This window comes from Solea solea, chromosome 5, assembly GCF_958295425.1.
Source record: "Solea solea chromosome 5, fSolSol10.1, whole genome shotgun sequence".
In the NCBI taxonomy this organism is placed as follows: domain Eukaryota; kingdom Metazoa; phylum Chordata; class Actinopteri; order Pleuronectiformes; family Soleidae; genus Solea; species Solea solea.
Genome location: NC_081138.1, coordinates 24,086,177 through 24,319,528, shown reverse-complemented (window position 1 = coordinate 24,319,528; position 233,352 = coordinate 24,086,177). Strand labels below are relative to the sequence as shown.

The following is a 233,352-nucleotide window of genomic DNA, read 5'->3' as shown; positions in this document are numbered from 1 at the left end:
GTGTCTCATCCACCACTGGTCCAGGACTAATTTAGCACCTTGTCACATTACTGCGATCACAGCTACCTAAGAGTTAACAACTTAATATGTTCTGGGTTAAGTGTAGTGTGAAAAGAGGTAATAATCATTTTGGAGTTGACAGAGATTAAAGTTTGGTTTGCAGCCAGTTCTACCCTGTGATGGTTGTTAAAGAAGCTAATTAAACCCACATGAGAGCTTCTCCTCGGGAGCCAGAGAGATTATCTCTCCCTCAACTGCAGCGTAACAGAAACACAACGATTAGACAGCATGCACAGCTATGAGACGCCTGCGAGCGGAAACAACGTGACTGCCGCATAGTACATTTGCAGAATGGTGCTGTATTACATGTAATCACAGTCACATCGAGGTGAAACATGTTGTGTTGTGTGAAAATGATATTACTGGAGATGTCTTCATTTGTCGACATTGAGCTCACACATGTACTGAGAATAAACCACCGTTTATTTGAGCAATTTATATGTTTGATATTCATTTTTAGTAATAAAATATATTTAGTTATTCTTAGAATCTACTTACAATTATGTGATTTCTTCTTGATTTTTTTTTTTTACTTGCCTGGGTGTGTGTTACACAATATTAACATGATTTTTCCGATTACCTTTACTGGAAAATAAACTGGCAGTGACTGCTGGCATTTACAGCAGTATAATGTGAGTCATAATCAGACAATGTGGCAAGAAAACAGGAATATAATGATCTTTCACAAAGATGTCTTAAAGGTTCAGAGTGTAAGGTTAATGGCGTGTTTCCACCGGCTCGACTCGACTAAGTTGCGTTTCCACTAGCATAGTCACTAGTACCAGGTACTATTTTTTAGTACATGCTGCGTGATGTCGCCAGACTGCTAACCACCAATTGGTCAGAGTGCCGTCACAGGAAGAGATGTCCGACACAAGAACCAAGCCAAACAATTACGAACTGTAGATCAGTTAAAAAGACTCAACAATCCTAAAAACGTGGATTAATCTCCCACAATTACCAGGGAAATGTCTAAAATCTCAATATTTAACAGAGGAAACTGGTGTATTTGCAGTGATCATTCCGCCCATGTTGAGTAGGTACTATTTTTGTAGCACTAACAAACTTGGACATCATTAGGGGGCTCCTGGAATATTTCTTGAGGGGGCTCTTGGCTGTGAAAAAAATTAGAACCCTTGCTGTAACGCAAAGTTTACTTCTCCTCAGCCACCATGTCCATTATGGTCATATTCGGGCTGACAATATGGGTCACACTACGGATTTGTCTGTGGTTTCCATGGTGGCCCCACCTGAGCCCATGCCCTCTTAGTACCCATGTATCTGGAAAGGGTATTAAGTAAGCATTGGCTTGAAGTGGGCAAACAAGAGTGGGACCACCATGGGAACTGTGGACAAACCCTCTTGGGAGCCATCCCGTCACCCTGAACATAATCCTTGAGGCTGGGTCCCCACCCCGGCATATACGGCACGCATGAAATGTGGGGCAGATTGAGCAGCTGTGTCTCCAAGTTTGTTCTTCTGTTAATAAGTGCATAGCGATATAATCCCTCACACACATGCGATACACATGCGAGGACATTGCATTCTTTTTGGACAGCCTAACCAAAACCTCAACCATAACCACTTCATGCCTCATGCCTCCAATAATTTCAGCAGTTTCATAAGATCATGACAAATGACACTGTGTGACATAAGCTTTGGTAAGACATCAAAAATGATTTATGCAGACTGTAAAATACTGATTGAATGATGACATGAAAGTATAGAAGATAAAACAGAACAAGATGAATAGTTCTCTGGCAATGCTTCTTTTTAATAAGAATGTGGCGCTGATCAATACATCATTTCACACTGCAGTTAGGTCCCAATGGCTGTCACTGAACCTCTTTCAGAGCACTACCTAGGACCACTGTCTATGACGACGGAGGAAATTGGCATGATTGTTTCATGTTTGGAGTTATCTCGTCTGGGTCTGGAATTAGCAGGGCCCGGGGAAATTCTCATGATGAGGTATTTTAAAGCCCCATAAAATAGATACTTAGGTTTTGCAAAAGCCTGAGTTAAAAATAGCCAGCTTGGCATCCGTTGCTAACTGGCCAGCTTGTTCACAGAATGTGGAGTGATTACAAAATGCCTCCGCTCAAACAAAATGATGCAGAAACAAAGCCCAGATGAAAAAGATAACATCCCTGAAACAGTCACTGCTGCTGGCCCTCGATCCTCTGCATCAGAGAAGCTGTCAAAGACGTGAGTGTTTGTGGTTGGAGGACAGACTCTTGAAGATGGAGACAAGAAAGGACACATACCCTCCATTACATCCTGTAATGTGTTATGGTAGAGCAGTTGGCACTCCATTCATTTTAACCCTTAGAGCACAGAGCATTTTGGCTGCGTTTTCCATTACTATGTTTAAATATACAGTGTATACAGAGGCTATAAAAAGTGCAATATAGAGTGTCTTATATCCATTTGTGTCATATCTAGAAAGTTGTGTTAAGTTATGTTTAGTTTTTTGCCTTCTATTTTTTGTCTTGTGACTTCCTGTTTTATTTTGACATCTCTCTTTCCTCTTGTTTTAGCTAACTTGCCCTTCCCCTGTAGTTTTCCCCCCAGTCTGATTATCTTCCCCGCCCTGATTGTTTCCACCTGTTCCCCATTACTTTGAGTTCACATATAGCCTGTGCTTCCCTTTGCCCTGTGTCAGTTCGTCTTGTCTGTCATGCCAGAGAACCCACGCCAATCCATGCCACGTCAATTGTTTGTAAGGTTTTTGCTTTTCTTAGTTGCTACTTTGTTTTGTCCCTTTTTGAGCCATCAGAGTTTTTTCCTCGTGAAGAGTGATTTTGATTTGGCACCTTGCCCAGACCTTTTGTCTCCTCCCAGTGAGTGATTATAATTTGTTATTTTTGCCTTTTGCTTATCTAGCGATTCCTCGATAGAGTGATTTTCTGTTGATACTTTTCCTCCTTTGAGAGTGATTTTTATTTGTTACTTTGTCCAATAAATTGGAATAATTTTTGAAGTTGTCTCTGAGTCGTGCTATTGGGTTCAAGTCCTTGTTCGGTTGTGACATTACGAACTGACCAGCATGAACCCAGCCGACTCAGAACAACTGACAGCGGCCGTTCGCTCCCAGAACACCCGCCTGACTCAGCAGGAGGAGCACATGGCCTCTCTGAACAGTGGCGTGAAGGGGATGGCTAAAAGTCAGGAGGAGTTCAAAGCCTCTATGACAACCCAAGTTAACCTCCTGGCAAACCAAGTACATCAAGTCCTTGCTCATCTCACAAGGGATCCCTCTCTCTCTGACACCATGACCACACCATCTCCGGCGGATGCCAGAGCTTCATCGATCTCAGCTCCCCATGCCACGACTCTTCGCCTTTCCCCCCCAGAAAAGTTTTCTGGTGAGTCAGGAGGATGTCGGGCGTTTATTGTGGACTGTGATATGCATTATGAACACTTGCCCTCAGCCTTTCCTATGGAACGATCGAAGGTGGCATTCATGATCTCCCACCTCACCGGGAGGGCGAGGGCATGGGCTACGGCTGAATGGTCTCGGGATTCAATGATCTGCAGATCCCTCAAGGAGTTCAAACAGGCTCTGCGGAAGGCTTTCGATCCCCTCTCATCCGACCGAGAGAAAGCATGTGAGTTGAGCAACATCAAACAAAATAGAGACTCTGTTTGTGACTATGCTATCCGCTTTCGCACCCTAGCCACGGATAGCGGATGGAATGCCACGGCCCTGTATGATGTTTTTCTCAAGGGACTTTCAGATCAAATTCAAGACTTGTTAGTGCCCCTAGATTTACCTTCTGATCTAGACTCAGTAATAACTCTGGCCATAAGAACAGACAATCGCTTACAGGAGCGACAACGAAGCCGAATGGCCTCTACAGCTGGTCGTCATCAGGATCGCGCTGCTGTAGCTACACCCAGTTGGCGGAGCTCCTCACGTGCTCCATCACCCGTTACCCGGAGGCAGTGGCCTTCCGAGGAGGTGGAGGAGCCCATGCAGTTGGGGCGAACCAAACTGTCAACAGCGGAGCGCCGTCGTCGCCTGCAGGAAGGCAGGTGCTTCTATTGCGGACAGCAAGGGCATCTGCTAGCAGCGTGTCCGGCAAAAGGCACAGGCTCATCAGTCGACAGGGGGGTACTGGGGAGACGTTTCTCCTCCACGGAATTCCCTCCTCGAGCTTTAACCCAGACTAAGGTGAGGCATCACAACACCACACTTAGTTTGGAGACTCTCATTGACTCGGGGGCTGATGAAAGTCTCATGGACTGGGATTTTGCCATGAGACTCAAGCTAAAGACGGAACAATTATCTCAGCCTATAGAGGCCAGCGCTCTCGATGGCAGTCTGATTTTTCGAGTGACACACAAGACTGAACTACTCACAGTTATTATTGATAACCACTATGAACTTATGCAATTTCATTTATATAACTCTGCCCAGTATCCTCTCATTTTGGGTTTTCCCTGGCTGAAGAAACATAACCCGCATATTGACTGGAGTACTGGGAGGGTCTTGAACTGGGCAGAAGAATGTAAAACCAAGTGTTTAAAGTCCTGTCATAATGTGAAAACTAGTGATAACATTGCCTCTGTTCATGTCACAGACTCTGAAACTCCTGACCTGACTTCAGTCCCAAGATGTTACCACGAGTTGAGTGAGGTATTTAGTAAAAAGAAGGCAACTTCCCTTCCTCCCCACAGGCCTTATGATTGCCCAATTGATTTGATCCCAGGGTCCCCTATTCCTAAGGGTAGACTGTATTCCATCTCTGGCCCCGAAAAGAAGGCTATGACTGAGTATATTGAGTCCTCATTAAAGGCTGGTCTTATCCGCCCCTCTTCATCTCCAGCGGGGGCAGGGTTCTTTTTTGTGGAAAAGAAAGATGGGACACTTCGACCATGTATAGACTATGCACCACTTAATGACATAACTGTTAAGAATCGGTACCCTCTGCCACTAATGTCATCAGCTTTTGATCAGCTTCAGCAGGCTAAGATTTTCACTAAATTAGACCTCAGAAACGCCTATCATCTGGTTAGGATCAGAGAGGGGGATGAATGGAAAACAGGCTTTAACACTCCTAGTGGTCATTACGAGTACCTAGTCATGCCGTTTGGGTTGACCAATGCTCCTGCTGTCTTCCAAGCAATGATCAACGATGTACTGAGAGACTTCCTGAACCACTTTGTGTTTGTGTATTTAGATGACATATTGATCTTCTCCCCAGATTTAGACTCTCATGTGCATCATGTACGGCAGGTTCTCCAGCGATTACTGGAGAACCAATTATATGTCAAGACAGAAAAGAGCGAATTCCATGCCGACACTGTATCTTTCCTTGGCTTCATCATAGCCCCTGGAAAGGTGCAAATGGATCCGGCTAAAGTTAGCGCTGTGGCTCAGTGGCCAACACCTGATAACCGCAAGAAGGTTCAGCAATTTTTAGGATTTGCTAACTTTTATAGGAGGTTTATCCGAAACTTCAGTGCCACAGCTGCACCTCTACATGCACTCACTTCTCCTCAGTCTCCCTTTTTGTGGTCCCCTCAAGCTGAGGAGGCCTTCAGACAGCTCAAAGTGCGGTTCACCACTGCCCCCATTCTCACTGTTCCTGATCCCAGCCGGCAGTTCGTCGTGGAGGTGGATGCCTCCAATAATGGAGTGGGAGCAGTACTCTCCCAGCACTCTGAGAAGGACAACAAGCTTCATCCCTGCGCCTTCCTGTCTCATAAACTCTCGCCGGCAGAGAGAAACTACGATGTTGGGAACCGTGAGTTATTAGCAGTGAAAAAAGCTTTGGAAGAGTGGAGACATTGGTTAGAGGGTGCACAGCACCCATTTATTGTATGGACAGATCATAAGAATCTGGAATATATCCGCAAAGCAAAAAGACTGAACTCTCGCCAAGCCAGATGGACATTTTTTTTTAACAGATTTAACTTTGTTTTGTCTTATAGGCCGGGGTCCCAGAACACCAAGCCCGATGCCTTGTCCCGTCTGTTTGACCCCGAGCCTACTGCCAAGGAACCGGAGCCCATCCTACCACTGAACCGTGTGGTAGGAGCGGTGAGTTGGCAGATAGAATCTAAGGTGAAGCAGGCTAATGGTGAGAATCCGACACCTAGTGGTTGTCCGGAGAATCGCTTGTTTGTCCCTGTTGATATGCGTCCACAGGTGATCCATTGGGCTCACACCGGACTGCTCACCTGCCATCCAGGAGTTAAGAGGACCATGTACGTCATTTCCCAGAGGTTTTGGTGGCCCTCCATGGAGAGGGAGGTTCGGGAGTATGTGGAGGCGTGTTCCATCTGTGCCCGCAACAAGACCTCCTCCAGAGCGCAGATGGGGTTGCTGCAGCCACTCCCTGTTCCCACTCGTCCGTGGGCTGAGATCTCACTGGACTTCGTCACGGGGCTCCCGGTCTCTGAAGGAAACACCACTGTGCTCACAGTGGTAGACAGGTTTTCTAAAATGACTCATTTCATAGCATTACCCAAGCTTCCATCTGCCAAAAGAACGGCAGAGATTATGATGACTCACGTTTTTCGTATTCATGGTTTTCCCAAAGACATTGTTTCAGACCGGGGGCCCCAGTTCATATCCAGGTTCTGGAAAGAGTTCTGCAAGCTCATCGGAGCCACCGTCAGCCTCACCTCTGGTTATCACCCAGAAGCCAACGGCCAGACGGAACGTCTCAACCAGGAGTTAGAGACATGTCTTCGATGCCTGGTGTCGCAGAATCCGGCTTCCTGGAGCAAGAAGCTGGTGTGGGTGGAATATGCCCACAACTCTCTTCTTACCTCAGCCACTGGCATGTCTCCATTCCAGTGCGTCTTCGGTTACCAGCCCCCTGTCTTCTCGGAGACGGAAAAGGAGATCATCGTCCCGTCGGCCCATGCCATGGTCCGGCGATGCCACCGCATCTGGGCAGCTGCCCGTAAGGCCCTCCTACGCAGTGTGGACCGCATGAAGAGGGCTGCTGATCGGAGGCGCCGACCTGCTCCGGTATACAAGCCTGGCCAGAAGGTCTGGCTCTCTACGCGGGATTTGCCTCTCAAAGTCGCCTCCAGGAAGTTGGCTCCACGGTTCGTGGGGCCTTTCCCAGTGTCCAAGGTCATCGGCTCTTCTGCTGTCCGTCTGCGTTTGCCCCGGTCCATGAGAGTCCACCCCACCTTCCACGTCAGCCGGGTGAAACCGGTTAAGGAAAGCCTCATGGTGCCCGCAGCCGCACCCCCTCCACCTCCCCAGATGGTCGACGGCGGCCCTGTCTACTCAGTCAAGGCTCTGCTGGCTGTGCGCAACAGGGGCCGGGGCAGGCAGTTCCTGGTGGATTGGGAGGGCTACGGTCCAGAGGAACGATCATGGGTTCCTACCAGCTTTATTGTGGATCCTGACCTCATCACAGACTTTTACAGACGCCACCCTCAGTTATCTGGGCCGTCAGGAGCCGTCCCTAGAGGGGGAGGTACTGTCATATCTAGAAAGTTGTGTTAAGTTATGTTTAGTTTTTTGCCTTCTATTTTTTGTCTTGTGACTTCCTGTTTTATTTTGACATCTCTCTTTCCTCTTGTTTTAGCTAACTTGCCCTTCCCCTGTAGTTTTCCCCCCAGTCTGATTATCTTCCCCGCCCTGATTGTTTCCACCTGTTCCCCATTACTTTGAGTTCACATATAGCCTGTGCTTCCCTTTGCCCTGTGTCAGTTCGTCTTGTCTGTCATGCCAGAGAACCCACGCCAATCCATGCCACGTCAATTGTTTGTAAGGTTTTTGCTTTTCTTAGTTGCTACTTTGTTTTGTCCCTTTTTGAGCCATCAGAGTTTTTTCCTCGTGAAGAGTGATTTTGATTTGGCACCTTGCCCAGACCTTTTGTCTCCTCCCAGTGAGTGATTATAATTTGTTATTTTTGCCTTTTGCTTATCTAGCGATTCCTCGATAGAGTGATTTTCTGTTGATACTTTTCCTCCTTTGAGAGTGATTTTTATTTGTTACTTTGTCCAATAAATTGGAATAATTTTTGAAGTTGTCTCTGAGTCGTGCTATTGGGTTCAAGTCCTTGTTCGGTTGTGACAATTTGTCAGGACAAGCTATAGACAATCTGATGAAACTATGAGACTATATAAATACACCTGAGCATAAAGCACTCAAAATGTTTAAAATTTGATTGAATTTGTGACATTTGGAAATACGTCACAGTTCAAAGTTCACTTTAATTTTTAATTTTTATTATCATTTTTAATGAAAAGGAAAGAAAAAAAAACGGTTTATTTTGTGACTTCTGTACACTTATTCACTTAACTTTGACTCAAAAACATAGTTTTTTTTAAAGCCACCCCAGGATATCCAATTCCCATCCCACCTCTAACCTTAACCAGGACCAGGCTTTGGTTCCCATGAGGACGGATGTTCGTAAAAATTTACCAGTTCCTCAGAAATTAGTTTCTGTGACATTAGGACCAGGGTTTGGTCTCCATAAGGACTACTGGTCCTGATAAGGTCAGCGTTTATGCCAGAAAAGGTCCTAAATAAGTCACATACACACACACCCTCCTCTCCAGCTTAGCCACTGTGAGCATTCACACACACACAAAGACAGAGCAGGGAATCAACCCTCAAATGAAAATGAGTGTTCAGCGAGGTATTACTGTATCTTGACATGATAATCTCCTTTTTAAATGCACCACTGCATTCTTTTGGTCCAGCATGCAGCACTGCAGACAGCTCATATATTATCATTGAGTGCCTTCTCTCTCTCCTTTTATTTCTTTCATTTCTGTCACATCTACTAACCCACCCTTCCTTTAACACTCACAGACACACACACACACACACACACAATCCATGCCGTGTGCCTTAGTGTGAAAAACCTCATTATGTCCTGCCACTGGACCTGCAAACTCAGTTGGACAGTCTGAACCTGTGTGTCTCTGATGTTGCTGTTTGCTTATTAGTGCAGGGACAGACTGACAGACATTTAACCATTGGATAATCATGGCAGCAGCAAGAATCCTTGGACTGGTGGCGCTGAAGACAAGAGGTCTGCAGCCAGTTACTTATTTCTCATTCATTAAAGTTAGGGTCTATATGCAGTCTTCACTTTGAGAACAACATTCAAGCGACACATCCCACCCTGTCACATCCTCAAAGCTCCTCCCTCAAAAACCTGGAAGTCATTGTCTACAGTGGTGCTGCGGATATTGACTTCGCTTCCTCTGCCATTTTTTTTTTTTTAATTTGACTTAGCAGCTAATTTCTGTCTGTCATTTCCGTTCAGCGGTGTACGCCTCTCCGGCTTGTTGTAAAGACTCTGGTCATGTTGCTGCTGTGAGAGCTCGGGCAGGCTGCCAATCAGCCAATCACGTCATCACAGTCATTCACTGTGGTCTGAGTGACACGACTGGACAATGACGGCTATTCAGAACATGGAGAGGATTTCATCATATTACCTTGCTTCAATTACTTCTGCATTTCCCTTAACATTATATTAGATTTATGTACAGAGAAGAATGATTCATTTCCATTATTGTTATTAAATGAACTACAGACTGACAGAATATCACATGCAGCAGTCCTAGAAAGAGCAAGAACAAGATCTCAAGTCCTGTAACATCTGGGAAGATGCCGCCCAGCACCGAACCCATGTGGCAACAGGCACATGAAGCCTTCCTCGCCCAACACCACTGAGAAAGCAACAACATTGGGACACAACCCTTCCCCCCCTCCGTCTGAGAAAGCCTTCTCTTGTGAAACCTGTGGCCGTGACTGCCTCTCACAGACTGGAGTCTACAGCCACTAAATCCATGGTCTTTCAAGACTGAGATGCAGAAAACCTTGGATTGGCATATATATTTTTGATGCTGTCACTTGGAGGTTGACCATTATGTGTGTTAATTGTGCTGCGTTCCATTTACATCAGAGCGTGAAGCTTGAACTTACGTCATCTCTGAGTTCACCGTGTTCCAGAGAGAACAAAACCACCTTCAAGTAGAATGCAGCATTAGTCCACATCTATGTTGTTAATGTTCCATTTTAATAATGTAACTTGAATATGGGGGAATCAGTGGCAGATACATGTTTTGGAAGAGTGTCTCTCATCCTGGAGCATCTCTTAGACATCAAACACAAACACAGACTCTTCACCAAACGTGCGATGTGTTGAAGAAAGTAAAGCAGCCTGGTGAGCAGCAGCAGCAGTGCAGGTTTTTCTTTGGAGGGTAATCCAGATTAAAATGGCCGGTCTCTGAAGGAGAATTCAATTATGCCGAGACAGTGAGTGTAAAACTCAGTTAACTTTGCTGTAGTGCCTCGTTCCTCATCTCCTGCAGCAAGACAGACAAACCATGTGCAGCGGAAATGAGCAGCACTTTCAACAGCCACATTCATCATCCTCTGCCATGCTATCTTTCTGTGTCAGGGATAGCCTTCTTCAGTAAGACTGTCCAACTGTGATGGGGGGGGGGGGATCTTAAGTAATGCGGCGTTTCTGCGTCAGCTGGGAGCCTGGAGCGGAACGGAGAGAAACACATGAAAGCACACAGGAACAAAAGACTACGGTGCAAACGAGCCAGTGATTGTGATTAAAAACATCACACGATTATGTGTTCATTAAGTAACAGCTCTCATGTTGGATTGGATGTCGTATTGGACGAGTGATCATTTTCTCTATAACCTACAGAAACAAATGGCTTTGTGAACTAAGCAGCTGCAGGCTCTACATGTGAAATAATGATGAAGAACAATAAATGTGCATGTGAACTATTTTTATTTTGAATATCCTTCAGTGCCTGAACATAAACACAACTGCATAACCTTGAACATTCACTAACATATTATACTATGTATGATGTTGCAGACTATTCATTCAATTTCAAGGCTACCACAGTGTTTAAGTAAATAATAATGCAAATAAATATATAGTATATAATGTGAAATTATGTAACCAAAACAACCGTAATCTACGTAAACTAAAGCCAGAAAGATACTGTGCCACTTCTCCCCAGTCACCATTTAAAATATGCATGTAGCATTCTGTGTGCATTGCAGTTGTTAGAGTTTTTTTTCAATAATCAAGACAAGCTTTCTGGTTTTCCTGCTCCTTAAATGTGATTATTACAGAATCAGAGAGGAGGAGAAGAAGAAGAAGATACAAAGATCTGAAAGCAAAAGGAATACAGCATCCTGAGACGGCTGCTGATGAATGAAAACAACCAAACGGGGGTGGGGGGTGGGGATGGCGGCTTGTCAGAGATGTCATATCTTAATTGGAAATGACAGCTTCAATTAAAAATGTCTAAATTGAAAATCATTCCACCCATTTTCAAATTAAATGCGGAACGGCTGATAATTCTGAGTCATTAGTTTCAGAGAGCAGCGCCGCCTGACAGAGTGACACAAGTGTCTGCTCTGCTCAAGAAGGACTGGGATAGTAGTCACGTTTTTCTATAAATTCATATATTATTTTGCTGTTTTAACTCAGTCTCCATATGAAGTAGATAACATGCTGTAAAGTGCAGGGGTCACCAAACGTTTTTGGAGACGGAGAAGAGTGCACTAGGGGTTACGGATTTGCCTTTTTTAATCGTGTAAATTTTGAATATCGTGCGAACACATGACGAGAATTTCATTGCTCCAGTTAGTTAGTTTCCATGTGTTGATCATGCACGTGTTTCACCTGTGTTCAGTTATCTCTGCCTCCCTGCCTGCATTTACTCTCTGTGTTCTCGCACAGATTTGCTATTTTTGTGTTCCTGCTCCTTTATTTAATTTATGAATTTCCCACATCTCTTACACGTCGACTCTCACCTGCTTTCTCATTTGCCTTTTGACTATTTCTGGCCCTTGCGTTGTGCTGTTTTTGCAGGTTTTGGTAGTTTAGTAGTACTAGTAGTATTTTTGTGAAATAACTCGGCCCTGTATTTGTTTTCTCTTGTTAATTGTTAATTAATTGTTAATTGTGACAAGAACACACAATGGGGCCGTCACTTTATAATGCGAACCTGTTCAAAATACACAGCCTAAAAGAGACTGCCCTCCAGTGAAACTTACATATAGCTCGTATGGAGGACAAAAATGTGGGTAAATTAGAACCCACAAAGGAACTTGATTTTGGTTTCTTGCTGTATGGCAGTATAGTCGCAACCATCACATCACCATGCAGCTGATCCAGGTTTATACTGAGTTCAAAATGTTTCATCCTTCAAACTGTGGGTGGCTGCTGCTCTTAAAAGTCCATTTTCTGGTGAGGAGGCTCTTGAGTGCAGCCCCAGCCATTCTTCACCCGCACAATGCTGTTTTCTCATTAACTCTTATCAAAGTTCATCTTGCATCCAAATGCTGTGGGCCGCTCAAAACTGAGCACCCTGAAAGGAAGAAAATGGAAAAGACAATGCGAGCGGTGGAGACAGAGGTAAAAGGGGGAGAGGGAGAGCAAGAGGGAGGACAGAGAAACAATGGTGATGGAGGAGGGGCAGAATAATAATCACTGCAGTGCTCGGATGAGACTGAATATTGGTTTGATGGAATATTAAACTATTCAAATAGGGAACTCAGATAAGTGTGTTTTTTTATTTTCTTTTATGTCAATACTTGTCTATGTCTGTTTGAATTTGGTGCAGCTGAAAAAAGAAGTTAGAGGCGAATAATAATAATAATAATAATAATAATAGCTTGGACAAATAATTGAATAGAATTCATAATCGTAATTCAATCTCGCCGGCACAATGGAGGCTCTTTGAATGGCCTCGTGTTATTTGCTTTCAGTCCAGTACCAATAGACTAAATGTCACATGCCGGTGCTCATGAACCATCACGGCCGAGGTGAAAACCTTGTCCGAGTTCTAGTAAACACATAGCGTGGACTAAGGCGGAGGCGCGGAGCGAATACTTAACGCAGCCCTGACACGATTTTGCCTCAGATGATTGCAAAAATCACCCCATCGTTCTGTCTACAAGTATAATCTACCTCTCTTCATAAACATACATGGTTAGTGCTCATCCTCCTGTGTCATCACATCCCACAGTGCAGCTGGGTTTCCTCTGCGAGACGTAAAGAGCGGTAATTAGAGGCTGATTGCAGCCGTGCAGTGACAATCACAGGATTCTTAAACACATAAGAGCCCCGATTACAGTGAGAACCAAAATGAAGAGAGTCTGATGAGGGTTTTCATCTCAAATCTTTCTTACATGGAGGTTTTTTTCAATGCATATTACACAACGTGCTTAGACAACACGGTGCCAAGAGCCGAGATTACATACATCTTGTTGTAGTTTGTTTTCACAAAGTCTTTGGTCACAAGTCATAGGAGTCAGTTCATCTCTCGGACGTTAGCATACTGAAAATATCAGGTGGCGGCGGTGGATGATTCCATGTCAGACATGTAACAGAGAGAAATGCATCTATAACTTTTACATAACCTGCCTCATTAGACTATTGGTTCTCTCTGTGTTTCTCAATGTAGAGGTGTCTTGATTGGACGTGATTGGAACAGCCGTCCAATCACAGACAAGATTCAGCAGCACGTCTGTCACGTCAGCTTCACGGTACCGTAATTCCTAAACGGTTGAATAACTGCCAGATATCGAAAGCGAAAGTTTAAGTTTCTTGGAAAAAGGAGCAGAAAAAATCAGTATAAAAACCAGGTGGCCTGATTATCATGATGGTCATAAGAAGGTTAAAGAGGCAGATTAAAACATCTTTAACAACAAAAATCCCAAAATGCCACACATTGCCGCTTTAGCGACAGAGACAGTGTGTGTTCACTTAACTGAAGACTCTAAATGTGTGGTTTGTGTCTGTTTGTGTGGGCCCTGTGAAGGACTGTGGACCTGGGGTTTGTTTACCCCGCCTCTCGCCCCAATGTGAGCTGCAGGTTTGAAGGATTATTTCATGGTCTGCCCTTCTGACTTTCTTTTCTCATCTGTGACATTCTGTTGAATTTCCTTTTAGACTGTCCTTTGTCCTTTGGGCAGTTTGTGTGAGTTCCTGTTTCCGTAGCATTTCTTTCCTGGTGTGTATTGTTATTGCTTTTACTTCCTGCTCTTGAGTTGTTCCTGATTGACCCACACCTGTTCCTAATTGTTCTCATCTCGCATTCTCTCTGTCTCCGTTGCCTTTTCATTTTAAGTCACAACTCGTTCTAGTGTTTGACCGTGTTTTACTTGACTGCTCACCTGTGTATCAAACCTGTTTTTTGTCAACGAAAACAAAACTAAGATCAAACTAAAAGTTAGTTATGTGTTGTCATAACAATATGGTCAAATGATGCAACAGCTGAACATTGTGTTCATCACATTTCCTTTCTTTCAAACTTAAGTAAATAGTGCATACTGCCACGTGGGTGGCACTTGAATATTTAAAAAATAAAATAAAGGAGGTCAAGAGTTGGATGGATGGAATTGATTGATCCCAGGCGGGGGGAAATTGAGAATATACTGTGCTAAAGAGTAGACAAGAATTAAAGAATAAAATAGAACATCAAAATGTATACACAATTACAACTATATGAGCATAAGATGGTATAAACTCTGAATATAAATATAGGAAATTATAAACTAAATGCCAGTAAAGGGTTATCTAAATGTATGGAGTGCAAAAGCAGGGATGTAAACATGGTGAAGTGCAGAGTGGCCAATTCTTATGTCAGACAGAGTTGAGTTATTGAGTTGTTGAGTTATAGTGTGATGGCTTGAGGCAAGAAAGATTTCTTGTAATGGTCCCTCCGACAGTGGAGCTCCAACAGCCTGTTTATAAAGAAGTAAAATAAGTTTGACAGCTGCCTACTTGAGTCCACAAGAAAAATAAAACAGTGATGTTCTGTTGTTCTCAAAAGTGGGGTTAACCTCTTAATTTGTGAGAAGACAGTGGTGTATATTCCAGAAAAGTGTCCAGGATGAGGGAGCATTCAAACCTCCACTGATGCCTCTCAGTTTCTGCACCTGGATCACCACCAACATCATCACCATTTCTTGGGCCGTACATCCCCAGGAAAGTTTATGAAACTCCTTTTATTTATTCACCTTTTGAGTTTCGCTGCTCAAAAACAAACAGCTTTGGTGGATTTAACAAAAGAGAAAATGCTTAAGAGGGAATATGGCTTCGGAAATAAATGAGGCATTCAAAAGGTGCTTTCTCCATCTAAAGAGAATCTCTGAGTAATTGGCAGTACCGTGGTTGGTGATTATTACTGCTTAGAAACAAACTTATCTGGCTCAGCAGAGTTTGTCTCAGCTCAAGGTTCTCAGTCGTGTGAACACTTTCTTAACCCTTCAGCCTCCGTCATGACTCTGCCTACGCTGCCACACGTTTGTTACCATAAACACCAGCAAAGAGTTTAACCGTGATGGACGATGAATGCGGTTAGGTAGATTCTCCACGGGTATTTCTGAATGGAGTTTGCATGTTCTCCCGTGTGTGTGTGGGTTGTCTTCAGGTTCTTCGGTTCCCTCCCACAGTCCAAAAACATGCAATATAGGGATTAGGTAAATTGGAGACTCTAAATTGACCGTAGGTGTGAGTGTAAAGAGTGGATGGTTGTTTGTCTCTGTATGTGGCCCTGTGATGGACTGCCAGTCTGTCCAGGGTGTGGACGACCCTCATGTGGAGTATAAAGCGGTGGTAATGTGATCATATTCATATCAGAAATTCAGGTTCTGGATTCAGTGTACTTATAGAGTTGTTCATGCTGCATTCCAGATAACTTTGGAGATTTGGATACTGCTGACCCCCAAACTGCGAAATAGAAAGAAAGTCACTCCAAGTGTGAAGAGATTCACGTAATCCTTGAATCCCTCTTTCACGCTAGTTTGAAGTCTGCCCATCAGTCACAAATGAGTTGAAATTGTTGTGAATCTCAACTGTCAGCTTGCATCAGTGTGATATATAGTATAAAATAAATGAGCTGCCTCTGGGATGATGTGTCATAATCCTCCATAGTTGGTGTTTTAGACTTTTTTTTATTTCAAACAATGAGAGTGGTCTGTCTTTTGTTTATCACGGTTGTTTCTGAGATATCACCATGAATGAAAAAGGACATACTAGTCTTTCCGTTGCAACTCCGATTTGGACGATGCCACGTCAGTTTTTGAAACCAGAGGTTATTAGATGTCACCTGCTCCTACTGGATGATACCAGCTGTCAATCACACAGGTGTCATCATTTGATTTCGAAGAAGACCATTAAGTCCTCAGGAAAATGTTCCATGACGTTACAGATCATTTTACCATAGACTAAGAGTTCTTTTTACAACTAGTGGAGTCGCCCTCTGGTGGCAATCTACTACTTCTGTCCTCCTTCCTGGGCTACGTCGATTTTCATCATATCTATGTTCTTCTTTTATGTCAATATCACTATGAGTGGAATACTGTGAGGTCAAAACTCTTAGATTTTATGTTGTGTATGTCTAACTTGATCTGGAATGCAACATTAGTACAAAAATATTTTTCGTCTAAAAGAATCAGGTCTATAAAGAAAAGGATGGTTAAGCTTAATATTTCCTCTTTGTAAAAGTTAAAAATACAACAACTCGTGTGTGTGTGTGTGTGTGTGTGTGTGTGCTAGAGGAAGCTTTGGGTCTTTGGGATGCCACTGTTCTGCTGCTCCCACTTTAATTGGCTGCTGGCCCCTCAGCCTCGCCTGAATAGAGAGTCATTTAGAGACCTTTCACTCTCACAGAGGATTGTCGGTTACTGCTGCAGGAGAAATTGCATTCCTGTTTCCATACAATGGCTGGTCTGAGTTGGACGGGGCGAGAGTATCACTGTCATTATCATGACAATGGGAGCTAATTCCACTGCCACTGGCACCGTTCTGAAACCCTCTGCTGCACCAGCTTATCAGGGGGCACCATGAGAGCGGCAGGAGGCAACATGAGCGCCGCCGCGTCTGAGGTGAAGATTCACACATGCAGCGCACACACACACACACACACACACACACACACACACTCCCAGCCACACATAAACACATTCAGGGCTCATGCTCAGAGAGTAAAGCATGAACCAGCACATCAGCGAAAAGTTTATATGACAGCATAGTATCGTGTGAGTCCAAGCAGAACTCTGTAAGATTATTATTTTTTTTGTCACTCGAAGATCAAACATCATATTTATCATATAATGACAAGCTTTTGTACAGTAATTTGTAACTGAAACAATATAATGAAATGTGAGCAGATATAGCCAGTGAAATGAAGATTAAAGGTCAAGTGTGTAGCATTTATGGGGGTTTGTTAGTAGAAATTGACTATGTGTATATTTGTATATGTGTTTAAAATACAAAAAAATATTAGATTTGTTTCCTTAGGCTGTTCTATGCACTTTAGGCAGGGGCCTTGATTTACAGAGGCAGCCATCTTGTGCCTCCATTATTCTACAGCAGCACAAAGGGACAAACCAGCCACAGCACGTGACTCAGATTTTGAAGGGGTAGCTTACGTGCAAATGGATACAGACAACATTCTTCATGGTATGTGAAGGCCACTGTAGTTTCCTAATGGGTAAAGAAGGGTTGAGTGGAGATACCACTACTCTAAACTTGTAAAAGAGACAACCTTCATGTCTGTAGTTGTTCCGTGTGGCCTTAATATTTGCAGCAGTAGAAGCCAGTTGCCAAAACCAATCCCATGTAAAGGTGTGTACATGTACCAGCGGTGTTTTTCATATAATGGCACATCAATCTTAACATCATCAGTCAGTCAATCAACAGATTGATTTCCATGTATGGAGAAGACTCGAGAATTAACAGTAAACACGAAGAAACACTTAAATATTTAATGATTCATCTCCTATGAATGAATATCTGAATGTGCAGTTTATACAGTAAAGTATGGTGATCCATTTACTCGGGTGTACAGTTCCATTAGCTGCCATTATGCCATCGGGCAATGTGCTCTGCAGCTGTGAAAGACACACACACACACACACACATTAAAATAAATGCATATATTTCAAGTACAAAAACACACAGAAAAAAAAAAAACTGTCAGTAACTGGTTTTACATGCACACACACACACACACCCCTTAGAAACCTTGGCCCTAAACATAACCAGTTCCTCAGAGATGGGGTTCTGCCTCATTGGGACCATGTTTTGGTCTAAATGATTAGGGTTTAAACCAGAAAAGATCCAAAAGAGTTCACAAATGTAAGTGTACACACAGACACACACACTGAAGCATATTAAAAATGGATAAGTGTCTCCCTCTTAGGCTGTTTGATATCCACTTACCATTTTATTACCAATTAACATGACATAATAATGAAGTGTAGAAATGACTCCCCACACCACAAGACTTTGAACAATCATAGCACAGTTTGGTTTCCACGACTTCAGAGGATATTGCATTGACTTACTTTCATTTCCTGGAGACTTACTCTTATAATTACTACTGGCCTAATCCTAAACCTGACCCTAACCCTAACCCCAGCCTAACTTTAAAACATGACTTCACCTTAAAATGTAGTCATTTACACAATGATTTAGGTCCTCACAACATAAGGAATGCCATGTACACACACACTCTTACTGGCTAAGAGCTGTGTGCACATACTGTATCGCTTTAGTGAAAAGGAAAGAAGTGCCTTTAGTATCTGTGTGTTTGAAATGTTTTCAGAAGACGAAGAAATGGACGTGCATGTCCTTGCTCATCTGCAGGCAGCGAGCGTCGATCCAAAAAAGTGTTTAGCAACCTGCAGATGAGACTCGCTAATCAGCAACTTTGAAGAGATCCTGCCAACTGTGGCTTTAAACTGTCCTCGAAAACCATGTTGTAAAAATGTCACATCATCCACATTTGGAGCCAATCAGTCAAACAGCTGTGATCAATACCAGAGTGGGCAAAACTAAATATGTGCTGCCATCTCATTCCACCTCGATCAATGTAAGTGGTGTGTATGTGTTTGTCTAAACACTGTGAGCCTTTGTGGGGCCGATGTATATTGATCGTTCACAGGCCCTTGATGACTCTGAGTGCCATTGATTTAGACTGAGTGCATGTTTAAGTGTGTGGGCAGGATCACGCAGGGATTTCAGTGTTGCATTCACATCATTATTAAACACACTGGATTAACGGCTTTCACTTGATAATGCAGTGAGGCTGTGAAATATTCATGAATGGACACAAACGATCACAGGTGTAAGATGGTAATAATCTTAACGTGAAGCCAACTTTGTATTTAAATACAAGGAAAAACAGTTTTTCTAAAATGTTAAGTGTCAGCACTGCTGTTTTGGGTTCACCTGGGTTTTGAAAGGATCAGACGAAGGAGCTGGCAAAGTAGTGAGTAGGTGAATCTCACTGTTAAAAGTCAGATTTTAGTCAGACTAAGACAATAATTCGGACATTAGTCTGACTAAAATCGGGTTAGTCTTCTTGGACTAACATACCTGGATAATTCATAGTCCAATTACTTTGACCCGGAAGTAGAAGGAGACGACGTATAAACTGCATACGGCGGGGGCGTCTTTCTTTGGACAATACGACAACCACAAGAGCCATGTTCGATCTAATAATTTGTATCACGATTACAAAAGGTACGAAACATACAGAACTACAACACGATCCATCTCACCGTCCATCTCGCCATTCGCTGTTTGTTTTTCAAACGTTCTAACTTATAACGAGATACAGTCAGAGTCAGACATACATGGCCAATCACTCCATTTTCTCCTCTGTATACACAGACTCACCAAGAAAGAAAATCAAGGATCTCAAACTCAAATGACATTGGGGCCACAGATAATCTAGTCTGGCCAGTAGGGGGCCATGAAAAAATATTGGTATGATAGATATTTGTCAGAATTTCAAAATAAAGTATCTGTGTTGGTTTGGAATGATATATAGTTAACAATAAAAAAACAAAAACATAAACCATACAGATATAACTTGATATTAATTGGTGGGCCACATGAAATCAATCGGAGGGCCCGCGGACCGTGAGTTTGAGACCTCTGATAAGTGGGCTTGTTTTCCCATAGACATACAAACTGATTTCAAGTGTGTTTCCACCACAGAAACAGATATAAGGACTTTATCAGGAACTACCAACGCAGCAATAAGGACATTCTGGGTTGTTTTTTTTAAATCCCTTGCAGTTCTGAAAGTTGTCCTCCAGCATTTCATTTCAGCCGGTCAATCTCTACAACAGCTTGTACAATCTCTTCACGTTAGAAATCTATCCATTTGATCGACTTGAATCGCCTGCATGTTCACTGTCGCTGTCATTTTTGCTTTGTGTTGTCACACGTTGACCTTGACGTTTTATTTGTCCCGACAGTTTGATCATGATCTGATCATTTTCCAACACTTTATAATAACATAATTAGAAATCTCTGTTAGCGCTGTTGCTTCATTGATCAGCTGATCACAGGAGCCGACAGGAACATGAATTTAACGAGTATGTGTGAGTGAGCGCATGTGCGTGTGTTTACAGGACACAGTGCCACCCACCATGACAGCCATAGAATGAATGAAATTATATAATTTAATAATTCCTACTGAATATTGTGAGTCAAATGAATGAATGAATGAATGAATGAATAAATAGTCTTTTATACAACTGCCACCTGGTGGACTGGAGTGGGACAGTGTGGCAGTTATGGCTCATTACCCTCCAGTAAATTGAAGTATAGAAACATTTGTAGGTCAACAAGGTGACTGAGTAGCATTAGGACCTCTTAGCAGACCCACTGGATCACACTGGGTGGTCAGCTCTATGTAAGTCTCACCGTGTTGGCAGATGTATCTGTTCTTTGTCTTACAGCGCTGGTCATTCCAGCTGAAGGCATTGGACGCCTGTAGCTCCACACAGTTTCCAAATCTGGACAGACAAAGAGATGTTTAAGTTTTTTCATGGTTCTCAAACTGTGGTACGTGTACCACTACTGGTTACACAAGCTTCCTCTGGTGGTACTTGGAGGAAGAATTTAGAAATACTGATCTACTGTATATACTAGGGAGTGGAGCTGAACATTATTTTAAATAAATTAAATAATAATAATAATAATTAGAGTCACCTAATCGCTCACTCTATCTTAATCTAATGTCACTAGACTAGTGTGTGAAGTATATGTGAGGAAGAGGAGGATGATGAGAGAGCAAATTATTTTATGTGAAAAGTCTGAAGCCGACTTTGCTCGGCCTATTAAACCACTGTATTTTAACCTTGGTGATAATGGTGTTACTTCAAGAGCTGGTGGTATAAAAAGGTTGAGAATCACTGTACTAGAGGATGATGTCATTGTAAATGCTTTTTAAAAATGGATTTAATTATCCAGAGGCAAGAGACCAAACTTTCTTTTGTATTATTTCTTGCAGTATTTTGTTTAACATGTAGTTATTATACAATATAATTGTTAAACTTAAAACAAACAACAACCTTGAGGTTCCCTCTGAGAAATAAATGTTTTTAATTCCAGGTGATTTGTGTTCTGTTTGTTTAGCTCCACTGCACTCAGTCGTCTCTGTTTCTTGTGTACTCTGCAGTATAGCTATGCGTTTTGGAAAATGTGTCTCTTACCCTTGGTTGTCAGGTTGCCCAAAGGCAAAACTGCTGAATCTAGGGATTCCTCCCGTGTCCCAGCGAAATGAGTCTTTCAGCGGCTTATACGACAGACCTGCAGAGCAAACACATAGCCGTTGTATCACCGCGGCATCTCTGCAGCACTGATCGGATGATTGTGTTCAGTGGTAGAGAATACTGTATTTGGATGACCAAGATGAAAGATCGTACCAATCCAGTAATTCTGTGTCTCAAAGTCGGTGTTGGAGACCTCATTTTTTGTCTCCAGTTGACTGAGATAAAATGCCAGTATGTCCTGTACCTTCTGATTGTGGATCTGAGCGAGAATACCTCCTTGTTCCTGGTGGTTTGAACAAATAAAACAGTTACAGTAAGAGCACAATGAAAGGGTTTGATGTGATTATTTACACGATGCACAGCTTGTCTCAATGTCTTGGTAGGAAGCAAACACCCATTTCTTACCTGACAGTGCATTTTAGCTCCATAGTAGGTATCAGCCTCTGAAGACACAGTGAAGCATTCTCCATCTATCGTCACATCACAGCTGTGGAGGGGAAACTGCACTTTTGCTATTGGGAAACAAGCAGCCAAAATATCCACATCTTTGGTCCAGCTCTGTGAACACTCTCAAAAGGGATAGTTCAGGTTTTTTGATGTGTGCACCTAGAACCAGCACTAGACAGTCACGCTTGCTCTCATTAAAAACATGGCTGCCATAAAATACAAAAAAATAAAAATAGATTTCAGTTATTTTACAAAAAGCTCAGCTAATAAAACCTACACCTGCTTAAATCAACGATATCTGAGGAATATATCACCACTTTATCTTACCAGTAGGTACATTGATTGTTATTGTTCTGAGACTGGTTGGCAAAAGCAACACAAAACATTCCTCAAACAACCACTTTCCTCAAAATTTTGATGAAATTGCATCAGCAAAGGCATCTAAAAAAAGCTACCAGATCATTATACCGTGCAAACAAAAAGCTGGGATACAAAGGCTCGATCGAGCATAAGTGAATCCGATATTTACAGCTACTTGATTGACTCCTCAGGATTCTGCACACAGAAGAGTCTGAAAGTCCTTGGATGGGTACAAGTACTATATTTACGAGACCACAGAGGAATCGCCTGCATTATGAAAACAAAGGTGACACCATTAAAGGGTGTCGGGATAAGCCACACGAACCCTGTGTCTGCCTGAATAAGAAACAGGGATTTGTCAACAGCCCTCACTGTAACTGCAAGGCAAATGGGCAAATATGTTGTTGACAAATGATGATCTTCAATCAGTATAGCTTGTACGCTTGCAGCCACATTGTCTTTTCTGTGTGTGGAACCTTTTTTGTTTTTGACTGGAAACTGAAGTTTGTTTGCTCTGTAATTTGCTCACTCCCTGCACCCAAGTCCACAAAGAAAATCTGACATTTTACACCACAGGACACAGGAACTGTTCACCCATCAGACCTTAAGCGACACAATTTTGCCAAACAAGGCAGAAGTAGGCCAACAACTCCCATATCAGTCTTTCCTCTATGGAATTAGATGCAAGAGACTAAGTGGTTCCAAACAATCCAGTTAGAAAAAGGTTGAAGTATAACAGCAAGATATAGATAGCATACATGTTCTATCAAGGCTGGCAGTCATGTTTTCAATCAGAGCAAACATGCTTGTCTTATAATAGCTCTTGGTGTGGGAGACCGGTAGAGAGCCAGCAGAGGTCATGCATTGCCCAGGCAGCACCAACCAAAGTCTCTGTGTGCTTTTCAGAATTGAGGGCAAATTGCTGACATAATATATGAAAACACAAGCGATGTACTGACCTGTGCACTCAGCACCACCATAGCCCACATCACACAAACACGAGCATTCTTCTTCTTTAAAGTGTCCGTGTACACATCGCACACTGCACCGCACTGAAAGACAGACAGATACAGATATCCCTCGGTCCACTGAGTAAAATGTAGGTGAAATTATTTTCATTTGATAGAAAATCACCCGATTGTATGTCTGGAGCTGGGCCAGCTCTACAAATGTGGACCACCACATTATACCACATTTCACAACATTTTACACACTGTACCGCTAATGAGGCGTGATTACAATGTGGTTAATCTTATAATACTGCTACTGTACCACTGATACTGATATTGAAGTGTCATACCCTGGCAGAAGCGTCCGGTGAAGCCTGCATCACACTTGCATTTACAGGATGAGACATTAAGATGCCCGTGATGACCACAGCTCATACGGCATGGATTCCTTGGAATTTCTGAAAATGTGCAAGCAGACACACAGTAAGACACATTAGCACACATACAATGGCACAAATCACTTTCACTGTTACTGCAGCAGAAGTAATTTTTTTTTTGCTGAGTGATATCTCTGTTCTGCACTCCTCTCATCACATGAACAAGGACAGACATATTAATTTAATATGCGACACATGACAACTGTTTTATTGCATTTTGCATTACAGGTTTGGTGTTGCAATCATTCCACCAAAAATGGCATGTAGTTTTTAGTGAAGCACCTGCTCTCTTTCTGAACTGCCCCGTGATTGGCCTCAACCTCCGATAATGCTACAGAATTGGCAAAAATAATAGAGCCTGTAGAGGTGCAGAAGTGTCACTATCGCTCTCTCAGATCATTTGACTTAATTAGGCTGAAAGGTTATTATGGAAATACTGATTAATAGTGCCAAAAAAAAAATCTGTACCTTTAAATGGCCTATTTCAAAATCAAACATATTCCATGTGGGCATCCGCAGTCTTTGTGTCAGAGGATTTAATGTAATAAAAAGCTAAAGCTGATAAAATTGCACATGACATTGAGGTTATATGCATAAAAATGACAGGGAGGGTCATCACTACAGCAGCTGTCACAGAAAAACTGAAACCCCCTATTTTGTCCTTCCAAAACAATACGGCTTTGAACTGAGTGTGTATGAAAAATCTGTAAAATCAGTCTATCCATTTTCTCTCAAATCATTAAATTTGGAAACAAAGTGATCCCAGAAACAATGAAACGCTTACAGCAGGGACTAATTTCATCAATTGAGGAAAGAAAGAAGTAACCGATTTAGGAAAGAGTCATAATAATCTCCTCTAATGGAGAACAGTGATGCCAAATTAAGGGAAATGCAAACCATAAACCAGGTTTTCAACCAAGTACCTCCTTCCTGTGAGGCACCAATGGTAACCCCTGTCAGCATCGTGTCACCCTTGTGAACGTCCAGTGGTATAAATAAATATACTCCTGCAGAAACCTACAATATATACAGTTTACATGTTGTCTTACCACACAATCCACCAACATGATCCCACAGTCTATAACAGCCAGACATGGACGAGGTGCAGAGAGAGCAGTACACACCCTGCTTGTACGGCGTCACCAGTCGACCGTTCGCCTCCCAGTTACCACTGCATCGACACAAATATACAGCATACAGGACGGTGCAAAAACCTCCCTGGCCTCGTTCAGACCAGGTAATAACATCCATACTGAGAGATGCAATCACAAGCGGACAACATTAAGTCACACCTGGCTTTATAATGCATCCTGTATGTGTCTCCTGTGACCACTAACGTTGTTGAAATATTAAATCAGATTTGAACGTTACCAGAACTATCATGTGGCGATCAATGTTAATACTGTAGCGGCTGAAAATAAGTGTAAAAATGTTGTGACTCAGCTGAGGAGGTGGACTCTTAAGCTGTCTGAGGACTGATTGCTTTCACAACCTATGAATGTGGGTTTTTAATGATTGGATCAGAATCCACATTCAAGACAATTCTGTTCACTTGTAATCAGATCACTCAAGACGGATGTTTATACCGGGTCTGAGCGAGGTCTTGGAGAGACACACCTGATCTCTTGCAGTGGCAGATAGGCATTAAACATAATACGGTCAAAATACATTAAGAATTCTCCAAACAGAACAAGGTGCGACAATAATAACATTTGATGTGTTTATGCAGATCATCTTTCTCAACACAGAGACCTCCTGCGAGGCAGTATCAGTACTGAGCGGATGATTGTGGTGTAATTATGTCAACACAAATCATAATTCCGTGGATATTAACCCTGAGAACACAGAGCATTTCAGCTGCTTTTTTCCATGACAGTTAAAACGTAGAGTATATATAGAGACTATAAGAATGTGCTCTATATATATATATATATGTATATATATATATATATATATATATATATATATATATATATATATATATATATATATATATATATATATATATATATATATATATAAGCCTAACCCTAACCCTGTTCACACACGTACGCACGCACACACACATATACATATGACCTGATGAACTATATAAACACACCTGAGCAAAGTTACTAAAAATGTTTGCAAAATCTGGAAAAATACGTCACAGTTCAAAATTCACTTGGCTCATTTCTATGAACAAAAAGAAGAGAAAAAACAGTCTATTTAGTGACTTCTGCACAATTATTGCTACTTTATATCACTACTAAAAATGTGATATCAAATTAATCATAACTTTGACTCAACAACACTTTTTTAAAGTTTTTAAAGCCTGAATATATATAATCACACACATCCAGGATGGGTGCACCTGCAGCACAGATCCGTGTAAAACTAACTCTCTTTATTCAAGTACGTGAAACCTCTTATGCGAGTATTTGTGAGTTTGATGGCAGATTAAAAAGTCTGTAAAACTGAGAATCAATCTGCTTAATCTATGCATTTCTGAGATGGATTTAATGTTTTCATTTGAGGTAAAAGTGTGTGTAAGTGTTACCCAGGGTAATATGCACAGACATGTATCTCCCAGAGGTTTCCTTCTTTCAGACACAGCTGGTTGGCACAGCCTATGTGACTTGAAGTGGCCCACACCAGCTAAAATAACACAGGGATTACATCATACATACATGATGTTGATATACAGTTGTTTATGAATGCGAGACATTTTAAATCCGCTTGTGAATACCTGTGTATAATGTTGACAGGTGGCGTTCTGTCTGCACTGCCCACTCGAGTAGACGAAATCCTTTCCCTCCTCAAACCAAGAGTCAATGACATCGGAAAAGGAGGCGACGCCATGAGGATTGAGTCGACTGTTCCAGCCGATGTGAGTGAAGGTGGAGGAGTTCAGCTGATGAGAGCGGTCGGTGTGACAGGACGTTGCCCACTCCTTTGCAAGTGAGGCCAACTGCTCATCCCACTCCTTAAGATAGAGAGACAATAACATTATTGATTGAATACTGGTATCTGTCATTTTCAACAATAACTGTAAACTGAGGTTAACTAGACATACACAGTAAATTCTTTTGTTGTTAATTTAACACTAAAATACTAAATTTTGAAACAAATTCACGTAATTTTAATAGTAAACTAAAACTAACTTAAATAAAACTAACTAAAATTGTTAAATTTAGCATTTGGTCCTAATCTGATCTGGTGTTAAATTGACTCTTACTTTAACACTTTTAACAAGTAAAGTAGTAGCTAAACAGCACTAATATCAGCAGAAGTTGCAATCTTTTTCAGGTACAGCTCTTACATGCAGTCGTATAACTTTTATGATCCACATTATGGCTATACATAATGAATTAATTAAATGAAGAGTAGGGCGATGTTTACATTTCAGTCCAAGTAGTTCAGGTCTATTTCTATGTTGGTGCTCAAAAGATTAGCACAGTGGTCAGACTCTTAAGGGGTGGATAGAAATAGAAAAAAACATACAATAATCAAGGACTTTTCTAACAGAGAAAGGAAATAAAAAGGTGGGTTCATTAACCCCACGCAGACGGGAACTGGGCTTAGACAACCAAAAAGAAAAGAGCATGGAAACCTGCTTGAGATTATATGGCGATAATAATCTGCACACAGCAAAGGATATAAGGCAGGGGTCTCAAACTCAAATGACCTGGGGGCCACAGAGGATGTGGTCTGGTCAGGAGGGGGCCAGTCAAGTGAAAAAATAGTCAAACATTGTGAGAAAAAGCTTCTCTTCAGTATGGGCGGGTGACATGATCTCAAAATTATACAACAATATTCCATCATGGTATTGCAATGACAACAGTTGGGACGCTGTGTGTCACAGAATTTCAAAATAAAAGTGTTTGTTTTGACATGGAACAATTTATACAAAATGAATCTATTAATTAAAACAAACTTACAGAAATAACTCTTTATAACTTGATTTCAATTGGAAGGCTATGTCCTTATATCATAGGGCTCATACTTGTTACACAAGTTTGAGACCGCTGATATAAGGACATATAAAAGAGTGCACACTCCTGGATAAAAAATGTTGCTACTGGAGTACGCAGCCCCTCAGTGGGTTTATACACACCTGCAACTCTCTGTGGACATAAAACCTGATAAGTATGACCCCAACCTTAATGCAGTTATCACAGTGGAAACGCAAGCCAGAGGAACATTATCCAGTCCTTACTGTGGTGAGCTGAACTGCACTGGTATCACTTAGAGGAAATGCAGGTATCTACTCCCCTTACTTAAAAAAAATAAATAAATGAGAATTGGTTCTCAATTGACTTACCTGGTTATATAAAGGTCAAATAAATACAATAAAATGAATAAAATTAACACTCACAATCTGTCAGGTCATCACACGTCCTTTACCCGACACAAAAAACTATAAATATGAGTTTGATGGAGTGGTATAGCAAGTCAAAGGGTCACATCACACTTGCTGAATGTGCTGGAAATCTCAATATTCATGTTTGGTTGGGGTTAATCTGATCCCACTCTGCACTAAACAGTCCACTTAAATCCTCTCCTTATCTTCCATCTATTGCTCTGCCATACAGATACAGTCTGTACTGTATCTGCAAAGCTGTGCACGAGATTAGGACCAGGAGGTAATGATTGATTTTATGAAATTCACAATACATAAGGTATTTTTTTTACAAAACAGTACAAACTGTCATTTTGTCACAGATTACATCCTCAAAGCCACCTGCACAGACTCCCACCACATTCTTCCACTGCTCCTCAGCCTCAGAGAACTGCTCTCCACTGATAAGGCAGTAATGAGAAAAAGAGGACGTGGATAATCATTCTGCATTCACAGCTGTGGTATTACAGGTAATTTCCCTGCGAAAACCCTCAGAAGAAGCTTTGTTGAGCTGAAGGGCCACATTAAAGAGCTTAACTGATAAAAATAAAGAAAAGGCTCAAGGCTTCGGCTGTGTTTGTGAATACGCACCCCCCCCCACCACCACCCTATATAGAAATGAACCAGTAAGCATTAAATTATTATAATATGGTCCTTTGGGCTTTGCTTGGACAAAATTGCAATATAATTTAGAGAGAAATGATTGTCGTCCATTTCTCGCCCACTGCCTTGTCTGCATGTTTTCTTTGAACTCTTGAGGGTAGGAAACATTACGGAGTCACAGTATATGAAAATCACAATCCCTTCAGAGATTCCTCATTATCAATCGTCACTAAATGTAAGCTGTGTGACATAACAGAGCAGAGGGGATAAATAAGCCTCCTTTACATCGTACATTACACACTTGTCAGTTTCAATTTCATGCGGCTCACCACGTGTCATCAAGTTATCATAAAATGGGCATCGTTTCTGTCTGTTTGTGTTATTTCAGGATTCATCTTGCACCATATATATGCTATTTATTGTGGACTATATAGTTTCATATCAATCCCAATACTTTTAATTGGACATACTGTGAAAGATCATGAATAACATAACTGATATTATGAAAAAATATTGTGATACTGAAAGCACTTTTTTCATTCCACTGGCCCCCTTTGGACCAGACTAAACATCCAACGGCCCCTGGGTAATTTGAGTTTGAATAGACAGTGATCAGCATACTCCCTTAGATTAGAATAGAATCTGTATTATCATTGTACAATGACGTTAAATGCAACATTTTTCAGTGCAAGAATAATCATACAAAGGTTTAAAAAAAAGAAAAAGGAAAGAAACGTGAGAATTCTAACCATTTACATATGCTTTGATGGGAACAGGTGTAAACAGGTCTACAGCATGTTTTCTCTGCTGTAACTGTCCACATCCAAACAATAGGTAAATTGTGATTTTGGTTCTCTCATCATTCTCTCCAGACAGGCAGTGTGCTGAACGCCATTTATTGTAACACTTGACAACGCTGCGTAATCACCTCATAAACGTCTTCAAGACAATCTTAAAACTACCCCTTTAATATATTAAAAAGGATAGTTCTGTAACCACTCAGAAAGTTAATTGTAGAGTTTCATTTTAGTACAGTGAAGTACAAAAACAAAAATTGAGGGACATCGTGCTTGAAACCTGTATTTTCTTGAATGGCCATAAGGGAGCGCCACCACTGGTTCCTGCAAAGAAAACTCAGCAGTTCTTGTCTATACACAGTGTATATGTTAGAAAATAGTGGCTGAGAACATATGGAAAAAAAACATGTGAGAATTATGGAGTCTCAGAGCAGAGAATTAAGTTGAATTTTACATGATTTAATTTTTCCTGTGGGGTGACAAAGTAAGAAGTGATATTTTTTATCACTTTACAGGGAAATTAAGTTTCAGCTAAAGTTTCCCTGAGGAGTTTATGACTCAATCACTTGTTTAACAACTTCTTCTTTGCCATTCACATAGAAATAACACAACTGGAGATGATCTGGATTTAAATGCTTTGACACGTTTTAATGCTTGTTCATAAACAATTTATGGGTATAGTGTTTACAACACAGACAAATATCCTCCACTATAGTCTATAATATGGACTGGTGACCTGTCCAGGGTGTACCTATGTCCCCCACAACCCTCACATGGAGGATTAAGCAGTGGAAGATGGATGGATAGTCTATAATGGCATCAATAACTTTTATACAAAAAGGTAAGAGTGAGCTGCATAGTGAGCTTCAGCTTAAATTATTTAAACAATAGCCTTCACTATCAATATATATTCAAACACGTGCACAAAAGAAACAGACAAAAAAGGGGCAACAAACCATTTTTCGCATGTTAGCTGCCGTGGGTTTGACTCGGCTGCGAAGTCTATTGTGCTGAGCAACAATCTGCAAAAACTCCTTCACCCCGAGCCCTGGAAGAAAACATTGAATTTACTATTTCACATTTAACTCAAGGGTCACTTCAGTTCAACACAACACTTATGAGTGAGCAAGTGAGAAGTTTTAGGATTAAAATGAATGCTATAGCTTATTCTTTATTCTAAATGAACCCAATGTGATTAGCAGTTGTCACAAAGTGCTGGTGACATTATTTCCTTCATGCTGTGAATTAGTGGTCTGGCACATCATCTCATATCTTGGGGAAAAGTTGGTGTGTGGCCAAGCTTCCTTGCTGAATTATTGATCAATCAGTGACAACCATACTGCATGTTGCCTACCCTAGCTTTAATAGATCTGAGCATATGTCAAGATTCAGCACTTGAGTGGATGCTCATGTAATTCCACCATGTGTTTCTCAAAATACCATCACGAAGGTAATTTGTTTAGTTGATGCCACACTTGTGCAGCACTGCAGACGCTGGTGCTTTGCCAGATGAAAATGGCAGCTCAGAAAAGCCACTTTGAGTTTTCTGCATAAAAGGACTGACAACATAAAAGGAAGGAACATGATTTCAAAAACAATTCTATTAAAATATTGTTCCACAGAGAAGCATCACCTCGTGTTTCCCAGTCACATTGTACTCTAGTCTAAAATGACATAGAAATTAAGTTCATCCTGACACGGTTTACCAGAGGTGGAGGCCTTCGTCTGCAGGTCTGCAGGTGCGTCTCTGATCATCTGGTTTGCAAGGATAAAGGGGTCCAATAGCAATAAAACCACAAACACGTCCCAAAACTGGAAAGCTGTGACCGAGCCCATGGTGAACCCGTGCAGTTTCTCCTCAACAATGACCAGCACTCACTCTCCTAGTTATCCCACCCATGTGCTCTTCTTCTTCTCCACCTCCTCCTCCTCCTCTGCCCTCTTTTCAGCTTTTTCCTCAGTCAGCAGCTCAAACCACATGTAGATTCACCATCTTGTTTTTGTTTCATTTTATTAAGCTCTATATGTTATTCAATTGGATTTCTATGTAATACACATAGCAAAATGTATTCATAATCTACTATATTCACACATACAATCATTCTCTTGGTCTCTTCTAAAAGTAAAAACATGGGAAGTGTAAAAGGTATATCAAAATTTTGCATTGTAAGAACAAAAATATTTGGTGTAAAAGTCTAATATTTAGAATTTGGCAAATCTAAAAGTATGTAAAGCACAACATGTCACCTGTTTGAGATCTTCCATAGTCATGGATTAAAAAAAATACATAAATATACTTAAAAACTTGAGATAAGACATTAATTGTCATTTGTATAACGTGTAAAAATAAGTAATAATAAGTAGTAACTGATAAGTGACTTACCTCATGTTTCTGTTTAGAAGGGGGATTCACTAATTACAACACGGAAAAAGGACTATCCCTGACCGCCACAACAACTCCAAATAAACCATGATGGTTGGATTATGTAAACAGTTATCAGCAATTACAGTTAATAAAGAAGAACTAATGTTGTTTAAAAAAAACACTGTTGTTTAGATCAGGGTTTGTCTGGTTCTCAGGAGCCACTGCCCTTCCTGCTCCAACACACCTGATTCAAATAAACAGGTCGTTATCAGGCTTGTGCAGTGTTTGCTAACGAGCTGATCATTTGAATCAGGTGTGTGGGAGCAGGGATGCATCTAAAATATTCAGGGCAGTGGGTCCCCAGGACCAGGATTGAAATGCTTACTCTGCCAGCTTCTTTCTAAACAAAACAATAAAAAAATTGCATAAATTCAGTCAATTATTCATGCAGGAGAAGCAACACAGTTTAAAAACCCTGATTTTAAAAAGCAAACTATTCTGTGCCTACATACACAGTAAGTTATTGGAAGTAATGAGAGTGTTACATGTACTGTTTAAGAGTCTAAGAGCCTGTGGGTAAAAGCTATTTTTCATATTTATTTCGGTCTTAAATCATTTTTTTATCAGAATCAGGCACTGAACGTTCAAGATTAATGCCAAAGAGATGGTCAGTTTTAAATCATTTCATCATGATGAAACATCCATTTTCATCGTTTTGTTAAAGCTACAGTGACTCAAGCTAACTTTACAGAGTTGTCTATTTTTGTTATAATTTTCGGATCATTTCATGTTGGACCAGTTGTATTTTAAGAGCAATTATATATTTTTAAATGTGAAATTTAAAATCTGCAAAGCCTCTGTAATCCGTCTCTGACAGCAGATGTTAGTCAGACACTGAGGACAGAAACGTCCCTATTAGTCATCTCTTTTCTCGTTCGCTGATCCGAGAAGCAAGAAGAGAGGTGCACTCTGACAATAGGTTGAGGATGAGTGTTCCTCACTGTTAAATGAGGCCGGGCAAAGTTTGTTTTTAGAATTCGAGGAGGTGACTCACTGGAGATGAAGCTGTACTGCTGATGAGAAGTGCAGGCCATTTTCATGCCGATGTGAATGTGATTCTTTGGTTGAGCACAACATGAGGTAGCAGAGCATGAAATGGTACAAAATGACCTGACAGGTTTGAATGTTCAGAGATAAGACATGGGGCAGTGTTATGTGTCATGTCACTGTGTAAAGACACCAGTGAGCGCTGTGTCAGCACCATTAATCATGCTCCACACACTATGGGGTGATTCAGTGTCTGGACACGACTGCTGTGAGTGTTTTTTTTGCACAGAGGACTCCACACCCCAGGCTGCCCAGTTATCTCTTATCTCTTTGGTTCTGCAGCATACGACTGAGCTGTGAGCGCGGTCTGCTCTCAGTCTCACAAAGCAACCCACGGAGATGATTCCTCACGCAAATCCAACAAACCACTGTGAGCTCCGTCCTGTTTGGGACTGGACTACTTTAATTCCAACTGCAGTGGCATCAACTGCATTCATCGAGGACAAAAGTCCACCTACCTGTCAACATTTTCCATAAAGACAGGATCTATAGCACTTCACTCTGACAATGGCTCTGCAATGCATGAGGGTTGTTATCCGCTTTGGCTTCGATTGGCATCAGTGGGATTGTACACTGGTTCTTTCTTTGTCTGCCTTGTATTTGGCAGAGATGCACCATTTCTGGTTGCTACAAGACATATTCATTTTAGCATAGCCAATAGCATTAATGTTTGCAAAGATCCTTATGCCACTTTTGTACTATACAGTTCGAGCATGAATTGGCTTGACTCGAATCTACTCGTTTTTTTGCTTTTCCATTAGCGATAACACTTGGTACCTGCTCTGTTGAGGTTCCAAGTGAGCTGAGCCAATACTAAAATGTGAAGTCGACAGACTTCGGACAGGAGTGTAGAGAGTGTCTGAAAGAGTCGTGCGCACAACAAGAATCTAACTATTCAATGCCGAACTGCAGATCAGATAAAAGACTTAAAAATCCTGAAAACATGCGTAATCTCCAAGATTAACCAAAGAAATTTCTAAAATATTCAATATATAACAGAGGAGTTTGGTGTATTTAGTGACAGCACTGCTGAAAGTCGGAGATCATGAGCCGAATCACAACCCACTCAGCCATATTTTAGTTCAGTGATTGTGTGAGTCTGTGCTCCAGTCATGCAGGAAGTACTGAATTAATCCTTCTGACTGATTCTAATGATTCAGTACACTGAAAACAACTGCTTTGCTCGTCACTAGTTTGTGTGTCTGCGTCGCATATAAAACAACATCACGGCACTTTCATGCAGCCATCGATCAGATCATCTAAACTAGTGGTTTTCCAACTTTTTATACCAAGTACCACCAGAGGAAGCTTTGGTGGTATGTGCACCACAGTTTGAGAACCATGGATCTAAATGATTGATTTAAAGGACTGTAGTAAAATATGCAAAATAGTAACCACTGTAACAGTATCACTGTGTTTGTTGTCATTCAATGTTTTGCTTCTTTGACTCATTTCAGCTCTGGAACTGCAACAGCTACCTACGCTGCAACCTAAGATGGAAAATTAGTCCAAAGAAAGAATCAGACAATAAATGCAGAGCAGAGCATTTCAAAAACTGAGATTGCCTCCAAGTATCTGCTGCATGTGAAAGCACCTGCATCTGTTCATGCTTATTTGCTGCGGGGGTCTCAGAGCAGACATCCCAAAACATAAGTGTTCAAGAACCTGTTTTATAGCTATTGCTTATTTAAAATAAACATCTTACAACAGACTTAAATATCTTACAATAATGCCAGGGAGACTTAAAAAAAAACAGATGTCAAACAATAACAGCAGGTATAAATAGAGTACTTTTTTTGCATCTGTATAACTCATAAAGTGCTTACGTTCCCTTCAGACAGACTAATATTGTGTGCCGTTTTTCACATTCTGAAGTAATACTGTTTCCTTCAATGCCCTTCTCTGTGTATAATCAAAAAGCTGCTTTTATATAGGGTTTATAATGTGGTCACATTTTTCTTACAGTCTCCTTCCCTGATTGGCTCCTCAAAGGTAAACCCAGCATTTCTCCACAGTTTGCTTCTCCAGCTCTTCCACTGCCAGCTGTGTGCTTTTCCTCTCACCTGGAGTCTGTGCTCACACCAAGTGCCGCACTGTCCACATTTGACGACTGGTCATAGACAGAACACCAGATTGGTTTTAAGAGGAAACATGTTTGTTCCGGCTGCAGTCGTCATCACCTTTGTGTGTTTCTGCTCCTTCCAGGCAACATTTGGACAGGTAGGTGCAAGCAGTGTGCTTCGAATTATAATTCAATAACAGTAATTATTGTATTATATTTTTGCTTCAGTAACAATATAACACAAGTTTACTATATATCGGTGTAATTGATGTATATTTTACCTCTGATGTGTGAAAGGTTTCTTTGTTTTGTTTTGTTTTATTCTGCTGATGAAGATCTCTCCAACTTTCACTCAAAAGGCAATAATGATAATAATAGTAATAATAGTAAAGACATTTTTTATTATGATAACCTTGGCCCTACTTTGGCTTCTATGTGAGGTTTTAAAAAGGAAATGAAATACATTCAAAGACAGCTCTCTTTAGTTGAATGATGCATCAATGAGTTACATTAGTTGCATTATGCAGAGATCAAACACGATCACCGTGAATACCCTCCTCCTTGCTCGGCATCACGATAGGCCTCACTTTCCATGCAAACTGATTTACTCTATGAATACCCTCAATGTGCCTGTGTTGTGTTTTTACTGCACAAAGCTGCACCTCCTGTGTGAATGACTCTTTTAGCGACGGGACTGTGGTATGTGCGCACACATATCAGCCAATTTAATCGGTGCAATAATCCTTATAATACCCAGAACTAACAATTTAGCATACAATAATTAAGTGTATTGTATTTGTGTACATATATGTACAATAAGCAGTTAGAATATGTTGTCATTCTTTGGGCAGAACATGTTCAGAGACACGTTTATTCATTTGTAAATTGAGAGAAGATTTTAACTGCTTTGAACATGAAGGACCTTGGAGGTGTGAATACCTTATTCTTCAATCAGGCAAGGGGAGGAAAGAAAAACAGTTTTTTTGACCTTGATATTTCTTATTCAATTTCTTTCTTCATTCTGGTATTTTTGTTAGGAGATTTTGTGAAAAAATGAACTTTGCCAGTGGTCCTGTGGATTATCTTGTGAGGATTGTAACAAAAGGAATGGAGGCTTCATTCAATGGAAACTAACACCTACACTGTGTGGGAGACTGGAGAAATAAGCACATAGATGCAATATATACATATAGCAATTGTGACAAACTAACAAAAAGCTAGCTTGGTGACCAGCGCATCGCCACGGTCCACAGTAACTGCTCAATAATCACTGTAAGGGTTGTATATGTGTCTGCACTTTAGATTCAATAGCACTGTGCTGTAATCCTGAGCTCCTGTGCTGCCCACCACCTATGCTTACATCACCCTGTTACCACTGTGCCATGTGAAATATCACCTAGCGCAGGCAAAAAGACTCCTTTGATTATTTCACTGCAAACACCATCCACGCCCCTGACTGACTGAAGTCTCTCCAAACCCCATGTTTGGTCCAAATATTGACTCTTCTTACATAACTCCTGCTGGTACAAAACAGGAATTGGTGGTCTGAAAACATGCTTGAGGGGACGGGACGGAGTGACTCTGTCGAATTGAAGAGACTCATTTTGGGGTGGACTTGGATAGAAAACAAGTCACTGACAGCCCGACCCTCTTCCACACCTTTAGGTTCACAGAGAGGCAAGTTGTTACACAGGTGATGTTTATGTCTGACCCCAAAACCAATAACTGGACCACATCATAAAGAGCAAGTGATTACCCGTAATGCAACAAAGGTAACTTTTGCTAAAACAAATCATGGCAGTTACAGTATATACTTTTTTCTACACGTCCATAGGGTCACACAACCTAAAACTGCACCTGAATAATAGTTGTTTTTGTGTCCATACCCTAGTTAGAGAGTCAGTTTTGAGAGGTTCCTGCCTGCAAATACTTTGCATGTATTTATTCTCTGTGTAACAGCCCAGCCTCTGTACCGTGCATGATAAGTGAATTTCTCTAGCAATATTTATTTGTACCGGTGATTTTATTGAAGCGGAAAGTTTAATTTTCAAGAAAGATCTGATTCAAGTTTCAGTTAAATAAGACACAAATAAATCATGAAGTGACAAGAGCAAAATGGGGTTTTATGTAAATAAACAAATACCCATTTTGCAAAAATCGGATGTTCCTTCAGCTCTGCTGCTGTGGTGTACTCCAGGTTGATGGGGCAGAGTATGAAAAGGCCTTTTTACCTAATTCTGTGCAGACTGAGGGGGATGTAGAGTGTGATAGAGCTCTGGCTGGAAGTGCAGGTTGTGCCTGTGCTGCCTCTGTGACATGTAAATGGATAGATGGAGGCAGCAGGCCAAGAATGGATTTTTAAATAAAGGTGTACCAGTGCAAAGTAGTACATGGTTACGGATGACCAACTGCAGAAGAAATACAGAGTACAGTGATGGGTGAAAGGTTTACAACCAGCTACAAATCTCACTCATTCATTAACCCTGTTATGTGCAGTGCAGTGGTGCTGATGTCTGAAACAACCAAGACCTCATTCTGTAATGGACTTTTAAATATGAGCATATACTTGAGGATTGATGTAGGTAAAATCTAATGTGTATGTTTGTATGTTCAGATTTTTTTTTTTTGATAATCATGGACCAAGAAGAAACTGTACATACAAGTGTAAATCTTTTCCAAAAAGCTATAACAGAGAGTACTCCCTGATCAATAAAGTATTTCTGATTCTGATTACCACAGAAAACTGTGAGGTAGAAGTTCATTTTCACAGAAAGACCGTAAAGATCGGATGAATCTTGTAAAGGGTCCGTATTTATGGCGCTTCTCTGGTCTTGATGACCGCTCAGTTTTGCTATTCACCCATTCACACCCATCCATAGAGCTTCAAAATGAAGTGCCTTTTCTACCTATCATGCACTCAGCCTGAACTGATGACCCACTCTACCACTGAGCACAACCACGGCTCAATATACATCAATATTTAGGGCTTATAGCCCTTTTCATGTCAACATATGCATATTTTTAACTTGATTGAGCCAGAAACAAGTTTTCAAGTGAGAAAACTATGCATATTTCAGTATCTATATATAAACACTATGTACGAGTGCAAAAAACTCTTGCTGAGCTCTCTCCACTAAACAAATGCCATGCAGTCTGAAATTTACTCTTCTTCTATTTCTTTTTCCGTCTCTCTTTGTCTTCACCTTCTGTGTTCTTCCATCAACAGAATTCCTTTCTTCTTATGAGGTTGAGTTTGGGTTTTTTTAGCTGTTCCACCATCTGTCATTTCTATCTCTGGGGATACATAAATACATAGCTACCAGGAGAATGCTGTTGTTGTGTTGTGACTACATCATGAGTGACACTCTTGTCACACAGTACACAACACACATTCAGTTTTCAACATCATAATAACGTGTCATCATAATGACATGTTAAAAAACAATGTCTCTTTCACCCTCTGTTTCAGGACTGCCGCAGCAGGCAGGAAATACAAGGCTCTCTGAAGCAGGTCCAGAAGCTCCTCTCAGCCCATGAAGCCTCCTATTTACAGAGTCTACGCAACCTGAAGAAGAAAATAAACTCACTGCAGAGCAACGCAGGGAAGCAGACAACAAAAGCTGCCAACAGTGAGAAAACTTCTTGAGAACATTAAAATATCCTTTTGTGTTCTTTTGACAAATTCAACTTTCCCAACAGGTACCTGCGCAAAACTGGACGCACCCAGCAATGGAAGGAAACTTGGCAAGTCCCACAGTGTGAGCCACGAGGTCCACTTTCTGTGTGACCCTGGCTATGAACTGGTGGGGTCAGAGAGCAGGGTTTGTCAGGAAAGCCTGACATGGAGTGGACAGCAGCCGACCTGCCGAGGTGAGAAAATGGCCTCACTGTGATTCTCACAGGTTCCAAATCTCTTTACCTTTTCTCCCTGACCGTCATTCATCGTGTTATCTTTCCCACTGATCGCTTTACCAACTTAACCAGCGTTTTTATGTTGAGTTATAGTTCATATATGACCCATGATCACATTTCCTCTCCATGTACTTCGCTTATTGAATCCTGAGACGTGAGACATTCCAACCTCAATATCCACTGACAGCTTGCTCCCTTTGAAATAATTACTCCAAAAGCCCTCATCCTCTCTCTATGATATCATATCATGTTGTCTTACCTCAAACAAATACTTGGTAGCATGTGCAGGGTTCAAATAACAGCATTATAACCCTTCTATCCTGTCTGTCTTCCCCCGCAGACATCAATGAGTGTGTGTCCTCTCCATGCCTGAACGGTGGGACATGTGTGGATGAGGTGAACCAGTTCTCTTGTCTCTGTGCCAAAGGCTGGACTGGAGCTACTTGTCAGAGCACTGTACCAACATGTAGGGATTACGTCGCCAGACTACACACACACCTGATACAGTTTCACTTCACTGTCTTACTGTCCACCAGAGTAGCGTCCCAAAGGCCGGTGGGTAGGAAAACCAGGAGGAGAGCAGTTAATACTGTAGATGGAACAGAGTCAGAGGACTTACATAGTGAATGGTCTCCATCCTCTGGGTCTGGGAGTTCCATCACTTCCTTCTCACCCAGCTAGCACCTTTCACCCCAGATGCTCACTTACCCACAATGAGGCATCAGAGAATTTGGATCTGCAAGACACAAAGGATAGATGCACATTTCTCAGTTCTGTCTCTCAGTGGTTCTGCTTCCAGGTTTCCCATCTCCTCACTGGGGGATGTGGCTGAGGACACTGAGGCTGTACAAAGTTCAGTTGTAGCAGACCAAAGTCTGGTTCTTTGGTTCACATTAAAGGTCTTGGACTGCATTCACACCAAATCCAAAAGAGCTGCACCAGGGGTACAACAATCCAAGGTTCAGTTCAACCGGACTAAACTAGTCCGGATGAACTGAACGGACGAAAGCATGTGACTGCAGACACAAATAGTTGCAATACATTTCTAGTAGGAGACACACATTAAAAATAGTTATTTCACACCCAACACTTCCTCAGAGCAGTATAATAGTACTTGGACACAGACTCAAGCATTTGAATGAATTTAGACACAAAACTTGAAGGTCAAGACTCTTTTTGTCAGTTTTTGTAATAGACCAGAGTTCATGGATACATGATATGGTAGTATGGCTGTATTAATGCTGTAACTCCTCACAGAGACATACAGAAGATTGTCTTGCAATTCGACTCAGGTAGTTGGGAATCCACTTGACTCAGACTCTAACAATGGGGACTCAAGGCTCAAATTGGACTCAAGGTTTAGTGACTCAACTTAAACATTTCTTCAGAGCAACTTTTCTAAAGTCTAATATCCAAATTCTCTTCTGAAGGAGATTAGTTTGGCACACAAGCTTGTGTTACATACCACAGAGTGGGTTTTATTGAATTCCAGCCACAACTTCAGGACAGTGACGGCAGAGAGGCTGTGTGGCTGGTGAAGCTGATGTGCAAACAGTGACTGAGAATATCTGCACTTTAGTTGGATTTTCTCTGATTATTTCACATTTTTATTCAAACAACCATTTTTTTTTTGGAGACAGAATTCATTTACACTTTATAAGCAACCATGACTCACTGTAGACTCACTCAGTCTAATAATTCCTATTGAATGCTAGTTTAAAGAGCTTCAAAGCTTTGCGGATAAGGATGCCTGGTGACAATAAGCATCTGCATGTGTCAGAGGCCCCGGCTAAAGAGAGCTTGGGGCCCCTACATTACATTGAACAGAAGCAGGCAAGTGGCATCATTAAGTGGTCTGAAAACACAATGCATTGTGGTCTCCTTCACATAACTGTCCATAACATTTAAGGAGCTTCTCACACAATTATGGACCACTGCTCCATCAGTTGCCTATTTTTCCTACCCTGTTGCAGCGCTATGAGTGCCTAAAAGACATTACACTAAAAAATAATGACAATATATAGAGCTTTAATGACTGTGTTATTGCACTGAATATATTACAGGAGCTAACAAAAGCATTGTCTCCTATTTCTTGTCTTCACCTTTCTCCTTTACCATCTTCCTTCCTCAGTCTTTGTTACCATGACCAACACCTCTGCAGCCACCTCTGCTGCTGCTACCTTGCCAGCTGCCACCACTGGGCCCTTTGTCCGTCCATCACGTTGCAGTATAGTGCAGGGGACGACCCACTGCACCTGCGAGGCAGGATACACCATCTCTGGAAGGGACAGCAACACCTGCACTGGCACGACTAATACCTGCCCTGCACCTAAAACACATTCACACATTTATGTTTCCACATTGGATGCTTACTATGTTTGTGCTGCCCATTTTAGATATAGATGAATGTGAGCTGTTCCATAATGAGCAGGCTGGGAGACTGTGTTTACATGCTTGTATTAACACTCCCGGGGGCTACCGCTGCTCCTGTCCTGTCGGATATAATGTGACCCGTGATGGACGCAGCTGTAAAGGTTCGCTCACATTTTCTTTTTTCTTTCACTTTTAATGTCAATATTCTATAGTAAACCCCTGACAGTATTTCTAGGAAAGTAAATAAATATATAAATGCCTAAAAGGATAGTTTGAGAATTTTACGCATGATTGTATGGCGCACTTAGTCAGTGTATGACATACAGGTGACTGCACTCTGCGAACTCCCTGTGCTAAAAAGCAGGGGGATGCATGTGGATTTATAAAGATTTTATGAAAGACAAACCTTATAAAATCTATGTACACTATCTGAAGAATGCGTTTACCAGAAAACTTTGTAAACTAGTCTCTCCATTAATTTTTTAAGTGTTTCAATGCTTTCAAATGCATTTAACGACGTAATACAAACCTGGAGACACTTGGATAGTGTATTATTATTATTATCAGTATTGTGTATACTATTATTGGACTTGTCACACTATGTATGTTTATTATATTAGAATTGGTATGCATATATATATATATATATATGCATACCAATTGGTATGTATATATATATATATATATATATATATATATATATGTATATTCTGAAATATCCATTTAACTTCAAAAAACACTATGCTCTTCCAAAAGTGTCAAAGATATCCCAGCCTACATGAGTGTTTAAATGAACCTCTGACACTTAACCTCTTACTGTGTTGTGGTTTTGTCACAGACATTGATGAGTGTGCGACCAGACAAAACAACTGCACTAAGGACCACATGTGCATTAATACATATGGCAGTTTCCAGTGTGTCAGTGTGGACTGCCCCAAAATCCCTAATGCTACATACGTCAAGACGTCGCCTATGTGAGTCTTTTACATTTTCTTCTACTTTCCAAAGATCAGGGTGATTTCTCGCAGTATATGGTATATTTAATACCATCATTCTGACACTTTACCTCATGCACTAGTTGTTTTCACTTGTTTGTCTTTTGTCCAGGCGCTGTGAACGCAACCCCTGTCCTGTGGACAACAAGGCGTGTACTCAGACACCAAATTCCTTCTCCTACCATTACATGGCCCTTGTGTCCAACCTGTCAGCCCCTCGCGTCATGTTCAGGGTCTCAGCGCTGCGTCCAATGGGCGAAACGCTTCGCTTCTCCCTGCTCGGGGGAAGGTTAGCCAGGCGCCATTTCACAGTCCAGCGTTCAGACCGTCTGACAGGTCAGCTAATGCTGGTGAGCCCCATACAAGGCCCAACAACTGTGGAGGCAGAGGTGGAGATGAGTGAGGTGGAGAAACGTGTCCAGCTGGGAAAGTACATCACCAAAATCACAATGTTTGTTTCCCAGTACGAGTTCTAGAAAAGACGCAAAGGAAGTCTGGCCTTATATTTAGCGATGGACATTTGGTCATGGATGTCTGATGGTGACCATAGTTAAACTCAGCTGTACAGCTGCTGAAGGACATGCTGCAGACAGAATATGATTTCTACTGATGCGCTGGTATTAAAGCTGGGGTATTTGATTAGTGAGTCTCATCTCCTGGTTGTTTAATTCTAATATTTTGGGATCAAGGCTCTCTGTACTGAGCCCATACCACCACATAAGCCTGAACAAACAAATGCATCTTATACGTAACGGATGACCCACGAAAATCTCAACATATCTGAAATATTCTGCTTATACTGAAATGTGTTTTATTTTATTTATTATCAGAATCCCTTCTTTGTTTTTAAGTAAGTAAGTGGGCAAGTGTGGTGGCCCCCTGCATGGTGCTGTTCTGGTGATTGTGTTGACACATGATGATTTCTTTAATATAATTATACTCAAAAGTTGTGAGAAAATTATTGACCAATAGTGCCAATATGAGGTTACTTACCCTAACTTTAAACCAAAGGGAAACAATTCAAATGGATGAACTACGTTTGGTTGATTTCTGTATAAGAACAAGGATAGAAATAACATGACATGAGGTGTTAACTGATAAAAGTAAAATGTATCAGGTATATTATGTATTTATGTATGCAGTGGACATGTATCTGTCCTACTAATTGTATTGTGGTCTCGATCCATTTTCTATTGCACTTATTAAACACCATGTAAACCACAAAAACTGTATGTGGACTCACTTTTACTTTGACACATGGGTTGACTATATTCATACAACTTTGTGCCAAAAAAACGTTCTGTCTGTGACCTGAGGAACACCTTTACAAAAGCTTGTTAACCACTCAAGGTTTTGTCTGACTTTTAACTGTTGTGGCTTGTTCAGTCAATGTTTGGAATCAACCTTGGACAAGACACTGAATTGCTCCTCACAGCCACAGTAGCAGAATGTTGTGAATGTTCTGTGACAGAATAGAAGAAAGTGCAGTATATGCAACTGATGCACTGGTGTGAATGTGACTGCGACGTGGCAAACACAGGGTGAATGGCAAAACTGTGGTGCAGAATACAAAATACCCTTTAAAAGATGAAGTGCTGGATTTGGAGGAGTTGCATTCTTTATACTGCTGTCATCTTGCTGACATTTTTTCAGCCAATTTATGTTATTCTTTTCTGTGATGAGTGCTGCCACGAGGAATCATGGGGTAGTGAAGGTAAAGTCACCATTTTTTTAAAATGTCAACATTTGGCACACCTAACTATTCCCACACCCTTACTCAACTAAATGTAAAACTCCCTTACTCTTCCATTAGGTTCATTCTAATCTATAAATTAAAGTCTTGACCCCTTAAAAAGGGCCTCTGCAATTTAGCGAACAAACCAAAATGACCTCACAACAACACACACGCCTATATATTTACATACATAGATGCAGTGATATACAGTATGTGAGCAGAGGTTGTTTGAGAAACACTCCAGTCCCTGCAGCACAGAGCAGCGCTGTTCAGCCGACAGGCAGCCAAAGTCATGCAGCTCAAAAGAACCACTGTGTTCCGACGGCGCACGAATGACTTGAGCTTTTAACTTTTAAAATTTCAAAACAAGCACATACTGGAAAATGCACGTGTCACACGCTCCCTGCACGTAATGTACGTGTGACCATTTTTCTTTAACAGGGTGGCATGTATTTAGAAAAAAAAACTGTGAATTGAAGTGTGTCAATTCTCGGCTGCACCAATCCGTCTCTGTCCTCAACGTTCTGAAAAAGAAACCACACAGAGGTGCATCTGTGGACGGCGAGGCAAAGTGGACGTTCACCGAAAACAAACAAGATGTCTTTACTTGCACTAGTGGCTTCAGCTTAAATTTGCCAGTGACATAACCAAGAAGGTGTGTGGGGGGGAGCTTTAGCCACAGGATCCTAAAATAAATGTGCGCATTAAAAACTGCCTTTATTCCCACTGCAGACATCATGTTCTTGACTCAGTCTCTCCCTCTTCTACTATCATGAATATAGAATTACCACCCGGGAACTGTATCCCTCTGCTGACCAACAGTTTCAGTCTGCACCACTCTCTTTCCAAACTCATAACATGCGCACAGTGACTTCAATGTTCACAATAACCTTTGTCCAGTCCTTGGTTCCTTACAGTCACAAATATAACAGACTCAGAGAGGGTCAGTCTGTAAAGGCGTTATGAAATATTCTCCTCACTCTCCTCTCTTTACCTCTCTGTCTCTGTGTTATCATATTACCTCCCCATTCACATGCCTCTCCTTTCACTTCACCAGCTCCACCATCAAGCCTCTGCAGCTCTCAGTGTGGCTGAGTCACACTGTGCAGATAAAAACTTCCATAATGAGAGCTGCCATTGTGTATGGGACTGAAATCAATATCCTCATCTCAGTCCGGTTGTGTGGTAGTCATAAGAAACCTGCATGCTCTCTGTGACAGCAGCTCGGTTTATCACTGATACTTACTTTTTGAAAGGAAATACCTTGGTCTCATCTGATGTGTAATAGAACAAAGGAGAGTGTGACAGGTTCTGCTGAGGCCCCCAGATTTTGACAGGACTGTACATTCAGTTTTGGCTCAGTGGTTAGATTGAAAGATACATACTGTCCTCACAGGGAAATTTGTCATGAGCTCAACTTGACAGAGAAGAAGGAAACAGAAGGGAAAATAAGAGTGCTGGTGTTTCCATTTATCTTCTACTGCTTTATCCTCCACATGAAGTTCATGGGGGAGTGCTGTGCCAATCCCAGCTGACATGGGAAAAGGTGGGGTAGACCCTGGACAGGTTGCCAGTCCATCAAAGGGCCACATAGAGTGCAAACTCCATACAGGGTCTTGTTTCGACCGGGTCATGAACCTGGGTCTTCTTGCTGCAAAGGTAAGAGCACTAACCACTACTCCGACCGTGTGGCCCGTGTTCTGGTGGTGCTCAGAAAATCAAGACTAAGATTAACCATGAATTTTAGGCCCAGTGTGCAACATTTAGGAGGGTTTGTTGGCAGAAAATTAATATGTGTGAGTTTATAATCACAATAAAATAAAATAAGATAAAAATTGGTAAGCTTACAGTAAGCTTTTTATGGGTTTAGGCAAGAGCTTTGCTTTAAGGAGGCCAACATCTTGCACCGCTATGTTTCTACAGCAACCTTAATGGACAAACTACATTTTGAAAAAGAAGCTTACAATGCAATCGAAGAAGAACGTCAGGCTTCCTGCTGTGAAGAAAATCCAACTTAGTTCCCTGGCATGCATGGAAAATGGAGCATGGGTGAGTGGAGGAGTGCTCTGCTTGTAACAATTTTCAGTTTCACAATTACATGTTGCTAAATCCTGCAACATGGACCATTAACTTAAGCACAATTCACTGCCAGCCATTAGATGTTAAAATATAGTACAAGTGTCTGGGACCAAAAAGAACCTTCCCTGAAATCATGCTGCCCCCTGCTGGCTACAGGTGAGACATGCTGCACACTAACACGGTAAGTTGTGATTTCTCACCAGCTGGCATTAGTAAGGTTATTATATTACTTTGGAATGTGTTCTCACAGTTTGTAATTAAATCCCCAGGGAAAAAAATATAAAAAAAAGATGTAATTACATTCATGTATTATTTGAGATTTCACAGTAAGGTTGTGATCATGTAAATCCACCCCCCCTGGATTTACACCCCCCATGTAAATCCACAAAAACGCTACGCTAAAGTGCCGTGAGTCACAAGACATCCACTAGAGTTCCCTCTAGAGTGGTAAAAACATGAGCAAGTGCCCTCCTAAAGCATATATATACATTATGAAGTTCTCTACTGCCCCTACATTACAGTGTCCTAAAGGGTGTCCTTAGAGTAGGGGTCTCAAACTCAAATGACCTGGGGGCCACATGATCAAGTCTGGAAAGGAGGGGCCAGAAACGTGGAAAAAAACAGTGGGTGATATTATCTTAAAACTATATCATGATAGTCCATGGTGATATAGCAATAACATCAGTGAGGATAGCCTTTGGCCTCATTTGCACTTTGGAAATGCCTACCCCACCAGTGTGTTCTTGGTACCCTTTTAATTTTCAACCCTGCCCTTCCAAAATGCCTGTGCACGCCCCTGCATATACATATGCTCATTGTAATGACTCACCAAGTTGGCGGAAATGGGCTTCCACACAGCCATGATGCTCTTTGGAGACCAAACCCAACTTTCGGGCTCCTCCTTCTGACTGATCCTCAACTTCTCCTAGTCTGAGTGCATCCTGAAGTAATGGAGAAACTCCTGACAAATTAAAAAATACAAGTAAGTTGTTTTAACAGCCACTGGTCACTCACACGTTAACGCATGCTGATGCGCGTTGTCACTTTGTCTCACAGCAGAATGTACTAACACAGATGTCACTATTATATCCAGCCTCATCCTCATGTTATGTTTTTGTTCGGACTGCTCTGGCTAACTGGCTAGCGTTAGCTTAGCTGAAGTTATGAGAAGTGTCCTGGAAAACAAGCGGAGGAAAAATAACAGTAAATAAATAAAAGAGTATAACCTGTGAAGGTACTTGTTGTAGGAGCTTCAGAAAGGGTAATATGGTTGTTTTTTTCTTGTTTTGTTACACGCGAATAACGGTACGTTTCGCATCATCTAACTTCTCTTCCAGCTACTTTGTTTAACAGCAGTAAAGCTTTGCTAGCTAACGTTATCTTGCTAACTTTATCACAGCAGGCAATGTTAAGTCAAGTAATAAGCTGCAAAAAAAATGTATTCTAAGATGCAAATCAGACAATTAAAATCCCATTCCTCAGCCTAAAGTTGAAAAAGTTCACTGGAAAACTGTTTATCCAGTGACTTAATTACACAGCTGGATGTTTGTTTAAAATCAAAGCACTGTATGTTTATTCTTCTTCTATCGTCAGTGCATTGAAGCTTAACAGGATATGTATGTGTTTGTCAAGGACAGTCATGCATATTTTCTGGTCCATTTAATTTTTATCCATCACAAATTTAAGTTTATCAACATAAACTCCTTATCTCTGTGTGTTCTTGAACATGATGTTGGGCAATCATTTAACAAAACTACTGTGTTATAATTTTCTTCGACATCAATATTACAGAGGTTCAAACACCAATCAACATTACTCGATTATGTAAATAATCATTAGTTAGGACATATTTTAAGACAGAACACATTGCAATTAATGTTTTTGTTTTGTTTTGTTTTATTGTTGTAATAAATGGTTGTCATTTGCTTTAGAAAACTTAATTTTATTCATCCTGCTTCTTTTTTTTTCTCCATACAGTTGCATCAGCTGTTGTTTTATGGTTCTAGTGTCTTGACCCAATTGCCACATTGTTTATATAGTTTGAGTTTATAAAGAAAAAAGAAAGTAGGGAGTTGGAACACACAAGCTTTTGAAGATAAAGTTTACCAGTTTTCCCCTGTTGGTCTAGATAAACAACCAATAAGCTTTCCAGTGAGAACAGTTTACTTTCTCTCTTTTTGTAACTTAAAATGAAATTGTTGTGTCAGATGGTCTCATGGCAAAAAAAGTGTTGTTGATTTACCACATCATCATTTTTGCCATGAGATGTTGAAACCTTTTGGTGACAGATTTTATTTATTTGTCCCTTGTAGTGGTCCAAAGATGACCAATACATAACAGAAGAAAACTGAAAAAGCTCCAACAGAAGCAGAAATGTCTCCCAAAGTGCCTGTTGGCCAGGGCAGAGGGGATTATTCTGCAGTAGAGGTAGCTGTTCGAGTGCGCCCCCTGCTGCCTAAGGAGCTTCTACACTGCCATGAGAGCTGTATCACTGTGGACCCCGAGCTGTGTCGCGTTACCCTGGGCCATGACAGGCACTTTCTCTGTGACTTCCTCTTTGAAGAATCCTGCTGTCAGGAGGATGTTTATTCGGTGTCTGTCCAGCCACTCATTGATGCCTTTTTCCAAGGATTCAATGCCACAGTATTTGCCTATGGGCAGACAGGCTCAGGCAAGACATACACCATTGGAGAAGCTAATATTTGTAAGTAATTTTCCTTTTTGTGTGAGTGTGTGTGTTGCCTTTATTGTCTGTTTTAAAGTAGTGTGGGCAGGTGAGTCATATGCCCACTTCATGAGTACATGTCATGCAGTACAAGACAAAACAGAGAGAAGACATTGGTCAAACAAAGCTGTGCTCTGAGCAAGTGAAACCAGTTGCATGCATTTACATTATGTGTTTCACTTGTGTTTGAAGGTTCCTTTAGAGATGAGGTGCAGGGTATCATCCCCAGGGCTGTTGCTGATATCTTCAAGCTGCTAGATGAAAATGACCTCACAGACTTTTCTGTCCGAGTCTCCTACCTGGAGGTCTACAAAGAGGAGTTCAAGGACTTACTGGAGGTGGAGACAGCCAGCAAGGACATCCACATCCGGGAGGACAAAGGCAACATTGGTATGTCATGCCAGTCTTTTACTTTTGCTGTTACATTTCTTCTTTTTAGCATATTACGTACTTGTTAATGGTTTGTGTTTTTCTGTTTTTGTTACTTCAGTTTTGTCTGGTGTCAAAGAGTGTGAAGTGGAAGGCCTCGATGAGGTGTTGAGTTTACTAGAGTCGGGAAACACAGCCAGGCACACTGGTGCCACCCAGATGAATCCAAACTCCAGCCGATCACACACTATTTTTACCATGTATATGGACCAGCGCCGGGGGATTCCACGGATTTACGGGACTGCAACGGCTTCTGGACCACAAATGTTGTCTTCCAAGTTCCACTTTGTTGACTTGGCAGGGTCAGAGCGAATCTTAAAGACAGGAAACACTGGAGAGAGACTGAAGGAGAGCATCCAGATTAACAGCGGCCTTCTGGCCCTCGGAAATGTTATTGGGGCACTTGGGGATCCTAAGAGGAAAGGCTCTCATATACCATACAGGGATTCAAAAATTACAAGGTACATTAAATGAGACTTAAGTTAGATGATAGAAATTGTTATGTCTGTGTTATTTGATTTATATGATGTCTGTTTATCTAGGATCCTAAAAGACTCATTGGGAGGAAATTCAAAAACACTGATGATTGCCTGCGTCAGCCCATCATCCTCAGACTTTGATGAGAGTCTAAACACACTGAACTATGCCACAAGGGCCAGAAACATCCAGAACCGGGCTACAGTCAACTACAGGCGCGAGCCGGATCGAGTGGAAGGCTTGGAGCAACAAATCAAGGCCCTTCGCAGAGCGCTTGAAAACCGCCAACGTTCAGAAACCCGCATCATCTCCCATGCGGATCCAAACAGGAGACCTCGACTTGGAGAGGGAGAGATCAGCAGACTGCAGGCCCAAAGTGCCCACTATAGGACTTGCACAGACATTGCTTACAGGTAAAAGTACATTCATTCCTCAAGTTATATTTATTCTGCATCAACCAGACCTTAGACTTAAAGTTAGACTTTATTCTAACTTTGCTTTGGAATGATTAGGAATCAGAAAATACCAGCAAAAAGTGCTACAGAATTTGGCTAGGATTATATGAATTCCAAACATCCTTAAGTGATTATTAAACTGTTGGTATCAGCTTATTTACGTTTAATGTGCTGCGTTTTTTACTCTGCAGTCATCACGACAGACAAACGTTTAAACATTTTGGCTTACCCTGCTAGATTTAGCAAGTTCACTGACTACCTGCCACATTTGTGTCCTGGAGGACAGCATAATAACATGACACCAAAAAAAATGGACTGTGTGCCTGAAGTTCAAACCATTTAAATCACTTGTTTGTAGCTATTTTAATAAGGAATAAAACCGAAGTTTTATGATTTAGTCTCTTCCATCGGGACCTGGATAAGCATAAAATAATAATGATGATTTAGTAACATGACAAACATGCCGCATATGGATAAGGGGAGTCCTGGCACTTCTATCTACTATCAACTCTTTTTCTGTTGATCCTGTCAGTGACATTGTTTTTAGACACAAATAGTTTTTAGACAACAATAGAAGTGACTGCATCTCTTAGGCCTGTGGAGCACAAATTGGACATCCCTCCTCAGTCATCTCCAAGAAGCTTGAATGTTAAATGAATCATCTAATGTATCACAGGTTGCTGCTGGAGCTGCAGAGAGAAGGTTCCCTGACAGCAGAACAGAATTTAAGAGTGAAGGAGTGGCTGTGCTCAGTGGAAGAGGAACCAAGCAGACTGACCACTGCCTCGGGCCCAGACAGTGGCATTGAGAACAGCTCCACTGAGGACACTGTTGCCCTGAGGAGGGGAAGGCCTACTGTAAGAAACCAGGTATGTTTCTTTCACTCACTCTATATTGAAGCCATTTTTCATGTATTTTGGTATTCAGTCTCTATATCTATACATGTGGTTTAATACAAGGATCCGGAGGCTGCAGAGGAGAGGTGGAGCCATGAGCACAATGGCGAGCACGAGGAAAGAATTCAGCGATTGGAGAAAGAGAACACAGACTTTTTAGCTGCTCTGGAGGATGCTATGGAACAATACAAACAGCAGGTAAAACACGTTTTCATTCTATCATTGTTTTTTGATCTGGAACATTCAAAGGAGCAATGGGCTAGACCAGTGGTTCTCAACATTTCTATACCAAGTATCACCTGAGAAAATATAGGGCACAGGAAGTAACATCAAAGTTAAAATACAGTGGTGTAAATAGGTCGCGCAAAGTCAGCTATGGACTTTTCACAAGAAGTAGATTTATTCCCAGTAAGACAATTTGGTCTCTCATCATCATCATCATCTTCCTCACATACACTTCATACACTGGTATAGTGAAATTAGATAAAGATGCAATGAGAGATACTCAGAGACTGCTTTTTATTTAAATTTCTACACACATTCCTCAGCTCCACTCTGATCACATACCCTGGTATATATGGAAGAACAGTGTTTCTGATTGTTCTCCAAGTACCACCAGAGGAAGCTTGTACAACAGTTTGAGAACCATGGGTCCAGACAATAAAAACAACCTACTTTTAAAATTAAAATCCCCATAATCCCTTAATTGTGTACTTTGGAGCAAAAACATACCAGATGGTGTACGTAATTATACTAAAAGTGAAGAAATTACATGTGACACATCATAATGCTATTCCGAATGATCCCTTCCAGAACCACACTGCTTCTGAAATAGCAGCATGTTCTTGCTGGCAACATTTTTGAATCTAAATGATTCTTGAAAAAGCTAGTTTATTTATTTCTCTCCATGTAGTGATCATAGCAGGTCACAAGATGCCATATTAAGGGCATTCACCACACTGCAGGCTTTAACTTTCTTTTATTTTACCCTTTTTAATTTGTTTCTCGATGTCTCCTGTCTCAGAGCGATAAGCTGCAGGAGCAACAGGACCTGATAGCAGACCTGCAGAGTCAGCTTTCTTCTCAAGGGCTAATGAGCCTGGGCCTTAACTTGAGATCACGGCCGCACACTGCGCCCATGCAAAAGACTCAGAATGGGGACACATACAGACAGGTAAAAAAAAATGTTCAGTCTGTCATTTTTTTTAATGAACATAGAAATAAATAGTTATGCTTGATCATTCTCTGAAGCTTGTCTCGTATAAAATCTGCATACGAAGGGCAATTGTATCGGTTCGTATTATCTTTACATGCATTAAAGAAGGTGTCATAGGTTTTCTGTTTGTTGATCGGAGGGTTTATGTATGGGTCCACAGCTCAGTCCACTGGGTCACCTTGGTTATGGGCCTGGTGGTGATCAGGATGGTAATCTCTATGATGAGCACGAGTTCCAACGAGGAGCAGAAATGCCCGACACTGATGAAGAGAGCAGTCATTCAAATCTGAGCCATGAGAGACACAGGTATGTTGTGTTAACATAAATCATAGGTTACAGCTTAAACCTAGTTCTAGTAGCCAGCAAGTGATGGAACTCACTGACAAATCCCAGCAAACCCATTGGTGTTTGATTGGCAGTCACCATTTGCACCAAGAGACTTTCAGCATTCTGGAGAGGCAACAACTCCAGCAAACCTGAGAGCAGTCAGAGTTAATCCTGAGCATGAATACACCACTAGTGATGAGAAAAAAACATGTCATGTTGTGTGAACTGGTGTTGAATTCATAATTACAAGATAAGAGTAGGGACAGTGTTAACTATACAGTGATCGTACAACTCAGAAAGTTGTGGAGTGTGAACTTTAGGCTCTAAGTCTAAAATAAACTATAAATAAACTAATATATAAAATCATGCCCATGGTTTTGTCAGGCTGGTGAATTCGACGTGGACCAAAAGAGACATGCTTCCAGGAGGATTAACAGCTGGTGGTAAAGGGCCAACAGCATTTCAGCAGCTTGGATTTGAGCAGCACACATGTTTATCCAGAAAAGCATGTAAGTTTACAATTGTTTCAGGGGTCTGCATTAAATAACTTTGTTTACTCACGCAGTCGCAAAATGTTTTTACAACTCCCCATCGCTGTCCTCAGTAAACTACCCGCTCCCCATGTGTGCCATTAAGAATAATACATTTTATTTATATAGTGCTTTTAAAGGGTACTCAAAGACACTTTATAGATAATAAAATGTCATAAAAACAAACACATTAAAATGCTGGACTGGACATTTTATCTGTGTATTCTTCTTAAATCCTTGTGTAGCCAATTCCAGTTCCACTGAGACCACAATACGGGAAAGTTTGAAAAGTTTTGAAGGTGTTTCGGAGTGGGGTCTACTTCAGGCACAGCAGAAGATCAGGGAGCTTTCGCTCACCATTCGCATGAAGGAAGAACTCATCAAGGAGCTGGTCAAAACAGGTATTCCTTGACATTAGCCTTCCTTTACCTTTTTTAAATGAATGTTATTATCTATGTTTTTGTAAAACTTTTGTACTTTGTACTTCTTTTTTTTAAGGTAAGGATGCTCAGGCCCTGAACAGGCAGTACAGCCAGAAGATCACAGCACTGGAAAGTGAAGCAGTACAGGCTCGACAGGAGCTGCAAGAGGCCCAAAGGCAGCTTCAGGATCTGGAGAGGCAAGAGAGAGAAATCAGCGCGTCCGACAAGACGAGAGCTCAGGAATGTCGACAGAAGATAGCTGCTGCTCAGAGCAAAGTTCAGGTTTGACTGTCACACTTCTGTATGCTTGCATAATAACACTAGGGTTATTCTTACTTACTTGAACGTGCAGAAGGCAACATTTTTGTGGTCGCGTTTCAAGGTTCTGAGCCAGCGTCAGAGAGACACCGCTCGTCTCGCTAACCTGCCTGCACAGAACGAGCGCCGCGTGTTGGAGCTGGAGCGCAGCGTCCAGTCTATGAGGCAGCAGCAGGAGCAGCTGCAGAAGCGGCTTCGTCAGGAAAGTCAGCAGAAACGACGGCTGGAGACCGAGATGCAGCGAAGAACTCACCAAGTCAAGGTACCACCTCATACATACTGTACACTGTCACTATGACACCAGTATACACAGTGTTTCAGTGATTATTTAACATCACATACTATAGGAGGTAGTAGGAGTCTGACCTTTAATAAAGCTTTGCAGTGATTAAAAACTAAAGAAGAAGAAATTAATCTGGACGAGAACATGGTTAGGGAGATGTATCATCATAAAAAATGCCAATGTATGACATTTATATTAAGGAAAACACTGCAGCACTTAGGTGCCAAACTTGTTACTTTGCTTTTTATCGAGGTAATTTTCCTTTGAGCTTGTCCTGTAATCTCTTTTGTCTTTATCTCCTCCCTCACTGCCACCACAGGAGCTGGAGATAAAGACTGAGCAGCAGCAGAAGATCCTGAGGATAAAAACAGAGGAGATCGCTGCGTTTCAGAGGCAGAGACGCAGCGGCAGTAACGGCTCCGTCATCTCACTGGAAGAGCAACAGGTGCGACAAATGATGCCGTAAATCATTTATGTAACAACCTGCTGCGTTTCCCATGAACTGCTAATTTTACATTAGTCCCACCACACGTTACTAATCCCTCTTCATGTCAGCTGTGTGAAGGGATTCAATGATTTATAGCTGTACCTACACATATATTGTATGGTGCTTTTGCAGTATATTTATGCTGCAGTTCAATATTCTTAGAGTAGTAGATTTAATTTACTCTGGTGGAGCATTAACATCAGATACCATCGAAACATTAACCATTTGTGATTTCTTTAAATATTGATTTCCATTTCAGAACAGTCTAATTGTTCATCCCAGGTTATTATCATTACATAAAGTGACAGTTTTTTTTAGCTTTGTCATAAGTAAATACTTGATAGGAGGTGATACATTCATTGCATGTATTTTAACTACTTTAGTATTTCAAATACTTGGTATAGTATTTCTTCATCATATCTACTAATCATTCTCTCTCTCTTCATGTGTGTGTTTTTGTTTCTTCTCTGTGCTTTACAACCAATGAGCAGAAAATTGAAGAACAGAAACGCTGGCTGGATGAGGAAATGGAGCGTGTGCTGGAGCAGAGGCGAGGTCTAGAAGGCCTGGAGGGAGAGTTGACGAAGCGAGAGCAGATCCTGGCAAAGAAAGAAGCGCTGCTGCAGGAACGCAGTGGACTGGAAACCAAGCGGCTCCGCTCCAGTCAGGTATGAACAAACCCCGTCAGTTCACCGACACTGGGTAACTGTTTTAGATGCTGAATGTTTTGTTTGTATCTTCCCATCAGGCCCTAAGCAAGGACATGCTGACACTAACCGGGCGGATTGAGTCACTAGAGCAAGAGTTGAGTGAGAGGAACGGCCTCCTTCGCAGCGGCAGTGCTCAAGACTCCCAACAGATCCGCCAAGAGATCTCCAACCTGCGCCAAGAGAAAGATTCACTGCTTAAGCAGCGAGTTGAGCTGGACGACAAGCTGCGGCAGGGAAACCTGCTCTCACCTGAGGTAAGTTATTACACTGGTGAACCAACATGTTAATGTGACGAATAAAAGCAAAATATGACTTGGCTGCAAACACACAAATATTGAGTATTTGCGTGGCAATAGCTGGGATTCGGATGGTAATTATGTTTACATGTACACTAACATTCTGACTATTTACCATATTCATATTGGTTGATGATGATATGATGTTTACATGAGTTCTTATTACTGTAGAATATTACATTCATAGTGCCACATGTTACAGAGCATAGTTTGATTTTGAATCACAGCTGCATTAAACTCCACTGTTGTTAAAACTCCAGAAGGCTCTTTGCACAGCTGCCATTTTAACATGTTTAAGCAGGAAAATCACAGGTGTTTCTGATCACATTAACATCGTCTCTGTTTAATTCACGTTAGTCAGGACACTGTGGCGGTGAACAACGTGAAACATCCTCTGTGTCTAAGTGTCTCTGTTCAGTTTTGTCATTAAAGCAATCCTGTTTCCCCTGATGTCATCAGGAGGAGCGAACCCTGTTCCAGCTGGACGAGGCGATCGAGGCTCTGGATGCAGCGATCGAGTACAAGAACGAGGCCATCACGCAGCGACAGAGACAGCTGAGGGCTTCTGCCAGTATGCTCTCCCAGTGGGAAATGAACCTCATGGCCAAACTCAGTTACCTGTCTGCGTCTGAGACCAGAGCCCTGCTGTGCAAGTACTTTGACAAGGTCTGTATTCACTTGAGATTCAACTCGAGACAATGTTTATTAATGTTTGGTGATGAGAAGGCCAACAGTAAGGAGTGGGCTCTATCGGTTACAAGTGTATCCTGCTACTGCTTAAAGTACACTTAAAGTAGTGCTAGTATTAATCGGAAAGCTCAAGTGTAAACTGGCCAGTGGATGTTTTGTTTAGGTGGTGTCTCTGCGTGAGGAGGAGCGTAAGCTGCAGCTCGCCCTGGCAGAGCTGGAAATGCAACTGGACGAGCAGCAGAGATTGGTGCAGTGGTTGGAGAACGCCCTCGATCGCACGCAGCTCGACACAGATCGGCGACTCACGCAGCAGCAGAAGGAACACGAGAGGAGCGTCCAGCTCTTACTGCAGCAGTGTCGAGGTGCCTGTCACACATAGTAATCCTTACATCTACAGAGTCAGTCATTGGAACTGATTAGTAGCAGTAGTGTTTGTGGTTTAACCTCATGAGTGTATCCTCTCACCCTAACAGAGCAAATAGACGAGGGTTTGGCAGGAAGGCAGCGACAGTATGAGGGATGGATCCACAACCTCAGTAAAGAGCTTAACCACTACAAGGCTGCTAATGTGGAGCTAAGCAACAGAGTGAGGGAACTCAGTGGTTCAGTGAGCCAGCCAAAGGAGCATGCTAAAGGTAAATGGGTTGTTAAATCACTATGTTCACTGCCAGCAGTCTAAATCCATGTGACAAAGTTCCTCATTTGTGTCTCGGTTCATTGTGTTGATTTTTATCACTGAGGATTTTTATTGTATTTTTCTGTGAGTATTTTCATTGTCACTATTAATTCATTCTGTCATTTTCTTGCAAGAAATAAAATATTTTCAGTTTTCAGACAAATAAAGAACTCAGAAATATATGTTAGAAGGGTAAAAAAGCTTTGTCAATTTCTCTGTAAGTCATAATTCCTTTACTTCTGATCAATTAAGGCCTTTGCACACCGGATGCATTTTTTTCATGCAAATTATTCTCACGTGTGTGTGAAACCTGTTGTGGTCGTAGACAGACTGTGATGCAATTTGGATTAAGCTCAGAAAAGACGGTTTCAAAATGTACAGCAACTCCCAACTGTCCTCTTCACACGTTGACTTTTATCTACTGGTAAATTCACAGGCATCGGAAGCACGGAGAAGCTGACTCGCTGCCCAGATGACAGCGTGGCGGGCAGAGTCGTGGGGCAGCCCGACAAGCCTTCTAGATCCAGGGAGGAAATGCGTGAGCGTGTTAACACACCGCTCCCGTCCACATGGAGGCGCTCGTCTCTCCCCATAGAGGAACCTGCCGTCATGGAGGAGCTGTGGCTTCGAGCAGCTGGAGATGTTCCCATTAACCGTGTAGTGCAGGCAGGTATGGGGTCCTGGAGTGGACAGACTTCCCTGCCTGTGGTTAAACCTCGCCGAGAATCACGCCGTCCCAGTCTCAACAGTGGACCACTGACTTCAAACAATGCAATAATCGACGTACGGAAGAACCCAGTCTGAAAATCACTATATTGTTCATTTAAAACTCTTCTCCTCTTCACGTTGTCCTGTGGTTTCAGCAATTTTTTTTCCATCTTTGTATTTCATTTTTATACCTGTATATTAAGTTTTATAATAAAATGGACACAATTTGATATTTACATGAAACACTGTCACTAAGATAAAGATGTATGTTTCCATTTCTTGCAGTTATTAGCAGGTTCATGGTCTTTGCAACCATTAGAAATAGTTTATTTGTCCATGGAGGGGTGGAATTGGTTTAGTCACACTCCAACCAAGCACAGAAAATAACAGAGATTCACTACCTATATATATATATATATATATATATATATAGAAAAAAACAAATTGTATTAAGAGTATAAAGAAAAATAGAAAGAATTATATACAATAAAAATACTTAAACCTGTGACATAAATTAAACATAAATGTAAAGTGAATGAAGCGTGATTATAGTCAGAAGCACAGTGGACGTCTATATTGCACACCATGTAATTGTACAGTAATAATTACAGCTATTGTCTATTGACTTGGTGTATCTGCCTCTGTGGTGCGTCTCAGTGGAATCAGTAGATCACATCCAGCAGATGTGAATTATTTTTTGAGATTCTCTTCCTCTCCAATAGTCTAGGTTGTAGTATTATGACCTTTACAGTATTTTATATTAAATTGTTTTACCTCAACACTCATCTGGCTTGTGTTTTCACTAATGGACCAAAAAACACAATGACATATTGGAGCAGAACCACAGTCTATAAGAGAATATGAATGATTTATTCTTGTAAATCTGTTTCAGTGTTACTGTAATTATGTAGGGTCCAATAGGGTTGACGCATATGGCACTTGAATGCAACAATATGAAAATCAAGTGTTCTGATCAGGGATTGTTTTTTTTTAAACTGGAATGTTTTGAGGCTTGACAGACAGGACAGACCTTGCTAATGAAGAACTAGAGATACAGTTTTAATCAAGAGCTTTTCAATTAAGTGTCATATCTACAATATCCATAGTCTATTACTAGTAGTCGTAGTAGTTGTATTACTAGTCCTGCCAAATGTCCTTGTTTGTCCTCTGCCCAAAAGGTGGCGGTAATGTAATCCCAACAGAAGTAGAAGTTACGTGACTCTGACGTCATTACGCTCTCTTGCGTCATATCCGTCCGGGCACACAAGGTCGTAGCAGCAGCGTCAACAGCTAGCAGTAGATATGATGTCCCTAGCTGCCCGGTCAGGGGCTTTTTCCCCTTACTTGCAGGCTACCGCTTTCACAGTGGCCGGCCCCCTCAAACCTCTGGTGCCGGGCGTGGTTGTGACGAGCGAGAAGATTTTGTTGGACCCGAAGAAACCGTTCCTGTGCCGAGAGTCACTAAGCGGTCAAACCCCTAAGACTGGGCCCGCGGTGACGGCTAGCGTCAACGGTGAGTGTGTAGTCAGCCACTAGCGTTAGCTTTAGCGTAGAAGGTTAATTCTCTTCTCTTTAGGGGTGAATTGTGTATTCTATCTGATGTGGTCTTTTGTTGTCCTGGGTGGCTAGGTATCCGAATTAACTCGGTATTAAAGCAATCTGAGTTGCGGTGTGGTGAATAATATGTAGACTAAACACAGCCGGTCTCCCGGTGTCACCCCTGATGTTAGCTTCCAATGCTCCGCTCTTGTATAGCAACGGAAGTCGGGTTTCTGCTATAAGTGTCAAAATTCACAGAAAGATGGAGCACATAAGAACTTTTATTTTACACATTTTTACCAGTTTTTCATTAAAAAAAAAACGAGTCAAATTGTAATCTTTTTGTACAAATATTTATCCCTTTTATTACAGTAAACTGAATATTTTTGGTTTCTGGACAAATCTAATCCTATGAGGAAAACATGATTTTTCACTCAAACAACGGGTTGATTACTTGATAAAATAATTGACAGATTCACAGTACTATCACTGCAGACAATAAGGCTACAACGATTATTGGAGTAATCAATTGCTAATCAATTACTACATTTATTGTGAAGTTTTTGATCATCCTTCAATCAGTTTGAGTCGTTCTTGGTTAACCGAGAAAATAATCGCCTGAGTAATGGATTGTGATAATAATCGTTAGTTGCAGCTCTACAATAGTACCTCATACAATCTCATACACTTACAAAACTAAACCAGCAGCCTTGTCAAATTCAGTGTGTTCTTTGCTATGGGCATCACTGGCCAAAATGGCTGCCACAGAGACTGTAGTTCATGGGCCCCACGTCCTTATATCATGGGCAGTGGGGATAAATATGTACTACAGACAAATATTGGGGAAAATAGGGGGAATAAGCCTCACTTTTGAAATGTGAAATTTTGCATAATTGACTGGATCTCATAACAATCTATTCCATGTTAGATTAATGGTGTTTACATATCCGAATTTACATTAACAACATTTACAAATTAAATACAAGATGAAGAATACATTTAAGTCATTAGTCAATGAACAGATATTTTTATAAATTCCTAGGGATACATTGCTTCTCCAATTTAATTAGACACATTTACAGTGTTCACTCCAACTGATCACCCACTTGTTTCCATCTGCAGGCTGTGCAGGAGTCAGATTTGCCCACACAGATATAAAGATACCAGATTTCTCAGACTACAGGCGTCTGGATGTGGTCGACCCCAAAAAGTCATCACAGGAAAGCAGTGAAACCAGGAGAGCTTTCTCCTACCTGGCAACCGGGGCCACTGTCGTGGTGGGTGTCTACAGTGCCAAGGCACTGGTGACTCAGTTTATTTCCACCATGAGTGCCTCAGCTGATGTCCTGGCCCTGTCCAAGATTGAAATCAAGTTGGGCGAAATCCCAGAGGGCAAGAACATGACCTTTAAGTGGAGAGGCAAGCCGTTGTTCGTCCGTCACCGCACAGAGAAGGAGATCGCCACAGAAGCTGAAGTGAATCTTTCTGAGCTGCGAGACCCGGAGCACGACAAAGATCGGGTCATCAACCCGCGCTGGGTCATTGTTCTTGGTGTGTGCACGCATCTGGGCTGTGTGCCCATCGCAAATGCCGGAGAATACGGAGGTTACTACTGTCCCTGCCACGGTTCTCACTATGACGCTTCAGGCCGTATACGAAAGGGTCCCGCCCCTCTCAACTTGGAGGTCCCCTTCTACGAGTTTCCAGAGGAAGACGTGGTGGTGGTGGGATAGAAAACGCTCATCTCACTCCGATCACTCTGGTTACAGCTTGGCAGATATTTGTTCATGTGTCATTTGCATCTGCCAGCAACAGAAAAACTAATCAGCCACAACTGTTCCCTGCAGGTGATGACACAGATGAGCCAAAACATCATCACGACCCCACTCAGACCCGGTATGAACATTCGTTCTGAATATGTTCTGATTGCAAGTGGACAGCTCTAAGTTCACGTCTACACACACCCACATGTGTTTCCTCACATCCGCTCACAAAAACCACATCCAGAAGTTATGTTTCTCGGGACGTTTTTGGCCTCATTGTTTTTAAATGTGTGAACACAAATCCGTCCTGGATGCATTAAAGTCCACTTCACCACCTAATATACTCCAACCTGCTGCAGTTACACACAGAGCTGAGAGTATTTCTACAGCACTCGTAGCTGTAGCCATAATATTAACACTGATCAAAACATGGTACCTCTGTTCTAATGGCAGAAATCTTATACATACACATATCCGTACAATCAGAAACTCAATGTCTGTATTATTGCGTACTGTGTGAGGAGAGGAGTTGTGATCACAAGTGGTCAAAGGAGGACTCATGTTGTGCAAGAAGATGCGTAGCTAAACGCGACAAGAGAAGCAGACATTCAACATCACATATACTAACTGCTGCAAACCACCAAAGAAGAAGAACTCGTGCTAATGCCTGGTGTGAACTGTTGTACTTGGAGCTGGTCACTTGTGATTTTATCTCTCAGGACAGAAGATGATACCAGGTCTGAACAGGGTTTTGTGCCAGTGAGGGTGTTCTGACCAAGCGTGTGTAGGGCTGTCACTTTTTTTCCAAAAATCAATTTTGCGCAAATATCATGTGATATGTTATTCCTTTGAGCTTCTTCAGACGTTTCACGTCCATGTAATTGCTTTGTGATGGGCTGTATATTTTTTTTAAATCTGACGGGATTTTAAGGTTTAATTTCTAACTGATATCTGAATTTCGGAATTAAAAGTGACGGCCCTAGTGTGCTTTGACGCATTCCCTCCATAAGCTGCAGTGTGTAATCAGTCTCAAGCTTCAATTCACTCCATCTGCTCCTCATCAGTGTCATCACTTCCCCACATGTGACTCTGCCAGTGTTGGAGGTCCAGTTATATTTAATGTCATTCGACCACTTCACACAATAAATTTCTGTTACCTCGTAGCTTGGGTTTTAAAAATCATGAACGCCATTCATTTAGAAATTACTGTCCGAGTTAAACATGTGAGCAGCCAGATGCAATCCTCTGCTTTCCTGAACATGATAGAAATGTAAGAGAATACCTGTGCACAGCAGGAACTAATGTATTCAGGTGTGGTGGTAATAAATAATTATATTTTATTTGACAGTCTGCCTCGGTCTCAAGCCTTTCTTTGTCTCATCTTATTAATATACTCATCAAAAGCAGCTTAAGTTTGCTGCTTTATTTAACCTTCTTTAGATTCCTGTTGCTTTGCAAACTGATATACTGACGTATATAGAGAAAATTAGTGATTTTTACGTCACAGCACACAAGACTTGCTGATCCATATAGTCATATAATTTGAGTATTTTTGATTTGATAAATGGTTGATTTGTATGTTCTCTGTAACTGGCATAGTGTAGAATTCTCAAGGCTCTTTTTTTTGGAGTATAAACCGGGGATAAGTAGTGGTTTTGTAAGTGTGTCCCCAGACCTCTGTACAGTATTGCAGGTGTGGAAAGACTAGTGCGCAATACAAGATTGTGTCACAAGGGAAGTTTAGATTCCCTTGTGACACAAACTTACCAGATGAGGCAGGAGTGAAACAGCAATGTCTGTGTCCATGTGAGCTAACGATGGACTGGGGATGGGAGTGTTAACACTCACATCTTCTGGATCCTGGACAGGTCGCCAGTCCATTACAGGTCCACATATAGAGACAAGAGTCTCTGTATTTCGGACTGTGGGAGGGAACTGGAGAACCGGGAGAAAACAGTGTTAACACAAATTCACTGAACACAGTATACACTTCAGTATCACCCACATATTGTTGCATTAAAACTTGTTCTTTATGGTAAATGTATATAAATGTCTATAGCGACCACTCAAAGCTGCTTTACACTACACTTTTGCTATTCATAGAGCACATTTAGCACACATCTTTCATTCACATGCACAGCCGTCAGGAGCAACTTGGGTTAAGTGCCTTGTCCAAGGACACATCGGTGTATAGACTAGCAGAGCTGGAATCAAACCCCCAATCTTCCCCACTCTCTGGTGAGCACAGATCTGACAACATAACTATTTTTGATGCAATGATGTCTCTGGGTTGGTGAAATAAGTCGGACGATGCCTTTCAATGAAGCTGAGAAATACAGTTTCCCACTTCACTGATGCTCATGTTTGATCAGAACCAGTCGCCTAATGAAATTTGACATAATTCTCTCCGTCCCATAAGTGACACAGAGGTTCTTCTCTCCACACGCCCACTATACAAAATAAAATATTCACGAGCACTCTCTGTGTATGTGTATGTTGTTCATAAGTAGGCATTTGACTGATGGGTCACAGACCTTCACTATCAGCAAATAAACTAAACAGTAACCAAGCCACCAGGTCAAAGACCTGACATTTAACTGTCTACACTTTGAAGTAAAGCAACTGTGTGAGTCAGATGTACTATCACGTTCAGGTATTACTGAATCGGATCTGATTGTTAAGATCAGATCTCGTTAAGATAAGGCTTTCTTCCATAAATGTGCGCATAATCATCAGTCGCCTGTTCACTAACAGTGTCTGTTACAGTTCTTTTACAATATGAAGATCACAAGCTCCTCCCCGTGAACTTTGGAAAGGCTTTTGTTGTTGCTGCTCGACATTCACAAGTCACCTTCTTGTCGTCTCGGCCACAAAGAGAACATCACAAAAGTGAGTAGCTCATTCAAACATACGTAGGTCTTGTTTCTTTTTAGAACAGAACACACGATGATTCCAGTTTTGAGTGTTTATGCGTCGTAAATGTGTAGTCAGCATTTATTTGAGATGATTGACGTAGACTTTGGTGGACGTTGTATCAGGGAAGTTGTTTTAGACACGGTTTCTTCTGGTAATATTGATAAAGCTTCATGTCTTACAGTCATGTGCAATGTTTCTTTAGTGTTGTAGTCAAGAGCACACAAACAAACAAATTCATGCATTTATTTTAATCCCAGTCAGATTACCGCAAATTACTTTTTTCTGCCTCTTCCAACAAAATAAGATGCTGTTCATTCAAAACACCGCAGCCAGATTCATCACCAGGTCCAACAGAAGGAGAAACATTTCACTGATTTTACGACCCTTCAAAATTGTAATAATGATTGTTTTTGAGGCTCGTATGAGAATAAGGGCTCTTAAGTACACAGCTGACCTCCTGACCCCGGTGAGCCTAAATGCAACAGGAGAGCCTCTGGTAGATCATTACTGGCAATTCCATGGTCCAACCTCAGAACTAAAACTCTCTCTCCCATTCTGGTCCCCCAGTTGTGGAAAGCCGTATCGGAGGAGATCAGGAAATCAATGATTTTAAGCTTTGATTTATTTTGATTTTATATCTTTGTCTTATTGATTGTTTTAATGGTTTGTTATTTGAATCTTTTATCCTTACCCTGCGTATCATCATTGTATTCAGTCAAGTGTTCTGAGAAGCACTTTAGTCAAAATAAAAGTTATGGTTATATTATTTTTGCGGGGTTTGGTGCATTGTTGCATTATATATTGAGTACATACTGCTGTGAAATGCACGCAGCTCGTGGAAAAAATGTATGCTACTATTTTAACACAGTTTCCTACATCACAGTATAATTTTATTTATTTATTTTACTTAAATGAAGTTTAGCGACATAATGAATCTTACAAAAGATATATTTCAGAAACTGACATTGCTCTGCTTTTTAAATAACAGTACATTATCCTCTTTAGGTATGTTTAGTGTCGGGATCCTGCTGTTCCTCCTCCTGTCAGGTAAAATGATGCTCTTTCTATCACATTTATGATTTATGCTTCATATATTTGTATAATTTGATTTAAAAAAAACAAACAAAAAAAACACCTGTTACTCTGTAGGGGGGAGAGCGTTCATGATCTACAACACCCACCACAGCCTGTGTCTGGAGGACTCAGCGACAAGTCCAGTCCTGCTGAAGAGGTGCAACCCGGACTCTGAGTTCCAGCAGTGGGTCTGGATCGGTCAGGGAATGTTGATGTGTATCGGCTCGTCCAGGTGTTTGTCAGCGCAGCAGATGAAGCCAGTCTGGACCAGGTCCTGTGGGGGGCCGGATGAGGAGGCTGCAGGGTTAATGTGGGACTGTGACAGGGACAGACTCATGAGCAGGAACATGTCAATGCTGCTGGCAGTGGACGGCCAACACCTGACTCTGAGTCTAAAGAGCAAACACTCAAAGTGGAGGTCTTTGGACGAGGGCGACATCTGCCAAGAAAAACTCCGTAAGTAAGGGAGAAAGTAAAAGTAGAATTATTGGGCTTTATTAAAAGGAACGTTTACTTGTGTTGCATATTGGCACCCTCTGCACCAAGAACCAGCACAAGACAGGCAAGTGTCTGGTTACAGTGAGTGAGTGGTTACAAACTGACACAAACATCAGTTTCCAGTTAGAAAAGACTCAAATTGCAATAACTTTTTTTTACTTGTGTCCATCTGTCTCTCAGGTAGAGTGATGGATTAGTACCTCAAACAATCTCATCCCTTTAAACTTGTGCTTCAGGACTCAGGAGGGCCTCTGCTGATCCAGACGAGTTTGCTGAGGAGCATCCAGATGAGATGGAGGGCATGACAGAAGAAACAAAAGCGTATCTCCGCTGGTTTCATCGCACAGAGGACCGTACGTGCTCTGACAAAGTCATATCATTATGTCATTGATAATCTAATCTGTCAAGACTGTGTTGAAAAGGATCATGTGGCATCTCCATTCATCTGCTGACACTGTCAGACACTGGTCACTCAGTGGTTTCAAACATCCGCGAGGCTCTGAAAGGAAGTTCCTCACCTCTTTTCCTAAAGAACTGAATACAAAAACATGCAGATTTGGGCAAATTGGACACTCTAAATTGACAGTAGTGTGAGAGTGGATGGTTGTTTGTCTCTGTGTGGCCCTGTGATGGACTGATGACTTGTCCAGGGTGAACCCCAGGGTCCCCACAACCTTCATGTGGAGGATGAAGTGGTAGAAGATGGATGTTTTCATAGAGGTGGCGAGGATGTAATACCACACTGCTTGTTCACCAAAGTGTTCTATTCTTCCTATCGCAGCAACCACATGGAAGTTTGTGCTGCTGGGACTGTCTTTCGTCTGCCTTCTTGTTGGTTTTCTGCTGCTGGGGATGGGAGCCATGGCCAACAAGTATGACCTAACATTACACCATTGTTGATGGCAAAACATGTCGTGTGTCACATCATTTTGAAAGCCGGTGACAGGCGACTGTTTCCTTCCTTTTTTTCCCCCCACAGGAACAGAAAAAAGATAGCTAAGTACAAGGCAGCGGCAGCAGCGTCATCCGCGATTGAGAAGAACGAAGATGAGAGGCTGCAGATGACCTCACTCCACAAAGATGATAGCAACTGCAAAGCCTCACCGCCATCTCCTGGCAACGGAGAAGTGGACCCGCTCAGGGCGGGAAGAATTGTGGTCACGTGGAAAGATGGCAACACCTCCTGCCTGTACCCGGATCCTGAAGAACAGAAGCAGGAGGAGGAGGGGAAGAAAGAGGAGGAGAAGAAAGAGGAGGAGAAGGAAGAGGAGGAGGAGGAGGAGGAGAAGAAACAGTCACTGGAGTCAGAGGCTGAGATGTACACTCAAGATGAAGTGAAGACAGTGGAGTGAAGAGTTGAGATTGCAGATTCAATGATAATCTCAACATATTTGACACAATTCATAGTACTTATGTAGAGAAATTTGATTAGATACGATGACATTACAGTTCATTCGCAGCACTTATGTCTTTGTTTTTTAAAGGATCTGTCTAATCTGTATTTTGTAAAATATACTCATTTGCTTTCTTAGATGATTTTTACTCTACAGCTCAGTTGCATCCAGTTTTAATATGTAAAGAAGAGTAACACAACATTTTTTACAGTTTTTTTTATTAACAGTTTTTATCAGACAGTTTACAGCCTTATGGAGTCTTGTTGTGGCAACGTACCATTATAATACTGAAAACTGTGCTCATTGAAGTATCTGACACTCACACTGTAACTCAGCAGATGATACAATCGTAAATCACCAATAAATAATCTAAATCTAAATATGTATTCTGGGAAGAAGGAGAATGATCACATTCCTCACTGTAATTGGATTAAAACAACAGGAAGTTGGCCATTTTGAATTTAGTGGCTTTTTGGAGGGGTATTTTGCACGTGCCAAATTTCTACTGTAACTTACACCTTGTGTCTTGAACGCATCATGACAGCAATATACAATCAAAGTCACAGCACCACTATGTTATACAGGTGCATAATAATGAGAAGTACAGTGTGACTCGTCTGTACTTTGTTTACCAAACTTCCTGCACGGAACACATCATGTCATGTCTGATGTCGCCCTCTGTCTTTAACTAGTTAAAGTGGATGATTGGAGGCCTGACTCTGGCGCCACCCACTGGACACAGAAAGCAACAGCAGCTTCCTTTACATCCAGAACTCTTCCCAGAGCTATGTCCTCACATAGCCAGCCAACAATTGGGTGCACAGGTGCATGAGAGTGTCCGTCCAGTCCGTGCCACTTGAAGCACTAGTTGTTTAATTTTTCTTTGACACAGTCAAGAACATACATATTTCATTATTGGTTAAGAAAGCACCACTGCCTCCGTGCAACAGGACAGCATCAACAAGGAGTAATAATAGTTTATGTCACTAATATAAACAAGAATAGTAATAAGTCCTGCATGTCCTTGTGAGTTTCAATGGCTGGCATCTATATTGTAATCAAGAGGAGCGACCTGCTCAAGGGCAAATCTTCAGCTGTCCCACAGCTGTCAACCACAAACAAAGAGCAATATGAATCATCAGCACACTTTCAGCGACCCTGCAATTATCCAGCTCCTGAATCGCGTCACATGTCTGCCTGCTATGTATAGAGTCTGTCCTCAGAGCTGGACAGGAGGCATTCACTCTGCCAGGGAGTGAGTGAGTGGTGAGACAGTGTAAATGGTCTGGGTCAGACTCTGAGCAGGAGATGTCATGAAGCTGTGCAACAAAGAGGAGGTGATGGAGTCCAGCGACTCTAAGCCGCCGCCACCACCACCACCACCACCACACAGGCTGAGGATCAACATTACTGGCAACTCTTTCTTTGTGGACAGAGGCACTCTGGCTGAGAACTGTGAGTACTTCAGGGCATTGTTCCAGTCAGGGATGATAGAGTGCCAGAAAGAAGAGATTCAACTGCAATGTGTCGGAGTTCTGGGTTTCTCGGTCTTGCTGCGAGTCCTGGACGGGGAGCGGCCAGCGCTCAACAGTGACCAGATAGTGGAAGCCATTGAGTGTACGGCTTTTCTGCAGGTGTCGGCCCTCACCAAGCACTTGATCAATGTCATCAACTCTGAAAACTGTTTGCTCATGTACCATACAGCAGCCACCTATGGTGTGTGGGAGCTGTCCCACAGCTCAGCCTTGTTCATCAGAGACATGTACGCAGACCTGAGGGACGAACTTCACACTCTACCCAACAAGCTGGTCGACTACATCCAATCTCTTCTGCCGAGCAGCTACATGGCTGTGTGCAGCCACTCTCCGTCCACAGAGCTGCTGCCGGACGTCCAGAGGACGGTCTGGTACCTGGAGGAAGAGCCCAGAGAGTGGAAGGTCCTGACACATCTCCCCGCGAGCACCAGCACCACCATGGCAGGTGTGGCCGTTCTCCAGAACAGACTCTACATAATTGGAGGGGTGCATGATGTGAGCAAGAAGGTGGTCGAGACGGGTTTCTGCTACGACCCTGAAACAAACGCATGGTCGACCATCTGTGGCCCCCAGCAACTGCGCTACAACCTCACTCTGATAGGACATGAGGACTGCCTGTATGCTGTAGGAGGGGAGTACAACAAGAAGGCCATGTCGTCTGTGGAGAGGTACCAAGTGTCTGATGGGAGCTGGAGTTTTGTGTCTGCACTCCCTTTCCCTGCAGCCTCAGTGGCCTCTGCTGTAGCCATGAACAGGATGTTTATCTGTCTATGGCGAGGACAAGGGGCCACAGATATCTTTGAATACACGTCTAAACCAGATCAGTGGCTTCTGGTCACCACACTGGTACGCCAGCACAGTTATGGGATTTATATGGTGGCCCATAATGACAACCTGTACGTGATGCGAAATGGACCCTGCGAGGACTTCTTGCGGTGTGTGATCGACTGCTACAGTCTGACCTCTGGACAGTGGACGGCCATGTCCGGCCAGTATGGGAACAGTAAGGGCTCACTGCTCACTGCTGTGGTGAGAGGAGACTCCGTGTTCACCCTCAGCAGACAGGTGACCACCGAGTACACTGTGGACCGTTACAGATGGCGACCGAAACGTGAGATGCAAGGTTTCGGCAGAATTGGATCCATGTATACATTCCTACTGAGGCTGCCTAAAGCCTCAATGTTAATCACTGACAACAGTTTGGATGTGACTAACGATCAGAACATCAAGCTCCTCAGCGAGTGTCCTATATTGTCTCCACAGTGCTCGGCTAACCTGTAGGAACTGCAAATAAAAACACACAAAAATATAAAACAGGGTCTGAAGGAGGTGAAAGACACTTTAGACACAATAGTTGGAATGGTGTCTGTCGATGGTGGTAATATGACGCCAGATTATTGATCTTCTGTGTCATAAATGTAAAGTTCTTCTTGTGATTATGAGGCAGAACTGCTCCATAAGCACCTTCGATAATAATAAAATGTAAAAACCTAATGAAGATAATACGCGGATGACGCAGAATATCAGTAAATGATAGTTTCTGAGGTGTGGTTGTCTGAAGACACAGTCTCACAGCTGACTGCTCACAAAAGTGGAAAACCTGCATTTGAAATATGTATATTACATTATATTCATTACAAAGAAATGTACTGTTCGATGATCCATAGTGAACATAATATCTGCAGGAAAGTCTGAATAAAATGAGCCATTTTGAATAAAAATAAGTGATTATTTTCTGTGGATTTTGCAAACTGTCAGACACAGTGCGCATTAGATTGCACCAGAATAAAGACACATACACCGTGCTATTACAGTTTCTTACATCACTTTAGATAATACATGTTTTATTCCAAACTAATGATCATGAAAATAATAAATAATACAGTATCGTCATCGTTCAACACCATCCATCTTTGGACACAATTATCCGTGTTCAATCATTCCTCCAAACGCGGTTTCCAGACAGATTTTGCAGCGCATGAGAGATTTCAAAAGGTCGTCGTGTGAAGTGTGTGTCATGACACGCGCATCATCAGCTCCTCGAGGGCTCGTTCTCGGTGGTTCTCGTGCACCAGCAGCACTTCTTTAATGGCATTCTGCTGAAAGCCCATCTCATTAAACTGACTCAGCAAATGTAGGAACTCCTCTGCCTTAAGAAGAAGAAGAAGAAGAAGAAGAAATGATCGCACACACTTGTGTAAAAAGAGAGGTGTACGTTTGAACACTAAAGATGTAAAAGATGTAGCTCCTGACCTTAGTTTCACAGTTTTGAAACATCTCCAGAGCCTCTTCGACCTGAGCCATGTCGTAACCCAGCTGACACAGGTGGTCACATGCAACCAGGTAACTCAAGACCTGCAGAAACACACACAGGTTGATTGACATTCATATACCAACACACAAAAGTAAATAAATCAATGGTAGAGGGAGTCGTCTTTGAACAGGAAGGTTGTGGCTTTTATTCCCTTTGGTCGGGGAGTTTTCAAAGCATCATCCAGTACATTTGTGTATTGGTCACAATTGGTTCCAAGGATTGTATTGGAGAGATGTCAACAGCAGCTATAAATGGCAGCGATTTAGAGGTGATGGCAGTGATGTGAAGGGCAGACGGTCTAACAGACTTGACTGACCTGATCTGGTGTCTGCTGGCCAGTCTTCTGCAGGGCGATGATAGCAGTATGGAATGGGTAGCCGCGGGCTGTGATGGCTTCCAGCACCTCTCTCTCCTCTGAGCTCAGAGCTGACAGGAGCTCTGCTGATGAGTCCAAACCAGATGAGGCGAGACCACGGGGGGGTGAGGTCATAGGAGGGTTCCCACAGGAGTCTGGACTACGAGATGCCTAGGAAACAGCACAGTGTATGAGTGTCCAGTATGTGTTTCTAGAATAATCAATACAAGGCCACGAGGACAGAGAGTGACGCTCAGTCAGACACTCTAATGCACATGTGTCAAACTGGTGGCCCGGGGGCCACATGTGGCCCTCCAATCGATTACATGCGGCCCGTCCACCACTGTGCAAGGTGATGGAATAGAGACAGAATATAAGACTAAATGTATTTGCCGGCAATATTTTTATAATAGTAATAAGACATTCGGTTGTAATCATTGCTTTATTAAATGTATTACACTCAACATGAAATTACACATATTTACGCTGTTATAATCACAATTATCCTTGTCATTATTTGCTAGATTTTCAATTTAATACTCCGTTTTTGTGCATCATAAATATGTTTTTATTGTGAATCATTTTATAACATAACAAGCACTTTTACACTGCAATTCTGTTGTTTTTTCCACTTTTTTTCCTCTATGATGCTCATTGGCCCCCAGGTCATTTGAGTTTGACACCCCTGCGAGTCTAATGTGTCTCACGTTGTTTGTGTAACTCTGACCGCAGGCTGGGGTAGCAGAGTAACCCTGAGATGAATCGAGATTCTGCTAATCCTGATGAGCCACTTATAACCTGGCTGGATTCAAGCAGCAGACTTTACACAGTCTATACTTAGAGTCCAAAACCTGGAAAAAATGTTTACAATGTGAGGCAGAAAAAAAAAAAAGGCTGAGGACTGATTTCCTCTTTCAGCGAACACAGTGCTATAAAAAGACTGAGCGACGTGAGAGGTATTAAGCTTTCAAGGATTAAACCTGAGCAGAAATAGAAAGGGCCGTTCTGCTCCGTTGTGCAGTGACGATTCATTGTGATGCCTGTCTGTTCCCAGCTTAGGCGAGTTGGTTTATAGCACAGTCCAGCAACAATGTAAGCTGTTTTTGCAGTTTTTGGGAGTGAGGCTATCTTTACTTGCAGACTATAAAGCGCTAATTATCCCACAACCACAACTCTCTGTGACAGTGTGAGCCTGTTAAAGTGTGGGTATAGGGTGTAAATGAAACTCACTCAGTGAAAGTTCATACAGAAGCTGACTCTAAATTAGAAAACATTTAATGGATTATAATTGGTTACCCTGCTTTGCTTTGCAGAGCTGAAACAGAGAGTGTCTTGTGTCGATGATAGAAGTACACACTGATGGTGTGGTGAGTAAAACTAGAGCATCACTGCTTGTGAATATTTAATTCATTCATTCATTATCTACCACTTTTTCCTCCACATGAGGATGGCGGGGAGCTGGATCCAATTCCAGCTGACATAAGGTGAAAAGTGGGGTCACACCCTGGACAAGTAACCACTTCGTCACAGGGCAAATATACAAACTAACCATTCACTCTCACATTATATTTGAATATTAAAGTGTGGTACTGAGACGAAAGGCTTCCAGTTAGATTACAAGGCTAAATGAACTCATTACAGATTATTTTTTCAGTTGATGCCCAGGACTGTAGGACACAATTGAGAATGACCGTGTCAGCTTCCATGAGGCTTTTTGCCTATCAGGGTTCTACTATCAACTTCAGTTTCTAGTTGGAAAAGGATGTGAGATAAAGGGGAAGAGGGCAAGCATTTGAAGGCTAGTTCCTGGCAGTGTGGCATGGGTGTGCATAGTGACTTCAAAAACATGAACTATCTCTTTAGTGTCTTACCGTTGTGTTGTGGTTGGTGATGCTGGGGAGCCTTTGGACTCCAGCTTTGGTGTTGGGGGATCTGCAGTTAAGGATTCTGTATGAGGACGCGCTCTGGGTTTGGTTCTCCGCTTTGGGATGGTGTTGTGCAGATGTTTTGGGTGAGGTGAGGGAACACTGTCTCAGGTTCTTCCTGCGCTGATGTGGCAAACTGCTCAGACAGGCTGGAGGGTGCAGCAGGTCTGGGACGAAGGCCTTCCGCTGCCCGCACTGTTGGGAAGCAGCAGGACACTCTCCGCTTGAGTGATTCAGTGCTGACACGTGTGTCTGCACTTTATCTGCAGCGCTCTCCCCTTCATCCTCAGAGTCTGAGATGGTAAACTTTGTGCGCAGGATGTCGGGGTTGAGGCTGTAGGAGCGCTTTCGAGGGTTGGGCTCCCAGAAGTCGGAGCTGTGGCGGCTGGCCAGGCGGCTCTGCTGAGGGCTGCTGAACATCATCCAGTATGGTGGACATGATGGCAGCAGTTCTGATGAAGAGGAGGAAAGCTGTGGCTGGTGCTGACTGGTGAAGCCATTCTGCAGCCCGGTGAGCACCCAGTTCTCCAGGTTGAACTCATACTGTCACGTGGGAGACAACATTTTAGTGACGTGAAGTATGGTCATGTGACAAAAAAATACTTTTTTTTAACAAAAAAGCACACCTAGTAAAATCTATACTTAAGTTACAAGTTCTTAAGAATACATTATTCTTGCCATGAGACTGAAGTTTGTGTTGTTTTATGAATCACTCACGCCCCACACTGCTGAGTGTGAGATGAGTCACTGTTGCCTGTTTCCCTATTTAAGTTCAGAAATGTTTATTTTGTGACTTTGGTGGTTGAAATCATTCTTTTGTTTTGACAGTAGTATAGCAGAAGTTCCACATCGTCACAAGCTCAAAACACTAATTTTCCTCTTTGGATTTTGTTGCGGGAGAGTGAGCAATTTACAGACTTCGTCCCATGGCAAGAAACAACTAAAATCCGTGTTTCCTTGTGTCTCTGCTGGCTCCCATGTTTTTCACAGACAGATATGTTAATCTACAACCACACCTCAACAACATGAACTTTTCCTTTAAAGCCAATCATTTATTGATTTACTTCCTGACTGAGGAAACATGAGGAGACACACTCACCTCAGTGTGCTGCAGTATGGTGAGGTAGTCAGGGAGGACAACTTTGATGTCTTCGATGACTTCCTGTGTCACAGCCTGTGGCATCTTGAGGGGGACACTGTCCATACTGCTCAGTTCACAGACAGACAATGACACAGTTCAAGTTTTAGGTCTCGGCTGGAGTAACTTGGAGTAAATACTAAACAGACAGATGGTGCAGGACTTAATGCAGTAGAGGACAGATGCTCTATCAGCTTGTTGTGTCTCTGACGTTCAAAAACACCCACACTCGTAGCAGTCTGCCGAAAACAATATGCTGTAACAGTAGCTACTTTTAATTTCAGAGCAACAAACATTATATTATTCCACAAACCTGGAAAAGATGTGAACAATATGAAAATTAAAAGATATCTGCTAAATTACTGTTTCATACCGAGTTGTGTTTGGGGAGTTTTATTTTGTTTGTTCGATGTTATGAATTACATCCCTTTGAGGATCATATTTTTGATTTTTTTTAACCGTTTTGTAACAATTTTTTACTTAAAAGTGTGACATAAATAATGTTTATTGTTCCCTATAAATGTACCACCTTGCAGGATGAGTGAAAGAAAGCAGCCAACAGTTGTTTTTTTCAGTTATTTTAAGTAGTTTATATATTTTTTTCAATTTAATCTCTATATTTGAATATTTAAATCTAAAATTACTTATTTTTTTAAAAAAGGTGAACCTACCCTTGTCTGGCAGAAGCTGGATTGTCCGTGTTTCTGCTCCAAGTGTCTTTGTGTCTGTGAAGCGTCCGTGCACTACGGGGTTACATTAAGAGACGGTGCATTAAGCAGAAGCACCTGGTTCTAGACTAATCTTCTGACTGACAGTAAACCCATCAGCTGATTTACTGCTCACACACTCACACACGCAAATAGAGAAAACATCAACAATTACGTCAGACTGAACTTTGAACTACATTAGGAGTCCAAATTAAGTCACCATGAATGAAGAAGTGGCCCAAAAATAAAATGTAATATCAATGCCATTAAGAACCAAATTATGTTCGGTCATCAGGTTTCTATGGAATCCACTGTAAGCTATATTACACAAACGAAAACTGTGTTTTAGTGCCGATAAATAATGCTCTCAGAGAGTAAAGAAATAACAATATAGGTGGGTAGATGAATGCATGTCTTTATTTTGTTTTTTTAAACAAAACAACATATTATACCTGAGGTAAAAAAACAAACAAAAAATACTCTTCGTAATATATACTGTACACGTGAGTGGGTTTTATTATGCATGAGAGAATATTTAACTAATAAATAACTTTTCTTCATCCACACACAGACAGCAGGGGTTTTATTCATGGCTGAGAGCTGTAGCTCAGTCTTTACTTCACAGTAAATACAGTGTGTTGGTGCCTTGTGTCAGTCACTGTCAGCAGTTTGTAGAGCAGTGGCCCAATTCTGGTCTGAAGGGTGGTCTGGGATGATCCAGCTCTGAGGAACCGTAGAACCATCAGGATGATCTGCTGAAACCAGAAATGCATCCCAATCGCTCCTGAAAGACAAAAACAATACAGCCGTGAGCTCTTTCTACAAAAGGTAAGACAGCCATGTGCGAATCATGTCTAAACATTCTATTTTCATTACAAAAATGTAATAATAAAATATGAGTAAAGTGTTTTTCCCCCTCATCTCCAGCTGTGTGAATATGGGCAGAAAACTAACTAACTATAGGGCCTAATGCATACGCGTTGATTTTCTGCCTTAAAGCTTTCAGTGTTATGATACTGGAACCGACACAAGACTTGATTATGACATGACATGCCTCACCTGATTTGTATTAAAGCGTGCATTGAGTGCTGAGCCTGGGTGTAGTATTCTGTAAATGGCCGCAAGAAAGAATCAACAGGAATTTCATCTGGAAAACAAATACAGAAAAATTATTAACAAAAACACACCTATGCAGTAATGCATATGTGACCTGGTCATGCTGTTGTTTTAATGACACATTACCTCCAAACAACATGGCATCTATTCTGCGTTTCCTCTGCAGCTGTCGGTCTCTTTCCTTTTTGGTCCGTCTCTCCTGCTCTCTCCTCCGTTCCTCCTCCTGTTCTCCTTCTAGCATCACCATCAGAGCTTTCTCCTCTACTGCGTAAATAGTTGTCCTCCTCTGGATCACAGTCCTCAGGCTCTCTAGTCGATCGCTAAAAGCTTGGTCACATTCCGGCTCTGTGACAATACCTGACACACACGCACACACAGACAGCCTCATCAGTTGTGAATGGACGAGAGAAAAACGCTATGCAAATCTTCATCACTTAAATAGATTAATAGACAGAGGTTCCTCTCACCTTTCCTGGACGCTGCCTCCTTCCTCAGCTTACGCAGTTTCTCCAGGGATCTCAGAATGTCCTGCATCCTCTTCACATCCGACTGTTTCTTCCTCACCTCGCAAAGGACCGAGTCTGCAGCCAGCTTCAGCTCTTGCTCCTGGTTTATGCAAACATGCAAAAACACATTAGATATGTTCACATCATCTGAGAATATCCATCTGTTAAGTTACAGATTAAATATGGAACACACGGCCTTCTACACTGGCTGAGGTAGTGACACAGTCAGCATCATCTGAGCGGAGTGTGCCCCCCTCAACATAGAACAACATATTAATGCAATAGACTATTCTTTTATGACCCAGGTGATGCTCACTGACTCCATCCTTACATTTTAACACACTAAAGTGAGAATGTTTGCTCTGCAGCAACACCTACAGTAACCAAATCTCACCTTCTTCTTCTCCTCCACCTCCCGTATCTTCTTCATCCTCCATGCGTCTATAGCAGCTTCTTTCTCAGCCATGTCTTCCTGTCTCTGTTTCACGAGCTGCCGGAGCAGAATGTTGGCCCTGCGTCTCCGGGCTCTCCTCTTCTCTGCACGGCTGAGTTTGTCCTTTAACCGCTTTAAACCCTCTTCGTCACTGAGCAGATTCAGTTTGTTCTGGAGGTCTCTCTTCGTGTTTAAAACAGTCTGATATGTGTCCGTCCACACAGACTCATTCTCAATGTTGTCTTTCAGAGTTTCACAGGACTTTTCCAACGCTAAGACGAGCTCAGCTGCCCCGTACAGAGCATCTTTCATGGCGGGGACGTCGCTGTGGTGTGGCCGCGGCTCGTGCTTGGTCTGCAGGCTCTTTGGCACTTTAGACCGGCTCTGTAAGAACCGTTTAAGCCACTGTCTGTCCTGCCTCTTCTCAGAGGCGGCTTCATTATCGGGTTGTGATAATGTTATTGTCGGTCTCCGGTCATGATCCTGACTTGGAGGAGGAGGGTAAACAGCCCCGGGCTCACGGAAATCATCATAATTCTGCTGCCGGTTCTCACCAAAGTCTGACATCGACGGTAATTCATCGTGACGGGGCTGAGGACCACCTCTGTGCTGCGGGAAGCCGTTAAAGGAGTTTGTGGAGGGTACTGAGGTCGGGAAGTATCCCAGAGGAGGACAGCCGAAGGGAGGCGGAGGGACGGATGGGTCAAAACCATACGGAAGGGCTAAATGAGGCCCTCCGTAACCTGCTCCTCCAGTATTAGGCGATATAGTTGAATTGTGTCCGTAGTTTTGGTGAGCGACATATCCCGGTGGGTTGTTCCACGGAGGAGCTGCGGGGTCTTGCTGTGACCGTGTCCACTGTGTGCTTTCAGGAGGCGCGGTGCTCGGAGGAGGCCTGTTGGCGAAGTACTGGTTCTCATAGGTGCCATTGTAGACCGGGTGTTGTGGCTTTCCTGGCGGAGTCTGGTGTTGATATGTGTTGTCCATTTACATAAAGTTCCAGCACAACACGAACGACCAACGTTAGAACGACTCAGGTAAACTTCAGTACAACAGAGGATGCCAACGGACTGCTTTACGGTTCTGCTCTCTTCTTCGATTTACAGCTTCTAGTATTTTAGTGCACTACAGCGCCTACAACATGTGGTGGCAGCCATTGGCATTGCAGCCCACCATCACCCCATTATGCCTTGTACAGAACGTCTCAACAAAAATGTATAACTTTACTAATTATGTAGTCATAAAAATAATGGATGAAAAACAATAATAAGGCCTAAAGACTGTACACATCTATGTCTCATTCTATCTGGCCTTGCTCCTTTTTTATGGAAGCCCATATCAGCCACTTGAAAAATCAAAATCTAATATATAAGTAAGTCATAATTATGACATAGTAAGTCATAATTATGACATACTAACTCATAATTATGAGAAACTAAGTCATAATAATAGGATACTAAGTCATAATTATGAGACACTAAGTCATAATAATACGAAATCATAATAATGTAATACTATCTCATAATTATGAGACACTAAGTCATAATAATGAGATACCTACTAGACAGTTATTATGACTTAGCATCTCATAATTATGGGATATTATTTGAAAATTATGATTTATGATATGTATTTTTTTCTCCATGTGGCAGAAACGGGCTTCCATACCCTCGTGCTCCTTTTTTGTTTACTTTAATTTTGTTTCACATATTCACATACTAGGACGACACAACAATTGCAGTTATTTTACACGTTGTACATAATTAATGAATTTATTAATATTATTTATAAAAAATTATTAATTGAATTCACTGATCTTGCCTTTTTTTCCCGAAATAAAGTTTTGGGAAAATAAAAAGAAAACCGTACATAAACCGGAAACAGTTTATGATGGGCTGCTTGGTGGGCGGGGTCGGGTGCTTTGCGGAAGTGTGTAAAACAGAAGTCATATGACCAGGCGGCGGCAGCACCACCAGCAGCAGTAGGAACCGCAGAAAATGGTGCCGAGATATGGATAAAATCCTCCTGTCACGGTGACTAACATCCACAACCTGCACGGTAACAAAACCGTAACAATCTTAATTTAACACGGATATTGAATTCAAACAGTTAGTGCTCAGTGGAGTCTGTGTGAGCAGATGTTATCAGAGTTTTTACTCAGGCTGTGGTTCATTCCAGAGGGTTGTTGTTGTTTTTTTGTTAAGAGGCGGAACAGTGTTACTTCACTGTTTGTTTACTTTCCATTCAAAACTGCTTCTAGTCTATTGTTTGTCTGACTGTCTGTCTTTGTCTCACTGTGTCTTTATGTCTCACTTTGTCTTTGTTGGTTTCTATCTGACTGTGTGTTTAATGAACATGAATTAAAATGTGCGTTCAGGTGACATGTACTGTATGTGTTTATGTGATTGTCTGAATATATGTCTGTCCCTCTGTGACCCCCTGTCCTGTTTCTGACTCTGTCCTCAGATGGAGGAGATTAAAGTGTCTCCTGACTATAACTGGTTCAGAAGCACCGTGCCCCTGAAGAGAGTAAGTGTCTAAAGATTTCTATTGTCCAGTCATGGTGTGTAATCATTGTGCAAAACACAGTGTTTGAATGGAATTACACTGCATAGAAATGGGAAAGGGACAATTGATAAAGCTGAAGTACAGTCTCAAAACATCTGATATTGTTACCCTGACTTTCCAGTCAAGCTGAACGATTTTATATGGAGAATATGAGAGGGAATGGTAATGTCTGTGTGATATTTGTGCAGATCTGTGTGATACAAAGATGTTTTCTTGTTGATGTTTGATGTTGTCTGTAAAATGATATGGAAAAACATTTTAGTCTGACAGCTGTGTCATGTTGTTTTAATATTGTTGCAGAATAATACATTAAATATTAATTGTTATGATAATGATGGAATAAATAATTTTGAGTCATGGTCGGGTCGAAGTAAAATACAGAACATGCGCCAAGATCATTTAAGTCTGTCTGTTATTATATTATTATGGTTTATTCTAGATGCACAGAATACATCTCCATGAAACTAAGTCCAGGCTTAATAAAGACAGAATAATTGGGGAAAGTCTGACTTAATGATTAACGATGTAGTCTTTGTGAAAGAGCCCTCTGAACTATTACATATGACATTCCATGTGGTTTAAATGTCATAGATAAGCTTGGATTTGGAATCCAGGTCAGTTTACACACTAGTAATTCTACGAAATCCTACCTCTGACTATACACAAGAAAAATTCAAGTAAAATTTAACTAAGACACTTTAGACATTAACGTCAAGGTTACAGTAATATACAGAAAACCCAGTATACACGATGAGCAAGCACTGTGTGTGGAGACTGTGGGAGAAAAGAAGGGAGAGAGCGAAGTGAACTGAAATAGATATATATTGAACACTCCCATGTCCTCGACTGGTGCAATAATTAAAGGGTTAGTTCAGATTTTATTGAAGTGTGGTTTTATCCTGAAACATAGTCTGCGCACTAGGGCCACAGTAATCGATTCATCAGTTTGAAATTTCCAATTTCCATCTTGACACCTTGACCTTTGTATTTGTGAATAGGGATTGACATCTTACACCATTTTCTTTTTTTCTGTAAGAAACAGTTAACAGATTATTTGAGAGAACAGTGAACACATTATTAAATTTTTAAAATAATAGTAGCAGCCCAAGACTGCACCTTACTCACTCACTGCTCCAAGAACCAGCCATGTTCATGGCGCTGACAGAACCTGCCACCACACAAGACTTCTTTTTGTAAGAGAGGCTCAAAACAGACCAAAGTCATCTTGTTTTTGGGAGGTAACATGTCTCCCTGCTAAACTATATACTATGGCACCTGCTACTTGCACCTCTAAGTTTTCTAGCTCTATCCTCTGCAGTATGAAGGGCCGTGCATCACCCTGCACAAGCACACGTTCATATTTGGCTCCAGCTTTTTCTTGACTCTAGCCAGAGGTCACATCAGCTGTTGTGTTTGTCTTTGGAAGTGACTCACTCAAGTTTTTCCCTTTTCTTGCTTCTGAGAAGTCACATGAACACATTAAATGACCACTTTATTAAATGTCATCTCCTAAATTGGCAGACAAATGAAACATACTGTTGGACAAACACTCTTTATGTAGGTAACAAATAAGGCTTCATTTTATATGAAGCCCAACTACATTCACACTGCTGGAAATGAAACCGATACTGTGACTATTTTTAGATTCCAAGGTATATGGCATTATCATTATGAAATGAATGTCAATGGACCTCATTTTGTCTGACTAGAAAGTATGTGGTTCATCAACTATGACGGTATATAAAAATTCACTGTGTATCTGTACGACATCCTCACCTGGTTGTTTCTGTCTCCTCCAGATTATTGTTGACGATGACGACAGTAAGGTTTGGTCACTGTACGATGCAGGTCCAAAGAGCATCAGGTGTCCCATCATCTTCCTCCCTCCGGTCAGTGGGACAGCAGAGGTGTTTTTCCAGCAGGTTTTGGCTCTGACAGGCTGGGGCTACAGAGTCATCTCGGTGAGACTACAGGCATTACAGGAGAGTTACACATTTAGTATCTCACTCTATTTTGACAGTCATTTGTATAATATTATAAATTAATACACAAAGAAATATCAGTGTTTCCCCCCAAAAACTACTTTATTGAATACAATAACAGAAAATTACATAAAAAACGTTTTCTGATTTTTCAACTACTTAAATCTGGATATTTTCTGTTTTTTTTTTTTATTCCATATAACAAAAAAATCTTTAACACTGAATAATTTTGGTTTGTGGACAAAACAAGACATTTGGCTCATACAACCACATTTCGAAACACCTGAATTATCTCTTAAAATATTATTTAAATACATTTTCAATAGGCTGTGTTTCAAACCCAGAAACTTTCATGACTTCACTTTGATGAATACGTTTTCCACACACACAACATTGGTAATTAAATAAAATGTGTCCGCTGGATGTCTTAAATCAGGAATAATAAGTAAACCATGGTCATGTGCTCTGTTTTCAGCTACAGTATCCTGTGTACTGGGACCTCATGGAGTTCTGTGACGGCTTCAGGAAGCTTCTGGATCACCTGCAGCTGGATAAAGTAAGACTGCACACTCTAATGTGTGTGTGTGTGTTGTATCCCCACAGATTGAATGCAGCCCACTGATAATGTACGTTCTTTTAGTTAAAGTTTAGTTTTTTTACCTGTTTGTCTCGGTATTGACTCTCATTGACGGTAACCATTGGAGAGAAGGAAAACATACTTCGCCTACCTAACAAAAGGCTTACCTTATAAAATCTACACCTCTTTAAGTCTGAAATATCATTACAATATGTTTGCCACTTTAGGTTCTGGAAAGCAAAGTTTTCACTCTCCTGCACCAAACTCCACAGAGAAAATGTGTTAATGTTTTGGCTCCCAGAGTTTTCGTTTATTTTGTGTCACTTTGGGGGAATTTGATCGAAGAACTTCAAACACCAAATCACAAGATAGATCACTGTTCCTCTGATTTTCAGGTGCATCTGTTTGGCGCGTCCTTGGGCGGATTCTTGGCTCAGAAGTTTGCAGAGCACACACACAAGTCTCCCCGCGTGCACTCGCTCATCCTGTGTAATTCATTTAGCGACACCTCCATCTTTAACCAGACGTGGACATCCAGCAGGTGGTGTTCAGTCCCTGCCTCTGAAACACTTGTGCACGTTTCGGGTGATTCACATTAATGCTTCATTTACGTTCGTCCTCAGCTTCTGGTTGATGCCAGCTTTCATGCTGAAAAAGATTGTTCTGGGAAACTTTGCCAAAGGACCTGTGGACCCTAAAATGGCAGATGCAATCGACTTCATGGTTGACAGGGTAAGTGGACATGATTGAGGTCCCTGACTGTCCCGGTATACTGATCATTTACTAGTTTTATTGTGGTAGTTCAGGTAGTTTTGAAGTGTGTTTGTATGAAGTTCTGACACAGAGTGTGTGCTATGAAAACATAGCTGCTAGTGGTGTAATAAGTTAGTGTCTGGAACAAGGCAAAGCTTTTAATTGTAGAAAAATGTATTTCTTGGTGCAGAGAGCCCACGGTGCACGGTTCATGCAGCACTGACTACGTGCCAGTGCCTCATACAACCACACTTCAGAAAACCTGAACTGTACCTTTTATATCAGACATGACATTAATGTCTTTACCTTTTGAACCATGCAATCACTTTGTTAAAGGAATACCTCACAGATTTGCATTTAGCTTTGTATTACTAGAATAGAGGTAGTATTTTTGAGAAATTGTGCTTCCCAACCTCAGTTTCCCCTGAGTCGAGAAATATCTTCTTCTTTTTTTTTATGTTACGAGCAGTGACACTTGGTCCGAGGCTTGAAACTGCAACACTAATTCCACACTTTTTAGACCCACTTATAGGGGGACGGGACCTCATTCCCAGAATGTAAACAGTGTCCGCCATCTTTGCTAACAGCTACGCTAACAGGACCAAGTGTCACTGGTAGGCACGTAACAAAGAAAAGAATGAAGATATTTCTCAACTCTCAACTCTGTCTTTCTCAATTCTCAACTCTTAACTAACAGCTACGCTAACAGGAACAAGTGCCACTGGTGGGCACGTAACAAAGTAAAGAATGAAGATATTTATCAACTCAGGGGAAACTGAGATTTTACAAAAATACTACCCCTATTCCAGTAATACAAAGCTAAATGCAAATCAGTGAAGTTTTCCTTTAAGTATAAACCTGCATTAATGCGTCGATATGAACCTTTACGTGTGTGTGTGTGTGTGTGTGTGTAGTTGGAAACTCTGAACCAAAGTGATTTAGCGTCGCGGCTAACACTCAACTGCCAGAACTCCTACGTGGAGCCACACAAAATCAAAGACACTGCTGTGACCATTATAGATGTAAGTATACGAGTACGTCGACCACTTTGGACTCGTGTCTGTTTTTGTTTCGGAGACCTGGCTGATGTGTTTTGTCTCTGAACGCTCAGGTCTTCGATCAGAGTGCTCTGTCCCTGGATGCCAAGGAGGAGATGTATAAACTGTATCCCAACGCCAGACGAGCTCACCTGAAGACGGGAGGGAACTTTCCGTACCTGTGTCGGAGCGCTGAGGTCAACCTCTACATACAGGTTGAGTCACTCTCACAAATACACACACATGTGGAGGCAAATCACAACACCGTACATAGTAAGGCAGAAATCCAACAGTTCACACAATGTGCAAACATGAGGCATCGGGGTGAAAGGAAATATTGGGGACAAAAGAGACAGAAGTTGTATCAAGTTATAGGTTTAGACAGGACAGTTCTGAATCAGTTATGACATGTTTAATAGTATATATAGCCTTGAAACTGCCTGCAAGATGAGGATGGAGAGGGAGAGAAAGAGGACAGGGAAGGAAAGGCACAAACTAGGGAGAGAAAGAATAAGTTCAATGTCATATTCAAGCAGTACTTCCTTTACTCTGTTGGTTGTTTCAGTTAAATGATTAAAGAAAAGCAAAGGAAATTCTTAAAAGTTGTGATTTTTGGCAAACCAAGGATGGAAATACTATTCTCAACTTTTTCTAATCTTCCACTCTCTCTGCTGTTTCCTCCTTAATCATCATTGGTTGCTCGTGCATTAGGTTTATGAGGGTGAATCACTTCTTCTTTGTTTGCACATTAAGCTTCTGCTCGGGCTCAAGCCTATCTCATCTTGTGCTAACAGAACCATGTTAGCACAAGATGGCTGCCTCTGTAATGCAAGGTCCTTGTTTAAAGAGACATATAAAAGGCTTATTGTCTGTGAAAACCAAATCATTTTATATCATTTCATATAGCGTTCATTCTGCTGCTATCCTGGCCAGGTCTCCCTTGTGACTAACCTGGTTATATAAAGGCTAATAATGTTAAATCTTTATGGGTATTATTATATTACATTTCTGTCAATAAACTCTCATAATTGTGACACGCTGTAAAGAGATTGTTAATTTTTTTACAAGTGTGGTTGGTACTGACACCCTGACTGAGTGTGTCAGACTGTGTACGCCCCCTGCTGGTCTCCCTTTGCCTTGACCCAGGTCACTGAAAACACTTAAAAAATCCAGGCATATTCACTCAGAGCAACTTTATGACTTGTGTCAGTCACTCATACAACCACACTTGACAAATTATCACTGACGCTCTCCTGTTGTTTATGTTCAGATTCACCTGCGTCAGTTCCACGGGACGAGATTCGCCGCCATCAGTCCTGACATGGTCAACGCCGAGGAGCTGCAGGTGCAGGACGGTCACACGAGCAGTGACCAGGACTCCGACGACCAATGAGACGTTCGCCCGACGACCGTCTTCCTCTACACATTTCCTACCATTTCTGTCTCATTATTTCACAGGTTGTGTTCTTTTGGATTTTCTATGGTAACCAATCAACTGAGAATATTTTTATTAGACAAAATAAAAAAAAGAAGAAGCATATTTTGATAACAACCTGGACATAAATGATTCATGGCTTCTTTTGCTTTATGAGTCATACAACACCTTGCCTTATGTGGACCCATGCCTGCTGCTGAAGTAGTCTGTGTAAAATGCCGTTAACGGGAGTTTGCTGTTAACGGAACGACGTGATGGATTTGACATGTATCTTGAGTTTTTGTGTAATTCACTGAGATTTTATTTTTTTTTTTTTCTTCATTTGTTTTGCACCTTTCCAGTAAAATTCAGAATTTTCAATCATATGTTGTGCAGTTGTTCTTTCCACAGTGGTGAGCTCATTGAAACTGTGACTTTAAATATCAAACAGGGATGTGACCGTTTATTTATCTTTTGAGCTGTAAAAGCGTCAGCCGTAAAAACAGGGGTTCTTTGTTTTTAAGCTGATAAGCAAACGTTGGTTAAAGTTTAACTGGACTCTAATCACACAAAATGCATGACTGCCAACGTGTATAATATAATGGTGTGGTAATTACCATGGTGATAGTAAAATGATGGTTTGAACAGCACTGCAGTCACAGAGGGAGAGAGAGTGTGGGGGAGTACAAACTATGGGAGATGAAGAACACCGTTAATGTGATAGTGTGCCTTTTATATTACCGTGTGTTTTAATGCCTGTGTATTTTGTATTTTATCTGTACTGTTTTCCCTTTTACATCCGATAATGTGTATTTTAAGTTGTTTTCTTTATGATGTTCCCTTTTTTTTTTTCCATACAAAGAATACAGAATTGGTATTTTCATCGTCCTTTTCCACTTTTTCTGTTCTTTTTGTGTGTGCAGGTGGACAAATGGGAGTCTACAAAAGATCCTTTTGGTGTGGTGAAGGACAGATCCTCCATATTCATTCTCCTGTAAACATGTGCTTACACACGCCTCCAAATATACAGGTTAGACACACTTCCACACAAATACTCTCTCTACTACCCACATGCATACCTTACATAACTGCAGTTTTCTACAGCATCTGTTCTCAAAACTAGAGAGCTTACTTTTTTTTATTTCCATCAAAGTCTGCTTGGGTTGAGGTTCTAAATTCAATCAATCTTTCCAAAATTTGGCAGCATTCATCTTTTTGGGTTCTTAAAGAGTAGCTCCGGTTTTCCATTTTGATTCTGTGCCAATCCATTGTATGTGGTGATGGATTTAACCACTTCCTCGTAAATGGATTTCTTACTTGCGGCCTTACTTTTATTACCTCGTTTTGTAACTTAATACTAATACGAGAAAGTATGCTCAGTGCAACGTTTACATGCAGAGAGGGTGTCTTGTTTCCAGAAACCCACACTGGGAGGAGGAAAGGCTGAGAACTGAAGGCACTTCCTCTCATTCTGTTCTTACTGACTCTGGGAAACATGAGAAAAGCCTGTATTTTGGCAGCAAATCAGATGTTGAGTGTATGTGCTTCAGTACAAACGCAGCACTCGCTGCTTTTTTAAGAGTCACTTTGTTGTTTTTTCCAAACATTTTTATTTGAGTTTGTGGAGCAAATTAAGTCAGAACTAAGACATTTTCCGAGTTGGTTTAAACAATGAATATAATAAATGTCCCCCTTTACAGACCGGTTACCCATACTTATACGGTACAGACACATAGTCAGCCCTTGGACACTTGACATGAGGTAAAACAAACATTGGCCACATGAATTAGTGCTGCCTTTATAAAATCTACCCCAGTTTAAGTCTACAATATCTTGGTAGCTGTGTTAACTGCTTTGCCACACCAAAGTCCATACAGAAAATCAGTGATTTTAGCTCAGAGGGACACGGTCTACTGACACCTCCATGTGTAAATTCATGCTAGTATTTTAAGAGTTCTGTGTTGGAAATCCTTCCTCCCCATTTATCAAAGTGACACAAACTTTCAAATACATAAGATATTGTAGATTTTATTTGGTAAGCCTTTTATCAAGTGGTTAAAATTAGTTTTTCTTATTTCTGTGAGAGTGAATGTGCCTTTGCAGCAACAGACGGTGACAGCTCAGGCGGCAAATACTATGAACTCCATTCAAACACCACCTCCAAAACCTGAAAGATCCTTTTAACATTTCCACAAACTGAAAGCCACCTCGTCCCTATTCTCAGTCTAAATCTAAAATATCAACTTTCAGTTTCATCAGACGTCTAACTTTCAGAGCGACCTCCGGACTTAAAACACAAACAATGAAACCTAAAAAAACAAACCTTAAGGCACCATGTGCAAAATCACATTTAACTCGTGGTAAAATTAAATTATTACTGTGCAAGTGCCACGACCTTTGATATCACATTTAGTAGAATTTTAGTCATACCACCAAAAGTCACCAGATTTCCATCTATGTATGCGTTATTTCTTTCTTTTAAAAAAGCCCAGAGAAATAAATAAGATAAAAGTTCAATTCAGTGCCGCAGGTACAAACAGACGCATCATCCATCTGTGATGTGAAGCAGCAGAATGTATTACATGTCCCAGGTAATCAGTTAAAATACGAAGCTGTAAGGAAATCATAACTAGGCAGAAAACTGTTGATGTTAAAATATTGTCTTCAGTAGTAAAAGGTGCCAAAGTCACCCATGCCGTTGCGCTTGAACTGATTTCCTTGAACGGAGATGAAGATCTCGTGGTCCGTCAGATCCTGGACGGCTCGGCTGCAGGTCTCTTTGTTTCTGCTCAGCTGACGACTTATCTGCCACTTCCTGCCCGAGGCCACGTCACCTTCTGTGCTGCTGCCGCTGTTGTTGTTATTCTCTGTGGACTTTGACTCAGCAGCTGCAGAGCTGGAGGTTGGGCTCATTGATGATGATGATGATGTGGTGGCAACACTGACAGGGACAGAATCTCCTCCCAGCTCTTCATCTTCAGCTGCACCTCCAGTGGAGTCTTTTGCAGGTTGTTCTGGGAAAGTCAGAGGAAGACTGTGTGTTAGGGCTGAGCAATTAATCGAAACGATTAAGGCCGCAAATGATTACAAAAACGAAACGCTTTTAATGTGTCTGACTTCCTGTCCCACTCATCGTCCGTCAAAAAGTGTTGTCAGCTTCGCGAGTATTCAGATAACTCTAGTGAACTTTTTTATATGTTATTAGAGACTTTTGGAGACTGATGTGAAAGCACGTATCGTTGTAAAGGTCTGACGGGATGAACGTGTGAATAATTCTGATATGAATTATAATGCACCCTCCCATGCACATCAAGCACGATGCGAAGAAACTAATAAATTATGAGGACGGGGAAAATCGCATTACAGTCTGTCTGTCGTTATTACAGCGTCCATTACAATTAGAAGTAATTTAGTGACTTCTAGGACAGCCAGTAGCTAATTTTCCTTGCTGACGAGTAATCGTTTGAAATAACCGTGATTTCTATTTTGGCCCAAATAATCGCGATTATGTTTTTTTCCATAATCGAGCAGCCCTACTATGTGTCAGTGTCTTCTACATCCACACTTTAAGAAAACTTGAACTATCCCTTTAGTTTTACAACGCGACAGTGCCTACCTTCACTTCCGTCCACAGGAACCTTCTCTTGTTGCCCTGTGTTGGGCTTCACCACAATCACTCCATAGCCCTCATTGTTGTGGATCACATTGTTCTCCATGGTGATGGACGGCAACACATCGAGCTCGTCGGCAAAGTCCTGGACACAATGAAGAGGACTTTAGGATCATGTGAGCATTTGCTGTGTGACACTGTACTGTCACGTTGTCTGCGTTTGTCTTTCCGCTCCTCAGTACAAATGCAAAAGAAAGTGTTGTGATGTAATTGAGGACAGCGTTTGATTTAAATCTCCTCTCACCTTGATTAGGACCCCATCCTTGCAGTGATGGATGCCGTTGCTGATCAGACTGCAAACGCTGCCGGGGTAAATCTCCACACCAGCCCCCTGCACATAACACACAGCAATACAACCACACATTAAAAACCTAATCAAGGTCTGACCAGGGCCTTAGAAACTGTCTCGTCTGTGAAATGGCTTTGACTAGAGACAAACTAGATTCTAACAGCAGTCACCTTGGATCCGTACAGGTCGCACATGTTCATGTTTAAACAGGCCGATGTCCGGACGATGACTCCGGTGGTCTCGCACTGCAGCACACAGTTCTCCATGTTCAGAGTTCCCTGGCGGATACCTGACAATCATCAAACAGTAGAGTCACGTTAACGTAGTTATTTTTGAACACATATAACACAACATGAACACTCACAAAACTGTGAAATGAGTGTCTCCCATAGTGAAAAGAGTTTTTCCTCTTCTAGAAAGTGATGTTACTTTAACCCAGAGTTGGTAACCACCAGCTCACTCACCTGCTCCTGCTGATTCACAAGTGTCTGACATGGTGAGTAAAGTATATTTTATCACCATATTGATCTTTATTTATACATTCAATAGCTAAGAGGATATTACTGGAGTACCTAGGGTCAAAAGCTGCACATTGGTTGTACTGTTGTTGGCTGGTTGGCTCTTGTATTAGCTCCAGGTGAGCAGTCGTGGGTTATGTCTATTTGCACATACACGAGTAAAGCCTGGTGTGAAGGCACAGTTAGGCTGAGAGTTTGTTACATTTTTATAGTGAGGGCTCAGGAGTCTGTACTCACAAAGAATGCCTTCGATGGCGTCATGTTGGATAAACTTGATGTTGGACAGTTTGACATCAGCTCCCGTGGATTCGACAAACGAGTCCCCCTTGTTTTTCTTCTCAATCACCACGTCATCGGGAAAACCAAAGCCTGCAAAACATTCAACAAAAAAAAAATATGAAAAAAAATATATATATGTCAGTTAACAGCAAGTATTGTTTTAACTAAATATATAAATATATTATATTATATTATTATACCTTCTACAGTGATGGAGTCTGGTATGAAGATGGTGCTATTGACACTGTAGATTCCTGGGAGAACAAGAACCACGTCACCTTGATGACACGAGTCCACTGCTGATACTGGCTCTCTGTGAAACTAAACACACACAACACGCAGGTTACTGACGGTCAGTGAGTCCGAGGGCTCATTAACAGACACTGTTCATATTAAGTGGACCATATTCTATATGTTTCCACTGGTTGTAAATGTGATGGTTTGTTTGTAATCTGCAAGGGTTATAAAGGTTTTTTGTGGATTAGGGTCGAGGCAAACTGTGTTTGTGGTGTTGGGCTATATAAATACAATTGACTTGACTTGTTTGCTTCCCTCTGGTGGCACCTTTGGGACAAACTTTAGAATTCCCATCAATGCTTAGGGTTGCAGTGAGAGTGTACACAACATCTGACTGTGCTGACCTTAAATGATGTCAAAAAATAGTACTTTTTCACATTGAGCCTTTTGTAAAGTGGCTAAAATCAGTTTTTTCATCTGGTGCTGTGGCCCACACATCTCAACCTTAGGATCATGACCTAACTCAACAAAAACAACTTTATAAGTGTGTGTTTTTTGTTTTGTTTTACTTCTCACCTGTATCTCTGTTTCCCCATTGGAGCACAGAGGCAGTAGTCTGGTATTGAGGAGGGACTGAAGCTGGATGGTGCTGCAGGACGATGTGACGACATGAACCACCTTCACACCAGTGGTTCTGAGTCCACGACTCTGCACACACTGCTGCCTGGCATTACCTTTGTAGCCCAGCACATACCTGGACAGAAGTTGATGGAGGACAACATCCATGTTGTGTTAAAAGTTGGATGAGAGAGCCAAAGTGGCAATAGTGGTAACGATGTAGGGGAAATGAGAGCTGGAGTTTAGACACACAAATCCTTTACCTCAATAGGGGGTTCTCAATGATGTGCAGTTTACGCTTAAATCTCTCCAGCTGGTCGTAGAGCTTTAGTCCCTCCACCATGGACACGTTGTCCAGCTCGGAGTCGGAGTCAGTGCTAAGGCCACTACGAAGTGCAGAGAACAGCTGGAAGCACTGAGAGCATTTCTCCAATAATGATTGGTATTCTGCCACCAGGCCTGTTGGAACTCGGTCTTCTAGGATGTCGTAGTAGCTGCGAAAGCACATTTTCAAATAGGATTCACGGGAATGAAAAAACACTTCTCATTACAAGACCAACATAAAAACTGAGGGTGTACTTACAGTCTGAGGCGAGGCTCGACACAACGAACAAAGTAGTCAAAGTCATCGTCTTCATCTTCCTCATCCCACTGCCTCCAGATGTGATTAAAGAAAAAGCTGCAGAACGAAGTGAAGAGAGGACAAAATGAAATCAACCAATAACACCAACAAGTGAACTCCAGGTAGAGCACCAGTTCAGCAGTCCCACCTGAGGTGCTCCAGAGCGAGGGCGGTCTGATCAACTTCCCCAGACTCGTCGTAGACTACCTGCAGCTCCTGCAGTGACACTTTGTGCTGGTTGGCTTCTAGCACAGAGTTCATGGCCTCTTCAGTGAGGTCACAGCCTCTAGTGTCACACTGCAGTGGCAGCACTGTCTTCACACATGCCTTCAGATCCTTTAGATCCAGATCACATACCTGAAATCACCAAAACATCATTAGCGCTCATACCTTGCGTAATTTACTGTGATTGCCTTTATGATGACAAACTTTTCTGCATTTTGGAATGTTTTGCTTTTCATTTAGGCACCCATGTATGTTATCAGATTGGAAGTGTGTGATGTGAACCATGCTTCTCTTTGTGAGAACAGAGCTCGCACACCGGTTTTTCCAGCAAGCTGTGTGCAGTTTACAGCAAAACACACACTTATCTCCCACAGCCTCAATGTCTACATCTGTCATATGGAAAGTAGACACAGAAAAAAGTGTTGTTTCAAAGTAAAAGCACTCTAGTATTCAGTCATGAATCCATTAATTTTTTTGATTGTAAAGTTGTTGTTTTTTTTACCTTTTTTTTGGTTTAACAAAACCAAAATTCAGCAAACGTTATCATGTGCCAATAGATGGCCTAATAATAGCCTGATACTCTGATACTGATACTCTGATATTTAGTAGTCAACTCTGTTTTTAGTACCCAATATTAGATCCAGCCAGGACTGAAAGGAATTACATTTAAAAGCTAGATGTAACTGAGTGTTTGTGTGTGGAACAGGGGTTTTCGTCTTACCTCCACCAGAACATCAAAGACATCAGTAGACCACACAGCGAGCCAATCACACGGCTCCACCACCTTCTCCAGGTAGTCTGATATGAAGGCCTTTACCTCAGAAGGCTTACAGTCTCCTACAAACAAATATACAAACATACATTGAGAGCAGCAGTCTAATGACCAGGTAAACCTGGTATTACCACAATTCTGTACTGGAGGAAGACTGCATGACTGTGTGTGTGCTGGTACCAAGCATGTAGTCCTGATATGCCTTGAACCTCTCATAGAACAGCAGGTGGCTCGTCTGAAATGTACCAGGAAGACTTGAAGTCTCTCCTGCATGACGCTCACGTCGCTGCAGCTTCGTCCCTGACTTGTCACTGTTGAAGTTGTCTGTGCCACTGTCGTCATCTTCATCACTTTCACTACTCCCATCTTCATCCTCCTCATCATTCTGAAAAAGAGCTGTTGGCCAAAAAAAGAATTCACTTAAACCACATCATCACATATCAGCTCAACTGGTGTGTTTCCATCGGCCTGTATTTATGCATATTTGATGTGCACATATCCCCTTAAAGGAGGTAGAAAAGCGTGTGGATTGACAAACAGTAGATGTGACAGTTTTCATAGCAGTTTTTTGGAAGTGGACATTTTTGTCCTTAGTGACTTAAGAGGGTAGTACACTGAGGGTTGAACTGAATATTTGGATGCATTTACTCAAAGCAGTGGGGCTAACTGTTGGCTAACTGGTGAACCTAAGCCACACATGTAACACATTTAACAGTAAATACCTTCTACCTTGACACATACCTTGAGTTATGGCTGGGGCATAATGATCATGTGCGTGTATGCCGTTATTATTGTTTTCCTCGTCGTCGAGCTCAACGTTAACGAACGACGACACATCTGCCACCAGCGCGTCCGAGTCCGATATCATCGAGTTTACAGACTCTGTCCTTCCCCCCGACGTGCTTTCCAGAGATTCCTGCTCCATGAAGAGTTTTTATTTGTTTTAAAAATGCGTGTTTAAAGATATTAACAATAGATCTTCAGAAGCATTAGAGCCAAGTGACACAAACACAACCGGAACAGCAGCACACACCCTATTACTACTTTCAAAATATTCCCGGTCTGCTCGGCCGCGACCAATCACCACACGACAATCGCAAGATGTCCCGCCTTTCTATGACGATTACAGACGCCTGAACCAATGAGAATTCAGAACCAGTTTCAACAGCTCCCTGGTGCGTTCAGGTATCGACAGGACGGTGAGGAAAATGCCTCAATTTAGTTAAAATTCGCTTTCGTTCTTGTAGTTCAACTGATTGTCATTAATAAACCAAAATGTAATGATTTCTTTGCTACATGGAGCAAAGAAACCAAACATATTCACATTTAAGAATCTGAAAATCAGAATAGATGAAGATTAATTCAGTACTTGATTAATAATTTATTAATCGAGTAATTGTTTCAGCCCTAAAAAAAACAACAACATCTACACTCAAGCTGAGCATGTGACTGCTCGAGGAGACAAACGTTCATAAACAGTCAGTCCAGTCAGTCACATGTGATGTTGTTAAAAAACAACATCACATGTTCTTTGCAAACAGAAAACAGAAATAAATTATGTCTGTGTGCATTTGTACTCACAGAATGTGTTTTACCTCATCGAACATGAAAACATAAAGTCAGTATTCAGATGTCTGCTGTTGAGTAGCAGCTTTAATTTATTTAAGCATTTATCAGTCTATAGTTTGCATTTGCATGTGGTCTGTAGTTTGCATAAGACTTAACAGTATTTGCATGGCCACACTGTTCAGTTACTGCACTGCTGCTGCTTTTATAAAGGGAGCTTTGCATGGTGACCTCAGAAGGTGATATGGGCTCCTGTCGTCTGTAAATACTGACACCTGCTCATCTGTCTCCCAACAGTGTGGACTGTCTGTACCACGTAATAAAGAAATAATGAAGAGGCGTTGAATTTGTGCTGTTATATAGGCAGATGAAAGAAGACAACTCTTTGTTTCTTCGTTTGTTATTGTATAATCTTGTAAATCAACTTGTAAAATACAGTTTGTCTTTAGAAGTAGATATACTTTTATTTTTTAATTATTCAACTACTGAGCAGGCTCAGGTTATACTCCACATCTAAATAAATAGAATAATCCTCTCAGTGAATGCATGTACTAAAACATTTCAGGGTTCACCCTGGTTCACATGCATTTTTTATAATGTCACCACTCTTAAAATAAACCCTAAGATAAGACCACTTCATAGCATCTCTCCATAAATGTAAACTTTGGTCCTCTGACATTCTAAAAGCACATTTTCCCTTATCTCATCCTCACAACATCCTTCATCCCCATGAAGCTCTGTTTACAATAGCTTGCACATTTAATCTGCCCACAGAAACCAGCCACATTATATACCTCTCCTACTCTCAGAGATGCTTTTATCATGTATAAATATGACACATAATTGGTAATCTGAGGTACTGTTTTTGGCTGTTTTGGCTGTTTTCTGAGTTTTTTTTTTGCCAAATTTAATGCTTCACCAATACACATTGCTTTCCTTTTAAAACTTAATGCCACAAGGATTGGGTCCATCTTGTCAAGGTGATGGCAGTGATCTTCCATTCATCTTGTACTACTTTATCCTCCACATGAGGGTCGCAGGGGGGCGCTGGTGTCTATCCCAGCTGACCTGTCTGGGGTACACCCTGGACAGGTACACACACACACGACACAAACAACCATTCACTCTCACACTTACTCCTATAGTCAATTTAAAGTGTCCAATTTGCCTAATCCCCAAATCCACATGTTTTTGGACTGTGGTAGGAAACCGAAAAACACGGAGAAAACACACAGACACACGCGGGGACAACATGCATGCATTTAATCTCGCTATTACTATTGTAATATAGCATACAATGTATTAGATTTTGTTCTGTATATCTGTTTGAAGCATGTCGGAGCAGCAAAATCTGTATATAACCATAGAAAATGTCAAAGATTCCTTTCCCTTCCCATTTTCCACCCACCTCTCCTTTCCTCTCACCTCAACCATTTGAGACAAAGTCAGTGTGGTGCAGATAAATAAAACTGCCTTCACTCTCACTAACTGTTAGCTCATTGCTTAATCTGTGAATAATGTAAAATCTCAATCTGCTTTGAGCTAATGTGTGTGTTTAATCACATGGAACTCAGTTGAATTTAATTCCACAAGCCCCTTACGTGCTTGTTTTTGTGGTATCAGACACTTTAATGTTAACATAAATTCCTTTGAATCCTGTATTTTGCAAGGTGGGGCCCTCAATGGACCTGACCTGTTTTTTCAGCACATTCCCAATCTGAGAGCCGAGCAATCTGGTGCATCACAAGCTCTTTGTCTTTGGTTAATGAGCAGAAACTGCAGAAACAGACACACATCACATCACACTTAAGCAGGTTTAGATGTATTGCTTTATTCTTTTGGTTTTACTCAAGCTTCTTCATATCACCCTGCTGTGTTTTAACATTGGTGATACACGTGTTACTTCAAGAGCTCAATGTTTTCTCAGGTAGTACTTGGTGTAAAAAGTTTGTGCACTACTGCATGTACTGTGCAAAGAAGAAGTTTTCATCTTCCCCGTGGGCTGTGAACGCACCATCAAAGTGGCCCTTCTCGGTGAACGATGACGTCATTTACTTTACCTGTTCACACAGGGAACGCAGCCATGAGTCGCGCGCTCACCTGTCGGTATGCGGAAGCGAGCAGGTTGATGTTGATGAGCTCAGTGTTTAATATGGAAATAGTCAGGTGTTGATAAAGTGGACGAGTGTCGTGATGAAGCTTTAAGTGTTCGTGGTAAGGACACAGCCCCATGAAGAACCCCGCGTGGGTCACCACCACGCTGCTGGATTTATTTGCTTTTCTTCTGTGACTAAAAGTGTGGGGAAAAAACGGCGTACCGACATGTTCTTCACGACCTCCAAGGTAAACACACTCACTTTGACATGTTCGTCTCAGTCAAAAAGTCACTGCAGTCACGCCAGCCGTGGTTCGCGAGTGCCTGGTCACATCAGCCGCACGTTGTTTTCTAGTGCGTGAATTTACAAACGTTTACGGTAATCGTAATGAAACGGCATTGAGAAGCTGGGAGGGACTGTGAGGAGTTCAAGATTCATGCTGCTGGGACTGAGTATCGTCCAGCTGCATCCCCGGAGAGCAATAACAACACTCCGGCGTTATGGAAGTTATTTATTTAGTTATTTACTTAAACTCTGTTTACACACACCGAAACAGACGATTCCGTCAGAAAACTCACAAAAAAGAAGAAGAAACGAAGTGAAAACTTGAAAGTAGTGAACTAAATACGTCTCAGACTACCTACAAGCGTAATATGAAGTATTTTTGGAGTAATCCTCTGTCAAAATACCCAACAGAGGACATGATTAAGTCAATTTCGACCTACTTCGACATGGAATAAAAACCTTATTTTAAATAAGTAGTCCAAGAGTCATACACTACTGCACTAAGTACTTCCCAGACTACCTGTATGAATATTATGAAGTACTTTTACTGTGTACTTTTGGAGTAATACTCTGTCAAAATACCCAACAGAGGACATGATTAAGTCAATTTCAACCTACTTTGACATGGAATAAAAACCTTATTTTAAATAAGTAGTCCAAGAGTCATACACTACTGCACTAAGTACTTCCTAGACTACACGTATGAATATTATGAAGTACTTTTACTGTGTACTTTTGGAGTAATCCTCTGTCAAAATACCTAACAGAGGACATGATTAAGTCAATGTTGTCCTACTTTGACATGGAATAAAAACCTTAATTTAAATAAGTAGTCCAAGAGTCATACACTACTGCACTGAGTACTTCCTAGTCTACCTGTATGAATATTATGAAGTACTTTTACTGTGTACTTTTGGAGTAATCCTCTGTCAAAATACCCAACAGAGGACATGATTAAGTCAATTTCAACCTACTTTGACATGGAATAAAAACCTTATTTTAAATAAGTAGTCCAAGAGTCATACACTACTGCACTAAGTACTTCCTAGACTACACGTATGAATATTATGAAGTACTTTTACTGTGTACTTTTGGAGTAATCCTCTGTCAAAATACCTAACAGAGGACATGATTAAGTCAATGTTGTCCTACTTTGACATGGAATAAAAACCTTAATTTAAATAAGTAGTCCAAGAGTCATACACTACTGCACTGAGTACTTCCTAGTCTACCTGTATGAATATTATGAAGTACTTTTACTGTGTACTTTTGGAGTAATCCTCTGTCAAAATACCCAACAGAGGTATTCATACAGGTAGACTAGGAAGTACGAAGTCGAAATTGACTTAATCATGTCCTCTGTTAGGTATTTTGACAGAGGATTACTCCAAAAGTACACAGTAAAAGTACTTCATAATATTCATACAGGTAGACTAGGAAGTACTCAGTGCAGTAGTGTATGACTCTTGGACTACTTATTTAAAATAAGGTTTTTATACCATGTTGAAGTAGGTCGAAATTGACTTAATCATGTCCTCTGTTAGGTATTTTGACAGAGGATTACTCCAAAAGTACACAGTAAAAGTACTTCATATTGTTCATACGTGTAGTCTAGGAAGTACTTAGTGCAGTAGTGTATGACTCTTGGACTACTTATTTCAAATAAGGTTTTTATTCCATGTCGAAGTAGGTCGAAATTGACTTAATCATGTCCTCTGTTGGGTATTTTGACAGAGGATTACTCCAAAAATACTTCATATTACGCTTGCAGGTAGTCTGGGACGTATTTAGTTCACTACTTTCAAGTTTTCACTTCGTTTCTTCTTCTTTTTTGTGAGTTTTCTGACGGAATCGTCTGTTTCGGTGTGTGTAAACAGAGTTTAAGTAAATAACTAAATAAATAACTTCCATAACGCCGGAGTGTTGTTATTGCTCTCCGGGGATGCAGCTGAACGATACTCAGTCCCAGCAGCATGAATCTTGAACTCCTCACAGTCCCTCCCAGCTTCTCAATGCCGTTTCATTACGATTACCGTAAACGTTTGTAAATTCGCGCACTAGAAAACAACGTGCGGCTGATGTGACCAGGCACTCGCGAACCACGGCTGGCGTGACTGCAGTAAAAAGTCTTAGTTTGTTGAAATTGAAATGGTCCTTGGAGGTTGAGAGGTGTGTGGCTCCTGAACAAAACTGACAACATGTAAACATGTAAACACAACACAAAACATCCCCTGAAACCAGTTTAACACAGTAATTCTACACAGTGGCGTCATTAGGCCTATTTTAGGGGGGCTAAAGCCCCCCTAAAATATTCTTAAGCCCCCCTAAATAATTTTATGTTCATTTTTAAAAAAAAGATTTTTTTTTTTTTTTTTTACAAAAAAGTGCTGACAAATTCAATATAATGTGGCGAGAATTTGAGTTTAGATAAATAATCATATAACCAGTTATTATTAACTTAAATGTGATCATAAATCTTAGTTTCCCTTATGGAAGCGGTAGAGAGTCAGAGTCAGTGCGTCGTTATCGAGTCCATTCCACTTGTTCATATAGAGCACGCCCAAATCACTGAAATCCAGTCCACGTTTTCCCTGCAACCTAGCTTGCACTCGGTACCTGGGTACCTGCAGTGTGTGTACCGGGAGCGGAGCACACAGAACCGACTAGAGCAGCATTAGGAGAAGAACGTGAACAAGAATGGATATACGACATTTTTTCAAGAGAGTAAGTATCACTGCTGATAGTAACAATAAGTTAGCTGCAGCCCCCCAGCCAGGGGCGTCACTAGGTTTTAAGGACAGGGGGGGCTTAGCCCCCAGGAGATGCACAGAATGTGAGCGAACGTTTAATTTCACAAACAGCTAACAAAAACTGAGAAATGGCACGTTTTGGACAGATTTAACAGAGATACTTTACTGTGCAAATGTTTTAGGCCACCATTACATTTTTAACACAGTACAACAACAAACACAGGAAGTACTGTATGTTTACAGCATTAACAACAACAACAAAAAGAAAAAAATCCACATAGTTACAGTGCCGTATTTAACCAATGCTTCTTATTCATTAAGAGCCCACATGTATTAGCCAAAACTGTATGCAAAAAAAAGAGCACTGTGTTCTCAGAAAGTACACCATTTTAAAATAACATGGCTACAATTGGCAGCTACTTGGTGGGTGGAAGCATCAAAGAATGTCGTCTGTTTTTAAGGGTGGCAAAGGCGTCTATCACTCTATTGTGATTTAGGTGCTGAAGCTCCTCTTTTTCAATTGACATGACTGCAAGACTGTGAATGCCATGACTTTCACTCACAACACAATAATTGTTTACTCCCAAATATTTTGAAGTCACACAGAATATATTTTGGGCACATATGTGACTAAAATGGTTGTAATTTGAAGCCCTGAAAAAATATAACTTAATTACATAAATTACAGTTATATTAAGGTACTCTTGAAAATATTTGGGCCAGGCTAATTTGGCTTATACATCACTCTCTTGTAGGGATGCACGATATATCGTCATTAATATTGGTATCGGCCGATGGTCGTCATTTTTTAACATATCGGCATCGGTCCAATGAGTAAAACTGCGCCGATTTTAACAACCGATGTTAATACCCGTCTATTTGCTGTTTGTGTATGTGTGTCGGGAAGGGGAGGCCATGCTGCATTTCTTTGAACATGTTACAGTGACGCAAGTGCAGCACAAGGTGTGTGTGTGTGTGTGTGTGTGTTGAGGAGAGATAATGTCAGCGGTGTGGGCGTTTTTTCAGGGTGTCGATAGAAGATACGCGAAAAGCATTATGCAACACTTGCAAAGTTGAGATAGGCCTGCAGTCATAGGCCTAATGACGCCACTGACTCTCCTAAATAAAAGCTCAAGTTAAATAAGTCTTGTATGGTGCACTTGGACTGAAATGTTTCATATTTCATATTCATATTGAGTTCCATAAAATTCCAGGACTGTCTGCATCACAAATGACTCTATCCTGTGAAATCCTTTAGACTCACCTTTCCAGTAGAGGTTTCTCCCCTCTCACTCTCTCTGCTCCTCTGCCCTGACTCCTTCAGGTCAATAGGGGTGGTGGAGTGATTATTATTATTACTACCGTATTATCATTATTATTATTATTATCCACATAATCATACGTGAATGAGCTGTTTCACGGTGTGCATCTGATGCTGGAGCTGATGCTCCAGAAGGAAGTCACCCCAAAGATAATATGAAGAGTGCACACCTAACTCTATAAACAACCAGGACCTTCACATTGCATTTCGGACTAACTAGCTAGCTACTGTAAGTAGCAGAGTTCTTTTGGAGCTGAAATGTAACTTTTGACCGCAAACAATAAAGGTAAGACGTGCACAGAGACATACAGCACGCATCTCATGCTGCCTCCTGTACAGGGGGCTTTCGGCTACAGAGTGTGTAAGCCAGGTTTTTATTTGTCAAACAGGGAGCATTTGGCAATTACGTGGGACTTTCTGCTGTTTTTCAAGAGTACCTTAATATAACTGTAATTTATGTAATTAAGTTATATTTTTTCAGGGCTTCAAATTACAACCATTTTAGTCACATATGTGCCCAAAATATATTCTGTGTGACTTCAAAATATTTGGGAGTAAACAATTATTGTGTTGTGAGTGAAAGTCATGGCATTCACAGTCTTGCAGTCATGTCAATTGAAAAAGAGGAGCTTCAGCACCTAAATCACAATAGAGTGATAGACGCCTTTGCCACCCTTAAAAACAGACGACATTCTTTGATGCTTCCACCCACCAAGTAGCTGCCAATTGTAGCCATGTTATTTTAAAATGGTGTACTTTCTGAGAACACAGTGCTCTTTTTTTTGCATACAGTTTTGGCTAATACATGTGGGCTCTTAATGAATAAGAAGCATTGGTTAAATACGGCACTGTAACTATGTGGATTTTTTTCTTTTTGTTGTTGTTGTTAATGCTGTAAACATACAGTACTTCCTGTGTTTGTTGTTGTACTGTGTTAAAAATGTAATGGTGGCCTAAAACATTTGCACAGTAAAGTATCTCTGTTAAATCTGTCCAAAACGTGCCATTTCTCAGTTTTTGTTAGCTGTTTGTGAAATTAAACGTTCGCTCACATTCTGTGCATCTCCTGGGGGCTAAGCCCCCCCTGTCCTTAAAACCTAGTGACGCCCCTGGTTATCGGCAATATGTTCACAAGGCAACACATAATTAATGAGTTGCACTTGTCCTGGTGAGATGTAAAACTGTGTTTAGAGCTGCAACTACCATAAAATAATCCATTCATCTGTCGATTATTTTCTCAATTAATCGAGTAATTGTTTCAACATCATGTTCAGAGCTTTTGGAAGAGGCTGTTTTCCAGTCTGTATGTTGGAAGAGTGCAGATTGTAGGGCTGAACGGTTTTGAATACAAATCTAACTGCGATTATTTTGACAGGAATATCAGTGGATATGGTCATTTTTACATCACTATTCTCATTTTCATTCAAAAAAGCACATTTAAAATGATTACTGTGAGAAACAAACATTTCCCCTTCAGTCTGTAGAATAAGATGTGTATAAGGTAAGACAATCATTAATCTAAAATGGTAGTTTAGATGTGTGTCAAATATTGTGAAAATTGCAGTTTGCCATATTGTGATTTCCATAAAATTGCGATTAATTGCTCAGCCCTAGCAGATTGTGAGGAGAAATGTGACTACCTTCTGGTTTGTTTGTTTGTTTGTGAACAAAACAAGACATTTGGGGACATCGTCCTTTTTAAGTCTGGTAAACACGTTCACGTAGTCAATACTGAGATTAGTATTTACTAGAAACAACAACGATTATTCGAGTACATTTTTTTTACTGAAAGAAAATGTCAAAATTCACGATGACGCAATTGTAGATTTGTAGTGTAATTAAAGAGCATGTTCCATTGCGTTTGGAGAGTATGGTTTCTGGGGCGGGACATTACTGTGACACCACCGTGCTTTTGTTTATAACTGTACGCTGCTGTGACACATTTGCCTTTACCAAGAAAAAGGGCTGAACACTTAATTGTTTACTCATCGAAACGCCATGACGCCATTAGTAGATCTCAAAGGCTGTGATTGAGTCATTCGAGTTTTGATTGTTCTGGGTTCTGTGCCATTGTTTTTATAGAGCAACATGTTTCAGACTATTAAGTTTTTGGTATAGTAGATCATTTATTTTTTATTTTATATCTATACGCAGCAGTACTAACTGAAGCTTGACTTTAAAATGTATACAAATCGAATTGCAATCACAATATATGTCAGACAAATGAAACGAAATATTTTACTCAAATAATTCAGGTGCTGCAGCTTAGATGTTGCACTTTGGCCATCGTGCAGTTTGGATATTTCTATTATTGATTATTAGTCAGCTCTACTAGTGAGGCGCACATGAGGATGTGTGTGAATGGGTGTGAACCTCATCAATGAGTTACAGCTTATCATGGATGCTGTCTGTGAACCTGACTTCAACATGTTCAAAAACAACACATGCACATCTTCTCTTCTCTTCTTCCTCATCACAGTGTAAATCTTAAGTGTTGCTTCCTAGAGCCGAATGATTTAAGAATATTTAAAGAAGAGATCTTGTATCTCATTTGCAATTTTGATTTGAAAATGATTAATTGTTCAGCCGTGTTTCCAGCTGGTTTCATGCCTTTAAAAAATATCTTAGAAATCTTTGCGTTTATTTTCATATTAACAGTATAAGCAAACAAGAGTGGGCATTGGATGCAAATACACATGTATGTCGTATTTGTTTGTGAGGAAATTATTCTTAATTAGTCTTAAGGAGTCTGACTGTATTAATATGTTTGCATGTGTGTGTGTGTTCTTGTATTCATGGCTCTGTGAGGACCAGAAATAGTATAAATATATGGATTGAAGACATTTTGGCTGGTCCTCACATCTTTAAAGGGCTTTAAGCCCTGATTTTAGGGTTAGGGTTAGAATTGGGTTTAGGTTAGTCACTTTAGTTGTGATGATATGGTTAGGGTAAGGGGTTAGTTAATGCATTATGAGGGTCCTCACTATGAATGAAGAACAAACGTGTGTGTGTGTGTGTGTGTGTGTTAGACACAGAAAAGAGTCAGGAGGAGCTGAGTGAGTCAAAGCACTGCTCATACTGTCATTAAAAAATAGTGTTGACTAGTTTTCATAGTGTGGCAATGGCTACAATTAAATCAATGACTGAGCCGTGACAAGTGTAAAAAAAAAAAGCAGCAGGTCAGAGGTCGTCAGACGTGTAAAAGAATGTGTGTCTCAGACCACCTCCCAGTGTGGATCTCAGGACACATTTACATGTAGGTGCATTCACACATCAGAACTTGGAGCTGTCCACATGTGATTAGATCACTCAGGACACATACTAATACTAGGCCTGGTTGTTATTTTGCAGGCCAGATCATGTTGTCCTGCTTAGTCTGTGTGGACCTGAAAGGCAGGAGGTGGAGGACTCTGCTTTTTGTGTGACGCTGCCATTAACTGTAGCTTCAGAAAAATTGTAAATTCTAAACCTTTCAGCAACACTGGGCTCAGTAGGTCAGAAGAGAAACCAGTTCCATCACTGAGAGCAGTCAAGTCACGCCCATGTCAAAGGTTCTCTCCGGTATCTACCTCTGATCTACCTCATTGTGTCCCCAGAATAGAAACTTGTCTTATCTCAAGACATGTCTCTGTCGTAAAAGGCACGCAGCAGTAAACTGTTTTGGATGTTTAAAGGCTAGAGGTCAGAGCAAAGCAGCAGGAGAGCACATGGTATAAGAATGATGTGAGGAGTATGTTGGGCAAGTTTGGACCTGCATTTAAACTGTGAAAAAGTGTGTTTGCATGAGTCACAACAGTGTGTTAATGTAAAGGGACATTTAAGGTTTGACAGAATGCCCTTTCACTTGCTTGTGCTGTGGTACAGTGGATACAGTGCGTTGTCTTCCGACCAAGAAGTCAGAGTCTGGATCTTTGGCTCCTCTGGTTTGCATACAGATGTGTCCTTAGGCACTTACACCGAAATTGTTCCCGGCAGCTGTGTCAACAGTGTTTGAATGGTGTGTGAGTGAGTGGATGAATGGCAAGAACTAATGTAAAGAGGGAAAAGCGCTTTGTTAACACAGACTATTTCTGCTATGAGATCACACAGTGTGATGTCAAAACAAAAGTTGTGATACATATTTTATCTGTGTGTTATAGGGCGACTATGAACTCTGGGAGAGACAAAAAGATGGAACTGAGCATTTACTCCCTCCCACGGTAAGAATCCACTCATCGTCTCTCTGTCTTTTCATCTGAACTTTTCATGCGTCACTCACTGAGATATTTAAAGATGGACTGAGGCAAAACTGAAAACAGGCTGTGGGCAGACTATCAACACTGAAGAAAGACAGTGGACAGACCCTAGCAACTGCAAACAAACTGAAAACTAGACTGACCAGAGATAAACGGAGCTCAGGCTGTGGATTGTAAACACAGTGACGAAAGAGCGAGGACAGATTGTAAAAAGACTAAAGTCAGACTGTGAACTGATCAGTGTGTTTTGAAGTATCTTATTGTTATTTTATCATAGTGCAGGTTACCACAGGCAGCTTGAATTAGACTGCGATGATGACATGATCAAACATCCGCCACAAACTCCAATGGCCTGTTCCAGAAAGCAGGTTCAACAAACTCTGAGTTAAAACCTCAAACTCTGAGTTTTCCGTTTTAGAACAGCTGATCAGCATTAGTTCAATCAACTCTGTGTATGTTCACTCTGAGTTAAACGTGTGCATTGGGAATGAAAAAAGCCATCATCAATGGAGCTCTGATATAGACAGAGTCTTAATGTGCACACAGTCACAGTGTTGGTGTGAACTACGGGGGAGCCAGGGGGGTCTCAGCCCCCCTTAATGAGACATGAGCTCCCCTGGAAACATGATTTGTGAGATTTTGGGGGCGTCTCTAAAATATTGGTAAAATATAGTTTTTTGATTGATTTGATTCAGATGTGATGTGTGTGTGGAGGTTGGATTTGATATGTGGTGACTTAAGCCAAGTGGACGTACAGGCTGGTCATAATGGATGTGTTGAGTTGAGTATGTAGGTGGAGATACAACCTAAACCGTGTCGTGCCGTGCCGAGCTGGCTTTGTGAAACAAAGCGGAGTTTCCCTCATTTCAGGGTTAACTAACTCAGAGTTTTCACTAAACCTGCTTTCTGAAACGGGCCCTTCAAACACCAGTTTGTCCCCCCTCATCTTCAGTTGACCACACACTGTCCTCCAGCTGTTTTCCCCTAATCAGATCATCCTTCTGTCTGCTTTGTTTTAACAATGGGTGGATGTACTTTTACTGAGAGGGGATGTGGTTATTAATGTGACGCTGAACCAATCAAAAGAGCAACATGGAGACAACAGTTGATGATGAAAATGAATGTCAACACAAAGACAACCAATCAGCCCTTTGTTGTTGTTGTTGTTGTTGTTGTTGTTGTTGTTGTCTCGAGTTAGTAGCTGCACATTTGACGTTGAAACAGGGACACTGCACTGAGGACCCTACAGAAATGTCAAAAACATTGTACCTCATGTTTATATCATGTTGTATTTGTAAGTTTTTCATGAAGTTAACAATGCATTACCTCAGATTTGATGGTGTTAAACACGTGTAATGTGAATATGGATAGCAGTATCGTTTGTCCGAATGCTTATTGATGTTTCAGTATTGACCAGTGAGTCATTTCCAGACAATTAGTTCCTACAATGTTATTTTGAGCTGTCAAACAATCTGTAAGCATAATCCTGTGTGGCTCAGTCGTACTATTTTGTGTTTGAACAGTCCACACATAGAACGTTTGACTATGTACTAGTGGCCAACAAGCTGGACGATGATGACGCTGACCAGAAGGGTCAGAGACAGAAAGCCTACCTCCAGCAGCTTGAGAAGAAAAACATAACCATCACTGTAAGTCCCTTCAAAAACCTTTGACCTGACAGATAAAAGACTGTATCAAAAATCAAAGATAACCCACTTCTGTGTGTTGTTGTTGTGTGTCTGTGTTAGAGGATTGTTCACGATGACAAAGTGTTCTTTGGCGTGCGTGCTCCAAAAGACATTTTCGAACACTACCAATATCTTCTCAAAGTCTCCGACTCCTGCAACTGGTGTGGAGACGTGAAGGGAACTGTCACGCAGGCTACCAGGTAACAGTCATACTGTATAAGTGAGACATTTGACCTTAGGAAAGGGAGGAAATAGAAGAAAATATACAATTTCTAGGTGAACATGATTGAAAACATGACAAAAAAGTTCTCCTACATCACTCATACAAACCACGTGGACATTTGTCTTTAATTGTTTCCACAGGATCAGGATTGTCTATTTCATTCTTCATCAGACATACATCAACACAGGGGGTGAGTGGGACATCATCTGTGGCTCTGTATGACATGACACCAGCAGACTTTCAGACTTTTAAAAGGCACAGATATGAAGCATGTGACGATGCTGGAAAGAATAGACGCATTGTTTTTTTCCTTCTCACAGAAAACTTGAAGGAACTGCTGATGAAAGACGTTTTTGAAACCATATTCTGCCTCCATGAGGTAAGCCCCATCTGTTTGTGCCAAAGAGACACGGTACACATGGGCAAATTATACTTACACATATCTTCTTCTTTATTCACAGAGAAAAGAGCAGAAAGTGCTGAAGAGAAAGTGGGCTCGATGGTCGGCCCTGTTTACAGGACAACCCTACAATGAAGTCAAGTCAGTACCTGACCTGCAGCTGTGTTTTAATTGCCACAAAAAATGATTATAGTTGGATTGTTCTAGTGTTATTACGTTGTTCTCTCACTACGTCTAACTGCAAACTGTTCATCCCAGAGACACTTCTGTTATTCCGTTCTCGCTAAAGCTGCAGTTTGTTGCTTTTACATATAAACAAATACACATTAGCAGCAGCAGGGCATAGCATTATGTACCCACAATCAGAAAAACCTGAATTACCATAACGAGGCACACTGGTTGCACACATTTCTCATGTGAAATGTAACACAACACTAACGTGTTTGCTTGACTTCCTGGATCAGGTTACTTTATATCACTTTAAGACGTATTGTTTGAAAGAGCTAACAGAAAGACTGAGAGAATCCCTGTGTTTGCCAGCTGTCCCTCAGCTCCTCTGAATAAGAGCTAAGGCGTTAGTGACTGGTATTACAGTCTCTGTTGTCTTGATGTATTTGTTTTTGTCTTCATTAACCCCCCCCCCCCGCAGATGTTACTTTGGAGAGAAGGTGGCCCTGTACTACCTGTGGCTAGGTTGGTACACCAAGCTGCTGGTACCAGCTGCTGTGCTGGGTGTTGTAGTGTTCCTGTATGGACTTGCCTTTTTCAACACCAACCCCCTCATGTGAGTCAGCAGCATAAATGTCATAATATGTGGCAAATTGTTCCTCGTTATAAAACAGTTTTTGAAGGTGTGCAGAATTTAAAAATGTGATTGTTCAGGTTTTGGAGGTGAGCACGGAGGCGGCACTAACTGAACTGTGCTGGCACAGACAGGCATGTTTGCTCTCAATATAAACATGACCATTTACACATGAGAAACTAATTTTAGCCGCCCAACAAAGGGCGCACTGTCAAATGTGGGCGGGCTCTGCAGAATTATTGCTAAGTGGCTACAATCAGTTTTACCTTGTGTCCCCACTGGCAGTCATGTTTCCAGCAATGTTTCAAGCTGGTTTTAAGCAGCACATGGAGAAATCATCACTTACTGTGTGTCAGTACCACATGGGGTTGCCGACAGTTCTCTAAAATAAAGATTTGTTCCATATTTGAAAGATAAAAGATGTGCTCTGTATTGGACAGATACGGAACACACTCAAGGGAGTGCAAAACCAGGCCAGAAAAATTACAGATAGTCCACTGATGAAGATTGTATAAGGGAAAATAAAGTCATCCTCCTGCTGTCAGGCCCTCTCCATCTGTCTTCACTACGAGTTCTGTGTATTGTTGTATTGAAATACTACTGTAAAACAGGAAAATTGCATCTTTTACTGTGTGGTACATGTATCCAGTATAACTGTGATCCTTATTATCCTATTATCAGGAAGTTGGCGACCCGAGTACCACATTGCAGGGATATCCCTCTGATCTTTTACTCTTTTGTTTCTGTGTGTGTCCTCAGTCAGGAAGTGTGTAATTCCAGCATCATCATGTGTCCTCGATGTGATGATATTAAGTGCAAAGTGTGGAAGCTCTCAGACACTTGCTCCTATGCTAAGGTGAACTCCTCTTGATTCTGACACACTTATACTATACTTTCACAACAGAGTGAGGTCACAGCAGCAGGTTGTAGAGAACATCGACTCCACCCCCATGTGTTTGTAAAACCAGTCATGAAACAGTGTACAGAGTGTCATTGCATCATCCCATCCCTGCAGTTGTGCTAATCTGTAATATGTTTATGTTCACACAGATCAGCCATCTATTTGACAACGAGGGCACTGTGGCTTTCGCTATGTTTATGGCAATTTGGGGTGAGTTTCTTGTCTCCTCTCATGTGTTGTCCAATATAATCATCAGAACACACTATCTACAAAGAACCGGATCCACTGCAGCAACCTGTCGCCATGTTTGCACATATGTATTATCTTTGATCAGTATTTCCCAAACTTTTCACAGTCCTGTACTCAAACTGTGAAATGAACCCCAGTTTGAGAATCACTGCTCTGCATCATACTGTGTTCCTTTGTGTGTTTTTAGCTACTCTGTTCCTGGAGTTGTGGAAGAGACATCGAGCCAGACATGTTTCTCAGTGGAAGGTCTACGACTGGTGTGAAGAAGAGGTATCCATGTTGGCACACATTAATGATAGTGTATCTTTTGTTTACAGACAAATAGCACATACAGTTACGGACTTACAGTTATACCATTATATACCATGATATGAGTAATATCCACATAAAAGCGGGGTTATGAGAATAACTAAAAAGTTACCATCAGTGGAAGTTTGGGGATCAAAATAGGTAATTACCATATTATAAAGACTCGGTTTAATGCCATTTCCATATTTACTGTTGTTGTTACTAAGCCTTTAGTGATGACAATAACAGGAATCTTTGCGTGTACATGTGTGACCTGATCTTTTTGTGTTAACAGGAGGAACTGATAATGGAAATAATCAACGATCCATACTGTATGCCCAAACAGTTCAGACACTCCTACCTGCGCAGCACTCTGGTCCTCATCCTGGTCACAGTTATGGTAAGACACACACACACACACGCGCGCGCGCACACATTCTTTGACAGCCACGACTGAAGGACAGAGCAAAGGACAACTGCTATGGAGACAACAGTCTAAACAAGAAGTCAGATGGGGTAAAAAGGCATCGTTTTGCAGTTGCTTCTTATTTAAATCACCCATTTGCAAGAGTTGTTCATGATATCAAAGGAATAGTTTTTTGAAGTTAGTTGTATGAAGAGTGAGCAACACATAGTCTGTGCTCATAGTCTGCGATGACTGTCTTCGCATGCACCCTATGAGCTGCCAGAGCTGAAATCAGCCCAAGACATGGAACCTTGCCCACACTAAAAACATGTCTGCTAACGGGGGTCACAAGAAAAAACAGAATTTAGCCACTGAACAGAAAGCTCACCTAATAAACTCTACACCTGCTTTGGATTCACCAAAGTGACGCCAACTTATGTCACTTGTGCAAACTCCTATGTGCTATCTTTCTTAAGATATATTGGACTTAATCAGGCACATGTTTTTATTAGGTGAGCCATTTTGTTAAGTGGCTAAAATGTGTTTTTCATTGTGTCCCAGCTGACAGACCATGAAGTGAAGGGAAGTCCAGCAGCTCAGACAGGTACTCGAATGCAACAGCGACCAAAGTAGAGGTCCCAGTAGCAACAAAAGTCATCATGTCCACGTGTTTGTGTGTGTGTGTTCCAGCTGTTGATCATCATTGGACTTGCTCAATCTCTGGTGGTGTTTCGAGTTGTGGCTGCTGCCTTGTTGGCTGAGGCCAACTCGGAGTTCATCAAAGATCACTCCTCCGCCATGGCCATGATGCTGGGAGCCGTCGTGCACTATCTTACCATTCAGATCATGACACGGGTACGTTTTCTATACCAATGTTTAAGCCTCAGAACATTAATAAAAGACATTTTTCTCCACATACTTGGTTATGGATGAACTGTGTATGAACGGTGGATGAACCAGAACAAGATAGATACAGTTGATGTTAAAGTCTCCAGTGTGTAACTTTTGGTGTTATTCTTCTGCCAATGTTTGGTCTTCATGAACAGAAACAATGCGATATCATTTGTTTGCTGCATCCGTTATCTGAACATGGTCTCTACTGTTACATGACTTTGGAAATACCAGCATTAACTGAAATGTACTGTTCATGATTTCTCATGCTATACTATACAAATGAAGAGTAATGGTCCAAATGGTTGTAATATTTATTCAGAATGGCTTTAAAGATGATTTTTTTATTCTTTTTAGTTCACTTTTTATTCTTTATTTATGCTTTGATTTAATGCTCCATGAATTTGTTCTGCTGCTGTGTGTCTTTAATGCTTTTATTTTGTAAAGCACATTCAACGGTCAACTGTAGGTTGTTATAAAGGGCTATATAAATTAAGTACATGACATGACGTTACATTGCATCATGTGAGATCCCACAGATCCAGCCAAGGGTTTCATAAATTTGTAAATCTATGTTTCTCACCTGTAGGTGAATCGATGGGTTGCCCTCAAGCTTTGTCACATAGGTGAGAATCAATTTATGTTTTTTATTCAGTATTCAGTACTGATTATTCACTTATATTAATGTTTTTTTTCTGTGTGTGTGTGTGTGTGTGTGTGCGTGCGTCTTCAGAGAAGACAAACTCATTTGCCTCCACAGAGAGGAGCTTCACAATTAAGATGTTCACCTTCCAGTTCTTTACTCTCTTCTCTTCACTCTTCTACGTGGCCTTCTTCCTCGGCAGGTACTGATTCTCGTTCTGCAACTGTGTCTCTGTGGACGTTCCGCCCCACACTTTATCATTAACACTTTTAAATTCACTTATGTTTCCCATTACACTTAAAGGTAGAACTAGCACAAGACGATAACCTTATTGTTTTATCTTCAATAATATCAACTGAATCATCCTGGATCTTTATGGTTTCTGTTGTCATTTATTATGAGATTGTGTTACAGACGGCTGCATTTGTTCACAGAACTCAAAAGTGAAATCTGTCACCATAGGAGCCTGTACTGAGATGTTAAATTCAGATTTTTGATGTGAAATTGATCATCTCTCACAGAATAAATGGCCATCCAGGAAATTATGTGCGTATCGCTCGCTGGAGACTGGAGGAGGTGAGGATATATATCACACATCTATCTATCACATGTGTCCTCCTTTCTAACTCTCCGATGTGTTTCGGTGTCTTGCAGTGTCACCCGAGTGGTTGTTTAACAGACCTGTTCATTCAGATGGCCGTGATCATGGTGCTCAAACAGACTCTCAACAACATCTTTGAATTCACAGTGCCGTAAGTGTGCTGGTGGTTTGATGTGTACGAGCAGTGTGCTTTCACAGAGTAAATTCATTCACGTGTTTTCCAGGTGGTTAAAGACGTGTCTAAAAAGAAAAACCGTAAATAAGCTGCAGAGACAGTGTGGCCACTGTTACAGGAAAGGCTGTCGTAAAGCCCAGGGAAATGTTGACGCATGTGACATCTGCAAACTCCGGGACTGGATTCGAAACTATCAAATGGCCGACTCAAATGCCTTTAGCCTTTTCAATGAGTTCCTGGAAATGGGTAAGTCATGAGGGTACACCGTTTATTTACAGACAATCCTGACGAAAACCTGGACATTACTGTTAAAAACGATTATTGTAACGACTAACCCGAACTATAAACTAGACATTTTATTGACCTGGTATTAACACACCTTTCACCTTTCACCAGATTGTGTCAGGAAGAGCATTGGGGCGTATAAACACTCCTAGAGAGGGAGAAACCCAAAGAAAATAAATGAAACTATAGCAGTGGCTACAAATGAATCACTGTAAAAATACTTTCATTTCACCGTGAAACCCATAGGATTTAAGCTGATAAGGCGTGATTAAATGTGTGTCCTGAGGGTGGATTTGCTTTCACGTGTTCCCGCCTGATCAAATAAGACACCACAGTCATTTACTGTTGAAATGATGCCTTCAAGTGACCAAAAATAATTGATGATGACAACAGTGTTTCAAAAGGATCTTACAATTCTTTCAAATATGAGGGGAAATAATACTCATTTAAATCGAAACATCTGTCAGTATCACAAAAGCCAATTATAGACAATGAATACATTCTGTATAGAGTCCCAATATTTTTTGAGACTGAATTAAACAAAATATTTGTTTTTTAAGAACATTTGTCCACGTTATGGCTCTGCTGTCTGTGCACTCCAGTGGTCCAGTTCAGTTTCACCACCATATTTGTGGCCGCGTTCCCCCTCGCCCCCCTGCTGGCCCTGATCAACAACATCTTCGAGATCCGCCTCGATGCCATCAAGATGGTTCGACTTGAACGTCGGCTGGTTCCCAGGAAGACTAACGACATTGGTGAGCTGCAGTATATTGTGCTTTTCTAGTGTTTTGACCATTCAAGGTGTGAACGAGTGACACACAGTCATACACGTGTGTACGTGAATGGGTTAATTTTGGGTAATTTATAAGCTTGACTCATTTATGATGGTCAGAACTACTGACACTATGGCACTTACTGTAGGTCAGGTTAAACTTGACTGTCCACAATGTGGGGCAGTTATTAAACCATGACACAAATTACAAATACAAACAAAGACAGTAGTTATTAAGAAAGTCAAACAGGAGTGCTTCGAGTTCAGTTTCTGGCAACTTCCTGTAATTCAGTTTAACAATTTCATACCCAAACAATTTGAATTCACTTGGTTGAAAAATGTTGTTTTTTTTGTGGATCGTGAATGTCTTAAACTTTCAAATTATGAACAGACTTTACACTTGATATCCGGGTCTTTACTAAGCTGCCATATAACCAACATTCTTTATTCAGTTTAACCAATGTGGGAAAAATGTCCTGTTCTCAGTATCTGTTTAGAATCCTGTTTAGAATGTCTTTGGTTCCATTACTCATAACTTAGTCATTGTTTGCTCATCCCACTTCAGCTTTATGACACATGACCAACAAGAGAAAGCACATTGCTGTATACAATTTGATTTCTGCTGCCCAGAGACGGATAAATGCAGCCGAAAACCTTACAGAATGCAATTTGGTGTGCGCATGTTTCTGTGTGACACTTCACGATCTTCTCCCTGCAGGTGTGTGGACACAGGTGTTGGAAGCCATTGGTGTGTTGGCGGTGATCGCTAACGGTTTAGTCATCGGCGTGTCGTCAGACTTCGTTCCACGCCTTGTCTATCGCTACCGTTACGGCCCATGCGCAACTGGGATCTCTCAGACAGAGTCAGTGACGTTTCAGTCTCACAAATACGTCAGCCGAGTGTTCTCCGTGTTATTACTTTACATTACTTGTCATTTAGCAGACGCTTTTATCCAAAGCGACTTACAATAAGTGTTGTGTTGTGACTCGTGTGGTGTTTTGTGCGTGTTTTTCAGCTGCATGCAGGGCTACATCAGAGACACCCTTTCCACGGCTTTTTTGAGTAACCCAGCAGTTCGAAAAGACTTTACTAAAGAACAGATGTGGACAGAGAGTGGCTTCAATGCTACACAGTGCAAGTAAGACGACCTCTGATTGTGCCCTGAGGCAAACATACAGAATATTTACATAGATGTGATGCACCTCACAAAGTGTCTCCTGTGTGTACAGCTACAGAGACTACAGGAGTAACGAGGACTACGCGGTAACCTCTCAGTTTTGGGTAGTGCTGGCTGTGCGTTTCGCCTTTGTCATCCTGTTTGAGGTTCGTACGCCGGGTTTAGATGAAGCAGTGCTGCTCGTCTGATCTGATGACGTCACGTAAATTGTTGTGTGTGTGTGTGTGTGTTTTGCAGCACGTGGTGGTGGTGTGTAAGTTTATAGCAGCGTGGTTCGTCCCCAACAATCCCATGCGGGTGAAGAATGAGCGTCTACATGACAAACTGGCTCGGCTAAAGGAGGAGCTCCGGTAAGTGAGCAGTAGTTGGTATTCGTTTGCGATTCTTGATATTATTGAAATAAATGTGAAAGTATGCGTTAAAGTGTCTTTAAAGCACACAGAAATAAATGAACCATGCATTTCAGTGAGTTAACAGTGACTGCACTCCTAAGTAGGCATGCGACGATACCATTTTTTGTGTCCGATACTACTGATATTAGTCCGATACAGTCATTTTAGACCATTTATGAAACTATGAAGCTGTTAACCTCACATTTCAAAGACACAATTCTCCAACCATGCAGCAACTATTGTTAAAAAGACGACGTAAACAGCCAAAACATGACTCACCTAAAATGCTTCTTATGGCTTCTTAATTATGTGCATATTGTGTTTTAAGGCATTATAGACACAGGCTTCATAGAAAGTGTTCAAGCTACGCCTTTTTGTGAACATCATGAAGTGAAAAATATGATCATTGTAAATCACAAGGGCCTGGAATGACTAAAGATCCAGGCTTCAGAAGTAACCAGGATTCTATGTTGGGCGAGTCAGGAACCTTTTCAAGCCGCTCACATCAAATATCAACAATTGACTACAAATGACTTATTCTGCATTATATTGTGCATTACATCTTTGTGTGTGTTTTTCTTCAGTGATCTGAAAAGCAGCAGATCCACAGATGTCTGAATCCTCCCAGAGTCCTGACTGGTCCAAACGAGGGGACTCTTGTTTTTATCATTTCTATTTGCTGATGGACTGCGACGCCGGGCTCCATTTTGATGTTGTGTTTTTATGTCATGATACAAATGGACTTTTAATTTTTTGTTTCTTTCTTGACACGTGACCACACACACACACACACACACACGTGCTGTACATATCACCCTCCTGTTGACATTCTTGAGATTTTTTCTAAACAGAATATATTTTAACTATATATCAACTGTATGTTGTTATTATTAATAATAATAATAATAATAATAATGACTTGTTACTGTAAGAGGGCCGACTGAGTTATCTGGCAAACAGTTCAAACAGTTTGCTGGACAGAAAAACGACATGAATTAACATTTCATAAGAAGTTTAATACCTTACAAACATTACACTGAACCAGACAGGACAACGATCCGTCCCAATACCTGCACCTGCATTCTTGATTGAATGTAGTATATGCATTAGCAGGTAAAAGACAGGTGTCTTTTTATAGTCGCCACACACTGAATGAACATTTTCCCTGACACTCTGTCTCCTGTAGACCACAATTTATCCCAGCGGTCTTCAACAATTCTCCATCTGTTGGTGTTAATGAGCCTATACCGGGGTTTTAGGACCGCCAATCATCTACATACACGAAGAAGTGAAAGTAAAAACAATATTATTTATTTGTGCTCTCTCATTTGTCCTGTCTATATTCTGACAGTCAACAAATAAAACATTCAAATATATAAAAAAACCCAGAATGCCATGATTTGCAGATACCTTTGACCCATATTCATTTCATTACAGTGCAAATACAAGATATTTAAATATTTAAGGGATTCTTTTTTTTTTAACTGGAGGGTTACAGGTTCGAGTCCCCTGAGCATGGTAACCTCCATTGTTCCCCGGGCGCTGCTCAGTTGCTGCCCGCTGCTCCTAATTTTAGAAAGGTTTGGATTAAATGCAGAGAAGGAACTTCCCCTCCTGGGACTAATTTATAGCCCCTGCTTTGTGCACTGACGTACAGTTGCCACAAATATGGAAGCATAGGTGTGCTGAAGCGTTAAGAAAACCCTTCACTGGAGATAAGGAGCCTAGCCTCCAAAGCCTGAAAACAGCCCAAATTCAATATTTAACTATTTTTGTCCTTATCGTTAATCACAATTGCTTTTACAGCAAGGAGACCCGGGTTCACGACCCTTGCTGAACTATGGACTTTCTACATGTATGAGTGTGCATTTACTCCACGTGTGTGTGTGTACGTGGAGGGGCTTTCTCCAGGTTCTCCAGTTTCCCAAAAACATGCAGATTAGGATTAGGCAAATTGGACACTCTAAATTGACCTAATCGAGTGAGGGAGCAGATGGTTGTTTGTCTCTATGTGCCCCCCCCCCCCCCCCCCCCCGTGACCATCATGTGGAGGATAAAAGCGGTAGAAGATAAGATGTTCACTGTTGCTTAAAATATTCTAGTGTGTGTTCAAATTTGATTTCCCTTTGAGGAAATGAATCTTCTGAACATGATGCACACAGACAAAGCACACGTCTGAACGGGTGCTGAATAGTTGCTTGTCATTTATTTTATTTTTTTATCAATATATCCATTTACAACATACAAAAAAACCCACACCTTTTGCATAAATTATGCTACTGAAAAAGTAAAACACAGTACTGCGCAGCCATTTTCCATCGTCTAGAAGTTTGTCGTAAAGTGAATACTGAGGAGAGACTTTAGTGGACTGCAAAGGCAAACGGAGGTACAGTGTTGAGACGCCGTGTTTTTAGTGTATCGAGTAAGTCGGTCCTACAAAAAAAACAACTGTAAAACATTAAAAAAAAAAAACAGTTTAAAATAGGCTAATCTTGCATTCGGGCCTATTGACCAAACCGCTTTGGACTGTGTTGCAGACGGAGCTCCCCAGTATCTAAAATCCATGATAACAATCTCTAGAAAGAAAAGAAAGAATTATCATGCAAGCATGTCCAACATCTAAGCAATTGCAAGCTCAACAGTAAATATCTAATACACCTTATTTATTTTCCTACTATATGGAATACAGAGTAGAATTGGTCCACTTAAAAACTCAATCATGTCGGATGAGAATATCGTCCGTTGTTCACGTGCTGGGTAAATCTCTGTGAATTGAACAAAACGGAAGAAGAAGAAAAAATGCACACGTGTCTGACATGTTGAATAATTCTGAGGATCGTACAACCTCAAGTGGAAGCTGGTATTCAAATAAGGGCAGAGTTTAATTTAAAAGACTGGTCGGTAAAAGCACGTTCACACGGAGGGGCGGTATAAAAACTCTGTGTAAACGGTAGTGAATAATAATAACAGTGATGTCACAGTCACTACGCCTCTGAAACTGCTATTAATGCAATTGTTTCCCCATCAATAAAAAGTGTGAACGCTGAGTCAGCGTCAGCATCCACACTGATGTTTTCCATTCTTTTATTATTGACCCGTAACCGTTTTCATTCGCTCACACGTCTCACAGGTTTTGGCCAATTTCCACGCCATTTGGGTATCAAAACATGCAGCTCTCTGTCTGAACGACAAACGCATGAATTCATAGTTTTTTGACATTGAAATTCCTCAGAGATTTCAGAAAATATTTGGGGCTTTTTCTGCAAGTGAAAACACAGCGTTTGTCTTACACTTAAAGGTCCAATATGCAACATTCTGCCTCACAAAATTAACTATATACAGTATTTACTGTATATAGAAGAGGACTAACTTCACTCATGGTCTGCTTTGGTGTTTTGGTAGCTATTGGCGCTGCTATTATCCACTAGACAGTTTGTGTCATTTTCTTTTACTATGGTACCCACCCCAATGTGATATTTTGACTGTTGCATTTAAGGACCTGTCAGAAATGCCAGACACTAAAAATGCTGCTTTCAAACGGGGCAACAACTACAAATAACTTTATGTCAGAAGTGTACATTTGCAGAAAAATCCAGATGGTTCAAAAATGATGAAAAAAAACAAAAACCAGTGTATAAGCAAAGATGATGAGCCGAACATTTCGATACCCGGACAGTTGAGATTAGCCTTAAAATGTGAGAGCAACTGGCAAATGGAGAACTACTGTGTCACGACAATCTGCATGTGAGCAATGCAGCAGTCTGTGTATAAATCTGTAACTTTGATGTGCTTTACTGAGTTTGTAAACAACGAGGTCCAGAGTGGAGTCAGAGCGAGTGGTTTGCATCTGAGAACCACTGCTCTAATGTGCTTTTTAATCTTAGCCATGAAACACACAAGAAAGTCACTGCTTTTAACGTACAAAAAAAAACATCTGAGAGAAACGGGGCAGCATGAGTGTTGATGATGACATGTAACAACATAACATGTTGTTGTTATTGTTATTACAAAGGAAATATCCTGAATTTAAAGTCTACAAAACATAAACATAGAACAGACTCTTGAGTTTTCACAGCAAGTAAAGACAGAAGGTCACACACGCGTAACATGAAATTAAGAGCGGTCCGTCCGTCTCCTGCACTCAGGGACAGACAACTGCTGCTCATCAAAGCACGATGGGACGTCCTTAACAAACGGCTTCATCAGCACGGCCATACAGTACATGTACGTGTAGGCCTTAACTCGTCTATGGCTTATCACTAGCTAATAAGAACGCTGGAACAGGCTCACCTACGTCCACGCATTCTGTATATAAGACTGACTTAAAGCTGCAGTAGGCAGGATTTCTAGATACACGGTTGATTGTTTAGCAGGGCTGAACAAAGGCTGCAGTTTCAGATTGAATCTCTATTTTGGGCAAATCTTTACATGTAAGAAGTCATTGCATTGGTGTATGAAATGATAAAGTTGCAGTGCAGGGGTGTCAAACATCTGGCACACCAGAGGGTCCGAGCTGTGAAAATTTCACATTATGATTAGAATCTAACCATGACACGATGGGAGTGCTGGCTGCAAGTTTTAGCATTTTTTTAAATGAATTGATTATCTGAAATAACCTGAAAACTAAGAAGCAGGTTGTTAAAATAGCCATGGTTGTTGTCCATTCATTTCTGTAATTATTGATCAAACGCATCAACAAAAGTCCCGCCCACTGCACCTTCGTGTTCTTTTTAAATCGACTTTTACAATAATCGAGACAGTGGATTCATTATAGCTTACAAAGAACATCTTTGATTATATAAACCTAAGTATCTACCATTTGCACTTGACATAATATATTTGATATAATAGTGATTCTAACCCCCATTGAAACACAAAGTGCAACAGCGAGTGAGTGGAAAACAAACAAACGTAAACAACAAGGAAAAAAAAAGGTGCATGTACACGAACATAACATAAGTAGGTAGATTCTAAAGCTTCAGTGCAATACAGACCACATTTCAAAAAGCACTCTGTCGAGGCGCCCCTGCCGTACAGTTCTCTGACATTAGGACGCCATCGAGTCCACATGTAAACGGAGAGAAAGAGAGAAAGATGAGCTCACTTCAGTTCCTCACGGTCCAAAAAAAAATAAGAGCACAGCAGGCAAACAGGCAATCAGTGAGGGACGGAGAAAAGACGAGGACAGAGAGGCACAGACACACACACACACACCTGAACACTGAGGACTAATATACGTCACATACACTGTCCGTCATGATCCCGCGTGAACATGAGGCTTTCAGATACTGGTGACGTCCACTCTGTGAGTTTAAAACACTTTTAAAATAAATAGCTGTGCAGGTTTCGCTTCATCATTTCATTCTTTTCTCTTTTTTTTTTTGTCTGTTAACATTGCGGTTGTCGAGGAACCGGGGAACAAAGCACCAGGGAGGGTCACCAAGCAGCTGTCATATGACGATACGATGGAGCCAGGAGGCAAAAACTGAAACTTCACACCCCTGTGTGTGCATGACTGTGGCAAATATGGAAGGTGACACTTAAAATAAGGCATTTGTGATGGATGCTTAAAACTGACAGTTAAAATGTTAGGGCGTCGTCGTGGGGGTCTGTTCAAAGCAGTAATCTACCTTTATTTGGCTACTTGGCAACAGATCACAATAAGCATAATGTCATGTTAGGTTGCAGTAACAGGTGCACATGTGACCACTTGACATTCCCCTCTCTGTTCTCTCTATTTTTGGTCTGTAAAAAAACTACTGAGGGAAGTATATGGCTCTTCAGCAGTTCTATGTTCCACAATGTTCCTGCCTAACTATGGTCTGTGGCTAAAAATAACTGCCTGATGTGAACTGCGAGACACAAAACAGTTACGTTACAAGCCGTAAACGCACAACGGTGCACTAAGAGATGCTTTCACGTGTGACAGAGCAGTTTTCAATTCTCTGTAGGTTCATTACCACATAAACAATGAGTAGAATGACATGCTGTCAGCAAGGCCCAACAGTTTCAAGACGCCTAGGCGTCACACTAGGCCAGATGGTCTGTGAACCTAGTTCACACTGCATGGTTTTCAGCCTGATAATCTGGAAACCAAGTTCACACTGCATGATTTTCAGCATGATAATTCGTAAATTTAGTTCACACTCCATGATTGTCAGCCTGATAATCCATAAACCTAGTTCACATTTCATGATTTTCAGCCTGATAATCCAAGAACCTAGTCCACACTGCATGATTTTCAGACAGATAATCCGTAAATTTAGTTCACACTCCATGATTGTCAGCCTGATAATCCATAAACCTAGTTCACATTTCATGATTTTCAGCCTGATAATCCATGAACCTAGTCCACACTCCATGATTTTCGGCCAGATAATCTGTAAACCTAGTTTACACTCCATGCTTTTCATCCTGATAATCTGTAAATGTAGTTCAAACTCAATGCTTTTCATCCTGATAATCTGTAAATGTAGTTCAAACTCAATGCTTTTCAGCCTGATAATCTGGAAACCTAGTTCACACTACATGATTTTCAGCCAGATAATCTGGAAACCTAGTTCACACTCGATGCTTTTCAGCCTGATAATCTGCGAGCCTAGTTAACCCTACAACATCTAACAACATTACACAGAACAAAAAGAGCACTGCTTCAGACCTGCAGACGTGAAGCTGAGCTAAATTAATCCCGGTTTCACGCATCATTCCCTGTGTCACTTTGTCACGCGTGGTTTTGTGAGGAGACATACTTGTCTCTCCAGATTCAGTCAAACCATAAAGCTAAACCAAGTCCTGAATTTGCCCCAATACCCAGATTTGCAACAGATCGTAGTTGAGTGGGTTATTCTTTGGCCCAAACCCCATCCCACTGCAAGGTTTCATGAAATCCCACTGAAGGAGCCAAACACAGCAGAAGATTACAGCTTTTAACTCCGCCTCATCTGACATCATGTGAAACGTCACCATGTTCCCAATCTCAGTGGTTCATTTAATGACTATCGGTCTGGAGACTGAACCGGAGCAGCTTTTTGAGGAAGAAGAGAAAATTGTTTTTTTTCTTTCTTTTAATAGCCTTAAATAATAGCCTTTATTTAACTCCTGTCCTTTTTTTTTTTAAAGAGCTGTTCACTAAGAAAAATGACCACCATGTTGTGAGGTAATTCCTTCATTATGTTCAGAAACCTTGGACATAAATTTGTGTCTATCAACTAGCACAAACACGAAGCCTCTTATTTTGGGGGGTGTAATAAAATATGGATATTAATAAAATAAGTATATATTTAAAATGTGTGTCATGTTCCAAATGTGACAATAAAATAAAACAAAAGCTCGTCATTTGATTGTAGTGGTATCACGATGCAGCCACGACGTCCAATGGTGCAGTAAGGTGGTGGCGCGGTGGGGCAGGCAGACGGCTCACCGATAGAAAGCAGAGTCTGGCGAGCGCTCTGACCTCATGACCTCATGACCTTGGTCAGATCTGACCAGGCAGAGCGTCGAACTTAATGGCTTCAGTTTCATAAATATCAACAACAACAAAAACGATATCAGCGACGTGTGACCTAAAGTTGGCTTGGGACAAACCTACGAAGCTCTCTGGCTCTGGTTAAAAAAAAAAAAATCAGAAGACAGATTTTTTTTTCTTCAGGCTGATCTGGCTCTGTGTATTTTTGTTTTGTGGGCCAGAGTAGAGCTGAGGACCGAGGCTGAGTGTAACGAGGCAGGAGGGAGTCGGCGTGCGACTTCACTGAGGCAGCGGGACGATGACCTCGACGTAGTTGATGGGGAAGAAGCCGGACTCGCCGCTGATCATGCCCTCGTACCAGTTCTCGTCTATCTGGTTGGTGAGGATGATGATGTCTCGCTCTTTGAAGCCCAGCTCGCCTTCGTTCTCTGGCTCAAAGTCGTAAAGGGCCCGACAGCACGGCTGGTCCAGAACCTCAGTCTCTGCACCCAAAATAAAAGAAGAGATTATAATATCACACATTCATCTGCATGTTTACCTCACAATAACTAGCAAAATAAGCAGCAGGAGAATCTCTGGAGGATCCAGGCAAGGGGCCGGCGTCTGGCTTGAACAAGCATGAGACAGGACACTTGTCCATTCTCTTGCTGTGGATTATCCTGAGTTTTTCCCAAATGAACTCGCTCATAAATTATGTGAGAAGATCTTAATGGATGGTGTTTGCACAGTTGTCAGTTCTCAACTATGCAAAAAAAAAAAGAATCCCAAATGTTTGGAAAACAACATAAAAGCCGTAAATGTGTGGTTCATATGTGATGAACGCAGAAGGAGATCTTGAGTTTCTCCTATTGCGTTCACACGTGTGCTCACTAGGACATCGTCAGGAGATCTGACCAGGGAGAAGTTTTAAAGACTGTCCAGAGTGAATTTTGTGTCCTCGCTCTGGACAATCATTATTTACCTTGACGGAAAACTACAGGTTTCAGTATATGATTGGATTTTTACGCCATTTATTATAACAACGCATTTATTTTTGCTGATTCATGCTTTCTAGATGGATACATACACTTGCTAATGCTGAGTCATGATGTGTTACTTACGGTGAAAGTTGCCATTGGTTGCGGGGCTCTCAGGCCATGACAGTGGGACAGTGGTTATATGATCAGCTGGGTGAGATGTAAAGAAAATCAATGGAGATGGTGTTTGGTATGTGACAATCCAAAAACACAAAGTACAACCTCAACATACAGAGGAAGGATAAAGAAATCCCACACTTATACAGGATTATCTTATCTCATTTTGATCTTATTTAATGTGTAATGGCACTTTACGATGAAAAAAATGCATCACCACAAAGTCTACAAAAACATAGAACCACAATCGGTGGCTGGTTTATTGCTTTATTTGATCTGATCCAAACTTAGTAGTCGTTTGAGCAATGACAGGCTAGAATCTCATTGTTTTATTAGCCTATTGTTTTTGTGAATCCCAGTAGCTACACTTAACGTTACTTAGTAATTATTGTCTAGATTACAAAAGGCTGTGTTGACAAAGAGGACTTTTATGTCTCTATGATTTGTGGGATTTTTTTGGTGCAGAAAACCCCAAGGATTAAACAAGGAAGTGAGTCCACACAGAACACTATTGTGCGCACACACTGTGTTCTTGCTCCAATGTGTGCAAACACTTGGATCTTTGCCTACATGCAGTGCAGACTGCGTACAGCCTGAGCTAGTTTAATGCTACTTAAAAAAGCAAGCGTCTATGTTCATATCAGGAGCAGTAAACTAAAGCCCTGCAGAAGCACAAGAGCCTCACAGCTCGACAATCAAACAAAAAGTATACCTACTGTTGCCATTGACTGTGTGGTTGTTATGGATATGATCTGTAAGGGACAACAGAAAAAAACAAAAAACACCACCACAGTGGAAGGTAAAACAAATCAATGAGGATGGAGCTAACAGAGGAGAAATAACAAAAAAAAATCAATCTAAACACACAGACACAAACAACAGAGATGGAGAAGTGCTGTACCTGTACCAGTGGATTTGAGCGAGGAGCTGTAGGACAGGCCGTTGTGCTGACTGTTATCCAGAGTTTCGATGCTGCTCCGGATCGACTTTGGTTTGAACTCTCTCTTGGGTCGGCTGCTGGCTGTGGATATACTGGAGGAAGAAGAAGAAGAAGTTGTCCCTTCTTACTTTTTTATTATCATTATATACCACATTTACACATGCTTGTATTTTATCAATGCTAATGTCATGTGGTACATTTTCTTCGCTAGAGAGCAGACTAGCATTAAACTGCCTGTGTAATTACTATACACACCCCATAATTAGGTTAGGCAATGAAAAATGACATTCATTCATACAAAAAACATTCGTACAAGCAAAACAAAGAAAACCATGCTACACTCACATAACTTCAGCAAATACAAAGTGCTTCCTGATTCCTGCTAAAAATGTTTTGTCATTATTACACAGAAGAAAAGTCTCTACCATTTGCTGAACTTGGTTTAGCATTATGTTTTAAAGACGGTGTTTCCTTTTTTGGATCAAGAACGTGTTCAGGAGGACAGATCAATTAATGCTGAGTAAATTACGTGAGCCTTTTGTTAAGTGGCAATAATCCTTCTTTTATCCTTTCTTCCTCATATCCCTGCTGGAAGCCATGTTTTCACGAAGAATGAGCCACTAAGTCTCAGGTTGGTTCTTGGTGAAGGGGACATGCAAAGTGCAGTCAGTGCTGACTATGAATTACTGACCACCACGCCTCTCCTCTCCTCCCCCACCTCCTCCTCCTCCTCCTCACCTTCTCTGCAGCTTCGCGCTCAGCTCCTCCAGGATTTCACTCGACAGCCGGTGATACTCTAGAGCCGCCTTGACCAGCGTTGAAAGCTGGCTCACCTGCTCCACCTGTTGGCCAAGCCACACGTTTACCTGCACGTCCATATTACAATAAGGTATGTAGGTGTCTCTTCACAGTGTAAAACATGGCAGTCAACTCAAGTCCTGCAGCACGAACATCGGATAATACACACCGGATTAATCAGATCCAAGCCTTTCTTCAAACCTTCTTGAGATTGGGATTGTTTACCTGGTCAGTTAACCTGTTTATTCCCAGTGTTTATCTAGCTTGTCTTTGTGAAACAGAGCATCAGAACCTACATTTATCAGGCATGTCAAATTTAGCTGAGCATGACCACCTCCTCATTGATTCTTGTGCTTTGTTAGAACTAGTTCAAACTGCGCCTCAGCGCCCTGCAGTCACGAGGTATGAGATATGCAAAGACAGACCCACTGATGCTTCCCCCCCCCTCCCACGCGTCGCACATTTAGGAGAAGATAAAAGATCGACCTGCAGATGTGAAAGTGAGCTAAATTAAACCTGGTTTCACACCTCGGTTCCTGTGTCACTTCTCATATGCACACATTGTTCTTTCTTTTCCTGTTTTCCTCAGACGTATATACACGACTCTCCATTTGTTACAATAACATGGAAGTAAATGCATCTGGTTGTTTCATTATGGCTCATTGAATTGAATCATGGCCCTCTGAATCTTAATCAAACGCTAAGTTACCTAAAGAGTCCCTTACATCATTCTCCAGGAAGTTGAACATGCTCCTCTCTGCCAGCTCTTTGCTCTCCTCAAACTTCTCCACAGCCTGCCGGACCTCCTCGTCTGGAATTTTCCCCCGGCGCTTCTTCTTATAGTCAAAGTCTAACCGGCGGCCCTCCAGCTTCTTTAGGTGGTGCTGAAAATACAAACGGGACCATGTCAGCACTTCTCAAACACTGACGTACATAGTGGCTCATTTCCAGTTTCCTGTATTGTGTACAGGAAACTGGAATACAGATACGGTTACCCACTTTTTAAACATCACAAACTATTATGGCCAAACTCCCAAAATACATTTTGACAAGGGCAAACTTGTACGCAATCTAATCTTGTCCCTTAAATGATCAGAAATGTAGCTTCTGGCTGTTTTTGCTTGGATTTCTGTAACAGAAATCTTCTGTTTGATACACAAAAAAACAACTTCATTTTACGCACAAAACCAAACTACCCAGTTGTGTATGAAATACACAGGAAACTCAGCTGCAGAAATCTCACAATTTCAAAAGACACCATTTCAAAAAAGCCCTTGTACTTGCGTTTCATCTTATATAATTGTATATAATTTCAATAATAGGGGGAAATGCTGTCATCGCGCACCGTGATCTCTTTAAGGTCCTTGTCCTGTAGATTCTGCAGCGGGTCAATGAAGTTTTGTTTGACGTTTATGTCCAGCGAGTCCTTTACATCCGCCATCTGTCTCATGGCCTCGCCGACATCCACCAGAGCACAACCTGAGGGAAAGAAACACAGACCACAGCTCTCATGATATGGTGAAATATCGGGTATTTTCAGTGGATTATAGGAAAAGTTGCTGTTCTATTCCCTAATTCCCAAATCCCTTAAATCTAGGCTATAAAATTCATACCAAAGACGGAGTCCTCTCCCAGTTCATGACCGCAACGCAGCATACAGTCTCCCAGCAGGCCTTCAGTCTGAGGGTAGCCGGTGGTCTTCACCTGCCCTCGGATCTTAGACACCGTGTTCAGCATGTTTAGTTTGGCTCGAGAGGCTGTGGAGGGAAAAAAAACATGAAAATCGAATTTTGACTTATTTGATTGGATTCCTTTTTTTTGAAGCATACAAAATGATTTAAGATAATAAAAGAAAGTATAAATGTTGTTTTCACCTGGGTTAGGCTGAAGGTACTCTGTGGTTTTAGACAAGAGGTCGAACACCGACTTGTTGGTCACCTCAATTTTCTGTTAGTGACACAAGAACGACAAAAACGGAGAGATTGGACTGTTGCCATTTCCTCAAAAGGATGTTTGAAATATTATAGGATGCAGTTTTCAAAGCTGAGTATTTACATTATACTGCAAACTCATTTAATGTCACTCAAAATACCAGCGATTTCCCTTTGACGAGTGGTTTTTCTTTCCTCTCCCTGTCCCTGCAGTTGCGTAATTTCAACACAGGGTGTCACCATTAGGCATAAAACTATATAACCACACTCATCGTTGTTCCCTCAATCACTGTGGGGTGGACCTCCTTAAAATCAGGAAGGAAAAGTAATCTCATTAGTACTAATGAGATTTCCCTTACAGATCTACTCTGATATCACTCATGTGTGCAGCAACGTTGGAAAAGCCTATTCCAGGTACGTACACTTTTAATGGAATGAACTGCAAGCTGTCTTCAAACTTGACTTTCACATCTCCCTATGATCTCATGTGTTTCATGATTCTTCTGTTTTGTTTTGTTAACTGTGTTTTCTAATTGTCCCTTCCTCCTGACGAGATAAAAATAATACTAATGCTGACAAAAATATCTACCATAAAACCTCATCACCTGTACTGCAGGACAGACAGACACTAGTCCTGAACTCACCCTCTCCATCTCCATGAAGTCTTCATCGAGCTTGGTCCCCTCTGCTCCACTGATCTTCTCACTGAGGAGCTGCAAAAAGAGCGCAGAGAGAGAGAGAGAATGATGAGAGAATGACTTCAGAGGTGTTAAGATGGAGAACGAATTAGTAAATATGTAGTCAAATACTATGTAGTCTTGAGCTCAGGCCTTTATTTTTGTAGCTGGTCCGGCCGTTGCATTTGAGGACCAGTCAAAGATGCTTAACCCCTGGTATCTCAAAGTTTTCTGAGAGCTCACGGCGTACACAACTTCCCTTGCTGTAATGACGAGTTCCACTTAAATACAGAAGGACAAACACACGAGTAAAGGAAGCCCCTCTTCTCCTGTTCGTTTTCCTGTCACCATGGCAGACACACACACAAGTGCATGCGATCACAATCAGATTTGTTTTGGTCTGACAAGCTGGCGCCCTATTTTGCATTTTATATCTCTAAAAATGATTTGCTAAGCGGTGTGCGATACAGCTCGTGTTTTTCAAATCATAATTGTCAAATAAATATGTATTTTTTCTTCTTCTTAAACTGTGGCAGGTCATGCTTGGTCACTCTGTAATTTATTTACAATGGGTATTATGTATTTGTCTCTAACGTAGGGCTAAAGGATTTGGGGAAAATATCTCTTTGTGAGTTTGCTGACAGACACTGCAGTGCTGATTCGATTTGTGATGTAAGTTTTGTTTTAAATCAAGCTTCGATTCAGTATTCACTGTGTAACATATTTGAACAAAGAATGGATCATTACCACAAAACACAATCAAAACATTACCTAGTTTATATTCTAAAACAAGGATAGAAAGGTAAAGACATGACACTGTTTCCAACACGCAGGAGCTACATTTACATAGAAAATGCAATCAAAGATAATTAAAGAAAATTAAATTGCACCTTTTGCAATGTGCCGATTGCATTGTTTTCATTTGCAATTGTGATTTAATTTCCTATGGAAAACACGTGTTTAAATGCCAAGTGATGCAGTAGAAATGTGGTCTGTTGCATCAGCTGATAGGAAGCTTGGTCAAGCGCAACACTAACTGCTACAATGTAACATAACATTGCAAACATTGATTTCACAATCAATTTGCCTCTTTGATCAGTTGCACTGATGCCAGATTTAGGTCAAACATAATCCGTGGCTGAATTTCGCTTTCACACAGTTTAAGGAGTACAAGCACAGGTCATTCATTCAGCTCGCTAATCCAAACAGTGTGTAAATACATTTCGTGGGTCCAAGACTCCACAACAAATGCTGCCAGCTATCGGGAGAGTTGAAGGGACCAAGTGGGTCAGAGTCTGGTTAAAATTAGCAGGCTGAGTGTAGAAATGAGCCAGCCCAATCTGGCTGCCAGAGCCTTTCTGGGACAGTGTGCTGAGTGGAATAAAGCAAGGTACCACTGCATATTTTTAAGGATTTTAACACATGTAGATGTAAAATAAAAAGCCCAGTGAAGGTGACACAACCCAAAACTGCTTCCCAGGGAGATCAAACAAAGGTCAACAAATACATCATATTTCTTGCGTCTCATCTGATCGTAACCTTTTAACCCCGAGTGCATTGCAGACGACACATTCGTGCAAGTGCACTTTGCATTACCGTAAAATCGGAAAAGCTGAGAAGAAGCAGGTCAAAGCCAGCGTGTGATTATTATGGTAATTTCACTTGTGCTGTTGCAGGAAGCTGGCGACTCAGCGTCTTTGTCGCCAGAAAGTGAAAGAGTTGGAAAAACACCGGTACAAAGTTTCCATTTTTTTGGCCTGTTTTGGGCATTGAGACAAAAGCTCAAAATGATAAATAAAACGTTTTGTTTTTCTTCATTTTTAAATGTTTATACATTATTTCAACATGCAGTAAATTGTAAATAACGGCCAGATACTGAAGTTATTCTGGAAAAATGGGCAAAAGTATTTACTCACAGGACATTTTCTGGGCCTTTTATGGTTAAAATAAGCTAAAAAAAAAAAAGTGTTAGGTGTTTAAGGGTTAAGTTGAGAAAACAAAAGTCAAAGTTTAACACAATTAACTTATATAAATAAGAATCATGGAGACCACAGTGCAGAGAAACACTTGACATCAGCTAATCTGACAGCAATTACAAACTTGAGGAGTCATAAGTTCGTTAGGCAACCCAACACACGTGCAACAGCTGATGAGGCAAAAAAAACAACATCTTATCATCATCTACAATTATCAATAAAAAGCAGAGAAAGGACATAAACAAAGAGCTATTTAGCACAGCGAACCAAAACAGCTAGGGAACTGAGTTTTTTGTTGATGCTAAGTGTAGACTGTAGTGGGTGTGAGACGACAAAGTAACCGCGGCATTGCAATAACATTACAGCTCAAATCAGGTCATGACATCACTTTCACTCCAACATGAGTAGTATGAGGAAACTGAGCTCATATTGTTAGTGTAAGTACGTTGCTCTCGGCAGGAAATGAGAGTACATACAGCATACAGCACAGTGTAAAACCCTAACGATCCAGCGACCACAGACATGTGGATAACACCATCGTACCAGCAATAGCAATAGCAAGAAAGGGGGTGCACACAGTGCAGTCAGTGCTGTTAATGCCTCACATAAAAACACATTTAAAAAAAAAAACAACTATCACTTTAAAGGGAAGAAGAGCAGAGCAGCAGCGCTCAGTCAGACAACGACATGTTCCAAGGCCAAGCTGCAGCAGCAGGTGACAGCTGGGCAGCAAATGGCTGCTTTTAATCCACAACGACAGCATCTAATCTTCAAATTAGATGCTACAATTATCCCAAACTGTGAGCCGACTGTAAGAACAAGACTCGACAAATAATCACTCAGCTCTGATCAACAGGGGCCTGACGCTCACATCAAGATGTTCGGTTTGTTTGTTTTTTTTTGCTTCAAAACCACACATGAAAGCGGCTGCCAGGAAGCTATTTTCATCCACGTTTTCTTTGTGCGACTGTGCTTATGATGTGTGTGTTTCTTCTTCCTGCACTCTGAACACGGGCCTCAGATCCAACGCTCGCCCAAGGTCAAGGATGCCTTGCTGCTCCTGCTGGGAAGCAGAAGCAGCACAATATCTTTATCTTTTGTGCTCACACTGCTTAGTCTAAACAAACGCAAATGATGTCCCAGCATCTACACAACAACACTAGAACCACAGTCTTTTCAAAGCAGCTCGATTACCTCACTCCATCTTTTGTGGCTTAGTGTTGTAGACGATAGTTCCCATATCTTTTGACTCATATGGTATTCACAGAGGTTTGATCATTATCTCAAATAATAGGTTAACAACTTTATTTAAGCAGTGCAGGTCTATTAACCTTCAGTTTTATCATACTGTAGCAGCATAACAGTGTATGTGTTAACCTTTCTGTTACCATCCTGTTGCCACTGACAGTTTGTAATATCTATGTGATATCGTTTGTGATGTTTAGTCTCAAGACTACCGTCACAGCATTTGTTTGCCTTTTCTATCTACTATCTGTACAGTACCTCCCAATATGAACAAGACAAGATGAACTTAACTTAACTTAAGGAAGAGATCTGCATTAAAGTACATTAAAGGTTAATTTGAAAGGTTAATTTAATCATTCAAGGATTAAGGGGCGCTTGTAATAATTCACACTGATTAAGGCAATGCAAAGAGAATGCACAGTATGAGCTTTAGCCTCAGGATTACAACAGTGTGGATCTTGTGGGGAATGACTCCGCTAAAAGACATTTCATTTAAGCTGGACTGTGTGCGCAGGTTACCGATAAGTGCTGACTGTTCCTTCTAACGGGAACACACAGGGTCACTTAAATCTATTTTATTTTCTATTTTTACACAATATGTCAAGACGAGGGCAAAGGTCTTTCAAAAGACTTTAAACGAGGAGCAACTGGATTTGTCACTGAGGATCTATAGACAAGTCTGCCTGGTTCTGATTTGTTGTAATTGGATAACTATGACATGGAGGGAGGACGATCTCTGCGGACGACTTGCACATTCGCGATAATGATTAACTGTAAGCTGTGTGTCTGATTATAACGTATTCATAAATTAACCAACAAAGTCTATTTAATTTTATTTGCACAGAATATTGTTTTGGACTTCACATGCTGTGTAGTTAGGTTTTTTGCCAGCAGAGGCTGTAGATCAACCAAAGTACCACTGCAGTTAGCAGAGGAAGAAGTGAAACCAAAGTGAGGAGAGATAGCTCAGCGGTAGAGCGAGTCGTCTTTCAACTCAAAGGTTGTGGGTTCATGTTCACTTATGAAAGATGAGTGCTAGAAAATGTGCTGCACATAGATGTGCTGTATGAAAGTGTGCGTGAATGAGTGAATAGTGTAAAGCAGCTTTGAGTCGTAATCAAGATACATATATACAGTATACATATATATATATATATATATATATTTACATACATATATATATATATATGAATACAGCCCATTTATCATAAAATGCTGTCCCAGGGAAACGAGCCAAGTGCACCTAACATCACTGAAACAGAAGCACAGAGTGGTTCTCCTGGAAAGGAAAAGCCACAAAACTAATGTGCTGCTAATGTACAACATTTCATATTTAAAGTGAGCGTAAGATGTCTGTTTCTATTATTTGTTTAATGATTTACTGACTTTTGCTTATCAACCCATCAACCATCGGTTAAAGAAAATGCATGAAATGTGCAACCTTACGGAGTACAAATAAAATATGGGTCCAGCTGTGACTGTGTCGGGGTTGTGGACATGTAACCATGCTCAGTTGGATTGTACTGTTGTGTGACTTCTGTCATGCGGTGGACAATAGCACAGGACCACGGAGCAGACAGCCATGCTAGTGATGTTATCAAATCAAAATGTTGACATTGACTTTTAGATGGGTTTGTAATCAAATATGGATTATTTGTTCATGGCCAGATTAGAGACGGAGAGAAGGAATGCACAAGGTCATGAGAAAGTGAAACTAAACTGTGCGATGCTGTGCGTGCACCGAGCATATCATTTATTGTGTCAGTCTGTACCCACAACTCAGATACACAACTGATAGAAGGGAAAGTGACGTGAAATCAAACCACGCTGGAGTAAACAGCTGTTTCCCTTCAGAACAATGTGGAGTGTCTCCTGGAGTTGAAACACTGACCTACTCACGTACACAGGAATTCAACTGTTGCGGGTTTGTGTTTGATAGTGGAACCGTATTGTTTCAATGTGACCCAAAGGAGGAGGGCACACAATAGCACTAACTCAGAAAGGTCGTGAAAGTGGTGTTGTAGGGGATTCATAGCTCCACTGAACAAGCCTCAAGTCAACACTACCTTAAGAATATATACTTCCACTTTATCTTGTCGTGAGATAACCTGTTCCAACTGGAAACAGAAGTTTATGAACTACTCACTCTCCCCTACCAAAAGTCCAGTGCTGTATTGTTTGTCATTTAGGTAAATAACAAGAAAATAAATGAACTCACCGATGGAGGAAGCAGTGTATCAACAACTCCTATGTTTTTACAAAGCAACCCAAACTTCAGTTTCTGTGGTGTAAATAGATATACCATGAATATCAATATTTTATGTCTTGTGCAACTCAATTTTCTAAGCCAAAGACCACCTGACCACCAAAAAAACACAGTACACAGGAAGACCTGATGGGTATTGGGAGTAGATCATTGGAGCAGAGGCAGTGAATGATAAGTCCAGCTGGATGATAAGTTGGTTTCAGGCATTCACACAATGATTGATGTAACTTTGTTTAGGAAAGAAGAGGCTGAGACATCACCTCGGACACACTGACGTTATATAATCCAGGCATGTAGACAGACGCTGCTTTGAATTCCATTCCCTTTAAGTAAACAGAGAATTCTCTGTCACAGAGGGTTTCACTGTGATAGCCTGTGAGTGTCTCTAAAACACACAAGTATCCAACCCTCGTGATAGCTCATCTTCATTGATTTGGTTTGAGTCGATAAAATGCTGAAAGTTTGCTGATTGTACATTTGGCTCAATATCGCACAGTATAGGGTAGGGTCCAGGGACCGCGAATGGTCCATAAAAGGACTTTTTTGGTTCCTCACGTCAGTGATAAAAGGTCTACGCAGTGTTTCTCACAGAATTAGACTCCAGCACACCGTAGTGAGGGAAAGAACAGCAAGGGGAGAATTCTGCACACGATGATTACAAGTGTTGCAAATGTCACATTCTTCTTTTTATACATATATTTTCAAATGACAGGTTTGTCAGTGGAAACTGTCACGATCCTAACCCAGAAATCTGATTTGTTTTTTCATTTATCTCGACTTCCGTCTACTAGTGGTGTTGTGTCTTCGTGGATTTCCTGTTTTATTTTGACACATCCTGTTCACTCCCCTGCTCTTTGTCGGCTTTCCCGCCCTTTTTGATTACCTGCCCCGCCCTAATTAGTTTCACCTGTGTCTCGTTCTCCTGTTTCACTGTTTGCTTCTGGTTTGCTCCACGTGTCCTGTGTCCCCACTTTGATCTGTGTAAGTTTTTGACTTTCTTCTTCTTTTATTTTTGCTTTAGTCTTAATTTCATTAATTGAAAGGATATCTAACTGCAATTACGTCCTATGTCACAACCTTGACTGAAACATACATACAGATTTTACCTTCTACCTTTTTAAATAAGCGTCCTAACTTTTCTACTAATGACGATTGTAAATACTTTTCAGTACCTGTATATTTTTATCTATTTTCTGCATATGATTTTTGGAACAAAACCTGTGCTTTCTTGTGTGTGTCTATCTGATACATAAGAAAGCTGAAATGATGGACATTACATTTGGAAAGGTAGCATTCATTCATGGAACACCAGCTTTCATATTATAATGTGCATCTGCATGGAGGAGGTTACAACTCTGAGCAACGGTTGTCAACATTCAGTCTCAAGTCTTTCATGTGTTCAAGTTTCAGAGTGAGCAGGAAGGAAGAGGCAGCACACATTCTAGCAGACTTTGTATTGTTCATGTTTCCCTTTGGGCCAGACAGGCACAAGCACTGTAAACCCTACACCTCTGCTCTGTTTCAGGGAAGTGAATCTGCTGTAGCTGCAGGAGACTCAACTCCTCATAAAACTGTAGGCAAGTTAAGAAAAAAACCAAAAGAAAGAAAGATGAGGATTAAAGAAGAAGGAAAGAAATTCTTCTCTTCTCAATGACAACATACAGTAAAATGAAAGCACCACATCAGACATTAGAGTGGCATCCCATTACTGAATATTATTGGATTAATCCTCCATCACCATGCCTGGGTTAAACCTGTCATTGCAGGTAATTACCTCATTAGAGGCCTGTCCTGAGCAGGGACACACTTGTCCATTACCATAGTGCCATTAGTAGTGAGTCCTGGCCAGAACTGATGTAATTACTATTCCTTCTGTCAAACTACGTGGTGTGAGTGGAGAGAAACAAATCAGAATGACAGCTGGTAAACTAGCAAACATATCATTCATTATTCATTATTTTTTTATGTATATGTGTGTGTGTATATGTGTATATGTGTATATATATATATGTGTATATATATGTATATGTGTGTGTGTATATGTGTATATGTGTATATATGTATATATGTGTATATATATGTATATATGTGTGTATATTTATATGTCAGGATGTGAAGAGGATTTCATTAAATAAGATAAAAAGTGTTTGAGAAAATAATTAGGGATTACTTCTTAGATAAAGGATTCTGTATCATATTTCACTCTTTAGGGAAATCCTCCACGAGAACACCCTTTTTTCTTCCTGTATCATGTTACACGCTCTAATTGTGTACCACACAACATAAGCCGGCCCACGTCACCATGAAACTGCTCATAATGATAATGAGCCACTGAAATGTTAATGAGCTGAAGAGCTGCCTGCCAGACCACCAGGCGACTGTGGCTCATTCCCTCCATCACCCCATCGTTAAAGATGGATGGATTCTTTTCACCGAGGTGTCGGCTGCACCTCTGTGTCGCGGTGTTTTTCTGTTTGCGTCACAGGCAGACGCAGGCGAGTGCGACAACATGCTATATGACGACTGCAGGGCAAAGTGAACTGATCGAGCAGGTGTGCAGTCACATGAGAGCAAAGCCTCGTCAGGAAGCTCGCACCTCAGTTTACACGTTTCCAGTGTCGAGTGATAGGGAGTTGTTATGCTGCTTAGGGAGTAAGATTCAATTACATTTACTTTTTTTTTTCTTTCTTATCAATCTATTCACTTTGATTATCTTTTATCATTACAAATTTAACAACACATTCCTGAGGAAACCATAAAAAAAGAAACATTGTGCTTTTAACAACAATGCTGGCAGATGTTCAGGTGCACACACATATTTAAGCTTTATTTATCAATTGAAAAGATATTCAGAACACAATTATTGGCTGACCTACATGTGACTATACATACACATGTGTTTAAACAATATTTACTCAGTTCAAATAAGTTGAACTTTGAGTAAAATAAGATTTCCCTACTTTTATATCCCCAAAACAAACTGGGCATGTCGACATTAACACTTGCATTTTCACGGTAAAGGTCTGCAGCTGCTGTAACATAAAATATTTATTGTTAAACATTAATCTGGACCGACCCAGGTCTCAGCCTTGTCTGTCTGGTTTCTGGTCCTAGGAATATGTCGATATCTGTATCACATGTATGGGAGAATGGATTTTTGAAAAGATTTGCATTATTTGCTTTTATCACTTGAGCTGAAATATTTGAACCTGAGCAAAAAATTGATGCAATGTCGTGAAAGTCATTCAGTGTTGGGATTGGGACAGAAGTGGTGCAGGAAATTGAACATGATCAAAACTGCAAAGGCTGCAATTTAACTGTTTTAATAAATTAAATAAAAGCAATTTTAATAAATGTATCTGTGAAGGTTCTCAGTCATCTTCAGTAGTTAGCTGTAGGCGACTGACTGGACTTGCTTAAGTTAAGTTTGAAGATGTTTTAAACACTCACCAGAACTGAAGAAGCCTCTTGGATGAGAGCTGAAACCTCGTCAAACTTAACTCAAGCTCAGTCACCTACAGGAGATAAGTGGTAATGCTCCATCACATTTAATATCTGTTTAATATCATTTAAAACCAAAGTTTGTCTGACAACATTTCACAAAGTAAATTGCAATTGTTTTCTATCTAAGCGACAATGATGGTCTCTGGTGTGTTTGGAGTGTTATTCTCTTATTTATTTGTAGGTTTTGTTTGCTTGTGTAAAAGCCCCCATCTAGCTCCACAAATACACTGATCTGTACGTTATTATCTTGCAACATTTTCTTTGTTAATTGATAACAATCTTGAAAAATAACCAGCAACTTTGCAGAACCTACTCCTGCCGGATGTAGAGGTATACTGTGTGGCTTTTTGTAATCCTCTGCAGAATGCTGCCTGGCCTTGTAACATATCTGAATGACTAGCAGAGTATGAATGTGTGTGAATGGCCCTCACTCACATTTTGGTCACATGACAGTGGTGGCTGACGTCTCTCTTTACAGCATCTTCTGTGTGCTCGGTGAAGCATTTGCAGCTTACAGTATTCATCATTTTACAGGTAGCCTTTTTCTGAATCCAGTGATTTTGGCCATTATTGGATTGACATCGATGCTGATCATATTTTTTCATCCCTAATTTGCGCGTACACTTAAATACAAGATGCCGCACTAGATAGATTTACTGTATGTTATCAATGTAGTTGTGCCTGGATGATCTGGATGGCTCTCATCTGGATTTGAGGAGGTCAGGACGAGTGTAGTGACAAATATAACTTCCTTTATAGAAAGAATAAGTTAATTTAGTGCAATAATCAACTACATTATTGTGGAAAAGGGAAATAAAGACATGTAACAATCCAAACCTAGAATGTTACAGTTAGCAGCATTGAAGAATTCTGCGTGGAGTCGTTTTTAAAGGTGAGGGATTTATAGGCAGCGGATTATGATGCAGTAGTTTGTGGCTTCAGTGGCTACAACTGCTTTGGGAAAACCCTGTGGTGGAATGAAACCACCACCCTTTCCCTTCTCTCTTCTTTTCCGGAAGAGAAAGGGAAAATATTAATGGCGTTTGTTTACTTGCATTACTCACAACAGCCCCTTTATCCTCGTAAGAGTAAATTGCTTTACTCGACCTCCCATTTGACATGAACACGCCATTATACAACAAAGCACTGAGTCATCTGTGAATTCATCGTAGTGTGCAAAATTAGATGATCCCTATGGGAAGCTATTGTCACGTCTACGTGCCTTACAGAATAATGGCACTTGTTGAACAATAAAAAAAAAAACACACCACAAACTCCAGAGTTGCCATGACTTTCAGTTTAGATTAACCACAGTCAAACGTTTGATTTCCTCTGGTTTAACAGTTGTGCAGCTGTGTAAAGATCCTCAGAAGAAGCTGCACACACTTAATACGTGCCATCACTACTAACAGGAGTATTAGTCATAAACTTCCACCTGTACTAATAACTGTAACCTTTGCACATTACACTGAGCTCTGGGTAAGAAAACAACAACAGTGTTGTAATCATCAGGTGCAGAAGGGCTAAATAATCCACCTCCACTGAGCAGCCATAAAATGGTCTGGAAAAATAAGACACAAATATCTGAACTGGGACACTTTCTGCAGCATGATTATTTATTAATTAAGTCTCAGGAATCTGACTGTGGACTTCAGGGTGATTTAGTAAACTAGTGACAAGAAGGAGTCAACAGGAAACTAGACTACCACAAAGGAACTAAGATTTGACCTGAGGCTATTTCTGTCCATGGCCAGTGTTTTTATCACTTAACTCTCAAGTAAAAATGCTAAATGTTATCTGGCTCAAGGTTATCATCTGTGTGGGGGGTTGCTGCTGTTCTGCTGGTCTTGTATCTAAACTAATGATTGTTGTGTTTTGACTGGTTGCTGTTGTAAGCCAAAACAAGATTTAGAAGGTGAGGAGTAGTGAACAATCCCACACACACACACACACACACACACACACACTCAGGTTCATTTATCTGACCTGGACAGACATGATGTTCCACTACATCCACCCTGACCTTTCTCCAATAATAGTGGAAAACGGTTCAGATATGGTTAGAATCAACAGGAAGTGGTGATGTTTCCTCTGCTCTTTTCTGTTGCTGGTTGAGGGACATTTATTTATCTGGTCACAATCCAACTTCCGCCTTAGGAAACAGGTGAAATACCAAACAATATTTTTACATGCATTACATGACATGCAGCCGTCTTTCTGCTACAGTTAGTGCCTGCTCTCATTCTTTCACCAGGCTTTCAGTCTAGGGATGAACGATATTGGACTGTTTGTCGATATCCGAAAAGGCCTAAATATTTTTTGGGCCGATTTCTTTTGCCCAAATGCACGTCATTGAGTCTCTTCTGTCGTAAAATGAACATATTTTTCATACTCATGTCACAACAGTGACATGTAGATTCATTGAGCAAAATAAACGTAAAAAAAAAAAAAAAATAGTTATAGAGGGCGCCAGCTTAGAATTTGAGTAGGTAGCAGCTTATTTAGCCTAATGTTATATGGGTAGATATTTGGTGTATTATCCGATAGCATATTTCAAAGCCAATATAATGAAAGCAGATACTGATATTGTGCCAATAATATCGTGCATGAGGTAAATATTTTTTGAGTGTGGTCTGACTTAGGCATGATTAATCGAAACAGATGCATTTCCCCCATGATTTCTCCAAATGCAGATCAAAGCATGGAGGAAGACACATGACCAACAGGAAATGGGAAAGTTGACATTTAGTTTGTGCACATGGGAATAATTTCACTAGAAACGGGAAATATGATGACATTCATTTAAGACCAGACACCCGACATGATATCTGCTCCGTGCTGTGACGTGCGCAGTAAATCGCTAATGTGTCACATGATCAATGATCCTGGTGTGTGGTCTGCTCACTTGGATAAATGAATGCTATTGGTGTCTCAGTGGAAAAACAAGACACAAACTGTGAGGGAAAATAAATCTGTCTGTTTCTTTCTGTGCATCCTTTGGATTTTTTTAAACAACTCATGTGTTAGACTTCACACTTAGTGAGTGTATGTGAGGAGACATGAGGATGTGCAGTGTGAACTGTGAAGTTTATAATAGTTCTTGAGATTCCTCCATAAATATCTAAATAGACCGCTGACATGGAAGCGTAAAGTTTGCTCTGTGCAAACCTATGCTGGCTACAAGACGATGGTTTTGAATGATGTCGCTCAGGAAACGACTCACTTTAACATCAGAAAAGTAACTGGTGGAGATATACAGTCACATTTTGTTGCGGCCTTTCACACAAGAGTATAGTATCTAAATGGCAGTTGCTGCTCCCTGATTCCATTAAATCTATTTCACTATTTTAGTGAAATATTTGCAAGGCTGGCAGATGACTCACATACTGTGGAGTAATGGCACTTGAGTACAGAGAAATACTTTAAAGTGTAATATGTGTAAAAAAAATGTATATGAAAAGTGAGAAAAATTTTCAAAAGAGACAATAATTTCATGACAGTTTCATAATGTTAGTTTTATACGAATTAGAGGGACGATATGACATTTAAATGATGAATGAATTAAACAATGTAAAATTACTAAAATCTTTTCTTTTTCTTGTGTGTTCACAGGCAGCAGGGGGGAAAGTCAGCACAGTCGGAGATGATTGACAATGTGTGAAAACATCACTTTAAAATACTTGGACTATATCGTTAAAAGGTGACCGCACTCAGAATTAAAGACACTATTAAATTGACAACTGAAAAAAATTCCTGTGATGAGCCTGTAGCTCAAGACATTACAATTACTCAAACCCAACCTCAGTCCTGGCTGGGGAACAGAGCCCCTACATATATATATATATATATATATATATATATATATATATATATATATATATATACTGCATGTGGCATTGCCAATTCAGCCATGAGCAGGCGACATGTGTGACAAAGGAGCAGCGAACAGATGGACAACAAGCCTGCAAGGAAAACCTCCTGCCAAACGCCAGTCTAATCCAGTCCAATTCTACCTGAAAATCTGTTGCTACCTAACTTCTAAATGTTGTTACGGGTTTAACAGAGCTCAAGACATTTAGGAATGATCACAGAGAGCCACCACTGCTCATTCAGACGAGCGGATGATCCCGTTTTGGTTTTAATCAAAATGTCGAGGTTCACAGTTACTCACAGCCGCCCACCATGGTGTATTTTGGTGAAAAGAGGCCGTGGGTATAACAGGACAACAGGTCATTTTAAGACTAACATTAAAGTGTACTGAAACATGCGGTCAGAATACACTGTGAATTTTCTTTTATGATTCTTGTTTCACTTTAAGGTTTTTAGTAAAATATGTATCCTATCTGCAATACAAAAAAGATTTGACTCAGCATGTTTCAGAGCCATTTTAAGAGTTTAAAAAGGATTTCCAGAATCCTAACGTGACTCACATATTTTGGTCATGATAATCATTACATTAAAATTCACACAGACTGTCAACAACAGCAGCTACACTTTAACAAAATGCAACCAATGCATCTCATCTAAGAGGCAACCGGTCATGATGCTGCCTTTAAGAATCCAAACGTGTGTTTTGAAGACTCCAGGATCACAATTTTTTTTCAAAGACGTTAACATAAACCAGGCTCCAATTGGACGCTCACTCATATGCTGTATTATATGTATATTGTCTATTTTCATCTAAAATCTTTTGGCGAAAATCCAAAACTAACATTATAAATCTACTAAGAACTCAACTTATTTTACCCTAGACTTCCATTCAAAGGACTAATGGAACCCGAGGTATATATATGCGATCTATTGGCGCTTTTCCATTATACATTCCTAGCATTACTCAGCTCTCCTCAACTCGACTCTACTCGGGTTGGTATCAGACACGTCACTTTCCATTACTATAGTACCTCCTCAACGTTAGCGGAGGAACGCTGAGGAGGTAGTGGGGGCTACAGTTCGGCATTGTTCCGTTTGATTCCTGTGTCAGAAGTCGTGCTCATGACTCTTCCACTGATGACTCTCTCTGACCAATCAGTGGCCAGCATCACATTTTAGTATCGGCTCAGCTTGTTTGGAACCTCACCCGAGCAAGTACAAAAGAAAGTACCAGGTACTATCCTGAATGGAAAAGCAAAAAAAACGAGTCGAGTAGTGCTAGAACTGTGTAGTGGAAAAGCACCATATGATCGCATCCCCTGGTCCGTTTTTAACATATTTTTGTTACATTACATTTTGTAGAATCTTTTTGGTCACAAAAGTAATAGTTTGTGTAATATTCATATCATTAATTCATAGTATGAATATAAACCACAAAACTGTTACAGAAAAAAAGTTGTGGGGAAGTTATTTCATTGCGTTTTGAGTCATTTTAAAATAAATAAATAATCGTGATAATATGATAATAGCAACATGATTTTTTTCAAATCGGCTTATCCTTCTGGTTTCGGTGAATCGGAACCTGGATTAACTGATTTGAATGTATCAGCTCAGTCATTAGTCTTTAGAACTAATTATCGTGAAATGACAGAGAGTGTCAGACCCTGGGTGATGTGATGTGATGTGATGTCCGGACACAACATAACAACACATACTCGCTGGCAATTTCTGTTCCGTACATTAAGAGATTTGAATACGATCGAAAAACGAGAACCAGGTCAAACATTTGACAGATTATTGTAGTGGTTTGCTGTAAAATGGACGACTTCAGCGTCAATAAATAAAGCCGAAGCGTTCACGTGGGTTCAATGTGTCGTGACAGCTCTTGCATGACGCCAAAACTCGAAAGGCCGTCTATTTATATCCGAGAATACTTCAAATTTGCAGATGTTTCAATGGAGGTTGGTGTGACGTTGTCTCCACGCATCATGAACTTATCGGGATGGGAAAGTATCGTTACGCAAAAGGCTAAAAGTGCTTCGGAGCAGCATCTGAGCCGGTGCCACGGTTCACCACAGTTTATTATAACAATCTAAAGTTGTATTTTTATTTCTAATCTCTCGAAGTATGGTCCCTTTTACCGTTAGGTGTTGCAATATGGTCCACATTCAATCAATTGTTGTTGTGAGCGAGCAGTCGCGGACAGTCTCCTTACCTGACTGGCTTTGTGAAACTGTTTCTTCAGGCCGGCCACAGACATCGTGTAACGCGTGACGCTTCACCTCTGCGGAGAATACTGCGTGAAAACCCGAAATAAAACCAGGGAATTGTGCTTTAACGAGGGAGGCAGTCGCGTCCACAGAACCGCACTCATCAGTCAGGATTGCAGCTGAAGCTGAGCGGAGTCAAGCTAACACACCGCAGGAAAAGACAGCACCGGAAACTGTCTCGCTGTCTGAAAAAATAAAAGCGTTAAGTCTGACATTAGTTGCATTATTTTATTGTTTTTCAAATTTCCAACACAAAATAAATACAATAACGACATAAAAATGTACATATAAACTCAATTTAGAGACTAGTTTGTCCAACTGAATGCACAACATTTAAAATTCCAAATAACAAGAAAATCCCTTTTTGTGAGGAAAAAAACCCCAGGTAATATGCATTACAATTGCTTGATTTTTCTATTAGTAATTCTGCTGATCTTATTATGTTTATGCGCAAATGTTTCGGTGTGTCTCAGATATTCACTGGGTTGTGAATTGTGTTGAGAGATTTTATTTTGAAGGTGAAGTCCGGAAATGGGACTTACGTATTTTTGCTCTGGCGGAGGAGGAGAGGGTTTCCTGAATCGCAGAGATGTCGCCACTTCTCAAAGCTCATTGGCTGACAGCTTCTCGTGCGGAGGAGATAGCGGCGAATATAATTTTTCTGTGTTGTAATATAACAAAGTACAAATACTTCATTAAGTACGCATCTGTCCTTTACTTTATTTCTATTTCTATCAACCTTTACCTTTACTCCACTACATTTCCTCTAACTATCTTTGTTACTCGTTATTACCAAATAAAATCATGTGGAGAATAGGTAATGGTCTGTATTCATATGGAGCTTTACACTTCAGTTTTAATTTACATCTTTCATACCCATTTACACGCTGCAACATGGGGTTAAGTGACTTGCTCAAGGACACATATAGACTAGCAGAGCCAGGAGTTGATCCCACAACCTTCCAGTTGAAAGACAACTCGACCTACCACTGACCCACTGTGGCTCAATCACAGCTCCTCACTTTTTAATTATTTTACTTAACTTAATTACATTTTATGTCCGAAAATTACTTTTGATACTTAAGCACAGTAAATGTCATATACTTTAAGACTTTAAGTTAAGTAATATTATATAATAAAGTGACTTTAACGTCTACCAAAGTAATTTTTTGGTAAGACACTTTTACTCAACTATCCCTTTTAGGTATATGAGACTGGTTGAGATTGACTCATGTGACTGAGACCTTGTTGCCAGTGTGTTGATATAAAACTGACAGAATACAATAATACATATATTTGCTTGCAATATTTTTTTATAAAAGTAATAATAACAAGACATTTGGTTGTGATGATCACATTATTAAATGTATTATATATGTATTATTATATATATAAGCTTGTTTAGCTTGTTTTAATTACAGTTTATTATTGACTTAATTTTATACAGATTTATCTTATTCTGCATCAATTATATGTTTTTATTGTGAAGTGTACATCATTCCTGACCAAACAAACACTTTTACTTTGAAATTCTGTGATTAACTGTAATCATCAGTATCTTTATTGTGATATCATGATGTAATAATGTTTAGATCATATTGCCAACGTGAAACTGAGCTGTTGTTTTTGTCCTTTTGACCTTTTTGTATATGTAGACCGGACCGCTCTCGACCAGACAAGACACTAATTGGCCTCCTGGTCATTTGAGTTTGAGACCCCTAGGATGAGACATGGAGAGGTCAGGATGACAGGATGAAAGTATAACAACGGTCAAGAGACTCCTAAAGAAAGTGATTCTTTTCCAGTGTTGGGTTTTGAAAGGATCTCTCAGCACCTTTGTGAGTTTTTAAAGTTTTTATACAACCAAAGAAAATATTATGTCAAACTGCTCTGTGAAAGCTTTGACTAAAACTAAATGGAAAATAAAGAATTGACAGACAGAACCCTGTCAGTCTAAAAACCAGTGTGGAGAGTTTTGAAAAGAAAAACACTGCGAATGTGCAGTGGAGGACTTACATGGTGCCGCTGCATTAATGTTTTTGTTTCCATGAGGAAGCAGAACTACATTAACAAATCAATGTCCTGCTGTGGCGTGAAATAGGGAGAGTTTTCCATTGTTTTTCTGGGCGTAGAAAAGACTTTGTCACCTGCTGCCACATTGGCGAACCCTTTCATTCAGTGTGAGGTGATATGGTCTATAGCTGTCTTCATTTTGGGGGCAGAATACCAAAAAAAATAATGAGGCCTCTAAATGACAGCCACTAAATCTGTTACGTGAGAATAAGCGAGATAAGTTAGGAGATGGATGCTCAAAGAAGAACATTGTTCTTTGTGTTTTTTTTGTGATTTTATTGTGGACCCCCACATCTGCAAAGTATGTCTACAGCTGTCTAGACCTACTAGACGTTAGAGCGCTTTAGTACTTACTCTTATTTTTATTACTTCTTTCAAATGAGTATATGGATGAAAAGATGAATGAATGTATGCACCTTAGGCAAGCTCTTTGTTGCACCATATCCATGTGTACAATGACAGTAAAGTATCTAATCTAAGACAGCGATGCTCCTCTTGTTTATGTTTCATCAGTGAAAACATGAATATGTTGATTTCCATTTCAAAATGTCGTCCTTTAACGGTTTAATATTTCTGTAGCAGGTAATCTGAATGTCTTCATGTTGCATTTGTATCACTTCTTTCATTGTTTTTCTTTTATTACGTTTTAAGTCAATAATGATAATAATAATAACAATAATAATTCAGCACAAATATAATTTTATTTTCCCTTTTCATCCAACACACTGCTGCCATCTAGTGTTGTAAACTCACATGTTGCAGACAGGGACAACAAGGAAATCAGCGTATAATAATGCAGGTCTCAACAAAACCATTTGAACGATTTTCCTCTCGTATTATTACACAATTAGCGACCTCTGTGATTTATTTCCCTAAATTCCTAACAATTTAGGATGTTTAAGGGTTCAAACAAGCCCATGTTAACACCAGATATAATAACAACAACAACAACAACAACAACAACAACAATAATAATAATAATAATAATAATAACAACAAAAACAACAACAATCAACTAAAACTGCCATACACCTCAAGAAAATAATGGATATAATAATTATTGTCAACTTACTTGTCCCCTTCCTCGTTTTACAGAACAGCCACTGCCTCACGTGAAGCTTGTGCTGTTTTTCCTACACCACCAGAGGGCAGCAGAGGAGCAAATAAGCAGATATTTATACTGGTGCAGGTCTGACTCCCTCCAGCAGGGGGCAGACTCGTCGCAGCTGTGAATCCTCCAGTGATGGCGCGACCACTGGGATGAAGCTGAAACATTAATTTATGAACACGGCTGAACAAAGACTTCAGGACTTTTTATTTTATTATTAGTCAGCTGAGAATGTATTGCGTCTGTGAGTAAAACAATCTTAGTAACTTTTAAAAAAAGAAAGAAGAAGAAGTCATGTCTATGTGTAGAATAAGAGGATTTCTTTTTAATTTCAGGGGAGGGGATTTTTGGGCACACACATGATTTTGCTGAACTTTTGGTTAATAAAGAGAGAAAACTCCTCCCTTGTAAGAGTGGAACTTTCACTTAAGCATGTTTCCTTTTCCCTCCCTCCCTCCCTCCCTAATTCCCTCTGCGTTTACTCTTCTCCACCTCCTCTTCCTCCCTCTGCCTGCAGAGTATTTGGAAGAACAAAAGTCATCTGCTGTCCATCTGGCTGCTGTGCTGGATGCTAATACCCCCTCGTATTCTTCAGCTTCCCAAGGCCCCGTGGACAATCTATTCTGTCCCCCTCCCAACACCACCACCATCCCCCCGACTTAGCCTTGCACACTCCCCTTAGCTGGCCCTCATCCCCATCCCAGGACCTAGAGGTGGGATCCGGTGTCAGTGCCCCAGAAAGACCCCTCTCTCTCTGGAACATGTGGCGGGATCAGCCGCCCTGTTGTTCAGAAGGCTCAGTTTCACTGTTTGGGATTCTCACACGTAGCCATCGCTTCCCCGGTGCTGCCTCTCAGTTTGTCTAACTTTCAGGTTCTTCCTGATGTACTTTCACCACTTTTTGTTTTCACATTACATTACATCTCACTTAGACATCGAATAGAAGCAGTTAATGACCGTTTTATTCCAGTATTGTTCTGACCTTTGACCTTTCATGATAATGTTCACACGGCAGCCGAGATATGGGAACGCAGGTACGTTGTTTGATGATGGAAGCTGTGCTCATCGATATTTCTTTATTTATATTTAGTTTTCCTTTTAAAGAGATCAATCCATGACAGCACACTTGTAATAATAGGAGATAAACATAACTATAAAGAGACTGAAACAATCACTCGAATAATTGATTACTAAATGAATCGCCATCTATTTTGATAATCGATTTATCAGTTTTTAATTTTTAAAACAAGATTTCTGATCGTTTTAGCTTCTTAAATGTGAATATTTTCTGGTTTCTTTGCTCCATACAAAGAAATCATTTTTGTTTGTTGACAAAACAAGACATTCGAGAGGGTCATCATTTCCAGGTTTGTTGAACACTGATCAAACTTTTTCTACATTTTATGGACCAAACGATCACCCTTTCAATCGAGAAAATACTTATAATCAACTACGAATATAATCATTAGCTGCAGCTCTAAAGTGTAAGGACAAAATCAATCTAGTTCAGTAAGGCCAGTTACAGTACAGTAGTACAGTTGATTTTCTTAACACAGACTCAGCTGACACTCTGAAAGTCACTCTAATATATAATACATTTATTGAAGGAAAACGTTTTTATTGACTTTAAATATTCTACAAATGAGAAAAAAGTGTTTAAGGCGCAACAAAAATCACAATCAAAAAAATTTAATTATCTTTACTGTGCTAAATGCAGAACCAAATTAAGTTTAGTGGCAATAACTTCACAGTTTGCTACTTCCTTCTCTTTTCCTTAACATCTTTGACAGTTCAGTCATCGACTCTCATGTCAAAAATTGACCAAACGCATGTTTATTTTTGTCTTGAATTGGATTCATTACGATTTGTATAACTGACTTGATTTGTATGAACGCTCGACTGAACACACCTTTGGGGCAGAAACAGGGTCAAAGAAAGAAAAGAGTTTCTGTGAGTAAATAGATTCAGAGTAGCATCTGTGTTCTAATTTCATCCTCTTAAAAAAAAAGGGGAGTTTTAACATTTTCTTTTGTCAGAGCTCAAAATCAATCTGTCCTAAACACTGCAGCTTTATTTCAGCAGGGAAATAAAAATCCATTCTCCTTAAAAATAGCCCCAAAGATGCAAGTCGTTCCAAGTGCAGATCCAGATACGGCTCTGTGGAGGAAGTTGAGCAAGTGCACCACCTCTACAGATCAACCAGGTCCTCTGCTGAATAGTGTCGCCTACATACAACACACAGAAGGGACTGAAATAATCCACGGTGCCCTCGGTGAGTGGTACTAGATTCCTGCAACGTGCCAGAGAAAGGACGGGGGCCACTTGTCAGAACCTGGTTTTTCAGCTCCCTAAGTGATGAGGAACAGCTTTGCGAGCGTGTTAATGTACAGTAAATGTGACGGGTGGGTTGGATTGTTGAGTTATGCAAGGCTTTCAGCCGTTTGTGATCGTGCAATACTTTGGCATGTTGTGTAACAGATTCTGTCCTCCTCGCTTTATCAATGTGGGCCCGGCCGTACTTCTGCTGGCCCCGGTCCATTTCCACTCGTGGCCTTTGACTCACGCACAGCGGCATCACAGTGACTAATTCACCTCTTCAGGAATGTTGGGGAGCTTTTTACGGGTCATACGGTGTGTGTCGTTTTGAGGCCATGCACATTTTAATAACTGTTAAATGTGTGTGTTTACTTATCTTTAACACTCTTTTATTTTAGACAGGTTAAGAGTGTCTGTCTGTCTCATCTATCTATCTATCTATCTATCTATCTATCTATCTATCTATCTATGCTCTCTGCTGTTACTGTACCTTAGTTTCTGTGTCTTTGGCTACACTTGTGTCTGATCTGTTTGTTTGTCTTTCGCAGTGTAAGGAGGTCAAGCTGCCGCTGACCTGAGCCCCGTCATTCCGAGGACCACACCCCTCCTCCTCCTCCTCCTCCTCCGCCTGTGTGGGACACACTGATGTAAGATAACTTCTAAAAACAACACACACACACACAAAAAAACCCAAGTCCTGCTTTCGTGAGCCATCTGGTGTCTTCAGTTCTAAATCTGTCTTTGGTTTTTATTTGTGTTGAAAAGGGGGAAATGTCTTTTTGGAATTTGTGGGAAATGTGTTTTCAGTGCAGCTTTACTAGCTCACAGCCTGAGACGTGGACGCTTGCCCTCGCAGCAACCACGGCCAAAAGTGGGGGACACAAGGGAAACACTTATTTTAGCAAGGCTCCACTGATGAAATCTAACACCAACTTAATTCTACAATATCTTGGGGATAATAAAGGATATATGCTATTCTATTATACGAAGCAGCCTTTCTCTCTCACTGGCTACTGAAGTTTGTTGCTCGCTCGCTGCCTCAAAGTCATACAAAAACTCCGCCATTTTACATCACTGCACACAATTGACTGCTGCCTCCAGGAATAAGCGCAGATTAACATTAAGTGACACAAACTTACCATGGAATTATACAAATGGTGGTATAAAGTGTGGAATTTTATTTTACACAATGCCATGTTCAGAATGACAAATGACATTTTGGTGAACTTATCCTTTTATTTCTGCGTCACTTCGGTTTTCAAATGACTAATTGATTGATTTGATAATGTGAAGATTTCCGGGGGCCAATGTTTTTTTTTTAACAGTAAACATAATGATATAATTACAGATGCACTGTTTTTCCACAATTATCATTTTTAAATGACCAACCAAACCAAATCTAAGCCATGCAGGAGTGAAAAAAATCAAATAATCTGCCTTTATTTCACATCTGGAGTCAAATAATATAATAACATAATTATTCTGGAATTATACTGGGTTTCAACTACTTACCAGTTGAACTAATAAGTGACACATGAATAATACATAATAATAAGGAGCTGCGGGCCATAAAAAATCTGACTGATGGCCGGGATTGACCCGTGGGCCAGACTTTGGACATGCCTGCTATATAGCGAAGCTGTTGTCGTTTGTCTTGTTTTCATTTGTTTCTTGCACATATTTAATAGTATTTAATACTCTTTATTTCCTTGCCTTATTTCTACTTTTCTTTCAGGGATTATCTTATCTTATTTTAGACAGTTTGCATAAAAACTAATTATGTCATTCAATTACATTTTGTAGAATTGTATATAATTATAAAAATACATATAATTTTTACGTGCCATTTTAACTATGATGATATTCAATATTTTGACTTTATGAGAAAGTTAAATAACTGTGGGGAACATTATTATTATTTTTAGACTCATATATAATCATTTATTTTAGTAAAATATATATTTATATGATCAACATAAGCAATATGCTTTAACCACCACTCTGAATAAACTCTAGATACATTTTAAGAGACAAAGTGCATCTATGTTCTCTTCTCTCTTGAAGAAATGCATTTCCCTGTGTTAAACACTAGGGGTTGGAGTTTGTGTATGAAACAGCATGCACTCAAAAACTGATAGGAGTATTTCATTCATAACAATACACAGAACAATTGTGCTACTTTTTTTTAAAATTGCACACGATTAAATAGAATAAGACCTGCAAACATATGGCTTTTTATTTAACTGGAATGAATATTGTAACATTAAATCAAAGGAAGCATGAACACCTATCAGGTTGTGCTGCTTTTATGCCCATTTTTTCTTTTTTTTTTAAAAAACAAATCCAAACAATGAACAAACAGGATCTAAATTCTGGCTCACTGCATTTAAATACAGAATGGAAACAGAAATGATGCAAAATACAGAGCAAAAAACGGAACAGTAAACCATGGTGAAATAATCATACATGTACAACACAATGTTCTTTTTCATTTAATTCATTTTTTTAAACAAAACAAAAAGGAAATACGTATAATATCAATGGTGAACTTTACCTATTTTATACAGTATATTTTTGGTTTCTTTCAAATAACAAATTACTCTATTCACAGAATATACAGGTTAATAAACATTATGTTCACCATTTCTTTTTCGGGTGTGATCCCATGTGAGGCCATTATCAAAAATTGCATTTTTTTTTTAATCCTCTCCGTTATTATTATTATTTTCTCAGTGTCTGACTTATTCACATGCTTTTGTCTCAGTAAACAGCATGAACTCCTGCTGTTTGTCCAGTCAGTCAGGAAACTGTAAGAAACCACAAAGACAATGCAAGAGCAATGCCTTAATCAAGTCTGGTCCCACAAACAAATCTTCTTTACCAAAACACCAGAAATCTCCACTTCCTCAACATTTCTTTCACCCTGATCAGTCAGTTGTTTGTTTTTTGTGTGGATTTTATTCAATTTTTTTATTTATTTTTATTCAACAGAGCCCCATGAATACTGCTGTTAATCACAAAGTCAATGAGAGGAGACCGGTTGGGCCCTTTTAATACTGCATACCCCCTGACACAATATGAAGGGGGTTCTATACACACCTGTAGTCTGGAAAAAATCTTTGGTTCGTAACATTAGCAGTACGCAACAAACAGAACAGGAAAGACAGGTCAGATCAACACCATACAACAACTTATTGGTCAAGTTCACAACACAATCTAGCTTTATTTTTTTTTAACAGAGACTCTTTTTGAAGAAACGCCCGGCGCAGAAGTCACTTCACAACCGTGTTTGGTCTATGCATAACGCACAGCTTCACAGGGACAATGTGGACGTCTGACAATGAAAACACCAGAGGGAAATCACTCTCATGATACAGTTTCATGACTCAACTCTCACTTAGACTGCACAGTAAAATGTGTTTTTTTTTTAAGGGACCAAACTGGGCTGTAAGGCAAAAAACAACACAGACGGATCAGTACTACAGTACACTGAAAATAAATGTATCTTTCAGTTCTTCTTTGTACAGTATGGTGATATGTAAACACACACAGATGCATGTAATTCTTAATCAATTGTTGTTTTGGTGAAAAAGCTGATTGTTCCCAAAAGAAGACTGCCTTTTGCTGTGAATGAAATCCTGATTGTACTTTCTCTATTTTCTCTCTGTTTTCACAAAACATCACAACAGACGAGTATGGACTTTAAAAAGTGCTAATTAACGAGCCCTTTTTTAGGAGCCCAAAAAGAAAACAACAACAACAACAACAATAAGACAAATCGAAACAAAGAAACTCATCTCAAACCCTCCTACTCCTGGTCCATTGTGGCACCTGAACTAACTGCTAGGTTCCTGTGGAGGTTCGGGTTCTGGCTGTGCCTGTTTCTGCTTCTCACAGAGGAAAATGAAGTATCACAGCCTGGGACTTTACACTTGTGAAGTAGCCGTAGATGCACAGTCTTGTAATGGGCTCTGAATGTGCCTTTGTTACTGTAGACCTTTTGGCAGATGTGGCAGGTGATCGGAGATCCACCCCCACCTCCCTGAACCCCAACTTGTCCCCCCACAACACTGCTAAGGGTCCTCTCTCCCCCAAGTGGTAACTCTTCGCCCCCCGACCGGCCCATACCGATCCCGTCGCAGCTCTCATCACTGTCCTCCATGGGAAGCACCTCCTCACCCTCTTCAACACCTTCACCTTCCTCGCTGCCGGCTCCGTCTGAGTCCCAGGAAGACCGGGCACTGCCGTTGCCACGAGGTGGAGCAGAGGAAGAGGTGCTCAGGTCCAGGACTGCACCATCCTCCCCACCTCCTCCACCTTCTCCTGCTCCTCCCCCTAATCCCTCTGTCTCCCCTAAGGACATTGCATTGTCTGCTGCAGCAGACATTTTGCTCATGGGGAAGACCAGACCCATGCGGTTGTGTCCTCGGAAGATGACAGAGGTGTGGCTGGTTGGGTCTCGATGGGACAGGTCTCTATCGCGCTGGTCCTGGCTGTAGTCCAGACCAACAGAGTCTCTGTCTCTACAGTGGGATGAGGGTAAGTAGAGTGTGCTGGCAGGGCTGAATGATTCTTTGGTCAGTAGCTTGTGGTGCAGGTTCATATTTGCGCTGTGTCTGCAAAATAAGAACATACAGTATGCACTTAAATATCTAGTAATAGTAACACACACCAAGTCAACTGACCATGTTAAGGACTGAAGCAAGAGACAAATACAGCTGATTCATTTTAAAGACAATCTCAACAAATTGAATCTGGATCACTAGAAAAACAGTTGTTTGTTGTGTTTTATCTCCAGGTTTATTAAAATACTAACATATTGGGATCCCGCTTGTTTCATATAGTACGTGATAAATGACTGGAGGCAAAGTCACTGCTAATACTGACATGAGTATTTCCTTTTTTAGGTTTCTTTACAGCTTAGGCAGTATTTGCTAGTGCTGGAGTAACACTAATCTTTCCACTAAAGGGACTTATATTTAGACCACTTGTAACAGAAAAGTCAATAGGAGGACCAACTTTCTCTCTATGAATAGTCAACATCTCCCGTCATGTGGAAGTGCTGTTCTCTTGTGGTTGATTTACATTATGTAAAAGTTTATTATGGAATTATTGGTCAAAAACACAAAATAAATCCTGCCTACTGAACCTTTTATAAGTCAGATGTGTCAAATCCACTCACTCAAGTCGTACTCTGAACTAGGTGTCTGTGCTCATACTTTTGTTCTGACTTGTCCCTTTTGTCCGTGCATGGAATCTTTATACATTTTTTTTTGCTGTATTGAAGACATCTGGACAGTCTGGTCCTGTAAGGCTATGGGTAAAGTTTACATCATTCTTCCAGCGACACTAAAACACTGTCAAGCTTAAAGGACCAAGAGTCTTCTGTTTTAAATGCTAACCAAACTAGATAAGCTAATTTAAGCTCCTCCTCCCTGGCAGCACATGTTTCATGACTGGTTTAGAGAGAACCCACAACAAACCTGTCAAGTTGAATGCGCTTAACTGTAATTGCTTTGAGTTGGGTTGTAAAATTGTATCTTCAAAAAAATGTGAAATGGTTGACAGTACATCAGTCAGTATTTGTGAAACCTTCACTGGAATAAAGAGGAAGATGCGACGGTGTCTCACCTGTCTCGGCTCCTGCGGGAGGGGAAGGCAGCATTGCAGCCGTCCACTGTGCACATGTGCATCTCCTTCAGGTGGACATTTTGGTAGTGCATCTTGACGCTGTAGGGGTCTTTAAAGGTCTTACTGCAGATTTCACAGTGGTGCGGCAGGTCAGCATTGGGTTCGAGGTGGGACAACCCTGAGTCACCGTAGTCGTTGACACATCCATCAGATCCCTCCTTGTCACGGTCTAACAGCTGGAGACTGGCTCCGTTTGTCAGCCTGTGGCCTCCCTCATCCCATTTCAGGTCAGAAAGCTTGTCCGTTGAGTGTAAAGAGTTTGCGTGCTCCCTGTCTTCTCTTTCTTCATTGCCATTAGGTTCCTGATAGAGCAAACTATTGTCACAGTGGTTGTCCACCAGTCTGTTTTCAAAGGGGGAAGGTGAACGAGTCATTACCTCTGTTTCATTTTGCCTTGGTCCATCATCTTTGCCGTTCCTCTCTATCATGTCTCTATCTACAGTTTGGTCTAACAGATGCTTGGGACTGGCCTGCTCCTTCTCTTTGCCATTGTAAGCCCCCATCACCTCCCTCTCGTCCCCATCTGGTCTGATATACATGCGCCTTTCTGCTCGTCTACTGTCACACTCATCCCGGTCCCTGCCCTGTAAAGGAGCATCATCCTCAGAGCTGCTCCCCTTATCTATCTGCTCAATTCTTTCCACTTCTTCCTTCTCTATTTTAATGGGCATGCTTGACTTCCGTGACTTCTTCTTTGGTATTGGGTCTGTCATGCAGTGTTCAGGGGCTGAGACAGGTTTGACAGGTACAGAGGAGGACAACAGAGGAAGAGAGGGTAGTGTTCCTGGGGTGTTGGCAAGCTCTGCTGGAGTTACAAGGCTGCGGTAGAAAGGCAGGACCGGCTGTACGGTTTTCAAGTTGGGAAAGAGGATCCCACTCTGGCCCATACTGGGGAATGAGCTACTGTGGAGCTTAGAACCAGAATCAATGTGGCTCACCATGTAGCTGGATACTGATTTATGGCTTTCTGCAGAACACACAGGAATTGGGGTGCCATACTCCCTCTTTTCTCCTTCAGAGTTCTCATCACCAGATATGCTGCCCCGCAGGTCTTTGTCCCTGTTGTTGCGGTTCATGGGCATGTGTAGCCGCGGGTTTGGGTTGGCACTATGGCGATTGCGACTGCGGAGCGAGCTGAACACCATGTTGCAGCCGTCGATTGTACACTTGTGTTTGATCTTCAGGTGCACTGCATTGTAGTGGATTTTCAGAGTGCCTTTGTCATAGAAGGTCTTCTCACAGGCATTGCAATATACACGGCCCTTCTTCAGAGAGCCTCCAGCACCTCCACCTGAGATCCCTCCACCGCCGCTCCCGTTCCTGTCAAAGGAGCGGAGTTTGCCGTCGGGCGACATCTGCGTTACATCAGAACTCATGGAGGGTGTGCATGGTGTGGAGGGTCCATCGGAGCAGTTATCACTCATGGAGAAGTCCTCTGCCTCAATCTTTGTGGTTGTGGAGAGGCTGTCCATTGGCTTGTCTTCACACCTGTCTAAATCACCAGTGAATGAGACAGAGCTGGAGCATAGCAGGCTGCTCTCTGGAGGTCTTGAAAGAGAGAGGGGGCTGTCCCTCCTTAGACTGTCCTGATCATGATCATCTCGCCTTTGCTGCTCCACTGACCCACAGCATTGCTGTTGTTGGTGCTGCTGATGCAGCTGGTGGTGGTGGTGCTGCTGCTGCAGTGTCCCCGTTGGTGAGCCCAGAAATGGTGCAGGAACAGAGCCTAACAGCTGAAATGGCAGCATAAAGGCCATGCTGTTGATAAAGTTCTCAAAGTGGTGCATGCTGTTGCCACTTAACTTGTCCACTTTGGATGTAGAAAGGTTGGCAACGGTGCGGGGGGTGTTGCGCTCAATGAACGTGCGGATGTCTGAGTTGGTGCGGGTACTGGGGACCAGCACCGCCTGTCCCTCCTTGTCCTGCAGAGCCATCAGTTCCACTATGGACTTAGTCTCACCAAAACGAAGAAACTGCTGTAGCGTGGCTATCTCCTCCTCAAACGTCATGATGGCCCACCGGTCCAACACCTTCCCCGCTACATCCTACAGACAGGGCAGGATGAAAGGAAACAGCAATATGGTATAGGAAAGAGGAGAGGGCAAGGGTATGAAGATGATAGAGAAGGAGAGCGAAAGGGGGGGAAAAAGAAGAAAGACGAGAGAGCAATTTCATCATTAGCATTATAAGTGTCTGCTGGGTTTCTCATACATATTCAGATTGTAGGTTAGATGACACACCCCATAACACAGACTGGCAAAGCAGCTAAATAAAGGAATCAGATGGAGTGTTAATATGAGGAGGCAGTGCAGAACCCTGAGAAGCCTCATTACACAGACACTTGGCGTTTCATCTCGCAGGTCATTTCTCTTCATTTAAATCAAGTGGGTTCACCCATTTTGTATCAACGGAAGCAGAAAGAGAACACACACACACACCTTTGTGAGAATACACACTTGTACACTCGTATACACACTCCCAAAGGCATGCAAACATAAATATGTGCATGAACATACCACACACATTTAGTCGCACATAAGGGCGGGAGGGGTGATCAGAAGGCACTGCACATTGATCAGGCGGGTCCTCTCCCCCCTTAAACCAGCAGCAATCACATGTGAGTTCAGATGTCTTTGAAAGTGAGCTGCGGCTTCGTGCCATAACCGTGATTAATATTTCATCACAGAGCATTCGTTGGGCGCCTGTCGAGGATTCTGACTCTACGTTTGCCATTAGTTGAGCTAACATGAATTAAACGTAGTCCAACTTGAATACTTGATGATGAACAAATCGAAGTGAGAGCTCACGCTGACATAGTGCCTGCAGCCTGTGCCTCGGCTAGGCTTGGCTCGGGTTTGAGATGGAATCTGGGGCAAAAGACATAATGTTTACAAATGTACCCAGAATAGTTTGAAGACCACCTCAAGATGGTTTCACCACGGGAACAAGCGTGCCATGCCAGCAGGAAACCAAGGTAGTGCATGGCACTGGCACCTCAGCTCCCTGCACTCTTCAGTACTTCCTGACTCTTCCTCTCTTCTTACTGCCTCTCCCTCACCTTCCTCAGAAATTCCCTCTGTTGCTTCCATCATATACTCTTGCTCACTTGTTTTATGTTCCCATGTTGGCTTCGGGACTGGATTTTCAAAACAAAAACTAAAACTCTGTCATGGCATTGTTTCAATAGATAAATGAATAGTTTGGAATTGTGGGAAGTATAGTTTACTTTGTTTCCAAGCTTCAGATAAGACAACTGATATCAATGATATACGTTAAAATGATAGTTCAGGTCATTTGAAGTGTGGCTATATGAGATGCTGATACACAGTGACCTCTGACTGATCTGTGCTTGCCCCCCTACTGACCCCCCGCACTGTGAACCAGCGGGAGACAGCCATGATCACTCTCAGTGAAAACATGGCTGTCAGCGGGGACACAAGGAAAACAGATTTTAGCCACTTAACAAAAGGCTCACCTAATAAAATCTGGGTCTGTTTAAGTCTCGTATTGTAAGAAAATATTCTCCGCATTGTCTCACTGTTAGACTGTCCATCTGAAAACTAAAGTTGTTAAACTGATCACTTTCTCACACCAAAGTCCATGGAGAAACATCAGCATTTTTATTTCTTATGGGGACATGGAAGCTACTGCTTTACTGCAGCCTCATCTTGTAAACTTGTGTCACTGAGTTGTGACACAACTCTGATGGAATTTGGTGTGGGAGGTAAGCACTACAAAGTTAAACTGTCCAATTGGCAAGATAAAGTGGCAAAGTTGTTGTTTTCTAAGATATAGGTGACTTAAGCAAGGTTAGATTTTGTTAGGTGAGCCTTTTGTGAAGTATCTTTGCTTGTGTCCCCACTGGCATTTATTTTTTGCTATTTTTTGGTGCAGGTATCTACAGTATATGTACCTCATACAACCATGCTGGAGTAGTTTGTAAGTCTAGTTAATCAGAGTGGAGAGAAAACAGCCGTCCAGGTCTGTGTCCAAAGTTTTTCTGCATTCTCAACAAAAGTTGCTCTAGTTTTCGTCTCCGTTTAAGCACAGCGGCAGCATATAAGTATAAAGGTGCTCCTCACCTGGAGCACATATCCTCGTATGTAGTCCTGCAGGGTCCAGTCGAGGGCGTTGAGGATCTGGATGACCTCCTCCTGCTTGAGGACAGAGAAGAGGCGGTCCAGGAGGATCTTGAGGCGAATGGGAATGGCTTGGGTGCCGTACAGCATCAGGCTGCAGATGTCGAACACCACATTGGAGTGCACGATCTCCACCTGGCTGCTCTGGTACATGTGGTGCACCTTGAGCTTACTCAGGGCTAGAATATATACACACACACACACACACACACACACACAAAAATTGACTGGATTAGACAACCTGAAACTATAGAATCCCTGAAGAGAAAACACGATACAGAAAAACAATAGAATGTGTGGTTCTGAAAAGTGTGTGAGAGAAAGAGTAAGTCTGAGCAGCTATGACAACACTGAGTGATTACTCCTTCAGTTATTACGCTCCATTAGTGCTCCATGGAGAGTGCGGTGACAGCGAGGATGACATTTTTTTTTTTTATGTTTCGAGAAAGAGATGGGCCCCGCACGATGGTTACATCTAACCGAAAGTTTACAAAGTTATTATGACTTTATAAATGAACGAAGACAGTAAGTCAACAGTACAGAGTAATACACATTTTGAGTGTCAAAATGTGTTTTATAAATATAATGGTGAGAGGTCAGGTTTTCAGCAACCAAGTGTCAACACTTGGTTGCTCTCACAGAAAACATAGTTTCATTTATGAGTCATAATAAAGACAAAAAACGAAAAACCGAGACATGCACCTGTCCTGCAACCATGGCGGCATGTTTGGGTGTGTCAGGATAAGAGATTATGGATGCGTGGATCTTCAAAAATGCTCTTCAATACACAAAGTTCAAGTTGAGCATGAGCAGAACTCCACTCAGCTCTACCGCATGAGCGTTTCAGGCAGAAATCTCAGAGTCAGAGACTTTATAAAAAAAAAACAACGAAATCTTACCGTGTGCGACCCATCCATGCTTGCAGTTTTCACACTGCCGTCTCTTGAGCTTCCCAGGCTTGAAGCTGTCACAGTTACAGTTCACCAGAGTGCAGCAGATAGCCTGTTTTAAAAAAAAAAAGAACGAGAGAAGCTGAAAATGAATTCCCATTTTACAGAAATAATGCAACACTCAACGCTCACTTTAAATTCACACAGTGTTTTTGGACACAAAAGTCCAACGATTGGCCATGACCCAGAAGTCAAAGGTTTCTTTAATTTCTTATTATTTTGACAGACTACGTTAGCCACTCACAGCCTTGATTGTCACAACAAGTGTCCATCAAAACAAATTAACTACAGTGAATATGGCTTTTATGAGGACACAACAGAGACAAAACAAAGTGTGTCGTGCACATTTGCACAAATGATGGTCGCTTTTTTGTGCAAACACCCCAAGTCATATTTGTAAAAAAGTACACTTGTTCATGAAGGACCTGTGAGTGGTTCAGACATTTTGGTTGTGGCTTAATGACTGCGCCCCAAGGCTGTGAATAAATACAAAGATCTAATATCTGATCACATTTCTATACATCCAGGAAAACCATATAGACGTAAGCCTGATCTACATGAAGGCGGTGACTATTCTATTCACATTGTTTCACTAAATATTACGTAAAAAAATAATATATATATATATATAGCTGTGTGACATGAGAGCAACATGTGTGATAGGGTATATAAATATTTAAGGAAGTGAATATCATCCTTGTGACTGTGCTGTCAAGGTGTATTTGAGTGTGTTTGTAGCTCGTCTTATATTACACATGAAAAATGTATGACTGTCAAGTTCACAGAAAAGAAAGGAAAATAGAAGGAGCACATTGGACGTTTTTCCCTCTGTGTATCTCACATTGCCCTGTTTACCTGTGTGTGTGTACAGGGCAGACACACACACAGGTCAGAGTACTGGTTAATGTTTGTTTTTTTTCAAACATGCAGGAAAGTGCAGTGGACAGACTGTCGGAGACTTGAAGTGAGGAGCCAGCCGGAGTAATAAGTCTGTTTTTGTGGGTATAGCTGCTGACTTGGCACTGACTCCACAGCACTGATACACTGAAACTGACCCCCGCTTCCCTTCTTCATCTGCTTATGGACACAAAAAATCATTCACACACCAGGAACCAAGGGAAAAGCATCATCAGATTTATGATCAAAGCCAGTGTTGTTAGTGCTACATGCTGAAAACCTTGGAGTGGTTGTGCTACGGCACCTCTCTCCCTCTGCATCTATAATGCATGATCAGTGGGGTTTTAGTATACATGAGCGGCATGCGTAGCTCCTCGCTGGAGCTCCCTCTCTCTCTCTCCCTCCCTCCCTCCATAGGCGGAGAAGGAGAAAAAGTGTGGGTGGGTGGAAGGGTAGGGGGCCTCCTCCTCCTCATTTAGTCATTCACTTGGTTCTGCGCTCGAGGCTGAGCTCGTCCTTGAGATCTTGGCATCACATTATTTCCACCTTACAATAACCTCTCATCATTAGGATGGATAAACTGACCAAAGATGAAGGTGGTGGCAGCTACCTGGCCTTGAAACATTGTGCCATAGCTCTGGCCTTCAGTCCTTTGCGTTCGCTCTATCACCCTCCCTGTTGGGCTCTGTGTCCGGCCCGGGCAGCTCGGCCTCCTTGGGACTGTTGCGAGGTATAATCCCGTCATCGTAGAACACCAAGAAACAACATGACCCAATTAGACCAATCCACTGTGGATCTGTGCACCTCCTGTGGCACATTCACTTTCCAATACATAGTCAACTTCTGATTTATTTATCTTAATCAGTGGTTTCACAGAAGGAGAAAAAAAATCCACACAGAAGTTGCACGTCAAAGCCAACATGTGGTTATTACGGTAATTTCACTCGCACTGTTGCAGGAAGACGGCGAATCAGCGTCTTCGTCACCAGAGAGGAGAGAGTTGGAAAAACGCCTGAACATAGTTTACATTTTTTGGCCTGTTTTCAGACATTGAGATAAAGACTCAAACAAATATTATTTTAAATATGTTTTATAATTTATACCGCAAAATCTGGTAGAACTACAGGTTTTTTTTCTAAAGGAACCTTTTTGTTTTTCTTCATTTTAAATTGTTAATACACTCAAATGTGCCAGTTATTCCGGGAAAAATTGACATTTTTTTGACCCTTTTATGCTTAAAATAAGCAAAAAAGATCAGGCGGACATTTGGCATTGTAAATTGTGTAAAGGGTTAATCCTCTCAATTGGTGGATCTATGACAATACGGGATTAAAACATATATGAATTGTATAATTTGTATCAGCTCATAGAAACATCTGTTATTATACAGTGTGAGTTTTATACAGTGTTTTATACAGTGTATCATGTCATACACTGATGAGTTAAAATTACATTGAGTTATATTAAATGATGTCATATATGTTTTTTTGGACATAGACTGTGCCATTTCATTCCTCTTCTCCATTTCAGGAGAAGAGGAGATATGGCGGCGAAGGCCAGCACTGCGTCTCTCTCTCTCTCTCTCCCTCTCTCTCATGCGGCTGTTTGCACACATCAGTTAAATCAATGACAAGAAGTCTAATTGCAAGAAATGATGCGGCTGGGCCAGTGTTTTTGAAGCCAACACTACAGTACAACGCTATAATGCGACATCGCATTCTCTATTTCAGTCATGCACAGTTTAACGCCGCTCGGCGCGAATCGACTCTGCCTTCCCCCGACACGCCCTCTGATTGGCATTGTTTGGTCCCACGTATTATGTGTTAAAAAGGTGATAAACAATAAAGTCAGGGGTTGGTTGTTCATGCAAAAGATGGAGAAACAAATAATATTAGGAGTAGAAATGATGGTGCGACAAACACATTATAAATGTGCACCTTTAAAACCACAGCAGTCGACCAAAGCATAGAAGTGGATTTTAAAGGAGGATTTTGGAGTCTCTAGTTTCTGGGAGGTTCTAATATCGAAGGTGAGACTGTTCCAGAGTCTCATGGCAGCACACGGCACAGGCCTTGTCACCTCTGGACTTAAGTCTGGTTTGAGGATCCTCCAGCAGCAGTTGGTCAGAGGACCTTAAGACTCTGGCTGGGGTGCGCGTCAGTTCCACCACCTCAGCTTTGCAGCTGCAGGTTTGCTGTTGTTACTTGTGTGTGGAGAAACAAACCAGAAGAACAAGATGCCTGTGCATCTTCACTTGTAATGATGACAGCAGTCCAGACTTTATCACAGAGTCCACAAAGACCAGTTTGGTCCGAGTGTGCTCGCTTCGTTTGAGAGACCTGAGATATTTTCATCACGGGGTGATGCAGAAAAACTCTTAAACAACCTTTTCCAACAGAAATATTAAATATCTATTCTATAACTACTGTATACCTATTAATATATATCTATCCTCGTAAACCCCTTAGTTCAAAGATAAAATCAATGATTTTTGCATTACATCACACAGAAAAACTCTGTCTTTAAGTTGAATCCTTTAAGAGCACGACACTTCCATGAGCTCTGAGCATCTTTCATCTGCCAGTTCACTCTTGACCTTGAAAACAGTGTCACCTGACAAGTTAAAACAAAAATACTTAAGGCCCCGACTGCCGCATGACACTGAGGTCACGCGACGAGAAGTTAACACCAGCAAAACCGAGCAAACTGAACAAAGGAAGGACTTTGAAAAAGTGAAAGGAGTAATTAAATGCTCCTCACAACTTGTCCATCATTATCATCGGATAAAAGGCGTCTTCTAAGCGGCTGCGTCTTCTCCTGACACCACCAACCTGCACAGCCATGCTCTCTGTCTCTTTTTGAACATCTTTGTCTGTATAGTTTCTCTTTGTGCGTCTCATTGGCAGCACTACTTTTTCTTAAGTCACATATTCATGCTGCATGTGTGTGCCTCGATTCTGCCACCGGTCCCCTCCCTGTCTATTGCTGCTGTTAAAGACAACTTAATTGAGAGCGTGCACTCACGGGGGCAGACTGTGCAGGATGAAAGGAGGCCGTGACGGCAGGTTAGAGAGAGAGAGAGAGCGAAGGTGAGCTGAAGGGAAAAGAATTGTGAGGTGAAGTGAAGACACGAGTCGTTACACTGACAAAACCCGGAGATGCAGGATAAGCAAGATGCTGTGGACTGCAGTGCCGTCTCCCTGCGGTTTGCTCCTTTAAGAATGTTTTGTGCATGATATCAGGAAGAAAACGACAGTTAAAATTCCTTACTTGCTTTTACAGAGGTTCAACAACATGTCCACCCTTTTAAAAATTATTCATCTGCTCCGTAATATCACTGTACGGTCGTCATGGTTTCCGTTAGCAAGCTATAGCGAGTTTACAATCGCGTCAGTGTGAAGGCAAAGTGACAGTTTGTGAACCACTTGTTTTCCTCAGTCTAAAGAGAAAATCTGTGTTTTTAGCCGTTCCGTTCTTCTCTAAAGACACAATGTTAGACACACTTCCTGCTGGACGACAACGGCGGATCAACAACGCCCCTGTGTGCCGCGATGTAAAATCAATGGTTTTCTCAATAGACTTGAGAAGGTGCAGAGAGTGACAAAAGTGACACAAACGTCATGTTACAGTCAGGAAAGGCTGTTTCACAGTGTGACTGTTGTTTTCAGGGAGGACAAGCGTCCATGTGTCGATACCGCACACATACTCACTTAAAAGAACTACCCCTTTAAGTCTTCATTAGGGTCTGACAAACATCTAATCAGTTAAAATTCTTCTTTTTCTTTGTTAAATTTCACCCTAAGGACAAATTGTAAAAGGCCACTGAAGCAAAATGTGATTTTTAATTAGATTTATTCGATTTGATTTGAATTAATTTGTATGCAGATCTACTGTAAGTGACATCTGGCTCCTTTGTGACCTGTGACCTATGCTAGATATCAAGCATTGGTCTCAAGAAAAATAAATACTATACCCCGTATAATGAATTGTGGGTCTAAAATAAAAACTATATAACAACAAAACCATATAACTCAGAATGTCCAAATTGTACAATTTTAAAAGATAAAAAAAAGAAGAGAAGCGGGAAGTGTGGGAATGACTTTTTAGGTTACAGTTAAACCCTTTCTATAGATAAGATAAGAAAAGATAAACCATTATAACCATATTAAACAATTAGAAGATAAAGTGTAAACTCAAGGAAATGTAAAAATAGAAACTTGAACACGGGATCAAACACATATGGGATTACATTTTTTTTCCTTGCACAGTTGTGTGTAGGTTTTATGTGCATGTGGTGGAGGGAGTAGATGACCGCACGCTGGAATGCATGTTTCCTGGGTTTCATTACATTATGTCAACAAAAAAATGCTGAAAATCACATTAACGGCTTAAACATTTTTAAAGTAGGCGGTGATGGAATGTACACATAAAAACGTATTATGCAACATAAGACTCACACAAATAGAGTCATTTTCTGTCTGCTCAGAGACTGCTCTTTCCCTCTCACACACACACACACACACACACACACACACACACGATGAAATTGTCCTTTTCTGGCTCTTAAATTCAAATCTTGGCATTATGTCGCGAACAGTCACGGCGTTTTACAGAGCTCGGCAGAAATGAACAGCTGCTTGGACGGCGACGGGTCAGACATGGACAGAGACTTGTTGGCCCTAATGCAGTGGAAAGCTAATCAATTAGCAGCAGCCCGGCACTAACTGACACTCAATGGGGGGAAACAAGCGGCGCTGGTGCCAAAGAGTGAGTAACAACAGAGCAATCTCTCAGCGATTCTGAGAGGAAGAGGAGAGAGAGTGATGGCCAAGTGTGGGGGGGGGGGGGGGATTTTACTATCAGCCATTAATCAGTTAACAAGACAATTATGGCACAAGGGGAAAAGAGGAGAAGCAAAGAAAGAAAGAAGAAGAAGTGAGAAGTGAGAGTTTTTTTATTTCTCTCAGCAAAATAAAAATGATCACTTAAGTGCGTGGCACACATTATCACCACTTACATTTTTGTACAAGTTCAAACATATTTTGCTGGAAACAGCTGACTTTCCAAAAAAAGCAGCTGCGATTTCCACAAGAAATGATTTTCACATATGGAAGACATTCCAGATTTGAGCTATTACTGCTATCATCTGTCATCGTTATTATTATTATTGTTATTATTACCATTTAGGATATGATTTGTATTTTTTTTCACTACGTGACTACGTTTTCCTGCATGTTTGCATAAATGACATGATACAATTTTTTGACTAAGGAGCCCTTTATGGGGGGGGGGGGGCTTAATTAGTTCTCACTAATACATTTATTAATGATTAATAAATAATTTACAAATGCTTTAAAAAAAAATCAGTTGTGAGACATTAATGAGGAAGGAAAAAAAGAAGAAAATCCAGTGGCTGCTGTTGATTCTCGTCACAGCCAGGAAAGACCAAAAAGAATGAATAATAATTTATGACTGGCTGATAAAACATGAGTAAATTATTTATTAACCGTGAATAAAAACAAAAATGACGTTGTATAAACTTAGTTTTTTCTTTGGATGCCAATATAAGCATGTTCTGGCTTCGTATAAAGTTGCTCTTTACTTAATTTTTACACAATATTATTTCAAATCTTGTGCATTTTATAACAAAATGCCACTTGCAAGTTTTGTATGGTATCATTTTGAATTAAAAATTGCTTTTACATGAGCAATACAATACAATTATTCACTGGTTACCAAATGAATTTTTTTATCTGTATCTTTTGCTCCTTTATGGTAGTTTGGGAAACAGTGTTCGAGATTTTACGCCTCATGATTTAATGGACTGATTCATCTATTAATCAAGGTGCATCGCTTAAAAACAACACTCACAAATTAAAGGTCAAAAATAAGTTCAAAAGCAGCGAAAAACAAAACAGTTCTGTGGCAGGGCGGTGAAGAAGCAATCACACACTCTTGACAGTGAAAGGAATAAATATTTGATCCCTGCAGCCAAAACACACAGGAACGACAGAGGAATTTAGTGGGAGGACATTGCTCCTGGTACCGCTCGCATTTCCTGCTAATAATGCACACGTTTGCCAATAATATCACCTCAGCAGCAGCAGCAGCAGCAGCAGCAGCAGCAGCAGCAGCGCTGTTGCAACACCTGACCCTGCCACCACTGACCACAGCCTGTGCGAGCACGTCGTGTCAGCGTGTGCACGGTACGATGGAGCCTCATGAATAAATCACACCGAAGGCCAAGTTGTTTATGTGACAGCGAGGTAGTAAAATGTTAATTGATGACAAGTGTTCGTTGAAGTGAGGGTTACAGAACATGTGCCGGGATCCGAGCTCGTCTTTATGATTTAACGCCATGTGAGACAGAGCATGTAGATAAAAAAAAAAAAAAACCATTCATTTGTGATATTGTCTGATAAGTTTTCCCCTGACAACATGTACCCTTTTGTTTTTAAGTCACTAAAGACATGCAGCCAGGTTTAGTTCTTTTAAATTAAAAAGTGAAACAGAGCAACAAGAAAAGAAACACTCAGAAGCATTCCTTTAACGTGGCGCTGAACCTGAAAAGGAGAAGACAAACCCTGGAGAAGCCCGGGCGAGTGCAAGTAGTGACAGGCTGCGTTTGAGCCTATTAAGAGTCCATACAGCCCAAAGACAGCGTGAAAAACTCATTATTTCAAACTCATCCAGCAGTCACTCACTCTCACACACACACACACACACACACACACACAAAGACACACACAACACTAAAGTAGACACCAGGAAAAAAAAAGGCAGCAAAGTCTTTACCTGAAGATCCATGAGAAAAATGGTTGGCTTCTTTAAGGTGAAAAAAAAAAAAACCCTTAAAAGACAAAGAGATGAGCTTGTGTGAGGAGGAGGAGGAGGAGGTGGAGGGGAAGAGAAGAGAGGCGAGCCAAAGTTTGGTTGGCTTCCCGGTGTATGCTGCTCCCCCGTTATGAACTCAGAGGGAGTGTTTGGCTCGGAGAGCGAGTAAATGAGGGGAACATGTTAGTACACCGAGTCTGAGAGAGTTTGGCTCCCAGCTATACGCTCTGATTAATATCAGATCTCCCTCTTTCCTCGCCTACCCTCCTGACAATCTTGTCACATCTGGCTGACAAATCCTCACAAGCCTTTTGGTGGCAGCGCTGAGCTGAAGCAAAGGGGTGGCTGCTGTGCATGTGTGTGTGTGTGTGTGTGTGTGTGTGTGTTGGGAGTGGGAGTGGGGGGGGGGGGGGGTTGTCAAAGGGGTTGGGGGCCAGGAGGGGCTGATCACAGCTCAAGGAGACGCTGGAGGGGGTAAAAGGCTGGAGCAGACACACACGCACACACTCCCATCCTCTCATGGATGGACCATCATGAACCTAATGAAGCTGACGAGGTTGGCGGGCTACACTCGCCACTGCCACCGATACACACACACTCACACACACTCACACTCACACACACTCACACGTAGAAACAGGGGCCCAAGTTTGTGTTTGTGGGTGTGTATGTGTGTGGATACTTGAATTTGGTCTCTCGTTGGGACCTTTACCGGCATAAATGCTGACCTTTTCAGGACCAGTAGTTAAAAACCTGGTTCTGAGAAACTGGTCAAGTTTAATATTTGAGGTTGTGGTTCGGTTAAAGGCTATGTGTGTGTGTGTGTAGTCCCCTGTGGGGGGGCCCTGCAGCGGAGAGGCACCCACAAAATGATGTTCCAGTAGAAAGAGGGAAACAAAAGATGGAGGATGAGATGCAGCAGGAACAGAGACGGGCCACGATTGTGTTACACACACAAACACACGCACACACACACACACACACACACACACACACAATTATAAATCACTGCCTTGTATTGGATTGACAGAGTAATGGCCTCTCACTCATCGGAAAAATCCAAAAGGCCTGTTTGAGGGTCGTAAAGTGTGTGTGTGTGAGTAAGGAGATACACACATATATACAGTACATGCATGACAACGTTTGAGAGAAAGTCTTTAATTACTAATAAAATCAAATTGGGCCTTAAGTGACATCTGGATGGGAGACTAAATTGTATTAGTTCTTTTCTTAAAAACTAAAAAAAAAGTTAGTGCTAGATAATATTTTTACTGGAGCACTTCAGGTACTTTTTAAGTGTGTCCAATATCGAGTTCTTCCTGACATGCTATTTTCTATTTGTTGAGTAACTGCTCTTTATTCTTGTGTATTGTAGTTTATTTCTTGTGTATTGTGAATGTTCCACGTTGCTCCTGCAGTGTTGCATGTTGTTGTTTTTGATTTTAAGAATGAAAATAAACATCGACGACTATAAAAGGCGACGACTGCCAAGCAAATGTCTCAGGTTTATGTTCATTTTAAAACACAATACTGTGAGTAAATATTACAAAATAGTAACTTGATTTGATCAAATAAAGAAAATAAATAAATATCTCCACAATTACCTTTACAGGTCAGACAGTGTCTCTGTCCTCACGGGCTTTTATTTCCCTCATCAAATCTATTTTCATCACATGAAGTTAAACTCCCGCCTGTTTGGATGCTGCACGCTGCTCTGACGAGCAGGAAATCAACCACAATTGTTTCTCCTCTGTCTGCGCAGCAGTGTTCCTCACACACACACACACACACACACAGAGTGTACTCTCGCAGGAGCATGGAGCGACTGTTTTGCCTACCGTCACCACCACCACCGCCACACAGACAGCTCAGCTAATTGTTACATTATGGCTGCAACAAAACATTAGGCTCCCGTTAAATTGCATTGCGACAGGCTGCAGACAGGAGGCTACGGGAGAGCAGGTTGTACCGACCGTCGTTGCCAAAGTGTAATTGCAATTCGAAACAATGTAATTAGCAAATCTGAAGGCTGCAATTTAGGAAACGTGCTGCATCTCTGACCCACGGTGTCAGAAATGGTCGTTTTGTTGCTATTTTGATGACATCCCGTGTTGTTTATAGTCCGTTATATTGACTTTTAAAACATTAAGGCAAAATTTCACTCAATTTTACTCAGTTGTTGGGTCCTGACAGACAGAGGGACAGATGTGTCAATGAAGGCCGAGGTATTTTTCCTCACTTTGTCACACTTGTGTCTTACTGTATGCAGGATGTTTGATGTTTACGTACAGGCTACAGTTTATGAAGAGGAGATGAAATAGAAAACAAACAGGAAAACAGCAGCAGGGATTTGTGAAGACAAACACTGTCCTTGTTTCCTGGACGTATCGTTCAATTCTTGGAAGGCATTGTGAGGACGGACGATCTCTGTCCACAACGACTGGGGACATTTCACATTTCACGGTCACATTTAAAGAATTTAATTCAAGGGCTACAGGAAATGTGACGTTAATTTACACAATCAATGCGAATAAATGATCATTTGCCAAATGCACGCATCATTTTGTGAATTATCATATTCACTCACTTATTTTCATTCAAACTTGACAAAGTCCCTGTGGAGCTGCATCACGTCTCATAACTTTATGACCACTCTTTTATCCCAATAAATGAAAAGCGTTTCAATAATAATAATAATAATAACGGTGATGAAAACATGCATTAAGTAAGGTTTGTTCAACTCAATGTATCATCTATCGTATCATAAAACCAATATCGATAAACCACAGCAAAAGTAAAGTCCATATCGACCTTTTTTCTTACACTCATAATCAAAGGTACACAATCTATAAAGCTGTTTACTGTACTCTTCATCAATCATCACATTTTAGAATGAAAGTCTGCACTGGTCCTGACTGTCAACATAAACTCTGCCCACTTAGTCTTTGTTAAACATCTCCTCATCATGTTTATGGATAGTGTGTGTGTGTGTGTGTGTGAAAGAAGAGATAGAGCCAGAGCAGACAGGGGTAAAAAGCAGGAAAAAGGGAAGAAGAAGAAGAAGAAAAAGAAAAAGAAAAAGGAAGCTGTGTCTCCCCTACCTCAGCCATGATCATTTAGTCGGATGTTTCCAAGGATACCGTGGAGTTTGCCATTCCCTGCGAGTCCCACAAAACAACTGCCTCCAACTGTCCTGTCCGCACAAGTACTAAAGCAAAAGAGCCATCACACCCAGCAGCGTCTCCTTCAACAGCACACACACACACACACACACACACATACACTCTCTACTCCTCTCTCTCTCTCTCCCTCCCTCTCTCTCTCTCTCTCCCCCTCATACACACACAGACACACTGAGCCACCAAGTCACTGTGCTTTTACTCTCATTACACACACACACACACACACACACACACACACACACACACACATCCTCTGCTTTCTCTCCTCTCATGTTGTTGTGGACTGGCTCTAAACTACTCAAGATGTTGAGAGTGTGTGTGTGTGTGTGTTTGTGTGTGTGTGTGTGAGTGTGTGTGTGTGTTGAAACTGGGCACAGGGGATTGGAATGAGATCCTCCCACTCGGCATTCTCACCTCAGGAGCTGCCTGCTCCCTCCCTATCCTGATCCTGAGCACACACACACACACACACAGAGGTGTGCACACACTTTTACACACACACACACATGTCTACCCCCTCAGAGTCACAGGGCAGTCCCCTCACAGCTGGCTGGAAGAGGGCATGACACTCATCTTTCACAGAGATTTGATCAAAAGGAATCACAAAGGCTGGAGGCTCTCCTAATGCAGTCAGGGGAGACTCTCCCTCTTTTCCCCTCTATCTCCTTCTTTCTCTCTCTCTCCCTCTCTCCCTGTCTGAGTAATGCCCTAAATCAACACTGCCCCTCTTGCTCCACACAGCCCAGTGTGTGTGTGTGTGTGTGTGTGAGGTGGTGTGTGTGTCTGGATTCACCTTAACACAGTCCTGTGAACAGCCTCCATAACAAGTTATGCCTTGTGCCGTCAGGAATGTGTCAGTGTCTGTGTCGAGTGTTTCTCTGGAAGAGTGTGACTTCACACATGACGAAAAATAAAAGAAGAAAAACATAAGAAATCGCTGTTACCTTCAGTGGGAAAACGCGTAACTTATATGTCAGATATAATATGTCAGAAACTGATCCAAACTGTTTGTCAAATGTGTTCACGCGACACTGATTAAGTGTGTTTCTCAGTGTAGCGCAGTTTAGATCTCATGTCTCCCGGTGACAGCACAGAGGAAGTCATTTGTTTCACGTCAAGATCGACAGAGGAAACAGTGTTGTCACGAGATCTCGCGAGAGAAACGAGCAACCGGGTCGGAGGAAAACAAGCCCGAAACAAGCGACTTCTCCCCCCCGAGCACAGTGACCACAAGAGGGACATAAAGCAGCTTTTAACATTTATTTAACATTATAAAACAGATGGGTACAAACATTTGTCAGGATTGAATATCGTCCTAAATCCACAAATCTATGTGCTCAAACCAATATGTATATATAACATAGAACCAAACTCAGATTTTCCCTCTTTCAGTGTAAAAATATCACTTACCAATAAAGAAAGACAGTTTAAAGTGACTTAAGCCAGGACATTGTTCGTCAAAAATCGCAAGTTTTCCCAAGTTCCTAACCGAAAACATAAACATCAACCTACTCGTCGTCATCAGGATCAGAGCCAATCAGACGCAGGGAAAAACTCTGCTGTCACCACATGTGTGTATGGGGAAAGGAAGTGGTGGACGGATCCAGTAAATGGACAAACTATCCTGCGTTTAAATAAGATAACATAACTCATAGAGCTCAGAACAAAACCAGCGACCTACTAATACTTGGAAGCAACTTTTAATAATCAAACAGGTTGCAGTTTTACTGAAAACACAAAAACGTTCCCATGGAAATTTCCAAATTAGTTCAATTAAATAACTTTATTTTGACAGTTTTTGATAGTTTGACAGTGGCCCCTCCCTCACTGCCTGTCCCTGTGCCACTGGTACCATGTGAGGTATCCAGTCCTAAAACTCATCTAGAAAACCATGACCTGGCTTTGACGCTGTAGCTCATTTGTGTGATTTCTTTCATTACTGTCAGTAATTTCTCTCCCTTGAAGCAGGTGTAATCTGTAACCTGTAATCTGCACTGAGTTGTGGATCAAAACATCTCTGCTGGGACCCTTAAGAGCAGCGGTTGGAGCAAAGTTGAGCCCACAAACCAAGAATCTGCAAAATTAACTAACAATAACATATAAAGTGACGCTTTACCAAATATTAAAACTTCTGGAGGCTTTTATGACTGAAGTGAGGCTGAGACGCTATCATTCAAAGACATGGACACCAGCTCTTTACTAACACAGCTTTGACTATAATTACTGCTGAGGATAATGCAATCATGTTTGATTGGACAGCCTACATGGGAAATGGATGCTGAACATGATGCATTCCATATGCCTCTGCATCCAGTACAAAGGGGAAGTTTACGCGTATGCTTAATCAGCGTTGGATTTATGATCCTTGAAACATTTTCTCCCCCCCTGTGAGAGAAGCCCCGCTTCAGAGGAGGTGGTCTCAGTCTGGTTCCACCTCCAGAGCAAGTTTGTTTGTGATGAGAACATGATCCGACCCAAGTACCAGGTGTCCTCCACGGGACTGAGCGACATGGCACAGAACACGGCACCGTTTACCTTCTATTGTGGAAGTAGCTCAGTATTTTTCATAGATCTGACATAATGACACGTTTCTATCATCCAAAACTGACATACATGGCAGAATTTTATTGACCAGCTGGATTTGTTGAACTAAAAACAAGTGGCAACCGGTTGTGACATCACCCAGAATTTGACCAGCTCCATGTGCAAGTGGAAATTCACAGCCATCACCTGCAACCAGACACTGAATGAGGAATGCCAGCTGTCAGTGACACTGGTGTCCACTCATATGTGGGTGTATTTTCCTCTATAATGGGATCATGATTTGGAACATCTTGGAAATTGACATTCGATTGAAGAAGACACCTTTGACTCCTCAGGAAAAAGTGTACTGACGTTTCTTTCCTGGTCTTTCCTCCAGACTAGGTCCACCTTTAATATTCAGACTATCGTTGACGGTGTTTGTGTGGTAGCTCTTGTGGTTGTAAAATGTACGGACACATAGTCGTCAGCAAGTGATTTTCGCCAACTTTGACAAATGGCTCCTCAGACAGCCTTTTGCCGACTGGAAACAGACGTTTGTGTTGCTTTGTAAAATCAACCACTCTTTCCTTTAATGTGGAAGATGGTTGTTTCTTTCATCACACTGTTACAAACAAATGTAACTGTGAAACACAAAGGCATTAGAGAAGGGCTTTGACACGATTGAAACGTGGATGATCGGGGAAAAGGAGGCTGCACTTCTACGTAATCAAAGTATTTTCTATATGGTGAGTGCAAAGTTGTGAGTACTCAGCCGACGGTTGTGATATCTGAGCTCCACCTCTGGTCCTTTACTCTTACTTTTTTTCCCCTCTTACCTTCTTGTCTTTCCAACCCCTTCTTTTCTCTGACAGAAAGAAAGCTCTGGTGATTTTTGCCATTAGAGGCATCCACTAATCCACAAATTACACAGCATGTCGGAACAGGTACACCTGGTCTGCTCTAGCAAGGGCAGCTTAGGGGAGGACGGGGGGGGGGGGAGGAGGGGGTTCCAGGTGGAGACACACTTTAAAGGGTCACGACATGAACAAGTTTAGAGTGAACTTTCCTTTTTTTTTTTATCCGAAAAAATGAATACAACCCAAAAGATTTATGCTACTGAACAGATTCGTGGATAATCTCATTTTCCTAAACTTTTTTTTTTCTAAAGGGGGAAGGGGGGGGGGGGGGGGGGGGTTGGATGCCTTGCTCAGAGGTAGCTCAACTGAACTGAAGTGCTGTAGGGAGGGAAGACTGTTATACTGTTATTTATTTATCTGCTTTCCCCGCCCACATTCTCCCAGTGAGGAACTCAACCTGACAGCCCTCCAATCATAAAGTTGGCTCGCTAACCTCTGGGCTACGAACACCCCTTGACTTGACATTCAGAGATTTGCCAAGCAGCCTTGCTAACTGGTGAAAACGCAGCAAATGGCCCTTGAAGTTGGACATTTAAAGTGCATAACTTTCCACGGGAGATCAAAGCCGTTCTTGTTTGTGAAAAGCCCAGAATGTTATGAGGTTACATATATGGATAAGAGACATCCCGTCAAGGCATGTAACGCGAGGTTGGAAAGCCCTCCACTCTCTCGCGGTTGCCCAGAACGAGCAGATCTGCTTACCGGCCTTGTATTTATTCCATACCTAAGGGATGCATACCAAACACTGCCCCAGACCTGGCCTGGATTAGGTCTGCGCTGCTTGTCAGATTGCTGCTCTCTGGGCTGCAGTACCGCAGACGTATTTGCACCCCCAGCAAATAAACTCCATGTGCTGCAGAACAGGTCACGCTGCCTACTTACATGTCTGTCATTAGCCTTCCTGCAGGGGAGAGCGAGAGGGGCTTGAGTACTTGGGCAGATGAGCAGCTCTGGGAGTGCAATGCACACTTTTCTTTCTCTGCACTTTGTTTATTTGACAAAGTGTAGCTCTTGCACACATTCCTTTTGACAGTGTACCGTTATACAGTGCGCTTCATGAGACATTTGTCTGACAGGACCGTTCATTTAATATAAGTTGTGTCACCTCATCCTTGTCTCCTACAATCACAGAGCAGTACATTGTTAATTTCACATTTGTATTCCCAGTATCAGGATGTATTTATTCACGAATATTGTATACTGTATATCAGAATTCAAATCAAAATATCGGATCTTACATTTAGGGCTGAAACTAGTTCAGCTGTTCAGTCTGGTTGTTATATTCTTGATTAAGTGATGAGTTATTTGGTCCAAAAAAAAAGTGTTCACTGATGTTACACTGTCGTTAATTGTGTTATTTTGTTCAAAAACGGCGGATATTAGTGAACTGTCATAGAGGAGCAAAGAAAGCAGAATGTGTTCACATTTAAAAAAGCTGAAATCAAATAATTTAATAAATATAAATAATAATAAATGTAAATATAATATATATAAATAATAAATAATTAAACTCAGCTATTAAAGCAGAATGTATTCACATTTGAAAAAAGCTGAAATCAAATAATTTAATAAATATAAATAATAATACATGTAAATATAATATAAATAAATAATAAATAATTAAACTCAGCTATTAAGATAATGAAATGATTGAGTTATTATTAACTGTAGAGAGCCCTTACCATGAAGCTGAAATAGAAAAGTTAAACTTATGTTATAAAAAACAATTGCACATTGACTGAGTGATAGAAAAACAATACCATTAATGTTATATATTGATCCCCTATAATCCTTTCTTTAATTATGTTATTCACTTGGCTACTGGGACAGGATTTCAGCAGAAAACAATGACTCACTCTACTGCTGCTTCATTCTCGAACCCTCAAACACCTACACACACACACACACACACACTGTTTGTAACTGTTCATGCAAAGCAATCATTGTTACTAATTAAATGTTCAATTTAGCAATCTATGCTACTGCGTGTATAATGACGTTCTCATGACCAAACCAATAACTTCATACAACCGTTAATAAATCTGCTCTCTTCTGTCTCCACATTTTCGAGTCTGGTGGTTATGTCAGAGATTTCTTCCTGAGATTTTTTTTCTCTCCACTGTGTTTGCTCATTGTGTGAATTGTTGCATTTCTCCTCTCTCAATAACATTGTGAATTTTTCTGCGTACAAATAAATTGAAATGTATTGAACTCCCTCAGGAGCTGCTGCTGTTTTCCCTTTGGACTTTGGTGCAGGGAAGTTAACATTTTCCAAAGGGAAACAAAACTTCCGTTTCCATTTTGAAGAAAGACTGTTGAGTGACGAGTGGTGAGCATATTCTTAAAAATAGCACCGCTTGTCTGGCATAGAGTTCATTATTTTATTATTGAATTGCGTTCTTCCTGTCTCAGCACAGGGAGCTCACCTCTTTGCCAGACTATCTGTAAATAACTCATATTTAAAGGTGTTGTTGTGATGTTGTCTTTAGTGTAACTCCTTGCCAACCTTCTGCCTGTTGCTGCTCGACGTATGCACGGCGTAACCTCAAAAGCAGAGAGGACCGCCTCTTTGTGGAGTTCTTTCGGGACGCTAGAAAAAGTTCCTCTTGATTTACTGAGACACAGAGACACATGTCACTGAGCACACGCTGTATCAGTGACAGATGACACAGTTTTGAACTAAAGGATTTCAGTGCCAGCAGCTTTAATCTATATCATCTCTTATCTGTGGGTGTGCGTGCGTGTGTTTATGCCAACCGTGTCGTCAAGGGTATCCTAATGGCCTGCCTTTCCTCACTGCAGCTGACAGTACAAAAGGCCAGAAGAGGAGCATTCACCTCCCCACTCCCTGCAACCTGTCCGTACCAGTCACCATACCAACATTCACCTGCCATTGCACACTATTATTTAATGCGGATAATCTCAGTGCGCTGCAGCTCATACACGGGGGGCAGATCAGACACTCATACTTAAGGAGGGGAATCTGAGATAATGAATTTTTGGTGTAGGACAGGCCTTATTACAACATTACAGAACTCATTTGTATACTCCTGCCCATGCATGTGCAGTATGTGATCCAATGATTTAACAGTGTGTGTGTGTGTGTGATGATGTGCAAAGGAGATGGAAAACTATGTAACAAGAAAAAAATTGAAGAGAGCGCTTTCAGCGCGCAACAAGAGGAGAGGTCAGGACTGTTCACGTGTGTGGGAGGCGCGGGGCTTTCATAGAGATTGGTTTTTATATAAAACAGCATTAGTGAAAGCACAGCTAGGCACCGAGTGCACTTCAGATGTTAACACAAGACCATAGGATATGAGTGCTTACTATGAATATATTCTTCTCTCTGTAGTTACTGTGCAAAGAGTAGAGGACAGAGAAAGTAAATGTAAATCGGAGGGAAATGGTACACAAATGGCGCATTTCTACGATACAGTTGTTGCTTGGCTCGGCTCAACTCCGGGGTCGTCATTGCACGGCTGCACGAAACTGCTGTGACGTCGTTTCATATGCAAACCTTTTTCGGTGTACTGAATCATTAGAATCAGTTAATTAAAAATATTACTTCAGTACTTCCTGCATGACCGGAGCACAGACTCAGTCCGACACAGCCTCTGAACTGAAATACGGCTGAGCGGGTTACGATTCGGCTCACGATCCCTGGCTTTAAATACACAAGACTCCTCTGTTAGGTAGTAAGATTTTAGAAATGTCCTTACTAAATGTTGATTAAATGAGATTAATGCACATTTTTTAAGGCTTTTTAACCAAGTTTGGCCTTGTTCGGTTGCTGGCTGTACTCAGTTCTCATCACCAGACTTTTGTACCTTCAGCATTTTGTGTACTTCCTTACTTAAAGTTCCTATGTGTAACATCTAGGAGGGTTTATTGGCAGAATTTTAATATAAATATGTTTGTAGATATGTATAACTGCTCCACAAAAATGATTTGAACCTTGCTGCCTTCAAATAAGTGCTTTTATAAGTACTTTCGGCAAAGGCCTTGCTTTACAGAGGCCACCATCGTGTGCCCCTGTGTGTTTATTGTATCCAAATGGACAAACCAGCCAGAGATTGTCATTGTCATTTTCAACACGTGTGAAAAATCACATCATAAAAAATCACCAAAGTTTGATGAAGCCATTGTGAAAATGGAGGGGTGAGTGGGGGAGTCCTCTGTCACTATAGTGACCACATTGTTGTATAACGTGGAAACAGGGTGTTTCAGGTCTCTGATCATCAAACACCCATGACCAGGTCACACAGCCGGGGCTGCTCATTCACCCAACATGTGTCCAGGTGGCATCCACAGGCCCCCCTGGATTCCACAGCTCCAGTGAGGCCACGTCTGGTGGCATTTTTATGGCTCTTCTGTTCAGCTGCCCTTTTCCCTCCAAGGAGTTTAAGAAGTCGTCTTAGTGAGCGTCTCGTGAAACCACTGCACTCGCTCGGTTTGGCCCACAGCACACTCTCCTGCCACTGCTCCTGCACTCTGCCACCAGCTACACGTATTTTGCCCTTTTCCTCTCGTTGGCCTCCTGTATCTAGTCTTCCCATGGGGACAGCGAGCCACTCCAGCAGTGCCACTTCCTTAGTTGTTTGATACTGACGTTAACCCCCGTGTCTGTGCGAAGTGAAGGGGATGCAGTGTTTTCTGGAAAACTTGGTCTGCAATTGTGTTGTCACTCTTCATACAAAAACCGAGTGGAAATACGTGATTGCATGCTTCCATTCCAATCCAGTGAGGTAACAGCAGTCATTAACCACCATTAAACAGTTCTTTTGACTTTTTTTTTTTTTTGATTTACACAAAAACAAAGCGCATGACGTGACTTAAGCTGGCCGGAGTGCGGCGTTAAAAAATACCATTCAACCAATAAATTCTATTGAGTGAATTCCTTCATTCAATATACTTTATTCTTTCATTGATTGTACATGTGGAAATATCACATGCATTTAAGCTCATGTGTATTCAAAGGACATTCAAAGTGGATTCAAGGACAAGCTGTGCTCACAGCATACTCTGCTGGATCATTTAGAAGGTCTGATGCACTTCCAGGCTGTATGTTTTAATTCAGCCTTTGTTTAATCTGATTTTTGTCAAAGATTTTGTGTTAAAACACTTGTTAAGACATTTGTCCTGCCACTGAGGCCATCGGCAAGTATTGTCTATTCACAAAATAGCCTGTGCTTATGTATGTGGTCATGCAAAGATAAACAGTGGTTGTGTTTCTGGAAAGACATCTGGTCAGTATGAAGAAAAGTGATGGGAACCAGCTGCCTGTCTGCTCAAAGTGCCACTGAGATGGTGCGAGGAGGACATCGTCCCGTCCGATGGACATGTGGGACACACCTGCATTTGAAGGCATTAGCAGGAACAAACAGCTCAGCAGCCGTATTGAGGACACCCATAGACATAACGCATTCCCCAGTCCCTTAACCTAACTTTAACCCTAACCTAAATCCAAATCTAACCCTAAGACTAAAACCAAGTCTCGACCCTAAAAACGCCATTTTAAGGGGAGGCAGAATGTGAGGACCAGCCAAAGATGTCCTCACTTCCCTAAAATGTCCTTACTCCTCGCGAAGGTACACACACAAGAACACACACTTATGTACTTAATATATAACTAATCTATTAAGTATTAAAACGATGAATACCCAGCAACTACAATACACTTTTTCTCTATTATTTCTCTATTTCTCCTTAAAGTCTAAAATGCTGACCTTTAATGAACGATGCGATTTTATCGTATCACAATCCAATGCATGAACGAGGTATCATTCATCTCCATTGTTGAATTATCTGAATACTAATGTGAAATTGTAACCATTTTATTATTTTAATAAAAAGCATTTGTCTTAATGTAACACCTGTGCTGTAGTTTGGAACGGTAACACATGGCAACAATATAATATAACGTGTTTTTTATGCATTTATTTATTTTCTGTCTGCAAGTTAATTATTTAAAAAAACAACACAATAAAACATAATTAGTGGTTTAAAATACTACAATATATTGATTAGCTGAACAGAACTTTAAAATGCTCTCTCTCCTGCACCAAAGTCAAAGTTTACAAAATAGAGAATTCCTTAAAATAGATCATAGTGCATTAAAAACCATTAACTCATGTTAGTATACTTTATATTGTACTTAATGCTAAAAGAAAGGGTGTGGTGTTACCTTTAATTACAGAAGTTACATGTTTCCACCTGTTTGGATCTCATTGTCAAATGACTCACACTGAAAAAACATCAAAAACATGTCACTCCCACCACCCCTCGCATTTTGTAACCTCCCGGTGACGACCGGTGCCATCCCATGGTGTGGCGACAGAGCATGCAGCCGGTACACATATTGATAAAGCTGCTCCCTTTCCTCTCATCCTTCATCCGTCCATCCCTCCATCCCCTCCCCAGAGTCTGGTATTGATCAGACATGTCCACATTAGAGGGAGCGGAGACGCTTTTATGATAATCCACCCACCCTCCCCGCCACTCGTAATGGCTGCATTAGACGCTCATCCCCTCCGCACCCGACACCTGGCCCTCACTCTCTTTGGACTTACTGTTTGCATTACAATACTGTTTAATGGGCTCTTTAGAGGGGCCGAGGGGGCTGGGGGCAGGGGAGGGCAGGAAACTTTCCAAGAGTTTCCAGTAGATGAGGACCCAGCAAGGAGCCACTGGGAAGGTCCAGGGCTAGAGTGATAGATGGCACCAAGTTGAAGAGGAGGCGGGAGGGAGCTGAAAGTGGGGGTCCATTACCTATTACTGAATGCCTTCTCTGTCTAGCCACACCGCTCGGCTGGCTGTCTGATAGCTAACAAACTCTGGGAAGTGGAGCTTTGGATGACTGGACCCAGACAGAGGGCCAATCAATATCTCTCTCTCTCTCTCTCTCTCTCGCTCTCTCTCCCTCTCTCTCCCTCTCATTACTTTCCAGTCAAGACAATTGAGATACTCAGGAACACAAATGTAAGGAGTCCCTCTATGAACGTGTTCGAGCATGTGAGGATCCAGGTAGGTTACTCATACTGTTGGGAACCAAGTGGCAAGTGACAGTGACGTCACCCTATAAGTCCAGTAAGAAATAAAACATTTCCCATAGACTTCCTTCCAAACAGACTTTGTTTTGCAAGCAGTGGAGTTCCCCCCGGGCCACACGGTTGGTGTAGTGGTTAGCACTCTTGCCTGTGCAGCAAGAAGACCCGGGTTTGCGACCCGGTCAGAACAAGGGCCTTTCTGCATGGAGTTTGCGTGGAGATTTGGGGATTAGGTCAGCTGAGATTGGCACAGCACCCCCCGCGACCCTCATGTGGAGGATAAAGCGGTAGAAGATGGATAGATTTATGGAGTTGCCCCCTTTGTGGCTATGCCGTATATTCTTACTTCAGGGTTGTCCTCAACAGGCACACCGGAAGTCTAACAAGAACAGAAATGACGTAACAACAAAGTAATGATCGGTACTCCTGCTCAACCCCTGCATTATTCACCAGACTGGCTGCAGCAGAGAAGAGGTGGGACTCAAGAAAGCTCAAGAAAAAAAAAACAAAAAAAACATACCCAAGGGAAAAGAAAAAAAAAGGAGAGAGAGAGAGCCACCTGGACACCATCAGTCTCAGTGAAGGTAAACATCTCCGACATTCCTCCCGGCACACTGGCCTACAGGGGTCGAAGGTCATGATGACAAACGAGTGACCCAGGAGCCCTGAGAGGCCAAGAGAGAAGCCTCTGGAATCTCTCAGCAGGGGGACGAGGGACACAGAGACACATTCACCGGCCCAGAGGCCATGACTAAAAGGCTAGAGCGGTGTCTCAGGGCCACTATGCAAGACTCAACCTGTGGCTCTTGAAAGAAAAGAAGACAAAAAAAACACAGAGGCCACTTATGCACAAACATGTTGGACTGATCACCCAGATCTCCCTCTCCGTCCTCACTCTTCCTCTATTTCCACCATATGGAAGCTAATGCTGAGCTACCATATTCATCTAGGACCCCCCCCCCACTTATCGAGTTCAACAGGGGCTCATTACAAATGTCAGACCGGACCAAAGACAAATGTTTTTAGAGGTTTAATCACCTCAGATAGGTAGGAAATGACCGTTTCTACAACCCCTTGAACAAATTTCTCCACAAAGCGTTTAGTTAGTGAAGTAGGAAGTTAGTTGTAACTGAGGAATGTGTAATGACAATATTTCATGTGTGAGGAATGGAGAGTATGTGTGGGGGGATCTGTGGGCGATGATGATGAGGCACAACTTGAAGCTGTGCTGAACACCCCCCCCCCCCCCGTGTGTCAGCCATCGACACTATAAGCATTTATATTGCGTGTTCGTGGTCTTTGTGAGCCTTTTTTCCAGCATTTGTGCAGGGTTACATCACTGGCAGCTCACGCACATGCTTGATGTGAGGAGCGTATTCCATCTGTTGCAGTGGCTGAACTCTGTGTTTAGATCCAAGTATGTAAACACAAATATTTTAGGGTCATTTTCTTGCATTGAGCAGATGTGGGTGTCTTTTTTTAAAGCGGTAGTAGGAAGGATCTCACACAGGTTGTTGTTGGGAATAACAATCTCTGTCCTGAGCAATTCTCACTTGAAGAGAAACAAGTGCTTACAGTAATATGCGTCACATCTCCAAACTTATTGTGTTTAGTCTTTTCCCTTTTTTGGTTGCTTTGCAGTATAGGCAAGTGTAGCAACTGTTCAAAGTCTTCAATCCCTGGCCAGATTTGAAGCCCAGTCCTCTCTAAGATTACTTGATTTATAATGACCTCAGATATTTGTCAGGCTTTTGTCTCTTAGAGAAAGTAAACAGAAAATATGCTGTCTACCGCCTCCTTTACAGGTATTCTGTAGCTCCAAATTTGAGCGATTGTGACGTGTTGTTAATGCACCACAAGATGTGCAATGTGAAGCTTCTCAAATTACTAGACAAAACATCACCTAAAAATCATTGATGCGAACACTACAGATAGATAGATAGATAGATAGATAGATAGATAGATAGATAAATAGATAGATAGATAGATAAAATAGAATAAGAAAAAACTACACCTTCATTCACACTAAGACACTACACACCAACACAAATCAGCAAACTGAAGCCGTCTATGTTTAATAAGAACCAACGTGTTTCGAAAGACAAAGAAATGCAACTGTCAGTAATAAAACTGAGATTATTTTTAGCATATATCACTAAAAGCCTGTTAAGAACAACCACTTTTTAGAAGCTGAAATGCATTTAGATTGCCAACTGCACCATCAAATCAAGTACGACCATTAGTATTCATCCTCTCATCGTATTCACCCTCTAAGTGCTGTGGAGTATTCATCTCCCAGTACATGTAAATCAGGCTTTCCTGAACACAGTCGGTGAAGTCACACACAGCTGGCAGGGTAAAAATGTGTTTGCCAAACACTTCATGTGCTAAAAAAGCCAGCGCTGCAACAAGAGTTGGCAGTTTGATCGACAATAAACCACGGACATTTAGACATTACAGATGTGAACGGATGAGCAACTTCCGCATGCAAAGACAAAAGTGTCATAGTCACAACAGCTGGATCAAAACCTCTGGAGTCATTTCAGAAACACTGTCCATTGTTTGGTATTTGTCTCCTCTGTATATGTATATGTATATGTATATGTGTATATATATATATATATATATATATATATACATGTCCTATTTTAAGAAACCCTGACCAATCACAGGGCATTTCAGAGAGAGTAAGAGCTCCTATTGGCTGTTCTATTACAACCATTCTGCAAACAAAGTTTGCAACAAAGATTGAATTTGATCCTCAGTGATCGCTTGTGAATGTGACACAAACGGCACATATCATTTAAAGCTGGTACAAAATGGTGAAGTATATTTTGAGTATACTATCTAAAAAGAGAGATAAAGGACATTTAGTATGTTATGCATACAAATCTAAACCTAAAACCTGTCCTGACACGACAGGATCCTGAACTTTCAACTGGAACCCACAGACGTGAGCACATTTCACCTGTACTTTCCACTCGTCATTGACTCCCTGTATGTTTTTAGAATTGACCTGTGCCATATGTTCCCTCTCGGGCCCTGAGGTCGGCTGACCACATGACCTTGGTTGTCCGTAAGACCAGGTTGAAGCTCAGAAGGGATCAGGCATTTGCAGCTTTGGAATAAGTTGCCTTTAACTGTCAGGCTTCTTCTCTTCCTGTTTTTACATGTGTTTTCATTCGCTTTCACCACAATTTGTGTTGTTCTATTTTATGTTTTTAAGTGTTAAGCATTTTATGTGCGTACTATGTACGTAGAGATTTTAGACTGTACAGCACTTTGGTGCAACTTAAATGTGCTTTATAAATTAAGTTGGATTAGATTGGATTGAATACAAATATATCATAATAAAGAATGCATTAAAAGTATTCTATTTCTTTGTATACTATTTAAAAAGAAAGATAAATGAAACTATTTCATGCATACTAATACATCATGATTTAAAACATTTTTTTTCTATTATTAGATTCAGTGTCTTTAGTTTTTAGATTTACAATGTGCATGTCAAAGTTTACAGTGTAAATACTTACAGTAATAATACGTTTATTTATACAGCACCTTTGTACACAAAGTACAATATAATATGATGTTATATTATATGAATAATATTGTGTAAAATGACTGACCACTTACGAACAGATTATTGTGACATTTATACAGTTAATTGCAATTATTATTTTATTTATCTGAGTATGATTTTATCTGTTTCAGAGACAACATGACCCACGGATGACCCCGCGATTCATTAATGTAGATTATCCCAGTCCGTTCTTTAGCAACTCGTCATTATCTACTGTACGTGGGTTTTCAGGTCAGAGGTCTGCGAGGGTTCTCAGTCATCCAGGTCACTGTCGGAGCACTGATAATAGGCGAGTTGTTTGAGTTTGTCTTGAAGACGCTTCACCTCTCGTCCAAGAGGTTGCTCCAGTTCAGTTCCTCGGCTCAGAGTTATTTGGGAAGTATTCCTTAATGACTCATTAATGATCTGACTGTTCCTGAATCATTCCTCCGTGTCCCTCGGTAACAGGGACTAGTCACTTCTCTGTGTACCCTGAAGTTAGCAGACAGTGGAAAAGTGAGTCAGTCTGAGACCCACATGAGTCTGTGAGTGCTGTGACTAGAAGCGCCATCTCTGCTTGACCCGCGAGCTCCGGCCCGGCTCTCTTACACAACCTGACAAACACACTCATGTTCCCATCCACATCCTGAGTAAGGTCATGGCTACAGTGACACATCACAGGAACTCCCCACATTCAGCCTCTGTACACAAACTGATGGGAATGAAAGTCAGAGGGGATCCATGGAAAGCCATGCTTGTGACAGCCTGTAATTGTCACACAATTACTGTCATTACAAAATGGTAAAATACTTTGATTTATGGCATTCTTAAGGGCATAATGACATTTAATATTTAGTGTATGTATATACACTATTGGGCCACTTTATTAGGTACACAAGGCCAGCGGTCTGGTCTTGTGCTCCTTTAAAGTTGTACCTTCAGTCGTGTTGTCGTGTCCTCACACCTGCAGTGGAGTTACTGCTGCTCACTGGGTATTTCCACTTTTCCTTTATACAGTTCTAGCACTACTCAGCTCTACTTGACTCAACTAAACTCGGTTTGGTATCAGAAATGTTGTTTTCCATTACTTCACAGTACCTCCTCAACGTGGGCAGGGTCGTCATGAAAGTGTCTTGACGTTGTTTTATGCACGACACAAACACACACTATAGTGACGAACAAAGCAGTGTTTTTCAGTGTACTGAATCACTGCAATCAGTTCATTAAAAACATTTGTTCCTCCAGACTTTGTCTGACAGTCGCTGAACTAAAAAAAACACAGAATAAAAGACTTTCATCAGTGCTGTCGCCAGGTAAATCCATTGAGTTGATGTTTCTGATTGATGATTATTAACTGTATACTGTATTAACAAACAGTTAAAGAATGAATATGAATGTTAAAATATCATTCTTCCTTCAAAACATAACATACACATACTGTATTGGAAAATGCTTGTGTGGTGATGAGGGGTCCCCTCCCTGCCCTCCCTCCCCTCCCTGCTGAGGTGCGCCACTGCGCAGGCTCACCTTGTGCACCTGACTGCGCCAGCTGATTTCACTGATTGCAGGGCGGTGTCGTGCGCAGGTGTAGGGACTGTGCTCGCCTTCTCCTTCCGCTTCCTATCTGCCGTGGTGGGTTGTTCGGCGTGGTCTGTCCATATCGCACAGGTAACGCACCTTGCCTCTTCATCTCATCCTTTGCGTGCGTAAAATGCGCACTGGTAACGTGGTCTCCCCACGTGTTGTAGTGACTGTCCGGTGCTGGCTGGATGGTTCTCCTGGCTGCAATCTCGTATCCGCAAGGTACGTTTGTTTGTTTTTTGCTCTAATGTCTCAGTCACTGAACTCCCTGTTGATTGTTGCCTCCAGCGTTTGCGCCATAGCCTTAAAGACCTGCATCTTCCGGCGGCCCGTGGGGTCGCGCTGCGTCTTGGTGGAGTGAGCTGTCGGTGAAATTGATCGTAGATTTGTAATCGATCGTTTTACAATTATTAATCATGTACTTTTCAATTTAATTAGCTTTTTTTTTTTAGGCCTTTAGTTTAGTTTTCCTCCTCGTGCTGGTTAGAGTTTGCACAATTCGTGACTGTGCCTTTATGTGTCAATGATTTTAAAGGGATGCCTGTTTGTTTTACAAGTTGCTGTTAGTTTTGCTTTTTGTATTTTATTATTTTTTTCCTTCTATTTAAATGAGTTGTGATTATTTCATTATGGTTGAATATTACTTTATTTCATTTCAACTTTGCTATGTTGTGTGATTTGAACATTCTGTAGTTCCATGTTAATAATGTTTGAAGTCTTGTGGACAGGTGCTGTGATCTAGGCAGTAGCAGTCTGCTTTCCTGGTGGTGGCGTTTCCTTCACAATCCCGTTATTTGGTCGGAGTGCAGCGTCACGGGTGCTTGAGTTTGTGGACCCTTCCCCCCCTTTTTTTCCCCCCCTGCTGCCGTGGTAAGAAGCCCCAGCTCTGCCCTCTTCCCAGTGGCATTAACAAACCTGTGGGACCTTTATTCAGTCTTAGAGTCGCCTTTAATACATTTCCTCGGGTGAAATTCCTCAGGCAGTGTTGGCACAAACATAAACATGTACGGATATACAATATCTACCCCGCTCGCCGTCACACTAGGAAAAGAGGACATGTGGTCGACTGCAGTTCACATGGGCTCTTATGATAATCCTGGGCTCTGACCAGGTCAACGGTGACTTTCCTTATGTCGCGTGATTGACATAAAGATACTGAGATGTGATTTCATTGGTCCATTCTCATCAGTTTCCTTAAAATCAGTGGAGCAGCTTTCGGAGGAGTAAAACTGCACTGACATGTCATGGTGGGTTGACACTTGGTTGCAGAGGGCACTCACAATCAGAATAACTAAGAAAAATCTCTTTGGACTCTTGTTTTATAGTGCAGCTCAGCATGACCTTATTTAAAGTCCATGCAGTGCTGTTGCTGTCCCAGAAGCCAGTGGGCCGGTGGTGCTATCAAAGGTACATATGGCTCTCGGGATTGACAGGTGGCACTGCCCTTCAAAAAGGAGATTGGGGCTTTTGATGGGGATCCATTACATTCATGCCTGTCCCCACTTCTGACAGCCATGTGATCTCAGTGAAAACTAAATTATCGGATACACACTCTCGCACGCCATCGCAGGCAGCTAGCTAGAGCTGTCACACAGCAACTCACAAAGGGAATAATTTAAACTCTAAGCAGCACTTTTCATAATCTTTCACCAAGGGTTACCACATCAGACTGGGGCATGGGTGTCATCGGCGAGGACAGAGGTGGAGTGAATGAGGTCACATATGCTAGACCTTGCAGGTACAGGGCGGCTCGGTGTCATTTACCTCCGATACGATGCCGTTCCATCACATGCATGTATCTGTATAGCCGCAGTCTTTCCTGAACTACAGTCTGGTTTGAACAACTTGGCGAGATGTGCACAGGTCAGCAAGTCAGGGAGAGACAGACGGAGAGACAGACGGGCACACCAGCCGATGTGGTCCGAATGAATGTATTGATTTCTGTTCTTTTTTGTGTGGACAACTTTAATTATTGATGGGTATCAGGAGGTGAAGAGGATTTCAACAAATAAAATGATGGCACGTTTCTTTATAAATACATTTCATGCACACTGGTAATTGCACAGAAAGGCTAACTGCACTTAACTGTAGATTTGGAATTAATTAATGGTTAGCTATATTTGGGAAATCCCGTGTGAGTTAAGAGTTCCGATGGCCCGTGGGGAGACGCTATTAATGAGTCTAGACCAATCGAGAGAAAGATTTGTTTTACCCTCATGGTAATGTGTGTCGTTGCAATGAAAAAGGGTTGTGCAAACATTGGGGCCTTTTGTGAATTTGGCAGGAAATGAGTGGACCAAGAGATTAGTTCTGAGACCAGTCACAGACTGACGTTATGTCTGTTTACTTGCTTACACTACCCAGAATTATGAATCATCTAAAATGGAGAGGTTTTAAAAAAAATGATTTGGAAAACTGTTGTGTTCTGGATGGGCAGAAACCGAGACCTTTGGAAACGCTGACAGTTACCTGGAGTCTCTTCCTGGTTCTTATCCGTCGTGATTCCACCATCAGCTGACTGTCACTTTCAGTTTCACCTCGTCGTTGGTTGCAATAATATAAAATCTCTGCCCTCAGTAGTACTTTCTAAAAACTAAGCACAGAACTGCAGAGGAGGACTGCGGGCATACGTGACAGGTTGTGTGACGTAAAGGTTTCAGAATACTGCTGGTATGGAGCATGAAACACTTATCTTGGCACGGATCAGAGTGGCACATGGTCGTATGGACCGCAGACTCGCTCAAACCACAGTACAGGCATGTGGGTGCGTGTGGGTAAAGTGGAAAGTTTTGTGAAGCACAAACACGATTCATTAAAAACAAAATCAGACGCATGAGAATCGATGACTGGAAAAAGCATATTGAAACAATGTCTATTGCGTGTCTGCTGGTAGTTACTTTGTGTCCGGATCAAAGATTTGAGACACGGGCATTTACTTTACAAATTGAGAAGCTCCTTGAGGCACAGACTCGTGTAAAACTGACTAGACATGAATTGACTTGGTGTAAGGCTCACAGACCTGCTTTTAAATTAACAAATCAAACTACCACAGAAGCACCTGTAAAAACTCTTCAGTATAACCGATGTTTATTTTGCTGGATATGAATGAATTCTGTGTGTGAAATACATACAATGTAATACATTTTGCTTTTAGGAAGCTGCTCAGTTCATATGATTTCTGGACAGCCCAGTCCTGGTGTTATTGAGACTCCCACTATCCTTGTCCGGTGTGAACATGACTTCTGGCCCGCTCCTAAACCAGGAAGCACAAACAACATTGTATCTGTGATAACAGAGCTGCTGGAGGACACTGACTGGGCCACAGATTGGATTTGTGTGTTACAGTCATCCTGACTTTTTGGCAAAAACCAGCAGATTAATCTTAGTTTGACACATAATGTTACTGGACAAAGATAAAAAATGGACTTTCATGCAGGTGTGTTAGGGCAGTGTTTCCTCCAGGTGGACGTCAGAGGCAGCTTTGTGTTCACTGGTTTAACCATTCAGAATCAAAGGCCTAGTATATTTGAGCACGCACGTACAACCAAAACAGCACGTGTGAGTCAACCAATCCTAAAAAGCTATTGTGTCTATTCTCATTCTCTTCCGTATTTAACTTCTCTCAGCGCTCTCTCACTCTCACAACAAACTTTCACCTCTGTCACATGACTTGGTTTCTTCGTTGCTGAGCCGGAACTTCCGTTTGCGTCAGGCTCCTGTAGAAACATGGCGTGTGACCATTTTGGATTAAAATATTCTCCTGACCTTTACACATCATATTCTGATAGACTGAAGAAAACATCTTTGTTGCTCACAGATCCGCACAAATATTACAGAGTAATGATTTTAAATGTTAACCATTCCCTCTGACATCACCAATCATATCGCTATCGCATTTCAGTCAAAAAAATAATCGCAAGTAGATATTAATTCAAAATCGTTTGGCCCTACTTTCTGCCATCACAGATTAAACATCATATTCAGAACATCCTGAGCTGTACCATCCAACTCCTGAGTGAATCGGTCGTGGATATAACGGGGGGTGGTGTAGTAAACAGTAAACAACCCAATTTTTGAACACAGCACATTTATATACAGGGTCAACTGCTGGACCAGCTACCGTAACAGAGGCCCTGAAAACAACACACAGATAAGTGGTGTCACGTCATTCCCTGCTCTATGTATTTACACACACACACACACACACACACACACACAAAATGGGGGGCTGGGGGTGGTGGTCTTCATTTCATGATCATCTCTGCTCCTGCTTGATCTTGAATGCCTCGGGTCATGCAAGCCTCCAGGGTATTTGCAGTGGTTGGAGGTGGTGCAGAGAGGGGTTACGGGGGGGGGGGGGTTTACTTACAGGTTCATTTGGAGGCTTTAGCTGCTGTGACTCATTGTGACCTCCCCTGGGCTTTGGACACAGCGAGCGCTCGGAGAGGGGGTAGGAGGGCTGAGGAGGGAGGGAGAATCGGAGAAGCAACGGAGAAGAAAAGACTTGTGCGTGTCCTCATGGTGTTTAGCTGTGATTAGATGGAGCGGTGTCTCTGTGGTGGCTGTACATCCATCTGCCGCTCGGGGCGGAGCGACCTGTTCCTGTTGCCACCTTCATGACCTCAGACCTAAACACACCAATTAACCACCACTGGACTTTCCACTTTCCCTCAAACTCTGGTCCAAACAAAAACACCACTACATCCATTCCCCCTGCCTCTGTTCATCTGTGATCTGCTGCCACTTCCTATGACCCACGTCAGACAAAATCGCTCTCTTTTAGCCACAAACCATACCCAGAGTGGGGGGGGGGCGGGGTAGAATCATCTATCAACCGCTTGTTTGAATCAGTATCTTTGTCCTTGTAAAGTAAAGGCTTATGCATCATTTTCTTATTCTCCATACAGGAGATGTTGAGTAGCAGTTGGGGTCAAATTAGGGGACTGGCTTTCAGTCGCGCTAGCAGTGTGACGCTAAAAAAATTTAATCCTCTTTGATCCAGACTGAAATAAACGGCATGCTTTTAGATGGATCGTGACATTATGCACATTCATTCATGAGCCGTGCCATGCGCAGACGTTTTAGGGGGTAGAGATGCTTGAATGGAACATAAAAGCAGCCCTCTCATATTGAATTGAAAATAATAACGTTCCAGTGGCAGATCTCGTGCTTACATACTAATTGTGCTGCAGACAGTTGTCCTTCATCTCCTCTTTGTCTTCATCATCATAGAAGCGAGACAGGATTTTTCTCTGGACCCTGACATTTGTGCTTCATCTGTGCTTCATCATTAATGTTTTACTTTTGAATCATGATGTTTTGTGTTTGTGTCATACTTTTTACCTTGTAAAGCACCCGTCATCCATGCTGGTAGACGAGGTTGGAGCTGTTGGAGGTTAATTGTATAATTGTACGTTAGGACTGCGTGGTAGCAGAGTCGGTGCGTTGCGACAGTGTAGACTCACTTACACTCTTCTAATAGACCATTTGTCATCTGACAATGTTTTGAAAAGATTTAAAGGAAATAAAAGGACACTGCATGTGTTGTAATTTAGGCCTAACTTATTTAAAGTGGAAATGGACTTTCACAAAATCCTCCTAGCCTTGAGTTGCAGTAGAATCACCAAACCACTTTATGTAGTAGATCTATAGGAGACTTAAGGAGATAAAATTAGGTAAACTTTTGTATCTGAGCTTGTAAAGACATGGAAAGTTCTTTATTTTTACCACTTTATCCTTTACATGACGGTCAAGGGGGCTGCTGGTGCCAATCCCGGCTGACATGGGGCCAACGGTGAGGTGCACAGGTTGCCAGTCCATCACATAGAGACAAAGAACCATCCACTCTCACACTAAAGGTCAATTTAGAGTGTCCAATTTGCCTAATCCCCAAATCTGCATGTTTTTGGCCTGTGGGAGGAAACTGGAGAACCCGGAGAAAACCCGCGCACACACACGGAGAACATGCAACATGCAAAGGCCCTCGTTCCGACCTGGTCACGAATCCAGTAAATAGAAAAAAAAGAAAAGTACTGGCCCTATTGACACTGTAACATCCAGCTACAATCTGTGTCTCACATATGCTGTTTAATGTGTTAAGTATGACTCAAATTCTGAGCTAAATCTTGAAGTTGTTGGTGCCATGACGACTGATACTGTAAATTAAACTTCGTATCTCGGGGGGGAATGTTTTGCACGACACATGCAGAGCATCACAAGGCCTCCAGTCAAACTTACAAAGGTAGAAGAGCCAATGTGGCTGCTCTGAGCCTGTCGAATATATTAGGTTAAATAGTCACTGTTTTCTAACTCTAATCATAATACCGAAAGTTTACACTTGATCCAGTCAGAGTGGCTGATTTTTGCACTGCAAAGTGTTTTGTATCTCTTTCCCATAATCCATTTTTTTTCATATACTCCCACTTGATGATTCAAGTCAAGCTTTTAGAAGTGTGTGAGCATGTGGAAGCAGAGAGACGGATTACCCGAGGGCCTGTGTTGTGGCACGGCTGTGTCAGAGCCATGTTGGGACTTGTAGCAGTTGAGTCTTGACACTGAGCCCAGCAGCACCCAAGGGCTCCTAAGCATGCTATGGTGGCCTGCGTCAGGGCCAACACCATGAGATGACAGCACCATTCATCACTTTTGTAGCAGCTGCTGAGAGAGAACAGTTGTTCACGGCGCTGGTACGAGATGTTTTTGGTAGGAAAGTAACTACTGAATTAAAATTTAGGCAGTTCAAAAAGACGAAATTTAGTTTTACCTAATTCAACAATTAGGGAAACCATGTGGAGGATATTTACCTGACAAACCTGAAAAAACATGCAGAGGTTTTAGACTTTTGGCACCGGGGTCTGCGGATTACTGATCAATTCAATCTTTATTCATACGAAAACAATTTAATTTATTCCAATTTATTACCAATCCCTACAACAAAAAATACATAAAACTTAAAAAACTCAAAATTGGCAGGGCATCCTCCATCATTTACTTCAATCTACAGTAATGGCTTGGTTTAGTTTGGTTTAGTTTCTCAGAATGTCCGTAATTGCTCTAAAGCTCTGAAACAAAAAGCCAGAAACTGACCTTGAACCAAGTTACTCTCCTGGCATTTTTGGTTTGGCCTGCATGTCGTGGTAGAGCACAAACGTTCAGAGACGCACTTTTCTAGAACGCTTTAAGAGACTCACTCTGCTCACTCTAATATAAAATGTTTTTCTGAGTCATGTTTTACAATTGTGCACATTGTTGTTGTTGTAGTTTTCATGGCCTTGGTGAAAATAGTGGCATTTTCCTTTTAAAGTTTGGGAAAGTTCTCCGACGTGTCGAAACGGAGGCAAAACCATGTCGACGGAAGCTGAGGATAAGAAACAGTCTTTTATAGTCTTTTAAATACTTTACATAACATGCTTTATAATGTGGAGCGAACATTGATCAGTGTTTTACCAGATTTTAAAACCATAAAAAGGACTAAGATTTTAAGGAAAGGAAAGGGAAAGTTTTTACATATCTATGTAACAGCGGTGTTTTAAATCACTATTGTACACCATTGAAAGGGAGATGCTTACTATGCATGTGTATTGTGTGAATTTTTAGACATAGAGCAATCGCCAAAGATGTATATAAGACAACTAGTTTGAGACCTCAGCTTCCTAAAACTAGTGGCTTGTGGGCCAAATCAATTTCAGGTGGCCCACCACTTTATATCAAGTTATAAGGAATTATTTTTTAATCTGTCTATTTCTATTATTATTTTAACTAATATTAAATTTGCATCCATAGCCACACAAATGCTTTTATTTTGAAAATCTGCTGTTTCTGCTCTATGGTGATGGAAAATGGCCATATAATTGTAAGCTCATATTGCCCACCACTACAGAACAGTTGCTTTTTCCCAAAATGTTGGATGTTTTTTACTTGCCCCGCCCCCTCCTGACCAGACTAGATGCTCAGTGGCCCCCAGGACATTTTAGTTTTTGAGACCCCTGCTCTAAAATGTCGTATTATGTACTGTTATATTTCAATTTCGGTGAACGAGATGGTGATTGGACAAATGCGGCATAAACGTAATTTCCCCAGAAGCTCGGCTTCTCTGGGAGTCAATGGAGCAGTGGGCGCGTGAGGACGCTGGGCTTCTGCATGAAGATTGGAGGAACTGTCTGAAAGGCGGAGCCAGTTGTACATATACACTCTGAATAAAAACACTATTATAGCATTTTAGTAATTATCACGTTTCCTTGCTCCAGTTGTTCATTTGCAGAATGTATGTAAGAATTTATGTATAAATAACTTGGCCCGAAATGAGCTTTCAAAGACCAGCAACCACCCCTGATATATAATATATTGGGATTATTACAGTATTACTATATATAATGAAATCGTATAAGCTTTAGATCACATAGACCTACCGTAAGGTTTGCAGAGACACGTGGATAAATGCTGCTCGTGGTACTACGTGTTTGATTGAGTGAGTGGTCTGCGCTGATTCACAGCTGCCTACTTTCCCTCCACCCAAGCTTGACCTGAGATGGCATCAGTGAGGCAATTTGAAATGAATACAGCAAGGTAGAAAATTGGATTGTGGAAGCTGTTTTACAAGTCTGGACTGATCGATGCTCACATGGCGCGTGCACAGAAAACCTTCTCCGGGGCTATCATTTCAACATAAGAGAGAGAAAAGGTGCCTCATTAGAGAGGCTGGCAAAAGTGAAGACAACAGATAAACTCGGCAGTAAATAAGACTCCTTTTTTTTTCTTTGGGGGGCGTACGTGGGACTCGATGCAGCCAATTTACCCAGGCTTACTACATGTGCAGATATAGAGACACTGGTAATACCTGGTAACTGCATTGTTTACTACACTGACACTCACACTTGACCCCCTTTCACATTAGAATGAGTGGGTATACACATGATTTTTAAACCCGTGTGAAGTCACTAAAAAAAAGATGATTAACATCCTTCCCATTGTTAGTGGTTTTTCCAACCGTTTCTGTAAGCTGAGAAGTTGTAGGTCAAAGCCAACATGTGGTTATTACGGTAATTTCACTTGTCACTGTTGCAGGAAGCCAGTGAATCAGTGCCTTTGTCGCCAGAAATGGGGAAAAGTGGGAAAAAACGCATGTACATAGTTTCCCTTTTTTGGCCTGTTTTTGGACATTGAGACAGAGACTCAAACAAATGTTATTTTAAACATGTTTTATACTGTTCAAATTTAAAATCTAACATGCAAAATCCCGTGTTCATGTACAACTGCAGTGTTGTTTTAAATAAAACTTTGTTTTAAATTGTTAATACAGTATTTTAACATGCAGTAAATTTTAAGTAACTGCCAGATATTAAAAGTTATTCTGGAAAAATGGGCAAAAGTATTTACTCACATTTTTTGTCTCTTTCATGGTTAAAATAAGCACAAAAAAAGTCCAGAGGGACATTTTTTAGGCTTAGATGTGAAAGGGTTAAAGGTGGGGTTTATGTTTGTGTGGAACGTTAGGACGTCTTGGGACGCAAGTGATCTGATAATACATATATATATATATATATATATATATAAGTATAATAAGTATAATCTCATCTAAATCAGTCATTAAAATGGCTTTGATCCCATCTGAATGATTGAACCAAAATAAATGATATTGAAGTAAGTAAGGATTTCTACCATTAATTCTAACTGCTGGCAAAAACAACAGATGAAGGAACTACAATACTCAACTGGGTAATAAACCATTAGTAATCTGGATGTATTGCAAAACACATATTCTCAGTGGTGAAAACCCCATTTAGAACAGGATTATTATTACTTGTTTGTTTTTTGGGAATGGGGTTTTACACTCTCACACACACACAATGCCAGTCGATCTCATGCACTCATTCATAAGTCGTCCAGATGTTGTTCTGTTTAGCAGCACATGCACATCTTGTAATAAAAGAATACGCACGATCACAAATGTGACTAAGGACGAATACAAGTGACATATTTGTTCCCTTTTTTCCTCCATTTCAGTGTCACTCACTCTCTTCCTCTTTTTCTGCTTCTTTAGTGAAATGTGAGACTCCAGCATGTGGCATTCCTTTCTAAGTAGCCTCTTTGCGAGAGAGAGGCTGAGTGTGCACGTGTGTGTGTGTACGGGTGTTTGAGGAAAAAGTGTCCACATTCTCTCTTATTCATTCTTAATCTCCATATAGACACCTTTAAAATAAATAAATAAATAAGACAAAGCAGTGGGGTTTCCCCTTGATTAACCCACAGTCTGACATACGCTGCGGCGTTCCAGCTGCAGCATGGCTCACCAGCTTTTAAACGGGAACACATTTTATGTAAAACCATGATCTGATCGCACATGTGTACGGCCTCGTCGTGGCGTGTCAGCGGCGCGGCTGACACGTCCGCCGGGACGGCTGCCGTTAATCAGAGCAAGATGTTTATTTTCATCTCTTTAATAATCAGGATAGACTCATTCCACTCGGACACCGCCATGTTTTCCCACCAATGTACATCTGTTTGTGTCATAATCAATCCACTCTGCCACATGCAACTCCCATCAGTCCCCCCCCCCCCCCAACCACACACACAAACACCCCCGAGTACACACACACACAGCTGGGCCTCCCCAACAGCCATCAGGCTAAGGGACATAATTACCCAGGCTGCTTGTGACATTCAGACAGGGGGGCTGTCCCCCGTCCCCCGTCCCCCTTCACCTCTTCTTCCCTCCTCTTTACACTGACTGACACACACACACACACACCGATCGTTTAACATGTTTACATTTCCATTTTTTGGAACGTAGACGTGAAACAGCTCGGTTTACAAAAATGTGAACATGAGTGGTGTTTGTCGTGTGGACAAAGAAAACACCGTTACATGACAGCGAGGTGACAACATGGTAATGGTATGGTAATCATTGTCTAAGAGGGAGGTAATGTTATGGTAATACTAGGTTACTAATAGGTTACCATCAGTGTAATACTGTACCTTCACAGGAAAATTGACCACCATGTTCTCTCATGTACCACATTGTTATTACCTGGTGACTACTTTAGAGATTATAAACTAAATAAGTTACCTTCTTATTACAAAGTAATCACCGTATTATTACCATACTGTTTCTCAACTGTAATGTAAAGTGTAACTACATCATGTTGCCTCCAAAATTAAAAGGAAAACTAAAAGTCTTAGAGCAATCCTAGTGTCACTTTATCTAAATCAAATTATGTACAGGAATAGACCAGAAATAAGCAGAGCAGGGATTCAGACTCGACACACAGACGTTTTTATTATTCATCTTACTTTCTCCTCCAAATCATTCTGACTAAACTGGGGGGGGGTTTGTTTTCAACCACATTCTTGTGTTTTTATGTCCTGTTGCCATGTTACTAGTAATATACTCACAAAGTGTCTAAATCTAATAAATCATTAGGAATTTAAAATTCAGTGAGGAATCAACCCAGCTTGTAGAAGAAGGAAAACAAGAATTAAAATGCTCCCTTTCTGTGTGCACAATCCTTTAGAGGTGGTGTTGTCCCGCTGGTCATCTGTCTTGCTGAACCGTGTCACCTGGAATGCGGAGGTGGTGGTGGTGGGAGTAGCTGGCACTGCAGGGGTCAGTGAGTGGCCGGGGGCCGCCGAGGCAGCGGTGGTGGGGTGATGAAATTGGAAAAGCATGTGGAGATAGATGTGACTGTGAGGCGGATCCAGACGCTTCCAGATGCCCGGGCGCTGAGGGACCTGAGGACTGCAGCAGAGCCACCCTGCCTCCCAGGGGACGTGACTCACCTGGAAGGAGGGCCAAGCACTGCCAGATGTGGAGGAAGCCGCCTGGGTCCCTCACGCCAAGCCTGTCTAACACTGTCTCGATTGTGCTACAGCATATGCTTCCAGTCAAGGGTGAAAAATGCAGGCACCAGCACATGCCAGAAGTCTTTCAAGCATAGCCCAGCAGTCAGCCTCCAGCCTTACACCCACTCTGACACACACACACACACACACACACAGAGTCATGTCTCAGCTAATTCAGAGGACATTAGATTGACTTACCTTTATTTCATAATTTTTGTCCCTGTAAAGCAGTAAAACTTTGTGTCCCGAGTTCATCACACCATAAAAAATGTTATTTACTATTCATGAAGGGTTATAAAGAATCACTTAATATATCAAATTCCATGTAAAGATCCTGGGGGGAGGAGCTTGTCCTCTGAAGGCAGAATCCACCCAAAAAACCTCATTGGTCACTTTTGGTGTCAGTTGATGTATTGCTAACTTTGTCATCACTTTAACCTCTGATAATAACACACAATAGATCACAGGTGACCTGGTTATGGTTCTGATAACAAACCAGCAGCTGAAGTAAAAACAATTTCAAACCGTAATCGTAAACCATGTGTTAACTTGGCTGTTTGGCTGTACAGTATGGCTAAACATCATCACGATAAACCTTTTATAAAGATAAATGTCAGATTAATACTATTTTTGCTCTCGAGGGAAAGTGAAATAAATCTCTAAATTGTGGTTTTATTAGATCGCCTGTCATAAAAATGAGAAGACATCAATATTTTTAAGAAATCTTTCAAAACGAAAAATGTCCTCGTTATTTATTTTGGCAAATAACAAATTGAATTCACCTTTTTATACCCAAATTTGAGCTGAAAAATGTTGTCAGAAATGAATGAATTTGAAAATTCATGCATAACATTAACAATTTTATTTTATTAACATTAAAATATAATTTTGGTTAAAGAGCTTCTACATACTGGTGTATTAACCATTACAGAAACATAAAAAAAACCTTACATTGAGTGATGGTATAATGTAATTTCATGTGTTATAACTCAGAAAGTGGTTAAAAAAAGATATATATTGAACAATTATTACATTACAATTGAAGAAATGCATATTAAAACATGTATTAGCCCTCGTTAGAATAAGTTAGTTTTAATTTTAGATCAAAACTAATAAAATGACGATGTGTCCACAGCCTATGGTCTTGGTCAGTTAAAGGGGCGGGGCTTAGCATACAGTATCAGCTCCACTGCATCATTGCGGCCAAGTTTTCGACCTGCCAGCAAAACCCAGAACACAAAAGTGATGAAACACTCTTTAAAAGCATACCTCCACAAATCATAAAACTCATATTTATATATATATATATATATAATTCCCTCATATGTATAATATAAAGAATAAAAACCTCTGCATTTACTTACAGGGACATTAAAACTGACTGACTTTTACAGAAAATGATGTCTTCACTTCAAAATGCAATGACACTTGAAGCAGGATTCTTTTTTTCCCCCCATGAGGAGGGAAAAGTCCCCGTAATGATCCAGATTTTGGTCCCCACAACATGAGTAATACCAAGACCACACACACACACACGCATGCACGTACAGGGAGCTGATCCTCCCAGTCATCCAGTGTAGTGCAGACATGTCACCACACAGCAAGTCAAGGCTGGTTAAACTATAAAGCAGCCAGAAGGGACCCAGTCCAGACACCCAACCCTGGGGATAGTACTAGACACCACTTAGACAAACACGCATACACACGCACACATGCACATACTTAACACGGTCCACCTGAGCATGAGGGCTGGTAGGACACCGTGCGTTTACACAGGCTGCGTTTCAGTGTTAGGACACAGAAGCTGCAGCGTCGCCCAGGATACAAACAAACACAGATGCCACTGGATGAGCTTGTCTGAGTCAGACCGTATGACTTCATCGTCGTAGTAACATCCATATTGTACTAATGGACCCTCGGGTCCACACAGCCCAGAGCAGCCTTGACTGTATCTGAGACAAGAGTGACAAGGTCCGGAGGTGGAGGTGGTGGCGGGGGGAGGAAAAAAAACACCCAGCCAGCCCCACTTAACCCAACGCCCACTCTCACAAGAGCACACAAGACGCTGATTTTGCAACTCTGGAGGAATCGTCACTTGGCCCATCTGTGTGTGTGTGTGTGTGTGTGAGAGCCTTGGAGGTGTTTCTGAGAGTGTGTAGGGACATGCAGCTGGTGAGCACACATTTCTTTCATGGAGCAAATCTCATCCAAATCCCCCTCACCTGGAGCAACACACACACACACACACACACACACACACACACACACACACAGAGAGAGAGAGAGACACACACATACACCACACACATGCACAGATGGTGGCTACCTCCAGCCTGTAAAAGTCCGAAGGCCCTGTGCAGGAATGTGTGTGTTGCACAATGACCTCATTGTGCTGTGATATGGCTTGTCTGAGCCACGCTCTGTGGCAGAGTCACACCTGTTCCACCTATGCCAAAGGGCTGACAAAGCCAGAGATACATCAATCAGCATTTAGAGCGCACACACACACACACAGATGAGAGACGCAGGCACACACACACACACACATAGTGCTGATGTGGCAGTGTCTGTGTCTGAAGCAGGGTGGCTCCCCTGAATATTATATTAAATGAGCTGGGATATGATATGATGCCTTGACGTATTTACTTAAGGCTTCATTTGCTTTGACTTGTTGGCTTGTTTGAATAAGTTCACGAACGACAAAACCATGTGTGTGTGTGTGTGTGTGTCTTGAAAAACAGCTGGCAGCGTGTCAGTGTCATGTTTTTCCATCTTAAAACTGAACTTGTGCAAATACCCACAGTGTGTGTGTGTGTGCGTGTGTGTGTGTGTGTTCTGGGGATGTTTGTGCTGGTACATGAGAAGTGGTGAGATGTCACCTCTAATCTGTGGCAGCTCAGTGCTGTCTGCTACTGTGATTTCTTACCCAACAAATGAGCAAGCAAGACAAACTGGTGTGTGTTGCTGATTATAATGTGATTATAAGAACCTGGAATCTTTTTACAGTCTTCTGGTCCATCACAGGAGACTTTGCACTTCTGTATACAGCTTTTCCTTCCTTGTCTGAGAATGCTTTTCTGTCACGCAATCAGTTGACTCGTCATGGATCTAGCTCCATCCATACCATACCATTACTCTGGTATCCCAGGGGAAAGGCACCGAATCTTTAGGGACATTTATTTGGCTACGATTCCTAATGGAAACACAATTTTGTACCATACCATACCAAACTATTCCACTTGATGGAAGCACGGCTTTTCCACTCGCGTAGTTGTTGTGGGTGGAGCAGAGACGCATCAGAGACGCATCGCATTTATACTTCTGTTAATTGTGGTCACAGTGCATCACCAACCACCTCCTTAAGTGGTTTGGCAGATTGGATAAAAACATATAACGCATCTTTGGCAGGATTGTGTTGAGAGGCAGCATATTATTAAAAAGGCTGCATTATTTATCATGACCTCTGGACCTTGACCCCTGGGTGACTTCTGATGCTCTCTTTATTGGGACATTTATTTATCTACTTTAGGCTTTTATTTTATTTATTTCCTGCTTTTCTCTGGCTTTCTCTTCTCCTTGTGTCTTGTTAGTTTTCTTTGTTTTATTTTGTAGCTCTTCCTAGTTCGTACCATGTCAAGTTTTACTACCTTTATTTGTTTTGCCTTCCTTGAGATTTTCTGCCCTGATGTGATTCACCTGTGTCTTATGAGTGTCTTCACATGTGCTCAGTTATCCCCGCCTCTGCCCAATCTCTTTCTTAAGTTCTATTATATTCTGTTCAGTTCCTTTGCTTGGTTCCCTGTTCCCTCTCGTTGTGTTTCTGGTATTTTTGGCTTCTGTTTCTAACCCTCATACCCTATTTACCGCCTCCATTTAGTTTTATTTTATCAGCTTTTTGTTTAAACAATCAGCAGTTGGGGTCCTATTTTGTGAAATGTGGCATTTGATCAAATCAATTTAATTTATATAGCGCAACATAGCTTACCTCAAGACGCTTTACAGTAAAGCTACCACAGTTCATATCCTGACATCCTGAGCCCTCTCATTGGTTCAGGTACTTGGTTAAGGTCACTGAAAAATAGTGGGTTTGAGTTAAATAGGTTGTATTTGAAGTCAATGTACTCTTTCCCTCTAATTAACAAGTTGATATTGCGCTGCAACATCAGTGGCTGTGGGTCAGCGAAGAGCTTTTTGATGGGGGCTCGACGCATTCATGGCAGCGATGTTCATAAAACAGAACAGCCTGAAGCACACACAGATGTGAGACTTGAGTGCATGTCGATACAATGGCCGCGCAGGAGCGTGCATTGATTTCGAGGAGAAGCCGCTCCATCAGACGAGGCTGATATGACCACGGAGAGACGTGGTCTGAAAGCCTCCCGTGCAGACGGGCCTTTGTGAGGCAGACAAAAACACTGGCCAGTCTTGACCCAAAGAAACTTAATGGGGCTCAAGAGTGTTAAGAGTTTAAGCTGCGCCTGTTTTCACACCTTCACACTCCTCGTCAGTCGCCGCACAAAGGGAGTCAAGATTGCTCACCACAGCATCAAAGTCCTTCAGGTGAAAGGAAAGTTTTACACTTCTTTTTTTTTTTTTTTTACAATATTTCTAAGTACTTAATTTGGTGGTTCTCAGGCTGAGGTTGTTTAGAGTTTTATATCTTCACCTGCATTCAACTGGTATATACTGCATGTACTGTATCTAGAACCCAGGATTTGTATATATTTGCTGTATTGGCATTGTCTACAGTTACTAATATTTACTGTATTAGTTTTTCATTTCAGTACAGCATCACAGAAATCTCAACATTTCAATTACCAAAACAAAATGACATTGACCAAAAAAATTCAACAGCATTTAAACACAATATACACCAAACATAACATTTTACGGAAAGGCTAGGAGACCAAACCGTCGTGTGTGATTAAATCCCCAAAGATACCGAGAGGCGGTGCTGCTGTAAAACACACAGAACACGTACAGAATCACACTTAACTATACAAACTTAACATATCCTGTAAGCCGGAGCAGGAAGAAGGAAGTTTTATAAGACAGTTAATGATGCTGTAAAACTGCAGGTGAGGATAAGACTGTTTGAATACTTATGAGCGTAATAAAAGTCACTTATACTCACTCTGTCAGCGTCTGACAACATACTGCTCGATCTCGGTGGATTTAAAGTGCACGGTGAACTCTGAGAGCTTGAAACTGGCACTGGCGCTGCTCATTTTTGCAGAAGAAAACACGCTGATTTGGCGATTAGGCAAATTGGACACTCTAAATTGACGGTAGGTGTGAGTGTGAGAGTTGTTTGTCTCTATGTGGCTCTGTGATGGACTTGTGGCCAGGCTAGGGTGTACTCTACCTTCCGCTCTGTCAGCTGATTGGCACCAGCACATCCATATAGGATAACGCAGTAGAAGATTGATGGATTTTTCTGCCACCATGTGGAGCTCTATATTGTTTTAACTTGGCCTTTATGCAATTGGGAGCTACTTGGTAAAGTTACCCAAATATGAATAAGGTTTCACTAAGTTAATAAATGTCACTGTGTTTTGATAAATGTTGCTGTGTTTTAGTGCACTGACCCTTAAGGCCCTTATAAGTTGGCTTTAACTACATATAAACAGAAGTTAACCAAGTGTTTCTGTCAAATGTGAAAGGACGTTTTTGAAAAAAACAACATAAGGCCTTTGGATTATAACATTTGAAACAGTTAAATAAGCTTGTATTCATTTTCAATACTTTTGACTGTATAACATTTGAAAACCCCATTGACAGACTTACCAAAAGTATGTTAAAATGTGAATATACAGGGTTTGTTCCTGACATCAATGTCATGTAGGGGCATATTAATGTGGCTTAAAGGTCCAGTCTGTAAGAATTAGTGTCGTCTAATGGTGAGACAGTAGACAGAGTACAACACACAGAGGACTCCTCTATCCATCCTTCATTTTCCAAGAATGGCACGGAACTACGGTGGCCTGTGCGTGCCAGAAAGCCAGTGAAATAAGCTTTTTCATCACTTTGCTTAAAATGAAGGGCCAAACACACATTTTCTTTTACCATGGATCCCAGTCTCCTACACTGCTTGTTGTTAATCCTGGAGCTTTGACACAGAGTCATTAAGGCAGTTGCCACAGTGTCATTTGATCCACTGGCTCAGTGGTCTGACACGTCCCCAGTGCCGGAAGAGAGCTTCCAGGAAGCCGCTGATACTCTTTGTGATAAAGGCTCCACGAGTGGACCAAAGTGATGTTTCAGTGGGAAATGACTGCTGTTTGTCACATTATCACCATCACTCTCAGGCGAATCAATCAATACCCATCTTGTGAAGGTCCATCTGGGAGAGTTGCTGCTGCTGCTGATGCTGATGCTGATGCTGTTGTTGATGATGATGATGATGATGGTGGTGATGATGCTCACTAACACAGATGAAAGCGTTCACTTGTCCCACCGTCTCCTGTCAAAATGAACTTGTGGAGTAATCAGGGAATGAAGAGCTAACGGTAATAATGGGTGACTGAGAACTCGCCACATATCAGCTGCACATATGGAGCGAAAAAATGTATTGTATTGTAATTCAGTGATGAACTGTTTACACTAAAGCTCAATGATATTCATGAGCTTGACAGTTATTTTGTTGGTTGCGTTTTATACCAGTCAATATTTTTCTCCATAAGATTATTTCCCAAAGGAAACCCCAAATTGTGACTGAATGATTCCCTGCTCTAAGAAGTATACCATTCTACCGTTTTTTCAGAGACTTGGAAATGAAACTAAAAATATCTGCATCGTAGCAGATGATGAGGAAAAAATAACCAACCTTTTATTTACTATATTGTGGAAAAGGGTACGATCAGAGATTAATAGGATCTGGCAACCAGGATATTTCTGTCTGGTGTTAGTGTAAAAAAAACAAAAAAAAACACAGATGCATCTGAGCTTCCATCCACTACAGTAGAGTAGAAATACGTGTAGTGTGGAGCAGCACTACAAATGCCGACACTGGCCTGATTCTGAAACGGTGATCTGGGTGGGTATGAGAGCACTGTGGGTTCGCGCTGGTGCTGTGGAGGCTGCAGCTGAGAGCTCAGAGCTGTGGGATTGTGGGATTGTGTCAGGCTGAAAGGGGATCCAGCACAGGGTGAGAGAAACACAGCAGCTCCCCCTCACTGCTGGAGCACTCTGCTGACACGCTGCCAAGTTCTCAGGGCTCCACAACGCACGCACGCACACACACACACACACACACACACACACAGGCGCACAGTGCAAAAGTGCAAGCGCAAGAGCAATAAGTACATATTCATACGGGCACATGGCATTAATGCATACACAATGAAATACATACACGTGTAATGTGAATCGACAAAGGGCCACAGATGCGACCTTAAAACACAAACACCCACACATGAGAATTGCACTAAAGATAACATTTGCAGTTATATTCACAACTATACACACAGAAGTACGGACTCACACTTCAAACTGGAGCCTGACGTTTTGATTTTTGAATAATAATAATAATAATAATAATAATGGCAGTATTTAAAGGGATTGTTCCGGATTTTCAGGTCAGAAAAACAGATTTGGGCCTCTTGACGAATGGCTTAGCTAATAAAATCTGCACCGGCTTAAGTCTTCAGTATCTTCAGAATATGTTTGGTGGTTTATAGCCTTTTTAACGGCCTATGACTGGAAGCTAATGTTTAGTCCATAGACAAAATGAGTGATTTTGCATCACAGCACACAAGGATTAATGGATTCAACAGAAAGTTGAAATGTGTCATGTTGTAACTTCAGTGTTTGAAAATCTGCTCCTGCTTGAAGCCGTGACTTTAGTGCGAGGGAACATCAGTGTCTGCGGCTTGTGCTTGGAAAGTTGTGGAATGCTGAGGATCGGTTTCACAATGGCTTCACCTCAGTGCCCTCCTAACAGTGAACTTTATTGCTCTTTATATCACCTGACGTCCCATCAAAATCACCACAGCCACTGGAGGACATGTTTTGCTGTTTGTTGGGTTTCAGATCAAATCGAATGTCTGGGAATAGTTTGTTGGTTAGATCTTTAACAAACACACAAGACCATAAACCAGGTTTCAGTAGAGCTTTAGTAGCTCTTAATCTAACTAATTCCACAGATGTTTTTTTTTTTTTTTATGGAGTACAATTACTTGAACTGGAAAGAACATGGCCAGGAAATGTAGTACACACAGCAATTACCTCTCACACCTACTTACTGAGCAAAACTATTAAATTACCCAACATTATTCTAATAACACAAGGTCGAACTCTGGGACGGATCCTCTAGATTCGCAAATGGCTCAATGTTTACAAGACAAAACAAGCCAAAGTGCTCGTGAGATGAGAGAGAAAAGTGGTGGGATGGTTGTGAGCGTGACCTGTGGCGAGCCATCGGGGTGAACCCTCAGCCGCTCAGTCACTCCAGTCCGTGTGATGAGTTCCAGACTGGCTTTTGCTCTTGTCAACCTCCCCCCCCAGCTAAAGCCTGTCTCTGGACTCCCTTCATCCCTCCCTCCCTCTGTTTTCTCCCTGGTGTCCCATCGGCGCACATCATCAATACCCCTCAACTTCTTTGTCACACACACACACACACACACACACACACCCTTCACCCCTTCAGCGCCCCTCTGGAAACCCCTCACTTCAAAAGCCTGCCAGCTTAACATGTCATTGATTAGAGCAGGAGGGGCCTGCAGTCTTGGGGTGGTGTGGGAGGAGGGAGGGCTTTTCTCCGAGCTATCTATCACTACTGGTTAATCACACACACCATCAGACAATCAAAAAAAGCACTCAGGCCTCAAACACATATCCATTATGGCCGGCTATGAACTGTCTTCTCCACTCACAGCATCCCACTTTTATTCAATTATCAGTCCCAGAAACAGATGGAATGCAAACACTGATAAAAGCTAAATTTCCAGTGAGTCATCACATTGTGCTGAGCATCATCAATCACTGGATCATTTTTTTTTTTTTTTTTTTTTTTAATAAGTGGAGCTATAAGCTGTTGCTCCTCTCTGCCTCTATGTGCAGGTGCCAATGGTGGGGCAGCAGAGGTAACACTTGGGCGGGTGGTCCACTAAATATTATAGTCTCCCTTTACACCTGAAAACACACAGTCACGGTCCCAGGCTGAGGTATGCTTACATAAAACACACAGACATCCATACACTGCACACACACACACGTGTGGCAGGTTCATGCTCCTGCTCCTCTTTCTTTGATTTGTTGTTGTTGTTGTTTGAGTTATTGACTTTCTTATGGTAGCACAAACACAATGTGAGAGAGTTTGTAAGGTGCACTTTTTTTTGTAAGTGGATAAAACCTGGTTTTATGTCTCAGCTGGCAGCCATGTTTTTACTGAAAGTCATGGTTCTCAGTGCAGTCAGTGTGGACTATTGGTGCTTTTCCACCATGCACAACTCGGCTCATCTCGGTTTGGTATCATTTTCCATTACTATAGTCCCTCCTCAACATGGGACACAAACACACAAACTAGTGATGAGCAAAGCAGTTGTTTTCAGTGTTCACTCCTCTGTTAAATGTTGAGATTTTAGAAATGTCCTTGCTAAATGTTGGAGATTACCACACTTGTTCAGGATTTTAAAGTCTTTTTAAATGATCTACAGTTCGGCATTGTTCGGTTTGATTTCTGTGTCGGACGTCACACTCATGACTCTTCCAGACTTCCAGACACTCTCTGCAAATCACTGGCCAACAGTCTGTTGACGTTACGGCTCAGATCAGCTTGGAACCTCACCAGAGCCAGGTACTAAAAAAGTTACAAGGTACCAGGTACTATCCCTAATAGTCCATCCGTGCCGAGCCGAGCCGAGCCGTGCCGTGCTGGAACTGTATAGTGCAAAAGCGCCACATGTGTCGGTGCTTCACACAACCCCACTTCAAAAAAGCTGAAATATTCCTTTAAGGCACATCTGGTAGCTTCATTAACACAGCATCGGAGAGAGAGAGAGAGAGAGAGCGACCCCCTCTCTCTCTCTCAGCCAAATCTCCGCTAACTCTCCTCATCTAGACCGCACCACCTCAATGAAGGGGATAATTGGCCAAATGAGATGTTTGCACACAGCAGGCTGTGTATGTCAACAACCTATTTAACAATGATTATGCCTTGAGCAATGATGTTTTAGCAGCACAGATTTTCCCTGGCTGCCCCCAACTCTCCCTCATACACACAGAAACACTATCATTTCTTATCAGGCTCTGGGTCAGTTTAGTTGTTTACGAGCGCAGGCATCAGCATAAGAGATGGTTTGTTAGCAGGCTGCGCTGCTTCAGCCATGCAGAGCTCTCCGTCGAATACGCATCATGTTCACGAGGCAGTAACAGCTATTTTAACACGCCTACACACAGGCTGTTTATGCATGAGGCCAAACCGCGGCACTCTCTCCCAGTTATCTGGGCTACGGTCGCTGTCACTTCAAAGACAGGTGACTTGTCCACACCGAGGCAGAAATATCTGATACGAGTCAGAAACATTCTCCTACAAACTGTTTGATCCTGGTGACTTTTAGAGTGTGCCGACACTGTCTGCTATTTTGCTTTCTTGTTAAGAAAAATAAAAAAAATGCAGCACTGCAGTAGCACAAAGGGAAGTAAGGCCAAGCACTGGGTTGGTTCAAAGAACCTAAAGCAGAGGCGGTAACTCCTACATGATTTCATCTGGGTAAGCACACAGTCAAAACACCAACTGAATATTATCTACTGCAGGGCATGGTTGCCTTAAAAAAAATACCAAATTACACTGAGCACACAGTGATTTCAAGGCCCCCGATGTCCCTTACCACAGTATAGACAAGTTAGTTTTACGTTGGAGAAGTTAACTTTTGTTTCTATTAAATATTTAGATTCCCAAATGTGCTTATTGGGGAAAGGTCACAAAAATAAGTGCATTGTTTTAAACATTTACCTACAGCTATGTACATTGCCAGGAAGTTTATAGAGCATTGATATAGGTTTTATTCCAACCTGCTCATTCATAGATGGTTTCTGGGCATTAACAATTCGATTAATTCTACTGGAAAAGTAAATGAATATAATACCTTATTTAAAAAACCTGGCAACCCTACTTGAATTGGACATGGACACCCAACAGCCCAGCATCTATATTTAAAGATGTCAGTGCAGCATTAGTCAAATGAAAAGGTAAACATATTTATTTCATATTTATAATACACTTATTTTGTGACTGCTACTGAAGTCCATTTCGTTATTTATCCATTTAATTTATATAAATGTAGGTGCCAAGGTTGAGGGGGGAAGGCAGTGAGTGGATAACACACATGCAGGGCAGAATTAGACAAGGAATCCAAAGTGAGCCAGAAAAAAAATGGCAAAAGAATCTTCAGGCAACAGAAACACAGACTAGATACACACCAGGACTGAAACCGCAGCTAAGAAGACAAACCGGCAAAGGACACCGAAGAGTGCACAGACTAAATACAGGAGGGAGGCAGGATAAGTGAAAACAGGTGAAACACATCAGGGTGGGGCGGACAATCACCAGACAAAGACAGGCAGTTAAAACCAGAGTAAAACACACATGAAAGAAACTACAAGTACAACATGTACAACAGCTGGAAATCTGGGGAAAATTGTCATCTAAACAACAGAAAACCAAATTTACAGAAGTCCAAATGGAATCATAATCTCTTACAGTATCTCAGATGAAAGGCTATTATGGTAGAGTGGGATCTACATGTATACATGTAGCCTATGTACATGCCATGAGAGATGTTCATCAGTGGAAGTGCTTCAGGTCAGTTTTCTGTCTTTGTTGTTTTTTTTGGGTTTGTTTTTACTTTTAATTGTGTAAAAGAAAATGTTTCAAAATCCACGCGATGCCAAAGGGACGCCGAATTAAGGACACTCCAGTGTATCAAACTTCTTAGAGGGACCCATTAACTGGCAAATGATCACGTTCCAGTTCAAAAAACAAGTCATGACAACAGCACATTTGGGCTTTATATAACTTTTCTGACTATTTTGAACTGCAATTTCTCACAACCTGCCATTTCCTACAGATATATGCTTGATTTCATGCCTGTGTTATTAAATTAAAATGATGTTTTCCACAGATAAGGTCAGGACCTACAGATAGGTCACTGTATGTATACATATATATATTTTTTTTGGATCAACAATTGGATTTGCAGATTTATTTTCCAAGCCTTTTACATCAGATTTATTAAATAACGCATGCATGAAATGACGTTTTGATATATCTTGTTGATGTCTGGTCCAGAATCAGACATACAGTACTCAGAAACAATTGCACACATTTGCTCTTGTGACTATTTATTATTTTAATTGGGTCATCAGAGTTTGTCAGATATAACATGTGGGTCCCCAGATTACAAGGTTTGGGGAACACTGATTTAAAACATACACACATTAAAGCTCCACTATGTAACCTCATGTATCTATGTGGTAGATGCTGCTGGAAGTAAAATCAGCGATTTCTCATCTTACAGAACGTATGTGATGCTGGCGGCAACAATAGATCATGTACAACAGATGCAGAATGTACAATAGACTTTAAATAGTAATAAAACAAGTAATAAGTAATAAAAAAAAAAGGTCCTGGTGTCTTTTACAAGACTGGCCAAAGCTGCGGATCCTGGAGTTTCTTTTCAAATAAAGTTCCGCGGGGTTCTAGTTTACATTCACAATGCACCGTATTTGCCAGCGAATTCCAGCCGAGGTCCCTGATCAGCAGTGTGGAGCTAGACAACCGACTGGATAGAGCCTGTCTCTGGGCTAAGCCATGAGAGATGCTCATCTCTCCCTTCAGTGAAAGTGCTCCAGGTCAGTGAAACCAGAGGAAGGAGAGAGAGTCAAGCTGACCAGACCCTGAACAACTTTCATCTCTGATTACACAGCTTCTCTCTCTGGAGTGAACACTTCTCCACCCCGGCATACTGATCAGGCCGATTCAGCCCTCCATGATCACTGCAGCTCTCAGACTGTCTGACTGACATGAGGGGCCCCAACCCCCCCCTCCCATCTCCACCTCCATCCTCCAGCCCTCTCCTATAGCACCTAGGGTTCTCGTCAGAAGTCTATAGCCCCTCCGAAGTCTCAGTAGAAATCAGTAAGGCTGGATCAGTGCGAAGGCCCGAGCCAGAGGAGGCCTAGGAGAGCAGGAGAGGTGCTCTGGCTCTTAAGAGACTCCCCTCCCGGCTTTTTGAAGGGGGGAGGGTGAACGGAAGGAAAATCAATAGGCAAGGATCAGGAGGCCTGTGATGGCATGGCTAATCGGGTTTCTGCATTAATGTTTCAGATGCTGGGAGAACTCGTTGCCTGTCTTGCTGTACTCGGGGCCTCTGAGAAACCTTGCACAATAAGCAGCAAACACATACACACACAAAAAGGCAGCTGTATGTATAGCTCGTAGCTTTGTGCACACTCCACTCAAGGAACGCAGAGGAAAAGGACGGACCCATGGAAATGTCAACATTTTTTCGACAGACAAAACAAATACATATATATATGTATATATATATATATATATATATATATATATATATATATATATATATATATATAAATACTCTCAAACCTGATCTAGCAAGTGCAGAAAAACTTTATTTTTCGGTCATTTCAAAAGGACAAAGTTATATAACATGCCAGTGGTTGTAACTTTAGTCTGGTTTTGCGTGTTACTTGTAGCATGCTGGTCCTACAAAAGGTCTGGGACCAGAACCTGAACCAGGCACAATCAAGTGCATAAAAAAAAAAAAACCAAGAAAAGAGGCCTGAAAAATGCAAGCTGTAGGTCACTGTGGAGATAAGACCTCACAACCCAAGATTGCTGGTGTGTGTCAGCGTGTCTTCATGTGTGTGTTTATGAGCCACAGAGAGAGAGATTGAGAGGCAGCAGGCGTAGCTGTGTTTCGAGGAGCAGTCCTCCCATACTCTCAATGATAATCTCTAAACTCTGCCGGTATTTGGTGTTTATGCCACAGTTTCCACATTGCTTTCCTCTGACATTAGCCGTGTATAAATCAGGCTGCGACAGACAGGCAGCTCCCTTCTGGAGGCTGGTACGGAGAGGGGAGCTGCCACAGGCTGCTCCCTGGGCCCCCACACACTCAACCCACCTCCACCCCACCAACAGATGTGCTCTGCTCTGCTATCTGCTACCCCCACCCAAATACACACACACACACACACACATAATAACACCACTAATGCCTCCAACCATCCTGAAATATTCACTCTCTGCTCTTCTACACTCTGGCTGCACTAATCTACAGCCCCGACTACAACAGTAATAGTGATAGTTTAAAGGGAAAGTTCAGGGTTTTGTTTTGTTTTTGAAATGTGGTCAGGTGAGATGCTGACTCCCGCTTCAGCCACTCAACAAAGAGCTCACCGAATAAAATCTGCATCTGCTTAAAGAGGCTGAATGAAAGGTAATCCATGCCTTAATCTTCTTGAAATGCCAGTGAATGAACAGATTATAACGTGACCTCAGAAACGATGGCGTTTTTCCACTACACAATTACAGCACGGCTCGGCACAGCTCGACTCTACTTTGCTTTTCCATTCGCGATAGTACCTGGTACCAGTCATGCAGGAAGTACTCAGCGATTCTGTGAGCAAATCTTTGTAATGAACTGATTCTAAATGATGCAGTACAACGAAAACAACTGCTACTATGATGACTCCGCCCACGTTGAGCAGGTACTATAGTAACGGTAAACGATACCAAACTGAGTAGAGCCGCGCCGTGTCGAGTCGTGCTGGAACTGTATAGTGGAAAAGAGCCATTAGACTTTCCACAGCTTCCCCCGTTGCCTACAAGGGCCTGGGCGACTGTTTTGGTCGTAGCCCAGGTTGCTTGCTTGGCGGCTATCGTGAGCCCCCATGGGTTTGGGATTAGTGATGAGGCTGTAGTTCACTTGTGTTGCCATAGAAAACTATTTTTGGAACTTATATTTAGCTTCTTTAAGTCTGCCATGTTTTCAATAATGCGTTTGTGGCTGTATCTGGCTTTCAGACTGGAAACTGAAGTTTGTAAACTGCTCACTGCTCACACACCAACATCCATAGAGATTGTGCTTCTCAGCACACAGGAGTTGCTGCCTCCGACAGCCGACCCACTGGTTTGAGTGTATGCTAAAAGAGAATCACTCATCTGCTTTGCCACTGAGTGGTTTGAAACAGGTAACAGAGCATGTATCAATATTTTATTGCGCTTTCCATAAAGTCTCCTATGAATTTTGCACATTTCTAACGACATTAAAGCCGAAATAGACGAGTTCTGTCTTAAATTGTCATTATGATGTTGAGAGAAAAACAACACCGTCTGCTTTCATAGTTGTCCACGCTCAGTCTTTACACAGGTGTGCTCTGTTGCCTCCTTAAGATAAACAGAGAAAAGAACAGAAATAAATAGAATAGTCAGGTTTATCGCGAACAAGAGCAAGAGAGAGACGGTTACAGAATGCTGAATGGGAATTAATGCACAAATCAATTCAAGCCATAAACTAATGCTCTAATAGTGTTCCCCCCCACTTATGAAGAACCACTTTTTAAAGAGGAGAAATCATCACAACCTCTAAATTCACAATATATTAGTCTCTATTTCTATTGTCATTTCTGTATCACCGGTTATTAAATAAACCCTAAGTAAAATGCTTGGGGATACAAATCTGCAAATTTATTGGGTAACACCCAAAACAAATGCTGAGACCATCTGCGTTTCCGGCCCTGTCTCTGACAATGACTGATCTAATATGTGCTTAACACTTATACAGTTTTAAAAAGGCCACAATGAAGAGGTTTATTTAAGCTTTTTTTTTCCTTCCTCCTCATGACCAAGAATCATGGCTTTCACCTGGCCGGTGCAGGGCAGAGTGTGACCTCTTATGCATGCTGGTAACAGGGTCATGGTCAGGTCACAGCACTAACACATCCCCATCCAGAGGAGGGGTGTGTTAATCCTCCTCCTCAGGCCGAGGAATGCCACCACTGGGCCAGCCATGGTCAGGTCCTGCAGCCGGCAGTGGGGCCTCCTGATGCTAATTGGAGGCTCTGAAGTATCGGGAAGCATGCAAATATCTCCGGCTTTAATCTGATACCCTTCTGTTCCACTTCCAGGATTCTCCAATCCTCTCATTCCACCTGACTGGAGGAGGAGAGGAGGGAGAGGAGGTGAACACAGCTGCTGGTTACTTGCCTTCCTTCCCTTGGGCACTGGCTGTGTCAAGGCAAAAGGGGAAGTGGAGGGTGGGGATGGATGAAGGGGGAAATGCAGCCGCCGTTGCCTTGATTAGGGCCTGCTCTTCCAGGCTCGATGTCATATACTGTACATCAGAGGAGATCAGCAAGCCAGCCTGAAAGTCAGATGACACCAAGCACATGCACAGCACTCCTTAACAACCACCCCCGCCTTCGCCCTCCGTCCCTTTTCCTTTCATCCTTCACCTTCCCTATTATCTCCAACTGGCATTGCTCCTCACGATGAAGCCCTGTTGCACTCACTACCCCCTGTCACCCCTTACACCATCCCCCCCAGATACCTGGATTTCTTACCCACCAACCTCCTCCAAAACACTTACAATCCCCACTCTCCCATGGGACAGATCCGAAAGGCAACCTGCTGAATGCTGCTTGCTATCAAGAGGGTGAAAGACATAAAAAAGAAGGAAAAAAGAAAGAAAGAAGAGGACTAGTGTTTTGGCGGTGGGGGCTGTCTGGGTAAAGGACCAGAACAGACCAGGCACGAGGAAGATGTTTAGACTTGGGTGGAGAGCTTGTCAAGTTCATGAGGCTTTAGCGTTTGATGAAGACCTTTTGGTTCAGGACTTGAGAGTCACTTGACATGCAGAGGGTGTTAGCAAAATAATTGTTCACAATCTGTCTTCATTATTTATCCGGAGTAGTGTCTTTGGTCTCCTGCTGCACCGTTCTGTCTGGAGAAAGACAAACGACTTGTGTCAGTGTAGTACAACGTGGTACAAGGAGTTTAATGCAGTGTAATGTAATGAGCCGGGGGGGGGGGGGGGGTTATTTTAGCCAAGCTTAGCATGAAGACTGGAAGTAGGGGAAACAAAACACAAATAATAAAGTTCTAATTATCGTATTTATTTCATAAACAGTCTACTACGGGGTTACTGTAAATCAAGTGCAATGCACCTCCTCAAGGCTTTGCTCCAGTTTCTCCAGAAATGTAACCTGTGACAGGAAACAGACCAATCACAGGCCAGTGAGACAGTGAGAGGTTGTTCCTGTTGGCTGTTCTGCTGAGCAAGTACACATTCCCTCAGTGGAAAAGTCTTTAATTCAGAATTGATAACAAATGACAACATGAAATAATCTAATCTAATCTATCACGCCGCAGGATCATTTTGCACATTTTGTGACACGATGGGAGCACTGGCCACAAGTCGCCACATTTTGTCACATCGCTGCGTGCCAACGTCTGTGCATTGGTGTTGTATGTAAACCTGTCGCGCAACAAATTGCCACCGCGTCCAGTGTAAACACAGCATAAGAGAGAGTCGGACAATACATGCAAATAAAGGTGTGTCAAAACCTGAGCGATGTGGTGGAGACACACATCCGTTGCGTTGATTAATTCAGTGAAGCTGCAGCAACCTCCTCTCAGGTCATCTCAGCAGTGTCCAGGTTGTCGTTGCGTCGTGAAGACAGATGTGACCGACGCACAATCCCAGCGAGTGCCTTGGTTAAAAATACCCCTGTTGTCGTCCACGTGTTTTTCAAGCATTTAGATCCTGCATGTGAACGGCCCCTTATCCATCCCATCTACTCTACGTTTAAGACACAGAGTTTTACTGAGTATAATATCAAACGTAATATAATATTATATAATATATAAAACTGCAATAACTGTTTTTTTTTGCATGGGTCAAGAAACCAGAGCTTTAGTCCATGACTATTTGCTGCCTCCAGGTCAAAACAAGTTCTTACCACATAAGAAAGTGATGCTGTTTGACACCAAGCACTTTATTCATCTGTGATTTAGTCATTCAATGATGTCCTTCTCCCTCTCTCAGCCTTTCTTTAGCTGTGTCCTCTCCACACTCTCATGGACACACATGTGACAACCACAGGGAGTGTACGATGAGTCCTTTGCGGCAAGGCTTTGGCATACCAGGGCATAAATTAGCCTTCTCTCCTGTGTGTCTTCATCCTCCTCCTCCACCTCCTGGGTTGGCCTCTCTTCTCCCTCAGGTCCCCGTTTGAGATCCAGCAGCACATGCACATGGTCACTAAAAAAGACACAAGCTTCCAGCAGACCCTCGTGCAGCTGTACCACACACTGCCCCAAGTAAGGCCTCGTCACCACCCCTCTGCTCTTCTTTGCTCTCAGAGGAAGTCCCCCTTTCCTGAAGCCATCACTCTCCACAGTCTTAGGTCAGGACTAAAATGTGACTTATGGGCTCAGACAGGGACAGGCTCTGCAGTGTGTGTTTGTGTAGCGGCTAAGAGCAACACATATGGCCGAGCTGTGTGAGGCACTGGTTTCTGGTGTATGGACTTGTGGGTTTAAACCACCATATTTTCTCTACCTCCCCTTTGATTGAAAGAGGGTCTACGCTCGTGTTTTTCCACAACTCGACTCAGCCGTTTGACCTCCCTTCCAACCGCCATGTGCTTTGTGGTCTGACGTTCCTGGCCAATGTGGACTCGCTGGAACTGCAGCTCACTGTCACTTGCATGAAATATGATAATACTGAGAGAAAATCCAAGAAACCCTGCAAGATGTTAATACTTAAAACTAAGGTACTCCGTCTTCAGGTCAAGTTATAACACACACGTTTATATCTGCAGCATGTAGGCAAACCAACAGACCGTTAAGAGATCGACTCCAAGTCTTTGCCACTGTCTCACAAACGTCTAATTCTTAAAAAATCTGAAAACTGTCCCGACAGATTCATCTCAAACCAGCCTTCATCTTCCAGTCTGTGTGGTAGAGTTTGTGGTTGTGGGTTTGTCAGACGCACAACTGACAAGATAATTATCAAAGTAAGTGCCTTATGTGAGGCCTTGATATGTGTGTTAACTCAATTTCACCATTGTTGTTTCTGTGTTGATATTATTACTTATTTATGGTTTATTTTTATAGGGATGGATACAAAAACTTTGAAAATGGTCAGGTTGCAACTTCAACGATTTAGATTATTTTTACAGAAAAGGCTTTTCTGGGCAAAAGATGTTTTACAAAATCTAAATTTTTATAGTTTCAGTGATACCCCAAAACGTGGGTTACGGCCCAATGGTGGGCCACGATGGTACCGCAGCTGGTCCTCAGTATTGTCATGGGGGTCATTTTTAAGTAAGCTTCAAATAAATGTTAAATATTTATGATTGATTTTTACAATTTTCCTATGAAAGTCTTATAGTCACAAGGCCAGATTTATACAATGTAATTGAATGTTTTGTTTTGCACCTCAAAAGCAACTTCACTAATTTTAAATAACTTCAAACAATTCCATACATTCAACTAAATCTTGAGTAAAGATATATGGATATAAAATAAGCAAATCTTAAGATTATTAGTACATTTTCTTACCCTTTTAAGTCTATCACTTGACACAGATACAATATCTTTTTCCAGATGATTCAAATTTTAAATATTAGTTTGTCAAATATCAGAATTTAAAATGTCTCACACTTGCAACAGCTTAGATTTTTTTTAAGGGTTATAGGATAGACCGTAGTGAACTAATATATATATTATAATACTGTATGTATATATGTATATGTATCTATGTATATATAGATACATATATATAGAAATAGATATATATGTACATATATACATATATATACATATACATATGTATATGTAAAAAGAAAGGTTTCATTTTATGATTTTAATTATTTTAATGACAGCGTACACTTATCACACGTGTCCCATGACATTTGAAAAACATGTCAATATTGTTGCTATGGCTTTTTTGGGGGGGCAGTGTCAGTTAATATTTAGTTTTTCATCTTAATTTTATGCTAAAATATGCTTCTTTTAAAAAAAAACTAAAAAAAAACATAAGTGGGGAAAATGCACTTATCTATTGAATTCCAAATTAATTGTGATTTCATGTTAATTAATACTGGCAACCACAAACTTCCACATATCAGTGTAACGTGTTTGGCATGATTTACTGATATGTTGGAGCAGTCGCTGCGCTCTCTCTCTCTCCTCTCACATTCACCCCAAAATATCAATAGATTTGAGTCCTGACACGATCATGTTCAAGGCAACTTAATGACTTTGGACAGATAGTGTGGCCCCCTCCCCACACACACACACACACTTTCAGTCAGATATATCAATACCGCCACCTGTGGACAAACAAGTCAATACATAGAACTGACACAACCAGCCTCCTCTGACTCCGGTGAAGTCATTAAGGTGTTACAGGTAACTGCATGTCTCGACGACAGAGGTGAAGCATGTAGTACACGTGTATCTGCGTGTAATACGAGACTTGTGAATACGTCATTATGACACTTTAACACTGAAATAACGTTCAGAATGCGCCGATGAAGCATAGTCATTTAATATTGTGAATAGGGTCGTGTCAGTTCTACACACAGTGTAATGTAACCTGCATGTAGTGCAGCTGTAGTCTGCATGAGGCAACGTTACATAAATATTTGAAAGGGAGGGAAAAAAAAGAGAGAAAATCAGTGTGATGGTACACTGACCTAGTAACCCCTGAAAATAGGTGTGTGTTGTTGATTCAAGCTGTAAACACTGCTTGTGTTCACTCATGTTGCTTGTGCTAATGCAAATAATCTTACGCTGCTTGATGAAACGCCGATGGCGATGCATGTATTATGTATAAAATGGGGTCATAGTTGAATAAACACAACGGGAGACTCCTCCCTAAAATTATAGTTTTTTATAAGCTGATTTTTTTTTTTATGTTCTCCTCGTGTGTGTGTGTGGTTTTTTTTTTTCGGGTTCTCCGGTTTCCTCCCACAGTTGGGATTGGCACCAGTGCGCCCCGTGACCCTCATGTGGAGGATAAAGCGGCAGAAGATGGATGGATGGATGAGCCACATATTTGCATGTTCTCCCCGTGTGTGTGCATGAGTTTTCCCCGGGTTCTCCGGTTTCCTCCCACAGTCCAAAAACATGCAGATTAGGGGATTAGGCAAATTGGGCACTAAATTGACCGCAGGTGTGAGTGTGTGAGTGAATGGTTGTTTGTCTCCACCACCTGTCTAGGCTGTACCCCGCCTTTCCATAAAGGATAAAGTGGTAGAAGATTAATGGGTGGATTTTTTGAGGATTCAATCACTAGTTTCAGTTTCTCCTTCTATAGAAAACGATGTCAGTTTTGTAAATTATGTTCCCAAGGAGCAGAGAATTTAAAAACGATAAAGTAAAGCACATATGAGGGAACACGGCTGTGATTGACAGCTGGTATTGTTCAGTCGGTGCCGGGTTTCCAAATGTCGAGGCTTCAAAATGGTAATCCGGATTCTTCTGGGTGACGACGTCACTGCTGGTTACCTCTTAATATCACCTGACCGTTCCTGTGCTCTGGCTGCTCTTACACTTAAAACATGAAGTATGTGTCGTTCCTAGACCAAAAAGTGAATATTGGTGTCTGCATCAACGTCTCAAACTAAAACACAAACACACTGAAAGGAGTGGCGTGAGCTTCATAAGAACACTTTTTAAACATTTCAAACAAAAACATATGTGTGCATGGAGCCTAAAGTGGGAGTATGACTTGACAGAGATGCGTCTGTCTGTGCATATTCAGCCTTGAACTGCTCTAAGTGTTGCTCTTAGACAGCTGGGCACAAAAAAAAGCCACAGAGCTCCATTGTACCTGTGTTTCTTCTGTCGGTGCAGTCTTGCTGTCCAAGGTCAGTTTCTCCAGGCATAGGAACGGAAGACAGTCATGCAATCAGGAGGAGGAGGAGGAGGAGGAGGAGGGGGGATGGGCTGATAAGAGCGAGAGCTGGAGGACGGAAGAAGAGATAGAGGAGTAAAATTAAAAAAACAAAAGGGTGGTGCTTGTCTGCAGTGGTAACTGGCAGTAATGGCCGTGCCCTTTTTCATGTCAGGAGACGGGGCCTAGAGATTTACTTGGACATCAGTATCGGTGGGGGGGGGGCGGGGGGGGGACCTGCAGGACATAGCCTGACAGGATGACCTCTGACCCTTCTTCTTGCCAGAGCCGCTTGGGGTCCCATGAAACACCCAGAGGGGCCCCAAGACTAGCCAGTGTGTGTCAGATCCCTCAGTGGTGTCAGATAGCTCAAGGCCCTTTTTAAATGTATTTTTCAAAAGGGGGGAAATCAATAAGTTGGGTCGGAGAGAGGCGGCTACAGAAACATGAGCCTGTGATATTTACTTTGCTGTAAGGCACAGCATGTTCACAGCACTTGTCAAAGATGAGCCTCCAAGAACACGTTTGGTTGTGAGACAAAAATAAGTCAATAAACGGACCTGAACTCACTCTTTTTCCTTCTTTTTTTTTTTTGTTTTTTTTTCTCCAGTCAACAGTTTATGCACTCGGTGTCTTACATTCAGCATTCTGTCTGCAAGATTTTTAATGGAATAAAAACATACAGCAAGGATGGGTAAAAAATAAAATAGAATCATCTTGATTTCATTCAACCAAATGTGATAAATGCATACACATGCTCTCATCCTTGGACGGGTGTCATTCTTGTTTTTATTTTCATAAGTAGAGGATCTGCACACCTAAGAGCTCAACAAAGGCTTGTGATACACACTAATTACACATCTTACATATCACCGGTTCAACCGCCGGACTCATCCATTCATACTTTTAACTATAGAGCCCGTGTCAGTGTAGCGCTCCACGCATGCTTGCTGGCGCTCACGCCAGGAAATCACCCTCATTTGTACCAAGTTGTTACATGTGTTAGTACCGGCAGAAATCCTTGTTTAACTTCAAGCAAGTTTCCATGGTAACCTCCTTCTTTATTGCCTCTTTTGATCAAATTAGAGCAGTGCCACCGACTGGACTGGAAAGTGTGCTTGACGTGGCGTGTACGGTCCATACAGGATCAACACTGGAGGTGTGTGTGTGTGTCTGTGTGTGTGTCCAGTGTGGACCTAATGAGTGGATGACAAAAACAAATCACAAGTCACTGTTAAAGGAGAACAAATACAATCTTTGCATATATAGTGAAATTAACAAGGTCAAAAATCTAATTCCCTCCCCATTCGTTGCGTTAAAGACTCGACAACAGCGCGGAGTGGGTTGTGAGATTTCATCGACAGCAGTGTTTGCACTCTATCCAGAGACAAAGCAGGTAATTGGATTCACATTGTGTCTGCGAGGAGAAGCAGGCAACAAACTCCTCTTCTCCCAAGTCTGGGGCCCATGGCAGCCAGTGTGATGGTGATATTGTACTGACCCGGCCTATCAGGGGTCACGATGGGGGAATTATAGTGTCGACTGTCAAGCTGAGGCCCACATTCTGCCTAGAGGGAAGACACAGCTCCAGAGGACCAAGCCGGGCTCTCTGGCACACAGGGAAACATGTACACACTTTATCTCTCTTTTTCTTTTTTTTTTTGTTGAGCACTCACTCTCTCTCACTGGCTTTATGGGCCTGTTGTTGCCCCCAAGGGGCAAGTGAGGGGATAGGAATTAGCAGCTAGAGCAGAGCTTAGCCACTGAATCAGAGTGACAGACACCGAGGGCTGATGTCTGCTGCTACGTCCGCTCCAACGCTACAACGCGGTCACAACACTGATACAAAGGCAAAGAGTGGCACTGAAAAGAACAGGGGAAGATTCTGTCCGAGCAAGCTCAGCTGCTATTTTGACTTTTAGTGCAACTTTATTGCGTTTTACTGTGAAGCGTTACACAAACAGTCTTTCTGTTTTACAAAAGTATCATGTGTTTGATTGTGTGTTTGATTGTGCCCTGATTTGTCTTTTTTTTTCCCGCTCTAAATTGGAACAATGATTTAAAAAAAAAAAAAAAACTGGCATCACTACATCACATGAATTGCTATTTGCAGGTGTTTTGCATATATGAGCCATAATTCTAGTCTCTCAACATTCCATTGTTGTAAAATCTCAAAGGCAGCGGGTGAACTACATACTGTGCCGTGTCCAGTGAGGTGTAAATGTAAAAAAAAAAGTGTTTCCATTACACTTTTGTGATAAACTTTTATATGGACACATCTGATATTTAGGTGTTCCCATTACCAGTGTTTTATTGCAATATTTAAGTATTTGCCCATTTCTAAGGGTAATGGAATCACACACAACTGATGCTGATCGGAGAAGAAAAACTGATACATTGTTATTTGACTTAGGAATAAAAGCCAATCAAAAACCTTTGAACGAGCCAAGATAATGACACATTTTAACACAGTAAACTCACTGTGACATCATAACATTAAGTCATAACCCACCTGTGACACCGGACTGACTGTGAGTGGGGTTTATTTTTGCCTTTTGGATTGAGTGGGGAGCAGTTACAGTGTTTGTTTGTCTTTTTCATTGTCTCTCTCTCTCTCTCTCTCTCTCTCTCTCTCTCCTCCCCCCCTCTCTGTCTCCCTCTCTGTTGACCCATCTCTCTCCTCACACCTGCTCACCATTTAAATCGAGAACACCTGACATCATTTAATCAACTTCACTTTAGGAAAACCTGCTCCTGCTTCTAAGAGTCACTGCCGCTTTGTTATGACATATTGTAGATTATGTGCAACTCTAACAGCTGTTTCAAGTCTGTTTGCCACAGGATTTATGTGTCGGCTTGAAAAAGAATGAATTCCTGGGATTACCTGGCTTGTGCAACAAGTCACCAGCCACTCTGAAGTCTATCATGAATAATCACTAAAACTAATCATGAAGATCTAAATCAACTTAACTGTGTCCCCTGCTTTGGGTTTTTCTTTGCGTTTTTGCCTAGATCATAAAAATTAATTGTATATTTGTTTGTTTACGTTTGTAAATTATTTGATATATTGGGAAGTAAATGTAATCATTTTAGTTAATTAAATGACTCTTGTGGTCGACATTTGCTGACATCTATACATTGTCTCCTTCTACTTCCGGGTCAAAGGCTGAGGAGGACGTTTTGGTGCATGTGCAGAACACCGGAGACCCGCTCCAGTCCGACTAATACACGAGTAATCGGACTATGAATCGCATTATCCAGGTATGTTAGTCCGACTAAAATCGAGCCAGTCTTAGTCGGACTATCATACCTGGATAATGCGATTCACAGTCCCATTACTCTTGCAATCATACACTTAGTCGGACTGGAGTCGGACTTGGCGTTCTGCACATGCATCCAAATTTCCTCCTCGTGTTTTCGTGTTGACATTAAGAAAACCCAATGATTGTCTTAGTCCGACTAAAATCAGACTTCTCACTGTCCTTTTAACACTGTTGATTGGAGGAGCTAACTTTATGTGAGCGTTTATTACTACAGACGTTACACTGATCCCCTGACTCGCTCTTAGATGTATAAGTGCATGTGCAGTTTCTCCTCAGTGTACACACACACACACACATATAGTGTATAGTTGACCTCTTGCAGCAGCCTACCATGTGCTTAAGAAGAACCTGTCTCCTGTCCAGTTTTTCTATCAGCTCTCCCATCACGCGCTGACACCACAGCAGCACTTCAAAGAGGCCTGCTTTTGATGCTATCCATCAATATGCATTTCATCCTGCACTGCTTTCTCCCCGGCATTCCTCCTCTGTTTCTTCTCTCCGCCGTAATTGCCCTCAAAGCCAGTTAGCACAAATTATTTGCGACCGGCACTGGTGGTAAGTTTCCAGCATTTTGTCGGTGGAGGTGTCCTGGAGGTCAGATGTATTAGCTCAGTGGCTCTGTAAGCTCTTTCCGGTGTCCACTTGTACAAATAGGCTATCAAGCACAACCCGTGTCAGCCTTTCCTACGTTAATCTCTCGGTGTCTTGCAGGGTGGGGTTTTCTGTAAGTGTGTACTATTAGAGCGGCAACAGCTTCCAGGCTCACAGGGGCATGTTGCCCTAAACATGTGAGACTGGTAAGTATGTTTAGTTAATTTGTTGGGTTGGCACTTTGCATCGGCGGTTGATGTTAAGCTAATGCTGCCAGCGCCATTTCACCGCAGTGCCCGCCTGTATTCCCCTCGGAAAATACATGTTTCACTCTGCGAGGCAGATCAAAGTGGAGACGCCGGGATCAAAGAGCAGCATCGCGCCGCTTTGGTCACATCTGTGTTGTTTACATGAATGCTAAAGGCACTGGTATCAAATATTACCAACTTTGAAAGATGTATGTGTTGAATCAAAGTATTTTGATGTCACTTTTGAAGTACATCAGTGCATTTGGGGATAATTTTGAAAATCTCCCCACAATTTCACAACAATTTTGTAAGCCTTAAACAAGATAGGGCCCTGGTAGAGTATGCATCTGTTTGCGTCTCACCATGCCCTTTTTTTCAAATTCCGCCACATCACTGCTATCAACAGCGAGGCCCCCTGTAGGTACGTCTCTTAAGAGCTTCACTGTGTATGCATGCAGTGGATTTAACTCCGCGGGATCAAACATTTCCCATCATTCCTTTAACATTCAAGATATAAATATAATGAAAAAAGAGAGGGGGGGGGGGGGTGATGGGTAACAGACTGTACCTCTGTAAGGCTGTTGTTTATCTGTTGACCTCAGATATTCTTTGCTCGGTAATCTCCCCCGACGGGAGGCTGAGGAGGAAGAGGAGGAGGTGAAGTAGCTGAGAGGGAGAGGAGGTGGGTGGAGGCAGGGGTTGAGGGGGGGTGGGGGTGGTGTCTAGGAGCAAGAAGGGAGGGGTGTGGTGGGGGGGGTTCAATGACCTGTGAGCCAGCCTGCTGTTGGGCTGGGGGCTAAACACCTCCCCACCCCCTTTTACCTCTAACTGGATTATGAACCTTGCCATTCGCCTCGCGCACACACACACACACACACACACATAATTAGGGCTTCATTTCTGAAACAGCACCTACCTCTCCCCCCTTTTTGGAGGCTTCTTCAGTTTTTAGCTCTCTGAGTTCTCCTCCATCCCCTTCAGGAAAGTGGTGGGGCACAGATGCATGAAGGGACACAACGCACTGACTCCCCTCAAAGTCCTCTCCCTCCCTCTCTCCCTCTGTCTTGCACCGTGTGTCCGCCTGCAGCTGACCCCTGACAGCAGAGAGGTATGTGTCAGAGATAAGTATGTCAGGACTCTGGAGGAATGTAAGGTTCAGTTGTTTCTGTTGATCTGCTGGATCTGTGTCCGACTCTGTTTCTCTGTTTCTTACTGCCAGACCCTGCCAGATATATGAGCGCCTGAATCCATGATACATGTCAAAGTTCCCTGATCATAAATTCTGAATATGTTATCTGTATACGGACATATCATGTGCAGGTGACCTGATAACCAAGTGTTTTATGGAGTCAACGGGGCAAATGGGTGCAAGTGTCCCTTGCAGGGAGGCCCTAGTTTGAATTTGAATGTTTTTGTCTAAACCCGTTTTAGAAAGGTCATCAAAACTGACCCGAACCCAACAAACATGAACCCAACACAAGCCCCGGTGCCGTCACATACTCAATTATTAGCCAAGTTATCGATACCTGACTTTGTATTGTCCAAAATGTGTCGCGTTCAGGTGTCCCAACTTTCTCAAGCAAGTCCAAAGTTATTCTTTAATTCTTGTCCCTGCTTTAAATCAGACAAGTTACAAGTCAAGTCGTATGAATATAGAAGATGAAGATGATTTCCCAGATATTCCACATTTGAATAATATGCTAAAAAGACATGTGATTTGAAATGCAAGAGTATAAAAGAGATTATAATTAACATCAATTAAATGAAAAGGAAGTACAGAGCCTAAAATGTAAAGAATACTAACATTAGGCCTACATTAAACCATTCAAATATTATGTTTCACTCACTAATCAGAACCAGCTTTTGACCCACCGAGACGTTAACTCCACTGGCTACCTTCCTTTGTGGGATTTGAAATCTCGAATGAAATTTCACGTCGTGGTGTTTGTGTCGTTCGGTTGCCAGGTTTGCGCGCAAGGACGCAAAAGCAGACACCCAGTGTTTTCCTCAATTTTTCAGAAAATGTGAATATTCCATAGTCACCAAAGTCTCAAGTTCTCTAATTTGCGACTTAAGTCAAACTCGAGTCAAATCACGTGACTCTATTCCCCCACGTCTGGGTGTTGGAGATAAGTGTTAGGAGCAATGGGGTGAAACGAGTCTTGATTTGCTTGGAACGCACCAAGATATTGAATGTTTTATTATTTATATTTCTGACAGACGGACTCAGCACAGGAAGTGGTTATGAACAGAACTCAGATTGGGAACGTGAGATCCGATCACAAGCAGTCACTGGTGATGCATTCAATGCCCGGGTGTGAACCGACACCTCTTGAGAGGTCCACTTGTGATTGGATCACTCACGACACGTGTTAATGCCAGGTACCAACACGACCGTACATTCTCTCACTCCCAGAGGTTTGCAGTGCAGCTCAGTTCAGCGAGCGGGTCAGCGCTTCAAAGTCCGACGCTGGCTGACTGACAGTTCGCTCTCACAGGGCTGAGTGGCCTGAGCATTTGTGTAAACCAGTGCTAGTCTGGCTAGTTTCAGATGTCATGAAGAGGAGCTGGCTGGGGGAGAGCAGCCACAGCAGATGCAGTCCGACACTCCCGGTCCCCGGAGCAAATGCACCAAACACAAATGCCTGCGCGGGCAAGCGGAAGAGGTGACAAAACACATCAGGTAACATTTCCTTCACGGATGGTTCCCGCCCTCTCCTGTCACACATGCAGGATGCCTTCACGTCAGACATTAACGGTCATTGATAGTGACGGGCACCTTTCAAAAGGCACGGCGTGTGCAGTGGAGGCGTTTAACTGGTTGTTAACTGGTGCAGCAGATGCCAACTGTTAGGTACCAGCAGACAGACAGACAGACAGACAGACAGACAGACAAAAAAAAACTGCTAGAAAAATGGATTACAAGACTTATCCTGCACAGAGGTCATTAAAGAAATTAACTGTTCATGTGCGCACTGGACAGATGTCGGGTGAAAAGGAAAGCATAATTAAAAAAGTACAGCTCGTTAGTTGCCCTGTTGATGTTGGTTGTGGCAACAGCTTTAAACGTGCATTAAAAGACAATTCAATTACAGAGTAGTAATGTTTATATCAGGGCCAGGTACATTTAAATGAATATCAATCAATTCATTGTCACATTTAAAATAATTAGGCTTTTTAATTGGCTTTTTTTTGATGGTTTGTTTTACACATAAAAGGACTTTGACTGCAGTTTTTCATTAATTTATGAACTCACGTGTAAGAAAGACAAAGAGACAAGGTCAACAAAAAATAAACAAGTAAGTTTTACAATTTTACTGAGAGGTAGTAGAGGGTTTGGGCTACACTGTACTGATAGATAGGTAGATGGATATACTGTAGAGGATACAATGTAATAACTTTTCAAAATTCACATTATGAAGTGATTTTAAATCCAAAACTGTGATTTGTTGCTTGAACAGATTATTGATTATAATACATGAGAAATTCATGAATGAGTCGATATTAAGTTTACGGACAAGACTGAAGCAAAAATATCATGGAATAAGATTTTTCAGATTTTTTTTTTTTTTTTTTTTTAATCCATTAGTGTTTAAAAGACATCTTTATTTTCTCAACAAGTTAAAAAATACGTAATAGTTAAACAAGATAAAATGAACCAAGGGGGGATATTGGCTGATCGATAGCGCCAGTTTTGTTCTCTGGGCAGATGTGCTTGAGTTTTTGAGTCAGAGTTTCACATGTGTGCAGAGAGACAGGGTGGCGCACAAAGTCCACTCATTATTCCCCTACAATTCTCCAAATTTGACATCACAGCCGGGGCCGGGGCCATCGGCAAATCCCCTCCTCCGCTGCAGTTGGTGACATTACGCTGAAATATTAAACGTTCCTGCGCATCACGCTTTTTATGCACTGACGCATATTTCGTGTAGTGCTTAGGAATATTAAAGCGCGATTTATATTTCAGGAGCTTGACACCTTGACATTTTGGCACCTCTGTTTTGAATTTCAGCATGCGGTTTGACATGTTTGTGTTAATAACATTGTGATCTCGGAGGGCCATGGCCGCAGGCTACTTGAACAAGACTACTAAAGAAAGGGATTTCAAAAGGAATGGCAGAGCAGCCTAGGGACTCGTCAAAATCAGCCCTGATACTGTTGCTCTGATAAAAATCCATTACCCACAAACGTGAGGGGGGATGATGGTTAGTGTGTGTGTGAGAGAGGGAGAGAGAGAGAGAGAGAGAGAGAGAGAGAGAAGCCCCATTTACTGTATATAATCTGTTCAACACGGGAATGATGTCCCTTTATTTCACCTCACTCTTCTGTATAAATGGTACTGATACAGACAATAAATGGCTGGTTAAGGTTTTTTTTTGATGTGTGGTTGTATGAGAGTTATGTGTGTCGGTGCTGCCATATACATGTATATATATACATATATATACAGTATATATATATATATATATGTATATATAATCGTATAACCCTCACCGTGCTGGCCCCTGAGCCAAGAGCCAACAAACACAAGGAAATCGAATCTGTACTTGGTCAAATTGAGAGTTTAAGAAGATATATGTTGCTTTATCTCTCCAAGAGGCCAAAATTGGCAGCGTTAGCTTCTACTGCTGCCTCGTTTAGTAAGTTGGAAATCGAAAATGGTTCCCAGCACCACTGCCATTAAACAAGACATGGAGTTGTGACGTAGGACCCTGGATAGATCGCCAGTCCATCACAGTGCCACATATAGAGGCCCTGCGATATAGAGACAAACAACTATGTTTTTGGAAACCGGAGAACCCGGCGAAAAGCCACGCACACACACAGGGAGAACATGCAAACTCCATGCAGAAAGGCCCTAGTTCCAACCGGGTCATGAAGAGTGCAAACCACTACACCAACCGTGTGGCCACCACCAAAGTCACAATGTCATAAGGACTCAGAACATCTGTATACAATTTCATGGCGCTGCATTTACAAGATTCTGAGGCTTTTTGGCCCAGAGAAGAAGTGGTGAAGAGACAAATTAATAGTAGGACCACTGTTATGTTTCAAATCAAACGTAATGAACAACAACAACAACAACAACAAAACAATATAAATAGCACTGTCCCAAACCTGCTTTGCCTCAGACTAAATGTCAAACCTCAGCAACTCCAGAGTCCGACATTTCTTTATATCACAATCTGCGCGTAATCCAATTACAGCGGCTGCGTAGACAGCGCAGGTGCTGAGAAATGATTCAATCTGAAAGTCTTGAAACATAAGAATTAATATGCAGTTAGTACTTGACTAGTGTAACACAACACATGGGAGCAGAGGGGAGTGCCAGTCAGACATGATTGGGTTATGGCCCTGCCGTTGTGGAGACATGCACTCTATACGTCAATTAGATATCATCAAATACATCTCTGCCTGCAGACACCTCTGCGTGACATTTATCACGCAGACATGTGATACTTCCTCTGTGTGTGTGTGTGTGTGTGTGTGTGCAGCAGGTCCTGAATGGACCTTCACAAACTGCTATTACTACCACCAAGGATGTTGTGTTTGTGGTGCTGTCTGTCTGGAGTATTAGCGGGATAACGTGAAAATGATCTAATCCATATTTTTTTGAAACTCTGTGAGCAAAGGAACAGCACTGCATTTCGGTGTGGCTCTGATGAAGTGGTGGATACAGGAAGTTAACTTTGTGAGATGGCATTTTCTCATCATTTTCCTGAATTTCTACAAGAATAAGACTCACTGTGATCATTGGCATTTGGATCGTAATTATATGACTGAAAATTGTCCTTATGGCGGGTTTCTGCTACCCAGTTCCAGCTCGGCTCAACTCGGCACGTTTATTTCTGCTTTTAAGTGATAGTACCTGGAACTTTTTTTTAGTACCTGCTCTGACAAGTTTCCAAGTGGGCTGAGCTAATACTGAAAAACTGTAGATCAGTTAAAGGTGACATCGAATGCTGGTATAGCACATATATGTTAGTTATGGAGGTCTACTTACATATATTAACTTGTTTTTATGGTTAAAATCCTCCCAGTCGCTGCAAACGAGCCGATCAAAATATCTCCTCACTGACGCTCTCTCGTTTCAGACCAAAACCACACCCCCAGAACGTGGACTGTGTTGTGATTGGCCAGCCAACGAGAGCTTTCCCACTGTCCTGTGATTGGCCAGGTACCTGGAAGTGACGTAATAGATAGGCCAGCTCTCAGATACACAGCTCCCCCTCTGGCACGGTGGATGCTCTGCATCTCAGCAGCTACAACGAGAGTAGTTCTTCTTCTTCTGCGGTTGAATGTACGCAACCGGATGTGCCCCGGACTAGTGCCCGCACCGGGAGGCGCTACGGTGGTGAGAGGAGTGGTGAGGTTTCCTGATGACATCATCAGCATAGGGAAGTCCGCTTCACAGAGCCCAGGAAAACAATAAAACCCTATTTTCTCAGCAGTGGCTGAACTGTTTGTTCTGAAACTTTAGAGTTTCATAAACGAGGTAATGACGCAGATACACACACAAACGCAGCGTTAATTGGAGCTTCCGGTCTATGTCGCCTTTAAAAACATGGACTTCAGCCGTATATATCAGCTCAGTGACTGCTCATGCACTGAAGTACTGAACGATTCTGACGCTGAATCCTAGTGGATGCATTATGACCAATAAGGGAATCTGTAGAATAAATCATCGCAAAGTCAATCTCATCTTGCTTTCAAAGTGGCCGTGTTCCTCCTTTAACTGATGTTCAATCATCCCAGCGTTCTCAGGAAACCTGAAACGTATTTATATAATATAAATATGAGTTATTTTGATCCTGTTTTGCTGCTGCTGCCTACCTCCTGAATGTAAAAGCGCAGCCGCCCGCACTGATCTCCGCCGCTGCACACAGAGAGCAGCTCCTCCTCCTCAGTGTCTCGTGGTTAACGCGGCCTCAACACTGCACTGATTTAGTAATGCTTTGCCGATCTGTATCACAAGGCTTTTGGATGGTTTCACAGTCCCTCAGTTAGGTCAGGGGTGTGCGCGGGCCAGAACCGGCCCACTTGAGGGTCCAATCCAGCCCGCAGGATGAATTTGTTAAAATTTCACATCATGATTACAGTCTAATCATAATGTGAAATGCTTTATTTGTCCGTTTCAGATGCCTGTGACTAAATGTTTTGTGCCTTTGTAGATCCACTGTGATCTGTAAGTTGTTATGCATGTGTGTAAATGGTGAACTTTTGCCTAATATTGTTGAAATTGCACTTTTCAGGTTGTTTATAATACGCTTTGTAAAAAGATACTTCATTAAACGCAAAAAAAAAGGGAAAGAATTGGAGATTTTGTTGTTATTATGCTATTATTTACCAGACCTAACTGAGGGAGCGTTTGTGTGTATACAGCAGATGGGTGGGTGGTGACAAGAAGCTTCTATTCTGTTAAACTGCTGAATGCAGGGAAAACCTTTCGTGGGCTCTTTTTTTTTTGCAGTCCTGCTCGACCCGTTTGCGAGGTGTTGTTATTGCCTTCGTCCGTCTTGTCGTAAAAACGAGTCATTTCCTGTGCTCGGTGTGGAAACGTCACCGGGTGACGCGAGATCTAAACACCGCCACACAAAGAAACACAGATAGAGTCGTGTGGAGCTGACAGACTCAGCAATCAATCAACTCATTTGACAATGGATGGAATGTATCAGACATTTTGTTAATATCCACAAATTACACGCAACAGTTTTAAGCTACATTTGAACCAGCCAGGCTCGGGTTCATCTGAAAATTCTGCCTTAAAGCCCGGACACAACCCCCCGGATATTGAGAGCATAGATTGCTTTAATTGAATTTCCAGTGTTCTCCACTCCAAGTCACCAGAGTAGAGATAATTCTCTGATCCACATCAATGCAGGCCCTCTGCTGGGCTCAGTGAAAGGGGCTGCAGACCTGCTGTTTGCTGGCAGGATCTGCCACAATCAATTACACAAGCCTTGTTAAATACCCCTGTGATTTCCTGACTCACCCCACACCGACGGTGAACTAAGTTATAAGGAGCGAAACAGCAGCCGCTGAGACAAATAGCCCCAGATCATTGTCCTGCTATACAGTGCAATTTGGCGTCTTAAGATAGCTTAAGCTGGCTGAAGTAATGTTACGAGATGCTGGACTTGTGCTGCTTGATGTGGTGCGTCCTGCGACGAGACAGGGGTCTGATGAGAAGGGGCTGACCATGGTAACCGCTACATAGCTGTGCTTCCTCACCAGCTGGGGGACTCCTTTCATCCTGCTCGCTCAGCCGAGCGTCCATGCCGAGCCCAGGCTGACACAAGATTGTTAGAGTACATTTTTTCATTTTGCCTTTGTTTTCTGACTTTTATGCTGTGAACTTCCTAGACTTCTCATTCCAAGTGTGAAACGCTTGCATTTTCATATTTAAAAAAAAAAGAAGAAAAAATACTACATTTTTGTTATTGACTCAACTGAGAAAAAAAATACACTCCTTTTCGCTCAATGTTATTTTGACACTGCACTCAACTCTTAGGAACACACATATTTCTTTTGCTCTACATTGTGCAACACTGTCTCCTCAGAAATAACATTCCCACACAACTAAACTACATTTTTTCATCATTATTTGCATGTCTATGGAAATGCATAGCACCGTGATGTGACGTTTCACCTGCTTGTTGCAATTTTGGCTGAAAGGAAGAAATAAGGTTGAAAAGCGTTCTCTTGATGATCTGTTCAGATCTAATACGTGACCTGTTTGCTTGTGTTGTGGTGGTTATTTTGTGCATTGTCTGTTCTTATGATGCAACATTTAAGTGTAGCGGTGCCCTAAAACCGTAAATATGTCACTTGACTGGCACTCGCCGTAAACGAGTGAGAGAAGTTCACATTTTTGAACTACATTTGAATGCTGATTACACGCGGTAGTCACGGACTGCACAGCGTGTAGCGCATTTATTTAAATTTTCCATGTTTTTATGAATTATTTTAGATGATTCCTATCTTCTTCTTAATGTGAAACTGTATATATACGTGTATATATATATATATATATATATATATATACGTATATATACATACAAATGAATAACAATCACTTTGGGGGGATTTAAATAAATGTTAAAGTTAAAGTTAAAGTTTCTTTGCATTTATTCCTTATAACATGCCAGTCCATGCTTGTATCTGTGAGACGTTAACTGGCTAAATAAAGGATATAAAACACCACTGCTGATAGTAATTAACAGTTTATAGGGTTGTATTGTTGGGAAGGATTAGACCACCATGTTCATGATGAAGGAAGTGTTTTAATTTTAGGTTTAGAGGGATAATTACACATGTGCTAACACCAGCTTCTTTCTATTCAAAATGTTGTTTTTAATGTATTTATAAAAAGGATTTCCACAATTCATTTTAGATATTGTACAACCTCACGACTGCAAATACATTTTTTTTGCACTTTCTTTAAATCCATCTAACTTGTCCATAACCAGACCTTTCAGAGTACGTCCACCGAACAAAAAGCGATGGCTGTAATCAAATTCTTTGAGATGTATAAATGAAAGTTTTTCAAGTTTTCCGAGAGTTCACTGTTGAAAGCTAACTGCTGTGCGGTTATTTTACTGTATGACACAGCTCTTTCAGGCAGACAAATGGATCCCCTTTGTCTGTCCAACATTTTAACAAAGTTTCTATGAAGCTGTGTCTCTCAGTGAATATACTATCGTCTCTGATGTGTAAGATGATTTTTCCTCCTTTGTTGCCTGC

The 233,352-nt window shown here is 41.5% G+C and overlaps 13 protein-coding genes and 1 non-coding gene across 22 annotated transcripts; 8 read left to right on the top strand and 6 right to left on the bottom strand.

Annotated features, from left to right (window-relative positions):
* Positions 1-17,823: 17,823 nt before the first annotated feature.
* Positions 17,824-40,036, bottom strand: LOC131459897 (C-type lectin domain family 18 member A-like). Its single transcript, XM_058630036.1, has 12 exons — positions 39,654-40,036; positions 30,545-30,636; positions 26,536-26,772; positions 26,347-26,444; positions 24,857-24,978; positions 23,721-23,828; positions 23,380-23,472; positions 22,019-22,125; positions 21,767-21,896; positions 21,554-21,650; positions 20,763-20,854; positions 17,824-17,932 (listed from the first exon to the last, which is right to left on the bottom strand). The coding sequence occupies exons 1-12, from the start codon at positions 39,691-39,693 to the stop codon at positions 17,895-17,897; spliced, it is 1,254 nt and encodes a 417-aa protein (XP_058486019.1). The 5' UTR covers positions 39,694-40,036; the 3' UTR covers positions 17,824-17,894.
* LOC131459896 (fibulin-7-like) lies at positions 35,117-43,614 on the top strand. The gene is made up of 8 exons (XM_058630035.1): positions 35,117-35,280; positions 38,592-38,751; positions 38,822-38,992; positions 39,375-39,500; positions 41,166-41,339; positions 41,431-41,568; positions 42,246-42,381; positions 42,515-43,614. The coding sequence occupies exons 1-8, from the start codon at positions 35,212-35,214 to the stop codon at positions 42,876-42,878; spliced, it is 1,338 nt and encodes a 445-aa protein (XP_058486018.1). The 5' UTR covers positions 35,117-35,211; the 3' UTR covers positions 42,879-43,614.
* Positions 43,615-47,071: 3,457 nt separating this feature from the next.
* kif7 (kinesin family member 7) lies at positions 47,072-58,640 on the top strand. The gene is made up of 20 exons (XM_058630168.1): positions 47,072-47,198; positions 48,529-48,920; positions 49,134-49,331; positions 49,432-49,831; positions 49,913-50,260; positions 50,979-51,171; positions 51,262-51,396; positions 52,223-52,372; positions 52,575-52,720; positions 53,126-53,250; positions 53,517-53,672; positions 53,770-53,975; positions 54,076-54,273; positions 54,614-54,739; positions 55,273-55,449; positions 55,530-55,745; positions 56,247-56,453; positions 56,641-56,839; positions 56,951-57,112; positions 57,590-58,640. Exons 2-20 carry the CDS (start codon positions 48,590-48,592, stop codon positions 57,955-57,957), a joined length of 4,041 nt encoding a protein of 1,346 aa, XP_058486151.1. The 5' UTR covers positions 47,072-47,198; positions 48,529-48,589; the 3' UTR covers positions 57,958-58,640.
* Positions 58,641-59,117: 477 nt separating this feature from the next.
* LOC131459522 (cytochrome b-c1 complex subunit Rieske, mitochondrial) lies at positions 59,118-62,513 on the top strand. The gene is made up of 2 exons (XM_058629443.1): positions 59,118-59,374; positions 60,523-62,513. Exons 1-2 carry the CDS (start codon positions 59,164-59,166, stop codon positions 61,131-61,133), a joined length of 822 nt encoding a protein of 273 aa, XP_058485426.1. The 5' UTR covers positions 59,118-59,163; the 3' UTR covers positions 61,134-62,513.
* On the top strand, positions 60,104-60,238 carry LOC131460161 (small nucleolar RNA SNORA5). The gene has a single exon (XR_009240344.1). It is a non-coding gene; the product is annotated as a small nucleolar RNA SNORA5 (small nucleolar RNA).
* Positions 62,514-63,790: 1,277 nt separating the features above from the next.
* Positions 63,791-67,425, top strand: si:cabz01068815.1 (solute carrier family 51 subunit beta). The gene is made up of 6 exons (XM_058629442.1): positions 63,791-64,052; positions 65,085-65,126; positions 65,229-65,609; positions 65,888-66,004; positions 66,433-66,523; positions 66,631-67,425. The coding sequence occupies exons 2-6, from the start codon at positions 65,087-65,089 to the stop codon at positions 67,001-67,003; spliced, it is 1,002 nt and encodes a 333-aa protein (XP_058485425.1). The 5' UTR covers positions 63,791-64,052; positions 65,085-65,086; the 3' UTR covers positions 67,004-67,425.
* A 103-nt stretch (positions 67,426-67,528) lies between these two features.
* kbtbd13a (kelch repeat and BTB domain containing 13a) lies at positions 67,529-69,894 on the top strand. Its single transcript, XM_058629437.1, has one exon. The coding sequence runs from the start codon at positions 68,359-68,361 to the stop codon at positions 69,859-69,861; it is 1,503 nt and encodes a 500-aa protein (XP_058485420.1). The 5' UTR covers positions 67,529-68,358; the 3' UTR covers positions 69,862-69,894.
* An 82-nt stretch (positions 69,895-69,976) lies between these two features.
* Positions 69,977-75,073, bottom strand: ubap1lb (ubiquitin associated protein 1-like b). Of its 3 annotated transcripts, XM_058629438.1 has the most exons (6): positions 74,984-75,073; positions 74,274-74,379; positions 73,121-73,717; positions 71,211-71,420; positions 70,834-70,935; positions 69,977-70,730 (listed from the first exon to the last, which is right to left on the bottom strand). In XM_058629438.1, the coding sequence occupies exons 2-6, from the start codon at positions 74,376-74,378 to the stop codon at positions 70,596-70,598; spliced, it is 1,149 nt and encodes a 382-aa protein (XP_058485421.1). In that variant the 5' UTR covers position 74,379; positions 74,984-75,073; the 3' UTR covers positions 69,977-70,595. The 3 variants fall into 3 exon arrangements, with proteins under 3 accessions (XP_058485421.1, XP_058485422.1, XP_058485424.1); XM_058629439.1 differs by lacking the exon at positions 74,984-75,073 and having other exon boundaries at positions 74,274-74,684; XM_058629441.1 differs by lacking the exons at positions 69,977-70,730; positions 70,834-70,935 and having other exon boundaries at positions 71,021-71,420.
* A 341-nt stretch (positions 75,074-75,414) lies between these two features.
* On the bottom strand, positions 75,415-78,061 carry pdcd7 (programmed cell death 7). Its single transcript, XM_058629448.1, has 5 exons — positions 77,036-78,061; positions 76,603-76,741; positions 76,262-76,492; positions 76,079-76,166; positions 75,415-75,803 (listed from the first exon to the last, which is right to left on the bottom strand). The coding sequence occupies exons 1-5, from the start codon at positions 78,059-78,061 to the stop codon at positions 75,671-75,673; spliced, it is 1,617 nt and encodes a 538-aa protein (XP_058485431.1). The 3' UTR covers positions 75,415-75,670.
* On the top strand, positions 77,974-85,791 carry spg21 (SPG21 abhydrolase domain containing, maspardin). 2 transcript variants are annotated; one of them, XM_058629450.1, is made up of 9 exons: positions 77,974-78,111; positions 79,541-79,603; positions 81,442-81,603; positions 82,100-82,180; positions 82,597-82,742; positions 82,825-82,933; positions 83,869-83,976; positions 84,066-84,206; positions 85,262-85,791. In XM_058629450.1, the coding sequence occupies exons 2-9, from the start codon at positions 79,541-79,543 to the stop codon at positions 85,382-85,384; spliced, it is 933 nt and encodes a 310-aa protein (XP_058485433.1). In that variant the 5' UTR covers positions 77,974-78,111; the 3' UTR covers positions 85,385-85,791. The 2 variants fall into 2 exon arrangements, with proteins under 2 accessions (XP_058485433.1, XP_058485432.1); XM_058629449.1 differs by lacking the exon at positions 77,974-78,111 and adding an exon at positions 78,980-79,132.
* Positions 85,792-86,991: 1,200 nt separating this feature from the next.
* shcbp1 (SHC SH2-domain binding protein 1) lies at positions 86,992-93,705 on the bottom strand. Its single transcript, XM_058629447.1, has 13 exons — positions 93,377-93,705; positions 92,816-93,031; positions 92,585-92,700; positions 91,787-91,995; positions 91,600-91,695; positions 91,280-91,510; positions 90,975-91,152; positions 90,362-90,482; positions 90,120-90,251; positions 89,535-89,653; positions 89,320-89,406; positions 89,022-89,160; positions 86,992-88,419 (listed from the first exon to the last, which is right to left on the bottom strand). Exons 1-13 carry the CDS (start codon positions 93,558-93,560, stop codon positions 88,070-88,072), a joined length of 2,178 nt encoding a protein of 725 aa, XP_058485430.1. The 5' UTR covers positions 93,561-93,705; the 3' UTR covers positions 86,992-88,069.
* A 2,556-nt stretch (positions 93,706-96,261) lies between these two features.
* On the top strand, positions 96,262-116,178 carry LOC131459244 (anoctamin-9-like). Of its 2 annotated transcripts, none has more exons than XM_058628793.1 (24): positions 96,262-96,544; positions 104,793-104,852; positions 106,412-106,537; positions 106,637-106,776; positions 106,940-106,989; positions 107,120-107,178; positions 107,261-107,340; positions 107,849-107,983; positions 108,761-108,857; positions 109,052-109,112; positions 109,339-109,421; positions 109,735-109,839; positions 110,536-110,700; positions 111,326-111,362; positions 111,470-111,581; positions 111,901-111,955; positions 112,034-112,131; positions 112,205-112,401; positions 113,043-113,195; positions 113,931-114,075; positions 114,229-114,351; positions 114,443-114,536; positions 114,628-114,740; positions 115,367-116,178. In XM_058628793.1, the coding sequence occupies exons 1-24, from the start codon at positions 96,524-96,526 to the stop codon at positions 115,398-115,400; spliced, it is 2,343 nt and encodes a 780-aa protein (XP_058484776.1). In that variant the 5' UTR covers positions 96,262-96,523; the 3' UTR covers positions 115,401-116,178. The 2 variants fall into 2 exon arrangements, with proteins under 2 accessions (XP_058484776.1, XP_058484775.1); XM_058628792.1 differs by lacking the exon at positions 96,262-96,544 and adding an exon at positions 98,936-99,306.
* Positions 116,179-118,767: 2,589 nt separating this feature from the next.
* sh3gl3a (SH3-domain GRB2-like 3a) lies at positions 118,768-142,993 on the bottom strand. 4 transcript variants are annotated; one of them, XM_058628794.1, is made up of 11 exons: positions 142,803-142,992; positions 127,694-127,762; positions 126,993-127,065; positions 126,732-126,875; positions 126,464-126,597; positions 125,844-126,002; positions 125,059-125,162; positions 124,282-124,412; positions 124,097-124,132; positions 123,348-123,413; positions 118,768-122,729 (listed from the first exon to the last, which is right to left on the bottom strand). In XM_058628794.1, exons 1-11 carry the CDS (start codon positions 142,845-142,847, stop codon positions 122,527-122,529), a joined length of 1,164 nt encoding a protein of 387 aa, XP_058484777.1. In that variant the 5' UTR covers positions 142,848-142,992; the 3' UTR covers positions 118,768-122,526. The 4 variants fall into 4 exon arrangements, with proteins under 4 accessions (XP_058484777.1, XP_058484779.1, XP_058484778.1 ...); XM_058628796.1 differs by lacking the exon at positions 123,348-123,413 and having other exon boundaries at positions 142,803-142,993; XM_058628795.1 differs by lacking the exon at positions 124,097-124,132 and having other exon boundaries at positions 142,803-142,993.
* A 7,579-nt stretch (positions 142,994-150,572) lies between these two features.
* Positions 150,573-170,373, bottom strand: bnc1 (basonuclin zinc finger protein 1). 2 transcript variants are annotated; one of them, XM_058630010.1, is made up of 5 exons: positions 169,967-170,373; positions 159,084-159,186; positions 158,128-158,363; positions 153,986-156,090; positions 150,573-152,970 (listed from the first exon to the last, which is right to left on the bottom strand). In XM_058630010.1, the coding sequence occupies exons 1-5, from the start codon at positions 169,979-169,981 to the stop codon at positions 152,163-152,165; spliced, it is 3,267 nt and encodes a 1,088-aa protein (XP_058485993.1). In that variant the 5' UTR covers positions 169,982-170,373; the 3' UTR covers positions 150,573-152,162. The 2 variants fall into 2 exon arrangements, with proteins under 2 accessions (XP_058485993.1, XP_058485994.1); XM_058630011.1 differs by lacking the exon at positions 169,967-170,373 and adding an exon at positions 166,827-167,130.
* Positions 170,374-233,352: the final 62,979 nt, after the last annotated feature.

Excerpts from the sequence above, each read along its gene's own strand:
- LOC131459896 (XM_058630035.1), top strand. The coding sequence starts at position 35,212 with ATGTTTGTTCCGGCTGCAGTCGTCATCACCTTTGTGTGTTTCTGCTCC. Across the intron at positions 38,752-38,821 it reads GACAACAAAAGCTGCCAACA|GTACCTGCGCAAAACTGGAC; the intron begins GTGAGAAAACTT and ends CTTTCCCAACAG. Across the intron at positions 41,569-42,245 it reads TGATGGACGCAGCTGTAAAG|ACATTGATGAGTGTGCGACC; the intron begins GTTCGCTCACAT and ends GTTTTGTCACAG.
- LOC131459897 (XM_058630036.1), bottom strand. The coding sequence starts at position 39,693 with ATGGAACTCCCAGACCCAGAGGATGGAGACCATTCACTAT. Across the intron at positions 24,979-26,346 it reads GTCTGTGCATATTACCCTGG|TGGTAACTGGGAGGCGAACG; the intron begins GTAACACTTACA and ends GTGTCGATGCAG. Across the intron at positions 20,855-21,553 it reads GGGCAACCTGACAACCAAGG|ATTTGGAAACTGTGTGGAGC; the intron begins GTAAGAGACACA and ends TTGTCTGTCCAG.
- kif7 (XM_058630168.1), top strand. The coding sequence starts at position 48,590 with ATGTCTCCCAAAGTGCCTGTTGGCCAGGGCAGAGGGGATTATTCTGCA. Across the intron at positions 50,261-50,978 it reads TGCACAGACATTGCTTACAG|GTTGCTGCTGGAGCTGCAGA; the intron begins GTAAAAGTACAT and ends AATGTATCACAG. Across the intron at positions 57,113-57,589 it reads GCCAAAGGAGCATGCTAAAG|GCATCGGAAGCACGGAGAAG; the intron begins GTAAATGGGTTG and ends GTAAATTCACAG.
- LOC131459522 (XM_058629443.1), top strand. The coding sequence starts at position 59,164 with ATGATGTCCCTAGCTGCCCGGTCAGGGGCTTTTTCCCCTTACTTGCAG. Across the intron at positions 59,375-60,522 it reads GGTGACGGCTAGCGTCAACG|GCTGTGCAGGAGTCAGATTT; the intron begins GTGAGTGTGTAG and ends TTCCATCTGCAG.
- si:cabz01068815.1 (XM_058629442.1), top strand. The coding sequence starts at position 65,087 with ATGTTTAGTGTCGGGATCCTGCTGTTCCTCCTCCTGTCAG. Across the intron at positions 65,127-65,228 it reads GCTGTTCCTCCTCCTGTCAG|GGGGGAGAGCGTTCATGATC; the intron begins GTAAAATGATGC and ends GTTACTCTGTAG. Across the intron at positions 65,610-65,887 it reads CATCTGCCAAGAAAAACTCC|GACTCAGGAGGGCCTCTGCT; the intron begins GTAAGTAAGGGA and ends CTTGTGCTTCAG.
- kbtbd13a (XM_058629437.1), top strand. The coding sequence starts at position 68,359 with ATGAAGCTGTGCAACAAAGAGGAGGTGATGGAGTCCAGCGACTCTAAG.
- ubap1lb (XM_058629438.1), bottom strand. The coding sequence starts at position 74,378 with ATGGACAGTGTCCCCCTCAAGATGCCACAGGCTGTGACACAGGAAGTC. Across the intron at positions 71,421-73,120 it reads TCACCAACCACAACACAACG|GCATCTCGTAGTCCAGACTC; the intron begins GTAAGACACTAA and ends GCTGTTTCCTAG. Across the intron at positions 70,936-71,210 it reads GCCAGCAGACACCAGATCAG|GTCTTGAGTTACCTGGTTGC; the intron begins GTCAGTCAAGTC and ends GTGTTTCTGCAG.
- pdcd7 (XM_058629448.1), bottom strand. The coding sequence starts at position 78,061 with ATGGACAACACATATCAACACCAGACTCCGCCAGGAAAGCCACAACAC. Across the intron at positions 76,742-77,035 it reads AGGTGGAGGAGAAGAAGAAG|GAGCAAGAGCTGAAGCTGGC; the intron begins GTGAGATTTGGT and ends TGCATAAACCAG. Across the intron at positions 75,804-76,078 it reads CACGCTTTAATACAAATCAG|GAGCGATTGGGATGCATTTC; the intron begins GTGAGGCATGTC and ends TTTGTCTTTCAG.
- spg21 (XM_058629450.1), top strand. The coding sequence starts at position 79,541 with ATGGAGGAGATTAAAGTGTCTCCTGACTATAACTGGTTCAGAAGCACC. Across the intron at positions 82,181-82,596 it reads ATCACCTGCAGCTGGATAAA|GTGCATCTGTTTGGCGCGTC; the intron begins GTAAGACTGCAC and ends TCTGATTTTCAG. Across the intron at positions 84,207-85,261 it reads AGGTCAACCTCTACATACAG|ATTCACCTGCGTCAGTTCCA; the intron begins GTTGAGTCACTC and ends GTTTATGTTCAG.
- shcbp1 (XM_058629447.1), bottom strand. The coding sequence starts at position 93,560 with ATGGAGCAGGAATCTCTGGAAAGCACGTCGGGGGGAAGGACAGAGTCT. Across the intron at positions 91,153-91,279 it reads ATTGAGAACCCCCTATTGAG|GTATGTGCTGGGCTACAAAG; the intron begins GTAAAGGATTTG and ends ACTTCTGTCCAG. Across the intron at positions 90,483-90,974 it reads ATGGGGAAACAGAGATACAG|TTTCACAGAGAGCCAGTATC; the intron begins GTGAGAAGTAAA and ends GTGTGTGTTTAG.
- LOC131459244 (XM_058628792.1), top strand. The coding sequence starts at position 99,280 with ATGGATATACGACATTTTTTCAAGAGA. Across the intron at positions 109,840-110,535 it reads TCATCCTGGTCACAGTTATG|CTGTTGATCATCATTGGACT; the intron begins GTAAGACACACA and ends TGTGTGTTCCAG. Across the intron at positions 114,537-114,627 it reads CCTTTGTCATCCTGTTTGAG|CACGTGGTGGTGGTGTGTAA; the intron begins GTTCGTACGCCG and ends TGTGTTTTGCAG.
- sh3gl3a (XM_058628794.1), bottom strand. The coding sequence starts at position 142,847 with ATGTCTGTGGCCGGCCTGAAGAAACAGTTTCACAAAGCCAGTCAG. Across the intron at positions 126,598-126,731 it reads GGGAGAGGACTCCGTCTTTG|GTTGTGCTCTGGTGGATGTC; the intron begins GTATGAATTTTA and ends TCTTTCCCTCAG. Across the intron at positions 123,414-124,096 it reads CCACACAGTCAATGGCAACA|CTGATCATATAACCACTGTC; the intron begins GTAGGTATACTT and ends CATCTCACCCAG.
- bnc1 (XM_058630010.1), bottom strand. Across the intron at positions 158,364-159,083 it reads GCATGGATGGGTCGCACACG|CCCTGAGTAAGCTCAAGGTG; the intron begins GTAAGATTTCGT and ends TATATATTCTAG. Across the intron at positions 152,971-153,985 it reads TCCCGCAGGAGCCGAGACAG|ACACAGCGCAAATATGAACC; the intron begins GTGAGACACCGT and ends CTTATTTTGCAG.